At 39.1% G+C, this 288,358-nt stretch overlaps 5 protein-coding genes across 19 annotated transcripts; 1 reads left to right on the top strand and 4 right to left on the bottom strand.

The window, feature by feature from the left end:
• Positions 1-27,286: 27,286 nt before the first annotated feature.
• On the bottom strand, positions 27,287-35,445 carry phlda1 (pleckstrin homology-like domain, family A, member 1). 3 transcript variants are annotated; one of them, XR_006107072.1, is made up of 2 exons: positions 35,279-35,445; positions 27,287-30,750 (listed from the first exon to the last, which is right to left on the bottom strand). XR_006107072.1 is itself a non-coding variant. In XM_042511733.1 (2 exons), the coding sequence occupies exon 1, from the start codon at positions 33,899-33,901 to the stop codon at positions 33,425-33,427; it is 477 nt and encodes a 158-aa protein (XP_042367667.1). In that variant the 5' UTR covers positions 33,902-34,033; the 3' UTR covers positions 27,287-30,750; positions 33,386-33,424. The 3 variants fall into 3 exon arrangements, 2 of the variants coding, with proteins under 2 accessions (XP_042367667.1, XP_042367666.1); XM_042511733.1 differs by lacking the exon at positions 35,279-35,445 and adding an exon at positions 33,386-34,033; XM_042511732.1 differs by lacking the exon at positions 35,279-35,445 and adding an exon at positions 33,386-33,978 and having other exon boundaries at positions 27,287-30,911.
• Positions 35,446-37,137: 1,692 nt separating this feature from the next.
• nap1l1 (nucleosome assembly protein 1-like 1) lies at positions 37,138-72,824 on the bottom strand. 3 transcript variants are annotated; one of them, XM_042511091.1, is made up of 16 exons: positions 72,717-72,824; positions 65,940-65,978; positions 63,960-64,048; positions 61,610-61,712; positions 55,127-55,268; positions 51,491-51,583; positions 50,942-51,070; positions 49,863-49,934; positions 49,628-49,767; positions 49,121-49,266; positions 48,948-48,967; positions 47,890-48,012; positions 45,499-45,531; positions 45,321-45,371; positions 42,693-42,729; positions 37,138-39,008 (listed from the first exon to the last, which is right to left on the bottom strand). In XM_042511091.1, the coding sequence occupies exons 2-15, from the start codon at positions 65,954-65,956 to the stop codon at positions 42,724-42,726; spliced, it is 1,164 nt and encodes a 387-aa protein (XP_042367025.1). In that variant the 5' UTR covers positions 65,957-65,978; positions 72,717-72,824; the 3' UTR covers positions 37,138-39,008; positions 42,693-42,723. The 3 variants fall into 3 exon arrangements, with proteins under 3 accessions (XP_042367025.1, XP_042367023.1, XP_042367024.1); XM_042511089.1 differs by lacking the exon at positions 42,693-42,729; XM_042511090.1 differs by lacking the exon at positions 42,693-42,729 and having other exon boundaries at positions 51,503-51,583; positions 72,717-72,823.
• A 39,632-nt stretch (positions 72,825-112,456) lies between these two features.
• On the bottom strand, positions 112,457-227,031 carry osbpl8 (oxysterol binding protein-like 8). 9 transcript variants are annotated; one of them, XM_042511519.1, is made up of 24 exons: positions 226,700-227,031; positions 196,826-196,923; positions 170,400-170,436; positions 165,781-165,951; positions 136,561-136,634; positions 134,943-135,023; positions 133,730-133,831; positions 133,444-133,647; positions 131,525-131,609; positions 128,839-129,004; positions 128,494-128,719; positions 127,803-127,987; positions 126,160-126,241; positions 125,957-126,055; positions 125,655-125,751; positions 124,992-125,090; positions 124,680-124,777; positions 123,563-123,652; positions 122,484-122,620; positions 122,188-122,373; positions 119,924-120,077; positions 117,152-117,254; positions 114,717-114,822; positions 112,457-114,638 (listed from the first exon to the last, which is right to left on the bottom strand). In XM_042511519.1, the coding sequence occupies exons 2-24, from the start codon at positions 196,868-196,870 to the stop codon at positions 114,509-114,511; spliced, it is 2,757 nt and encodes a 918-aa protein (XP_042367453.1). In that variant the 5' UTR covers positions 196,871-196,923; positions 226,700-227,031; the 3' UTR covers positions 112,457-114,508. The 9 variants fall into 9 exon arrangements, with proteins under 9 accessions (XP_042367453.1, XP_042367455.1, XP_042367454.1 ...); XM_042511521.1 differs by having other exon boundaries at positions 119,990-120,077; XM_042511520.1 differs by lacking the exon at positions 226,700-227,031 and adding an exon at positions 211,465-211,485.
• Positions 227,032-229,953: 2,922 nt separating this feature from the next.
• zdhhc17 (zinc finger DHHC-type palmitoyltransferase 17) lies at positions 229,954-265,544 on the top strand. Its single transcript, XM_042511055.1, has 17 exons — positions 229,954-230,032; positions 241,509-241,612; positions 243,329-243,454; positions 245,481-245,558; positions 247,211-247,355; positions 247,693-247,757; positions 248,745-248,907; positions 249,036-249,161; positions 251,091-251,233; positions 252,353-252,453; positions 259,254-259,378; positions 261,274-261,336; positions 261,433-261,526; positions 263,050-263,133; positions 263,219-263,376; positions 263,541-263,635; positions 264,122-265,544. Exons 1-17 carry the CDS (start codon positions 229,970-229,972, stop codon positions 264,258-264,260), a joined length of 1,872 nt encoding a protein of 623 aa, XP_042366989.1. The 5' UTR covers positions 229,954-229,969; the 3' UTR covers positions 264,261-265,544.
• Positions 265,545-266,979: 1,435 nt separating this feature from the next.
• csrp2 (cysteine and glycine-rich protein 2) lies at positions 266,980-280,547 on the bottom strand. 3 transcript variants are annotated; one of them, XM_042511057.1, is made up of 7 exons: positions 280,430-280,547; positions 278,806-278,883; positions 276,899-277,021; positions 274,977-275,145; positions 272,156-272,285; positions 269,024-269,117; positions 266,980-267,193 (listed from the first exon to the last, which is right to left on the bottom strand). In XM_042511057.1, exons 3-7 carry the CDS (start codon positions 277,008-277,010, stop codon positions 267,117-267,119), a joined length of 582 nt encoding a protein of 193 aa, XP_042366991.1. In that variant the 5' UTR covers positions 277,011-277,021; positions 278,806-278,883; positions 280,430-280,547; the 3' UTR covers positions 266,980-267,116. The 3 variants fall into 3 exon arrangements, with proteins under 3 accessions (XP_042366991.1, XP_042366992.1, XP_042366990.1); XM_042511058.1 differs by having other exon boundaries at positions 278,806-278,880; XM_042511056.1 differs by lacking the exon at positions 278,806-278,883.
• Positions 280,548-288,358: the final 7,811 nt, after the last annotated feature.

The following is a 288,358-nucleotide window of genomic DNA, read 5'->3' as shown; positions in this document are numbered from 1 at the left end:
GGAGATATTTTGTGATTTCATTAAGTATTTTGAATCCTAGTCACAATTTGCTTTAATTGTTTAGGAGATGACTGCAAAGCCTTTTCCAAATGAAACTCAGGCAGTGTTTTGTGGACTTTACCTGACTTGTCATCGGCATGAGAGTTAGTTGATGATGATTTTTTTTATTTATTTATTTTTGGATGAACTATCCCTTTAAAGGCCTTTTTTTCCAGAAAAAAAAGGAAACAAAATTGTCAAATGGGTAAAAGCAGTCCTGGAAGGAAAAACAATGTCCTATTATAGTGGTGCAAACAGAGCTATAGACACTGGACTTATTGAAATAAATAGGTAACATCACCTTCAATCACTTAGGCTGCTAAGCTGAACCATGGATGTTTATACAGCACTGGATACAGCACTGAAAGGAAATTCATTTTGAAAAAGACTGCATGCTTCTAACGAGTAGACACTGCACATTTCCTGTGAAAAGCAGTGGTACACTGTGACTTCACATGACATGCTTTTGGCCAAAACTCAAGAATGCATGGACTTATTCTGACAAAATTTCACACAATGTCTAAACAGATAAAATGATGAGGTTATTACATTTGATATCCAAGAGGTCAAAGGTCAACTGTACTGTGGCATCATAGTTTTCTGCATAAAATACTTTTCTGGCTATTGCACAATGCCAATCTGAAACAGAGAGGGACACATTTGGTCAGGTTCTGAACTGGTGAGTAATTTTAAAACGGTACTGATTTTATAAATCTTCTGTGCTGCCATGGGGAAGGTGTGTATGAAACAGCCGTGTTTTCACAGACATGGATACAAACTGGAAGATATACAACCACAAGGCGATAATTCTAGTTAAGCATAAGCAAAAAGCAGCTAAGACAAATCATATAAACACAATATTTCAATACGACAGAACCAACTTAAAATTCACAGCTCCTTTTTTAAACTAAAGCTTATCAGGTTAATAGGGCGGGACAGGACTGCAGCTATAGGTAGCTGCTCTCATTCATAAAAGCCGCTGATGACAGTAAAGTCTCATCAGTTAACACAAGCTACATATTTTTTATGCAAGTGCTCTATTTAGGGCATTCTTCACAGCGATTCAGGCATCAATAATGAATGGCTTGCCCCTGTTTCAGAGTGGGCTGGTTTCATCTTGATCACACGTTCACAGTAAGGAGTGCGCCAGCAGTCCGAAAGCTAATTTACCAAACACTCACTGTACCATATATACTGTAATGGTGCCCAGAGCGTACACAAACCACTATCCTCTGTGGAGCTCTATTAACCAGCATGTGAAGTTGTCCCGTTTTTTATAATGAGTGTCTTCATTTTACACCGTCCTCCTACACGATCACAAAAATACACGGTTCAGGCAGTAATTGAAGCTTGCGGAAAACATGTTGTGCCAGGTAGTGCAAGAATCAGAGTTGTCAGAGATACGGTTCATTTCTATGTAATGCTATGTAATTACAAGAGAAGTTGTGGATAATAAAGTAAGCAAAATGAGAAATAAAACCTGAGGCCTTTGTATGCTCTAAACCAGTGATACTCAACTTAAGGCCTACAAGCCAAATACTGCCCCCCAATAGATTGCCGGGAGCCTGAAAATTTCCTAAAATCCTAGAAATGTGCTTCTATACTTGTAACATTGTGAAATTCTACAAGCATTCTAAAATCCTAGAAATGTCCTAAAATCCAACAAATGTCCTGAAATCCAAAAATGTCCTAAAATCCTAGAAACATCCTGAAATTCCAGGAATGCCACAAAATCATAGAAACATCCTAAAATCCAAGAAATGTCATAAAATCCTAGAAATGTCCTAAAATCCTGGAAGTGTCCTAAAATCCTAGAAACATCAGGAAATACTTGAAATGTCCTGAAATCCCAGAAATGTACTAAAATCCTAGAAACATCCTAAAATCTGAGAAATGTCCTAAAATCCAAGAAATGTCCTAAATTATAGAAACATTCTAAAATCCTAGAAATGTCTAATATCCTTGAAACATCCTATAATCCTACAAATATCACAACATCCTAAGACACATCCTATAATCCTACAAATATCACAACATCCTAAGACACATCCTAAAACCCTAGAAATGTCCTGAAATCCTAAAAACATGCTAAAATTCTAGAAACATTTTCCTGAAAGTTTCCTCATCCAATGTGATGGTCCAAGGACAGAGGGATTTCATATGTTGAGGGTTGCCGTGAGCCCTCTGAGGCCAATTGTGATGAGTGATATAAGGTTTTATAATAAAACTGAATTGATTAAAAGCGGTCGGCTGTAAAAGAAAAAACAAAAAAAAAACAGCTGATATATGCTTAAACACTCTGTATAACTGAGGGGAAATGCAGAGTTGGGTGATAATTTTAAGTCATATACAATGTAGTAATTTGCCCAATCAATAACAAAACAGCAACTATAAGTGCAGCTTTAATCAAAAAAAGACCAACTGTCGCACAGAAAACAGCAGGTCAAAACATCAGTGTGTGACACGTTTTAAAATTAAGGATGACTTTAAAGGCATTGATACACACACAGAACACACTTCAGAGGAGATGATAAATTATACATACAGTGTGTGCGTGCTGGCTGTGCTGCAGACTACATCCCAGTGTGTCTCCGGCTCCCAAATGTTTCACATTTTGTAAGGGAAAAACGTCATTACCATTTAGAGTCATTACTGTTTCAAAAGGTTACAGGATGTGAAAAAATCAGCGAGAGGCCGGAGACTTTGGGGATTTATTCAAGGATGTAAATGTGAAGCAGAGTTCTTCTGCATTTCGCTGAGGAACTGAATTTATAGCAGCATGAAAAGTGTTTTTGTTGAAGGATTTCAGAGGGGATGACTACAAATGAGTGCCTCAGCCGGGTTGAGGGGAGATAAATTGTTGTTTCACTGTGGATGTATTTCTGCATGCAAACCAACATGCGGCTGATTGGGAGGGTTTCTCACAGATTGTTCTCCCAAGAGTCAACAGTGAGAAGTGATGTTTGAATTCACTAAATGCTTTGGAAAAAGAGTGTCTGTTTTTTTTCCTTCCTCCTTTATCCTCACTCTGTCTGCACAATCCGTTATGAAAGAAGAGATATTAGCTATAGCAGTGGCCCTGAGGGTCAAAACACTACAAAACAAAACCACATTCAGAAAACAAAACAACATTTCCCAAAACACTATAAAATTTCTCAATTCCCAAAACACCACAACTTCTTTCAAAACAAAACAGCTCAGAAAAAAATGCCAAAACACTACAACATTTCAGAAAAAAAAACATTTGGTGAGACTCAAACCCAAAAAGGTAGGTACTATTGGGCAAGGCCTCCTCGTAGCTGATTGGATGCACTTGATTTGTCTGTCTGTGATGAACATAAAGCATTTCTTCTTCCTTTTTGTTTTACAGTGGGCAGGATGCCTTGGGGCACATAACTGGCTCTCACAGGTCAGGACAATAAGATCAAATTAAACTTTATTTATTCCTAAATTGCTGTGCAGCTGTCTGCAGTGTGCTTAGCTAGTACCTTGGGGTTGTTTTTGACCAAAGTCCCGGTTTATGAGAAGACTTTTGCCATGAAGAAAGACACCAGGACCCAATAGTACCCTCCTTTTCTGGTTTGAGTCTCCCAGAATGTTGTTTTGTTTTCTGAAATGTTTTGTTTTGGGAAATGTGATTTGGAATTTTTTTTAAAAAATGTTGCTTTCTTTTAGGAAATGTAGTGTTGGGGATGTGCTGTCTTCTTTTCTGAATTTTTGTAGTGTTTTGGGAAATGTTGTGTTTTTGAAAATGTTGCAGTGTTTTGGGAAATGTATTTGGATTTCCGAAATGTTGTGGTGTTTTGACCCTCAGAGCGACTATAACATACTGCAGTCCCTAAGTTCATTGCTCCAAAAATGTTTAATAAGATTTTTAAAAAAAAGAAACAACAACAAATAAACCAACCATCTGATAGAACCACTGTTATGTGTTCAGTATTTGATTGTCGGTGTGATTTCTCCTTCACATTTGTCACCGATCTTGTGACTTTTTCCATTAAAAGTCGAGGTAGGGGGCATAATGATGGCAGCCCATGTATGATTGGTGGCTCAGGAAAGAAGCCTTTTCCTCTTTTGTTCTGAGGTACTGACTTGTGGTTCTGTAGGCGCTTTAAATTTGCTGAAACACTTTGTTTCATCAAATACCACTTCAGGCACACAACATAACAGAAAACAATGAAAAATACCTCTTTTAAAAGCAAGTTTATCTCCGTCCTAAACTTTCAGGTCATAAAACCAAACCAATCAGCTGAAACGCTTCATACATGCGAGGAACACTTCGTACATCTGAGGGGAGATGGGGAACAATTCTACAAGCAACACCTGCCACACTCAGTCGTTTCACCCATTGTTCATACGAACATAAAAATGAGCGCAGCTTTAAGTTGGCCACCGTATCCGTCCATTTTTTTCTAGTCACCGCCAATATTCTGCACAGGTGGTGTTCATTTCAGCTGTCATCCTTCCTTTTCGTCACACTGGACAGCTTTAGCTCACCATCCGACCGCTCAGTGCAATTAAAAAGCTAATAACACACTCCAGTTCAGCCCGTCTCTGCCTACTGCACAAATTATTGCTATAACTAACCAATTAGCTTAGCGGAGAGTTGGAAAACAGGAAAAAAAAATCAAAGCGATTCGGGGTTTGCTGAGCTGACTCCTCTCCGGCTATAACTCAATCTACAGTGGCAGCCGCCCTGGCAGTGACAATCGCAACATTTAAATTCCTCCACTCTCTCTCATGTCCCCCTCTGCAAGCTCCAGAACATTTTTAAAAGTGACAGTATCGTTCCTGGGAGAAAAATGCATGCACCTGTCTGCGGGACAGAATATTAAGAGGTAGGGGGTGAGAGAGAGAAAGGGAGACATGAGGAAAGGAGAGGAAACAGTGTAGGGGCGGAGGGACAGGGGGACAGAGAGGGGAAGTGATGAAGTGTGTTGGATTACAGGGTGACATTGAAAGAAGCCTCTCTTTCCCTTTCTACTTCATCCCTCTCTTCCACTTTTCACTCACAATGTGCTCTTCACTTCCCACTCATCATCCTCACCCCACCCCCATCTGCGAGGGTCCCCCCGGCCGCCTGGTGGCACTGCACGAGTGCCCGTCAGCGCTCCAGAGTGTCACAAACATTTTCCCAAGGCGGCCTTGTGAATGAGATGGTTGTCCTTCGTCGCAGCGCTGCATGGCAGGATGCAGCGAGGAAAGGGGGGAGGGAGGAAAAAGAGGGAGGTGAAATGGAAATGAGAGGAGAGCTGACAGAGGAAATGAAAGGGGGAGAGAAGAGGAAATGAGGAGAGAAAGAGGGTAAGAGGAGAAAAATTATACGTTTGACATGAGGGATAAGAGTGCAGGGAAGGAGATAAGAGGAGGAGAAGTGGTGAGATTGAGTCAGGAAGAAAATAAAGAGAGGGAGGAGAGATGAGGACAGGGAAGGAAAAATATATTATGGAAAAGAGGAAATTAGAGATAAAAGGAGAGGAGGAAAGAGGTGAGAAAAGCAAACGAAAGATAAGAAAGGAAGGTGTAAGGAGGCAGAGAGGGAAAGATCATAAAGGCAGAAAGAAAGAATGAGTCAGGAGAAATAACAGAAGACAAGAAAAACGGATGCAAGTGTAGGAGAAAAGAAGGCAATGAGTGGAAAGGACGGAAAATGAAGACGGCATTATTTTGCAGAAGACAGAAAATGAAAGGAAGGGAGGGAAGACAGTGAGGGCAGGTACAAGCTTAACCCTTTAAAACCTGGGGTACCACATGAGTTTTCACATGCTGCGTTCAGACCACTCTCACAAGCTATTTAACCCTTTGCAAACCTGTGAGAATAGGTTTGATTTCTTTCTCAAACACAGGGGAAAAAGGCAACAACCAACTTGGCAAGACATGTCCCACAAACTGCAAGATATTAGTAAAAGTTCATTCATTTCTTAAGGGGGGGGGGGTTGTTATAAAATTATATATATTTTAAGGGAAAATGTCTAGAAAAATATATTTAAAATCACTATAATTATATATCTAAAACTATGTTTCGGGAAAACAAAAAGACAGTCAGTCATCATCAGTCAGTCATTTTCTGTAACCGCTTGTCCTCGTAAGGGTTGCGGGGGGGCTGGAGCCAATCCCAGCTGTCATCAGGCGGAAGGCGGGGTACACCCTGGACAGTTCACCAGACCATCGCAGGGCCGACACATATAGACAAACAACCATACACACTCACAGTCACACCTAAGGGCAATTTAGAGTCACCAATTAACTGGTGGGAGGAAGCTGGAGACCCTGGAGAGAACCCACGCAGACATGGGGAGACTCCGCACAGAAGGGCCCCCGCCCGGACCGAACCCTGTTCCAACCGGGATTTAAACCAGGGACACTCTTGCTGTGAGGCAACAGTGCTAACCACAAAGCCACCGTGCCGCCCCAAAAAGACATTTAGTTTTTTAATTTTCTGCAACTTTTTCTGGTAATTTTCTTGGTTTTTTTTGTTTTGCTACTTTTCGTTTTTGCTTATTTTCAGGTAATTTGCTTGTAACATTTTACTGATTTCTGGCTATTTTGGGGGCTCATTGGTTTCTCCCTACATTTTTGAACGAAAACAGACCATTTTGCTCAGGTTTCAAATGGTTAAAGGACAAACAAAGCAAATAAGAAAGGAAAGGAAAGGGAGGGGTTAAGATGACAAACATGTTAAGGACAGGAGATGACTAAGAAATTGGGAAATAAACCAAACAGGAAGCACTGCATAAAAAAATAATGATTAAAGGACTTAATCTAAAGGACTAAACTTTTTGGAACATGTTGCAGGCATCAAATTCAGAATGAGTGTGTATTTACGAAAAGAAAAGAAAAAGTTAAGTTTGAGCACTAGGTATCTTGTCTTTGTACTGTATTCAGTTAAATTTAGGTCAGAACATTCTGTTGTTATTTCGATTCTACACAGCGTCCCAACTGTTTTGGAATTGTGGTTGTAATTACAATAGGCCAAAGTTGAACCAGGAAGTGGGTCTGTAAACACCGATAGATGCTTTACAACAGACAGTTTGGATAACAGTTTCACTGGTCACCTTCCAAACAGGTCTGGCTTACCTAGAAAGGGTTCTTTTTTTTTTTAGAAACGACCTATCTGATCATCAAACTGCTCGTAAAGTGTTGACCTGTCTGCTGGCAGTGTTCCCCAACCTCAGCAAATACCTTGGTGTAAATAGGGATAGTATTACTGATAGGAATGATGGGAAAAATGAGGTCCATGCTGTAATAAACTGGAATTTCCCGTTAACAATAGCGTCATCATGGTCCAGGCAGGCCATGATTCAGTTTCATGAATCAGACAGGCAATGATTTTAGGGCTGAGTACAAGTGCCAACACACACACACACACACACACACACACACACACACACACACACACAACCGCAGACAAAGAGAGTTAAAGCTAGAGACAGATCATATTTAAAGATGAACTACCGACCACAGAAACTCATGTTTGCTGTCATCTGTGACGGTGACATTTGAAAGCGTTTGTGCTTGAAGGCAGCGTTCAGCAGCAGGCTGCTGTCCTCTGAATGTTAAACACACAGCTAATCTGGAAAAACACAAGCACCAGTATCAACATTACACCCCAGATATCAGCCGAAACAGCAAACAACAAAGAGCCGAATCTACTTCCCTGACCTTCTATGTCTTTGCCAATGAAAGACTCATTGTTTCCAATGATCACAAAGCAGGTGTTTCCGCTGTAAATCTCCACCCTCCAAAACCTGACTTCTTCCTTGAGTAAAGTTTTATACTCTTATTACATTTGCACTCAAATGAGTCATTACTGATCCAAACTGTAAAACTGTTTAAATAAATATTATCCACCAAAGCAATCTGATTGGTCAACAACACCTTTCAAACATGCTCAAATGAGCATGACAGCACACCTCCCTCATAACTAGAAATATTACTTCACTATGTCTTAACCACTGCACTTGAAGAAATTCCAGATTTGTGGCACTGTTTATCAGGCAGGGGACAAGTGGCGTTTCCAAGCAGCATCAATACATGTTACACAACTATGAAGAGCTGAAAGACAAGAAATTCAGCCGAAATTATGAAAAGTAACAGCCAACTCACAAATGGTGTAAAATAAAAACTAACACAAAGATGAGATTAACCAGCATAAACCACCGTGTTATGACATTATAAACACTGACAAAGACTGACATTTGTGTTTTGGAACATAAATAGCAAACTTAACTGCAAACTAAATACTATTTGCTCCAGATTTATGCATGATGGGAAAGTGGGTGTCGCTACAGCACTTGTATAGGTTAAGTGATTGTGACCTCAATCAAAACACTGTTTTTGAAAGGCTAAATGCCATCAAATATCGATAAGGTACAACATTTCGTTAAATGACAACATGTTCTGAATATTGGAAAAAACTTTTTCATTTTGACTTTTGGACTTGAACAGTTAACAGCAGTTTTCTTGCTTGCTTTTTTTCTACTCTTGTTTGCTTATTTTTCAGTAATTATCTTGTCAACTTAACTTTTAATGTATTTATTACAATTTTTTTGACCATGTCTAATTAAGTTGCTCATTGCCCTCTCCCTATGTTTTTAAAATAAATCAAACCAATTTGCTCAGATTTAAAAGAGTTAAAAATAAAAAATAAAGGTAAAGTTTGCAGATGTAAAAGCAAAATCTAAAAAAAAAAAATCAGCAGATATCTTAGTTGTAACAAGACTAACCAAGCTAAGCTTTTTTTGTGTGTTTATATCTGTGGTATTTATTTAGTTTGGGAAACTGCACAATCTTTAGAAAGCAAAAGCATTTTTCATTACATGTAGGATTCTATTGAAGTGGCTGATCGTTTTCCAGTTTATAATCAGACTGTATTTCCATGGATACAGTATGTATGTATGTACAGGTATGAATACATGTATTCTGAGAGCTAATTGCCTTTCAACATGAATATATTTTGATTATATATGTTATTTTGTTCTTAATAGTTAATAGACCTCCCAGTACACCTACAGTGTGTCATCTCCAGCTACCTTTATTTCACTTAGGAAGCAGAAGTTACGATCTCTTTAACAGTCAAGTGGAAGGATTATTTTGTCATCCAGATGGTCAGAAGAATCCTGAGAGTTTTGGGAATACCTCCAGAACTGCAGCAGCTGTTGTTAAACAACCTTCTGGGCTTTTCAAAGATCACCAGGTAGCCTATTTGCTTTTCATTTGTAACTCTAATGTAATGTTATTAGCGAAGATGCAACGAGCTGGAGCACATCTCTAGACAGCCAGTGAAATGTATAAAGATCGTACATATCTGTCCCAGCTCCATTTTCATTTTTTACGTGACCTCAGGTTACTATTGTGCTGTTTCAACAGATATTCATTCATATGAAAATGTCAGTGATAATTAGCGTCATATTTCTTTCACAATGGAGGAAAATGACATGAAGGTAGAGGTGCAGAACAAAAGTAGAATCTGTCCGGGGGCTGTTTTCTGTCTCCACATTGTTTAGCAGGCACACTGCAATGTCAAAAGAAGGCATCTCACTTTCAGTACACACACACACAAACACACACACAAAAAGCCAAACACACCCATATTTCATGCCTACCTGTGAGCCGCAGCCTTCCTACTGTTACACGGGCCCGGGTGCTGACTCACCGTGGCTCATTCACATTCCAGGAGACCGAACAATGTTTGCGTCTCACCCGACCCACGGAAGGCGTAGAGGAACCTCCTGCCGGGAAAGGTAATAAAGATTAGCTGTAATTTGAGAGAAGACCCGAGCGGAAAATGTCAGGTCTGATGTTGCCTTTCAAAGACAAAAGGTTGTGTTTTTATACAGATTTGCCAAATGCCATGTTTGCTACTGTTGTCACTGAGCCGGCACAGCCTAAAGGACACACCGCCACATGATCCCTCTATGTGCGACTCTTTCAGTGACATCAGCGCTTTCTCGGAAACGGCCATACAGTTTTATAAATTGGGCCAGGTCAGACACAGCCGAGCATGCTGGAGAAACATGAATATAACAAAAAAAATCCATACATTCAAGCATGGAGTTAAAGGCCAGATACTAGTCTGATTAATCCCACTTGCATTTATACACAGTCTTAAAGGAATAGGTCAAAGTTTTTGAAGTGGCCTTTAGGCAGTGTATTATAAACAGTAGATGTCAGTCGGCATGCTCCTAGTTTGGAGAAGCAGGCTGGAGTCTGATGTGGAAGTTAAGCAATGAACTTCTAAAGATAGGGGCCAGTGACAAACCATATTTATCCCACCCAAAAAACAAAATCCCACCTAATCAATCAATTACAGTTTAAGTGTATGCTATGTTAAGAGTTGTCCACTGCTTCACCTTAAAGTCAGACAGTGGTTTCCATTAAGCCATTATATCGGTCTCTTCAAAGCCAGACTCCAGTGAGAAAAACAGTGATTTAACATCACTGAACACAGGAGCTGCTGGTTTACTGCTGCCTCAGTCTGCTAGTTTGTGTGTGTTTTCATGTGGCTTTGGCGTTCAAAAGGGTTAGTTTGGATTCATAAAAACACTAACTAACTGATCGAAGCAGCAGTAGACCAGCAGCCCCTGTGTTCAGCGAGCAAATATTACTGTTTTTGTCATCTGGTGACTTTGAAGAAAGCACAGCCTCAACACAAATCTCTGGACTTCACCGCACTTGCAGACACTGGGATTTGCTGTAAGTCTGCGAGTACAGAGATCTGTCCAAATCCACAATTCATCCAGTCTACAAGGGGCTTCAAGCTGACTTTCTGCAGACTTCCAGAGAGTTTGATCAGGGTGCAGACTTCACCAGTCTTTGCAGCTTTAATTACCTACAGTTCAAAGCACCCACTTCAAAAAATCCAAATGATCCCTTTAAAATACACACTCCGATTTCTGTTACTTCTGGACATAAATGTGGTCACAAGTGGATAACATCTACAACCTTCACAAACACCCCTGTTGATGTACTTTCTATAAACTTCCACCAACCTGGTCCAAACAACAACACATGCATGACAAAAGCAACATGAAGCTCTGAGAAAAATAGGCCTCAACACAGTCCCTCCTCATTCAGCCAGCTCTTGCAATAACTGCAACTTGTTACAATTTTTGCACCAAAAACTACCAATTACCTCTGACGTCCTGAAAAGAATTATCCAGCACAGAACCACCTTTTTGGACCCATCGTCAGCATCAAGCTGCATTCTTCACAAACACAAAGAGTCTTAGAGTATAAAGAACTTTTGCTTCCTACAGGTGTTTTCAGGGAAGACTTGCCCACAGGCTATGTTCGGTTTCAACCAGTTTTAACTCTGAGGGCTGAGAAAAAAGGCTCTCCACACTGATCTGAGCTCTTACAACAGGAATTGACTAATCTGTTATCAGTGGCTATCAGCCTTATAGATATTGGTTAGAAGGGGCCTAATACACCTACTAGAAGGTTCAGATGGCAGTTAGCCATCTAAATGGCCGTGTTTATTGTTAGGCGGCAACTTCTAGTGATGGGAGGAAGTCAGGTGAAGAAATATTAATATACAAGCAAGAAGGTCGAAGTAGAAGCGAGAAGGTCAAAGTAAGAAATGACGGTCAAACAAGCACAGGACTTTCACCCACAAGACTGGGGTGTACGTCCAGTATGAAAAGAAAAGTCAGTGTTGCTTTCCTACATTGAAATACGTAAGTTAGTTATGTCTCGTCATATAACAAACATACTTGTTTTAACCCAACAATATTTTCTTTCGAAACCTAGCTGCAGCATCTCCACCTGAACGAAACATATTGTGATGAACAATATAGATACAGATAAAAGCCATCTGAACCTACTACCAGGTGTAGCAGGAACCTCTTAACCCATAATTTATTAAGCTGATAATGCCCTTTCAATCGAGTGATAACACTCAATACGGATGATTGAACAGTGTATAGATACTACGTTGTTCAGCCTGTTCTCACCTGCCAGGAATCTAACACTAGCTAGCCAGCTGTCTGCAGATATCACAAGAAATGTCAAGAAACACAAACAGCAGAAGAAGATGAATTTTGTGGTTTGTCATGCTAAAACTGATCATTAAAATGTATGTGCCAACAAAAGCTGAAAGTCCATAGCTGTATGAGATAACCTATATTTTTTGAGAACACACAACTATGTGATGATGACATCCGGCTATCAATTTTCAAATAATATAACAACTGATCACAAAATAGCAGGACAAATTTTCACAAGTTTAGGCTCAGTTTTTGGGAAAAAAAAACCTAATTCAGTCATTCTGGGCTTAAATAACAACAGACACAAAAACAGATCCTGGAAGGACTGCTACAAAACGAGGGGATCCCTCACATTCAGAAACTAATAAAAAAGAGCCAAAAAAGAGCCGGAAACATAAAGCTAATCATTGATCTTACACAGAATTCCTATTTAAGTGCCATGTCAACAATAAAAAAGAATCAATCGAAAAAGCAACACTAACCCAACTTGATGCCCAGTTGAGACTTTGAATGTGTATACGTGGAAAAAAATCTATTTACAGTCAAGACAAGCATTTGTCTAGTTATCATAATAATCCCACATTCAGGCACCCACAGACTCTACGCTAGACTGTACTCTTTGAGTCCAGTCGTGGCTGAACAATTTCAACTCATGGACACTTCCTGTCTCCAATTAGGCAATTTTTCACACTGAAGTAAACAGTATCTCGGCGCTCGCTGTGTCCTCTCCTCAGACCCAGCCATTACTCTCAATCCATGCGGCGACACATCCGAGAGTAATTTCAGGAAACCATGACAATGGCCTTGTGCTGGAATAAGGTCCTCTCTGTCTATTGCATTTGAGTGCATCTTGAGCACTGTGTGGGATTTTTATGAAGACGGGACCCCTTCAAGACCTCAATTTCATTTTTTTGGGACATTACCCTATGTTGATTGAATCAGAAATTTGTTCAGTTACTCAGCCGGGATGTTTACTGACACATGGGATTGAACTTGAGTCATCTGACATTTAGAAGCTCTCCTTGAGTTGTTGTTCAACTTTAAAGGGACACTTCACCCAAAATCAAAAATATATATTTCCCTCTTACCTGTGCTGTTTATCAGTCTAGACTGTTTTGGTGTGATGTCTGCCTTCTCTCCTATATAAAGGAAATAGATGGCACTCGCTTTGCGGTGCTCAAAGCACCAAAAAAATACATAATCTAGAGATTAGTTTATAATTTACCAAAAGTGCGAGCACACCACAGTACCATATGTAAACATTAATAGTGTTCTCCTCAGGTGAGCTGTGACATCAGTTAGCTCTGTGGTGCTAGGTGCACTAGCATTACCATTTAGCTATATACTAACTCCTGCAAGCTAGCAATATTGGACTGCTGCACAGTGCTAAGGTTGGTGGGTGTAGTCCTGTGGTAAGAAAATAGTCGCTACATGAAACTGCTCTCAGCGAGGTCTGTGGATTATGTTGAGTATCCTGGTCATGATTCCTGATAAGAGACATTGCTGTTGAGTTTTTCTAATGTATCTTTTTGGTACTTTGAACACAACAAGCCAAGTGCCATTTAGTTCCATTATACTGGAGAGAAGGCAGCAATCTCTACGACTGATATCTCCAACATTCTGCAACTCACAGCAGAACAATCTAGTTTGATAAATAGCAAGTAAGAAAAAATATTTTGGTTTTCTAAGGTGAACTTTCCCTTTAGGAAATGGCGCCAAAGCAAATGCTAAAACCCTTAATGAAGAGAAATCTCGAATCCCTATTAGCATGGATTTAACTCTTTGTCAGCTGGCCCTCAGCCATCACCCTCCTGAATGCAGGGAAAAGGAGGTAGACACATACACTGCACACATTTATGTATTTATTTGTGGCTTTTTCTAGTTGGTGTATTTCAGTGTGGATAATGTTGTTCTAGATGTTATGTCGTTGGTCGACTATATATTATTGTTACTATGTCTATGTATTTTAGATTGGATTCATTGTTTTGTTTTTTTTTTATAAATCTTTGGAGATGGCATTACTCTTGTTATTGCAATGTGACTAGCACAAGAGGGTGTTTCTTTTGTGTGGAATTTATTGTGGCTTTGATGTTTTTGCCTGTCATCGATGTGGTGCTGTTGAGCTTGCTGTTCTGTGTTCTTTCTGGTGTCTGTTGTGTCTTTTTATGTGAAGTACTATGCTGCAACACAATAAAGACAATAAAGATTGACTAACTAACTTTCTAGGGAAAAATCTGCATAAAATCTATAGATTTTCAAAAAGAAAAATGAATATGGTTTTCTGCCAAACCTATTCTTGATCACCTCTCTGTTTTTCAGATCAATCTGCCTGCAAAGTGTTTTGCCTTCTCTATTTGCATTGTTTTTAACTGCTGTTTTGGCTCCTGGGAGAAGACAATCCCAGTGTAACACAATGGTGATGCCTCTTGCAAAAGAGGAACTGAGCTTTTTTCAGATAAACAGGGGGAGGTCAGCGATCGGCTGAGACGCAGCTGTCCCCGCTGCTGTCGGCCTATTGGTGACCTTGAGGGAGCGAGGAGGAGGTTGTGTCCGCTCAGCTGCCCGTCTGCTGTTATCACTGGCAGAACTGATATCACCTGTGTGTGTGTGTGTGTGTGTGTGTGTGTAGGCGAGGGGGCGGCTGTACTTGTGTGAGTGTGTGTTTCTCTGTCTACATGCCTGCTTGTACAGACTGAGGACTGAGTGCATTTTCTGTGTATATTTGTATTCAGGAGTATGCAGCGTACACCACCTGCATATCTTAACTGATGGGGGGAAGGGGGTTTACTATGTGTGTGTGTGTGTGTGTGTGTACAATACAAAAACAGCAAAATTGGTTTCCTTGTGAATGAGAGGATATGTGGGTCATATACACATACGTTCCCTGTTTTCCTAACTACTGACAACAAAGGAAGGTTTGGGGGGGTAAAGAAACAACCAAAACAAAAAAAAAGCTGCTTTTAAGATGTCTCTTACACCTGCTGTGCCCACTTAGACTCTCAGAGACTGCATGAAGACCGCATGCAAATCCAAATCCACTTTGCAAATTTAATGAGATGTTTTGTCTGCTCTTATATGGTGCTTAATACATTTTTTTATGCAAGGCATTTTCCAGGTGAGCACTCATACATGCATGCATGCATTTTTTTAATAGCTCTAACTCTGGATATGTGCAGGCTTGTCCCTCAAAGCTGTTTGGACCATCATTTTAATTCATGCAAACATTTTTAAACTCTGCCTACAGAAGCAATATAGTGGATTTTGAAGTTGAAACTTGCTTAATAGTAAGTAAACTACATTGTTGGCATGTCCTACTAGCCATCTTAATAACTAAGCATTACCTTCAAGGCTATAGGCCCACCCCACCAAATCGACATCAGAGAACCAGCGGCGAAAAATATGTCTCAGCCAGTTGCACATGAACACACTGCAAAGACTTCAAACAACGTCCAATTAGCACGTATGTTTTGCAGCTGCATGAGAGGAAATACCTCCATACCAGCAGGTCATCTGTAATCACCATTCAAAAAGGGAAACTGGAGGAACGTCTTGACCCTAGTTAGCCAATTAGGACATAAACAGCACAGTCCATTGTTGAGAAAAATAAGCATATTTACCATTCGCAAGTGACCAACACAAACCATCAGGGAATGATCTCTGCTGAAGAGCTGAATACATCACGAGAAACAATGTAAGTTTATATAACAGATTTGTTTCCATCTCTCTCTCTTCACTTTAGCTCTTTCGTTTCTATTCTCGTGCTCTGAGAACTAAACTACCAATCAGAGTGATTTCTCTCGCCAACAGGCTCTGCCAGGGACAACACCAATTCAACATGCTAAATCAGTGGGAAAAAAAGCTGACTAGAGCCAACAATGGCCAACAGTGTGAGACACATGGCACCAGGACCACAGATATTCACTGACGGCCCAACATTGACCAACGGCTGACCGTCAAGGTTGGTGTGTCTGGGCAGTATCGTTAGCTTACCATGTCATTTCGGCAAAATCATTAAGAAGACTTGCTTTGTGTACCTCTGTCTCAAATCAAAGACCTTTTGTCCCAAAAGTTTATAAAAATTTTAATGGTTAATCAATGATTCTCAACTTATGGTTTGAAAGCAAGATTTGACTCGAGAAAGGGTGCCTGACGGCCCAGCAACCATTTTCTTAATTACATTAAAAATCAACTGATTGACACTGGGATTTTTGCATAAAAAGAATCACAATATAGCTTGTTAGGGGAGGAACAGAGGTGTGGGCTAAGCCCCCAATGTCCTTTGGGGTCCTTAGTCCACTAACATTAGCAACATTGTTTGTTTCACCATCCTCTTCCAAAGCTGTTGTCCAAAAATGTTGTCAAATGTAATGTTACATAGAAAGTTTAGGTGAAAGTAGAAAACTATACACATCTTAGGCCAGCTTGCATCCAAGATACTGAAGTGATTTCACAAAATGTTACAATTCAGGGTTAATCATATAAGTCACAAAGAGGGCACACTGATAAAATGTATTCTGATAAAGCACAGCTTCACTGTGTGTACTGCTCTGTGTGTGTGAGCTTTCAGTCAGGAGTTACCAGAGGCAGCAGAGACCAAGGTGACACTTCTGCTCTTATCACCAAGTTCCCGCTCTAATCACTGAGAGAGGTTGAGCCGAGCCATCTGACCAGCACTGCCTCTGCTGGCTGCTTTGGCAACAGGTGCTGCAGTCTGTGTGTGTGTGTGTGTGTGTGTGTGTGTGTGTGTATGTCTGTAGAGAGAGAGAGATCGGGAGGTGGTCTAGGACTGAGGCCAACCAGAACAGAGAGGGTCAAAGAGCAGTGAGATGCAGGAGAGCCAAATCCACAGATTGTCCACAAAAACACCACACACACGCACGCACATACACACAAACACACAAACACACACACACACACACACACATAGAGTAAAATGTAGTTTGAGTTACACAAACACAGCCCAGGGCTGCTGTTGAGGCACAAATAGAAGCTCATGTGTAATTTAAGAATCACACATTTTTAGAGGGCATGTTAAAGCACCAAGCAAGGTTGAAAGAAAGAAACAAAGAACAGAGAACTTTTGGTCAAAATATAAAAACAATGAATGTCATTTAACTCATATGATGATGAATTACGTTATAATAGCAATACTGAATACAACAGAAGTGAAAGGACAGTTAAAATTCAATGATGGACATGGCAGAAATACATATTAACATGCATCTCTAAATGTAATTATTTTTTTGTCACTTCCACTGTTGTTAAAGCTGCATTTGTTTGTTCTTTGGCCCCTTGGGGGCAGTGACACAAGCTGGACACATTACAGTGATCACTTTATAAAGTTGAACTGCAGAGTGTGTAAGTAAGCAACTGCATATTGACATGTTTCGGCAGAAACAGCCCCAGATATGGATTTACTGAAGCAGTGTTTTAAGCCACTTGAACACAACTCCAGTACTCACTATACTTTTAGCTGTTTTTTCGTCTCCATCAACTCCTGAAAAAAATGTATTCCTCTTTAGCAGCTGAATGCTCCACTACCACATCATTTTTGCCTGTCTTTTCAAAAACAAAAAGCACACTTCATGACAGCTGTAAAACTGAACCAAAACAGTAAAGCTGAACACCAAAATAACTAAAACAATCAGCTGAAAGACACTAAAACTAAGACGCTAAAACTCCAACTAATAGTTGAGGGAAGGTGTGCTGACTGATACTTCATCACTGTAGACTGATTAACCGAAATCAAGCTCAAAACAACAATGCCATTCAAGTAGACAACTGGCAATAGATTTCATTCGTGAAAATGTGTGAAACTGGCAAACTTGTTTATTGCTGTTGTTATTTTCAACTGTAACTTAAACACTTAAAGATGATTTTTGTCTCTTTGATAAACCAAATCTACCAGCACAGAAGCAGAGCAATATATTGCCTCAGACAGGGACAGCGGCAAGACACATTTTAGCTACCTAAAAAAAATCCAACCTAAAAATCAATGCCAACTGAATTTTATATGTTGCATTTTTATGTAAATTGTTATGTGAAAATGTACTTTATTGTATGTTAATTTATTAGTTAGAGTTATTTGTAATGTAAATTGGTATTTTCGTACTGTCAATTTGTGACTCTGGTGTTTGTATATTTTGACAATAAAATAATATATTTCTTTAAAAAAAAATCATTATCAGAGTACATTTACACTAAATTTGTTGGAAAAGGCAAAGTCAAGCTGTAAAAATGTCATAAATATAGTGTACACTTCAGCTCAGCACTTAGTTTCATCCTGTACCTTATGTTATGGAATGAAACTCAACCTTCTTGACCTTGAATCTTGTAAATGCTTGATGCTGCGCATAATTAAGGGCAATTATACATAACTTTAAGCTTAATGAAATGTAAAAGAGTGAGTTATATATAAAAATTTACACGTCAGACAGGTGTCAGAAATGGGGAAATTATCTATAAAGGCCAAAACTGTTACCAGGCTGTGAACATGTTTATATCTGTTGTAAAGTTGGGCATTTTAACATGGCAGACTATGGGGATTAACTCGCTTTTTCAGTGGTAGTTTGTGTAGTTTTTCGGTACTTCTTTACTGGCTTCATTTTTCAGCCGAAGAGGTTGCCGCTTGGTTCAGAGATACCCTGAGGCTAGTTTTGCTAACATTTCAGGTCTAAAACTAGTTCTGTGAAATTCAACTTGCATGAGACTAGTTAGCTAAGCACAATGACAGGTGGTAATTCAGTAAATCAGTCTACAGGATCTTTGTGTAGGGGACCCTTGAGCTTTAATGTCAGTGTGGAGCATCAATTAGCAAAAGCATCAGGTGTCATTATCATTACTCTCGCCTACTACTTCTCCTTTTTCACAGAGCTCAGTTTACCACAAAACTATGACTCAAACTATGAGACTGTATCTAATACATGTTCATTTCAATCTGAAAACAAGTCACTGTGTCTGTGAATCACAGAGACGGCGAATGATGACCTCGTAGGCCGGGGAGGCTTTGCCTCTAAGACATGTTTGCATAACTGAAACCCCATTCTGCACCCACACTCACACACACGGAGGGGAATGGGCAAAATGACAAGCTGAAATACATCCTCCGAAAGCCAGCTTGCCTCGCTCATCATTCTCAGTTTTGTCTGAGCATTTGGGTCATTTACATAGCAAGTATAAAACACAGTTTATGTACTACGGAGCAGATGGCTGAGGATTCCTGGATTTTTATATCTCTTTACCACGCTGCACAGCCGGCTAATGGCTAATAACATCAAGTATAATGGTTTAATAATGCTGAATGGAGGGAATGAACATCTGAAGTGTGGGGATTTTTCATTTTATGTTGCCCGTAATCCTCTACTCTGGGATAATTTTAAAAAACACCCACTAGCCTCCATACTTTATCAGATCTGCACACAAAGGCACAAACAGGTTGGCTTTGATTCTGACGCACAGCTTGAATAAAGCACCATAAAGCAATCCTACACCTATCTATCTCCCGCCTATACAGTTGGGAGAAAACAAAACAAGCGTGTGTGTGAACAATCTGCTCTCAGCTCTCCATGCTGATGAGCCGCTTTCACCGTCAGACGTAGCCCGCCAAGTCGAGCTGATGCCAGCTGTCCCAGAATAATGGGCCTCTCTTTGTGTACCTGTTATCTCGTCGCCAGCGCTTTGCAATAACGAAGCGATCTGAGGGGCCTGCTCCATCCACATCTCCGAGTGATCGGTGATTACAGATATGACAGGGATGTGGCTTGCTGAGTGTGGCAGCTGAGGCCCTGTAATCTAAGTAATGAACATCCTGAGGATGATTACGGCTTTTATACAGCAATTAACAATACTTGTGTGGCGTCTGAAAAGTTTTTTAGAGCGGCACAAATAAGACCATTAAAGGGATAGTTGGGATTGTTTTTGAAGTGGGGTTGTATGAGGTACTACTCATAGTCAATGAATTACATACAGATGATAGTGTTCAGCACGGCCCCAGTTTGGAGAAGCAAACTAGAGTACTGACACAGAAGCTAAACAATGTGCTGCTATAGATGGGGACCAGCAATAAAACACATTTTAACTTGCTGCTAAAATAAATAGCAGTTAGAGTGTACACCAGACTCCACTGACAAAAACAGTCATTTTAGCTTGATAAACACAGAAGCTGCTGGTCTACAGCCGCTTCAGTCGCTTAGTTAGTGTTATTGTGCTGCTTTAGTAAATCCAAACTAAACCATTTAACCCTTTGAAACTTGAAAAAATTGGCTTGATTTTTTTTTAAATATGGGAAGAAGGCAATTATAAACTTGAGGAGAAATGACCCACTAAATTGCAAGAAATCAGCAAAGAAACTTGCCTGAAAGTTAGTAATTAAATAAAAAGAACGTTTTTTTTAAAGGAAATGACCTAGTGGAGGTGTTTCAAAAAAAGATTTCTGTAAGATAATAACATAATTTTAAATATGTAATTATGATAATTATTTTGTTTTCCCCTGGCTTTTTCCCATTAACATTTTCACAACTTAAAAAAAAGAATATTTATTATACTATTTTCTTGCAAACTGTAAAACATTGATGCCAAGTTGCTCAGTGTCTTTTTCCATGTTTTTGGAAGAAATTGCACCGATTTATTCAGGGTTCAAAGTTTAAATACTTGTGATTTTTTTTTTTTAAATGCACACATATAGATGCATATTTATACACATACATATATAATGGGGCCCTTATAATTCGCAATACTTAAGTCACAATAAAATATTATTGTGAAGTTCAATGTTGTGATATGCTAAATATACCAACTGCAATATGTTGTGATTCATTATCTACAGCCAATTATATTCCCAAAAAGAAACCTTTGTCATCATCAGTTTTATATGATAGTTTTCAGTCTTTTCACTGCTTCAAATTGTATCTAGTGGACTGAGAAAGTGATTTTATCATTTTGGTAGTACAAGAAAATTACCTAAAAACTAGTTAGTAAATAAGTAAATAAATGTTATAAATAATATAATTTATATATAATATAATATATGTATATCTTATATAATTTAATATAAATAAATAAATTAATAATTGGAATATCCCTTGGCTTTTTAAAAAAAACAATAATAAAATGATAGGTAATTTTCCTGCTTATAAAATAATAATAGTTCTCTAACATAATTTTCAATGTGTTCATGATAATTATAAATATTTAAATAAATAACTGCTCTTTTCCCTTTTTTTCCTTTTTTTAATGAAAAACTTCTGCCAATTCGCTGATTGCCTTTTTCCCATGTTTTTGAAAGAAACTGCACCATGTTCAACGGTTTCAATTCTGCTTCTCCAAACTGGGGATGTGCCAGCTGACATCTACTGTACATAAACACACTGACTGTGAGTAAGTACCCCATACAACCCCACTTCTCTCTTATATACTCTTATATATATCTCTAACTAACTAAATAACTGGTTTCTACAAGGGAAAGTACGTGGAAAGCGATACATCAGCAGTGTTGTGTGAGTGCACCTTTGACCATCCGGTTGCTTGGCTGATATCAGATGTATAAAAGAATATAATGATTAATAAATAAATGTCATACAAGTGTTGGAACATGCTAACACAATGTGTTCCAGCCAGTATGTTTTATAGCGCATGCTGCTGTTTTATTATATGATCAGTTTGCTGGGATCACATGTTGCATGTTGCTGTGTGTGTCTAATGAATGAAGCTTATACCTTAGCACACCACATGCTTCATGCATGATGTAAACACATTAGAAGATAAAAGGCACCATATGTCGACATTACTCTTGTCAATTCAGCATCAACATCATCATAAAGAGAAAGTGCATTTGCGTATTAATTTAACATTTTGGATTTTACGTCTCAGCTCGCTACCAGCCACCATTGGTTAGCTGCACTATTCTACTAGCTGGAGAGTGTGGGAGTAAGGTAAACAATTTTTAAAAAAAAGTAAAACTAAACATCCTGTAAGACCCCGGGGATAATGAACAGTGTATAAAGATGTCGTGGGTATTTCCAGGATATCACAGGATGTAACTACAATATTTCATTACAAATTTTCTGCAAAAATGACACAGTGTGATATAGACAGACACACATATATATATATATATTAAACAGACACATATATATATATATATATATATATATATATAGATAGATAGATAGATAGATAGATAGAGTAGCTGGCTCCACAGTCAAATGCAAACAGAATCATATAATACCCTATAATAATCTAAGGAGCTCATGTTATGTTCATAGAAATCATATTTCTGTGGTTATGACGCTGTAAAAAGGCACGTTGCATAATGTGCATAATGAGCATGTTTTACTTGTGATGTTCAAAGATGCTTTTGCTTTCTGTAAAAGCACTTTTTAAACCCGTGGTTTTAAAAAGTGCTATGTAAATAAAGTGATTATTATTATCATTATTATTAAGTACATGTTGTTGAAAATACTTTTGAAAGTTTAACTTAAGTAACATTTTGAATCCAGTGCTTTTTCATGCAGTTATTTTGAGACTGTGATATTTCTACTTTTACTTAAGACAAAAACAGAGTAATTCCTCCATCGCTGGTAAAAACATCATGACCAGAATCTCAGTTCCTATCAGCTGACGTGATTTGACAGAGTGCTGCTCACCTCCGTCTCCAGTCGGGAGTCTGGCTGGCTCATTAGTGGAGGGTGATGGGGGAGACAGGTCTGCTGAGGATTAAGCTGCATCTGAATTTCGGCCTGGTACCCGGCAGGGACAGGGACAACTGAGTTAGTACGAAGAACTCGCTTAACGTTTGCGTGTATTGCTTATATGGTGGTTAAAAAAGGAGCAAAATGTATTTTCTCTTAAGCTAGGCGTATATTAGAGAGGCTAACGTAGCCCATTTTATTACAAACTACACAAGTTAATTCACTGCACTCACAGACTTAACCCACCTTTATTTCGGAAGAATTGGTGACATACTGTCACTGACTCTTTTCTATGTCCTGTTTCTTTCCGTTTTTTGGTTCCTAAACGTTTGTTTTTTAAGCTAACACACGACGCTCCCCTCCACCGACACTCCTCTACTGCTAGCTAGTATCGTTAGTGCCAGGTGTGGAAGCAGGACCGAACCATTTTATGTAAACACGGGGGAGAGGGGGTAATGTTTACTTTTTTTTTTTGCCAAAAAATACAATTACGTAAAAGAAACAGTTACTATCAATCACCATACTCTAGCACACAACAATAAAGTCTTTTTTAAAAATCTTTTAATTTCATTTCTAATATTTTTAGGACCCTTGGAATCGCCCAAACTTTTTTCCCTATAAGTGACGTCACAGGAGCTAAATATGTTTGCGTTTGTGAGAAGGTCAAGATGGAAAAAAAAGTCTGACTTAAAGGAATAGCTAGTTCAGATTTTTTGAAGTTGGGTTGTAGGGGGTCCTTATCCATAGATGGTGCATTACATACAGTAAGATGCCTTTATAAGTAATTATATATATATTTTATAAGTTATTATACAAAAATTGTTTTGAGCCACTTGAAAAAAAAAGTCCCACCCAAAAAAATCTATTTTAGTGTAAGTGTACGCTAAATTTAGAATATTTTCACTACGTTTCATGTCAGTAGTGATTCCCAGTCAAAACAGGCTGTCTGACTGTAGGGTAAGGTGGTTAAAATACTCTCAATATAGCGTAGACATAAACTGATATAGAATTTTTTTTTTAGTGTGACTTTCTTAGGTGGCTAAAATTAATTTTGTTGCTGACACCCATCCACAGCAGTATATTGCTAAGCGTTCGTGCCGAATTTGAGCCTGCTTCTCCAAATAGGGGCATGCTGACTGACATTTACTGTATGTAATACGTTGACTTTGGATAAGCATCTCATACAAGCCCAATTTTTAAAAAATCCAAACTATCCTTTTAATGTCGGCCTACGGAGCATTAAAACCAAAAATATACTCCTAGACAGAATTTATCTTTATATCACAGTAATCTTACCAACAGGTGTTTAAGATAAAAAGCCTGCTCTCACCTTTCAGTAACATTCAGTTTATGGACCAATAACCCTCCGAGGCACTCTTATGCTGCAGAGCTCATAATGTCATCCAGCCCTCATCAGATAAAATGGATCCTGGGAAGGTTATTGATTACTCTGAATATCCTGGGATTTAGAAACATGTGAATGCGGCACTATAAAATCAACGAGGCATGACAACTTTCATGCACCGTCTGACAGGCCGCGCTGTGGCGTACATACAAATGGTGTGTTTATGGGCTGGCTTTTTCACTCTTCACAGACACAAAGACACAGGACATTTCAGCAATGTGTGTAGCATGAGAGTTGCTCTCTGGTCTGGATGTTTCAAATACAGAGAAAAAATCAAAGATGCTGTGAAATAGAGGCCTTGTGTGAAGTCAGAGACAAGATGCCACAGGGAAGGGGAAAATATGGAGTTCATGCAGCCCACTGTGTGTTTATGTCTAGAGAAGACGAGGACACACAGGCTCAGAGAGGGAGGCTTGTCTGTCAACATAACTTCATCATGACGGTCTGTTGTTGCCCAGAGTGGCCACAGTTACCAGATGACGCAAGCAGACCAATGCCTGCAACAGAAAGCTATGCTGCTATGAAGGCTTGTTCCTCCAGCGGACCAAAACATCAACTCAGACTTAGTGAATTTTTGAGGGGTTTAGTTTTGTTTTGTGATATACAGTATGTATGTAATAAGCCACAAACGCAAAAGAGATCTGCAGCTTTTAATGTAATAATCACACAAACGTTATACAGTTCCACAAACACAATAGCAGTTGCCTACCACAAACGTAATACAGAATTTCAGGATTTGTGTTGTATGTTTGTAGGAAGGTGAAAATCTTCCACTTTCAAAATTGTAATAACTTCCCAGGGTAAAAGTTATTTCCTTTGCAGGAAATTATGTATTACCTTCGTAGTAGGCAACTGCTACTATGTTTGTGGGAAATGTATTACATTTGTGGAATTATTACATTAAAAGCTGCAGATTTCTATCATAATATACATCATTAAAAAACACATAAGTGAACTACACATCATACTGCTGCTAGAAATACAAGAGTACCAAATGTGTATTAATCCACCGCTAAAAATAGTTCCCAACAAATGCTCTATTTCCTTCAGAATGTGTCCCATTTGGTTAAAACTACATTGCCCAGCTGTTTTTAGTTATCACTGAGTGCAGCAGACATATCAGGGAAGTTCAAACTATTTGCGAGATGGACTAACACATTGTTAATTTGAGTCTTTTCATGGTATTCATTGACAACAGAAAAAAAAATGAATATTGCCAGCTTTATTCTTTTAGAAATAAGACTTATGAGGGTACTGGCATAATAAATATTTAAAATTCAAAAGCAGTGTGCACATTTCTTCTTTACTACAATACAGTCTTTCAAAGGAATCATATCACTAACACTCCAACTTGTTCTTCGTGAGTCAACAGGTCAAATTGGGACCATCTACACATGCACCTGCTGTCACAAGTCCCTCCGCCTTCCTCCTGATCAAAGAGAGATGGAAATGGTGAGGAATAATTTGGCAGTCAACTTACATGCCAAGACAGAGCTACGGAGGCGTCTTATGTAAAGTTTGACGAACAGCTGCTGCTGGAGTTCAAAGAGCGTCACCGCCACGTTAGAGGGTCGTCAACAACAAGACTCGTGTCCTCACGGATCTTCTTTATATTATATAGGTTCATGTGAACACCATACAGATTTTTTCTTTATGCTGAAGACTAAGAGAACATTTTGTAACAAGTTATTTCACTTGTCCATTATGTCAGAAAGTTTCCCAAAAATAATGCTCTTTGTTGGTAGTTAAATGTATGGATACCCAGTGGGCCTATACAGGTACAGACACAGGTTTCCAAAGTGTAAAAGTATCACTCAAATAAATGCGTGCTGACCAGAAAGAGATTGAAAAAGATATATAAGACAACAAATAGATGCACAGGAACCACAAAGAGGCACAAAACCACCACAAAATGACTCAAAACAGCCACAAGGAGACATCAGATACCTACACAACTGGGTAAAGCAATCACAGAGACACAACATGACCGCAAAGAGACACAAAAAGAAAAAAAAACACAAAGAGACCCAGAATAACAGTGAAAGAGAGCAGAGTAACCATACAGTCACAAAAACAACCACAAAGAGACATAAAACAACTACAAAGAGGCAAAAAACAACCAGCAAGAGACACACAACAACAACAAAAAAGAACAACAACAACAACCACAAAGGGGCACAGAACCAAAGAAATAAACCAAGTTACTACAAATAATGGCAAAGCAACCACCGGGACACAGCATGACCATAACTACATGCAAAATAACTACAAAAAATGAGCAAAACAACCACCAAGAGGTAACACAAAACAATAAAGACACACAAAATTACTATAAACATGGGCAAAACAACCACAGACACATAATAACCTCAAAGAGACAGAAAATAACTACAAAAATTGTCTAAACAACCACAAAGACTCAAAAATGACTATAAAGAGACACAAAATGACTACAAAGCTACATATAACTGACCCTTTAAGACGTCAGTATAATGCCCTTGTGTAATATTTGTAATTGGCACTTATGGTCACAGTTCAGCATAAGTTACATAGTCTGGCTTTAATATTTCTCGCCTGTGATTTTGGTGATCAACGACATCAGCTGTCACTCTAGATAAGAGCGTCTGCTGAATGTCTGAAGTGCAAATGCACTTATGCTTCCACCAGTGTGACCTTTTTTCCATCTGTATGCAGTATACAAAAAGAGGAAAAGCATTCAAGGACTGGGGTAGCAGGTGACTCTGAGGTCCAGACTTCAATATTTTGAGTGATGAGCTGCTTCCATACACAGCGATGTTCCTGTCTGGCAGGGGTGTCAGAAAGGATGCCGTCATGTGCACCGCGTTTAATTGAATTAGCTCAGCTTTAGACAGGAGAGTAGTCGGAGCCACGTGTGCTTTTGACATTACGCGCTGGCAGTTTATCTGAGCGGCAGCAACTGGCAGTGAAACCCAATTCTCTACACGGCTTCTACTTTTAGACCAGGAAACAGGGGGTGAAAGGTTCAGCGGTTGTAAAGCATGAAAGGCTGGAGACCGACAGAGCAGCGGCTAGTTAAACAGGTCATTTAAATGACCCCGCCGAGACCACAGGGCCCTGACACGTATCTGTTTTGCAGAGAAAAATAAAGAAACCACACAAGACGTTTCGTTTTTTTAAATGTTTTTTTAATGGAATGTATCTTTTCGAGGTATGAAAATAGATCTCACGTTGGAATAAGAAATCAGACAGTGGCTACAAAGGGCACAGCTATAACTGTGTGTGTGATGATGGCAACGGGAAGGCATGTCAGCAGAGAAGCATCACACCAGTCACATTAGATAAAGGGCACAGCTATTACCCGGCGTGGGAGATGACAACGACACGGAGGCATGTGTTGACTTGGCTTCGACACACTGGCAAAGAGGGGGAAAGCACTGGAAAACACTTTCAGAAAAACAGGAAACAACATGAGCCATAGTGAAATAACATCGCTCCATCATCATGAGAAAAACAACAGAGGGCGTTACTAAATGTATCGCCATCTTTAGTTTCACAGCAATCACATTATTCAATGCTTGTTTTTCATTTCATTTTATAAAAGCTGCAAATTAGGGACTGTTAAGTATTTATGAGAACGCAATTTGGGGGAGCATGTCAAAAATATTTAATCACTAGGGAGGGTGTCTTGTGGTTTTTTCATTTTGTCTAAGGGAAGGGATGTACAACCTGAAATCACTGTATTTTGTATTTTATTTAAGATACCCTCTGAACCCAAATCCCGGTATCAGGTGCAAGAGGGTTTTTTTTGTGTGTTTGTTTGATTTGTTTAAGAATTAACAACATTACACTATTAATATCACAGCCAGAAACTGTAAAGACAAACTGTAAGATTTTCAAATTTTGACAATCCTTGAACACATCATGCACAATGTACTCTTAAGTCTTAAAAATCACGTCTTACTTAAAAATTTTGCCAAAAAACAGCCAAAACATTAGTACTAAGCAGACACTGGAAAAAACAAAACAACTCCAGGATTTTGTTTACAAGTTTTAACTTCCAAATGTATGTTTTTAAAATCCACTAACTTCCGCCATGCACTGATTTTGCCACTGTTGTGCACAGTTTTTCACTCCCATGTCTGCTTGGTGCCTTCATGGATACCTACATATGATGTGATTATGAAAACAAAAGGTTATTTGTGGTGAAGGGAAGGTCGTGCATTCCCCCCAGTCACTCAGGGATGCTCAAGGAAATATATTCTCATGATAAAAATAATAATAATATTTAAAAAAAGTCACACCAGAGCCATCCCCTCTTCTGATAAATAAAGAACAGTCCCTTAGAAATGTTTTTATGACAAATTTCTCAGAGGCAGAGCTGCTGCAGAGACCTAAACAATCTAACTGGTTGTGATAAATGTTTGCTTTGAAACAACTCAAGGCAAAATAGAAAAAATGGCAAAGTTTCACAGCATTTGTGACACTGGAAATTCAGCAGTTGGCTAAGTGGCTGCAAACATGGTTATTTTGTCGACAAAAGTTTTCAACCCCTGTCCCAATATTGTAGGAAAATACAAACTATTGGAGAGGAATCCTTCTCATGACGATAAGAGAGTCATACAACACAAACCCCACGGAACAGCCTCTTAGCTGTGAGGTCACAAGACTGGACCAGAAACACAGAGACGTCTTTCAAGCCATGAATACATTGCTAAAATGACCCTTTTGGCACATTTTGAGCCTTTGGGTCCAATCAACTTTTACACAGGAGGAGCTGTAGTGTAGCCAAGTTAATTATTCTTGTGCCATTCACGTGTGCAGGGGGTCAGGCGGAAGACACTCAGCTATAATGTGCTGTGTTTTCCCAGAAACTAGAGAAACATGCCATATGCCCCGCAGTGATTGACCCTTTTAAAATGAATGAGGTGTAATCCTTCAGCTGGCAAGCTAAATGCAAATATGTTAGCCTACTGGAAACATGCTAGTACTAGTCAATCATAAAAGGTCTCTTTTGTTACTAACAACAGCTTGTTAACTTAAAATAAGCAGTAAGTTAGTTGGTTAGCACAGCAGCTAACTGTCACTAATCAACCCAGTTAGCACAGAACCTAATTTAGGCTATGCAAGCTAGAAATTAGAAAAGTAGCTAACATAGGGGAAGCAAACTGATTTAGACAGTAGAACATAGCCTAAAGAGAGCAAACCAGATAGCAGAGTAGTTAACAACAGTGAGCAAGCTAGTTAGCACAATAACTTAGTCTTAACTTACTAGTTATCACAGTAGCTAACTTAAAGTAAGCAAGCTAGTTAGCGCAGTAAGCGCCCCTGTCTGCGACACTGGAAGTCATGTACACGAAGTTGTGAACTTGCTCTAGCTCTCCAAAAATGTCCTCTTATGAGGTCATGCATAACACAACAGTGGAGCTATTAATATAAACTCATGAACATGGGATACACAACTCCATTTGAACGCAGCGTTGCGCTAAGCAAGCTAGTTAGCGCAGTGGCTAACTTACTCCAAGCAAGCTAAATATGGCTAGCAGAACTTAACAGAAGCTAATGGGCAATAATTTGACACCGTTCATTAACAAGACCAATTTGTTCCATGGACTCTTAGGCTGTGCCCAAGCTTAGCGTCTTTTGCAGAGCAGTTATACACTGACACAGCAGGGCTAAATAAAATGCACACAGCTTCGATGATTAATAGAGGAAGTAGCTCTGAATGTCTTCAAATTTTAAAATGTCAAACTACTCCACCTTTTTGTTTTTGATGATCAGTTTGAAGTAGTATTGCCACCTTTTTGTTGTCAGACTACACATATCAATTCAGATGCCACTTCATTCCCATCCACTACGATTTAATGCAATTAATTAAACTATCTTTAGAGCAGACAATATAATAAAAACTCAGCTGTGCATGTTACGTCCTCACGGTATAACTCTTCTCTGTAGCCACTGAAAACAAACGCAGGGTATTAAGCTGGTACCTTACTCAGACTTAAGACTCACAAGAAAGCAAGAGATAGCTTTGTTAGCTATGGTTAATGTACACAATGAAAATACAACTGTGGCTATAAATAAATCAAGCAGTCAAACAAATTAGTCATGCAGGTATCTCATCATATATCTATAGTATTTGAGTATAGTATATTCTGAGCTGGAACACTGCACAAAAGAGAAATGCACTGAAATGATTCTTTGGTTCAGTTGAAAAATGAAAACATGGATGATGACAAATTGTACCGGGAATGAAGTGATCAGACTAACCTACAGCAGCTGTCCTAAGATAACTAGTATTCCCAGTGGACTTTATGTGTAACATGTGGACTGGGAACCACAGAGTGAGTATTTCCTGTTCCACTCTAGCAACAAACACACTGAACATTCATCAACAACATAACTTTTTTTTATAGAAAATATATATACACATCTAATAAATAAGGGATAAACCCAATGCACGGTAGTTGTTTTCTCACATGCTTTTTGTCCATCAGTCTTTTGTGAAATAAGTCTCTGTATTGAAAAGGGGACGCTGGTCTGTGGACGCCATCACACGGAAGAGGGGTTCTCCTGGAGACGGTGTGGTGAAGCGGCAGGGGGAGATGCAGCCCGCGTCAATATTCATCCTCCAGCTGAGTGTCCAATTAACCTGCGGATGCAATCAATTAGACAGACTGCAGACTGATGGTGCCTGACACAGGAGGCGAATCTAAAGTCGCTTGATAACGGGACCTCGGGCTGCTCATTTCATTCCAACAGTCTGGATCAAACCATTGACGCCAACTCATACTGACACTGTGGATTTATTCCCTACATAAAAGAAACAACCAGAGAGTGAGGATTACTGCTCAGCAGGGCCATAGCAAACATTTTAGAAATACTGAGGTCATTAATTAAATCCTCTACCCCCACACAACTATTTATCAGATAATTTTGGTCAGACAAAAATCAATCATGTTAAAAAGCCCTCTCTAAATTGCCAATAACACCGTTTTAGTGAAGAAATACTGAATCCTTCATTTATTAATGTCAATTGTTCTGTTGGCCTAAAAATAATTTGAAAAATTATGTTTCCCACAGAACTAGAGTATATGTGTGGCAGTAGGGGGGCAATGCCAGCAAACTCTTTTTTGTGTATTTTTTGTTTTCCTTTTCAATATGTTCGTGATCCTTTGTATCATTCTGTGTCACCTCTGTAAATTTGGAAGTTTCTGCAGGTCCATGAACACAAGCAGAACTCTCTGAGTTCATGAGTTTGTGACTCGCAGGGTGGATAATTGATCTGTCTATGAGTTCAGATCAATGGATGAGAGAAGCAGCTGATTTGAGTGAATGCAAACTTTTAAACCCAACAGAATTAACGGTTACTTTACACTTTCACTACGTCTGACATTCTGTTGCCCCGTCTGTGCACAGAGTATGCTCTGTGTTCCGAGAGTGTAATGCAATGAACAAGCAAATGGTATATATATTGTAATAGCACACCTAAAGAAAGGTCCACCTCAAAAACACAAAGTCAATTTGTGGCGGCAGATGTTTTATTCGTGGCGAGCTGCCACAAATAAGCTAATGTGTGGGAAACCCTGATATACTAAGTCTCCAAATACTTGAATCAGCCTAAGGAAACACATTATGTGCCATTAATTAAAAACAAAGCCAAATATTAACTCTACCAACATTGCTAAATTCCCCAAAGTCTTATAGGCCCAGAGAGTGGTGGCTCACATAAGACACTGCTACGACCCTGCTGCTCACTAACTAACTAACACTACAGTGAACTCCGCTGGCACAAAACGTCAATTTGACGTCAGAAAGCTCTTGGACTCTTAAGTTGGACAGACACCAAATTTTGATTGGAATAAAAATCCATTTGACAATATTTGAAATGTCTAAAGAATTTTACGTTGTGTGGTCGTTAACATTATGGCGCTTTGCAGACCTTGAGTTTTGTTCTTTATACTTTATGACTAAATGTCATTATTCTGTGTTGATGTTAGCACCAGACATTTAGAAGACACTGAATTTTGGTTATGTAAGAACACAACTTAAAATCAACAAAATATCAGTATGCTATGTCATATTGGCATTGGCATTAAATATTTTCCTATAATTACATTTTGGTCCCACGACATCACAGGCGAAATTCAACCAAATGTCAATGTTGCATGGCGTTGGTGGCCAGCTGGAAAATGAAACCCTGATCTTGAGGACAAATACTCAAATATTTACCACAGCTACTTTAAGTCTTAAAGATTTTTTACCCATCTAAAGAAAAATCCTTGGAAATTTGTGCTTCTTACAAAAAAAACTGCACCAATCCTTTTCCTAACAGTGTTAGGAGTCTCATGTTACAACGTCTCCCTTCAGATCACAGCCTGTGCAGGACCAGTTTCCACGTTTGGTGACTTATGCCTGTAATTTATCAGAATGACAGAATGTGACTGCATTATTTCCGGATGTTCACGCCATTGATATTTTACCCCACTGTGACAGCAAGTGTAGCTTACCACAGACTTCCATTTGTGTTCCGAACGGGAACAAAGCAGCACATTTCACTGATTATCAAAGTTTGAGTGAGATGAGCTGCTGTGCTGAGCAGTTTGACTCTACAGCTCTGTAGGCTCTGATGTGGGACATATTGCCGGCTGCGCTACAGTTCATGTTAGTGTCAGAGTAAATTTGTAAGCCAGTGTATGCGCATACAGTGAAAAACATCTTGGATTCACGTGATGGATTTTTGCGCGCAACCTGTGCGTCTTTGTGCATAATTTAATGTCTCTGACGCATAATTTACTAGTTTTCAAATGTTCAACTTCAACACTGTGAACTTAAACGTGTCCCCTGTAAATTTTATTTTCAATGAACTTCATAAACAAATATTATTTTTTTCAATGTTAATGTAAAAAATAACCCGACGTGCGAAATTTACATCTATTGATCTCCGCGCGTAAAGCCATATGTTATGGATAAGGAGAAACTCTCCTTGTATTAAATATTAGACCTGCCTGTGAATGGGTATCCAGCACATTTTCACTTCCAAACTTTTCGTTACGCCAAAGTAAATCCACATTCTGTAGGATTTGGTCCCCTTCTGGCAGAATGATCGATTAGGGTTAGATCTGTGAAGTAGGACACAGGAACCTGTGATGCAAACAGGCGTCCTCTTTCATAGCACAAATATCCAGGGAATAACACAAACACGGGGTCCTTAATATGGGAGGGGATCCCCAGGTGGTCCCCAGACCTGGGGAGCCCCCCTGCATCAATCTCTGTGGATGTCTTACCGCTGATGGTGCACCATTGTCCGCGGGACTCGCCGCAGGTCACGCAACATTTGGCGAGCTGCGGATCGTCTTCTGCCCGGGCATCTGCACGACGAGCAGCTGCTGCTTCTGCCGGGTGGACTTGACGGCCAGGATCGCCTGCCGGTTCTTGTACTGGACCATCTGCAAGGTGATCTCCGCGTTCCAGCCCTCGTCCTGTGGGCACCTGAAGTCGATCTCCTTACCCTCCGTCATAACCACCGTGAAGTACACGTACTTGCCCTTCCGCTCCACGCAGTCCACCGTCTTCATGTTGGCGAAGTGCAGCTCCTTGACTTTGCCCGAGTCCCCTCCGCCTCCTCCTCCGCCGCCGTGGTGCGGCTGGTGGTGCTGCGGCTGGTCGTGCTGTTTGGGCGGCAGCAGCAGCACGCCGTCCTCGGTCAGGACGCAGTGCTTCTTCTTCCAGAGCTGCAGCAGCCCGTCGCTCCGCTTCTCCAGCAGACCCTCCTTGAACACCTTCCTCCCGTTTTCCAGCATCTTCACCTTGACGCTCCCACCTTCCTGGCTGCTGTAGTGGACGCACGGATGGACAGATGGACGGCTGTCTATCCAGGAGCAGGCGGAGGCATGAGACGCTGCTATGACTGCGGAGCCAGCGGGTAGTGAGGAGGCTGCTTGCCCGTCTGGCTGTCTGGCTGCTGGTCACAGTGTGTGAGGGGGGTTTGGGGGCGGGAGGGGTCTGCCGGAGAGGTGCACCGCCCCCCTCAGTGGCACCCAGCCTCCTGAGACACCGACAACAACAGCCTGCTCATAAGAGCGATCATTTGCGCTTTACTTTGAAAGCCACTTCATTATTTTGAAAATTTCTATTTTAGAGGCAAACAGATATTTTTGTGACAAGATTATTAGGCGTCAATACACAAAACAGCAGCGCAGGGGTCTTCAATGTTTTCAGGACAAGGACGCCTAAGGGACTGTTCGTTATTTATAATAAGGGAGGGGGAGTTATGTTTTTTTGATTTGGCTAAGAGCAGTGGCAATTCTAGAGTCTGTAGGGGCCCTTGGCAAAAATTCACAAGGGGCTCCTCCAACCAGCCTTCTTCACCATTGAATTATTAATAATCTGACACACACACACACACACAAAAGTGTTAACAATGGCCAAAAAGCCTGTTCACACTACACCCACCAGAGCCTCTGACAGTCCTAACAAACCCGACCCGGACTGTGGGTCTGGTGCATACCCAGATAAAGATTACCCATGGCTGGTTAGGCTTTTCCATTTAACAGCATAGGCCTAATAAAAAATATGCAACTTTAAGTATCGAAAAATCACCACAGATATGGAAAATACAATAAAATAATAACACACCACTGTCCATAGCAAAATAACATACACCAATACACTTTAATTATTTAGAATAGCTTTACACTTGTCCAAATTTCATCCAAATTTCATAGCATTCATAGCTTGGCAGTTAGCTCTGTCGGACACAGCTTTCATCAGTTAGCTAACATTATGGAGAAAGCTGGTGTCTAAGCTAACTGTGTCACCCACTCAAAATCACTCCATAACTGGTGTCCTTATAAAACCACAGCTAAAACATTACTCTACAAATGGAAAAGACCGCGCTTATTCAGGTAACGTTGCCCAAGAAGACCAAGTTGACTGGTTATGAAGTGTTAAAACTATTAACTAATAACGTTAGCTTATTCACGTTCTTTCAGCCTGCTAGCAAAGCCACCGGTGTCCCGACTCCGCCAGCGCCAGCAGAGCTGCACACAGCAGGTGGCTGTGCTAGCTGAGTTACCAAGCTAATGCTAAACATGGAAGAACAAACGCCATAATGTGCTGCTGCTACCTGCATTTATGTTATTCAACATTATTTAGCCATAATTATCTGCTCCACTTACTGTTGTCTTGCTTCGTGTTCCTCTTCCTCTTTTTTTCCTCATTCTTTTTTTTCACTTCCCGATGGATAGCTACTCTTCATTTTCTTTCAGTGACTTTCACTGACAAACTGAAGTTTTCACATGAATCGCAACTGGAGTGACTGCTGTCAGATGGGGCCCCCTTCGGGAGGATTTCTACTGTCATTGCAAACTTTGCTTCTTTTGAGCAACCGCTGTTGTTAAAATTTGTCAGCCCTCGGGGGCCCCCTACTGGCCGGAAGCCCAAAACAGTTGCCTGGCTTCCCATATATTATATATATATATATATATATATATATATATATATATATATATATATATATATATATATATATATATATATATATATATATATATATATATATATAGAGTTAGTGGATGAAAATACTTGCTCAAAATGCCAGACCAAGATATATAATTTTATTTTTTGTTATTATTATTTTGGCCACCTCCTGCATTTATATCCAGCTTCATTTGTTCTATCTTTGTGTGAGAAATACTGTATCACTGTTACAGCATTAAGTCTAACAGCTGTCTCAGTGTCAATGTGGCATCTGATGGGTCAATATTCCCAGTGGAGGCCAGTCAGTGTCAAACACTGTGCAATCTCACAGCACTGGCGCCCTCTGCTGGCATGAGTTAGTGGATGAAAATACTTGCTCAAAATGCCAGTCCAAGGACCAGCAGCTTGTGATAGCTGTTTTTATGTCAATTTTCTGGAGGAATGGGCGTTTACAATTATAATATATAAAAAAAAATAAAGGGACGTGTGTGATTAGAAAACAATTCTTTTGCCCTTAGGACCACTTTACAATTACACATCCTGGTATCTCTCTGTGCACAAAATGCACTTCTCAAAATGAACATTTAAAAAATATTATACATTATCTTCTACTTTTGTTGCATTACATTTTTAACCATCAGTCCAAATCATAAATATCAAATTTTCAGACTCTTTTATATGCCAGGTGTTGTGATGCCACTATGATTTAGATGAAAATAGCACAAAAGAAGAAATTGTTTTCAATATACTTACATATAATTATTTTCATATTCAATTGTTATTTTTTGTACAGTGTCAAATACTGACACAAATATCACTGCATACAAAATGCACTTTTCAATATCAGGCTATAAAAATATATATTGATTTTCTCCCTTTATTTTATTTTTTTTAAACCATTAATCCTAATCAATATTGTCATATATACTTTAATTTACTGAATTTTTATCCCCGTTAAATGCCAGGTTTTTGTTATGGAACTGTTTTTAGATGAAAAAAAACAAACTATTTTTAGTATACTGCAATTGAATTATTTTTTTTAAAAATCACCAACTGGGATGTGAATGATTTGCAGAAACATTGAGACAGTGCACCTAGTGTAAATGGCACAGATTTTCTCCACATGCCAAATGTGGTAAAAAAAAAAAAAAAAAAAAAAAAGAGAAAAAAGACATCATCAGGTGGAAAACAGTAAAAATTCCAAGGCAAAATCCAGAATTTCATCCAGAAATAATAGTGCATGTTTTTATGCTTTGATGGCTGTGGGATCAAGAACTGCAGTCTGAACGGGTTTCAGTGGCGTATTTTTTCTACTTTACATGAATGTAACACTCTGGTTTGCACAGTGTATTTTAGACTTGTAGGAGCTGAGCTGAAAATTCCAAGATTAAACAAAAACACATCTTGCCAAAATGTATGTCATATACACGAACACAGCTGAACTTATACAAAAAATGAAGAATGAGAAGCGTGTAAATTGTGCCAAACAGTCTCTACAGGTTAAACATTTCCAAGAAAATGTCCACGAACACACACGAGCACAGCCGACCATGTTAGACATGTTTAACCAATTTATTCATGAACATACACGTACAGTTATTGAGTACATTAGTATTTTGTAGCATAGCATTTTGCCTTGACAACAGCTGCTCAGAAGGACCCTACAGAAACCCTTTCACGTCCTCTTTTTCTGATGAACATGCTCTGAATACTCCCTGCAGAATGAGAAGTACCCTGGCTCTCCACGGCGGACACGATGCTGCCCGACACAACCAGCGTGTGGCTGTTTCACAACTGAAGAAGGCATTAAGAATGGAGTGGGAGGGAGGCAGGCTACGGTTTCTTCTCGGTGCCCCTCCTGGCTGTAAGTATTGCTCTGACATGCTTTCCTGTGGCCTTCTGGGTAAACAAAGGAAGGAGTTTTTCGGGGGTTTAGCGGGGGGGCGGGGGTTGGTGGGTCATTGGCCAAGACGATGGCCTTATCACGCTTCCCCTCTTTCTTTCACAGTGATAAAAAAATGAACTGAGACCTGGCCGGGACGAGGTCCGAGTGAGTCACCTGACCTGTCACGAAGGTAAAGGTAAATTCCATGTGAGAAAAAGGGGGAGGGGGTTGGTGAACCTGACGTGTCCGCGGACACTTCAAAACCTGGTTTTCGTTGGCTGTGCTACATCTGCCCAACCCTCCTATGAAGCCTCTCTGAACAGGCCAAGTGTGCCTCCGCCGGTAAGAAAGGCAATGCGCTTAAAAACCAGATAGCACAGGTTGAACTCCACAGAGCGGGGGTTACAGCACCGCCCCCTTGCGGCCGTTTGGGCCGGGGGGGCGCCTAACAAAGTGCTGCTAACAAGGAGTACTCAGACAGCTAACCAATGATAGGACGCCACTGGTACACCACACACACTAGTACAAAGTGCTATAGAAAAGACAACAGCCACTGCGAGCCTACGAGGAGCCTGAAGCACTGAGTCATTGGCGGCCCTGAAGCGGCCCCTCACCTCAGCCTCTTCTTAGAATTCTCTGGAATGTTAAAGAGACTCGACCGGGCTGTAGCGAGCCCTGGGAGCGACCAACGGTGTGACAAAGAGGTCGAAACAAAACATTTTGGTTCAATTTAGATGAGTCCATCCGGTTGAAGAGACTCTTGGGGGTTCGCCGACGGTGCCAGCCAGTCTGCTTACTGGAATGTATCGAGAGTGGAAAGTAGTTGAGCACAAGTGGCGCAGGGAAAAAAAAAACACCAACTCCGGATCCCATGCTCAGCAAGATTAGATAAACTGGAACAGACACCGGGCTGCATGTCACCCATCCGTCCTCCGTCACTAGAGCTGGAAATGCTACAGTGCTTTTACAAGTGCTAAAGGCCCCGCTAAGAATTTAAAAGAAAGAAAAAATTCACCTGGGACGACCGGAACTGACCAACCTGGAGCTTTGGTAGGAGGAAGGGGAAAGAGGAGGGGGAGTTATATAAATTGACGTTACCGCGATGCAGTCTAAACCACAGCTGTTGTCTAAGAGCAAATACAACAAAAGACTTCACAAGAACCCAAACTAGTTTTAGCAGTGAAGAAACAAGTTCATGCTTTTTGAGGGAGACTTTTTTCCTGTATTCTATCTATTGTACAGAGAAGGAGGAAGAGAAGGAAAAAACAGGTCTAGTAAAATACTATGTATATTGAGCCACACAGCTCCCAGTATATTACCATGAGTTTTTGTAACAAAAATCTTGAAACTTTTTTTTCTTCAAATTCTCTACCAAGAAAAATACAAAACATTATAAGGCGGTAAGTAACTATTTTTTTTTTTTTTAATCTGTTTTGTTTTTTGTTTTTTTTAAATTTGAGAAGCTGTTACAGTGCAGTTGATCCTCAAGGCAGCCGGGCCGGGCTTCACTGCTGCTTGCACTCAGCTGGGGGGGCTGCATCCTTCTGTAAGAAATCACAGGGGGTAGAGAGGGGGGATGTTGTTAAGACGAAAAACATTACAAAACACACACACACGCACAAGCATACCATAAATCACATCTACACACAGCAAAGCAAATTCAAGACATTCAACAAGCTGCCACAAATTCTAAATAACATCTGAGAAGTTGTTTATCTCTGACAGTTTATAACACAAATAACACAGATATGAAGTGGGATAGGCACGAGTACTCGAGTACTTAACAGGTTTAATAAATAGTGTTAGGTGTTTGTATAAGTTTGTCCGTACCGTTAAACATCTCGGTGTCAGATTTAAGCTGCTCTGTTAGCTTGTGCAAACCTGGCAAACTGACTGAGGAGAGCAGCTCTGGACTCTGGAGACGGTCCTTCAGTGTGTTGTCTAACCTTTGTACGGGCAGCAACAGAAAGTTTGCCAATTTTCCTAGTTTTTTTAATATATTTATTTCAAATTGCACATGTTTTACGTTACTATTCTCAGTACTTTTTTTGTCTAAGTACTCGAGTACCCTAACAATTTAATGTAAGTACTCAAATATGGAAATTACTTTAACTGGCGGTTCCTAAAAAAAAAAGCGGGGACTGTGACATTCAGATTACACACACTATCACAACTATGGTTTGTCGGAGTAGCATTCTAATGAATGCAATGATTACACAAGTCCGTCTCAAGTAATGGTGGAATCCATCAGTAACAAATAATATATAGTAATAAAGAGTGAAATTAGTGAACAGAATTCTCCATCCACATCTAAATAATGGCTGCATAGACGGCATATAGAATGGCTGTATCTATGCCAACATAAACGACACATGGAAGTATGAAGGCAGTGACATTTAACATTTAAAACAGACGCATCTCTTTCCATACGTAATAGGAGTAAAAATGAACCGTAACCGGTACTTAAGTTCCTAACTTCCTGTAAATTTTGTCGTTTCATCTCTAAAACAACAACAACAAAAATCAACAGTCAAAAAAAAACAAAAAATCATTTCCCTGTTTCCAGTCTTTATGCTAAGCTACGTGTTGGCTTCAGCTTCATGTTTAGTGTAACGACTTGATGGTGGTAGTATTGATCTTATCTAACTCTCAGCAAGAAAGTGCATTTCCCAAAATGTCAATCTATTCCTTTAAAACAGTCAACTCGATGCCTCCAGGCTGAAGCTGCTGGGCACTTCGGTGTCAAGTGAGGTGAAGTCCTAAACTGAACCACAGGACGTCCCTCCATGAAGACCAGCTGCAGATTTGTATTGTGGTACTTCACAGTACTTCACTGCGCTTAAAGTGCTTGACTTAGAAGGTGGGAAAGAAGAATTAACACTTGAGTGCGCACAGGCTCCATACCGTCTACAGTGAGGCTAGATAGTTTTAAGTGGCTTATATAGCTTATACCAATCTCAAATATCAAACTGTGTCATGGAAACAGTTTCTAAATGACTGATATCAACACAGATATCAGTGATAAGGTAAATCAGCTGAGTAAAGGCCTGGCCAAAAAAAGTACAAACCAGATTAAGGAGCAAATATGAGCCTTTGAATATACTAATCTACATTATCTCCCTTGGTTAGTGATTACAATATTTTGGTACTAAATTTGTAGATAGAAAGCTTAATATTGTGACAATGGGTGAGTAAATGAGATTAAACAGCTCATTGTTAAGCCTTTTAAGAAAGTACATGGGAAGAAGATACTTGTGTATTTGGAAAAGTGTTTTAAAACAGACATCATATTTTGGCGGGGCTGCTATAGGATAATAAATGTAAACACTTGAGACCGAACCTCAGGTCATTGTGCTCAAATCAATTAGCTGCCAAAAAAAAGGAAACACTTGAGTAAATAAGGGATGAAGAGTGCACAGAGATAATTAAGACCCCACCATACTCAGGGTCGGGCGTCCTTCCAACAGACAGACACTTCTGGAGGTGATGGCACGATGCAGCTGTTCAGGCTGCTCTCTGTGGCCCGATGCCACACCCGCTCAACACTGTAAGGCTGAGATACTCTACTTATGGCCTGTGGGCCAAATCTGGCCCCTGATTGGATGCAGGGTGCCCCCCCAACTATTTTCTAATTCACAATAGAAATAAAGTGATTCACACTGAGAATTGTTTTTGTACTTTCAATGTACATGAGGTAGCAGAGTGCATAATAAACCCCATCAAAACAGAGCCTGTTTTTTAAAAGAGGGGCCAGTGGAGGATCCTAACACCCCCCGACCGAGGTCATAGCTAAGTCCCGTATCTCCTAAAATCCTAGAAATGTTCTAAAAATCCGACAAACGCCCTAAAATCCTGGAAATATCCTTTAATCCTGGAATTGTTCTAAATTTCTAGAAACATCCTACAATCCTAGAAATGTCCCAAAATCCTAGCAACATCCAAAAACCCTAGAAACATCCTAAAATCTTAGAAATGTTCTAAAATCCGACAAACGTCCTAAAATCCTGGAAACTTCCTAAATTCTTAGTAACGTCCTAAAATCCAAAAAATGTCCCTAAGTCCTAGAAACGTCCCAAAGTCCTAGAAACATCCTAAAATCCTAGAGAAGTCCTAAAATCCTAGAACCATTCTAAAATCCTAGAAACATCCTGAAGTCCTAGCAACGTCCAAAAACCCTAAAAATGTCCCAATGTCCTGGAAATGTTCTACAATCCAAGAAAGGTCCTAAATTCCTGGAAATGTCCTAAATTCCTAGTAACGCCCTAACATCCAAGAAACGTCCTAAAATCCTAAAAACATGTATGAGGCTGCTGCAACAGGCCCCTGGGATCCCGTTATTGTGCAGAAGTGGCCCCCAAGCAACACAAGCTGAGGATCCCTACTGTAAGGTCATTTTAGATATGGTGCCATACATTTGGCCACAGCCGAACTCCTCACAGTCGAGTCCTGAAATAGTGTTCTGTGTGAGATACCCAAATAAGAACTTTGTTACACACTATAATGTAGCATCTTTTTAAAGACTGGACTTCTTTTTATCTGCTGCAGGTGATCGAGATCCAATGAAAGCAACAGAAAACAGGCCATTATTGCTGACAATCACGGCACCCTCGGAGGGATAAAAACACTTTGTTGGCATTTCTTGTTTTTTGGTAATCCGCCAACTATCGGTTGGGGCTTTATTTCAAACACAAACAGCCCTCCAAGGCCATTATCCCGGCATTAAACGCTGATCTATAGAGAAAAGGCAGCTGTGCAGAACTAATGTGAACAGGAAGGAGGATACAAACCATGGACGAATGGACCAATGAGATTTAAATGGGTGTTAAAAACAAACATCCAGAAACAAAAAGCACAGAATTTATGGCAGACAAATTCTCATCTTGACAAAAACTAGCCTGCGTTTGTGGACGGGACGAGTTGGACATGGTGGAGAAGAAAGAAAAAGGGAGGGCTGGACTGGATTCAACATACAGAAATAATACAAGTGCAAATGCAAAACTCACTATGGGTTAAAGCTCAAAAAACCAACGACAAACCGGTGGGTTAGTAAGTTGGGAGGGGTGCAGCAACGGCGGCAGAGGACGGTGCTAATGTGTGGGGTCGGGGGGTGCAGAGAGATGGATGGATGGAAAAACAGGAGGAAAAGGAAAGCAAAACTAAGAGGGTGAAGGGTTGGGGGTGGGGGAGGTGTGATGATAGTAAGCTGACAATTCACAAGCTGTACCTACCAGGATAGGGTTATTTTTCTACTGTCACCACTTAAACCTAGTGAGGAAAAATTTAAAGAGTAGCTGACAAAAGATGCCAAAGTGACCGGAGATGAAGAAACATTAATGAATAGGAGAAAAAAAAAAAAAAAAAAAAGCAAAACTAGCAGAATACAGAATGTCATTTTTGCTTAGCAAAGAAGCAGAGGTCATGCTCGTTTAGATCGTGTCGTGTCAAACAAAAAGTATTGTAATGAGATTTTCTTTTGTCTTATTGTTGCTTGCAAGACTTTGGAGCTTGCATAGCTTCCCTTCTGTTTATTCAGTTTTTCAGCTACATTAGGTCCATCAGGAAGGCAGCGAAGCAGAAAACATCAGTGGATAAACAGAGCCTACAGGAGAGCACCCGCTATTTATTTGTCTAGTGGAAATTACAATAAACCTCTGAAGGTTTGCACTTAATTATGCGTGCCTGCTCTCATTCAAACTTTTTAAAATATATATTTATTGTGCCAATTTTCCCAGTACAAATACTGAATTTGAACAAGGAAAAAATAATTAAAAGTACGATAAAAATGAATATTTTGTATGAGTGACATTTCACTGGAGTCCTCGTTCTTCTTTTTAAGATGAAAACTTTTTCCTCTTTTCTGTAGTGCTATTTCTCAGTCTATAGTTTTGGAGTGAGTTGCAGAGCGTTGGAGATATCTGCCATCTGTCTTCTCTCCAGTATAATGGAACTAGATGACACTCGTCTTGTGGTGCTCAGAGTGCCAAAAAATACATTTGGAAAACTCAGCAGCAATGTCTCATTCCCAGTTACTCAAGATAATTTACAAACCTTGTTGTAAGCAGTTTCATGTAGGAACTACCAAAGTGAACTTCGTTCTGATCTTGGCAACACTAGACAATTCGTGCAGTTTCACCAGATGTGTTTCTGAAGCTCCTAGAAGCTAAGGGAAATAGATGCCTCGTCTGTTTTTGACAGAGCCGGGGCAGAACTGGACTCTGAACAGTATTCATTTTGTCTGGAGGCTGTAGCGCAACAAAGTGGGATACAAACACAATTAAAATAGAACAAAAATAAATATATACGCAGCCTGCTTACTAATGATAGAAGCATGAATATCAAGGGAAAATGACCAAATCAAAAACAATCTGCAAGTCCAGAATATTGAGCAGGCAAAACACTTGCTTCTGAAATGCTGCCAGTGTGGTAGATGGAACAAAACTGCGTCTGTGTCCTTCGTAGTTCTCTTACAGTCAAGACCGCAGCAAAAACAGGGTCTCAATCACCTTATAACTTGCCTAACTTTGGTGTATCTTCACATAATGTGTATGGAATTAAAACGCAGGTCATGGTATTGAAAATTAGACAAACTTTTCTCTGGATTTCAGTTTTTGAGCATTGACAAAGGCTTAAAATGTGGCCTACAAGGCTAGTAAGATTCCAGCTGAGATGATTTCTTAAAACTTGTGACCCCTATCAGCTAGTTAACAGAAGTGAGGAGCCAGCAGTCGGTGTCGGTATAAAACAGTCAGTTAAACAAGTTTCAACAATAACAAAGTACTGCAACCACAAGAGGTCCTTAAACATACAGCCATACACGTGCACACAAAATGTTAGGCTGATTGGTCCAGTAGTTTGCACCATCAGCGACGGACAGATAGATACACATCGAACACAAATGATGATCCGTAACGATTTTTCGTTTTCTAATAAACTACACCTGCCAACCGGCTCACTGCGCAGATGGAAGCGATGTAATCATTTACTGCGTTCTCCTCGGCTCAGCTGTAACGTTAGCTAGCTCAGTGGTGCTAGGTGAGCTAGCGGTAGATGCACGCTTCCTTCTGTGCTATATTACAGTAGGGGTGTGTACTGTAACTGCTCACAATAGGATCTGTGTATTATCATGAGTAGCTAATAAAGAAACATTGCTGCTGAGTTTTATAAATGTATTTTGGCACGTTGAGCACAAAAAGCTGAGTGTCATCTAGTTCCATTATACTGGAGAGAAGGCAGACATCTCTATGGCCGAAATCTCCCAAACTCTGCAACTCACACCAAAACTATCTGGACTGATAAATAACACTACAGGTCAAAGGAAAAAGATGTATTTTTGATTTTGTTGAACTGTCCCTTTAATGCACACTGGGTCTGTGAGTTGCATAAGGTTAAGGTTCAGGTTTTAGTAACAACATGCAGCAGTCAGACTTTAACTGACTGGTAAAAAGTCATTCAGGTTAAGACATTGGTGAAGAGGAAAAATATCTGCTAGGGGAATGTTGTTTTTTTTGTCTGGGAGCCAAATCAAGATCACGACAACAAAATAAAAGCTGAAGCAAACCAAAAGCTGGTGTAAAATGAGATGCATTTGACAGTATGTATTCTGTATGTTGAAATCTGACATCGTCATATTAGGACAGCTGTTCTCTACCTGCAGCTCAGGAACCCTGAATATAATAACTCGTGAACTGTGGAAGGTTTTGAGAGATCACTGCGGCTATCAGTGGCCTACAGCAAGAGCTGCTGCTGCTGTACTTTTCGCAAAGAGCTTCCTGAGCCAACAAAGTTGAGAACAGCTGAGTCAGGTCTTTCTCAGGACACCAGAGATCTTTACAGAGGGAGGGGATGTGTGCTCTCACCTTGGGATCATAGTCGGGGTCGTTCTCCTCGTCAGCCTCCTCCTCTCCTTCCTGAACACACAGCAGGGAACAACTTCAGGCTTACTGGCTTTCCAACACACAATTAACACTCATCTCTGTCTATCACAACTCTGAAACCACACACACAGTTTAGACATTATATACTGAACAGTCTTACCTCATCGTCCGCCTCCTCTCCCTCTTCATCGTACTGTAAAACACAAACATGAGGATTAGCTGGGAAACATTCAAAGAGCTGTATGTAACAGTCGGAGCATCTCTCTGATTCAGTCTGTGGTGAGACTGTCTGCACACAATGTTAACTCCATAAATAGCACTTTTTTTTTCCTGATGCATTTGCTCTGCCAAAAACATGCTGAAGAAACATTAGCCAGTCTGTTTCACTTAGATGAGTCAAAATCATGTTGTATTTCTCCTATCAATGGAGTTGTGTACCGTTAACATTTGAACAGGTGTCAGACCCCGTACTCATGGTGCCTATTTTTTTTGGTACTTTACTCATTCTGTTCTGAAAAAAATGGGGATTTTTGAACAAGCTGTAGTCCACAAGTGATTCTGCACCTGTTTTTTTTTTCATTTTTGTAATCCTCTTTTTATTGGTTTTTGTGAATGCACAAAACGCAATACACAACCAAATGAACATGAAGGCGTTTCAATCCTGTAGAATGGGAAAATAAAAAAAATTAAATAAAAAAGATAAAGAACTAAAATAAAACATAATAGAAATAAAAGGATAAACTTATAAAAATAAAGTAAAAAAAACGATAGAGCTAAATAAAAAATATTAGAAATAAAAAGAAAACTAAATAAAAAATAAAATAGAAATAAAAAGATATACAAATAAAAATAAAATAGAAACAAAAAGATGAACTAAATAGAAATAAAAAGATAAAGAACAAAATAAAAAAAATAATAAAAACAAAAAGATGAACTAAATAAATATAAACGATACATTTAACATAAAGAACTAAATAAAAATAAAATACAATGAGCAAATAAATATATGTATACCATGCATATCCTAAGAGTACTACCAAGTAGCTGGAAAAATGATCACCCTTTCCTGGTTGCAGAATCAACTATCTACTGTGGAACAACAGATTACTAGACTGAGACGGGTAGACATAACGGAAAAAAATGACTGCACAGCTGAAATTGAAAATGTACATTTTGCTATGTTGTATGTGATCAATGCATCGTCTTTATAATGAATAAAATTAGTTTTTCAAAAACAAAACAGCAATGATACGACTATATTTAAAATAAAATAGAAATTCACAGAAACTATCCTTGCAGCACTGATAGTTTCCCTTGCTTGGAAGCCAATGAACCTCTGGCTTCCGGAGGTATTGAAATTTGGCATAAACTGATTTCAAATCTATCGATACTCTGTAGTACCGACATATTTCGATCAGTATGCTTAAAAGTACAGAGTTCTGTGCCAAAAAAGCTGTTTTTGCTCTGTGTTGTCTGTCATTCACAAAGCCACATGGACATATGTTGCATATGCTGCATTGTACACTTGCGCCTCTCAAGGTTCCTCTTGTGCTGGGAGAGTACCTACTCCAAAATAAGTTTGAAAAAAGTCCCTCAAAGCACTGTTCTAAAAGCTACTAGAGTTCCTCCTGTCTGAAAATGTTGATTGTTAACTGGGGGGGCGGACTGGAGGAAGGACTGCTTCAATGAAGTGTATGAGTGCAGTGCAGAGCAGTGCTGCCACGGTACTGGAATTTCAAACTTCAGTATGGATACCCTGAAATGTATCGATATTTGAGGCCAGAGGGAAGAACTGACATTGAGAGCATAAAATATTCATTTAGATTCAACATGTTTGGATGAATCTATATTTTTGACAACACTAGTGCAAAGTAAAGATAAGCAGTGGGATACGCTCACAGGAAGTCATATGCACGACCAGCCAAAGCGTCTACCACAACAACTAACTGAGGTAAATAGTGGTCTGCTGAATGTCACATACAGTTCCTTAAAACCCGAGCGAACTAACCTGATTCCTATTAAGAACGTAAGAAGGCAATGAGTTACTTTGCAAAAGAATTACCCAAAATATTGGCAAGAAATTAGTTAAAATGATAAGAAAAAAAGACAACTTAAAAATGACCAGAAAAAGTGCTAAAAAATAGGATTTTTTTTAACTATGACATAATTTTAAATACGCATTTTTAATAACTGAAAATACCTTTTTTCTAACCTATTTGCCTTCTTTTATTCTAGTAATTTTGTGAACACAACTCAAGAAAACTGACGTAGATCCAGGTTTAAAAGGGTTAATGCCCAAAAATAAATCTAAAAGCCACATATTTTGAGCAAAGATTACCCTACTGTTAATAATGACTATAAAGCCAACAACAAATAACGTCTCTTGCAGCACCATAACCAGAAGATTCCTCACAGCGTATCCCAGCTGAAAACAGAGCACAGCTCGGCTGCTTCTGTAAAGCTGAAGCTTCATTCCAATATGAAAGCGTTTACCACAGAGTCTGTCAGACTAAAGAGGAAGCCAAACTTGAGCTCAGAAGCCAACACTCACATCGTCGTCGTCGTCCTCGATGGCCTCTCCTGTGAAGTAGAGCACGGCCCGAGGTACGATACGCTCACGGATGAAGTGGCCGATTTCAAAGTCTGCAGCCAGGACCGCCTCCGAGTCCTCGTCCTGGAGACAGACAGGTCAATCACAGTTTATTCGGGCATTTCTTAGAGTTTCATGTGAAGAATTCAGGGCTGGACTCAGGGTTAGTTTACAACAGGATGTATCACTTTGAAAATGTTGTTACAATTGTTCATTTAGCTAAACAACAAGAGTTCATACACAGTTTTACTTATAAAAGAGATTTCATAACTTTCCAAGTTTCGAGGGCAAACTTCAAAGACCACACATTCTCTGAAATGACCATTGATAGTTCTTTTTCAGTACAATGTAATAGTTTTTAGAAATACATGTCTTTTTTTTTTTAAAAAAAAATACTGAAATCAGAACAGGATTAGAGCTGAATAATTAAATATAACTAAGAGACTATTTGTTGTTTTTGAGGGTAGAGGCTGCAAAAATGGGCATGTCAAATAATTTTATAAGCACTGGGGAGGGGCATAAAACTTTTCCTGACCGCAGATTTTTAAATGTTTCTTTCTTTAAAATATGTTTTTTTGTTGAAAATTTTTTTTGTGGGGGGGGGGGGGGTTAAAGAAAAAAAAAAAAAAAAGACTATTTTTTTCCTCAAAAAGTTTTGGCAAATTGTTATTTGTTTTTGTTGTTTTTCCTATAAAAATCAACAAAATATTTAAAGGAATAAAAATGCCAAGATATTTTTTTCTCTTTTTTTAAAGATAGCATGCCTTTCTGTGAGTTTGGAAGGCATGCTTTGACATTTAATGCAGACAGAAATAGTAAAAAGCAGAAATTATTGTTGGATTTTCAAATTTCCGAAGGTCCATGAACACAATTCCATGTCCTTACATGTCTTGTAAAAACTTTCATGGTATATATGTAGTTATCTTAAACTTTTCAAAGCTTACAAAATATATAACTGGGAAAACTAGAAAATAATTCAATAAGGAATTAAGGAGTGTAGAGGAAGCACACTGACTTACCAACTCTCCGTTTTCTGGAACTGTAAATAAGAGGAGAAAGTTAAAAGTCAGTAAAACCAGAGATCTGTAACAGGCACAGAGATCCATCTGATCAGTAATAAATGCTAAATCAACTGGTCATATAAAAGTGAACTCTGGTTTAGGCTGACTTCTTCTGTCCCCGTCCTGCTTACCCTCTGGTGGGGTGAAGAAGTTGAAGAAGGAGTCGTTGGGGACTGTTTTGGTGACCGTCCTCACTGTGCCGCGGCCCTTGTGCTTCTGTTTCTTCTTGATTGTTTTCAACGTGACGTTCTTGCCCTTCGTCCACTCAATCGTGCAACTGTGGTGAAACACGAGCAGGAGGAGGCAGCAGCAGAAGGAGAACGAGCAAGGTCAGTTTATCCAGCATTTTAAATGTCAAATCTTAATTGCATCTTGGGCTTATTTTAGGAATCGAGCTGGTGAGGTCTGTGATATGCACAGATTCAGAGGGAAAAGCTGCAGGCAGATAACAGAGATGCAGAAAGAGATGTTTGGTGCAGGTCTGGTTGGCTCTTGAGGGAGAGTTTTAATAAATAACAATGTGGCTGACATTAGAAAATGTACGGAGAACTTTGACAGAATGAAATCAAATGATTATATTTCGACTTGTACAACTGAATTTATAAGAAAGACAAATCAAAAACAGCCGTTGTGCTCACCCCGTGCAGCACATGATCTCCGGCCCGTCGAAGGAGAAGGGGTCGCTCTCGTCGGGCTCTGACCTCATCTTGTAGGTTTTCGTCAACACTGTGTTTGAGAAGAAGTCGTTGGGCTCGAAGTGGAACTCTAACGTGAAGCTCTGGAGGAAAAACAGAAGGGTTTCCGGTTACAGACGGACAAGTTCAAAGCAAACAGAGCGGCTCCAGCCATCTCACACGAGTGGCGCTCACTCACCATGGGCTGTCCTGGATCTGAGAACTTGACTTTAATATCTTGTAAATGTTTTAGGATGGGTTCATCGTGTTCCTGAGGAGAGAAAGCACCACAGAGTTCAGAATAGCATCCAGCAGGTGTTTCTATTGTTCAGTTATGGGCAGAAATACTCAGGGTTCCTCCAGCTTAAGGCACCTCAGATTTAAGACTTTTTTTTAATGACACTTGGAATTAAATTTAAGACAAATTATACAAACACTAAAATTGATAATCAATTGATTTTATATGATCTATATCATATGATTGATTGATCTGATATGATCTATTCTAACATACAACATGACTTTTTGGGAGACATTCATGCAAAGGGGATTTTATGAAAGATTTTATATATATAATTTTATTTATTTTACATATAAATAATAATTATTACAACAACATTAATACTAATATATGAATACAATGTTACATTTTGATCTAACAATGCAATATCAGAAAAAATAATAAAATCCAATTTCCAATATCAGATTTGAGACTTTTGAAAGATTTATTTAAGACTTTTTAAATATCAATTAAGGTCTTATTTTTAAATTAATTAATTCAATGTTTAATATCTTTTTAATGCCACTTGGAATTAAATTTATGACCAATTGAAAAAAAACAAACAAAAAATTAAAATTGAAAATCAATCAGGGACAATTTTCCCAAAATATTCATTCCAAAAAAAATCATGACTTTTTTTTGGTGAGATTTTATAATTCTGAAATAACAATAAAAAATATGTTAGCAGTTATATGATTTTACAATGTCGGAATAAATCCTAAAATCCCACTTTCTGTGCATGAGCAGTTTTATTGAAGACATTTTTATACCAATTAAGGCCTTATTTTTAGTTTAATTAATTCAATGCTTTTTAAGACCTTTTAAATATCCTCGGAAACCCTGAATACACCATATTTGATCATAATCCACGCTGCAAAGCCCTGCTCTATAAAACTCGGCCAGCAGGTGGAAGCAGACCCTGATTTTTCATCGCTGGGAACAAACAGTCTGTGACCCATTTTTCAGTGGCGCTCCAGCAGCCGTCTGGAGGAACCTACCTGCAGCATGTCGCTGAGCAGGTCCACGTTTTTGAAAACCGTTAACCAGAACTCGGGGATGCCTTTGGGGTCCTCCTTCTCCTCGTCCTTCTTCTCCTCCTCTAACTTGGCCTTCTCCTTCATCTCATCCTAGTCGAGGGAGACATTTTCTCTTCAAAATAACGCTTTTCTTTGCACAGATCATACCATGTGGAACAAAGAGCTTTCCACCACCTACACCCACAAAGACGACACTCTGGCGCTGGGGATTAGATGGAGGGAAAAAAAAATAGAGAGCAAGACAGAACTAGCTCGATTTAATGCTTTAAAAAAACACCACTGCAATAGATCACTACACTGGTTTCATCAACCCTGAAATACGGACATGTGAAATCAGTGACAGTGATGAAACTGCATGTTCTTCTTCATGAGCTGCATGCAGTGCTGCCATTTTGGGGAAGCTGATTGTGTTCTGGGTGTGACTTTAAGCCACAAGCGTGCGACGAAAGAGGAAAAGGCAGAACGTATTCAGTCAGACAGGAAGCATGCAGGTGTATACGTCACCTGTACCTGCTTACTTACTGTCAGCTCTTCCTCCTCATCCGCCTTCCATTCACACTCCTCGTCTGTGGGCTCGTAAGCTGCTTTCACTATGTCACTTCTCTGCAAACAACAGGGGAAAAAAGGTTAACCCTTCGAAACTTGGATTAGCATTCACCTTTGCAAGTATTTAAACCTTTGAAATCTGAGCAAAATGGGGTCCTTTCATGTGGAAACATTGGAAATCAGGCAATAAGCAACTTGGCAAGAGCCATTTCACAAATTGCAAGAAATTTCCAAGTAGATTTGGAATATTATTTTTAAAAAAGCTAGGGGAAAATATCCAAAACATATATATATTTAATTTTCATAATTAGGGGTTTTAAATATTTTTTTGAATTATTATTATTAGTAGTAATAGTAGTAGTAGCAGTAACAGTAGTAATAGCAGTAATAGCAGCAGCAGTAGAAGTAATAGTAGTATTTAAGTACTTTCTTTCAGGTAATTTCCTTTTTTTGTTGTTTGTTTTTTAATTTTAAAAAGGTAATTTTCTTGTACTATTTTTCTAACACATTTTTCTAACTTTTGGGCATTTACTCTTAAGCTGCTCACTGCTTTTTGCTTTTGTTTCTGAAAATCATCAAGTCAGTTCGCTCAGGTCACAAAGGGTTAATGTTTGTACCAGTGGCACCCGCGTAATGGTGCTTTACAGACGCTTTTTAACATGTTGTGTAAAACAGGGTCATTTGTTAAAACGAAGTGTGAACTGTTTCAGTGAGGACGTGGGCGGTTCTTGGTACAGTTGTTGTTTCCATCCTCAGTTTGTTTACATGAAAACAAAGCCTTAATGCTGTTTTGGTGATGTGGGAAACATGCGGGTTGATCATCTTTGAGACCAGTCTTCATAACAAATCCAGCAAGATTCGGGTGAGCGGAGTTTTGATCTCCATCCAAAAATACCCTTCTAATACAACTACAGAAACGCTGATGTTCAACATGAAGTAAATTTATCAGTTCATCTACAAACCACGAGCCATGCATTCAGGAAATGTTGTGTTGTGTGTGGTTATTAACTGATCCTGGGGTGGAGATACTTCATATAAATGCAGCGGATCTCAAAGATAAGTTTTGGTAAGTTTGTTAAATAAAAATGTGGAGTCTCAGTTACCATATTTTCAATTAATTCGATTAAGGACACTGTGAAATGTTTTTAAATATGTACACTGTTGTCATTTATTCCCTTTTATCTCCTCAGCTATAAATTATGGAGAACGTCCCCTGTATTTGGCAAAGAGGCCTCTCTGCAGTCAACCACTCATTTCACCGGGTGGCCAGACAGAAGTGAAGTCTCAGTTTTAAACACCACCGAAGCCTTTAACTGTACAACGTGCACGGTTTAAATTCAGGGAATGCCATGTTGGGTGTGTTCAAATTTATATTTTTTTGTCCCTAAATCCTGCTACATCTTCAGGCGTCGAAGGAGGATTTTATGATTCTCACCGCCTGGAGGAAGAAGCTACTCCTTAGTCTGATGGTACGGCAGCGGATACTTCTGTATCATCTCCCAGAAGTACCTAAGTATAACTGTAGTTCAGCTGACACAATTATTTTTGGGTAATTTAATGTTGGTCAGATAAAACGTTAAGTTAATGCGTGTTGGCATTTCGAAAGCAAAATTAACTCAAACTGACATCCCTAATCGTAAGCTTGTCTTTTTCAAAGGTTTCATTACAGTAAAGTGATGTACTTTTCTGAACTAACTAGACTAGCTGGTCTATAATTTTCCTCAAACCACCCAATCATTATATCCACATTACTGATGAGTATTTATCAAAAATGACATTGTGTAAATATTAGCGAAAGCACCAAACAGAAACTCTACAATATTGTTGGAATATAAAGAGGCAATTTTTTTAAGTTTTTGTTTTGAATTTTCACCATATTGCACAGCCCTATCATGTATAGAAATCTAAAATTTTGATGCATCAAAAATTGTTTTATAATTTCATCATCATTTTGAATCATACTGTGACGTGTCTAAGTATTCTCACCCGTACCTTTGCATAATCATAAACATCTATCAGAATTTCCCGGCTTTTGGGAGTAAATTTGAGGGCGTGAATGACAATAAAATGCTATAGCTACTAGGGCTGGGCGATCAATCAAATTTCAATTTTCGATTTTGGCTTCCCTCGATTTTTAAAACAAGATGATCGAGATGAAACGATTATGTGCGGCATAATGAATTAAACAATGTTGCTCCCGTTTTGTCTTTCACTTTGTAAATCAAGTGCACGCTTTCCTCATTCCCTGCCAGTCCCACCAAAGTCCAAACTAGAGTTTCAGCACCGGTGGAAAACAGAGAGCCACAGCGCACTGCCTCTCTGGTTGTGCTGAGACTTTGTCCTCTCATTTTGTTTCCAGACAACGCGTGCAGCGAGACAGAGAGCACGAGCGACAACAAGTACGCGCGGGGAGAGCAAACGTGTATGTGCCGGTGATGGCCTCAGCGAGAGGGGCAGAGAGTATGACGTGAAAACAGCCAGCTGCTGTTTTAGGTGACAGAAGTTAGTCTCAAAGTTAGCAGGCTGAGTTAGCTTCCCACTGGAAACAGACCAGGCTCCTTTAAGGTGGACTGTTAAGGTGGACCAATGTTTCTCATTGTTTTGACACTCTCAGCTGCTTCTAAACAGATAATGGAGAAAAATGTCTGTCTGCTGAGTCTCTCCTGAGTTGGTCAAACAATCATTGATCCCAATTCAAAATGTATTTTGCTGTCATTGATACAGTAACTGTTATATATTGTTAAATTATATGAGTTGGGTTAGGTTTATTATAATGGGAATATGAACAAACTACAGTAAAGTGCAAGGCGTGTTACAGTCGTGGCTGCACCACAAAGCTTTCATTTTTCTTTTTTTTTCAGTTCACTTGTAGGCCTATTTAAAGTTAAAGATCATCCAGTGTTAAAAATAAACACCAGAGTTAATGTTCAATAATTGCATGATGTTCTGAAGAACAGTGAGCAATCATGTTAAATAATTGTTAAATAATCGTGATTTCAATATCAATCAAAATAAATCCTGATTAATCAAGTAGTCCTAATAGCTGCTATAGCAGCATTTCATTTACATTTATAAACCACAACAAGCTTCACAGTGACAACTACAGCCATCCATTTTTTATCAGAATCAGTCAGTGGAACAACCTGAGGTGCTTCTAAATCCTGAGGTTGCTTCACAGATCAAAGATCAGTGTGTGCGTGCGCGCGCGTGTGTAGTGTTTTGGATGCACAGCAGTACAAATCAGGATGAACATGGCAGACAACAGGTGGTGAGGGAGAATGCATCACCCGTGTATCTGACAGAGCATGCACCAGCTGCCTCTGTTTTCTCGTCCGGTTACTTGTATCACTGAGACACTCAGAACAATCATAAAAGGTTCATGACTCTTTTAAAGGAAGCGTGTGTGATCTTTTTGTTCATGCTTTGAGAAAACTTAGAAAGCGTCTCTGGAAAAACACGAGTACACACAAGTATACAAACATTATTTCAGCCGTACCAAATATGGAAATGTGCTTTTATGATACAGGTGGACAGAAACAGCACAGCTGCAGAAATACCAGTACTGGAGGTCACAGCGAAGAAAATGTAGAAATGACGTACTTTGTCGAAGAGGGGCTGGTAGAGCGCTGCGTACTTTCTCTCCAGTTCGTGTACTTCTTCGTAGAACTTTGCTTCAATGTGGGCACATTTGACCTGCAGGTTCTTGAGGGCGTTTACACGTCTCTTTACGACCTTTGGTAAACTGTGGGATGGCAGACATGAAAACAGATCAGCACAATCCTGCATTAACTCTTCGAGACCTGAGCAACCTGGTTAGATTTTTGCAAAGATGTGCGGAGAAGGCAATGAGCAACTTGAGACACAACCCAAAAATTAACAAGAAATTAGTAATAATTTATTTTTATTTTTTTTTAAATTACAAGAACACTACCTGAAAAAAGGCACAAAAAAAGAAAAAAGAAGACATGATCCAAAAAAGTGCTAAAAGTTGAAAAAAATTATCTTTTTCTGTAACATAATTTTAAAAATATAACAATTATGACTGTAGTTTTCTGTACATTTTTCCTTGTTTCCCTCTTTTAAAAAAAAAAATCAAGTCTTTTTCTTGTCTCCTTTGAGTAATTTCTTGCATTTTTTGGCACGTTTTTCACTACCTCTCTCCACCTGTTTTCTAAAGAAATTAAACTAAATTGTTCAGTTTTCAAACGGTTAAATTTTTTAAAAACGCTTGGAAATTGAGTCTGATACCTGGAAAGACATAGGTTTTGTTGTGCTTTGCTCAAAGGGTTACATCTTTCTTCACTTAAAAAAAAAAAAAAAAAAAACTTGGAAAATTAGTCTGAACGTAGCACAACAAAACCTATGTCTTTCCAGGTCTCAAAGGGTTAATTTTTTATTTTATTTTAAAAATTAGATTTTTTTTTCACAGCACATAGCTACAAATATTACACTTCTGGCCAATTATGCTAAAACGTACATTAACGTGAGCAATATGAAAAGTTTGTGCAGCTCTTTCTACACTCTGAAACCTAGAGATGTACTATTTTGTGATAATGTATTTTCTTTGCTTCCAGCCTTCTAAATATAAAAACACTGGATAAAAAGCGCTTAATGGGGAGCAAATGGGAGCAGAAGAGCACTCCGCCTCAGAAGTTAATCTGCTGAGAGCTTTAGAGCAGAGCAGCACTGTCCCCGGAGGATCTCCAGTAAGTAGGGGTGGCCTTCCAGGTACACACTGTAAACAAACTCAGACTACACCCAGAGTGGACTTTATTGAGATCGGCTGTATTCACCAGCAGAGTGAAGAAATGCTGTCTCACTTGGACACTGATTTATTGGTTTATGCTGGAGGGACTTGTGGCCTGGTTCCTACTGTAGATGATGCAGAAGGTTCCTCCAGATCAGAACATTTAAAAAATGTTGTTTGGGGCATTTCCTAAATTCTCTTTTAAATGATATACTGAATTTAAAACACTTCAGAGCTAACCCTTCTGTAGAGACACCAACAATCAACAATTACCACCTTAACCCTTAGGGCCGTTTAAATATTTCACACACTGGTATTGTGCTTTGCAAATCCAAGCTTTAACAAATATTAGACTTTGGTATTTTCTACTTTCATTGAGTTAATTTTTTAACCAACACCAGTCCTAATCATAAATATCAAATATTCATTAATTTTCAGAATTTTAACGCTTTAAATGCCAAGTTTCTGTCATGATGCCACTATGTTTTTAGATGAAAAAAAACCCCAATACACTACAGAATAAGTAGATTTTTTTTGTTATCACCGCCGAGGATATGTCAGTGATTAGCAGCAACACTTATTTAATGAATATGATTGGTGTTGATGCCATTTGTGTTGGCAGGCTCACATCCAGCTCTTAGTTTGAAAAAAAAGTTTGATATAGCTTCAGTGCTACACGAGTTTCAACCCTTTTGTTTTGTTGTATTTAAAATGAAATTATTTTTTGTTGTTGCCTCAGACAGCCTTGCTGGGAAGCTGGTTGAAGCCTTGAACATCAATACAGTTATTCTTGAGCTGTAATTTTGAGATGACAGGGGTCTCCAGGCTTTGAGAGCTGTAGTGAGGCAGCACGGAGTCGAGTTTCTCCGCAGTACGGTAAATTAAAACGCCTGCACTATCCTGGCAGGGGAGTGCGTGTTTGGTCCCGAGCGCTGGGATGTTGTAACTGGCGAGTTTGTTGGTGACTGCCAAACACTTGACAAGTTGATCAAAGGGCTGCTTGCTGATGGTTTTTGCTGAGAAAAGGAGCAGTGGGTGGCACAGCCCCGCAGCCAAGACACACGACTACGTTCACACAGCATCTCAGGGAGTACTATTACTGACTGTACCTCTGCACCCGCTCCGTGACTAAAACGTTAAAATTACCTCAGAACAACCAGTTCATCTGTTAACAGGATACACATACAATGCCTGTAAAAAGCATTCACCCCCTCATGGACTTTTCATGTCAAGTTTTAAAAGTTTTTAAATTGCATGAATTTTTCTTTTTTGACAGACAAATCCCACTAATCCAAATTAAGTACAACACAAACCATTCACTGAAGTAGTACTGGTTTTAATTTTTAATATGCTATGCATTTTTCATATACTGTCACATAGTCTGAGCTCTCACTGAAGAAGAACCATAGGCAGCTAGAAGTATAATTTCCGGGGCATGGTATATAGGGTTAATTGTAGAGGTTGACGGATTATCGGCCTGGCCATTACCGGAGCCGATATTTGGCATTTTGACGATTATCTGTATGGGTGTTTTATTTTAATATAGCAAATAAAATAAATTAATGAAACTGTGTGTCTATTACACTCAACAAACACCAGGGAAAGCAGATGGTGATGCACAGAAAGTGTCAGCATGGGAGGAACTTTAAATTTTCACTTGACGTTATTAAAAAAAAGTTGCTGGGAACTTGCTGTGCATGATGTTGAAAGTTTCAGTTTTGATAAAACACTTGCTAAAAGCAACTGAAGTTTCGTGTTGGAGTTTCTTATATTTCAATACAAATATTTTCATTGTTACTGTAAATGCATATCAGTTCTGAATATCAGTTATCAGTCTCTTTAGGTTAATTAATAGTAATTAATAATTGGTATGAGTATCAGCCCTGAAAAACCAGTATCTGTTAACCCTAGTTAACTGCATACCCCTTCTTAAAAGTTCACAACACAACAATAACCCACTCTGTCTTTCTAACAAGGAAAAACACCCTGGCTCACAATTATGTGACAAATAGTTAATTTCTAACACTGATAATGGTACATTCGCAAAAATACACCACCAAAAGGCATGCTGGGTATTGGCTACAGCTTGCTAGCTAGCCATTTGGAAGTTTGGAAGTTTATTGTATATGTTTTAAAATATCCATATCCAACATCCAATCCAGTTTTAACACAGAAAACCATCAGCGGATTCAAGGCCGTCAGCAGTGCCAGAGAAACAGTGAAGCCAAAGGGTCAGACACGACTTAGAGCATCTGCTCGAGGCGTTGCATGTGACAGGAAAAGCAAGCAGTGGACTGACATTATGAATGCTAACAATCCAACAATGCAAGGACACGGTCCCTCTGCACACAGTCAAGAACGATGGGCCCAGAGCAGTGATTAAAACACCGGATCTGACATATGTCTTACCAGGAGGGAAATACTTCATAACAGTGAATTAGTATTTAGTTTGTTTCTTACTTGTGCAATATACTAAAATAATTTGAGTATATAGATTTAAAGTGGCTTATTCTACTGTCAGGAGGACATCAAATTAAAACAACTTTAAAAGAAAAACATTTTAAAATCCATGCATGTGCTGATGGCTTTAATTATAGTGTTTATACAACAATGTTAAAATATTTTGTTTTGACGAGAAAGCAGTGTTTAAGTTTTTGGCCTATCTATTTTCAAGTTCTGTTTTTACCATGTTGCAGTTTGCACAATGAAGTTTTCTTGCTGTATTTTTCTTTTCTTTTCTTATTTTGTTTTCTATTTTTGTTTTGCTTCTAAATTTATCTTTTTAACCTGTTTTCACTGCTGAGTTAGTTGTACACCAAAAATATATCCTTCAAACTAAGGTTGCAATTCACAAGCACTTTCCGGAATCTATTATTGGTCAATTTAAGAATCAATTAATTATTTGAAAAAAACTTATTGTTATTTTGCTTATTTCATAGAGCACCAAATGTGTTTTTCCCTCAATCAAAGCACACAACAACATATTTTATATACTTAGACAGCATTGCATAGCGTGTTGATTTATCGAGTAAATTTCACTTGTTTGATTAAATTCTTAAGGACCGATTAATTATCATCCCCACCTCAAACACATATTATAGACCCTTCTGTCTGCTTGGAATCGCTTTTTCATTTTTCCCCATAATTAGATATTTCTTCAGGGAGTACAGTCAGTTACAGAGTGAGCTCTATGCTCACTCCGACAGCTTGACGGACCATCACAAAAGGTCAACTGTGACAAAGATGATCTTGAAAAGAAGATTTAACACAGAGGGTTACCTGGTGCTCATAGTCATGTTAACTCACAGAGAATGGCAAACAAAACGGTCTCTTCGGTCTATAGCTAAGGATTATGTTCTATGGGCTTTTAGGCAGAAAAAAATTTAAGAAGACAACTACTTTAAACAAAACCAGAAAATTACACAATTTTCACATTTTCCACACATTTTAACACAGGTGATAGTTTGGCTGGTTCCCCTCAACTTATACTGCTCAATTCCAGACTACTCATTTGGAAACGGTCTGAAATTCCCCACCTGCTGATGCCAAATGTCAGTTAAATTTGGCTGCTAAAAGGCCTGCAGACACCACAAACAGTGGCTGGTGTCTTTGAGACAATAAGTGTCTTATATACGAGCTTTCGTCGCCGCCTATTCTCTCCGGCTCCTTCTGCTTCCTTTTCGTCAACTGAGCCAATCAAAATGAAGCTAAACAATAGCTGCGTATAGTAAGCTCCTCTATACAAAGTGATGCCTGTGAAGCCGTGCCAGCTCCTCCTCTTGCCTCTCTGCTATTGAGATGATTGGTAATTGACCTAACGTGGGCTGAGACTTGACATTATCCTCATGTTAGCAGCTCGCAGAACCACAATAAAAACCTGACTAAAGCTTCTGCTCGGGCTCAGCCATTCAGTGGCGAGCTACTTTAATGTCTCCTCACCTCTGGATTCAGACAGTTTATCTTTTACTTTATTATTGCTGCAAAACATGAATATGACTGAACTTCACTTGAACTTGATTTGCATAAAAGCACTGCTACTCAACAAGGCCCATCCACCACACAGAAAAGAAATTACCATGTAAGCATGCGACTGGCTAAAGCAAAAACATCCACCTACCACCCTGGCGCAAGTAAATGATTACAACCTACAACTGATAGCCCGCAGCAACAGGGTTCAAGAGAGGGGTTAAAAAAAAAAAACATCTGCTGTGCAAGTAACTCAGAGTTTTAGACTCAAAACAAATCTATTATCTTGATTCTATGTTTTAGACTTTTTTGGCAGATTTAAACTGGAACTACTGCCTTACAGTTGTATGCCCGCGGGCACCAGTCAAGTTAAACTTAGTTTAAATCAATGTCTGTGAAACATGGATGCTTTACATTTTCCCCCGGCAGCACAGATCTATAACAATAAGCACAGTTTTAAGGAGTGCACCCAAAATTACTGTCATCTATTCAACTTAATGTCTCCCCTTCCTTTGACCTTTTGGGTAATAAAATGTCATCACCTAATTACATCCTCTTCAATATTTGAGTAAAATTTGGTCATTTTAGCACATGAATTCGTGGAGCTGTAGCCAAAAACATGTTTGAGGTCACAAGGACCTCCAAGTTGACGAGAAATTCCTTTTATTTGTTTTTAAGATATATTGACGAGATTGAGAAGGATGCAAGGGTGTCACAGAAATGAAAGACGAGGCCAGTTGACCTTTGACCTGTGATTATCAAAATCAGGTAAGTTCATCATTGAGTACAAGTTGACGTTTGTGCCAAATCTGAAGGAATTCCCCTGTCCGTTCTTAAGATATCGCGTTTTGTCATAATTTGCGTATGAATTTTTGAGTAATGGCTGAAAACATCTGACCACCAAAATCTGATCCATTTATTTGTGTTTCTTGACAGACGGGTGCTAGGTCACAGTGACCTTGACTTATGGCCACCAAAATGTAATAAGTTCATCCATGAGTCCAAAGGGTCATTTGTGACAGATCTGGAAAAACTCCCTCAAGGTGTTCTTGATATATCCTGCTGACATGAATGGGATGGACAGACGGACTGACAACAGGAAAACCTAATACTTGCCGGCGTAGTGGCGTCTTAAAAATGACTTAACGTTATGATGACTATTGTAAAATATATAATAATTTTTAACAGACTGTTGCCTAGAAGTTTCATATCAGATGTAGCTACTGCTATTAAAACCATCTTCCTTATAAACACTGAACATCTGTGATCCACGCTGCAGCTGATTCTGCTTTTGACAGCTGGAGAAGGGGACAAGCTGCGTAAATGTGTTCCAAGATTAAGTTAGCACCAAAAATAAGATTAGGTCTCACCTCTCCATGTACCCTGACGGCGAGCCGTTGAGGCCATCCAGCCTCTCCTGCAGTGCAGCCAGGATCTGTGGATTCTGCATCATCTGCACAGTCAGCTGACGAGCTAAGAACACAAACGCGTACATACAGTTATTATGTATGCACTATGAAGACAGTTAAATCAACTCAGGAGCACAAGAGGGTACTTTCGCTGATTTTTTGATGGGAACTGGAATGGGAGGTTTGATTAAATTAATGCTCAAATTCATTTTGGAGACAGGAACCACCAGCTGCACAAGAACACAAGTTTTATTTGTTCTCGTCAGTATTATAGCGTCATCCTTTCTGCAATATCTGCCATCCTGAGGTATATCGCACATCTCAGCACTGTGTGTGTTTACCAGAGTGTGTAAGTGAGGTGGAGCAGAGTACAAGAGCAGCTTCCTTTCAGAGCATCCATCTCTCAAAACACATTTAACACATTTGTTTCCTGCATATTGTGCATGTTGTGTGATTGCAAATAAATAACAGTAAACACTGACTGGCCTTGTTAATAGTGACCTGCACACTGTCAGTGGTGCATCGACACAAGAGGAGGAGGACAGCAATAAAGCATGCTCCTCCTTTGTGCAAACAGACAGGTGACAGATGGTACGATCCGAGTGGCCGCCACATTGCTTGCACCTATCAAAGCTCAGTCAGATCGCTGTTGGCAGGTGAGAAGATTAAAGAGATTGGAAGTCACTTTTCTCTGTTGGCACATCCTGGGCACTTTGCTTGTAATGTGTTACCAGCTAGAATAGATCAGCTGTCCAAGTCTCTGCATCCTGTCAAATAAATACACCTATGCTTGTCTGAACTCACACAACACAAGCTGTTGGCTGGATGCTTTGATACTTAATGCTTTTTTTTTGGGTGGATACATCAGTGGAGTGTCAGCTACCACCGGGGACATTTGATTTATTCAAGTGATAATAAAGAGCTCCCACTTTTTACACTTTTACTTAACCAATGGCACACAAGAATACAGGAGAATTTTTATGAAAACAGCACTGTGCCCTCTCCTCTGTCTGCCGTTTCACCTCTGTCACAGCAACAGTAGTTTGACTGACGTTTTCCCCCACTAGATTCGCCCTACTCTGCCTCTGATTGGCTAGTATTCCTTGCCTTCTTCAAAGAATGGCAAGTGGGGAAAAAAACAAACAACGCTGCTGGAGCAGCCTCGGGAGACCGATGGCAGGCCCATTAGCTTAGAAAGGTGGTAATGCTATGGCGGCCGCCAGCTACTGTATGTAATAGACCGACTACACATAACTATTTCATACAGCCCTACTTCAAAAATCCCGAATTATCCCTTTAAGCTGCTCTACACAAGCCAATGTCATTTTTACTTCCTGTTTTCTGCCTCACATCCATTTTCTTACATTAATTCCTGCACATGCACAGCATCAATGCTCATTAGCACTTGGTTTTATGGCTGTTACTGGTGTGTTTCAGGTCTGGTCAATGCAGAAATAGATAATAGCAACAGAGAGCAAAACACTTCCAAGGTTAAAGGTTAGATACCAGTAAACCCCCAGCTTACCATTTAACCAATGCATTTGCATGTACATTTGTATCTATGCATCCTTAAAAAATTAGGAGCAACACTGAAAAAACATCGTTTCACCTTTTGCTTTTAAGCAATTCACTTCCATGTATCTTCTGAGCTGAGATTTGTGGGTCCCTCTAAGGTGGTTACTGATGTTGTTACACAGCAGCCTTGATGTGTGAATGTGTTATATGTGAGCTTTCTTAACAAGAGTTTGCGCTGCGTGTTGCCAAGTTGTGTATTACTCATGCATTTATAATCTCCCGTCAGCTTCCAGACCTCATGTAAAGCTTTCCTGGGAGTGTGGTCGCTGTGACGGATCTGTCGCAGGCAGCCGGAATGAGTTTTCTTTAACAAGCTGCCTTTTAAAACACCGTCCAAACTTGTTATAAATAAAAGAGGCCAAACTGTCATCTATATCTGTCTACAATGAGGCGGGAGTAGGCTAATATATGAGGAACCGTCTGAATCATTTATTGAGCATCAAAGGATGCATAAACAGCATCTGAGATCCCAAAATAAAACAGATTACTGCCTCCCGGCTCAATTCAGAATTATGTCATGCAAATAACTCTCCTCGGTGTCAGTGCCAGGCAGAGGCACACAAAGTTCAGACTCTTCTGCAACTGGAGTGACATTTTCACACAGCTGATTGATTCAAAATTTGGTTTTCATCATCTTAACTCCGCATATTAAAAGTTATATTTTAAGACATACCATTTTTACATTCACTTACACCATCAAAAATCTGTATTGCAACATTTTTACTAACAGGCCTACCTTTGCTGTTTTCATCTTCTCCTGTCTCCTCCTCTTCCACTTCCTCCACGTCCTCCATATCTGCCGGGTCCATCTCAGCCTGGTCTTTGCTGCTCGGGGAGACACGGAGGGAGGGGAGGGAGACAGAAGGGAAGGTCAGCCAAAAACACAGACACTTCAGACTGTTTGAGTGCACAGAACTAACACCGGCCACCAACTACTTCTGGCATGTTTCGGGTGAGGCTGCCAGCTACTCTGGCCACCCTGCCAGCTGCTTTGACGGGTAAACCGAAATGAACTCTTTTCTGATTCCAAAAACATAATTGCTCAGTGACACTGAAGAATTAAGCCAGGAAACTTGTTTAGTTTGAAATAATCCACAAACAAGAACTTAGAGTTGGGGTTTTTTTGAGTTCCTGTGAAAACTTGGATGATTCACACACATCTCCGCCCAGAAGCACAGAAGATCTCTCTCTTAGCACAGTTTTAAGGTGGACACCTGAGATTATTTTCACCAAGTCAGTATCTGACCAAATGTCTCTTCTGCTCCTGAGTTATGGCGTTGAAAAAAAGTGTTTTTACAGAAAAATATGTCAAAATAAGATTGACCACTGACCTCTTGGATATAAAATGTCAGCACTTTATCGTTGTATTCTATTAGACATTTGTGGGAAATTTGTAGAAATTACAAGTTCTGGCCAAAAAAAGTTTTGTAAGGTCACAGTGACCTCTGACCACCTAAGTCCAATCACTTCTTTCCTGATTCCAAGTGGACGGCTGTACCAAATTTGAGGAAACTCCCTCAAAGCGTTTTTTGAGAGAACACATTAAAAAGGACTGGACTGACCTTGGCCTTCAAAATCTAATCAGTTCATCATTGAGTTCAGGTGAACGCTTGTGCAAAATTTGAAGAAGGGGATGATCACATCCTGGGACACATCAATGATTAGCAGCAAAATTGACTGTGACAGTGCACCTAGTGGAAATAGCATGTATTTTCAACATATGCCAAATATGGTAAAAATGGCATCATCAGGTGGAAAATAGTCAAATTAAAAATTCCATGGCAAAAGCCCAGAATGACAGAAATAATATTATGCATTTTTTTATGCTTTGATGGCTGTGGGATCAAAAATTGCAGTTTTAATGAGTTTCAGTGGTGCATTTTTTTGCATTTAACAGTATGAATGTATTACATAGTGAATTTTAGACTTACTGCATGAGCATGTAATATAGCCATAATTATAGAATAAAAAGAAGAATGAAAAAGTGCATGAAATGCACCAAACACTTCCTAAGGGTTTAGGGCACAATTGTTTATAACTGAGAAGGAGCTCAGCCATATTTCCTGCCCGGGCAGTGTACCATTCAGCTGTTTAAACCAGCAGTAATCAAAACTGAGGTTGCTTCTTTTTTACACGATGCTGCTCCAAGCTCTGAAACATGACACCTAGCTTTAAGATGCAGTGCAGGAGAGCTCAATACAACCCAGCTTCACCAGCATGGCCTCTCCTCCTCCTGTCAGTCTGCAGCACAAAATGAAAATCAATGGCCAGCAGGGGAGTGTTTGTGTGTTTGTGTGTTTGTGTGTGTGTGTGTGTGTAAGACTGCATCCAATCCTGTGTTGTGTGACAACCACTGGAGCGTCACTCCTGATGGAACGTATTAACATCCATCACTCAAATGTTGCAAGGTGTCTTTTACGTGTGCGTTTAGTGTGTATAACTGTCACGATGCAATCGGAGCTGGGGCGTGGCATTCCAAACAGCCCTGGCTTTGGTAAACAAGCGTTTCCATTAGGGCTCATCCAGGGAGCGCCTGCTGCACTGGCCCTTACGGCTTTAATCATGTTGTAGATCTGCCCTTGCCCAAATCAGTAATACCACAGCAGGTGTTTTCCCTCTAACTGTCAGCTTCAGGCGCCACGAGCATTCGGACAGGGAAGGTGGTGGAGAGGCCAAGTGTCTGACACAGAGGAGCACTGGTGGATTGTGTACTTACTTGTCGATGTCTGCCATCTTTGCCGAGTCTCAAGTGATGCTGAGGAGAGAGAAGAGAGAGTAATTAGTTTAGAAATACTGCGGGACACAAACTAATTAATTTTGACTAACATTTCACTGTCACCACATCTGGGTCAGACAGCATTTGCAAATCACTCCTGATGCTAATTTTAAGATGCTAAAAGTACTACAGGGGTGATGTTAAAGTTAGCAACACAATGATTGACAGTTAAAAAGGCCACAGAAGTTTTTTTGTATGAGTAGTTGAGAGCAACAACACTCAGCTGAGCCATTACATCAGCAAGCATTTCTCTGTCGTGCCTCTGTTTATGACCCTTTTTTCCCTCAGATTTGTGGTTAATTTTAGAGCCGTCCTGAGCTGATCCTAACAATTGGAATCAGGGTTGACTTTAAAATCTTAATTGATCAGTATTGGCTAACATAAAGCCCAACAGAATCCAAACTTCCTGTGTGTGAGTGTGTGTCCATTTGTATCATTACAGCATCAATCTGTGTCACCTCTCTAAATTCAGAGATTTGTGCAACTGTTAAACACTTTCCTTGAATAAATACATGCTGCTTCTACACCTGTATAAATGTTGCACTACCACTGTGAAGTTCTGGTACTATTCTTTAATGAAAATAATGTTTTCATGCATTGTGAACATACATAACTTTGAACATTTGAAGCTACTCAAACAGCCTAGGACTAGGACTAGGACTAGACTTCGGTCACCAAATGATTCCCAAAGAGACTTCAGTGCGATATGTGGTAATTAGGAGTGTAACAGTTCTAAAGCCAAATGAATGAACTAAACTGTGCCTCAAAAATCAATGTCTGAACCAAGATTTGGAGAATAATAACACCCCTAGCAGAGATCCACCATCTCTCTGCAACAGAGCGTATAGAAATACAAAGAAAAAGAGCACTAGAAGTCATCCCACTCTTGCAAAATACTGCTTTGTGAGCTCTACCCCCATCCAAGAAGAAACGCATAAAAAATGCATATCAATAGGAACCTATGCCGCAGTCAACAACACTAAACTGACAGCCTGCATCCAATAAAAGATCAAAGCAAAGCTCGACACTTTGTTTGCTAGCAGCTCTTGGTATATTTTCACATGAGCAACACAGAAACATTCTTCTAAATGTATATATGCTGCGCCTAAAAGACGCCTATAAAGTCTGTCACTACAAAAGAGTAAAAACGAAGTTTCTCCAGGACGCAGGCTGACTCAGTTCCCATGCAGAGGTCTCCCTTGGATTTTGGGGCTTATTAATAGTGTACCAAAACATTCTTCCATATTAGAAATAAGTGGTACTGTTTAAAATGATGCTTTGCTGTCATTGTACCATTCTACAAGAAAAGCCCTCCGAGACCAGTAATAACACGATGAGTTAACAAAACTTAAAACAAGCTTCCCGGTTTCAGTGGACAATGACCATTTTTATTAATCCTTTGTTTGGATAAGTTGGGTCACTTGCTTCAGAAAGAAGCCTCTTCTTGGTACAGACAGGATCAACACCAACTGTGACCATCCCACCCCTCACTTCTCCCAGAGCCTTCTTCCCTTTACAGAGATGGATTACCATGGCGTCCTTTTTAAAGGGACGGACAGGGGAGACCTGCACAGGCGATCGGTGCACATAAGATAGCGAGGCGATAGATCATGACCTGGAAGTGACAACAACAGTGTCAAAACTCACAATCGCTAGGGTGGTTGTAACTCAGAACCAGGGTCTTGTGTTGCTGGCTTGTGGATGACTGAGAAATGATTTTCAGATGCAATATGAGTGTATGAACAGAAGAGATCAAAAGTTACTGAAGAAATGTGTTAGATTGGGCGGCTTCCATCCCTGAAACATCATGTCATTACTAGTCAACGTCAAAACGTCAACACCCAGATGTATGATAACAGATGTTTGATAATGTTCGAAATGAACTTTCTGATTGACCAGCCAAGGGGACGGGCAGATGGGAAAAAAAATATAAGCATACTTCCTACCAGCCAGATAACGATAGCATGCAGCAAATCGGCGGCTAGTAAGTAAACTACTACAAGCGATTACTGTTACTCAATTTCAAACATGCATATTTTTACTGGCCAATGTGTCTGCAAATTGGGTTTAACATTAATATTTAATTATTTTGAGGTACATGGGGACAAAAATATTATGGTGTTTTTGCTGATAACAACTTGATTTGATTTTTTTTAATAGAATGTTTAGATCTTCCTATGTAGAGATAAATGGGATATCGTTATGATTTAAGCATCTAATAACTGAAATATTCTTCCATTTTAAACTACCTTTGTGGCCATTTGTGGATAGATACAAGAGATTTTTTTTTTTAATTATTATTATTATTACGTAACTGTTTTGGTACAAAGATTGTTTGGTGGACAGCCCTCCGAGATTTTCTCGCCAAACAGAAAATCTACTCACATTTGGTGTTTGGTGGATGTTAATTTGCGACCCTGTGTGATATGTTATGAACAGGCCTCTGTATAGTACGTACTGTAGCAATATAAATTATTTTGACTGCTCCTGTGTCACCTGTCTCTCGCATCCTATGGAGAAATGGAAATGACACCAGCACATCACAAGACTGTCAGTCTCTCCAAACTGGCCCAGCAACAGTACATTGACTAAGATAACACAATACTCTGTACACAAAAGGAAGCCGGGTAGCGGAACGCTTATACGATTGGTACTCACTGGACCAAATCACAATGCAAATCTCAGTGTCACGCGAAAGTGAACCTGTAACCTGGTTCACTTGTCATTAAGCCTATAGGATTTTTTCCACTGGATTTTAGATTATTGCAAAAAAAATAAGCTCTTGATGACGTTCTGTAGTCTAATTTAGCCACTCGTTGGCCTTTTTTAACACATCTAAAGGCTTCAAAACTCATGAGTGGAGTATTTACTGACATGTATTATGCTGCAAAACAAAATGTCAAAGTCTCTTTCACTTGTGTTAAAATGCTAACTTATTTCTGGGCTGTAGGACTCATACATAGGAAAGTCAAACCACTAAATATACATATTAACCATTACCAATTTGTAAAAACAACATCCTGCCAATTCCTATTTCCGTGTGCATTTAATACGTAATATTTTTAAATGTAACCCATTTCGTAGAATTATTCAAACCAATATGATCTTTTTACAGCCTCTTAATCTCAGTTTAATTTTGACTTGCAACTTTCCTGGCAATTCATGGCCAGGTACAAGTGACGAATATATTTTTGAAAAACCATCTCATTTCTACCATTATCACCCAACCCAGAATAACACATTAACCTAAAATATACATCAACATATATCTGACACCACCTGAGCTCATGCTCAGTCAAATATCACCATCAGCATATGTGACTTTCAGTTCAATAAGGTACAGACAATGCCAAAGGTTCTTAATCCTCCTCCACCTTCCATCCACCTGTCATCCCAGAAGTAAAAAAAACTCTTAATACATATTAGATAGCAACACTGTAACAGCAGCACAACTCTGAGTCCCAAAGTCCAGAACATCTGGACTCACACATGATCAGAAAATCAGCCATTGAGATTTCATAGAGGGCCAATTATTCAAACCAAGAGGTGGCCTTTAAGATTTTTTTTAAAAATAAGCAGGAAGGATATTCTTTCAGCAGCATATCATCACCATCTCTATATATATTAGCTGGCCTACATTCAGCTAAAACAGCAAGATTATTCAACTCCAGAGCTGATGTGACAGTTCGCCGAGCTCTGAACAAAGTCACGTGGCAGATCAAATTGTTTCTTCTTCCATAAGGGAATGACTGATGGAGAGAGCTGTCTGTGTGTTGACTGATTTGTGGCTTTAATCATGTCCCACTTCTCAACCCAAAGCTGCATTCTGTCATGTTTTTTACACATTAAAGCTTTCAGATTCTTGTCAAAAATGGTCCAAATGAACAAAGACACATGAAATATAGATGCACATATGCCTCATATCACAGTACAATATCTAAAGTAAGGTGACACCCTCCAGCCTGCCATCTTGTATCCTCTATTATGCCAAATTATTAATGGGGAAAGTACTGTAGAAAGCTTTTAGCAGCAGCAAACATTTTTCAAATATACTGTCGCTGCGCAAAATGTGATGTCAAGGTGTTTCGAGTTGGGGTCAATACTTGCTTCTTAATGGATCAAAATTATTGCAGGTAAACATATGGGCAAACTGCTCAGCTGGGAGACAAGTCCAGCATTTTTAATCAATTTGAATAATGTCTGGAAGGAGTTTTGTGTGTGTTAATGTCATGTGTGCCACTTTGGAAGTTCTGGGGAAACCTGTTCATGTTTAAATATGTCTATGCAACATTCTGGCATCTTAACCCCTTGAAAACTGAGCAAATTGTCTTCATTTCTTGCAAAAACGTGGGAAGAAGGCACTGAACAATGAAAGAACAAATGACCCAAAAAATACAGACATTACCAAAAAAAAGTAGAAAAAAAATGAAAAGAAAGAAATTATAATTATATTGTAAATATATTTTTAGCAGCCTAGCTGTTTTTTTTGTTTTTTTTTACCTTTTGCCTTTTATATTTTTCCTTATTTTTTTTTTTAAAATAATTGTCTAAATCTGTGGAACATCTCTTGCCAAATTACTCATTACCTTTTTCCTGTGTTTTATGAAACAAATCACACTACTTTGTTTAGGTTTCAATGGTTTAAATACTTGTAAAAGGCATCTGAAAGCAGCACAAGAAAAGTGATGTTGCTCCAGGTTTCAAAGGGTTAATAATCACATCTCATGAGGATAATGTTCACATCTGACCTGTCCAAGTGATGACTCATGATTTGAGACATATCCAATACATTTGGCAGACATTACAGATTTAACAAGTCACGTTCAGCTTGGAATGCAACTGCCAAGCATACGCAAATAGGGATTTTAATCATCTAATCCCGATCACAAAAAGACAGACAATTCACGTTTTCTCAGATCTTTGTATTAACCCTTTGAAACCTGAGCAGATTGACTGGATTTCTTTCAAAAACACAGGAAGAGGAGGACAAGCAACCCTGAAAATAAGGTTGAAGTAAAAAAATAAATAAATAAAAACAAGAAAAATGACTTAAAGAAAGAGCTAAAAATCCCTGTTTCTTTAACATAATTTTAAATACATAATTAAGGGAATCATAAATATAGTTTTCTGGACATTTTTCCTTCTTTTCTTTTTGATCATATCTAATAATCCCCCCCGCTAATTTTCAGATCATTTTCTTGTCACCCTTTACCATTTTTTTGCAGTTTGCAAGAGATTTTTCCTGTTTTGACAAAAATCAAACCAGTTTTCTCAGCTTTCAGACGTTTTAATGCCTGCCTGAGGAGACAAATCTATCACAATCACCGACTTTTTAAATCACTTCTTAAAACTAATTTTAGAACTATAACTATATTTATGTAATGTCATATTTTAATTTATCTTTTAATGTATTCTTTTTTCTGTCTCGATCTTGTGTAATTCTATTACTATATATCCCGCATTTACTGCTTACATTCGTTTAATTTCTCATTATCATCCATTTTTCTTCTATTACTTTTGCCTGATTGTGTTCTTTCTTTCTTTAAATTTTGTCTAGCCTTACTTTAGCATTTTTGTTTGGCTCTAGTAGTTATAATGCCTCTGCAAGAATACACTCTCACTTTTGCTTAGCTAAAGCGCTCTGTAAACTATGTTTTTAAAAGGTGCTGTATAAGTTAAGATATTGTTGTTATTACTATTTTATACTTGTGAAAGGCGTCTGAATGCAGCACCAGAAATCTGATGTCCATGCAGGTGTTATAGGGTTAACCATCTGTGGTCCAGCACACTGACCAAACAGACCTTTTACTTTCTGGTACTAGCCCTTTCCTCATAATCCTGCCCAGCGACCACGTGTTGCATGCTCAAGCCATCAATGACAAAAAGCTCTGGGTGGGTGCCTGCACACTCCGAAGCCAAATTTTAAAAACTTAATTTGGACCCAGCAGAGCCAGCCAACCTGTTGAAACGTTTACCGTCCGACGTCAAACAACAAATGTCAACTTGGTTCCCTCACAAACGAGCCGAGCCCGAGGCTAGTAAACAGGCTAACTTTAGCCGGCCTGCCCGGTCTGTCACTGCACTGGCTGGCTACTTAAGCTAGCTTATGTGCTGCTAGCTTGATGCGCACTAACGTTACTTGGGGCTGAGCAAGTGGGAGGAACAGCTTCGGTATCATAGCCGGAGAATATGGACTAGCTAGTAAGTGGTGCCAACGCTCCGGTACCGTGTTATAACCGGCTTTCGTTATGTAATAACACCGGCTGTCTAGTTAAACCCACCGCCTCGCGCGGAGCCTCTAAAGTCCAGACTCCCATCCACAGTTCCCCACCCTGGGTATCATCCTCCAAAAAATAAGGTCAACTCCAAAAATACAAGAAACAAGACACGTGTCAACAAATGTCGAAAAACGCCGACAATTACAGCAACTACGCGACGTTTTGTCGTTTATGTAAATGTTATGGTTGTCGTATTAACCAAGGGAAACGGACATACATGATAACCGTTGTTTTATTATTTTTTTAAGCGCGTGTAACACATCATGGTGGAGCCAGTCTCAATGGCTGCTGCCGCTGTCTGACTAGCATTAGCAAAGCGGAGCCGTCTTCTTCTGCCGTTGTGAATTAAAGCAGTAGACTAGGAAATGTAACTTCCGAGACGAAGCACGAGCGTAGGGCGTTGGCGCCGGAGCCATTTCCAAGTCCTGTCCCTTCTTACCTTCGCTGTCTGGCCGGAGGCTGCACTGGGTGAAGCGGCGCTGCGCAGTGAAGAGGTCCCGGGGAAGAAAGAGACTCCGCTCCGATGGCGGTAAAAGGGAGAGAGATCCCGCCGCCTGCGCTCATATACATCCGACGTCATCACGTAAACCGGCAGTCGCCGAGGCAACGCTGGTGATGGGAGGGGCGGAAGCGAGGGTGCTCCTATGGCAGGGGTACTCAACGTGCTTTGATTGGGGGCCACTTGTGCAAGATGAAAGGAGGCCAGGGGCCAGTCGCAGCAACCCCATTCATATTTTCAAGAATTTAGGACATTTCTAGGATTTAAGGGTGTCTCTAGGATTTTGAGATAGGATTTCACAGCATTTGTAGGATATAAGAATGTTTCAGGGATTTTAGGACATTTCTAGGACTTTTTTTCTAAGATTTTAGGATGTTTCTCGGATTTTAGGAGGTTTTTAGGATTTTAGGATGTTTCTAGGATTTTAAGATGTTTCTCAGACTTTATGACGTTTCTCGGATTTTAGGACAGTTTTAAGATTTTAGTACATTCCTAGGATTTTGGACTTTATTTTTATTGTGAATTAGAAAATGGTTGGGGCCACTCAGCACCCTATCCCGGGCCAGATTTGGCCCGCAGGCCGTAAATTGAGTGTCACTGCCTATGCTGGGGGGAGAAGGGGATGAAGGATTATTATCACCACCACCATCATCATCTTCTCATCATTGAATAATCCCCTTCATCATTTCATTCGTTCTTGTCATTATAATCACCATCACCCCTACTACCTCATTATTAATTTCATAACCAGTTCATTCTTAATCATCATCATCATCTTGTGCAGCATCATGATCATCTCATTGCAATGTTTCAACAGCAGCTCCATCATCCTTCAGCAGTGACACTGTCTTCATCAGTAACTAATACAAAGCTCATCATCATCATCTTCCTCACTGTTACCTTCATTGTTATCATCCTTCACTTTCATCAGCATCATTCCATTAATGTCACAGTCATCACTATTTTAATTTTCCTCAGCCATCAGCATCATAAAGTGGTTCATGCAATAAACTCCTCCATCAATTTAACCACTTAAACCCTCATGTTCCCAGTTTTCAAGTCAAATCCATTTAATTTAGGGACTGTTCTTAATTTATCAGAGCAGAGGGGTGGCTACGAGGGTGACTTGAATTATTTGTTTGACCCTCTAAGGAGCTACACATATTTTCCTTCTGATTCACTGAGTGACTTGGGAAAAATGCATGACCCTCCCTCCACCATAAATTAGTTATTAGATTTTAAAAAGTAACCCTTTGATGACTGGAAGTGAAAAGTTGAAAACAAAACCCAGAGATGAATGTTTTTTCAGTCTTGTCATGCATGCTGATTAGTTAGCACAAATGGTTATTTTTGGCAAAATTTAAGCGAGACGTATAGAATAAATTTGATGATTCTGATGAAATATCACCATTGTAAGTTGAGATTTGGTTATGTTTTTTTCTGACAGAAGCATTCATTCCACATAATGTGTCCAGGGACCCTCAGAAATTTGAAAATCCACTGTTTTCTGTGTTTACAGTTTCTGGTTATGATAAATATTGTAATTTATGTAATATATTTTAAAATCTTGCCCTACAGTCCATTTTCTTAACAAATCAGCATAAAAATAAACAAAAAATACAACATACAACATAGAAAACAACATACCTTTTTAAACTGCTCCCTCCTCCGTCATAAATAACAAACAGTCCCTTATAAGCCCAATATTACAATTACTGGGTATCAGCCTCCAAAAACTCAAAACTCCAAAAATACAAGATACATGACACGTGTCAACAAATGTCAAAAAACACATACAATTACAGTAATTCTGCAATGTTTTGTCATTTTTTATCAACGCTATGATTGTCACAAAGATCATTTTTGGAGCTGCACAACTGCATCAAATTATTGTGCATCATGTTATTATTTTATTAGATTTATTCAGTCAGATATGTATGATAAGTAACATTAGTGGACCTGCCAAAGAGTCCATTGGATTCAAAATGTAAAAAGACATCCCAGGTTTGTTTTGTTTTGTTTTTGCATTCAGTATTATTGCAGTATTTTCCAGGATAAGTGCCAGTATGAGAGAAGCTACTCTCATAGTGACGACAGATATGGAATTGGTACCTGCCTCAGTGCTGAGCCGCCTGTTGGCCTACCTGGGGATTAACCTGGGCGTGATTACACTGACAGCTCACTCTCATCTTTTATTTGTCGCCTTTTATTTTGCTCATCAGCCAAATCATATCAGAACTTCATTTTACTTTTTTAATTACAAGGATCACAAGCAGCCTGATTATTGGACTGATTGTTGGTTTATTAATGGTGGGAGAGAGTCCCATAATTTTAAGCATGGTGGATGTCTTCATTTTTATAATAACGTGCCTTCATTCTGGCGTTGCTGCCAATAATGAAACACAAAGAGGCTGTTAAATAAGAGCAGCAATCCAGACTCATATTTCCCCAGTGTGCACCCATAAACATCTTAATTTCTGAGTCATTCCTTGTATTTGTTGAGAATTGCATTCTCCATGAAAATGGCTCGTATTTTCAGGGATGTCACAGCTGTCATTTGATGTTACCAAAGCTCAAACTGCATTTTTCCTCACCTGTCAAAACCAACAAACCCGAAGGATTAAATTTTCTGTTAATAAACTGCTCTAAACATGAGTGCCTTACTGTAGGGGTCCCTCTAATCAAGAATGGTCACTTGGGTCCAGTGTCCGACTAAATGAAAGACATTTCAACAGAATTCTGGGAGACTGCATGTCAGTGGCAGATCTTCCTATATGTCACATAGGCAGCCGGACAGGACTGCCAAAATTGCAACCCAGTCCTCACTAATGGAGAGCATTAAAGTAAGAAAAGTTTAAATTGGAAAAGCCATCCAGAATGCATTACAAAAAAGAAAAAAGATGATAGAATTGGCAAATTTGCACGTTTGTTTTTTGTTTGGTATTTACAACCCCAGTCCCAAAAAAAGATGGGACTCTTAAAGATAAAAAACAACAACTAGCTAATTTACTCAAAAGTCCATGGTACAGACCCACAGTCCAAAATGCTTCTGAGGCACTTTCATTATGGTTAAAAAATCCATTGTTAAGTCATGGATAGATCAATGCAAATAAAGTTTTCATCAAGACCATCCAGATTGTTTCAGGCGCAAAGTTTGAAAGCCAGCATCTGTGATGGTTTGGGTGTGTGTAAGGGTTATTATCATAGGTAACTTGCACATATTTGGCGCATACAGGTTTTGGAGCATCATATGCCGCCATCCGCATTCTGCACTTGTCACAACAGCATTTACAATTGTTTGTCAAATAAGTTTTTATTTGTGTTGATATCTAATTGGCTCTAGATCTTGTTTGTAATTAATTCAATAACAATCGGACATCATAATAATAATATGTTTTGAGGTATTTTTTGTAGGTGGGTGTGGGGTAACCTAGAGGGTCAGATGTGCTAGGTGAGGCACTGCCTGGATTGTTATTAAATGTAGAAACTTCTAACCTACATTACAGATCAAATTCTCTGTGATGAGGCATCTCAAAACACCATATGGACTCATACAGAATCTCTTGCTCGTGACCCTGTGTAAAGCCAGGCAAAGACTGTGTGGATTTCAGCGTGATTCATCCATCAGGCAGCACCAGCCCGAGTGTTACTAACACCAGGCGTGCTGCTTCGCGTCAAGAGATATCTGGCACAAGCCCAAAGGTCAGATCTGTCATCCAATGCTTTCCCACAAGAGGAAGCCTTCCCACGTGTGCCTTCCATGTCAGAAACTCATAAGTGAATATTTCCCTGAGTCATGCCGGCCAGTAGCACAGGAATAGACAGTGGGGCCAGATGACTGGAGGTGTTCGGGGATGGGTTTCTAGCCATGAAATCTTTCACATTACAGTTACACCTGAGAGCTGCGTGTATAAACACAGAGTGATACTAGTAGTTGGTGAGCAGCTATTTTCTACATAAAATTCATTTAATGTTTACTCGTACTGAACACTAATACTGTGACACTGATTTAAACAGTTCATTTGGGAATTTGCAGGAGACCGTTAAATTAAAATAACATTGTAAGATTTACTCTGATGAAAGCTCATTTTATCACTAACAAAACAACTGGTTGTATTTCTTTTATTGCTGCCAGCTCTTAAAAACTGTTGATTTTTAGATTTCAGCTTTCCCAGGAGATACAAACAGGTGAAGAACAGCAATGAACGCAAATATGAAAGAAAGAATGCTGCAGGAAAACTTAGCCCTCATTTTCAATGTTACCAGAAAACAGGGTGTCATTTAAACAAATTATTTCACATGAGCAAGTATCTTTTTTTTTTTTTTGGTTTCTGCTCAACCACAGTAATGGCAGTGGTGGTGGCAGCAGGAATCAGGCCGGTTTATTTGGCCTGATTCTGGGGCGTCATTCTGCTTGATCTCAGCCAAGTTGGGCAAGAAGACATGGCCCAACTTATTTCTTCTGGTATGCCAGGCTTAGGCCAATGCTGGGCCAGGTTCTCTTTTTTGATCATGGCCCAGTGATGGAAGTGTTGGCAATCACAATGGGGCCAGTTTAATTGGGCCTCTTGGGCCCCATCCAAGAGGTTCATTCATCCCAAGTCTCAGCCAGATCAGGCAACCTGACAGAACCCAACTTATTTCTTCCAATGTGCTGAGTTTGGATCGATGTTGGGCCAGAATCATGCCATTTTATTTGTCCAATGCAGGGCCAGGTCCCTTTGACCACCCTGGTGAGTACCTCCATCTCTCTAGTTATACACTTGGCATTGAGCACATATCATAAAACCCATACCATACCTTGGAACTTACATATTCACAACCTAAAAAGTCTTATTTTAGATTTTAGCAAGCATAGTCATCCCAGACAACTATTTCCTTTAAACTTAATGACCCCTTGTCACTGACATCAAGTTATAACTAAAATATTACCATACCCTTGATTAACTCCTGCATCAATCACTGTCATAAATGAATCCCAAAGGAGATTTGCACCTTATGCTCTACAAAAAAACCCAAAATGGCCAACTAAAAGGCAGAAGATAATGTAAATGGAAGGATACTTCATGAGAAAAATAGTTACTGAATGCAGTAGCCTCTGAGTATTTTTTGTCACACCAGCACTAAATTTATGAAAGCAAGATGTGAGTGAGTTCGTTTTTTTGAGGAGTTCGACTTCACATTTTGGACTTAAACGGTTCAAATAACAAGGAAGCTCCTTCTCTAAACGAAATTCTCACCACTGAGTGTGCAGTTATGGAGGCAGCCTGTGCAGTCAGCAGGATATCTGATGAGCTTCAAAGTGAACTGGATCCTGTGAGCAACAGTATTTAAATTACACTTAACCAAACAGAAGGCGGGGCAGTTTTAGGAGATATAACATCAACAGACACTGCTTAGAGCCCTGCTGTATGGAAATGAGAACTATGTTTGTGCTTAAAACGCAGTCGACACCAGCCTCAAAATGTCAGCGTGGGTTTGTGTCTGGAGATATAACACTTCTACCAACTTCTGCACTGCTGCTGTAGAGAACTGTTCCTCTATTTGAACTGCATATCATGAAACAGACAAATATAGAAAAAGGATTCAGAATTCTAAGATGATATGTACAAGATCGGGAAATTAGTTGTAATTTGGAGGTTTGTAATAACTGCCACCTTTGCCATTGTGCATTAAGGGATTTTAGTGCCATATCAAGACTATTTTTTGGATCCCAGCTTTATTGGCATTGACATAAAAACCACTGGTACTTTTGAGCATTAGCAGTGGTGTCAATGTTTGAGTATGCCATGTGAATTGTTGCTCTCAGGTCCTTGGTGAGGTGATCTCTATGCTATCATGGTCCTATGTCTCTTGATATAAACTAACAGTTAAAAATTGGTAAGAACTAGATGCAGTTCAAATTGCAAAAGAACAAATGTATATGGGTGTTTGAAATGCAATTTGAATGGTAAAAATCCATTTGACCACTATAAAGATATCAATAATTAAAGTCAAGAAAACTGTCTTGCCCACAAATTTGAGATTGAAGATTCCAAGGAACAGTTGGCTATTGTACATCAAAATTCTGACTTGTGGCAACGCAGGGTGAAAAGTCGGGGGATCCCCGAAGTCATATAAATTCATCATTAGGGTAACCATGAATGTCTGAACCAAAATTCATGGCACATATTTTTTTAGATATTTCTCAGCCAACTGAGATTGCAATTCCTTAAAGCTGCGCTACTAGCATAACAAAACAATTCAATAAAAGTAATGTCCAGACTTTCTGTGCAAGACCATTAGAACATCTACAAAACAGAACAAAGCAGCTCCTGATGGATCTACAGACTGATACATCAACCCAGAGGCCATGGCAGCGTTTTAGCTTTAAAGCGACTGTGTGGGCCTGTATGTGTGCCAGCAGCCATGCTGGGAAGCAAAGCAGTGAGTTAGCTGACAAAAGAGCGACTCAGGCGTATTAAGAGAGCAGTTGTTTTGAAGTAATTGGGAAATAAATTTGAATTTGCAAAGTGGCTTTGCAAACACACCCTTGCTCATATTAATTAGACAGGCCTCTAAATGTTATCTGAAATGTCACAGCCGTCCCCGAGCATAGTATTTCACTTGGAGGCGTCTCATTCTGGGATCCACTATCAAATTGTTCATGGCGATTCACAAGAGCTATCAAGTTTTAAGTGTATAAATAGTTCCGCTTTGTTTGCACACAGTGACAGTGACCTGACTGTAAGAGGAGGGGAAACGCATACCAGATACTTACTGCAAATGCATTCAAGTTGAAAATTAAAGTTTCACCATCCCTCTGCATTATTAACAGGCGAAGGACACTCTGCGACTGAGGGGAGACACGCCTGCAAGCTTTTGCAGCCAATTAAGCAACAAATAAAGAATAACGTGTTGACAGCGGGCAAAAATTGTGACGCGCCAGTAAGCAGGATATAATTACATCCAGCAGGAATGAAGAGTTTCAGCATGAAATTTTTAATGTTTTTGCTCATTTCATTTGATCACAAAGAGAGTTTTTAGAGAGTCAGCCTGTGACGTGCACCCTGACTCCTCTGTAACCTTTGCCTCTGCGGTTGAATCATCAGCTCCTTAATTCAGTGGCGAGCTGTGACCCGGAACAGAGAGGTCAGGTTTTGTAATCGCATGAGATCTCCTCAGTGAATGGAGGGCATCTGACGTGGCAGCCCCACACTTTGCGCATGTGCTCCTTATGTTTTCACAGCTTCCCCCGTCCCTTTGGTGTGGGGCACAAACTTCACAGTAATTTATAATGCATTCTCACCATTAAGTTCATTAATTTCATACGAGCTCCAGCTACATTAGGCAGCCTTAAAAGCTTTTCATGTGGCTCCATTCTGCGACTGCACAGGTTACGCATACTGACAGTCGTTTTAAAAGCGCTACAAGATTCTCTGTGTTCACCTTTGTGTCGAACTTAGCACAAACTCACCATGCAAGTTTCATGGACTTCAGGTCTGAACTTGTGTTACAGAAAACGCCTTAAAAACATGCAAACAGTGGACATATGACAGGGACTGGTGTGATTAATATGGTATAATGCTCCTGATGCAAAAGTAACAAGAGTCAAACTTTTAAAGGATTGCTGAACTTTAAAAAAGCTGCATTATTCATTCACATCACCATGTTACAGTAGTGTAGAAGAGCGCTCTGAGCTCCTCTGACTCATCATCACAGAACACATGCTTTAGTTACCAAATGAGCCGAGAGAGGTAAAAACTCTGACATGCACTTATTTCTATGAAGGTTGATTGTCCTCCATTAGGAAACACTACAAGGGCCATTACCAGTCTGAATTCAGCACTGGGCCACCATGAGCCTCCGAAACAAGGTTCAAAGTTCAAAGTTTTACTGTCATTATACAATCCAGGATTTGGCGATGAAATGCAAAGCTCATAGTTTAGCTTCTCCAGGTGTGCCAAAGTGTTCTGGATACATCATTTGGTGTTTTGATGGTGGTAGTTCAGAACGCTGTCTCACTTTAGTTCTCATTATGAACTTGCCAAATAAAGCCGATTTGACAGGGCTTTTAGCGTAAGATCTCAATGCCAAAAGCCACCCTTTGCATGTGCATGAAATGCCACTGGATGGCGTCTGGTGAGAATACGGCCAGACAGAACTGGTTGCGTTGTTATTATAGGCCGGCAGATGGCCAGACAGCACCTGTCACACTCGTATGGTGGTTGCACAGGCGGCATCACATGAGCATTTGGCTGGACAGAACCTGTCACGTCCACAAGAAACATGCCAGGACAGCGTCAGGTTGATACGCTTCGGTAGCAATGTAATATAAGGCTGTGTTGACATCAAAGTAGCAGCATCTTGGAGTGCAAAGAGTGGACACAAGTCTGGTAACAAACCAGTTAATCTTTGAGAGAGAAAAAGGTGTGAAATACAAGAGGCCTTTCCTTTTGGTCCAGTGCTTCGTTGAGCTTCAGCTCTCCTTTTCAAAGCGCTATCCATTTAGAGGTGGTGAAATTTTAATGTTTTGTGATGTAAATGTTTTAACTTTTCATTTCATTTTCAGTTGGCTTTACTGACAGACAGCAGTGTTCACATGCGGAAACATGGCCTAGCACACCCACATACCTACACCTAGTAGGTAACTACCACTACCACTACTACTATCGCTGATTAATTTTTCCCTCTAATCTTCTCCCATCTCCCTCTGCCGGTGTTGTTTGACGGCCTCAACCTTTAATTTCTCTGTGAAATTTGCAAGCAAGCATCAAAATTGTATACGAATAAACACCCAGCAGCTGGAGACAGTCAGTGGGAATTGCTATAGCAACGACCCTGTAGATCAAGGCACAGAAAAGTAAAATATCCATTCATGAAAGTTGGAAGGCATCATTATCAGAGGCAGAATTCGCTGTTGTGTCAAAACTGCAGCCTAATAATCACACCTCAGACTAACCAACGTTCCCCAAAACTAACTGCGGAGCCTCCATTAGGAGGAGAAATGCCACGTACTTCTCAAGGGCACCTGGCAGAACGGCGCAGGAACGCATCCCGTGGCCATCAAACTGCAAATTGCCACACAGAGCCTCCCATCCGCACAGCGAGGCTCCCTAATGGGCTGTTTAATGAGACCATCAAATGCAAATGGGACCTTAGTTGTGACTCTTGAGCGCCCAGGCAAGGCATTCAGCTTCAGAGCGTGTGGGGGTGAATATTCCATCTCGGCAATTTTCCGTTCAAGTGTAGACATAACACTTGTCTTTAGAGTGATCGCTGTGGGAAGCACAGGGTGGTGTTATTGCACATTGATAAGTGCTGTGTCACACTTAACGTAATTGATGACTCACAGCCCAGCCGATCAATACCTAGAACGTAGCAAGTACTAAATAAACAGTAGTTTGCACGTGTGTATGCGTGTGTTGTTGTTGCTCATTTGTAATATTTAGCGGTGCCAATCCTTGTCACAATGATCCACCATCTGCTCACAGTCTGCTCACACATTCAGCCTTGTGATTTCCCTTACCTGGGAAAAAATATTCCTCCTCCATCTCTATGAGACAGATTTCATAGACAGCCCCTGAAAGCGTGTTTGTAAAACAAAGCTTGTCTTAATGACATTACACACTAAATAACCACAAGTCAAAATTAACATTTGAAAGCGTCTTTTTTAGATTATTTTTGGGGGCTTTTTTGGTCTTTAATGGACAGGACAGTTTAAGCGTATAAGGGGGAGAATGCCGCTACGGTGAGGATACAACCTCTGTATACCTCGTACCTTGTCTGAACGTCATCTAAAGTTCATATTTGGTCAAAAAGTTTTTGATCACTGTTTGAGCCCCATTTTGACATCATACTCCCCACTGGAATGGATCGGACACTGACGAGACTCACCAGGAAATGTTAACATGCTGATGTTTAGGTGGGATAATGTTTAACATGTTCATCATCTAAATTACGTGTGTAAGCCAGCAAACATTTGCTAACATCAGACACTGAGTAGGTTACAGATCAGCTGTATTTGGTCACAGATCAAAGTATTGGTCAGGTTGAAATTTGGACCTGATGGGGGAGCTAGATTAAATTGTAGGGGTTTACCAAAGTTATTACTATTCATCCTGTGGAGAACATGGATGTTTGTACCGAATTTCATGGCAATCCATCAGTTGTTGTTGAGATATTTAGACCAAAATGGTGAATCGATGACCTTTACTATTTCTAAAGGCTAGCCGCTAGCATAACTAAAACTCAGCTTATAATAATAATAATAATAATAAATAATAATAATAATAATAATAATAATAATAATAATAATAATAATAATAATAATAATAATAATAAGCTTTATTTGTGTAGCACCTTTCATGCATAAAATGCAGCTCAAAGTACTTTACATGCAAGATTTAAAACCTAGAAATTCATGGGAAATGTCTATATATATATATTATATATATATATATATATATACATACAAATACAACATACATACACCCACATATTTACATATGCACAAATAAAATAAAATATTAATAAAATTTTAAAAAATCAAATCAAATCATTATACAACACATGTATATATAGCTCTGGCAGTGAGCTGCAGAACAGGTCCGACGTGAGAAAAAAAAAAATAAATAAATAATAATAATAATATTATATATATATATATATATATATATATATATATATATAATATACATAAAAGAGAAATTAAACAAGAGGAGTAAAATTAAAAAATCTGCTTCTTCAGCACTATGGATATGCATTGATCAAATTTAATGATAGTGGCTGGCAACATTATCAAACAGCTAACATTAATTCAGTCAGATCGTACTTATTACGACACAAATTTATGATGATTTTTGCGACACAAACAAAATCTTTTCTATCAAATAACTAAAACACACAGCCTTTAAGGGCCTTTAAGGGCCTTTAAGGTCAAAGGTAATAACTAAGGGTGACATGCTGTGCACTTCTGCACCAACAGAGGCTCAAAGTCTGAGGTCATAATTCTCAGTTTCAGTGGTTTCTCCTCTTCGGCTGTGCAGGATGAAAGTGATGACAGTGCTGTCATCAAGTGCAAAGATGTGACTCGACATCTTCTTAGCAGCTGTAAGGAGAGATGGCCAACTGAGGTGCCAAATTTAAATATTAATGGCAGCTACCCGCTTCTTTTAACCCTTTCCTGGATAACGGATGTTTTCCAGTTCTCTCCCCCCTCTCCTCCCTACCCTCACATCACTTGACCATTAATGGCCATCAGCAGCAGCTCATCTGATTCAAATGTTCAAATGTAAATCATGCAGTTTTCCACTTAAGATGCACAAAGTGACCTGATTAGACCTAATTTTGCAGTAGCAGTAGTAAAAGAGCCAATCAAGGCCAAATCCAGCTATGATGAATTTCTTAAAGGTAAAGATACAAATACAGACAAGAATAGAGGAAAATCTTTGCTATTTGAGTTCCTGCAGATGTTGAGTTAACCTCCCCTCAGGCTGGGGATACCAGGACACTACACTGTAATGGCGGCATCAAAGTGAAATTCGCTCCTCATTCGTGTTTATGTGGAGCGGGCAAGATACATTAGCTTGCGGAGGCACACTGACCCATGTCCATCACTATGCACAGAGTTCAATCTGATTAAACTTAAACACATGAAATCACGAGGCTCTCAGTTTTCCTATTTTGTAATTGAATGAAACAATACCAGTCTAAATAAAGCAGAGAAAAGGAATTCTGAATGTTAGCATGCTAGCTCCTGCAGTTTCCGACGCCACCCAAACTATTTCCTGTTTACCCCGCCTTTGGCCACAATGTGCAAGCAAGGATGTATGTTTCATTTCAATATTGGAGGGGCGCAAATACAAAATGGTGGTTTTGAGGGTGATCCGCCAAATATCTTGAGCATTTCTATTGCATAATTGGTCAAATTTGTAAATCTTATCAGACCACAATCTTAATTGAGCCTAATGCTGCTACCAATGCTGGGATGTCAACAAAAGCACATGGTGGGATTACGTTACAAAAGCATGGATGGTAAGGTTTAGGCAAAAGGGGCTCTTGGTAAGGTGTAGAAAAAACCCCATTACATTCAAAGGGTAGCGAACACGTCCGGGGTTTGCTGTTTTGTGCTCAAGCAACGTTTCATGCAGATGCAAGAGGTACAGTACCACAGTGTTCTCAAATTATGCCACCCATCTGTGGCAGGTGCAGTCTGGCAGCTTTTGCAGACGCAAAAGGTGGCTTTTAGCATTGGGATCTTGCGGCAAAATCAATGCAAAAGTGGTGCCATATGACGACTTTGCAATGAGAACAAGCTGTGATGTCACATAAAAGTGTCCACACACAAGGTCTAAGTTAAGCATAATGAGGTATAAAATGCAGCAGTCCCAAAATGTAATGTCCTCATATGAGGACCAAGGGTCACAGGAGGTTAACTTTGTCAAAGTGAGAGTTCTTTGCTACTTTCATGTTTTTGTGGGGCATATGAGCATATTTCAGCCATAACCCACATCTTTAACATACAATCACTTATTTCCAGAATTTGTCCTTCAAGATAACATTTGTCCCTTTCCCCCTGCTGCTATGCCCTCCTACAAATGGCTCTGCTTACAAACCTGAGATGGGTGTAATCCACTGGGTTCCTGACAGACTGGATCCCAGCCCAAGGTCTCTGCTCTGTCTGCTACCACAGAGCATTATGGGAATTTCATTTTGATCTGCCAGATGGGATTTTTGTTACAAACGGCCATTGTAAATCTTGAGACAGTGACCTGCGGCAGTAGAGGAGCTCAATCACGGCACGTTTGATTTTCTGTCTCTGCTTCTTCTCGTCCTGGTGTGATGTACTGCTGGATTTGTACTCGTATTCTTTTCTTTTCTGAGAAGAGAGGAGTGTGGCACATCTCTAAGGGGACAAGAGGAGGTTAAGTTATGACGCTGCATCAGAATTGAGCATTGTCACGAAATGTCACGTCTGAAGCCTCGCACATGCGCACACATACACAGGGCGGCTGGGTTGTGAGGATAGGTCGTGACATCTGGGTATCCTGTGAGCACACACACAGTTAATGGAAGGAAAAATAGATCAAGCTTTGCAGGGGAGAGATAGAAAGAGGGTGAGGCAACTGGCAGCTGCCTGCCATCCCCAGCTTACACAAGAGGCTTGATAAATACTTAACTAGCCTGTAGCACATGGCATAAACCCTGTTGCATAACAAGCAGTGAATCAGGATCTGGGGGCTGACGGTGGGGTGCAGGTCAGAGGGGAGTAATGGTGGTGGTGGTGGTGGTGGCATCCGATTTTCTGTGGCAGCATCCTGGCTGCTGAAAAGAAAAAATCAGAAAAGCAATGTTTAATTTCTGACAGGTTTTTAGAGTGTTTTTTAAATAGGCTATCACAGAAGAGCACCCCCTTGCCAAATGAAAGCTGCACGAAAATTGATTGGTTTGGATCCAAAATGATACTGTTGGTTTTTCTCATTTTCAAAGATGTGACATGTACTCATTGAAATGGGGCAGTGAAAATTGGTTTAAATTCAGTAAAAAAACAAAAAAGAATACTTTGTGGTACAGTGAGAAATGTGTAGAACAATATTGGAAGACATACCAAAAAAAAAAGCTAATAAAACTGATCCACAGCACAAGATTGCAGCTATCACACACTATCCCCCAACCCACCCAACCAACAATTTCTCTTTATTCCACAAGCTCTCAAAGTCTAATAAACAAAGAATATAAACACACGACATGTCAAGAAAATTAATAGTCTTACAGCTATTTTCCCTCATAAACAGAAAAATACAACCTTCAGAATTCAAGTTTCTCTCTTTCACCAAACTAACATAAGCTTAATTATCTTGTTATCTCATAGGAAAATACATTTCATTCAAACTCAATCGTAAATAAATACAACTCACCAAAACTGTCTTAGTTTTGTTTGTTGTTTAGATTGTTAGTCCCCTGTTCCAACAATCAACAACACTGGTTCAGTTGAAATAAACCCTTAATTCACCAAATTAGATGTGAAAATATGCAGTTTTTCTCTGTGGTCCCTCTGCTGTTGCTAGCTGACTGTTTGCAGTCCTGTAATGTTATCCCCACCTATCACAGTCGCCATGTTTCTGCGCCTGTTTCACCAGTAAACACTGACCTCAAGTGGCATGTGATGTGACCTACATACAATACATCCTCAACTCCCTATTTTTGACAGATCAATTTATGCTCTATGGAAGGCTAGTCAAATTACAAATTCCAATTGAACAAACTCTGACCACTAATAAAGACAGATTATAATTGAAAGCTCTGGGAAAAGCTACAGTAGTTATGTATCATGAAGCTGCATTAATCAATAGTTTTATTCTACTAATAGGTCACAAATGCTGACAAATGCTCTACATAGCATTTTAGTGTCTTTCAGTTGATTGTTTTGGTTTCACAGATTTTACTGTTTCCACTCCCACATCACCCCATCAATATTACAATAAATAGGCAGTTGTTTTCCATGAAAAAGCACCAATAAACCTGCTGCTCAGCTTGAGTGGTGAAGACAAAGTTAGCATTTATCTAATGATTTTCTCAGGAGCTGATGGAGACCAAAATAGACCCAAAATTACAGTGAATGTTAGACACACATTCACCAGGTGGCATCTCCAAATGAATGTCTGCAGGATGTGATTATAAGGAACTGTTTGCTAATGCTCATGCTTGCTATATTGACCCTATATCTTTTTACTTCAAGGGTAAAGACTCAACTTTAACCCTCAATTATTGTGTTTTGTCTTTAACTTTTTAGCACTCACTGCTTTGCTCTGCACACTGGCATCATGTATGACTTTCTCAGACTGCTAGTTCTATTCAGTTATATAAATATGAACATGTAAAATAGGTTTTGTAAAATTAGACGTGTCTTTTCACATTTCTTTTTTGTTCTATAAAAAAGAAAACCCAGGTGCAATGCATAACAAGGTATACAACTGAAACCTTAAAATATGGCACCTACAGGGATACTACAGAGAGTGTATTTCTTCAAATTGTTGGGTGACAAATTGAGAACACTTTCACTGATTAGGTCCTCTATTTTGTATTTTAAGATCATTTTAAGATCTAATTTTAGGTCCCAAAATGAATATAGCTGCAGTGTTTTGGGAGCAGATATTCAATAGGGCGCCATAGGGACTCTGCGACAGACAGACAGTTACGTCTACATTAGTAAAGCTTCAGAGGATGAACACGCAGACTCCAGCTGACTTAATGAGAAGGAAAAACAAACTCATGTTGCATATCGAGAGACCACATACTGGGGACAGAGAGCGAAAGACTGTGTGAGAAGAACAACAGAGAGGGTTCAGTCCTTCACTGTCATCACGACACAATTATGGCATTTCCATTATCATTAAAAGACTCTTCTCTCTCTCTCTCTCTCTGCAGGCAGGTTTGACAGTGCTTAAAAATAGCTCTACAGTGAAATGAAAAAGCCTCTCTTCCAGAGCTCTGGTCTGTGCCGTCAAGCTGCTCTGTAATCCTATTCACCACTGTCACTACAATGTGTCGCCACACTCGCTGGGCAGTGGAATAACAGGCCCGCTCGTCCCGTTAGCCAGCATCATATTTGTAAACCCTGCTCCGCTGACAGTAATCTGTGACACAAGTTGACGACGATGACTCTGAAAATATTCTAAAGTTACTGTTTAAAATGTCAAGAAATGATTGGAATATGTGTGTTAGCATGTGAAAGTTATATATTTACCCCTAGAGTTAGGAATAGAACTAGAATGGCCGCCTTGCCTTGTCTGTGAAAACATGCCTCACACACATCTTCCCCCCAGTAGCACAGAGGATATCTACTATCCGCACAGTACTGTTTCTGAGGTATGGCGTTGAATAATGTCCCAAAAAGTGTTTTTGCATAATATTATGATGTCACAATAAAGCTGACCTTTGATCCTTTGAATATAAAATGTCATAACAAACAACAAATTCTAATTAGTTTATTCTTGAGTCCAGGTGTACGTTTGTGCCAAATTTGAGAAAACTTCTTGGCCTTCTTATTCTAATCAGTTCATAAGTGAGTCCAAGTGGATGTTTGTGCCAAATTTGAAGAAATTTGCTCAGGGCAATCTTGAAATATTGTGTTAATGAGAATGGGATAGATAGATAGACAAACGCATGGACAGATATTGCAAAAACATAATGCCTCCAGCCACAAGTATCACTTTAGAGGCAAAAATACTCCAAGACTCCATACAGCTGTTCAGCATTCACTTTCAAAGACACATCCAGGGGGAGGGGGGAAAAATCTGAGTTGGGGTACTTCCAGCAGCAGTGTGAACACTGCCTACAGGACATCGAGAACAGAACATGATGAAAACGTAACACTTAAGATCACTGACATGACAGGGGAAATGAAAAAAAAATTAATTTCATGTGATGCAAAAAAAAAAATGTACCAGTACTGTGGAGATATAAACCAAGTGCTGAGCCACAAATATTCAGAGAGGATTAAAAATGCTCTGGAGGTTCAGCTGCCAGACGACTGTCACTCCCTAAAGCTCTCACGCAGCAGTGTAAATAAAGAACACTGATGCGTGAGTAAAACAAAGCCAAGAATAATGTCTTGACGGCACAAAGCGAGGCGGCGTGCTGCACAGACTGCTTTTAAGACAGAAGTGCTGAACAAAAATATTTCAGCTCTAGATCTGCCTCCAACTTTCTCCAAAAGCAGAGTTCAAGTGAAGCCTCCTTGAAGCCGGAAGTCATTTTTTTGAATTTACCTCCATGCATTATTCATGGCCTGGCTGCTGCCGTTGGCCTGCTCCTGTGCCATGGCCTATTTACAGAGCCACTCGTGAATCCATTAGCTGTGAACGGTGCAGTGCCAAGGCTCATCTATATAAGCAGCTTCACAGGCACATGAATCCATTCATAACCTCTTAGACAATAACAACAGCATCTGGGCTTTTTTAACCTGGCTGTGGCTAATTCATGGACCGTGTCATCATCCTGCACTTAAAAAATAGGAGCAAAAATTAAAGCAAAACAAACATCACACTACAGACAATATTTTATCGACTTTGCTTAGTGCCATGTCAAATGCTGTTATCTCGAGATTGCAAGTTAGTTGCTTTATTAAAGAAGGTTTAAAGTTGTTTTTTTTTTTTAACATGCAACCTGCTAAATATGTTGTCTATGGTCTTTTCCCATTGCCAGTGGAACAGAGCTGTGTACACAACTCTGCTGCATATGAGTATGCCTTTCTGTGTGTGGGTTTTTTTTGGTGTGTCACGTTAGACATCACGGAGGGTAAAACAGGTTAGTAAACAGCAGAAAGCATCATGGAGGCCTGTGAAAACTTAACGCTGGGAACTTCTTTTATATTTACATCTTACTTATTCAGTCTCTCTTTTAAACTTGGTGGAGACTAATTTTGAAGGATGTTTGATTGCTGCTTGGGCGGAGACAGATGGTATTTTGTGGTAGTATGTCATTTGTCCTGCTAGTAAGGGGGCTGAAACACATTCACCCAGGTGTTGTGTTTCCATAAATGCCTATGAGTCTGAATGCAGATTATAACCTTTCCCATTACATTAAAAAGCTAGATGTTTGCGGATGTTAGCAGGTTTTTTGTGCAGAAGAAAAGGCGCTTAAGAAGTCAAACAACCTTTTTGTAATTATCTGGCTTCAGATTATCTCAAGATAACAAAATAACCAATAACGAAATAATTGTGATCTTGTGATCTTAAATGGCTATAAAAAAAAAAATAATTGCAAGCATGGCTGTTCTTGGCTTCTGTACACAAAAATTAGCAATATTTTGACTGCCAAATGTCAGCCCATTAGCTTTGCTGTTGTGAGCATTAGCATTTAGCTAAAAGCACTGCTGTGCCTAACGCTGCATTCATGCTATGCAAAGAACTCAAAAACCTTGTTATTCCAATTTGGGAGTGTTAACTCATTATTACAGGATGGTAACCTACAATCACTAGCCTAGTCACATCACTTAAATATCCTGAAAGAGCTACTTTTGTGGTATTGTGTATTATGTTGTGATTCTTTACCAAACAAACTGGGTATAGCTTAGCTTAAATTACTTGAACTGATTCTATTAGTGTTAATTTTGGATTGTAACTGTCTGTGATGGAGGACTTTCAGTTATTTTACTAGCAGTTTGTTGACACTTGTTCTTTTCACCAAGTGGGAAATACTATCACCATCCTGACTGAAAAAACTGACATGACAGTAATTACAGTAATCACGGAGCAGCTAGTGTAGCTGTGGACTCTTATTTATGTTCAAACTGTAAATCAAGCTCTCGGCCCTTTCACAGGACATCTACTTTGAAGTGAATTGAACTGCAACACTGCAACATTGAATGTCGGTGTGTGAGCAGGGAGAGCGGGCTGGGCCTCTGAGGAGACGAGGGACAACTGGCTTCTAATCCTCAGGTTCAATGAAAAGCGCCGCATCGGCTGGTTTGGGCAGAGCGAGGTCATTGTCCACGGCCATTTGCAGGCACGCGGCCGACTGGCTGTGGCCCTCAGAGCGCTCTCACGCCACAGCCAGAGTCTCTGCTGAATGCTGCAAACCTGGCTGGTTTATCAGTAAAACTGAAAAAAGTACACTACAAATAATAATGTTGCATAACACAGGCAGTGATGCAGATCTCAGGCCTGTGTCAAAGTGGGAAAAATGAGTCAGTGTTTCCTCACAGATGGCACAGTTGCCCACCAAGGCCTTTACTTGTATTGAAAATACTTATCATTCGAGTAATAACACCTAAAAGGACATCCATCATTGTTATTATTGCTATGAGTAGAAGTTATATAAAGATATTATTATTTTAGGCGTGCACACATCACCCACTACCTTAAAAATAGTCCCTGCTACTCAAAACAATGTCATTTTTGTAGCCCTTCCTTCTGACGCCTCTGCTATCTGTTTTTGTACTCTCAAAATGCATGATACTGTATTTAGTAAATCAGCAGAGCCAACATCCAGTGGGGACACATGGGTAGTTTTGGTGTCTATGCTCTCTAACTGGGACCTTTCCTTTAATCACTTCTTTCTTGTGACACCAATTTCCTGTGTTTTATGCAACCTGTAGTCTCATATTTCCTGGCCGTTTCCATCATCCGCTGTCAGAAACAGGCAAAATTCAACCAAAACAATCTTTCTTTAATCATGACTTTGGTACTGCAGTATCTAAGCATCTGGAGCTTTGATAATGATAAAGCTTCTCCCATCCAAAACCTCTCAGCAGTGTCCTCTCATAACCTCTCCTCATGCATGGACTTCCTCCACTCACACTGAGTCATCCTGCGCCTGATTGTTAGCTTACAGCGCTCCGCTGACAATGATGGAGATTTCTACGTCTTACATCACATATGTTTATCAGCCGGTAACATAAAAGACATTTTAGTCCTCATCCAATTTATTTTTATTTGTTAATATCAGAGACTCCCTGTCTCAGCAGCACTATTTAACTGCTGCATTTGTTGTGGACCATTATCTGTGGGCATTTTGGAGGTTATCCAAAGTCCCTTATTGCATTCATTATTTAAATGTGGAAATACACTACACAAACCTGCTGTATTGGGTAAGACCTGGGTAAGACATCAACACAATTCTAATCTAGTTTGTTAGCCAAAAGGCAGAGGCAGAGCCAGAGGACTAGTCAGGGGTGACAAAGAATGAAATCTGAGCGGCCACCCCTAGTGCCCCCTACTAGAGTCCGAAGATGGTATGCAGTTGGCTTGTTAGTATAGATTACTGAGGGGCCTACTGATGGCCCCTGGACCAGATCCTCTTTATAAAGTTACTGCTGACATGCAAAATGACCACAATGAGGTGCAAAACAACCACTAAGAGATGCAAAATGATGACAAGGAGATGCAAAACAGCCACAAGGAGATACAAAATGACCACAAAGAGATGCAAAACAACCTCAGTGACATACAAAACAACCAAAAAGAAGTGCAAAATGACCACAAAGAAATATAAATCTACTACGAAGAGATACAAAAAACCCCACAGAGATGCAAAACAATCGCAAAGAGATGCGCAAATAACCGCTTACAGATACAAAATGAGCATAATAGATGCAAAATGACCACAAAGAGGTGCAAAATGCCTACAAAGAGATGCAAAACATGCGGAAATACAAAATAATTTTAAAAAATGTGCAAAACAACCACAAGAAGACATAGTACCACAACAAAGAATTGTAAAAAAACACCAAGAGATGCAAAATGATCACAAGGAGATGCAAAATGATCACAAAGAGATGCAAAACAATCACAAAGAGGTGCAACACGACCTCAGGAGATGCAAAATGATCACAAGGAGATGGAAAACAATCACAAAGAAAATGACCACCAAAAAGGTACAAAATCACTACAAAGAAATGTAAAACAACCACAAAGAGGCACAGAACGACAACAAATGCAAAATGCCCACGCATAAATACAAAATGAGTGTAATAGATGCAAAACAACCACAAAGAGGTGCAAAATGCCCCTAAATAAATGCTAAACTATTTTTAAAAAATGTGTGAAACAATCACAACAAAGAGTTGCAAAAAAACACCAAGAGATGCAAAAGCACCACAAAGTAGTTACAAATACATGCTATTTATTGATTTTTAATTTACCTTTGAAGACCTAAACTTCTTGATTTGGCATTCACTGATCAAACTGAATAAACTATGTAACTATTCATCATTTACAGTTAATTATTGCCATGAAGCTTTAAATGTGAGTCTTAACTGTGCTGTGTTTTTAAAGAAGGTGTGCTCCCCACCCCCTCCCCATTTTTGAAGACAGCAAGCCTGCACCTGAAAAAACTTTACATCATTGTGTTGTCTGCTGCTATAAATAGAGAAGTGACACTTCAGTGGATGTGAAAATGGTTTCATCTGTTTGAGAGTTCAGAGTCATTAACGTCATTGTCGTTCAGATTTTTTTTCACGCGTTCATTTAATGGCTGTTTTTAGAAGGTCTTTATCTCTCACCTGCGCAGCTCATATGTCTCGTCTTCTCTTAGCTTTCAAGTGTTTTCATCATCTGTGCAAAAGATATCACCTGAAGGTGAGTCAGATAGCAAAAATTGGTTTCTTTCAACTCACTTCTAACAGTTATACAAACTGTAATCACAGGAAAGTTAACTGAACACTTTGCTCTTTAGCAGCAGCAACGTGCCTCAGATTTCAGCTGGAAGCCTTCAACTCCACAACCACACATGTACTTCATACTGTCTGGCTGCTGATGGACACCTGAACATTAGTTACTGGTAAAGCTGTTCTTAACTGTCTGCCATTCTGCATTTTCCCTGTCTCTTGATGACATTTAGTCCACTTCAACCTCTGCAGCTTTCCACCAGTCATAAATGTAAAATAGTGATGATTCAGATCCTGACAGCGGCAGTGGTTTGTTGTTGTAAAGCACAGACAACAGAGTGGAATCAAACCTCCATACAGAGCTGAGAGTCGCACCATTTTCTGCTTTCACAGGTTGTCAACACGGTGAGAAAAACAGAGGTGGATTTGATAAGAGAAGTCTGTCAGTGACGGAGGAAGCTGGGGAATAACACTTTGTGCAGATAGACAGAAAATATGTTAGTGTAAATATATGATGTCTTTCATTCTAAAATAAACCAAAACAAAACTGCCACCCAAACAAAAAAACACAGAAACAGAATCTATAGGTTCACCAGTGGTAGAGGAAGTACTCTTATCTTTATCTTAAAGGTGTAGTCTGCAAATGTAATCTGATTGACACTTTTTTTGTCAAATTCAGCCAGTATCTCCCAATAGTCCACTACCTGTCTGCTCTGTGTGTGTGCACTGAAAAACAAACAAACAAACATAACAATTGTATTAATATGAAGCCCTGGCTCTGTAAATGGGACCTAAACAAAGTGGCTCTGCCACAAAACACTATGTAAGCTACTCTCATTCTTCCATGTCCTTACCTGCGAGGAATGGAGCTACACAATTACAGTAATGAAACATAAATAACATTTGCAGGACAGAGCTTGACTTCATTTCATGAGGAAAAATGGCAACTCTGCCGCAACTTGTTAAGTTTTTAAAATAACATAGTTCATGTAAAGTTGGAAACACAAGCAATATGCAGAAACATCTCCCTCTACTAGGGGCCTAAATTCCAGGGATGCCATGTATTTAACACTTAATGCACAAGAGCCACTGCCTCCAACCGAGCAGCATAGATCCATGCACATGACGTCATTGTTTTGCAATGTGCAACTGTCAGAAAAACATGCTGGATAAAAGAAATTAATACGCATGGAGGCATATGATTCAACCGAAACTGGTTCTTGATTTCAGTCTGTAGTGAATATCCTATCTTAATAATATTAGCACCTAGCTGCAACACATGCATGCTTTTATTCTAGCCCATTTCTAAGTCATGTTCAGACATAGAGATTATATAACAGTTTGTCTCCATGCACAAAGTTGATCAGGATTCCATAAGGGAATCGACAAAAAATCAGACCAATATACAGAATCCTTAACAGCTCCTGTATCAATAAAATATCATCAGTTATGATCCTTGGTGTGAAAGACTATCTGATGAGGAGGTGACACCAGTGTATAGTAAATGGTATTTGCATAAAGCACTCTGAATGGTTACTAGAAAAGTTCCATATAATGCAGTTCATTTAATCCATAATAATACATTATAATTTAGCGATTAGTTTTGTGTTTGTTATTATTAATCTAAATCTGCAAATCTAAAATAAATTTGGTGGATTAAAAAATATTATACAATATTAGCCTCCAAAATACAATATTAGCCTCTGATTCTGAGGTGCTAGTAACTCAAAATTAGTCCAATACTTGAATACCCCCACCGAGGGTTCCGAGGGGACACCTGGGGTATGGGTTCACTATTTGTTTTCCCTTTTCCTTTTTTGAGGCCAAACAAAACTGTAAACTTCCAATGTATGACAAACAAACATCATATTCCTGTATACATAGTGATAGAGTTAGCATCCAAAGTGTCCCAAATGCCAGTCCCTGAGACAGAGGTTTTTGTCTGGGTCAGGACAGAGCGTAACCAGACCGAGCAGAGACCAACAGAGGCGTCTGATAAGGCTCTGAGGAGTCAGCAGATTGTCGGCCACACAGACAGGCAGGCTGGCAACCAGAGAAGGCAGTGCTTCAAAATCTCTGAGTCATCGCCTGGCTTCCTTTGATTGCTGCCCCCCTTCCCCAACACCAACACCGCTGCTTCCCTTCCACCTCCTCCCACTCTGTTGTTTCAGCCATCAGTCTCAGTGACGGCACATGCAAATAGAGCTGTTAGGAGTCAGGCAGCAGTCGTACACAGAGGCTAATAGGAGAAACCTTCAGCCACCAAGAGCACGGGAGGGGAACAGTGACGACTCGCACAATTCGGGGAGTTCATTAGTGGGAAGAAAGCGGGCAGAAGCAAAGAGGTTTGAAAAGACAAACTGGGGATTTTATGGTAGCCGTTATGTAGCTGTCTTTTTATCTGTGGTCATGCCACAGGACAGTTTAGGGTCTGCTTCTCCTGTGGCAGAGAAACTGTAAAACTAGATTTGCCGCCACAGGGTTGTATGCCTCCACGCACCAGTCAAGCTGCACTTCCAGTTTACATCCATGTCTTTGAAAACATACATATTGCACAACAGCAAGTAAGATCTATAGAATCAGCACAGTTTCAAGGTGGGCGCCAAAGGTCCTTGAGTTATGGGAAAAAATATGTTTAATGAGGTCACAATGACCTTGCCATTTTACCACCATTTTCCAATCAGTTTATTCTTGAGTCCAAGTGGATGTTTGCACCAAATTTGAGGAAACTCCCTCAAGGCCATCCCCAGATATTACATTCATGAAAACTGATGCACTGTCACAGTGACCTTGACCTTTGACCACCAAAATCCAAAGTCTACCTGGGTCTACTCACACATTTGTGCCAAAGTTGAAGAAATTTCCTCAAGGTGTTCTTGAGATATTGCAAGCCTGATGAGGTCACATTGACCCTTCACCTTTGACTTTTGACCACCAAAATCCAATCACCTCATCACTGAGTCCAAGTGATCATTTGTCCTAAATTTGAAAAACATCTGTTTTCTTGAGACGTTGTGTACACAAGAATGTGCTGGACGTATGGATGTACAGACGTACGGATGGACATATGGATGGACAGAAAACCCAAAATGTCTCCCGCCTCTGCCATTGCCAGTGTGGAAGCATAAAAACAAATCCTTGGAGCTGAATATGAATATAGAGAGTGATGACCTTTCTGTCATCGAGCCGTTTTTGGCAGATTATTTGCTGAATAATAAGTGATGATACAGGAAGTAAGATCTTTGAAGGTGAGACAAAAAGTTCTGATCATGATCACAAACAAACAAAAAAAAAAAAGATGTCAACAGCTCAAAAGCAAAAGGAGTCAGCTTTCACCGGTGATGTCAAAGTGATTCCTCTATATATAGCAGCCCGAGACTGCCAGCCAGAAGAAAGACAATAAAGTAAGAGAGACAAACAGAGGGTGTTTACTTGGACTGATATTTTCTCCTTTAAACTGAGCTAAAGTCAGTGCATGTAAACATAATCACATTTAGCAGGAACATTCTGATTGTAAGAAACCTGATTTAACCCTATGAAACCTGCAGCAAATTTCTGCGATTTCTTTCAAAAACATGGGGAAAAAGGCAACAAGCAAGTTGGTAATTAATGCTCCACGAATTGCAAGAAATTTAAAAAAAAGCTAGTGCCGCCATGTTGCACCACAATGTTTCTACAGTAGCCAAGAATGGACTGAACAATTGGCTACCTCCCAGCCTGAAAAATGAAGCCAATGCAGAAGTGCAAAAACAATGGCCACTTGAGGCTGGCTCCTGAAATGTATCAATCCCCATAGACCCCGATGTTGAAATGCCAAACTTTACAGTAGAAATAAACATGTTTACAGCCCGGTACAAAGACTGCTTTGAGTGACTGGTTGTCTGCGGATAATGTCTCACTCAGATCCAACCTTTACTCCTCCACAGCTCCATCCTCTTATTCAAATATGGTCACCTCTGGCTCCAAAACTCCAAGAGGCGTCAGCCAAAATGCCATCATGTGTGACATCACGTTAGCTATGTCAAATATATTTACGCAATCTATGGGACAAACCAAACACTGGCTCTAAAGACAGCCTTTCGTGTTTTCAAGCTGACGGCCACCAGGTTCTGTAACACTGGATGCAGCTCAAGCCCACACACTGAATCTTTAAGTCTTAATAATAAAAATCCTGTTTGAGAACATTTTTGTGTGCCCTACCGTGGTAACACTTTGTTCCATCTAGAGTGATGTTGGTAGATTTAAGGAGCTCTAATTGCTGTCTGGACTGGCAACTTACTGGAGCATCTTTCACAGAAAATGTTTGACGCCCACATGAAATCTGTACCCTGTTGATGTCAGCTGGCTCAAGGAAACAAGGATACGACAGGTGGGAGAGACAGAGCGGACCAAGAGACACTGAAAACTGATTTAGTTTGATCCATTGGATAACATTTTTTTCCACCAACCAGTACACAACAAAGATAGAGAGTGACAAAAGGTACAGCTCTCCTAACAGACTCTTAAGCAGAGTTTCAATGCATCTCCATAACTGTTCAGAGGTCAAAGTTTATCAAAGCAGACAAACAGTGTCCTGGCTGTGAGGACCCGGAGCACTTACTGTCCGAGGCCTCTGTTTAAAAAATGCTGCAGAGGTGAAACTGAATCTGAGGAAAGCGTGCTGTGTTGATGATCTTGCCCCGTTACGCCACCATCAGATCGGCTTTTGTTTTTATGGCAATGCAAAGCTGGATGAGGGAAACCTGAGACAGGGCCCGGCAGTCTATTAATGAAACAGAGAGGGACAATGTATGCAAAGAATTTGTCTTTGGTAATGTTTCTGGATCAGGAGGAGGAGACAGATGTAGTCCATAACCTACAGACCTGCAGTGCACTGACTGTAGAGTCTCAATCCACTGTTGCAATGTTACTGATTCTTAAATTTGGAGGGGCTTTTAGTCAAGATAGCAGCTATATGAAATGTCATGTCAGTCAGTGGTGGCCCCAGAAAGTTTTTATAGGGGTAGTAAAATGGGGCCATCTTGGGAAGGCCGATCAACATAAAAAGCCAGAACTAAATTCCAGGGACTCAAATAGGCAATTGTATTGATGTAGTTGGGTTTGTTTTTTTTAATGTTAATGTAATTAATTATCAGAGGTGCATACTAAATAGGACAGTTAACATTTTGAATCCTGTTTTCATTTGTTATGTATCTGTTTATGCATACATTAGACAATTTATTATTCTTCAAATGGGCTATAGTTGTCCTTTTCCTTAACCCTTTGAAATCTAAATGAATTGGTCAATGATTTCTTTTAAAAACATGGCAAGAGGGCGATCAGCAACTTAACAAGAAATAGCATAAATATATTTGGATTGCCCTAAAATTTCAAAATGAGAATCATGATCCCCTGACTTTTCATTTAACATCAGCAGCAGGTCCAAATTTATTTCATTTGTCCAGTGAAATATTTTGAATTTATTAAATGGATTTGCACAAACTTCAGTCTTGGAGAGCAGGTAGCAGGACTGGAACCAATTAGAAACTACAGCAGAGGCAGTTGGCCAAACTCAAAGACTTATTTCAAAAAGTCTGAAAACAAGGCAGGCACAGGAAAGCAGATAACAGAACTCCCAAACCAAAAACTGATCACAAAATGACAGAGAACAAACGAACTGGGCAGGTTTATGAAGGGAGACACTGATTGGGGAAGTGAGAACAGCTGAGTAGACTGCAGGACTGGTGATGGACAGGTGAAACTAATCAGGGTGGGGCACGCAATCAAAAGCTGGCAGGAAAACACCGGGCCAGGAAGTAAAGTGATCTGAGGTAAGAGGAGATATGAGTAACGAAATAAACCAGCAAACAGTAACCATGACTGAAGAATAGAATTAAAACAAATAATGACAACACAGAAATGTTGGCTGGGATTAGTGGTACTCCCAGCCAACATTTCTATGTGGGGCCCATGTAGGTAGTATAGGGGCTGAAAAATGGGCTCTATATGACCCCATGCTTATGCCCACATGGTTGGGTTTACCCAGACATTGTTTAACATGCTAACATGGAGGGGGCTGAGTTTATGAACTGTACTGCAGCCAGCCACTAGGGAGCGATGGACATATTTTGGCTGTTCTTCCTTCCTACTTTATACCTTATACAGCAAAATCCGCCACCATCCCCCGTCAACTAATTGTCTTCTTTGTTCAGTTTTCCAGCAAACTAGTATATAAATGAAATGCCAGGCTGTATGTTGCAATCAAATACTATTTGAGTAAGCAGCTGAGATGAATGTCAGAGCACAACAGCTCCCGTGTGTCCATCAGCAGCCGTGTGCCAAGTGCAAACGTCTGAGCGACACACAAGCTCGTCAGCTGTCGGCTCAAAATGTCACATTTAAAGGATAAACATCATCTGTGCTCATGAGCAGACGGTCCTTAGGCAACACATATGTTTCCGGTAACAGATACGCCTGTTACTATCTGCTGTCAACACTCCTTTCTTGTTATATTTTTCAGGCAAGAGAAAAAAATTGAAGTTTTTACAGGATTCTGGCCGCCTGCAAATGTAAAATATATATGCACCAGAAAAACTGGGAACAAGAGGGTAGCCCTGAGTAGCAGCTGTGTTTAAGGTGTGTATGAGAGCGAATGTTGTGCTCGGAGAAAGGGAGAGACAGAGAGGCAGGCAGCTGTACTTATAGGGGTTCCCCAAAGCAATTCCTCTTTCTAAAAATAGCTGCAGCTCTGCCAACCTGGACAGGAGGAGAAAACACATCAGCATCCAAAGCATGCACTCAAATGAAGAGAGACGGAGAGAAGAAGAGAAGCAAAGAGCTATCTCACTGCCAGCAGTGCAAGAAAATTCACTACCCATGAAAAACCAAAAAATGTCTCTGGAAAATGTTTGTGAACAGGCTCTTGAATTGGACTTTGCGGGCGTTGCCTAATTTAAACGTCACACTTTTCTTATCTCTGACCCAGATGTTAGGAAAGAGGACAGAAGCCAGGGATGAAGTGCAAAGAGCTGGTTACATGGACAGCCCTGCCCTGAGAGTCAGCTAGGTCGCTTGATAGTGTGTTCATGTCTGTCGTCGAGGGCAGCCAAAAAAAAAATCATAATAAAAAGACGACTAAATGCTCCACTAATCCGGCTGTGAATGAGAGCGGCTCGCTGCAGCAGTTCTTTTATGCTCTGTCGATTCCACAGGGGGATAAACGCAACGCTGAGCCAGCACCCAGTGCAACCCCACCAACCCCGCTGCACTGCAAGCACTGCGGATTACCTCATTTTATGTCTGTTAACTCATTTAAGCCTACCCGGCAACTAAAGCTGCCAAAGTGGGCAGAGGGCTTTCGGGTGATGTAACGCACCCTCTGTCGGCCACTTTTCATCTACAGCTTTCAAAAGCATGTTTTAAATTGTGCCTTTGGCTGAAAATGGATTGATATAATCAGTTATGAGCTTAAACCGAGTCTTTGAATAATACTGTTACGATATTGTACCAAAATTTAAGTTGTATAAGACACAGTAAATCTGTGTCTTCTTCCATTTTGTAGGTTGTAACCCGAAGTATTTCTTTGTATGACATTATACTTTTAAAAAAATGCTTGCTCTAACAACTTTCTCCATTTTGCTTACTTATTAACTTGTTAGCTAGCTAGCAAGTGGTTTGCTACCTGTCACAGCCTCGCTGACACATCTGCTTACACTGTTCTGACTTACCTTGAAGAACAGTTAGCTTTATTAATAGCTAAGATCTTAATCTTAACATTAAAGGAATGCTTGTGTCCCTCCATCTTGCCAGTGCCTAGATCTCCATGCTATTGCTAGAACTACACATTGTAATTCCTTGTCTTTGTATACCAACCGCCACAATGGACAAAAGTAGTGTAGAAGCGGATCAAGAGAGAGCCACATCTCTCTCTCTCTCTTAAACACAGATCAAACTCTAAAACTAGGCAGAGCTGATCAAATATGATCCAAGATTCTGTTACTGCATTGTCTATTTCTTAAATAAAATGTCCCCAGGAACATATTTTCAAGCACATTTTAGCTGTACTATGAGAATATGTGAACAGGAAGTGGGCACCATTCTGTTTCCTGTATGGTGGAAACAGAGGCTCCAAAAAGTTGAGATGATGAGAATGATAAAAATAGACAATGCTGATCAAATATGAATAAAGACTATGCAACTGTGTTGCCGATTTCCCACTTCAAATGTTTTCAGAAACGTATTTTAACTTACTATTTAACTGTAATACAAGATCATTTGATACCAGCCAGCCACCATATTGTTTTCAGACAGGCATCTCGCGTTATGTCACCTATCAACAGGAACATTTATTGTTCCAGTATGGCACACTGCATTCTGGTTACACCTTAATGCATTCTTTTTACACCATAAGCAAAAGTGAATGCAACAGTCCTTTTCCTTTATTTGTCTGATCACGGTGCACCAATTTCAAAAGTGACCATGTCTTCTTAATGCATAGACTAAAAGGCCATTTTCCAGCAGTGAAGCACTTCTTTAACTTTGTTGTAAATTAGCTTGCCACTATACTCCACCACACCCCCAAACACAGATGCTTCTTTAAAAGAGTTTCACCTTTCACCTTTTACCATTCACTGTTTCAGCTCTAGTGCAGTGTAGAACTTTCCCAGACTGCTATTAATGAACTTTTAAAGGGTTAGTTTGGATTCACCAATGTCACGCAACAACACAAACAAACTAATTGATTGATTGGATAATTTGTTCACCATGGCAGAAAGCAAGAAAAAAAGTTTTCTTAACATAACACATGTAAATAAAAATTCAAATGGTCATTCCTGGGTGGCATTTTCCTTCAAGGAACATAAATATATAATGAGCTCAAAGAAGGAACTTTACAGTGTCCCGCACTCCACATACATATAATGTCATTATTCCTCGTCCTTTTGTTGGAAGCTTGAGTGACGAGTCACTTGCTTCACGTATGACAAAGTTATTTCACTAAGTTTGTTTCCATTGCACTTTGATTGATACACTAACTTTTCACACTTTTTTCCCCCATTTCCACTCAAGCAAATTGAAAGATAAAAACAGGTGCATGAAAACAAGCTTGATGGCATAATTACAGAAAATTATCTTGTTAAGTGTTCATAGAGCAAAGTATTATGGGTACATATAAACTCTTCCAAAGCTCTGTAGAACTGCCCACACAAAACCACATTTTATGACAACTCTATTATTTGTGTCTAACCTTCTCCATCACTGAGTAACCTTGTACTTTTTCCACACAATGTTTGGGGCTCTGAATGTAAAATGTCATTGAAAGCAGATTATTTTTATGACATGACCTTTTTTTTGTTCACTGTTGGGTTCCTCACAGCTCTAACAACTAATGCACTTCTAGCAACAACTACAGTATAGTTGCTGTAAATATTAATAAACCTCCTCTAATAAATAAATAAACACAGTGGATGAAAAAATGCAAAGCTCCGTCAAATGAAATACATGTCTGTATGTCCTGTGTGTACTGATTACACAGTGTGTATATGGACCACCAGCATTTTGGACTGACCTCTTCCATACAGTGTAACACGGTGCTCGATGTCCATCGATGCAAAGCATTACTGTGGAGTCACGCCCGGCAACATCAGTCTGACGGCCCGTTGCCAGGGTGATGCCAGTGGGGTGGAGTCTGAGGAGAAGGATGACGACAACACAGTGAGGAAAGCAGCTTTCATACTGATAAACAAAACATGAGGTGTTTCCCTCTTGTCCACTATGTCTTTCTCTTTTTCTCTCCTACTTTCTCTCCTACATATTTTTATATTATTTTTTCTGTCCTTTTTCTATTTTATTTATCCTATCTTTTATCCTTCACCCCTTCCAAAATTCTTGTCCATTTCTTTCTTCCCTTCCTTGTTACCCCCTCTGCTTTATATCCTCAATCCTCCCCTCTCTGTGTCCTCCTCTTTTATCTCCTTTTCTCCTACATCATTTTACTTTCCTTTCTCTCTTATTGCTCCTTCCATCCTTCTTTTACGCACTTGCCTCTGTTGTTCCTTCTTTACCTTTCCTCACACTCTTCTTTCCTTCCTTCTTTCAAATTTCCTTAACAATTTGAAACCTTCTTTCCTCCCCTCCTTTCTTTTCTACTTCTCGCCTTTTTTCTATCCACCCCTCTCCCCCTTTCTTACCTCCTCTGCCCTCTTTTCAATCTTTCTTTCACTTTTCGTTTTACATCCACCCTCCTGTCTTTAATTGTTCTTTACCACCCCTCTTTCTTCCTTACACTTTCTTCTGCTCCTTCCTGGTTACCCCCAACCCTCTGTGTCCTCCTCTTTTTTCTCCTGCCTTCTCTCCTACATTTTTTCACATATCACTCCTTTTCTTCTTTGACTCACCTGCTCCTGTCATTTTCTCATTTTAACCTTTTTTCACTCTCTTCTTTTCTTCCTTAACTACCTTTCACCTTTTTCCTCCCTCCCTCTTCCATCGCTTCCCCCTTTCTTTTTGTTTCCTCCAACCCCTTTCTTTCGCCCCTTCTCCCTCCCTCCTTTCATGTTTCCTTTTGCATCCCCTCTTTCCTTCCTCCTAAATACCCTGCTCCTATATTTATTCTTCCTTGCCACCCCTGTCACCTTCACCGTTTCTGAAATTCTTGTCCACTTCCTTCTCCTCCCTTCCTTGTTACCCTCCCTGCTTTATATTCTCCATTCCCCCGCTCTCTCCCTCCTTGTGTCCTTCCTCATTTCCTCCTCCCTCGTTCCTCTCTAGCCTTGAAGGAAAGTCAGCCAGTCTTGGGGATGATGTATCCTAGCAACAGTGACATCCGGCCCATTCAGACTCAGGATAAACCAAATTTAATTTTTGGATGAAGAGGGGGAGAGATTGTGATTGGAGGAAATGGAAGGGAGAGGAGGGGATACTAGACATTTTTTTTTCGTACAAGTCTGCGCCTAATGTCAATCACAGAGCATTAATTTAAACATCAAACACTAAGAGCCCTGCATGGATTGGTTGGCAGTTTTAGACCTTGTCCATGTGTCCTTATTTAAACATTTTGCAAAGTTAGTAACAAAAACATATGAGGATGGCAGAGAGAGAGAAAGTGAAACTTTCCTTGTCACTGATGCATCCTATTTTCTGGTCCCAACAATGTGTTGTGTTCAGATCTGCCCTTGAAAAGAAAACAGCTCTTTCTGGAGATGTTGGAAAAGAACATTCTCCACCACCTTGATGGATAGGATATTTATCCTCTGGTTGGCAAACGTACAGAAAAGCAATGTCGATATCTATTGACTGAAAGCAGTGTTAGTTCCTATCTCTTTCTACCTGCTGTCTGAAGAACATCACTAGACAACACATAATACTGCAGAAAAAGACCAGAATGGTTAAAGTCCATTATTGTCTCTCTGATTTCGTAGGGATCTGATGTGGATTTGATATCTTATATATCTCTATTTCTATATATCTATATCTATATCTCCCATTACAATTTTTGTGTGTGTGTGTGTGTGTGTGTGTGTGTGTGTGTGTGTGTGTGTTTTTCGAACATAATAGGGTTCTGAACATGTTAAGTGTTTTTAACGGTTTAAATCAAAGGGTACGTTTGTTTTAGAAAGGAAGAGACTTCTGTGGATAATTTGGCTCCAGGTAAACACCTGGTTCAAACACCTCCTCCACCCTTCCTCCATCTCTCTGCTCCTTCCTTCATCATCTTATTTGCTGCTGAATTCTTCTGTCCCTTTGCCTCCTCTGCTTCTTCTACCAATTGCTCCCTATTTTCTTCCTTGCCAATCACGTTCTTTCCCTCCTGCCTTCCCTTTCTCCCTCTCTCCTGTCAGGCTTTCCTCGCTTCCCTCCTTTCCTTTCTTTTCTCTCTCCCTCTCTCCATCGCAGCACTTTGTCGATGCAAAGCAGGGGAGCAAAGTATGGAAGGGACAGAGTGGGGATTGGTATCAGATGTTTTGTTGTTATCTGAGATGGACAGGAAGGACTGTTCTGCTCTATCAACCTTCGTCGACGTCCTTGGCTGAGGGAACGACAGTGGGGACGTCTTACCGATGGATCCAAACAACTGTCTGCATAGACGAGGGCTACTCAAGCTCACTTGGATATGACCTTCAAAAACCGGGGCAGTTTGGTGATTACAATTACACTGGTTTGGTGGTATTCCTGGGTTTCTTAAATTACAGATATGAGGAATTTATAAGTATTTTTCTTTGGCAATCTTTAAAGGTTCTGTTTTATGACTCTCTGAAGATTCTTGTTATTACTAGGCATGTTTCCATTACAGCTTTGCGCAAAACTTAAGTTATATTTTCAAAATGTCAATAAAAAATAATTGGGAGATGACTGTTTCCATTGAGTGATGTTCTGCGAATTCTCTGGTGATAACATTTCAAGCAGCATGGCGATAGGTGTTTATTTCTATTGCAGTCTCCGCACTAGCCATCATTAGTTCCAATCCAAGGCAACGTGGGTGTGTTATGTGAGCGATAATGGAAAAGCGAGCCCCTTTTATGTGGGAGCGGCCCCGTATGAGGGATTTCTAGGAGGTGATAGTCCACGATTTCACAGAGGAATTGTGGATTCAAAACTTACAGATCAGCTCAGCTTTTGAAGAGTTATGTGATGCAATAACACCTTGTCTAGCGCCTGCTGCATCACGAGGGAGCCTACTGACAAGCACATAGCCATAAAATCATGTGACCTATGAAAGCCAAAATAGTGTTTCCATTGTAGTTTGTGAAACATGGCTTTTTCAAATTACCTGAAATACCATGTGACCGTAAAAACTTCTTTGATTTTTCAAAATTGATGTGTTTCCATCAGGTGTATTATATTCACATTTTCAATTTGTGCAATTTGAGGGTTAATGAAAACCCGCCTATTGACTCTTTAACAAAGCAACCAACAACAGTTCCATACAGAGAGGCTAAATTTCAACCAGCTGGTTTACCTTAGCTCAGAATACATTTAACTTGTCGTTCGCCCTTTATTACTCTTGGCTAGTAATATTTGTTTGCTGTTTTACACCATTTATTGTTGGCCACATCAGTACTTTTTGCCACCATACACAAGTTAGTATCATGGATACTCTGATAACTTCTTGAGCTAGGGCAAAGGTTGCGTGTAAGACAACTTCAGGCAGAATTCATGGCAAATTAGGGTGACTTTTCTCTCATTTCTTGCCTGGAATTAAAATATGGGGAACTGAATTTGATTTTCTGTTTGAGACAATAATTAGCTTGCTAGCACAGCCTTCTCCAATGTTCACAGCAGTCAAGTGGCAGGTAGGCAGGGCAGGGTGTCACAACAGCAACAGAATGTTTGCTGATCTGATTCGATCTTGCTGTGGCTGATTTTTGGGCAAATCGGCCTAATTTCTTTTCAGAAACATATAAATGCAGCAATGGGCAATTTAGGAATAAATTGCCCTAAAATTTGCGAGATATTAGTTAAAAGTACAAGTAGATTACCTGAAAATGAGCAAAAGCTAAAATAAAATAGAAAACGGAAAAGTAATAAAAACAACAACAAGAAACAAACAAGAAAATGATCTTTAAAAAAACTGCTTAAAATTATGAAAATTAAAAATATATATATATATTATAACTATAAATATATCTCTCTGGACATCTTTGCTTTTTTTTTTTTCAAAATCTACTAATTTCTTGCAATTTGTGGGACATTTCTTGCCAAGGTGCTCTTTGCCTTTCCCATGTTTTTGAAAGAAATCAACAATTGGTTTGAAAGTATGAAATGCTTGTGAAAGGCGTCTGCAAGCAGCACAAGAAAAGTGATGTAGATCCAGGTTTCAGAAGGCTGATAGATATTGTAATCCTTTTTTTGAAATAACTGTGACTCCCTCATAGGCCTAATCTCTGACAAGTATGAAAATATTAAGCAACTAAACTGTAATATCATACCTTTATAAGTGTAATATCTTACCTTTAAATTTTTAATATCACAACTATGTAACAGGCCAAATTACGTCTCTTGTAATTCTGTTTTATACATTTTTGCCCTTTACACTGACCCATATTGGATAAACAAAGTTGTACTGAATTAATGTTAAAAAAATATGCCCAGAATTCTTTTTTTTACCTTAATGCTGCTGCAGCACTGTCTCCTGCCTTGTGTTACTCCAACAGCTTGGGTTATGTGCCCTGCTCAAGGGAACTTGCTCAAGGGCTCCTCCATGAACATGAAGCTGCGACAGTCCTGCCTCAGCCCTCTGTGACCTCCGGGCTACCTAGAAAGTTTCAGATTATTAGAAACAATTGTGAACCTGACACAGGGGTCACAGCTGGATGGAGATGTGAGTGTTTCAGGAAATCACAGTGTCAGGTCTGATAATAGACTCTTTATCCCCCTCTAATGGTGGCTGAGCTGATCGACACCGAAAAAAATGTTTTTATCACTTAAACTGCCAATATCAGATAACAAAGAAGCCAAATAATAATAGTTTATTTGCCAATATACACACATTTTCATACTCCTAATACATATATTTATACACTGTAAAAATAAACCATATGATTGAATTTTAAAAAAGAAATAGTGCCTGGGATGCCTCAAATTCTAAAGTTTAAGACAAGTTAAATCATTACAAAATTACCTAACCCTTTCTCATAAATTCCGTCAACTTAAAATTTTGGAGTTAAAAAAAAAAAGTTTATTTCAACAGTGTATTTTTTTCATCTCAGCAAAAGACAAATACTTCCAAATACTGGTATTCATTCCACACAGGTCTTTTGGTGTAGCCTTAACAATATGCCACCTTGCATTTCACAACATAAGTCTGTCTATGTGATGCTTTGATTGTGAAGAAAGAAGATCTCTGAAAATACAAAAGGAAACAATTCATAAAAGTTTGAGATGTCAGTTTTAAATTCCAAAATGGCATGAGAAATGAGTTGCACATCTGCACTTGAATCAAAGAGGGGAAAGACATACAGAGTTATTTTCCATTGATCTAGAGCATAATCGTTGGCAGACAGGGGTTAAATAAGGTTTAAATGGCTGAAAAAAAATGCACAAAATTTAAAGACAAATCTCCAGTTCCTTTAACTGGGAAAAGATAACAATAAGATGGCAATAAAGTCAACAACCCAAAACAAACGTAAATGTTTAAAACCCTAAACCAATTCTCTTTGAATATTTTCCCTCACACTTACATTTGTATTCTACTCCATGTGTCGATGTAGTTTCAATCTATTTTCACTTTTATGCATCTTATTGCCATTCATTTCTTTTCCACCATTTGATTTTTCTGATGTTATTTAGATTCTTTTCTCCAATCCAGCTGAGTCTGAATGAGCACTCAGAGTGACATCTTCCTGAACGCACCCACTTTGACATAACCTGCACTTTTTTGTCATTTGCATAATATTACCTTATTCATACTTTGGTCTAGATTGCATCTAGTTTCACCTCTTTGCAGTTAAAAAAAACAAACAGTTGAAATATGATATTAATGACCAGGAAAGTGTCTTTGAATAACAATATAATGTCACAGTGAAGTTGACTTTTGGTTAAAAAATGTTGGCACACTTGTGTGATTTTTTTGTGGTCATAATTAGCAGATGAGTTCTTGAGTTGTGACCAAAAACTTTTTTTATGAGGTTACAGTGACCTTGACCTTTCACCACCAAATTCTAAGAAGTTGATTCTTGAATTCAAGTTATTATTTGTGTCAAATTTGAGGAAACTTACTGCAAAGGACTTTTTGAAATATTGCATTCACATGAATTAGACAGATGCAAGGTTGCAATGACCTTGACCTTTGATCATCAAATTTTAATCAGTACATTGTTGAGTCCACATGGATGTTTGAGTCGAATTTGGAGAAATTCCCTCAAGGTGCTCTTAAGGTATGTTCAAAAGAATAAGACAGATGCAAAGTCACTGTGACCTTCAGGTTCAGGTTCACCTTGATCTTTCATCACCAAAATCTAACCAGTTCACCGTTGAGTCCAAATGGACATTTGTGCTAAATTTGATAAAATTCCCTTATGGCGTTCTTAAACGTGCTCATGAGAATGGGGCAGTCAGACGTACAGACGAACAACCTGAAAACAGCATGCCTCCAGCCCTGGCTATCGACGGCGCAGAGTCGGAGCTATACAAAACTGTAACGGACAGATGATCTAAAAACACAGTTGTTTTGGATAATGATGTGTCTTTAAACCAAACAAAGAAAGAAGAGCCCATGATGTCATTTGTTTTTATTCTGTGTTATGTTACACGTGACCATAAACTTCCAGGAAGTTATAGTTGCCATGGAGATACAGTAAATATATTCACGTACTCAGATAGGATAAAGGGAAGGTATGTGTGTGGAAAAGGGGGATGGAGGGCAGCTGACATTGCCAGTGTGCACAAGTTGCGTACAGTTGCTTGTGTGTGATGTCAAGCAACGAATAGTGGGAAAAAAACTATCTTAAAATCAGCATTGAAAAACAACAAAGAAGAACGGTGACCTAATGCCACAAGCAGAGAAAATGGACATAAACCCACATACAAAAAGAGAAATAAATAAACCGTATTATTTCACAGATATAGCAACAACAACGGCAGCAGAGATGTTAACTTCCCTCTGATTTGGTGTGTGAGAGAGCGACAAGGACGATAATGGAGAGGAGCCTTCTCTCTCCCTTCGTCTCTCTCTCCTGTGGCAGGAATCAGCATCCGGAAACCTACGGGTGAGTTACTATGGCGACGCTTTAGGAACGGTAGGCGGGAGCTGGGTGGGGTGGGTTGAGCTTTGGAGTCGGACTTGTTTCTAAGGCTTTGTATGGCACGTCCACTTTAAAACACTACAGTGTCTACAGCCAGGGTCCAAGTCCGAGTCCCACCCACCAGTCTTTTTATTCCGGATTATTCCCTTCATTATTAGTTCACTTTGAGACTTGAGACCGCTCCACACTACACCCCCCAACATCCATGCCGACCCCCTATCACCCCCTAACCCCCAATCTACCCCCTCCCTAGTCCGACTCTAGAAGGCACTGGTATTTCTCCACATTCTAACATCTGGACTCTCTATTTAAGATGTGCGATTCAGGCAATGAGGATACACAAAAATAGAGATACACACGGGCCAGCCGGGTAACTTAACGGGGGTACAGCTGGCTCCCGACAATGCCACCAGTCTTTCTTTATACCTGTGTTAGCAAGTTTTCTTTGCTCAACAGTCTGCTGACAGCGGAGGCAATTGAATATGTAAACGTCGACAAGGCTAACTTCATGACAGGCCAAGAGATATACAAAATCTATATTCAGATACGGTCCATGAGTGGCTTGGGTCTTTTTGAATTGCCTCAATTAGTAGGTAATTACTTTGAATAAAATCCTGACAGATTGTAATAAAAAGGTTACGTATGGGTTCTGATATGCTGCCTTCTTCCTTAGTTGAGTCTACAGTGTACATTACAGTCAGCAAAGTTTGTTTTTCTGTGTTACAATGCTAACAGGCTTTAACATAGTCAGTCTTCATAGGTCATAGTCCTTATAAGTCATAGTCCTTATAAGTCATAGTCCTTATAGGTCATAGTCCTTATAAGTCATAGTCCTTATAGGTCATAGTCCTTATAAGTCATAGTCCTTGGAAGCCAGACTTCATATGTCATAGTCCTCATAAGAAGGTACACTTTCAGGGTTTTATGTCCTGGTATTTATTTCTGAAACTTTGTTTTTCTGTGTTACAGTGCTAAACACAGGACTTAACATAGTCATCATAAGTCATAGTCCAAATAATTCAAAGTCCTCACAAGTCATTGTCATCAAAAGCCTGTACACTTTCAGGGTTTTATGTCCCAACATTTACTTCTAAGACTTTGTTTATCTGTGTTACAGTGCTAAACAAAAGCCTTTAAGATAATCAGTCATAGTCATAGTCCTCATAAGCCTGTACAGTTTATACAAGTAATACAAGTATAATGTCCCAACATTTATTTCTGATACTTTTAAATCCATGTTTTCAAAGAGGAAGGCAGCAAATTAGAGCCATGACATAGACTCCCAAAATTTCCAAACTTCTATACCTCTACTTCTGCTGAGTAACAGCACTGCCTTTGAGGCTATCTGGATAAATTAAATTTGCAATTGGGAATCTAATCATGTACCCCACTAATTGTATTTATCCCCGACACTCCCTAATGTCCATGTGTATCTACAGAGCAGTGGACAGAAAGACACACAAGGTTGAAAAGACTGGCTTGTGCACAGAGCGTGGGAGTTTCTGTATCGTGAACCTTGGTGTTGAAACGCCACGCGCTACTCGCGAGGAAACGAATCGTCCCGTCAGATATATACACAGTGAACGGGGTCGACTCCTATTCTACACACTGAGTTTGGCTGGTACTTGCGTACATTTGGAATGGTTTACTGTGGTGATAGTAGTACTTAGAAAAAAAGTCTATCTCCTCCTCTCATTAGAGGCGCACTAATGTGTCTATTCTAGTTTTTCCTGGTTAACATCTGAGGCGCAAAAGCACTGAAAGCAATGAACGATGCTTGGATTAGACTTTGCCATGATGGCGCTGCGGTCAGCAGCAAATGGGAGAGTTGAGGGTTTTCTCTTCCATGGTTTGGTCTGGAGTCTGTTTTATGTTATGAAACAGTTCTTATAATTAGCTTGTCTTGACACCTTTTAGATTTTGTCTACATGGTTGCACAGCGTAACTGGAATTTTAATACTTCATTTCATACTTAAAGGAATAGTTAAGAGTTTCATTTAGGCAATACACTTACTCACTTTCTTGCCATAAGTAATTTGAGAAGGTCCGTACAATAAATTTCAACCTTAAGATGGTAGCTCCTTAGCTTTAATTATTAAAAAGAACAGAGCCTGGCTTGGTCAAAAGTAACAAAATCCACCAACCAGCACTTCCTTAACTCTATAACTAGTTTCTCATTTGTTTAATCCCTACAAAAACCAAAGTTCAATAAGTTTTAGTTTTATTGGGGGGTATGTTCTGAGATGATTATTAGCTAGACACAGTCACTTTTTTAAGTTACCGCCGGTTGCCCTATCGGCTTCACAACGATGACAAGGAATGGCCCAACACTTGAATACCTGTACAACTAATACGTTTTGTCTTTATACTTTGTTTTTTGTACAGATTACACCAACGAGATCTAGCTGGTAGGGCAGATTTCTTCATACATTCATTTTGAAGTGAACCTCTGAAAACCCTCAGTTTGGAGGTCCATATGGCCCCAACACTTTACCAACCCCTCTATTCCAGCAAGAATCAGGATACCCTACCCCGAGACGCTAACGTGCAAAACAGAGGTGTAAGTGTCAAATTGTAGGGGCAGAGTATATTGGGATTGGGCTGTAGGTACCTTTTGACAAAGTCAGGCCAGCTGTTCTGCTTTGCTTTAACTCTTAATGTTAAGCTAAACTAACTGACTATTGGCTGTATTTAATGTACATATATGAAAGTGGAATCAATCTTCTTATCAAACTCCATCAAGAAAATGAATACGCGTATTTCTTATTCTGTTCCTTTAACTTGCCATAATATCTAAGAAGGCAGAGTTTAGATGACATCATTTCACTTTGCTGACTTTGATTAAAAACGTATCAACTCCTTTTACCTGAAACTAGGGCAGTGGTCACTGAAACTCATGAAAAATCACAAAAATCATTTTTTTTGACCTTCTGTTGATGCTCCAGACCTCCTCAGAGCAGAAATGTAAAAGATAGAGTGCAAGTTGAACTGATAAAAAACTATATTAACACAAATATCTGACGTTTCCAGTGCATTTGTGCCTTAGGATAAAATACTGTACATAGGGCTAAATAATGTCCTAATCACGCTCCGTCTGTACATGCTACCTACAGTATACAATGACGCTGTGTTAAACTTCTGACTTTTTTCTTTCAACATCGACTTGCAAAAGGTGAAGTTTTATTATACAGCAGAAATTATAGCTTCTGTTCCTTTTGACAGTATTACTTGTGTTGTTTGTCTTCCTCATCCATTTCAACGCATGGAAACCCCAGCCGATATCTGGTAATAAAAAAATAAAAGTCACATAGATTGGACCACTTTGTTTTTCTCTCCCTTATCGCCACTTTTTGTTCCAAGCAGACCCCTATTCACAAAGGACACACCAAAGTAAAGAAAACATAAAAAAAACAAGAACATTAAAGGTATTTTTTAAAATCTGTGTTACCATCTGAGTCGTGGTACTCGTCTCCATGTTAAAAGGTTCCCTGTTGTTTGAGGTGAAATGTGAATCGGAGAGTAGTTTCACTCCGTTGGAAATAAAAACAAAACAAACAACAGCTGAAAAATGGCTGCTGTCTTTGCCTCTTACATCAAGGCAAATCAATGAGCTCCAGAGTGGCAGACGAGACTTCATCGCACCAAAAACTCCCCTCCAACTCCTTCTCGCTGCTTCTCTTCGCTTTGAAATCTGTGGATCTCCCCAGAGTTTTGGAATGGACTGGTTAAAAATAAACAAGTTTTAAAAAAAAGTCTCCACTTTTCTGGACGTGTGTAGTTGGACTTACTAAAGACAGAGAGAGTTGGAGTCTTTAACTTTGAGAGGTCAAAGTTCACGTCTCTAAGTCCCCCACTGTGACGCCTTACGTTCAGATAGTGTATGTTTGTGTGTGTGTGAGGGCACCACTCTCCCTGTATGGCTGCTACTTGAAGACGTAGTTGATCAGGACCTGAAGGAGGATAAGGAAAATGATGATGACGTAGTCGCGCTGCTGGAGGAAAGAGGCGCCCTCCACCCGGCCTGCTGCACGGCTCCTCAGCACACTGATGTTCCTACAAACAAACAAAAGTTACTGCATGTATAGCCATCATGTCATGTACATGGTACAGTGTGACTCATGCCCTCCTCACCTGTTAATGTCCTCCTGCGTCTGCTTTATAGATTCAATGGCACTTTGAAGTTCACTGAGGTCTGCTCCTTTTTTCCTCAGCCGGCTGTTATGCTTGTTTTTGTGTCCTGCAACAAAGTTAGTCAAACACGGTTTCTGCAGTGTTCATCAAATTCAATGCAAGACTTTTTAAAGACCTTTTAAATACCGCAAAGAATGCAATTCAATACATTTTCAAGGGTCATACTGGCTATAAAGTGATGGAAAACCAGTAGGTAAATTCAGACCTACAATTATTTAAGAAGTCAAATCAGTTAACATTTATATTTTGGTTATTTTTATACTCCCCAGATGCATATGACAATAATTTCTGGTAATATAATCAAGTAATTTACATGACCTGGACCAATTAAAAAATGGTTAATAAATAATGAATTTAAAGGGGACCTATTATGCTCATTTTCAGGTTCATACTTGTATTTAAGGTTTCTACTAGAACATTATGTGCTTTGGAGCAACAGTATTCACCCTTTGTATGAAACATTTTAGCGCCTGGCTCTTTAAAGGAGAACCGAACACCTAAATGAAGTATTCCAAAATGTTATTTCCATAGTCTAGGAGAGTTTAATACTCTTGAACATGAACTCCTCTCTCAAATCCGAAAAAACAGAGATGTAACCCTCAAAGTTGTGATGAAATGGGGTGTAAAGTCCATAGACAATGAATGGGAACCTTATTTTATGGACCCAAAGTTTTGTTTTCTTTTTTAATACCCAAATGAGTTTTATTCATTGTAGTGTTCTTAGTTCTGATACAAATGTACACACATACTGAGTGCTCCAATTGTCATCTAAAACATCTTTCACGGTTCATTTCTTTCATTTATTCATTCAGTCTATGGAGCAGCTATTACATCACAAATTAGTGTAGAGTTTTAGCACTGTAGTTTTTGGATCTGAGAGAGAGTTGTTTATGTTTACTAATGTTTTTGGACTGTTTTAGACCATAGGAATAACATGTATGAAATTTGAAAATGGGCGTAGTTCCCCTTTAAGCCTGCCTCCCGAAAAAGCCCAGTCTTCTCTGATTGGTCAGCGTTTCCGGGTCTTTCGCATCTTGGCATCTCTGCACCGTCATTGCAGCCGGGGAAAGACTGTAAGGAAGTATAGCGGCACTTTATAGCAAAAACAAAAAGCCTCTAAACCAAAATCTTCACAACTGGATATGTTCCAGCAAGAATATGATCCTCAAACAGGGAAGAATCTGCAAACAAGATGACATGTTTCCCTGACTTTAGCATACAAGCACATGTAGCAATGTATGTGGCAAAAAATGACAACACTTTAGGTCTCATATTGTGATAGAGTTCATTTCATTTCCACCGGGTGTCCACACCTTGCGGGCTCACAAAAGGGCGTAGCTGTGACAACCAATCACAACTGTTAAAACAATACATCATACCTAGCAAAGGGGTCAACCACACCTTCTCACAGAGTTAAGAGTTTCTATTCCTTCCTTGCTTAGAGTTGCTCTGAGAATTTTCCTAAAGCACTCCTGACTGGGACTACTTGCTAGTATTTTATAGGTTAAATCAGGAGCTCTCTGAGAGTTTTCTCAGAATGTTTGTGAATACTGCCTCTGAGGGTTATGCTCACAGGGACTACTTTTACATGCTTTAACTTCATCATTTAAAACTTTGGCCACATTCAATATGATCAGACATTGTAAAATCATACTATATACAGTATATGACAGAAAATAAGGAATAGCATAATAGGTCCCCTTTAAGTTTTTCCACAAAACATATTTTACAGTATCCTATGCTCACAACACACTGCTGTACTGGTCTTACATGTAATTTATTTATGTGTAACTTCTTCTGACAGCCCTGCCCAACTATATATCCTATTAAGGCCTTTTTGGGGCAGGGGGGAGGGGGACTAAATTTAATAGTATTTAAGAACTGAAAATACCTTGTTGAAGCTAATGTGTTAAAGCAAATTTTGTTTTTTAGCACAAAATCGCTGCCACAAGAAACACAGAAGAAAAAACTAACACCACCATAGTGTGCTGTTCACTAACTCAGTCTCAGCCAAGTCTAAGCCTCTATATGTCAGTTGATGTTTTGCAGATTGGTTGCAGAGTGAAAGTTTAATATTTGTCTTTCAACAGTATTTCCATGACATCTCAACATCTACTCATGACCTGTTTCACACTAAAATATAGCAACCAATAAGCTGATAAAACAACAGTTTAATAAACTTCAGCCCCATTTGTACTTAAGAGATTTTTTTAACCTGCCATTGTGTGTCCATAATAATAATGTTGTGCAGTATATTTAACGCATATCACCAAATGTTGATATATTTTTTTTTTGCATTAAAGACAAACTGCCAAGTTTAACTAATGTTAGCCTCTGTGAGTGTGTGCATGTGTGTGTAAATGAACATGACTCACGTTCGCTGCCTGACGAGTCTTGGCGGTCGGGTTCGGGTGAAGAGCAGCCGCTCTCTGGGCTCTTAGGCTTGTCGCTCTTATGTTTTCTCTTTGGCACCGTTACCTATACAGACATGCGCGAAAACACACAAATGCACACACAGACACACAAAGAGAAACTGTTTAACATACAGGCCACACACACAAAACAGCTACAAATAAATTGGAACACATACAAACATATTGTGGCGTCCACACAAATACAGAGACTTAAGAATCCAAAACAAAAAATGAACAGTTACATACACTTAAAAACAACAACACACACAAACATGCGAGTCGGCGTCAATGAACGAGTACGGCATGCAGATACATCAGTCAGTCACACCCATTTAAAACACTCAACCGGCGTCCGAAATAAACCAAACCTGCCAAGGGCTGGATTATTCAAATAATTCAGTTAAAAGGGATTAAAATCTGACTGGATTACAGCTCTTATTTTTAATGCTTTATATAATGCCACTATTTTCAAGCCTGGAGTTTTTGTGTGGCAATCTGGCAGGTTTTAAGGTTGGCAGCACTAGGCCTTTCACAATAACTACTTTTGTTGAGCTATATATTGTCCCAGAAGTAATTGGGATGAACGAAATTACTGTCATTTTGAAGCCATTCATGCCACTGATATAATGATAATATAGTAGCATAAGAATTAAGGATGAGATTTACCAGAGTCCCCTTGACATGTTATCATCACAATATTTAAATCCAGATAGAATATTATTGCAATTTTAAATGTTTTGGGATATACTGAGTATTGCAATAACATATATTGCGATATATTACCTTTTGTAAACTGCAAATTTTGTACCAAAAGGAAAAAAATTCTTTTTTTTTTGTGTCACTTCAGTTATTTTTATTATAGTTAAATGTATGTAATTGACTGAAAAAGCAATTGATTTTATCATTATAGTAGGCTCCCAAAAGTGACATTTGTATTTGCAGAGTTAATATTTTACCAATTAAAATAATTGGTATTTGGAGTCTGTGTGTATTGCCATCCACATTTTTACAATACTATACTGTATTAATTTTCCACCAGCCATTAGAATAATGCAAGTATACCGATTTAAAGAGCAATTGATCTTAAATTCTTAATATTTTTAGACACAGATAAAAATATTTAACAAGTTTAAAAAAAAAAGAAATAATGAACACCTGATAATATAACACAAGAAAGTATATATATATATATAATTATAGTACCCTTTAAAAACAGGAGCAAAATTTACTCACTTTCAGACTTAATACATAATTTGGCTAAAACGCAAAAAAAACCAAAACTTAAACCAAGTGATGCCTTTTACAACGAATAGACAACCTCAGAAAAGCTCCAGGAACACTGCAGTTACCTCCATCATCCGGCTGAAGAGCTACAGTCCGCTCTCAGCAATGGACGGCCAGGGAGCTGGGATGTTTGCTGGAGTATAACGCTTTTATTGAAGGTTAAAACTTCAAACGACTGACTTTTTGGCTTGTTGCCAGGGGCTGGAAAGCTAACAACTATCAGGACTTTGCCTCTTCCACTCCAAAAGTATAGCTGCAGGCTACTAGTCAGCTACACTGTCTAATCAAGTGTTGTCAGATTTTTCTTTAGACCTGCACAGGTAGGCGGGGTGTGGAGAAAAGAAAACTGCCACACCCAAGTAATGGTCCAGAAAACCTTGCTGTTTCTGGCATCATGTTGGCTAAAATGTTAGTGACATCAAACAAATATGCATGTCACAACACAACGGGCAATGTCGCGGTCTGCAAAATGTTCAAGGTAAAATCAGTAAAAGAATCTATAACGTAATTATTGTTAACAAACTCAAACAGCACAAAAACATTTAAAATCAGGAGGTCAAAACATTAGTGCGCAAACAATTTATTAAGAAAGGACCTGGAACTGGTAATAATAGATTTTTTAAAATTACTTTCTATACTTTCACCAACTAAGAATTATTTTTCCTATTACTCCACTGATGGAAATTTAAAAAATTAAACCAAAAATGACTAAAAAGAGTCTTAACTAGCTTGGACACTTGGCAGGTGGTTACTTTGAACACACAAAAAACAAATCAATTTCACAAACTCAAAACATACAAGCAGAAATTACAGCGACTGCATTGCAGCAGCATTTAGTGTCTTAACACGACATGAACAAGGAGCAGCTCGGTAGAAGTGGAGCATCAGTGAGCGAACACGACAGAGAAACAAACAAGATGAGGACGTGGACAGATGGAGGGTGAAGAGGGCGTGATGGACACCCTGAAGCTACCAGATGATGGCGGCTGTTGGTCTGTTGATGTAATGGATGTTCTCTCTTTTAGACTTTGTATGGGAGAAAAATTCATTAAGTGCTAAAAACTAATGCAGCTCCCTCCATACTGATATCTGTTGGTGTCACGGTGTAACATATAACCCTCATATTATTATTTCGTGACTTTATTGTTGATTTAAGGCATTAAAAGAAAGGAGAACACATGGTTATCGTCTTACTTCAGCGTGCACTTGGACAAAACCTTCCCTCCCATACAGAGAGAACAGCAGGTGCCAGAGCAGGAAACAAAAGACAAAGAGAAAGACAAAAAAGGAGCAGAGGCGACAGCGGCGATGGATGGTGGCACAGCGATGATGACACACAAAGAAGAAGCGACAATGAAGACGGTGCACCGGGTGCTGCGTGGAAGGTGGCTGAGGCGGCGAGCTGCTTTTTTTTGTTTTAATGGCGGTTGTTCGATCGGGACGACCTACCTGGCACTTGCAATTGTCCCTCCGCGGCCCCTGGTTACTCAGACTAATAAGACTGCCAGAACGTACCATAGGGGTGCGGTGTCGGACCTTGGTCTGGATACAGCCGTCTTTCTCAAACTGGATCAGGTCGTTGAGCGGATCCCACGGCCTTGTGCTGGGGAAGGAGACGAGAGACACAGAGGGTGAGAAGACACAGAAATAGTAAAACAGACACAGACTCACAAACTCAGTAATGAAAGAGTGTACAGGAGAGAAAAATGTGAAATAAAGAGGCTGATAAAGAAACAAAGAGAACAGGAAAGAAAGAAAAATAGTGGAAAACTTAAGTGCCCTCCAGAACATTTCACTTAAGATGACTGTGCAAAAGTTTTTAATTTTACCAGAGAACACCATTATTATTGATGACATTCTGCCACCACGGCAATTACTGTCACATATCTCATACAACATATTAAAACCTGTTAAGGGACTGTTCTTTATTTATCAGAGGAGGAGGATTGTGGCATGATTTTTTTTTTCTTTTGCAAAATACAATAATACAAACATTTAAAGATGTATGCCCCTCCCAAAGCCAAACTAAAAAACACAAATCCTTTTTCAAATTGTTTTTTCTTACAAAATATGACCATTTAAAGTTGTATTTCCCTCTCGAAGCCAAATTAAAATACACTAATGATTTTTGACAAAAAAACGACCATTAAAAGTTATGTCCCTCCCCAACCAAACTAAAAACACAAATATCCCCTTTTTTCAAGATACAACTATTTCAAAATGTTCATCCCTTCCCTAAGCCAAAATAAAAACTACAAATCCCTCAGTTTTTTTTTTTTTTTTTTTTAAATACAACCAAGCTGTATGTCGCCTCCCCTAAATCACATTAAAAAAAACACAAATCCCACTTTTTATTTTACAAAATGAAACCACTTAAAGTCCTATCTTACAAAAAGTACTATTGACATGCCTCCCCTGTTTTGCATCACCCCCTGCCCCCTCATAAATATCAAACAGTCCCTTACACAATCCATTGTTCTACATCACCAAGACTGCAGGTTGGACATCACTCTTGCAGTATTATAAATCAGCACTAGATGGCACCCTGTCACACTGGATAATTCAATATGGAAGCTGGAGCAACAAATGAGGGAAGGTTTACATTGAACCGCCTTATATTGATGTAAAAGCTGCAGTGTTGAACAAGACAGTTTCAAAGACAAATGTCTTTTTTGAAGTTCCTGACACATAATTCTGTTATTTTAATTAAAGCATCTTCACTTATTTCATGCCTTTTTAAAAATGAGCACCTAACATTAATCTTTTGTCGCACAAGCAAGTAGTTTTCTTCAAAATATCTGATAAAAACTTCAGCATCAACAAGCATTAATGTCTCTATAAATCACTGCAGAATTTTTATTATGTTTGGTGAGATGCATGACAAGTGAGCTTTTCCTATTATCCACTGCATTATTATATTGATGCTAAAACCTTTGGATATCTCGTAAATTATTACATTAAGGTCTTCACTTTCTTAAGTAAACATCAGCTTTAGGTTTTTATCATTTTTGTTGAATGTTTGTCTACTTCTTATAAGTGGAGCCCGACCAATGAAAAGGTAGACTGATATAAGTGGTCATTATTAGCTTGACACACAAACTCCACATATACAGTATGTAATAATAAAAACAAAAATCATTGTAGTAATGGCAAATATTTCTGTGTGATCATATGTAGAAAAACAGTGTCTCATATACATAGTTTGTCCAAAAGAGAGCACTCACAAGCTTATTTTTACACTAGAAAATGGCCCACTCTTTTGGTCCATAGTGACAGTTCTTTAGTAACAAGATCTTTGCAATTGGAAGAAAAAGTATGCTAAAAGAATAGAAGAAGAAATATAGGTTGATTGTTGTCAAATTCTGAAAATCATCTTTTTAGTTGTATATTGAATAGTATCAGCCTTAAAAATCTACCTTGTCACATTAGTCAGGTTGTACTTGTTAGGACTGTGGGCATTTTTCTTTGTTGCTAATATCGTTAAGCCACTCTAAATGTATTTCTAAGTAGTATGCTGTTGTTTTATTGATTTTTTAAAATTTTATCAGTATAACTTAACTTGCAATGACACTCTCGGGTGACGGTTTATAACAACATCTAAACCTCTGATTTTAGTTTCACCAGATAGAGAGGAGCCACCCTATTATTTCCCATCAGTGCTCTCCAGTCTCATTTTAAACCACCAGAGCTCAGGCTGTACAGAGGTCACTCACTCGGCATATCTGTAATGCCACTCTCCAGTGACGGGGTCCTGCTCGAACAGGGCGGGGATCCACTCCTCACATTTGGCTTTCCGTTCGCGGGCGGACTTCCTCTGAACTTCCTCCAGGATGAACTTCTCATTGGTGGCCTCGGTCTGGTCCTTGTTGTTGATGGCGCGGGTCACGTGTTGCCACAGTCTGATGATAAAGAGGGGACAGAGTCAGGAACTTTCTACACACTCACAATGGGAGAACAGAGAGTATGCTGTTGAGGAGTAATAATCTGATAATAGTGAAGTCAAAGTCACCTTTCTGATTCCAACTCTCCCTGCTCTTCTGGAGGGACGGTGCAGCGGGTCAATCGACTCTGCCTCAGCTCTGCCGTTGGGTTCCAGAACGTGTCCATTGTCCCTGTCTTCTTGTCGTTGATGAAGATCTCACTGTCCTGTAAGGGTCAAAAAGTCAAAAAATCTCTCCTTACTTGTCTAAAGACAATACATATAGATATTTGCTTCATAACTGTGGGTGCTGTCAGACACTATTTTACTCTAATTTCACAGGTCAACACACAACAAGTCACAGACACACAGCTCCATCATTTTCTATATTTACACATAACAGTATTAACATACATCATTGTGCTAAACATCACTTGAAAAATGTCTTTAACATTTACACCACATGAAACAAATTAAACATTTTGAGACAAATCTAAATCTTCACAATTATCTGATTACATTTCTAGTTATTTAACCCTTTAAACCCTGAGCAAATTGGCTTTTTCTTTAAGTATGAATTACCACAATTACAAATTACCTACAATTAGGCACAAAAAAGTTAAACAAAAGAGTAAAAATTAAGTAAAAATGAGTAAAAATGGGGACCCAGTAGTGCAGGTGCCCCATGTACAAAGGCAATATCCCGCTGCAGCGGTCATGGGTTTGCTCATGGCCCTTTAATGCATGCCATCCCCTCTCTCTCCCCCTTTCATGCTTCTGTTTTGTCAAGTAAAGGCAAAATTGCTTAATTTCTTAAAATCTTTAGGGCATCTCTTGCCAAGTTGTTCATTGTTCTTTAGTAATGTTCTGAAAGGAAATCAAATCATTTTGTTCAGATTTCAAAGGTTGAAGTGCATGTGAAAAGTGTCCGAACACAGCACAAGATAACTGATGTTGTTCCAGAAATCAAAGGGTTAAATTACCTGAAATACCTGCCCTGTGGCCTACAAGCAACAGCAACTAATATTAATTTTAAAAATAGGAAAAGACTGGGCCTGGCATGGAAAACAGGCCAGAGGCAGGACTTGAACTGTTGCATTTTGCATTTACATCAGGGTTTATTATACAACACACAGTTGTCAAGAGAATGTGTGAAGAATGTGTCTTACCCAGTGTCCTTCTAGCGTAGCTAACACCTCCTTCCCCAGCTTGATCTTTCCAGAGATTTGATTCACACTGTCGCTGCTGCCCAGGAATGGCTGCAGGAAAGAGGAGACAAAGGAGGAGCAGGGACAGGGGAAGAAGTGTCAAGGTAAGAATAGAGGAGCAAATCACAAGGAGGAATGGAAAAAGAAGGACAAAAAACAATAAAGAAAAGAGCAGGAAAAGGATGAGGGAGACAGCACAGCAAGAAAAAAAGAAGGCAAGAGGTGAGGGATGGGAGAGGAGAGAGGACATTGGGAGTTCAAAGAAATGGGGAGGAGGGAGAGATACATGCATATATACAGTTTACTGTTGAAGTTACTGTGGAGAACAAGTACTGTAATTTATTATGTGTCATCTTCATGTATGTGTCTGAAGTCATTTGAAACAGTCGTATGGAAAAAAATTAGCTGAAGGAGCAGAACAAAACAAGTCGTAGAGAAGAAGCTTTAACTGCATCCTCAAAGTGTTTTAACGCTACATATTTTAAGACCAAATTAAAAGCAAAAGAAATTTAACTAGGGACCACCTTCAACTTCCAGTTAAACTTATGAATATAGCTGAGAACAATTCTGGGGTTTAAGAACATGTCATGAATCTAACATAGACTTTTCCTTGGACCTTATATAAAATCAAATTTATGAAAAAACTTGAGGAGGTACTGGTGAATGAGGCCCATTCTTCTCTCCTATCTTAGGTGACACTCTAACAACCAGAGGGACCTATCTATCCACCTATGTTCATTATTTTAAATGAAAATCTACTGTTTGCTTTCTCTGACATGTACCTGCCGCTAGATTGTGATGAGATAATACAGTTGATGGTATATATGGTGGTTTTGAGGATGGGATGTTTTTCAGGGGGAGAGGGAGTAGCATGGTGGAGTTGGCGATGGTATGGAAGGGGTCAAACATTCAGAAAAGTTAGGTAAGAAACTGTTTTTGAAAAGACTTTATCTATAAAAGCCTTGAGGAGCTCCCTCTGAAGAAGTCAAGAATAACTCAGCAGCTGTAAAGCTCTATCACCAAAGTTGATTTACTCCTCTTAAATAAGAACCTTTATTTAAAGAACAGCCATACATACCTTGAGTTTGAACTCAAGCTGAGCGCTGTAGCCCGTTTTCTCACATGCTATGGTGATCTGACCGCCCAGCTCCAGGGTCATTGTGCCATACAGGATGCCTGCAACATGAAAAAGCAACATTTCAGTGAGCATAGATGACTGGAGAAATGCTCAGAAAATGCGCCACTCTCCTCAGCTTTTTGTGAGCTCCCTGTGAATTTGACATACTGAAACATTTACACAGTGGATCAAATGTCCTACAGAGTTCACAGCTACATGAAAGCACAACTGAAGTGAGACTGTGGTGTGCAAAACAGCAGGTGGCACTCTGACCTTTACAGTGAGCGTACGGCATGTTCATCACATAGTCCTCTCCTCGGTTGAGAAAAGTGAGCCGAGCCTCCCCGTCTAATATGGCCGACAGGGAGTTTCCTAAAATGCAAACAGCACCAATCAGTGGACAGATGTGCTTTGACAGCAAAAAAGATCAATAAATTAACAGCTTAATAAATATTAGCACACTTTGATTTCAATTTAACCCTTTGAAACTTGAGCAAATTGGCTTAATGGCTTTCAAAAATATGGGAAAAGGCCATGAGCAAGAAAAAACTCAAAATCAATAAAGAAAGAAAAGTAAAAAAAAACCCAAACAAACAAGGAAATGTCCTGGAAATTTTCCTTGATAATATTTCTGTAACATAATGTTAAATGTGATTTAAATATGACAAATATAAATATATTTTTTTTGACATTTATCCCTAGCATAAAAAATAAATAAATCCAAATCTACTATATCTTTCAATTTATGGGGCATTTCTTGCCAAGTTGCTCTTTGCCTTTTATTTTATGTTTTCAAAGAGAAATGGAATCGATTTGATTAGAGTTTAGGGTACACAGCAAAAGAAATATGACGTCGATCCAGGTTTCAAAGGGTTAAGGTGTCTGTGGGTGTCATGAATTAGATCTTAGTCATATAAATTTTACTCCTGTGTGTACCATAGAACTTGGACTTGGCAAGGATGCTGCCACTGACGCAGAATCCATCCTTCCTGTTGCTGACGTAGAAGGCCGACACAGGAGGATGATGGGATACCTGAAAAAAAAAAAGACAAGGGAACTTGTCTTACAAGGGAACTTAAAATCAATCAATTTATCTTATAATAGATAGCCAATGTATTCCAATGACCCAACCCAAAGTTACTCATATTATGGGAGTTATCTGATACAGGTGGAATGAGCTCTTGACCAATCGGATAACTCCTAGTTGGAACTCTCTACAGTAGTGTTGGTGTTGTTACCTGTTCTGCGATGTAGAACGTCTTGCTGTTGGTCTTCTGGTGAAGCCACATGCAGCGATACGTCTCTCCAATAATGGGGTTATAAGGCTTCTTCAACCCCTGTCAATTAAAAACCAGCAGGACATTTGATTTTAGATTGTATGTAGGAAGCATGTATGTAGTTTATTAACATGTGGTAGGTTGCATATGTTTGCTCTCCTGACCTTTGGCTTTTTGTAGAATCCAGAGATGTACCACTTCACCACCTTCTTCATCCGGTTGTAAGCGTTCTCCTCGATCGCAGCCCTGAGAATGAAACAAACAGTCCAGATTTAGACTAACGCTGCTTTAGAGTGGTGCAGTTTAACTCAGCAGGTAGAACTTTGTATAATCTGCTATGACAGCATTCTCTTGATCATCTCTCCCAGCTTTTCTCTTCTTGTCACTTTGCACTAAAGTATCCACAGGACTTCTTCACAGTCTACCAGACACTATGAATATGTTTATTCTTTCTTTCTTTCTTACAGTAAGACACATTTCATGAAAGTGTCCATATGCCACATTTAATACAAGTAGAAATATTGACATTTCACATTACAAAACCAAGGAACTTGTAAATTCATCCCTGTTATCAGATATCTGCATATTAATGCAGAATTGGTATGCAACAGGGCAAGATTTTGGTGTTGGAAGCAAGTAGTACTGGGTTCCTGCAGCTTCAGGCAAAGTAGATTTTTTTTAATTCCAGTTGGAATTAAGTTTAAGACCAATTTTCTAATAACTAATATTGAAGAGGCACAATTTTATTTGATTTATCCTTTTTGTCCAGTGAAAGAGATTATCTACCGTACATAAAAAGTTGGGGAAAAAACTTTTTACAGTGGAAAAAATGGAAGACAGTGAACATATTATTATTTTAGGAAAAGGGATTTTTAAAAATTATTTAATAAAGAAAATATTATTAAATATTATGAATTGTTATTAATAATAATAGATTCTTTTGAGATTTTACAGTGCATCGTCAGAAAAAATGCATTTTATTAAAAACCCACTTCCTATGTCTGGGCATTTTTATTTTATTTCATTTTATTCAAAGAATAATTCAAGTCAGTTTAATACAAATTAAAGCCTTATTTTAAGATTAATGAATTCAATGCCTTCCCTGTGGAAAACAAAAGAGGCTGAACACATCGACCATAGCGCAATCTTTAGACCCATCAGCTGTTGTACAGGAACAAGTTTGTTTTATTTTAATTTTAATATTATTTTAAAAAATGTATCTGTATTCATGGGCTTGAGTGGTATATTACAGTATACCAAGTTATTTAGAAAATCTGATGGTATGATTTTCAATTTCGTCAAAAATACAGACCCTCCTTTTTCTATTAAACTAATATGGAAATGCTGTATTAAGGTAATGTATTGTAGTGCACAAGATGTGCCACCAGAGGTCAGTCTACTACTGGTGGAACAGGCAGCTGAGCTGAGAAACATGCTAACTGAGAGTGGTGGGATAATGTTACAGGACCGTAAACAGCTGGCCAGCAGAAACTGATGGGAAAACAGCATATTTTCACATCTAACTCTGTGAATTAAGGGACTATATCAAGCAAATCAGAGTTGGTGATTTTTAGAACAGTGAAACAACTTAATGACTAACAAGATTAGCTAAGATGGTTTTGGTGAATTTTATTTTGCTTCTGTTGGGTTTGATTGAACTGTGTTTTATGATGCATTAACAAGGCAACTAAGCTGACATTTGTCTCTGTTCAGTGAAAAATAGATCCATTAATTCAGAAGAGTGTATGGTTGTATTTAAAGACATTTATTGATTGGGAAAATATGCAGGAAAGTGTATAGGGCTTACTCTGACAGGAAGTCTGCGTGGTAGTAGTAGTCAGAGAGTTTGTCCAGAAAGGACCTCGGTTCCAGGATGAAGGTGGGCAGCACCACTTTGGACAGATCCATGCCAGGTCGCACCTGCTTCAGCAGAGTCCAGATCAAAGATTTATTCTCCTCTGATACCGTCTCTGTCTGAGCAGCCTCGCCAGCCTGCAGAGTGATACAAACACACACACACACACACACACACACACACACACATACACAGGTTAGATTCGATAACACTGCAGACATCTGAAAATGCTCAGAAACACTCACATTGTTGCACGCGTCTCCACATGCTTTAAAGTGTTATGTGACTGTTTGCGCAACTGATTTACAAAATGAGCTTTTAATTAACTCCTAACTCTAAACATTTTGCCTCAGATTCAGTTGGTATTTAATTAGTGAGCTGTCAAACCAACCCACACTGATCAAAGGCTGTCTGTGTTACAGCTTTGCTAAAAGCCCCAGCAGAGGAACATGCTAATTTCTCCTCATTATACAACAAACTTAGAACAAAATTGCTTTTAGCTTAAAGTTTCAATTTAAGCTGAAGATTAAAGAAATCCTATGAGAATATGGTGTAATGCTGCAATCTCATTTTATCTAGAACAACTCTTATCAAAAGCTGTGAATAAAAACAGTGGCTATAAATCAAACTCTTTGTCCCTGACCTCTCCGAGCTCCTCGTGGGACTGCTCCAGGTACGAGGTTTCCCGCAGATGTTCATTAGGATCCAGGTCGATGTATGAGTCATCTTGCCGCTCTGATGTATCGCTGTCGCTCTCCTCACTCTTCTCCAGGCCCTCTGGGTCTGATTCCTCATGGTCCTGTTCACCCTCCCTGTCGGACTTGTCTGAGTACAGGTCTGGGTCTTTCAAATGGTCACTGTCATTGAACCTGAAGTAAAATATATTACATTAAAAAACATTTACATTACAACATTTGAAAAAGAGCTGGTAGCTTAAAGATTTAAGGGAGACAATATAGTTTTATCATTGGTTTTATTTTCTACTCACTGGAAACCATGGATGTTGTGGGCTCGGAGGAGGCTGTAAAAATTTATGGAGTGTTCTCCGCCAGTGGCCACCGTGCTCATGTCTTCTTTCCCCTCCCGGATCATGGTCCTCTTCAGCAGGCTGGAGCACTTCAGGGCCAGCTCTAAGGCGTCCATCCAGCATCGACCTGGAAGAGAGATTCAGACAGATTACTGATCTGCAGCATTTATTTTCAGGCTTTGCGGCTGTTTTTTTTTTAATGGTTTTATTATTATGTTTTTACTAATATTAAGCAAAGAGGTCAAAGAATTTTGAACTATTTTGGCCTTTGTAGCCTCAGTCAACCCTGGTCCCAGTACAGGATTGGTTCCAGAAGTGCAAAATTTTGAAATAATTCTCATTTTTGATATTTATTTCAGCCCTGATGGCAAACTATACTGTAACTGCAATGAAAACCAGAAAGGCCTGAATTGTACTCAATAATATAAGCATGTTTGTTGGATAAAAACAATGTTTGTTTTTTAGATTGTTTTTTTGGCATTTTAGCCTTTTATTAGACGTGACAGATCAGGAGTGGGGACAACATGCAGCAAGGGCCTCGAGCGGGAGTCGAACCCGAGGCCGCTGCTGCAAGGACACTGCCTTTATTCATGGGGCGCCTGCTCTATCCACCCAGCCACTGACGCTCCGAAAATGGGTTTTTGATGGTATTTCATTTCTGAAACTGTGTCTCTTAGATGCCTGCTGGCACTTGGTGACCATTTACAATGCCTTGACCTCACTGAACACTGTGGGGGTACATGCCCATAAATGTTCTCGAGCGCAGAAAATAAGAAGAAAATGAGAATTTACAGGCAAAGGGCAGAGTTTCTGCAGAAAAATACATCGCCACACACTTGATAGTGGGTCATTACTGATGATTAAGAGGAATTACTTCTGTATGAGTCTATACATTGTTTTTCAGCAAAATCCTTCATAGTATATATTTGAATGACACCTAAACTTTAATAAAATGGAGAAAAAGAAATACTATGTTAGAGTAGTAAATAGCAAGCGACTGTGGACACTTTGTAACTATTTCAGCACCACGGACAGAGCCTCAGACAGGGAGAGACTAGATTGGATTTTTCAGCACCACGGAGAGAGCCTCAGACAGGGAGAGACTAGATTGGATGTTTCAGAACCACGGACAGAGACACAGTGTATGATGGGCTGTGGCTGAAACCACTCACATACTACAGAATGTGGAGAACTCAGTTTCATGGAATATACCAGTGTTTTCTCAAACTCTTGTGTTTAGAAGCTCCTACACCCAAGTAACTGATCTTATATCTTATATCTTAGTAGACATTACCAATATTTGGGAAAATACAAACAAAACAAAATAATTCTTTTTGTTTTTATTTGAAAAGCTACAGATTAGCAATAGCAAGATAACCATGCTAGCGTCCGAACACTCTGCTGGTCCCCACATGCACTTTATCTATTTTATTTAAGTTCCATTCCACAATTCCCTTCCCCAAATGCAGTGTTATCAATCCTCCCATCTAAAGCAAAAAACTTATTTCCCAAAACAGGTAAATTATTCCTTAAAATCAACTTTCATGGGATTTCAAACCAAATGAAAAGGAATATCTTTTTTTTATATTATACCAACTGCGCTCAGGCACGACCACATATAGTTCACAGTCCTTGAACTGTATTAGTCAGTAGAGACAAACAAGCAGGCGAGAGAGTGACTGTAAAGTCACAGGTTTCCATTTGGGCTGTCCAAAAGACCAAGAGCACACTTACTCACTCAGCAGAAGATTAAAGCCCAATTTGCACTGACTAGTATTACCTAGAGACTTGTAGTAAATTGTAACAATTGCAGATGTTGTCTGTCACCTAAATCTGGTTCCAATCTGCCATGTCAAGTAATAAATTCCTCACAAATTACCAACCATACCATATTTTGCCAAACACAGAGGTCATGTGTTAATATTAGTCCAGCACAAATCAGCATCTCTGTTATTTGGGGTCATATTTATTCTTTTGTATTCTCAGCAACTTTTTTTCTGCCTTTTTCCCACTTGAAAATGATAAAGGCTGCATTGTTGATTATAGATGAATGTTTTGACAGCACGGAGAACTGTTAGCAAAAAGAGCGAGCTTAAATCATACCGGAAGAGTGAAAATCTCAAAAGATGATGAAATGCATGATACGTGACAATGTGTGGCAGAGTTTTTTAAAAGAAAAAAAAAGAGTAGAGGGAATAAATTGAGTTGTGTACAATACAGACTCTGCTTATCTCATGTGCAGCATGAAACACAGACCTGAGAGATAAATATTGAGGTCACCTGGTAATACTGGTTCAATGCGAACAGGGCTTTAATATGGTTTTCTACTGCCCTTGTGAATGTCAGATATTTCACCCCAATTTCAGCATATAAAAGCAAATGTATGAAATAGGTAGAATTGTTCAGACATGCTTATATTAGGATAATGAAATGGTTTAAATAAAGTAAGACTGGGATTAGTGTCACTTCCACACATGACCGAAAACTGCAAATAAAATAGCTGTAGTTTTCAACCAATACTGATGTTGCTTTATGTAGCTGATACCGATGTGATGCCGATTTATGGATTTAATCTTATTTAATCACCCATTCAATGTAAGTTGCTCTGAAAAGACTTAAAGTATGTGATTGACGGTCTGTCTCTTACCATCAGACTCCGAGGCGGCACGGAAGATGAGGTGGCTGCTGGGTAATGGCTGAGTGATGGAGCCAACTGCTTCTCCTTTAGGACCCTGGGAACAAAAAGTAATAAAGGAAAGAAATGCATGTTACAAATTATTGTTTAAGGTTCAGGTGGGTGCTGTTTAGAGTCAGTGTCTTTATTGGTCTCTTGTCTCTTTTCATCAGAGGCTGTTTCATGGCGTCCTGGCTTCACCTGCAAAGTTTGTCTCTCTTTTTTCACTTCTTCATCATTTATGTGCAAACAGAGGAAATGTGGACTCTCTAGTATGTCATTATGCAGATGAGCTGTTAGATGGGACAGAAGCTGAATGAGTGAAGTGTTTATTTCAAAAGTGAAGAGGACGTTGGGGAGAACGGGAGCGCTGTAATCCAAAACACGCATCAGCAATTGTGATTCAAGCCTTTTCACAACACAAACAGAGAGGAAAACACTCGTAGTGCGAGGTCAGTGATGAATACCTAATCACAGTTGGAGTGGACGACTGGACGGAGGCAAAAACACAGGAACAATTGGAAAATGTGTGCTGTCAAATATGAAAATCGCCGGCTGGTTGTTTAATTTTCTGCATCTGTCCCATTGATGAGCTCTTAATTATACAGCACAACATGACAACTATTTGTTTTAAAAGCAGAGGACAAAGGCTTTTGTTTTTTGATTGAGGATGTTTTATGTGTTTGTGTTAATTTTGTTTTGTTTATCACTGGAGAGCAAAACCATTCAAATTCATCTGGCAGTATTCTCCTTCTCTGGCTTTTACATCTATTATGATAAATAATGGGATTAGAGGTGTTCTTTTTTTTGCTGAGAAGTCAGTAAGAAGATTAACAGCACTCTCAAGTTTGTATGGAAATATAAAGTTAGGTGCAAGACTGTTTCTGCTCTGAATTTTGCTGTGATGAAAAAAGTACCAGGTGTGTGCAGAGCTCATACACATTTTTTTCCAATACATTTCCATGAATTTTCCATGACTCTGAGGCAAATTTTAAAGACCATATATTCTCTGAAACAACCATTTATACTCCTTATTGGTTATTTTTTTAGTACAATATATAAAAGCTTTTTTAAATATATATATTTTTAAAAAAGAATAAGGAATTCAGAAGAGGATTAGAATTGAATATTTCAGTATAATTTAGGGACTGTTTGATATTTATGAGGGGAGGGGGTGATGCAAAAAGTGTGAGGCATGTCAAATATTTTTTTAAACACCGGGGAAGAACTCATGTTTTTGTTTTGCCTTAGGAAAGAGGCATGCAAATTTAAATGGCTGTATTTTGTATTTAATTTAATGTAGACATTTAAAGAAAATATGCCCTCAAAACCAACAGCCCTGCATGTTGGCCTTTTTTTCTGGCGATTTTTTAAGAAAAGATTTTGCTGATTTGTTGTTTTTTTTTTTTTGCTTAAATTTTGCATGTGTTCTCGAGCCATGTAAAATAAACAGCTTTTAGGATTTCAACCATTTCACTGATTTGAACTATTCAACAAATTTTATAATTGTCGTCAATCTTTATGAGCTGTTACTCAAAAACGTTTAACCTTATTACAGATTTTAACATTCCAAATCATAAACATCTTCTGCTTTTTATAAAAATACAATGAGTACTGTTTTTTAATTTGTCAGATTTCGTCAAGACAGTGTCAGAGTCTGGCCAAGAAATAATCACATAAGCTCCTTAAAACTGAAAATTGTCTTCCTTTGTTTTTTTGTACAAAGAAAATAATGATTATGTGGAAGTTACTCTTTCTTTAGAAAATTGTTATTGGAAAAATTCCCTGATATATAGAATTTCTTCTACCCCCCAAGTTTCCCAGGCTGAATACACTCCCTGAACACTCCATAATACTTGCTGAGAATCCTGTATTTTCAGGTATATTCTGACCTTGACGGCCCAGATGGACTGCTCCAGCGGGTGGAAGAGCTTGAAGCAGAAGCCGTCCTTCTTCGAGGGCCTCTCGATGAGCTCGCAGGCGTTGAGCAGCACCGTTCCCACCCACTGGCCGTTTTTGTGGGTTTTATAGATGAGCAGCACGCCTGGTTTCAGCACACACCACAGCTTGGTCCAGCTCTTCAGAGTGCCACGGATCTGGATCAAACACAGATAAATGTCAGATTATCTAAAGCCAAAATTACCTTTTGTTTTTGCTAGAAAATGGGAAGTTTTCCACCTTTAGCCAGTCGGCCATGACGATGACGGAAGGATCAGTGATGGTGCTGAGCAGCTCTTTGGTTGCCCTCTTCTTTTCTTCCCTGTAGTTTTTCTTCTGCACCTGAAAGAAGCACAGAGAGACAGACATCGCTAAGAACATCAATTTACACAACTGTGGTTATTAATATTCCACGCCTGCTTTCTCACTGAATCATATTTGGCAGATCTTTTTAATAAGACTAGAATCACACTCCTCAGTGTTCCTGTTAAATAACAGCTGGTCCCCTCTGACTGCAGTGAGCTGCGTTTAATTTCCCTTTTGAAATGTGAGGTGTCCTGCATATCCTGTGTGGTGGTGACACTGATGCACAATATAAAAATTAAATCTATCTAATATGAAGTATTATATGCATACTGACTCAACAAGTGACACAAGTGAAGGACAAAGTGTCAGTCAACAGAGCACAAGTTGAGAGAGAGTTATTATATGCACATCACATGAGTGCAAGGCTATCAAAAAACAGCGTACATGAGGGAAAAAGTAAGTCCTGCACACTCCATGCCTCAAAAGTTTAATGAAGACAATGTTTCGATCCTACTTGGATCTACGTCAGGTTAACATTGCTGTTTTCATTAAACTTGTACTGCATGGGATAAGTGTGCCTTACTTTTTTCCTCATGAAACAACAGTGCACGACAAGCACCAGTAACTAAATGTTACACATTTCACATGAATGTATTTTTAAGACTGATTATGCCTTAAATTTGGGAGAAACTTTGGAGAAATTTACAGAAACTTTCCAAGGCATGTATATCTGTTTCAAGGTCAATTTAAGATCGGGAATTTGCAGAATTTTGCACAGTTTCAATATAAAAATTGCACGTTTAAAGTTGTAGAGGGAACTTTTATATAAAAAAAGTTTTGTCATATGTCTTTACATTGTAACAACATTTAGACAGTAATACATGAGACAAATAAAAAAATCATATCCCGCTGCTTCCTCATAGTGCTCCTTATGGTTTGCAATACTCCACCAGGCCTGAGTGAAAACAACCAATTAGAGCCGAGGAGTCTCTTATGCAGCTGTCAATCACTGCTCATGAGCTTCAGTCAAACTAGGCAGCTCTGATCAAATATGTATCAAGAATCTGTTTCTGTTGAATATTCCTGGAATTCTGCAACCCTAGTCCAGACGCATAACACTAAAACTAAGCTGATTTCGCTTTCTTACCTTGAGGGACTCCTTCTTGGTGAGCTTTCCCCCAGATGCAGACACATCTTTGTCTGAGCCATTGTACAGCTTTGTTTCAGACTGTGAACACACAGAGGGGGAGAAAAAGGGTTTAACAACAAAGAGTAATGATCAATTAATCCCTACAGACATTCATGTGCCATTTTGAGTTAAAAAACACAACACAAACATGCCTGATGACTACAACCAAAGCTTTCCTGTGAGGATGTGTGTCTCAAAATGTGAGAAGTCTACTTTACAATCATCAGCCAGTTGCACTGCTGCACTCTCTGAATAAAGTCATCCAGTAAATGTCTAAATGTAACCTTGATGACAAAGTGTTTCCTCTTAATGAAAAATCTATTTCCTTAATCGTTTCCTTTAACTCAGCCTGGAGTTCGTTGCAGAATGACTTTGAATGTCTTTCACTAAAATGAAAGACTTAGAGGCAAATTCTACAGGAAGTAGATGTTTTTAGCCTGCCTGGTTGTATGACTGACTGATAGATAGTTATTTTTTTAATCCAAATTTTAGTAATTGTGAATTGAATTTTGTCTCTGTCTGCAACTTTGTGTTTTCACAGCTGAATGACTTGGCCAGGTCTCCCTTGAAAACGTTTCTTAATGTCAATGGGACCAACCTGATAGATAAATAAATAAATACATAAATAAATAAATACCAGAGTCTACTAAAATAAAAGACATCACATTTTCTATCTTTGCAATAATATTACTATAAGCAGGGAGCTGCAACATGACTGAGAAACAGCACATAGAAGTAATTGTTTTGCTTTGCCTCTCAAGCTGTTTTGTTTCCCTGGTCGCCCAAACTTAGCTCAGTTAGCAGAATGAAGCCTATAAATGCCAGCGCAGGTGTATCTCTGCCAGCTCCTCTCACAAGCCAATTGGAGCGATTTAAAGCGCAGAGACAGACGGGGGCGTGTGGGAATCCTAAAGCAGGACTACTTAAGGCCTCAAAAAGCATCGGACAAAGACTGAAGGTACATGATAACAAGCACCAAACGCTAAAACCTCCTCTTTCATTATCCTTTATTCTGCTCAGAAACTCACAACGAGTTGCCTTTGGCTGCCGTTATTGCTGTGGAGATGGATGGAAACGAGCTCAATTCTGCTTTTCCAAAGCTTTTTGAAGATGGTGGATGTTCTTGATAACAGACTCTACAGATTAACTGAAGTAGAAAGCGAAAAAAAAAAAAACCTGTCTCCTGTCATGTCCTGTCCATGTTTTCATACTTGAATTTTTAATAGGATTCCTGTGTGATGAAAGCGTCTCTGCTGTGACTCAGACACCCACGTCTGCACCGACAAACATATTTGATGTGGACCTCGAACGATAAACCAGACGGGCCTCCTCCACACAGAGCTCACTTGAAAGAAGGGCTGAGTCTGAATTTTAACTGATAAATGTTTGATGTGTACAGTTTATATGATGTGTGAGTCATCGCAATGTGGGCTCTCTCGCGCCTGAGGCAAAACTGGGAAAGGAAACAAGACATGCAGTAATTCCCATATGCTCTGCTCTCATTACGACACGCCAAAGCACCCGATCGCTCCTCCACACCCATCACATTACGACTCAGAGGAGTGACTTGCCTTACCTTGCTCTTAGATATGGAATGTGAGTCCTCTTTCAAAGGCAGAGGCAAGAGGTCCTCCTTCCCTCTTTCGAAACCTGGAGCAAAAAAATCGCAACAGCATTAAGACATATTCAGTCCACCATCAGTCTCACATTAACCGTATGCCATGCCAGGAGACAACCTGTGAATCACCCAGTGTGACAGGCTACTGATTATATCTTAGCAACCTTATTGGAAAGCCAGTGTATTTGCATCTTCTAGCATCGCGGTTCACAAATCCTGAAGTCCTCAGAGCCTTGAGGATGGACTAAAGAAGCTGCAAGGTAGAGTTGGATCAATTTTGTTTGTACAAGCTTCAACCAGTTAGATTTTATGCAAATCGGCTTCAATGGCATCAGTTGTGGCAAATTAAAAAGTAGCCTACATCAGCAACCTGTGCTGATTGCATGGTGCAAAAATCCAAAATTGTATTGCATTACTAATAACCACTTGTGTTTGACAGTCCATAAGCTGACCATCTGCATCAAATTTCAGTAGAAGAGGGAGTGGTATGAGCAGTGCAAGTTTGTTTACATTGTTTACATTAATGTTTGTGTGCTTTTTGGGGTGATAAGAGGAGACATTTTATGTACTGTGCAGGGAACTCAGCGCTGCCGTTTGGAGCTGAACTTTTGTCACAACTTTTCTGTTGTGTTTTTATTTATTCCTGTCGCTTGCTTTGAAAGCACTGCAATGGACAAGGAACGGCTGAAGCATGAAGCTAAAATGAGGAATTATCTCCATGATACCTTCTTCATTCACTACAAAAACTTAAGTACAGTGTCAGCTGACTGGAGGGAGACTGAAAGTTTCTGGTAAATGATAATCAATAAAAACAAGCTAGGCTACCTGCTAATGGGTATATTGTTTGTCATTCCCAGTAAATATCATAAAATTAAGCTGGTGTTTTCTGCTTAAAAAGTGACATTAAAATCATCGGAAGATACCAAGTAGTTCTAAAGATAAAAGTTATAGTCAGATGCTTGTTTGTTGTCATTATGCACCACTTGGGAGTGGCTTCTTTGTCAATTGTAACACCTGGTAAAATTCAGTATACTGGTAAATTAATAGTAAATTAAATTAAATGAAAGTAAATAAAAATTAAATTAAAGGAAATTATTTCAAACATTCTTTTACTGAACAAATTGAACAATGAACTGAACACAGAAAGTGACAAAAAAGAGGAAAAATTAGGTACATTATAAAGTGGTGTTTTCTAATGATATTCTCTATCAACTTAATCAAAAACAGCAGTGCAATATCTGTAGTCTTGGCACTGTTCATTGAGCAAGTCTAAATTGTGATTACAATTGTTTTTTTAAATATGTATTGTACAGCCATAGATGTCAGTTCTTACAGTAACACAACATACTTTCTGGCTGATGGGCTTTTTGGAAATTTCCTGTAACTCAATAGACTAAAAGACTAATAAATTAATGGATAATGGCAGAATATTTGCTAAAAAAATAAATAAATAAAAATCCTTATTTGCGGCTTTAACTGAATAAACAATGCTTTTAAGCCTTTTTAAAGAAAACAAAAACTTTACCCCACTAGCGATCATTAGTAAAATCAACCGGCCATATCAAATGTGTTTGAAAACACTTGCAGGGCTTTTGAGTCCAAATGTCTGGGTGGCCAAATGGAATCTCATTACATAATGTCAGTCACGAGAGCATGCTGTCCTTCACAGCCGCTGGAAGCCAGCCACAGGATCTGGATGGCAGCAAGCTGCCGCCTGCTGCGAGTCCCTAATCTGACCTGAACTCAAAAATTACATCAGTTGGCTGGTGAAAGGAGGTTCCCTGTTTTAATCCGTAGTTTGGCCGGGACGATGCAGCAGTGGAGAGGGAGCGGAAAACAAAGACAACTGCTCCAGTGAAGTTGCTAAGGGGAACGTGTCTTTCTATAGATCTCAAACTGGGCAATGAAGAATATGTGTATTAAGTGTGCTTTTGTGAATATAGTGTACCATGACAAATCTAAACACACAGACTGGCTGTTCTTCATTTAAACTCCATATTTAGCATTCCTAATCTTTATTAGTGAGCCAGTTTTTAACCTCAGCAACAGATTCCCCACTGACATCCCAGCAGCTGGTGACACCGCTGGTCTCAAGGTGACAGAGAGCCTGTAAATATTTTATAGTTTCTGTCTCCTATCCACAGGCCATCAGTGTTTAGGAAGGAAGCACTGCTGAGTTTCATTACCAAATCAGATATTTGGAAAACAGTCACATCTTACTTGCTGTTTGAGTTAATAAAACAGCTGTGTGTCTGCAGTTGAGGCAAAAGCCTTTTTATGTATTCTTCCTGCGTACTTCCATTTTGTCCTGCAGACATCTTGTATCTTGAATTCCTAAATGACTCAGAGACCACATGCTTGGGTACTTTTAATAACAATGTGATATTCAGTGCATTACTGGAGTGATTTTGTGCAGAGTCGTGTGTATCATGTCCACTTTTTATTAGCCCGTCTCCCATTCCCTGCTTCTTCAATTTACAGTAATGTCTTTCAACAACCCTAAAAACAAACGTGCTTGCTGGCAGTGTGTTATGCGTACATACATAGAGTATGAGTAATAATGACTGTGATAGCAGACACACTCCAAACCAAAATGCACCTCAAGACGGAAGGTATAACAGTGTCTAAGTGTTTCGAGGAGTGCTTCTCAAGGCTTGAAACACAACATAAAAATGCAGTATAACTACTTCAGTATCTCCTGGTAATGGCAAAAGGTGCATTGGGTCAACAGCCCTGCTGTAAAAGTGCTACTTGAGCAAGAGTCAACTGCATACAGGCGTGTCCTGTTCAAAAACACTTCAGCTGTTTGAGTGATTGTTGCTATGAAAGCATGAAACCAAGCACTTCAGATGCCTTTGGTTTTCAATGCCAATCTGTATGAATTAAATTAAAAAGAAACTTGAAATAGGAGCCCTTTCATTTAGCTCAATGCATCTGACATCAGAGCTACACAGTGTTAGTTTAAAAGAGTACTTCACTGGCAAAATGGCCATCGCCACCATCACGTTATGTGAATTTGTGAAGAAAAATTTGTTTTTCTTGCATGCCTCCATGGTGAATGGAAAATCCAACAAAGGAGACCATTCTTCAAGTTCACATCCATTTTATTGTAGCGAACTTCCACACTTAAAACATCTGCTGCCACAAACACATGGGCCGTTCATTAGGAGCGCTGTTGATGGACACAGATGGAGCAGCAGAACGTCAGCTGCAGTGAAAGTGAAACTTAAATATACGGATCAAAAGATCAATTATCCAACTCGCAAGTCATGGGAAAAAAAAAGAAATCATGGAGACTTTCTCCTGTGCTAGCCCTGCAAAAACATCTGAATTTAGAGAGGGGACACAGAATGATATGAAGGGTCACACACACATTTAAAGAAAGATATGACAAAAAACAAAAACCAACATACACCCTAATTCTGTAGAAAACACAGAACAGCAAAACTTTACAAAAACTTGTGCAGTGTATTCCAAGTCTCATTTATCGAGTTGTATGCTTTGTACTTTGTACCAAACACATACATTTTGCTAAAACATTAAGATTTAAAACACTTCCACTTAGCAGTAGAGCACCCTGAGCATGCAAGTGCATTTCACCTCCACTTAAGCAGAGCTCAAATGCCAGGCATGCTACTCAGCCATGCATGAAACTGTTTGTACTAATGTGTTTTTAAATCATAATGGTTTAGCAAAAATGCACATGTTTGGGAAGTACTGAGCATAAGACTGGATAAATGAGATGTGGATTATACTGCATGAGTCATGTGTGAGTTTATACGAAGAGGTTTTGATATAGTTAAGCTGTACAACAGACCTTGTTTAGTTCTATTCATGGAAAATGTCTGCCTCCTTTGGATTCTCTGTTCACCTTGGAAGGAATTCAAGGTAACACTGGGTGAGCAACTCATACACAAATGGTCACTTAGCAGGTGCGTTATTACTTAACATAAGATAAAACTCCAGTTAGACAAATGCAGTAATATACATGAAGAAATGAAGGAATGGAATTATCTCTCTTGCCTGACAAGTGCTGCTTTTGTTTGAATGTGGATCTAGTTTCGACGGTAAATTAGATGTCCCACCAGACCATCTGTACCCACTTGACAGACGCATCTCCATGCCAGCATCAGCTGAAAAACAACTCGAGGGTAATTCAACCACTACAACGAGCCTCAAGAGGTTATGGAACTCAATGTCCCCTTTCTTTAATCTCAATGTATAGGGAGGAAACAGGATGATTATAAGAGAATAAATATGTTAATTAAAATGTACTATAGTGTAAATAAAAGCATCTCCCCCTGCTCTATTATTGTATAGACAAGCTGACTGTTAATATCCCCCATGTTCTGTTCAGCTTCTGTACTGTGGCCTGTTCCCTTCTATGGGAAGAGCTGTGCTTACATCATAGTAAATTATACAAGAATCTTTTAACAGCCTTTTATCCAAAATGTGTTGGAGAATTTTGGGTTACATGCAAATTATATACACAGTTAATTGTATTGTGTCAATACTGTGATATGAAACTAGATATTATCTTAGATTTTGGATATGATAATATTGTAAGTTTATGTCTATTCATGGATTTGAAGGCTGCATTGAAGTAAAGTGATGTAATTTTCTAAACTTACCAGACTGTTCTAGCCGCTTTATTATTTGCCTTTACCTACTTAGACATTATATTCACGTTACTGATGATTATCATATGTACACAATAATTTATCATTGTGTAAATATTTTGTGAAAGCACCAATTGTCAAACCTACAATATTGTCACAATACAATATCAAGGTATTTAATCAAAAGTATCATTATATGTGCGCGCAGCCCAAATTTAGCCAATATATAATCCGAGAGAGAGAACAGAATCAGGGTTTTCCAACACATTCATTTATTTGTAGTGGCCATTGCACAGGGTCTAAAAGTTTGCTTTCACTCAACTGTCTGCAGCTGCTCCTCTCATCCTTAGATCTGACCACGCTGACTGATCAAATATCCACCTGCAATTAAAACTCTACAAAGTAGAGTTCTGTCTGTGCTGCACTCACGGAAATGCAACAATGTAGAGGTGGACTCAGAATATGTCAGCTATCGCCACATGTAGATGATAATTCTATAGGAAGCAAAAGAATAATAACTGATCTAATAGAAACACTAATTTGCATGCTTGGTAGCCCTGCCTTTTGCTATCAAGCAGTCAGACAAAAATTAATGTGCTCTACTGTGATGATGAAGAGTCCCATTTCAATTTGAGACACTTTAAAGTGCCACTTCTCCACTCCATTAAAACTTGTGTTCAGAGACCGAAATGCGTTACCATGGCACAATGAGTAAATACAAAAAAATGGCTTGAGGCAGCTTGTTAAATGATTATAGGTGACATAATGTAACATGAAATGATAAAGCTGAAAAAGAGCCTCCATTGGGTTTCCATCTTGGGTGGAAAAACAAGTTCATTTATCAGTATGTTTAAAATAAGAAAGGAAGCAGTGTATCAAAACCTAGTCACTCCTATCCAAATATATCTCAGGACTATCAATTGTCACGTCATCATGTGCAATTAGTCATTTCAGGTACCTGGCTTTGGAAAAATACTCTCCAACTAAACCTTTCTTTCAATACTTGAGAACGTTAGTTTTGAAAATGATCCACCAGGGTTTGAGGTATCTCTCATGTGTAATCTTAATCCTAATAAATCCACAAGAACCTCTCTGTTAAATTTTTGGATTATGCAAAATGTTAAGGACAATAGCCAGGCTTAGAAATGGGCTTGTGCTCAGTGGTACAGAATATTTTGATAAGCGTTTCTTCTGCTAATGACTGTAGCCGTGCAGGGAAGCAATCACTGTGTGGAACCAAAAGGAGATTTAAAGTGGGAGTGGGTTTAGGTGATGTGAATTTCACAAAGAAGTGCTTAAGTATGCCATGATTTTAATGGGAATGCATATTATTTTGTTGAAATGATCACACCATTCCCAATAATGTGACTCTGTATATTGTTAGCTGTTGCATTTGTCATGTATTTACCAGGTACTTACCTAAACAGTCTATAAAAATAAAAAAAACAGCAAGTATTCTACATATTAAACTAATATTATTATTAAAAGTATTCTGCTTAATACTAGAGGTACTACTTCACAGTTATAGGCCTCTGCGAACCAGTAAAATTGCACTAATAATTTACATCACTGTTTGTGAAAACATTGATGCTTTACACGTATCTTCTGCAGCACAGATGATCTTTACAATCAGCGCAGTTTCAAGATTAGTTTTACCAACTCAGTATCTGACCAAATGCCCCTCCTTCTCTTTCTGAGTTATGATGTTGAGTAATGTAAAAAGTGTTTTGCAGAATATCAAGATGATGCAGTTAAGTTGGCCTTTGAACTTTTACTTACTAAGGACATTTGTGTGGAATTTGTCGTGATTTGCACATGAATTGTTGACTTATGGCCGAAAAAATGTCTTTTTTGTGAGGTCTACCAAATCACACCAATAAACTGCACAAAATCGAAATTGCATATGCAAAATATTGCACATACATTGCACTTAACACTGTAAAATATTTTCACCAAGTTGGTCATTGCTTATTTTCCCATGTTTTTTAAAAAAAAAAACAATTGCACCAATTTACTCAGATTTCAAAGGTTTAAATACTGAATCATGAATGGCACCTGAAAGCAGGAAAAGGGGTGTAGCTTCAGGTTTCTAAGAGTAAAGGAGCCTGGGAATTCAAGAGTAACCTTTAATTCAACATTTTACATTCTTGTCATTGACCTCCCACAATCCCCACAAAAACCCATCTTAGGTGAGTTGTCTTTCTTGTATGAGACAGTACAAATACAGCCAGAGTTCTGCCACACAACTGTTGCTGTGTTAAAAAGCTTCAAAACACGTATTTTTACTGTAATACACCCAGTCTGCATCCAGCCCATTTCAAATCTCTCACAACAAACTACTAGGGAATAGCTCCAAAATGGAAAGCCCGCAAATATGTGAAAAGATACCACATACTTTAGATAAAAAAGAGCAAAGGACTGAAGATCAATTAACATTTCAACATAAAACAAGTCGATGTGAGATTGCTCAGTGAACATCCTCTGGGAGATTTCAGTGGATCAAAGCAAAAATAACTAACGAACAGCATGTTTTATTTTGATCGGTTTTTTTTTTTTGGTTTTTTTTTTTAAAATAAATTCAATAACTTTTCAGTGCCCATGTTTTTCTCTCACTGCATACATTAACAATACATGTTGTCAGGGCATTCATTGCAAATCAGCAAAATCTAACCCTTTCCTTATGAGAATGCATGTCGGGGAGTGAGTTTGTGTGTACAGCTCGAGACTCACGCTCCACTGCAGTCCGACTAGTCTGGCTTTTAAAAACTAGAGCCGCAGTGCTTTCACTCTGCATCAAAGATCACACACAGGAGAGAGAAAGAGATCGAGAGAGGAAGAGCTGTGTGCTGCTACAATAAATGCCTTTTCACATTAATGCTCTGTCTCGCAAAATGAATACAGTCGGCCAAAGCATTGCATCAATATATGCCTCAGACTGCAGACATAATAAAAGCCGCGAAAGGAGAAAAAAATGTTGACAAAAACACTCACTCAGTCCAACCACATATTTTAAGAAAGTATAGAAATCCTCTGTAAACATGTTTTATCACCAACCGTCTCTGCTATAAAGTCTCAAAAATGGCCATCTCTAAACATATGAATACCACATGCTATGTGGTAGAAGTAGGTAAGAGCAGTCACTGTGTATTTATGTTTGAGGAGGTAAAGATTTGGTAGAGTCAGCCTCTCTGCTGGGATTAACACAGCAACATAAGGATACGCTGAATTAAAATGGCAAAATATCAACTTCACCAACACAACAACCTTTAGAAATCACCATCTGCAGGTGTGAAATTTTAGACATTCAGCACCTAAACTTTGTAACCATGTTATTTGTTGCAGTAATCATCACTGGGATCAGTGATGATTACTGCAACACTTGTCTGATGCGGGTGTAGACTGTGCTCTGCTTTGGAGCAAATTTTAGTTTAGTAGCAAAAAATGGAATTACACCATCCGGGTCCATCATTTGATGACAGATTAAATTTGTGGAGAAGTTATTTTGAGTGTCGCATCCCCTGCAAAATGACTACTTTCTCCATCTGGATTTGATTCATTTGGTCCGATTACACTTTGAAAGTTTTATCTCGATTCAAGTTAGCAGAGTACTAAACCAGAAGTTAGTCATTAAGCCAGCGGATGTTAGCTTCTTTGCAGCACCCAGCCACAATAACTCGAGCAGGCTTGCTTTATGGGCCTCACAACAGAGAAGATCCAGTAGGGGTGAAGGGGAAAAATCATACAGCCATAGAATTGCAATATTTTTGTGTGGCAATATCATATTGTTACACAGATGCCAAGTATAGATTTTTTTAGTTATTTAAATTATGAATATTACAAATAAGAATTAAACCTTTGGTTAGAATGATACTAGAATGATAATCAAAAGCCTTTTCAGTTCACTAGATACATTTTGCTGCAATGAAAATAACTGAAGTAAGATGACCAGAAAAAAATTAATCTTATTAAAAAATACAAATATTGACAAAGTTTTCCTTTGGGGACATAATTTTCAGTTTAAAAAAGGGCAATAAATTGCTATTTATTTTATCACAATACTCATATATCCCAGCATACTGTAACAAAAAAAAAAAAACAAATAAAAATATTGCAGAAATGTCCTCCTCCTCCAGATCTGAAGTACAGTCAGGCTTAACTCTAGGGTAATGATTATCAAATTATGTTTGTTTTTTATCTCGAAAAGTTAAATCACAAACATAAGTCTGTTAATGTTTTTTGTGATGTTTTATAAGAGTGCTCATCTCCAAGTGTGCAAATGAATTCATCAAAATAATCAAGAATAATCATGAAAATTGAAAGATGGCTGGTCCACCAAAGATTAAAAAAAAAAAAAAGAAAAAGATACGAACCGGGACATTTCAGTTTTGCAGATTTTCTCTTTTTAGATGATTAGCCATTTGATAATCTCCATCAAACTCTGAACTGCTTTATTTTATTTAATACATTATAAGTAGAAATATGTTGAGTATATCAAAGTATAGATAGGATATTTGTTTTGAAAAAAACTGGCACAGAATGGCGCAGTCCTTCTTCATTCCTGTGCAGAATGACCTGCTTGGCTGACACAGTTCAACTAATTTGCTGTTCACGCTGTATGTAGGATATGAGGATACTGCACCAAAATAGCAAGTTCAAAGCAAAATGGTAGCCCCCATTTGTTGAATGTGTACAGAATGAAGGAAAACAATCTGTTTCACATGTTAGATACTTGACTGTAGCCTCTGTAGGGCAGCATCCATCAAGGTATTCCCGAGTCTCAAATATTAAAGATAATGGAGAGGCATGTCACCTCTATACTAGTGATAGTAAAGAAAATATAAGTGCAACAGAAAACTGTGTCCACTGCTTTAAAACATGAAATTGTGTGTGATCGGTGTACAAATTTTCACTGTTATTAACATCACTCGATTTTTCAAGAATTGATCCAAAAAACCACAAAGCATGCAGTAGTGTTGCAAGTTAAGATGAGGTTGACTTTCACAGAGACTACATTTAATTTGACTTCTTAAATACAGTAATAAAACTTGACAGCAAAGGTAATGGAAAAGGGGTACTCTAACTTAGCACTGCACTTCCATAAAGATGTGGAACTTGTGAGTGGCTGATTTAAAAAATTTTTTAATCAAAAATAAAGCCAAAGAGCTGAGATGTTCTGACTTCAGAGTCCCTGCCAAAAATGCTTGGTCCTACACTGTGACTTCTAGGGATGTTCTTCAAATGCTTATTTTATTATTTTCCATAATATCAACATAAACCAAGTAAATCAAGACAACACAGCACAAATACAAGACCACACAAAACAACACAGTACAGTCCCCATCCCAATTATGACTTAAGATTTTAGTCCCATCATCGGTACATCAGTGATCACAGAGGGGTCCATTCTAAAGAGCACTGTCCTCTCATTAATGTATAATAGGTTTCGGCAGCCAGTCCAAGAAAGGCTTTCATATATCTATGCAATCCTGGATATTTCCTTTAAGTACAGAGTTAATTTTTTCATGTGGGAAACACTGAAAACCTCTCCCCGCCACATTGTGAATGTAGGAGGTATGTCCTTAATCCAGAGAATGCGAAAGAGAATACATTGCCTTGCAAAAAATAGCAATTTATCAAGCAGTGTTCTTTTCAGAGAGGGAAGTGACATGCTTTTAATGGGTAGGCTCAGTAAGAAGAGGCCCGGTTCTTTCTTAATAGTAATTTCAAAAATATTACTAACTTCTTCAGCTCTATAGTTCCAGAACTGCGAGATGTATTTGCAATGCCGAAAAAGATGGAAGCAATTTTCTAGGGACTTCTAGGGATGGTAATGATGGCCCCCATCATTGGATACTAACCCTCTTCACTGGTGAAAAGATTGGCAAACTTTCTGTCACTACCATTAGTTAGCAATAGCTAACACAGCGGCAGCGGCCAACATCCAACACAAGGCCGTTACATGGTCCCAGCAAACTCTAACCAACGCTGAAATGGCTCGAGTCTGTTGTCAAATGTCCCCATACCACCCCACCATGCCAGGTATCAGTTAATGATTGGTAAAGGAGGGTCAGCCATCTGTTACATTAAAACCCTCAAATTTACCATTCCTAATGACTTCCCAGTTTCTCACACAGGCTTTCTGTTATAAATGTATAGTTTCTGAGCCTGACATAAGATAACATGACATATTTTCTGAGACTTCAGACACTCCTCCAGAGCCACAGAAGACATTAAACAACCCTTTTCAGATATTGAACAGGACTCTATGAGATCAATCAACTATTTGTCATAAGTAAATATGGCGAACTTCCCCTTTAAAAGAAAGTTTTGATTATTATTTAACATAATTTCAAAATATCCTGTTAGGTTCTTGTTATCGAACCTCAAGCATACTTCTGCTCTTTGCAGCTGTAGTGCATCACCCCCTCTTGTTAATCAGAAAAATCTTATCTCATAATCTTTATGGTCAGAGACTCTGCTGAATGTTCCACCGTTCAGTATGCCAAGTCATGCTGACCTAAAGAGGAGCCATGATTCCATCTAATTATCAACCTCAAGGGTACAGCTTTTTCCACTCTCTTATTAGCTTTATAAAGGCCCCATTTTCAGCCTCCACATCAATTTCCCTCGCAGTTAGTCCCTGGCTACAGCAGAAGCAACAGTAAACAACACATTAAAAATGACCATTCCTACATGAAAGGGTGCATCCAATCAATGTTACGCAGTAATTACACAAATTAACAATAAAGTGTGATATTACTTAGGGATTAACGGCATTTGTGGACAAATGGTCTATCAAGGTAGTTTTGTAGGGCTATCAAAAATTCAAACCAGCACAGCTGAGCCCAAGTCCGTCCCTACCCTGAATCATTATATTTCCCAGCCTTGTACTTGGCCTTCAAACCTGAATATTACACAAACCAACATGACAACAACTGAGATGAAGTGGCCCAATCCATATTAAAAGTGTTGTTCTTTTATCCTGTCTGCACACAGGAAGGTTGACGAGACAGAAGTACATTATCTCTTGGAAGGGCTGATATTTCAAACAGGAGGTGTCTGGATGAGAGTGGGGGCATCAGGCAGGTTGTATTACCATGCCGTTTTGTGTTGGTGCTCTAAATATAGTCAACTGGGGCTGAGTTCATGTGCAATGTCAGATGCTGGCGTGTTCCTCAGACTTGGTAAATACTGCAGGCAATGACCTGGTGCCATATCTTTTGACATTTGAAAGAAGTGTTAGGAGAGTCAAACTTCAATGCTTTGCTAAGAAACGGATACCATGCACAAACCAAGAATTTGCCAATGAATCTTTGGCGTTCAAAGCACTTCAAGAGAAATTTATTTTACACACCACAAGATAGAGAGATGCAGAATCATTCCTTGTACAGTTAGTAGCTTGGTACTCTTTTGTAACAGCAAAAAAGAGTCAGATAAGTGGTTTCGGTCAGCTGCACTCAACAGACACTGCCCTTCTCAAGAGTCTCAAAGAGACTCAGAGACAAAAGAGTTTCCCAGTTATCACAGTTTCTGATGGTTATGTCCTCAATTTGCTTTGTTTTTGTTGACAGCTTACAACTCAAATACATTCAATTTAATACAGTAAGGCAGTAATAAAGTAAGGCAGAAAATTATCATATAAAAATAAATCAAATCAAATCAATCAGTCAAATCAATCATCAATGTTCAGCATTTTTGCAAAAAACAATAAACTATATAATTAAAGCGATTATGGAAATTGTTGCTGATTAATTTTCTGTTGATAGATCATAATTTATTTTAGCTCTGGTGGATTTTGTAAAAACCCTTCACATTTCTCAAAGTACAGTGGTGAAAAAAAAATGGATATTGCCACAAAGACTGGATGTAGGCCTTGTATTTGCACTATTAATGAAAAATTGATGATGCCCAGCCCCAATCACAACAGGAAATGAAATGGCTAGGGACAATTAGTTGAGAGGCGAGCATAACCACAAAGCTTTTGACATCACACATTTTGCCAGCATACAAAAAGTAGTCATCAACAGTCTGTACAAGGCTGTTTTGTGTAGGTAGAGTAAAAAAATGCTGTGGATATAATAAAAACAGGAAGACAGACGTACAAAGTAAGAGAAAAACAAAATAAAATAATGAGTAAGGGGAACCTGGCTGCACCAGCTGCCTCCTGCAGTCTCTCTTAAAGCTGGTGCCTGTTAGCAGAGCATCTAAAATAAGGATGACTGGAGCCGAGGCTGTGAGCTGACTGCGAGAAAAACACTATGACTCAGACAATGTCTTGCGGCTGAAGTTATTTGTATTGCTGGACAAGGTGCTAGTTTAGAGGGGAAAGAAGTGGGCTTTTGGCCAAAAGGTCACCAGCGTGAATCCCCAGACATGGAAAGGTCGAGGGATAGAAAAGACAGTGGCAGGAAATCTCCCCTCCCTCAACAACTGCTGCCCTTAGGCAAGGCACTTAACTGACTGAGCTGCTCACTGACAAAAACAGCAGAGGACTGAGGTTGTACCAGGTCACCTAAATCTGAATTACTGCATCAAAGTGTGGCAGTGTTTGTGCACAGTCAGCCTTTCCAGGATTAATAACGGTTAAAAAAAGTCAGGTGGAATAGAACATCCACTCTCTCAAAGCTCCAGGGGCTGCCAGCTGTCTGCCTCCAGGTTTGTGTCCTTTTCAGCAGGACAAACAAAGGAAAGATCAGAGGGAGCGATTCTACAAATGAGCACGAAACTGATTTAATCCTAAATGTTCTGGGGGATTTGATGCACTTCTAAAAAGGAAAAGGATTATCACTGCACTCTCATGGAGGTATCATTGAAACCTGAGTAAAAACAAACCAGCTGAGCTGCAGCCTGAGCCTTCCTCATTCATCAGTTTGCAGCGGCCTGTTTGAACTACAACAGCCCAAAAATGCTTATCTGTACTGTTCTTCAAATGTGAAGAGAGAGGACAAAGAGTCCTTGAAGTAAGGAGTTAGAAACAAACACCTAACATCTATGACGAAGCAAAATTCTTCAAAGGAATGGTTGTGTACTTTTTGATAGGAAAGATAGGTCATTTAAAACTTAACTCATACTGTTGTTAGATATGCTGTTGCTTGAGTTTTCTTAACATTGTAATGACTTTTATGACCATTACCTTTTTACTCAAACTTAAATTGAAATTGAATTTTGTTTTGGTAAAGAATCAGCACATACCTATTCAACAAAAGTTGTAAATTAACAAAAAAAAAAAAAAAAAAAGAACTTTTAGGTTTGTTTTTTTTTACCTTGATTGTTCCCTCAGCATTAATGTTCTCTAGCCAGAACAAACTTTTTAGTTCCTAGTAATGATGTAAGTACTTTGATTTGATTAATTAGCTGTTGCTTAGTATCCTGTCTTTCTTTTTAGGTTTTCAGGGTTTCCCTCACATTCATTTATTTAAGGCAGCCCACCGCAATTACATCATTTAGTCATTCATTTACCACAATCTTGGAGGGCATAGAGTACTCTGGGCGCAGTTGGAGAAGCAGAATGCCAGGCACAGTTAAAGTGAAAGTCAACTGATAGTGCTGGATCTTTACTTTCGCTCCTCTAACCGCTTCTCTGTGATCACCTCTAACCCTGTGATTCAAACTCTTCAAATTACTGCTCCAACTGCACTACATTCACAGATCCACAAAAACAGATGAATTTAGAAAGGGCAGACAGAATGATTTTTTAAAAAAAAAAGAGAAATATGCTCACAAGTCATAGTAAGAGTGGGTTAGGTCATTCCTTGGCTATCCTTGAATTCACATATTTGCTTCTGGTTTCCCTTGAATGACAAATGCAGACTACCACTGCCTGCTGCTATGGAAAGCTATTTCCTCTTACGCAAGCACAGAGCATACATGTCAGCTGGCCATGGGCTGTAGTCTTTAAAGTGCAACAAAAGGCCAAACAACTGTCTACATTTGCCACCGATAGTTCTTTGATACTGGTTTGGTGTGTCAGGGCCTATGCTTGTTATCTTAGAAACTTGGAAAACAAATTCAGCAGTACCAACATGTTATATGTTGGAGTTGGGCAGATGTCTTAAATCATGGAAGAAACTAGGCTTGGGTATACCAGGGTATAAAGAAATCCTGAAAGTATGTTTTTCAACTCCCTACATAAATACAGGCACTCCTCTTTCTATGAAACTCATTGTATGTAGTGCACAGCTTGCACCACCAGAGCTTAGCCTCTGGTCTCTATTGGTGGAACAGGCAGCTGAAGCTGAAAGACACAGCGTCCGCCTAGTGGTGGAGGGAGAAGTTACAGGACTGTAAACAGCCGGCAGCCAGAAGATAGAGAGAGACTGCGTTTTTTTTGTTTGTTTTTTTTTTACATCTAACTTGATGATTTAAGGATTTATTTTGACCAAACCGAAGCTGGTGATTGTTGGAGTAGTGGACTTACTAACAAAAGATACCAAGACGGTTTAGGTGGGTTTTATTTTGTTTGAGTTTGAATAAAGTGTGTTTTATGACATGTTAAAAAGCCAAAAAGGCACCTCACACTTACACCACCATATACCCATGCCCCAGAGAAATTTCAGGAAGTTATGAAAAATCAGATACCAACCAAGCCTGGTAGAAAGTTATTGTATCTGCATTTGTAGAATATAAGATAATTAAGTGCTCCCTTCAGTAGTGCACCCCAGAAGCTGATGGTGTATCTCCTAGCAACACCAGCCCTTAAATTTTGCTCGACAGCTGCCATGTCAAACTCACACCCAGAGGCTTGAACCTGAAATTCGTCCGTAACGTCTTCATCTTTCGAAAAGTGGAGAATATGCACAATAGCTGCAGTATCATTAGAACTTCTTACACACAAAGTCAGAAGAATATTTTGTGTTTGTATTTAGCAGTAAAAAATGATAACTTTTTAGTTGCTCCTTGACTGTGTTCATGGTGGTAATGCATTCAAATGTTTCTTTTCCAGTTTCTTTCTCTCTCCTAACAAAAACAATGTGCTTTTTGCTGCAGAAACTTGAGTGCAACCTCCAAACCGAGTATGATTCTACACACATTAGTCGAGACAAGCTCTTTCAAGGGAAGCTACTGAGAGTCAACAAAGCATCTGAAGAATTCTTAGCGGCCACAGTGGGGAACTATCTGACACACCTTCTTCACAGCTCATCAGTGCAAGCACGTTTTACATCCACTACCACCGAGCTACAAGTAAATCACAAGTAAAACTACAGACTCTATTAATGCAACATTTCCCATTACGGCGCTCCAAACCACACCATCACACACCCACCTGGCAGCGAAATGGGTGACAGCTCGTTATAGCCCCCGAAGGAGGCATTGCGGATGAGTTTGCGTCCGTCCGGGTGTGGAGGTCGAAGCGATGCAGAACCGCCGCACGTGGAGAAACGGCGGCGACCCAGCAGGCCCTCCTCTTTCATCATGGGGCCGACGGGTGCTCCCTCGGTGTGTGGGAGGAAGGGAAGGAGGGAGGGGTGGGGGAATGCTGAGGAAACTAGAGGGTCGAGGGGGGGTCGGGAAACAGTCCGATCCGTCCCACGCAGCTAGTGAGCCAAGCGAATAAACCAATACACACAAACACACACACACAGAGTAGCTCAGACACTGAACAAGTGCAGTATGCTGTTTTCCTCTACGCTCCCTTCAGCACACTGCTTCCTCTCTCCCTCACACACACTCTCTCTGTGCTCTGTGAGTGTGTGTGAAAGCAGCAGCCAGTAAGTACTTAATAACGAATAAACCGAGCCCCTCCTACTCCCTCTCCTCTGGATGGGTAGGAGAGCTGCATGTTAGCTCGGAAAGAGCCCTTATGTTCCACATCTCATCTTTCTCTTCTGGTCAATCTCTCGCTACATTTTCAATTCTGGATTTTAGACTCAAAGGGACGCTCCACTGCTTTTGAAGACATTTTTATCATACTTACAATGAAAGTACAGCTAATAAACGTGTCTGTGCTCATTTTGATGTATCAAACAAAACCGTACCACTTGTGTGAGTCTGAACAGGTTTGTGTGAGCCACATATAAGACAACAGATGAGCAAATGCAACATGCAGAGGCATAAGCTCAAGCTGCTCTGGATACTCCTCCCTTATAGCTATTTGCTAACACAGACAGGTAGCAGCTAGTGTGGCTGTCAAACAGACTGCTCAACAAGCAGCATCAGTGCTGCCAGCTAGGGAGGTACCAGCAAAGCCACTGGGAGCAGAAAAGCAGAGCTGACAAATAAAATTTGGATCCAGTTGCCAACCAACTCCAGTCAGTAACATGAGTTTCACCAGAGTGTTTTTGCCAAATGCTGCCAGTTCTGAGGAAGTGCATGTTTGGGTGAGAAATGGGAGGCAACTGACTGCTCCACTTATTGTAACTATGCTTATTGAGTCAGAACCCATATTTACCTAATTTTTGATCTGAACTAGGGCGCTTCAGCATTACATGATTTTTTGCTATTACTTCCATTTCAGAGCAGGAGTGATTACTTGCTTAGAGTCCCCTAATTATCGTGATTTACTTGCAAAAAGCTATTTAAGCTTAAAAAAAGCTGTACTTGCAATAGTTTTCAGGCCAGAAAGTAACAACTTTGATTCCAAATATGGGATCACTTTATCCAAACAACACCTATTTGGAAATTTGCACCAATGTTTTCGTAGAAATCCATTCACTGTTTACAACACCAACTAGCGCAGCAAACGCTGAGCCAGATAAAAAAAAAAAACATCTGCTCACAACAGCTGCTAATGTGTTATTGCATCACATAACTCTTCAAAAGTTGAGCGGATCATCTGGAAGTTGAATCCACAATTCCTCTGTGAAATCGTGGACTATCACCTCCCAGAAATCCCTCATACGTGGCCGCTCCAATGCATGAGGGGCTCGTCTTTCTATTATGGCTCGCATAACATGCCTGCGTCGCCTTTGATTGGAAATAATGACGGCTAGTGCGGTGGCTGCAATAGAAATAAACCTGCTAATATTTTGAACATCAATCGCCATGCTTCTTGGAATGTTATTGCAAAAAAAGAAATCACATAACATCACTTAATTGAAAGTCGAAATATATAACAAAAATAACGTAATATAACAAAAAGTCTTTTTGGGCCGACTGGCATCACGTGACACAGCTAGAAATTGTAATTCTATGTCAAATCGGCTTCAAACCCCAGCTGTGCCCCTGGGGCTTGGCCCTGACACACTCACTTCCCAGGCTGGTGTGGTGAAGGTTTACGACGGTGAAACATCCATGCAATACGTATTGGAACATGTGGGCACTGTGGTTTAAGCTCTGTGCAGAGAAACAATGTCTCCATTAATATGAAAGGCTCTTAAGATCTTATTTTGTTAATGGCCCAAACAAACCACAAGTTCTCGATGAATATTCACATTAATAGCCGTGAAATGTCCCTTTAAGACACTATTATCACACTATTCTCTTGTATTTATCACTCAGGTAAAAAAGCTTATAAACTATGCTATATAGCTAATGTAACACACACATACACACACCGGCACATACAATCACAAAACATAGGCTCTGCTGAGGACAGAAGGAAGCACTTGATCGCACCTGTGCTCAGGTGACCCTACTATATCCCCCAGACATAAACCAATTACTTTCACCCACAGGCTACTTATCAAGCCAACAAAAAACTGCATCTTTGTTATACACTATTTATTCACTACAGTGCCAGACAGAAAAGGCTCCAGTGTGACACTCACTGAATGCCGCATCGAAGCGCGTGCTTCCCATTGCTGAAACCGAATGCTTTGTCTGTGACCGAGCAGGTGACACTGACTGTAAATTGCTTTGTTGGCAGACATCTGTGACGCACTTAGGACACTGTTTCCTAGAAATGTTATCTCCATGGCGAGAAGCCAGCTGTATTTTCATATGTGGCTCAGACCAAACAAAAAGCTATATCTGGATTTGTTTCAGACGTCTTTGAGAAACTGAGCCTCTTTGCATGCTGTAAGTATCCATTATATGTAGTTTTTGAATTTTTAAAAATGAAAAACTTGCTCAGCTGTTGTGCTGAAAGCTGTGAAAGATACTGAAGGTCATCAGGATGGTTCACACCGAGTGAAAAGAAAGTGTATCTTGAAAAAGGCTGCGGAGGTTACTGTATATCTACAGAAATGAATCAGCCTGGCATTGGGCCTCATCTTTGAAACCCAATCTGCTGTTGACCCGTCTACAGTATTTTACTCGGGGTTCAGACACATTTTTACCAATAAATTTACATGACTTTCGGGCATATTTTAAAGACCATACATCCTTTGAAACCACCATCAATACTCCTTATTGGTTCTTTTTCATTCAATTTAATTGTTCAGAACTGAACAATTAAATATGACTTAGGGACTGTTCATTATTTAAAAAAATCACACCTTATATCACAACCAGAAATCATCATTGGATTTTTAACTTTCGGAAAGTACTTGAACACATCATGTGTTATCATACTGGATTTTGAAACAAAATTACATAACTTTACCAAAACTTTAGGGCATATTTAATTTTCCAAAACTTTTCCAGGCGTGGAATTGCTGTTTACAAATTCCATGACTTTACCAGTTTTTTTCTATGACTGCACATTCCTTGTTTACTTAATCGTTTTAGCATGTTAAAAACATATAGCTTTCTGTTGGCACCACTCCACGCCCTGCTACCAACTGTCCATGGAGACATCCAAGACAACACAGAGAAGTGTTAAAACAACTAAAACAACTATCCCCGAGCCAACTGATGAGTCTTAAAATGGATAAATGTGCGGCTCTGCCCGTCTGACTCACACATGCTTTATTAGCACAGGTAATTAGGATGTTCTGTATGTATAATTCAGATCCCAGACCTAATTAACCTGCTTGCAGAGGAAAAGTGTCTAATTTTTTTCTGCTCCAGTGGCATTTAAGAGGCACTTGTGCAACATTAGCTAAGTATAGTCATCATCTGGGTCATTTCTCAAGTTATTTCCAGTGAAGTTAGGGCCGACTCTTGTTAATGAGTTTGGATTCTGGCATAATGTACCTTCACGACATTCACTAACTGAACAAATAGAGCGTATCTATAGACCAGCATGACTTTCAACTAATGGAAACATTCAGTCCAACCTTTTGTCTTTGCTTTTAAGATATGTTTCGCAAGCATGAATAAAACATGATCACACATTTTACACATTTCATCTACTTTCATTTCTTCTCTAAAAAGCATTCCTGTCGCAGGGACGTACAGAACCACTCAGCGTACAAATGTGAGCATTGTTTGAATATTAGCTCTTTGGCTAGACGAGTCGGATGGAGTTACCCGTGCACCACGTCTACCTGCTCCAGTGCTTTAAGTCTCATGTGTATCAGGTGAGCTGGTGTCAGGTATTGGTAGTGCCGCTGTGCCAAACTGGCTGGTGCAGGTGTGAGTGAAGATCTACAGTACAGCTAGACTGTGGAACAGTAACCCAACACAGGTATTCAAGGAAGGGGCCAAAGTTTTTACTACATTTGCATGTTGCAGGACTTGATTTCAGAAACAATACTGTGCCTTTTTTTATTAGCAATGCTCGAGCGATGGCAAATACAGTCAGTCAGTCTGTCAGTCAGCCCACCACTTTGGCCTGAATACAAAATATCTTGACTATTGGATGGACTGCTATGAAATTTAATAGCAATTTCCATGGTGCCCAGAAAATGAATCCTGTAGATTTACTCACTTCTCCAGTGCCACCATGAGTTTGATATTTTTGTTTTTGAGTGAAATGTCTTGACAACTACAGAATGGATTGTCACGAAATTTGGTGCAGACACTCATGCCAACTGAAATAACTTTGGTGACCCTCTGACTCTCCATCTGGTCAAAATCTCTATCAATCTGATAAAACTTGAACAAATACCTGTAAAACTAATGTTAATCCATCTCAGCTATCTGTTTTGTTTAGTGATAGTTGGCAAATGTTAGCAACAAGCTAAAGCTAATCTTACTTAAATGCCAAAATATCCAAATATCTATACAGCATTTTCCCTATTCTGAAGCAGTGCACTGCCATGAATCCATGACCGTGGTTAGTGTCTGTGTTTAGTTCACGTAATAACAGCAGGACAGTCGGATGTGTGTTTTCTTAACTGCTAAAGTCTGCTGAACAGGTGAAGAAAAGATAAAGTTGTTGGTAGGCTCCCCATTACAAACAGGCTGGTTAATAAACAACTTTTTTAATGTGTTTACAGATTCTGTGTTTTTGTGTTTTTAGCTGTGCTAGACCAGAGAATAATTTGTTAAAACAGATTAATGATGGTGTTTTGCTCTCACTGTTGTCCAAGAAGTTTGCTTGAAGTCATGTTAACAGGGTTTCATGTGGAGTGTGCACTGGGCTGGATTCAATTTAAAAATAGCCTTTAAAATGCTACACTGCTTATCAGCAGCTGTGAATATTGGTTAAGGACAGTGTATAATGTCAGTTTGATGTATAATGACGACTGCTCACTTTAATACTTTTTTGATTTTAAGAGTAAGAATTAATTGTTTTAAATAATTTTCTATTTTTAGAACCTGCCAATGCAATAAAGGTTATTTAACTTTTTTCCTCAAAACAAGGACCTTGGTTCCTTCCTGTTTTTTCAGCAACTCATGAATATTTCACCCTTTAAAGCAAAAAATATAACGAAAAGGCAATGAGCAGATTTAAGAAGAAATAATCCAGAAATTTGCAAGAAATATATATATATATATTTTTAAAAAGTACAAGAAAATTACCTGAAAGAAATTAGCAGCAATTAGTCATTAGTTTAAAAAATAGAAATGAAAAAAAAGGAAAGACATTAAAAAACTACTTAAAGTTAAAGCCATTCTGTAAAAATCATTTTAAATATATCGTTATGATATTTATATAAATAGTTCTCTGGAAATTTTACCCTAGCTTTTTATAGTAATTTCTTGCAGTTTGAGGCGCATTTCTTTCCCAGTTCCGCAGTGCCTTTTTTGTCATGCTTTTAAGAAAATCAAATCAAGTGTCGGAGGTTTCAAAGGTTTAAATACTTGTGAAAGAGCCTCAAAGTGTTAAATTTGAGAATGGAATGAGCTCTGATGGGAACACAAAAGTCAGAACCACCAGTGGATGATGATCTTGCTTTGTTGTCAATCAGAAAAGCTATAGCGAATCAAATATTTCTAACAGCTCGAAGAAATTCAAGCAATCTAACCATGTCTACATAGCAGACGACCTATGACACAGTAACCCATGATCAACAAAACATCTGATACCATGTAGTGCAAGTGATCCAAACGCTGCAGACACTAGGTCACATGCAGACAAATCTTTCTAGTCTTACAGAAAGGCCACACGGAGGACCCTGTAAGCCTGGGATTAGCTCTGCAACAAAGAGGCTTTTTGAACACTAGCCTAAAGGCATCTTCTGCTCTATTCCTCTCCTCCTAGTGTCACTGAGACAACAGCTCGGCACTTTGAAGAATATAGCAATCAAGGGTCTTGATTTTGGGCACATTTGGTGAGTAAAAGCCATCTCAACCTGATGTGATTTTCTCTCTGTCCTCATAAGAGCCACCTCACATATCAATGCACACATAAAGAAAGCAATGAGGTCAGAAATTGGTTAACGGGAATTGAGGGGAGCAGGTACAACTACACACAAATGTCAAGCACTAACAAGCTCTACCTCGCAAAGAGGTACTACTTCACAATGTACCTTTGCTTTCCTTCAGGCTACAGACTTAAAGAAAAGTGTCCCAAGGTCAAGTGACAGGACTCCAATCGCCCCAACCATGCTAAAATCCCTCCCGCTTTAGATCCACGTTTTGTCAGTCCATGCAAGCCTTTGGCCGTCCGAGCACAGCTCAGGCCCAAAGGCCAAGATATCCTCCATCGCTTCGTTCTGTCCTCCTTTACTTCCACCGACTTGTCATTATCTCCAGTAAATATCTCTGTGGTCGAGCCTTGTGCCTCTTAGCGCTCGGGCCTCGCAGAGCTTGGCTGCTCATTGGATAAGAGCGTGGACAGAAGAAGCAGCGCTAGCTTGGCACTGGCTGAGGGTGCAGATAAGGCCAGCCCCCTCCATGTAGTTAACCCCATCTGACAGGGCATAATCCCTGAGGCTGATCTTAAATCCATGCTGACCCAACCTGCTCTGTCGCTCTGGCACTCCCTCGCTTTCCACCTCTTCTCTACAGTCAACTGACATCCATTTAAATACATTCTTCATTACTTTCTTTTTTTTTTCATTTTCTACTTTATATTTCTAAATTCTCTGACTATCTTTTCATCTTCATGTCATCATTCCAATCCTCCCCTCTCTCTCACCTTCCAGTTCAGGTAGAGTTTCTGTTTACCTGGAAGGACGACAGCAACTCAGTGAAAGGCTGTTAAAGCGAGCGCAGCTTCAAAGCCGATTGAGGAAACCTTATCAAACAACCTCCTTCTTTTATTTTTCTTCTCAGTGAGTCATAAAGAGAAGAACAAAACTTAGCTCTCCAGCTACAGTATTAAAGCAGTCTGAATGATAAACCAAAGAAAAAAAAAACTAAGAAAAATATATCAGCCAACATTCTTTTTTTCCAATAAGATAAAATGAAAATTCAGTTATGTGCAGGGTTTCCCACACATTAATTTATTTGTGGCAGCCCGCAATTATATCTGCTGCCACATATTGATTTTATATTTTTGGAGTTGGAGTGTTCTTAGGAGCACTATTGGAAAATATATACATTTGGTTATTGAATGCACCACAATCTTGTGATACAGAGTGTACTCTGGGCACAGGGGGAGCAGCAGAATATCAAGCACGGTGAAAGTCAAACCTAACCATTAAATTTCACTGGGTCTAAAAGTTTGCTTCTGCAGCAGCTGCTCCTCAATGACATTTGAACTGTTCTCTGGTGGACACATGGCTTGTCGTGTCAGGAGACTACAACAATATCTCTGAGTAAAATATATCTGTAAAAAATTTACATCAGTTGATAATATTGGCTATGGGTGTAACGATTCTCCAAATCCATGATTTTGTAGATTAACTTTCTAAATTAACTTTACAGAAATTAACTGAATAACAAATAAAGAGAACCAGTCTACGCATTGCTGACCACTGGATAACCACAATGTTCCCACTAGTAATGCACAGGTTAGGGTTTTTTGACCCTGCACCCACCCATCTCATAATTTGAGTCAATCCACATTGCCCAACTCAGAAAAATATGATCCACAAACTGTCAACTTTATGCACTATAGTTGTACTATTTTTTAGGACTGAGGACTAAAACAAGGACAGGGGCGGGGGTAAGTCACACAGACGACAGAACTTCCAGAACTGTTATACTCCTAATATTAACTGAGCCAAAATATCAGTCAGGCTGGAACATAGACTGTATACGTGGTTTCCAGCACATTCAGTTATTGATGGTGGCCCGCCACAATTAAAACATCTGCCATTCCAAATAGATTTTCTATTTTTGCTGCTGGAACATTCATTAGGAGCACAGTTGAAATGTGTATACTGTTTGATTATTCATTGCACCTTTTTCGGATGGCAGAGCGCACTCTGAGCACAGATGGAGCAGTAGAAAGTGTAATTGTGTTGGGTCTAAAAGTTTGCATCCACTAATGAACAGCTGCTCCTCTCATCCATCAATCTAAACTAATCAGCTCTGAATACAAGGACAGATCAGTTATCAACACTAAAACTCAAAAACTGCTGCTGAGGAAAAAAAGAATTAATGAAGAACTCAGCCTGTGCTGTATTCATGGATAAAAAACCTTTGAATTTAGAGAGGGGGCACAGAATGATATGAAGGGACACAAATGCATTTAAAAGAAAGAAAAAGTGAAAGTCCACCACTGTGGTCTGTGGTGTTTGTGACCACTCCACTGTCATGGAGTGGTCACAAACACCACCCACTCCATGGCAGCGGCTGGTATATGGGGCAAACTAAAAACTCAAAGTACACATTAAATACATTTTTTCCAAAGAGTTTTTTGTCATTTTAGCTAGTTAATATTACCTTGATTTTTGTTCAAGTGTTTTATGACAAGTTTGGTTTGAATTAGTCATTTGATCTATAAAAAGGAGATATGATATACAGATTGACAGCTGTATGTGCCAATTTGTGTGGTTGCTATCAGTGACACTGCTTGCAATTGGTATGACGGGCCTATGAACGGGAACTGGATACCGTGGAGATCGCAGTTGTGCAGATTCTAAATTACGTCACTAGTACAAAATGGAAGTGGCCATATATACTGTCTATGGGCTTAACTGACATCACAAAAATATAAGCTGTATAAGCTTTAATTCCTCTTCATTTACTATTAACTATTGTTGGGTAGAGTTTCCCTGTTATTAAAATAATTCCTCCAGACTTCCCCCCAAGTCAAAAGACATGCAGGTTGGCTTAATTGACTACTCTAAATTGCCTATAGGTGTTAGCGTCAGTGGTTGTCTCTATGTCAACAAGGGTTTAAAAGGAGTGGTTACATGTGATTACATACAGCAGATTAATCAGTCGAAGAAGGTACTTCAGTCCTGTAGTACACTCAAATGTTCTAACAGAACTAATGAGAAATACCCTCTAGAAATCACGCATGTTGTTTATTGAGAAGCATCTAGTTACTAAAACAAGCTTTGGAACATAACTACCGTCATACTCGATCTTCACACCTCAGCTGTGAATTTTCTCACAACTCCTACAATCTTCTTCTCGATTCAGAAATAACTATGTCAGTACAGCAGCTGTCACCTTGTGACTCTGAGTATGTTCTTCATCAAACAAGTCACTTATGACTGCAGTCTAAGACAAGAAAGGACAGGGTCTTTAAAGACTGGCTGAGAAAAACAAATCACAGGACACACTGTCATCACTTTGACGCAAGACCAAGGGCTACTTGCAGTAAAATCAGTTGCCATGGATACCCATTTTGTGCTGCAGGGAGTTGAGGGTCAGAAAAAAGCTTCCATGCTGACTGTTGCTTCACTGATGAAGCCACTTATGCTTGAAGGTTTGCTGCTGCTGCATCAGCACACACACACACACTGGATATGATTTGCCAATTTTATTATACTAATATGAGTCATCTGGACATAACAGTGTGCACAACTGATTCAAGACAACTATGCAAAGGAGGTCTTCACCTACCTGTGTACAATGCATAAATACATGTATTTCTCTTGATAAATGAACATGAACAATGATGGTCACACACATCGGCACGTCTGATACACTATTTGACCAGAGAGAGGGCAAAAGTTAAACAGAACAAGCTTTAAAAGAAGCTATCACGTGATTGATGTGGGATGCATACAAAAAGACACATCTCACAGCTTTGTTGGGGAGTAAAATGTGCCATATTTGTATATAGTGTGGAGGTCAAAAAGAAGGGATGTGTTATTATTTCTGTTATGATCACTCCCTCTTGTGGTCAGGAATAAGCTTACATCTTAAATTGTATCTTACATGATTTCATGTGACAAATAAATTGATTGGTTTTAGAAACCTGGGCACACTGACTTAAATTCAAATCAAGAACATGGGAGGAAGGCCATGAGAAACTTCACAATTAATTACCAAAATTAGTAAGAAATTATTAATAAGTTACAAAAATTTAATTGAAATTTAGCACACAAAAAAGAAAAGAAAATGGTAAAAAAAAAAGACATGAAAAAAGTGCAAAAAAAAAGTAATTGTAATTAATTTTTTATATTACTATTTTAAAAATATTTTTCTCTGTGTCTGTTTTTCAAAAACATAGGAACAAGGCAATGATCAACCTAATTGTAAAGAAATTAGTAAAAAGTACAAGAAAAAACCCTAATAATTAGAAACAAAAAACCAAACCAAAGCATCAAGATTCACATAGCAGAACCTGACTATTTAAATCTGAGAAGATATACAACACTATGAGTGTACGCCAAAAACTTTGAGTTCACTAACCACAGCAGAGAATCCACAAGAGGGCACTACAACACAAGAACAACATCTTAGCAGTGTAAAGGGTGATGTAAGACCCTGACCAAATCAAGCATTGAGTGTATTTCTCCGCAGTCCTCTATTTCATTTGTTCTTAATGCGTGGTCTCACTGGGATCCATAGTACTATGACTGTTATTAGACCACACTATGTGTGATTAACCAGACCATTTAAAACCATACAATTAAACTGAAATGACCGAGCTAAAAGGTTACGGGCTCTCACAGATCAACATCAAGACTGTGCAGCACAAACACAGAGGATCTGAACCTGATCACCTGCAGGTTTGTGCCTGAGCATCAGCAGACAGGCAGGCTGAGAAGCACTTATCTAGAGAGTATGAGTCATTGTTTCCCTACCAGGAGTGTCTGGGAAAGGTACAGACTAAACACAACACTGACAGCTGTCCTGGGGATAGAAATATCCACTGTTACCGCTTTTAATTGTTTCACAGTGAAAACATAAACAAGGATGAGGACATATCAGCGAGCGTGTCTTTGATACATGTAGTTGGTGCTGTTATCTGGGGCATGGCTTGTCCATGTTCACTGAGACACGCGGCTGCTGCTGCTCTGATCCAGTCTATGACCTTTCTGGTGTTGAAAGGCCGCTCTGACCATTCAGCAACCAATTAATATTCATGTGTTCTATCAGGACAACTGCTGCAGAGGGGACAGAATTATTTGGCTTTCAGCTTTTCCGATTTTGGTTTCACTGTATGATGCACTTTTTGTTAAGAGTTTGTTCGTATGAAAAGTGCTATTACAGTCGGATTGATTGATTGAAAATACATTGAAATAAACAATCCGAATTGACAGTGCGACTGTTCAAAGGGCAAAATGATCGACTTCGATTGTGCAGCAACCCATGCAGCAAGGTTGCTGATGCCTGGACACACAATATGATCTGATCATTTACAAATGATAATGCGGAGAGTCCGTCTTAAAGATCTGATTTGAGAAGCAAACTCTGTCCGCAGTCTGAACGTGGCCATAAAGTCTCTGTAAAGTCAGTAAACCCACACTATCTATCTACAGCCTGCTAACGTTAGTCACCTTAAACTGCTGGTTATACCAGATTAAGTAAGACTGCAGCAACAAAACTGCTGACTGCTACTGAACAGAGCAGAGTGTGATTTATTATTCATGAACTCAGTTTTTCATTTGAAAGAGGACAATTTTTTTATTTTAAATAAAACATTGTGTGAAATATCTACAGGAGGTGTTGAATTTAATTAACAGTAGAAGAAAAGTAAAGTAGAACCTATTATTATTTGGTGTGATGGAAAGTATCTGTTAGCAGATGTATATCATGTCTACATATACATATGTACATAAAAATGCTGTGAAAATGTACATTATAATCAATTTACCATGACAACAGGTAACCATAAAAAAAACCATGTGACAGTAAACAAAAACCAATCAAAGAAGAAGATGGGAGTATATGAGAAAACAGAGAGTTCTAACTAATGTGAGGTAAAATGCACTTACAAAACAGGGAAACTAGAAATACAGGTCTGTCTCTAATAATAAATACAGCCTAGTTTTCTTTGTACTAGACTTTGACCACTATTTCTGATTATACAGTAGTTTTTCCCCACAATACTTTGCTTTTCAAACCTCCTGAGTTAGCGTGTGATGTATGAGCAGGTCATAGAAAGCAGAGTTTAATTTATGTATTATATGACATCATAAAGGCAAATGTGTAAGATGAAAATATTCATCTACAAATGATTCATGGTGTTCAATTTAATATTCTGCAAACCACAGCTAACCTACAACACAAGTTTAAAGGGATAGTTCAGATGTTTTTGAAGTGGCGTTGTTTGGTGTATTTATCCATAGTTAGTATATCACATACAGTAGATGTCAGTCAGCACACCCCTCAGTTTAGAGACACAGGCTGTAGTCCAATATAGAAGCTAAGCAATATATAGCTGTGGATGGGGGCCAGCAACAAAACATATTTTAGACACCTAAAAGACAAAAAAAAAACTAATACCAGTTTAAATTGTGAGCTATGTTAAGAATGTTTTCACTGCTTTACCATAATGAAGAAGAAGCCATTATCATACTCTTTTCAAACCCAGACTCCACAGAGAAGAACTATGATTTAACATCACTGAATGCAGGAACTGCTTATGTACCGCTGCCTGAGTTAGTTCGCTTGTGTTAATTTGTGACTTTGGCTTTTTAACGGGTTTGCTCAAATTCAACAAAGTCACATAATACAAACTAACAAAACGATCGAGGCAGCGGTAAACCAGCATTTCCCATGTTCAGCGAGGAAAAATAACTGTTTTTGTCAATGGACTCTGGTGATTTTGCCGAGAATATAGATGGGCAACTGATGTCGCAAAGGGGCTCCCAGTAGAACAGGCTGTCTGTCTGGAAAGGTAAAGTAGTAATACCTTTAATACATTGTTCACTAAAACTGATATTGATTTTTTTAGCTAAGACTTTTTTTAGGTGCCTAAAATACTTTTTGTTGCTGACTGCCATTTACAACAATGCATTTCTTAGCTTTCATGTTGGACTCCAGCCTGCTTCAAATCCAAACTATGCCTTTAACTTTGTGGTAAACAGTGAGATACAAAAATTCTCCATCTTACCGTGGCTGTAGCTGACCCCCGGGCTGAGGGAAGAGGGGGTGGCGACGTGCTCCCTGTTGGGCGTTTGGAGGCCTGCCTCCTTCTCCCTCTCCTTGTCCCGCTCCTTCACCTGGCGCTGGCTCATCCTGCCTGGGGTCAGAAGGATGGTGTCATCCCCGCTCACTACGGCAGCTGCAGACAGACACGGAGAGAGGGAGCCGTAGGAATGAGAAGTAAGGGAGGTGAGAGATGAAAAGGAAGGACATGAGAGGAAAGATCAGACATGCTGCCATCTTACTTCTGATCAGAGAACATCTACAGACGGCCCTCTTGTGGAGCATCCGCTAGGTGCAGCCTCCTGTTTCATAACACGTTTTGACGACTTATATAACATTTTTTTTCGTCCGTGTCTTATGATTGGAAAAAGAGGTGTCTCATGACTGATGATAAGCTCAATATGTGTGCTTGTCCCTTATCGCTCCACCTTGTTTACCTGGTGCTAATGAAGCAAGCGGGCGCGTTGTTTCACAGCAATGGGATGGGAGCTCATTTCGGTTGGCAGTGGACTGAATCAAATGGATGAAATTAAAACATGAATTACACCTTTGTGGAGACACTCCCTGAATTTGATATATGGTAGCTCCTGAAAGCACTCCATATTAAACTCAACACAATGTAGCAATGTAGCTCATAAGTAGCCATTACAGTTGATAGTGCTTCATGGATGGATGCTACTGTACTAAAGCTTTATTTTTTTAAAACATGGATGCTTCACACACACCTTCAGCCTGGCTGCTCCTAAGATTTATACAACCCTAACCCTAAAAATGGGCACCCAAGATAATGGTCACCAATTATTTAACCAAAAGTCTCTGTTCCTGAGTTTTGACGTCTGAATAATGGCTAAAAATGTGTTTTTGCGGAACACTATAACATTGACCTTTGCGTGAGACATTTGGGAGAAATTGTCACAATTAGAATATGAATTCCTGAGCTATAGCCAAAAACATTTTTTGCACAGTCACAGTGACCATGAACTTTGACCTTTGACCACTTAATTATAATCAGTTCATCTGTGAGTTTAAGTTGATGTTTGTGTCAAAATTTGGAGAAATTCCCTCAACGCCTTCTTGAGATATTGCTTCACAAGAATAAAATGGATGCAAGGTCACAGCGACCTCTACCTTTGACCTCCAAAATCTAATCAGTTTATCCTTTAGTTCAAGTGAATGCTCCGGCCAAATTTGAAGGAATTCCCTTATGGGGGTTCTTGAGATATGTCGTTCGAGACGGAAGACAGAAAACCACAAAACATAATGCCTCCGGCCACAGCTGTCGCCTGCATGGAGGCCTTAAAATTTCAACTTCTACTTTGTTTGTAATGCTGCGCTCACATGGAATGGAGCAATATATAGACAGCAAACCAGATTTCATTTTAGTGGACCAGAGCAGAAGGTTAAATTAGATGTGTGGTGACAGGAATGGTAGCCAGAATTGCAATCCACATTTAAAATATTTGAACTTTTGCCATCAGAATGATGGGAAAAAATTTCAATATAAAAATTACATAAAATAACAGACTTCAATTATTTTTTATTTAGTACATTTTATGCTTTGTAAAAAAAAAAAAAAAACAAACAAAAAAAAAACCCGACAGTACCATTGCAATATATCATCATGAGTCTTTGGCTCTGCCGTCCTGCCATTCCATCTGGCTGTTTGTTTTTTCGAGTGCCGTCAAGAAGGTGTTGTCTGTCTACAGTCTACCGTCTGCCCTTTTTTATCGTGATCTATTTTTGAGCAAAGGGTTGGCAAACACTTTCCATCCACATTTATACAAGACAAGATAAACCATAAATCTGTGGTTTCCATCTTTTTTTTGTCTGATGCCGATGAGCTCAAGGACCCCTTCGTCGACACAATCAGTCATGCTCCATTTTTTTTTCAATTTAATTTTAAGTGGATGCCTTTTTTCACTGTTCATTAGATACAACTCAATTTTAGTAAAATGATGTTTCCGAAACAAATCACAATCATGTTTTTTTCACGAATAAACTGAGCTACTGCACAATCTCTCCACAAAACAAGGATTACTAAGGTACACAAAGTCCCCATCAAAGTTTCCCATAAATACATTTGCACAGATGGGAGTAATTCTTACTGAAATGTAATTGTGATGATGTTTTGTGAGTTCAATTAAAAACTCTGCAGAGGGTGTGATTGTATTTCCAACTGAGCAAATGAGTAAGCTTCTCAACCCTAGTGTGTGCATACACAAACACATATGGCAACAAAGATACCATATAATCCAGATCATAATCCAGTGACGTCAGAGGCTGTCTGTCTTATCAGACAGCAGTGTGCGTTCAGCAGTCGAGTTGTTGTAGATATGCACTGTGAATGCAGCTGTGGACATGAATATGTGCTCTTAACCCTAAACATGTACATGCTGAAACGCTTTCCTAACAGACACCTGACAGGTGTGAGTAGTAAAAGAGGACAGTAGCTAAGAAAGAACCACAGAGACGAAAACACACACATAGCCACATAAACTGCACACGGTGTTTCACTTTCCCAAAATACACTGCTGACTCACCCATGCCAAAGCAGAGTTTAACTCTTTGAAACCCTGATTGACATCACATTGCTTGTGCCGCGTTCGGTCATCTTTCACAAGTATTTGACCCCTTGAAACTTAAGCAAAGTGGTTTGATTTCTTTTGGGGGAAAAGGCAAAGACCAACTTGGCAAGAAATATACCGCAAATTGCAAGAAATTAGTAAAGGTGAAGAGAAAATTACTCAAAAGTTAGTTTTAAAATAGAAGGGGAGATTATTAGAAAAATAATCAAAAATAGGGAAAAAATACAATTATGTCACAAAAGATATTTAAAACCATTTTCCCTAAATTTTGAGCACTTTCTTAGGTCATTTTCTTGTTTGATTTTTACTTTTTTTGTGCCTATTTTCAGGTACATTTTTAAACTAATTTCTCTCTAATTTTTGGGCCATGCCTTTTTAAGTTGCTTGTTGCATTCTGCCCATGTTTTTGAAAGAAATAACAGGGGTTTTCCCAAACACAGCTTATACAATTTGAAAATCTGAAGTACAAAGAAAGCCCCGAGATAAACTAATGTCAAAGAGACTGCCTGCAAATGCTGCTCCTTTACAAACTGCAGTTAATGGTTTATTAATGAGGATAGATCTTTGCTGGATAAACTAAGGTGCTAGCTGAGCAATTACAAGAACTGTTAGAAGCCTAATAACAGTCCTCCCCCACTCCAAAGTGTGTTTATCTTACGTTTATATCCCCTTAAATGTCTGACCTCTACTATACTGACTTGTATCTGTGCAAAGTTTGTTCCTAGAGAGATGTTTTCATGTTCCTCTATTGAAGTGGGCGATGTCTCTGCATTTCTCTAAAATCTGGCAGGCTAAATTAGGTTTGTCACTAAGTTGAATGCCATCACTGTCTAAAAGGAGAAACACATATTGACAGGGGAACAGACATCAACTAAACAGCGGCAAAGAACCTGAAACTTCCAGCACAGAACGGACTAATCTATACAAAGGGCAGAGGTAGCATTGGCATAGTAAAAGTTTTAATAGCAAATGTGGCAGAGTGAGCAGTTTTTGGATGCAAACCAAACCCTGGAGCTTCCTTCCACTATCTCCCAACTAGAATTACCATCTAGCAGATTTATGCCTCCATGACAAGTTGCATTTAAAGTTTCCATTTTTGTCCATATTTCACATTCATATATGTATGATGCTGCAAACAAGCTACCTATTCTAAAATATGGATGCTTCACACCTAAATGTTCCTGATAAGACAGACACTGAAACATTATGATGTAACAGTGAAACTAACCTAGGGCCTTTTAAATACAAAATGCCATCACTTCATCATTTTATTTTGCAAAAATGCTAATAAAAATTCTTAAGTTATAGCCAAAAATGTGTATTGTGATGTCACAGCGACCTTTGACCAGCAAACTCCAATCAATTTATTTTTAAGTCCAAGTGGACGTTTGTGCCGAATCTGAAGAAATTCACTTAAGGTGAGATATTGCATTCAAAACAAAGGGAGGGGCATGAGGTCACAGTGACCTTGACCTTTGACCACCAAAATCTAATGAGTTCATTGTTGAGTCCAAGTGGATGTTTGTGACAAATCTGAAGAAATCCCCTAAAGCCTAAACAACCTAAACAGTCAACCGGTCTAGCCCTTTAAACACTGTGCCAGTGCTGGAGAAAGCAGAACCTACCACAAGCGGCAGTGGTGGGATGGGAAAGAAGCTAGATCCAAATTTTCTAAACAAGGAAGAAAGAGTAAATCTGTTTCTGGCTCCCTTGGAGTTGTTGACAATTTTATGTGGTAAACCAAGTTAAACAAAACGTTAATCATATCAGAGTATTTTTTTATATACTTTTAAATGTGTCAATAGGAGGAATTGAAGTACATAAAACTATGGAAAATATAAAAATACAAAATAATAGGTGTATTAATATCAGCTTTTTGCCCTACTGGAAACACAAACACACTCCCTTATGTTTTTTGTACCCCTAGATAGCAACTCTGACCCTTCCCCTGACTGTGTGCACTGCCCTTAGCCCTGCCTCTGAAAGGTCACTGGCTTACCGGAGGTGGCATGGTGCTCTCTCAACTCTGCATGGTGCTAGCAGGGGAAAAGGGTGGAGACAGAAAAAGAAAAGTAAAAGAGGGAGGAAAAAAAGTGATAGAAGGGAAACGCAGAGAGAACAGAGAGTGAAAGGGATTGAAAAAGTGCGTCAGAGATTTTGGATAAAGATTGAAGTAGGGGAAGGGAAGAGGGGGGCGTCCATCATGTGTTGTTGACCAGATGTTGGCAGTGGTAGGTTTGCGTGCAGCGGGATGGACGATAGTGGGCAGCATCAGCAACAGCAGCAGCAGGAGAAGCCGCAGCCACACAGGACGACAACAAATAATAAAAAGAGGAGACAAGAGACAGAAAACAAAAGAAAAAACAGACATTAGTTTAACCAAAATGTTAACAAAGGACACAGCTTGACACAAAACTGGCAACAGATTGGGACAATGACAGAGATAATGATGTGGGACTGGGTAATACAAGAGGATTTTAATGAACTGACATTACTGACACACTAAAAACACACACACAAACACACTTTTGTTTAAGCTTTCAAGAGCAAATGCTTATATTTCTACTGGCCTGTCAAGTACTATTGCATTTATCCACAATAACTAAGGCAAAACTAGAATATCTTTGCTGTAACTATTGACCATGTCTCTCTTCATTATATGGAACCTGACTGACCCACTGAAGTACAGATTGCTTTGTGTTTAACTAATTACTTTTTACTATTATTATTATTGCTATTTTAATTATTGGCTGATTATTTTTAAAAAAGATTAAGAGGCCATGCTAGCCGCTCTGTGAGGTTGTACTGAGGCAGTGTGGCACTTTGAGCTATACTGACTAACATGGCAACATCGTCACAATAATAATGTTACTATGATAATGGTTAGCCGGGATAGGGTTCATCCAATAGTTGTCAAGATATTTAACTAAAAACCAAAACTGGCAATGTATTGGTGGCTTTAAATAAAAAGTCCGACCAGTTATGCATGTCAGTCTATAGGTTGGCTTTCCGCTCTGCTCTTTCAGCATCAACGCTATTAACGCTGTCTCAGTCCAACAGCATTAAAGGCATTTTGCTGCTCAAATGAAGTCACTAACTCACCAGGGTTGACTAGAACACTAGAGGGTGGCTACCATGTTTCTGCAGCAATGCCGTCCCTCCACTTGGACAGCATTGCCAGAGGTAATCGCCACATAAGGTGCGCCACTAGCGAGCTCCCACCAAACTTGGGTGATGCACAGTTAAAGGCAACCAAAGCTAACCCTAGTTAACCAGTGGAGACCGGACAGTGGGCACTATGTTTCTGCTTGTTAACATGGCTGGACGGCTGTCTGTTAGCAAAGCAAACAGACAACAAAATAAAAGTCAGGACATGAACATAAAAATTTCACCACCTCTGCATTGATAGCACTTTGAAATGCAGTGATAAAGCTCACTGAGTCAATGGAGCACCAGACTGAAAGGGAAAGGCGTCTTCTGTAATTTGTATCATTTTGCGGGTTGTTGGTTTTTTTTTATTAACTGATTAGTTCCCGGTTATTGGTATTGGACTACTGAATACAAAATCATTGAAAATGAGGGCTTGCCCACAATGATTCCTCAAAATTTAAATACAGGTTGAATGAATGAATGAAGTTACGTACCAACCAAGCGTTGGTCGATCCATCTATAGATCGACGCAGCTAGTGCAGCTAATAATTACTAAGGCAATTCATCAATTGCCTATATAGATGCAGATTCTTTTTTAAATCAATGTTTTTTGCTTTAATTTATCATTATCACGTAAATCTCAATTGCACAATGATATGCCTATAGAATAATGACAGCACCAGAGTTTGGATTGGTTTCCTGTAGGCTCCGCTTTCACTTTCCAATTCTTTCTTCTACTAAGTAAAATATCCTGGGAAACTAAGGACTCAAAGGAAGTGTATCAACCATTGCACAACCAAAACAGGAAGATGAAAGTGCTTTTGTTTCCCTTGTAGCTATTGGTAGTTGTCCCTGGTTACCAAAGAGTATCAAAGTTCTTTGCAGTCACTATCTAGACCAGCATTACTTTTGGAAGCTATTGAAAATATGTCTTTTCCAGTTCTCATCTTTATCTTTAATTTTAAGAGGTATAAGCACATTACCACCTAAAAATGCATTTATTCCAATCCAAAAAGAAGTAATAGGAGCCTTTATTGGCTAGATGATGAGCTCTGGCCTGACACACCTCCACCTGTTGCTGTAAAACAGAGGGAGGAAACACTTAACAGCTGGCCAAAAAAAGGGCTCTAATCAGGTTTGCTCACCGTGACCATCCTCTGTCCTGCAAACATCACATCAGCAGCAGTTAGGCAGTAACAACATTAATCTCTCCATCCTCAGAAGGACATTTTGCTTTGTGGAACTGCCTAAACAAGATCCTAATCCACACATGACGGCGATCCGTACGGCTGCAGTGGATAGAGTGGAAAACTTACATCACAGTTATACCTGGAACGATGCCGGATTGCCCTAATCCACAGTCGGACCAAACAAAACCACAGGCGGCTCAATAAGGAGAAAGACAAAGACCACAATGCCACTGATTGGATATTGCTCAGTTAATCAGGAAGGGGAAAGCCAAACTGTAAATTCTGATTGGCTAGAAACCTCAGAGCCACTGTCTGAGAGGATAGACAATACTAAGAGCTGCTTACAACAATAAGGCGAACAGATTAGGAAACTGTCACTGAACGTCAGAGGTCGATTAACAAGGCTTTGTGGGGAGGCATCAACAGAGTGGTTTTCTAATTTAATCTTACAGCTCGTTTTCTTGCAGTGGGGAAGCACAGTTTACCTTTGGCAAATCCATCAGGGTTGCAAAACACTGACCTACAGTGCTGGGTCACAGAGGTTAGAGGAGTTTGTGACTGAAAGGCTGAATGGATTCCTGTATAGTCCTAATAGGCAGTTGTAATTGGCAATGCTTTTCCAACTTGCACAATAATGCTTGTTTTCACAGCAGACAGTACTCCATTAATAGAGTAGAGTACTATTCTCAGCCGAACATAACTATCCACTACTAAGTACTATCCACAACTTTTGACAATGGAAACCCAAAAAAAGAGCAGGTCAAGTTAAATTGAGTTCTGGAGTACAATGCAGAACAAATGTTTGATTTAACAAGAGACAAACTCATGGCAACTGCCAATATCATTGACTGACAGATTGACTTGTGAAGCTGATCTCTAATAATAATAATACCTTCTGGTATCTTCTAGTACCTTCTAAAAATGCATACTCGTATCAGTTCAGCACTCTTGGAACCTCTACCGTTGCAGTACCAAAAAAAAAAAGTACTATCCGCAACTTTTGACAATGGAAACCCAAAACAAGAGAGCTAGTCAAGTTGAGTTCTGGTGTACCACGCAGAGGAAATGCTTGGTTCAACAAGAGACAAACTCATGGCAACTGCCAATTTTGCTGATTGACAGATTGACTTGTGAACCCAGTGTGGATGTTCTAATAATAATAATAATAAAAGCCTCACCTGATGATTAGTGCTGATTAATTATGCAGATGAGTGTTTGGGGGCGGGGAGGAGACAGACAGTGAGACAAAGTGAAGAGCTATGAACAATCTAAAAGTGTCACTTATAAAAATATGAATAGTGACAAGCAGGCTGAGAGGAGTTTTTCTCGTACAGTGTAATGAGAGACACAGTTGGATCACTACATGTGGTAGGTCTGTATTAGCATTTGAAAAGCTTCCTTGACTACACATTGACAATCAAGCTGTGGATGCTGACAGATGACTCGACTGTGTGCATGACATGCCGATCAAAACAGGTCCTTTGTGACTGAAGTTTGACTCATTCACCACTTGCAGATATTTCCGGGAAAACTAGCTTTTTTTTAATGTCGTGTAAAACCTATGAGTATGACATGGACAGTTCCTTTTGATTCTTTCTTTTTAAAAGTATCTGTATTCAATAAAACCAAGAGGCATTGAACGTATTGTATGAGATCGACAACTGATATTTGGAACCGATACGCATTTACAAAAAAAAAATCTGTCTAGATCCAGAATGTGGAATATAACAAACTCCCACTCAAAACCATGTTTAAATGCCTTTAATAAAGGTTTATTTAAAACTGAAACTTTCAACATCATATACAGCAAGTTCCCTGCAACCTTTTTTCAAGTTTAGTGAAAATATGAATAAAAAATGAATGAATAAAAATAGCTCCCTGAGGTTTTACAAAGTAAAAGTTCCTCCCATTATGACAATTTCTTTGCAAGTATTGCACACTGCCTTCTCTGGTGTTGATTGAGTTTAATACCCACACTTTTTAATTAATTTTCATCTGTGATTATTAAAATAAAACACTGATACAGATAATCATCAAAATGCCAAATCTTGGCCCCCGATAATCAGCCAGAGCGATAATCTGTCGATCCCTACTCTAAAGTGTCTTAACAAAGTTGGAAACTCTGATAAGCAAAATCTTATCAGATTAGGTTTTGGCGATATGACAAGATTATCGTTCAACACGATATTGGCTGACCATTATAATGGACAGGACGATATTCAATTACGCAACAGCTGTTTTTCGTTGTTAAATTTTGCACTATTTCAAGTCTTTCTCTTTTCATTTTAGTATTTTCTGTTGCAAAACAAGTAACATGCAAGCATATGTCTGATGCTGTATGTGATTATCCATGTAGCACAAACTCCAGACAAAGGTTTTGCTTAAAACCAAGAGAAAAAAAAGGAGAGCTGGAGACCATGTACAAAGTGATCTGAAGCTCTACGATAGCCAAGTCCAGACTAAATATGGAAACGTCACAAATACTTGCTGCCATCTTAAAACTCCCCATTCGACAGATTACACGTCTGCCGCCATCCGCAAGGAGCAGCTGGACCAAAACACCACAGTAAGCAATCAACCCTTAATCATCTGAGCTTTTGCAAAGACAACAAAATATAAATGATCCACATACGGCACACTTTCTCAAGCTTCAAGATATTATTTACTCAAGCCATAAAGAATGTGTGGGTGAGGGTAGAAGAGGCCAGAGCATTGTGTTTAGTTGTGTTCAAATGTGTAACCTCATCAGCAATTAAAAATAGGTCTGCTGGGGGGTTCAAATACACAGTTCAGAGTCTGAGAATTTGTTGTGCATTTCTCTACAATGAATCAAAGCTTGGACACAGCCAGTACAAATGGATCAATGAAGCATTAGTATCCATTTATTGTAGCTGGGGTTGACTTCAGGGTACTTTTGAGATAATTCCACTTTAGCAATGTGGATTCTGTACAAAATTCTTAAATTGAATGAATGAGGGAAAAGAAAGTGTGAAGCCGAGTAAACCTTCATGTGGCATTAGAGATGGAGTAGCCTATGATTGCTCCAAAGCTGCTTTTTTTTCTTTTTTTTTTGTAAAAAGGGCACATCTCAGAAAAAAACAAGACTGAATCCTTTGGTTAATGGATTGACGTCAAGCACCAAATCAATAAAACCAGTGTCAGGGGCCTCGGGAAAGCAGGTTATTTGAGACTGCACAGTGTCTGATCTGTAAATATCGATAATTGTGGGCCTTTGGTTGGTAAAACCTCCCACACAGTTGATCGAATGAGGCAAAGCAGTTGAGCTTCAGCTATTTTCTGTCCAATTCAGGAGTTGTTATGTTGCCTTTCATTTTCATTAGTATTATTTTCTGAAAACATCTTTTCATTTTTGCTACAAAGTATGGAGTTAGACCTATCAAATATGCTTTTAAGGCATTCCAAACTGTTGTCCAAGTCATTTCTGAAAAAGAATTTCAGTTGAAGAAACAAGCTATTGGTTCCTCCATTAATGTTACATCAGAGAGTCGAGTCTCACCAAAACGCCAATGTCTCTTTATATCAGAGCTAGCAAGAAGAAACAGCACTAAAGTCACCAGGAACTGGGGACCTGGGGACCTGGGAGATTAATTTATCAACATTAGTATCTACTCTGGAATGTGTCTAGTGAACATGCAAAAAAAAGTAAATTAAAATGTTAAAATAATTTCACCACTGACCTCAATATTCACAGTCATTTTAACCCTCTGAACTCAACAGAAATTGTTCAGCAGTGCCCATTTTGTTTATTATGATGTTATTTCTTGGATTATATTCAAATACTTCATATTCCTTAAATCTGTGCAAACTAAGATAAAAGGTTATGTCAATAAACATAAACTAAAGATTTAGGAACACTCTGTAAGTGTTTCATTTGAACTATTTTTGAACTACTTTATTATATTTGAACTATGCGCATCATTTAGTTTTGAGATATCCTCATTTTTATGAGCAGAGTGCAAAGGCCACCCCACGTTTTTGCAACGCAGGTAACGTAACGTAATGACAACATTACGAGGATGCAATGTGATGAAACATCAGATGGAAGCCTTAGCTCTCTGCTGCAAAAAGAACAAATGTTCTAGCTAGTATTATTTCATTTTAGACTGATATATACAGGGCTATTACAGTAATTACAGTGAAACTAGGTTTGCACCACACATAAGGTAACATGGTCATGACGTGATGATGGGGAAACAGAAGTCTTAGCTTTCTACTGCAGAAAGAATGAATGCTCTTGCTATTATGGCTTTCATTATAGATACATTTATATATATAGAGGGTTATGCAAACAGCGATCTCCCGCAGCTATGATGGGTAACTACTGGTGTTATTACAACAAAATACTACATTTGCATGGTACATGAGGCAAGGTAACATAAAGTTTGAAGTGATGACAGGGAAGACAGACGTCTTAACTATCTGCTGCAAGAAGAATGAATGCTCTAGCTATAATGGTTCTTATCTTAGATCTGTTTAAACAGAATTGTGCAAAGAGTGATGTCGGAGGTCCGTCTGTAAAGGGTTAAAAGGCTCAAAGTGTGGCTGGTACAGTAGAACACTCACATATCAGGTGTGATTGTAGACACTGGGAAATATGACAGCTGATCGTGTTGTTTGTTTTCGCAAGATCTAGATGGATTTCCAGTCCCAGCCCCAGACATCTCCCCCTGTGAGCTGTCCAGTGCAACCACGTTATTCTGTTAGACAACAGTTAGACTAAGCACCTGCTCGTAGCTTGAGACAGTTTTCATAGAAGTGTAAACCACACAGCAGGTCTCAGACAAACCAAAGGGGGTGAGCAATCAGTGGCACCACGATGTTAGTGAACGTAGTCGCAGATGTGACTCAGAGATGATGTCAAGGCTGAACTGGACGTGGCAGGTATTGCTGCGATGTAGGACAGAGAGCAGCCTGCTGTGTTTGATTAAGGCAAAGTCAGCTGGTATGACTCAAAGCAAACAGACTCACAATGACGGCTCACACATTTAGATCCTATTCTACCACGAAGGACAAAACATAACAGAGGCCCATAATTTGACACTGACTGCAGGTCAAGTTTGCAATTATTGCATCACCCCTCGTTCTCAGAACAGCTTCATGTCATAGCATTTATATTCAAATTTCACTCGAGCAACTTTGTGGTGAAAATTAGTCAAATGTTTGAGTCAGACAACATTCCTTGGATTAAGAAAGGTAACATAAAAACAGAGTTGTGGTGTTTTTTTTCCAGTTTTCCTTAAGGGGAGATACAGTAAAAGCTGTTTTTCAGACAAGGTGACATTTTGCTGTCTGAGCAAAAGGGTGATTTTTTTGTATGCCTTTTATCTGGCTTTCAGACCACAGCCAGCAGCCTGCTGTGTCAATGGCATGACATACAAGGACAGTGGAGGAGACGCTCTGAACTGAAACTGAAATATCACAAGTTCTGTCTAAAGCAGGGACATAAAGCAACAGCAGAAAGGGGAGTGATGGTGCAAAACCAGATGGGTTTTTTTTTCATTTGAGAGAAGCTGATTTTGAGGGCAATTTGGGAGGTTTAAGTTTCTTTTTGATCCTGTACAAATAGCAATTTTGCCTCCCATTCATGCCCTCATATTTTATAGCCATTTTGTTCCATTTTTGCTTCTGTTTGGCAACTTGCAAAGCATTGTTGACAATAGCCCTGCTCACAAGACTAACATGCTAGACAAATGGACACAAACTAGTGTTGCTCGGTAAAAATAGCTCCCTGGTTTTCTTTTTTGTTTTCTTTGTAATGTGCTGTGTACTCAGGTATTCAGTTTCATTACTGAGTTCCAATTATCAACACAAAACATTCATGCATACAAACATATATACATACATCATAATATACACGGGGTTTCCCCACACATTCATTTATTTATGGCAGCCCACCACAATTAAAAGTTGTGTCGCCACGTTATGATTTTATATTTCTGGAGCTGGACTATTCATAGGAACACTAATGGGATATGTATATAACCCTCGGCTATTAATTGCAGCGGGAGCACAGAGTGTACTCTGGGTACAGATGGGGAGGCAGAACACCAGGCACAGTTAAAGTGAAATTTCCTCTCATCTATTGATCTGAACAGCTCTGATCGGAGCGATAGATCGATTATCCATCCTGTGACTCAAACTGCTGTTGAGGGGGAAAAAAACAAAAAAACTTTAGACAAATTCCATCGGCACTGTGTGTTCAAGCAAGGACCCACAAAAATGTCCAAGAAAGGGACACAGAATGATAAAAAAATTACACGTACATACAAGAATGAAAAAAAATCTAACAGTATATACAGATTCAATATATATTATAAGTTAACTGTAACAGAAATGGCCCTCATCTTCTCCAAAGCTTTCAATCCTCTACAGGAAACGCTGCCTCAAACATAGCACGCTCTCTCTGCCCCTGAAAAGATGAAGAGTGCTTACGCAGGATAAAATGCCATGACATATTACATAATGTTTAAACATCACTTGCAGCAGATTTCTGACCCAGTTTCTTTTTAGTAGCAGGGAAAGAAGAGACAACAGTTTTGCCCCTTTTTTCTGTATCCGAAAGGCACCTTTTGCCATTTATTCAGCTTTGAATCAAAGCATGTTGATATGAAGGCAAAACCTGAAGGCTGCTGTAATACTCAGTGGACTGTCCATTGTATTAAGGCAACAAATATCTGAAAAATGTAGCTAAAAAGTCCTCCATCCCAGTCCAGGTGCATATTGTATAGATGTTGTGAATACATTCCATCATGGAAAAAGATCACATACTGAGAAGAAAAGATGAAGGACAGAATATAGTCAGGGACTCCTAGAGAGAAAGAGTTTTCTACTCTAGGTGCTAGACTGCTGCTGAGCAGCTGAGTCATCACTGGCAGTTATTTGTTTAGCTAACACTACCACAGTACATTCTTAGAGATCCAGTGAGACACCATCATTTAAATGGTTTGTTTACTCTGTTTTATACTTGTCATATTGTTTGGTTGCTGCAAATACAGATGAGCTACAAAATAAAGGAAGAACAAACATAAAATGTCTTTGTGAGGTACTGTTGCACAGTGCTCTAGAATAACTTCAGTGCTGCTTGTCATAGTTTCTCCTAGTTTCTGAACTCTGCCGGAGAGATGAATAAAACATATTTCCTCATTTGGTGCTTTGATGATGGTGGTAAAGAGAGTTGTCTGACAAGTTCTCCCATAGATCTAGTGATTGTGAAGGCCATAACCTATGGTTCATGTCATTTTCATGCAAACACAGTCACGCCTTGCCAGATTTCGGACAGACCGAAAGCACTGTGCCACAGGAAGCTAGCATAAAAAAAAAAATTAGCTGATAGATTGATGAAGTTATAGTTTTCTCTAAGTGAAACAAGTTCCATGGCCTATTTAGCAACTAATATTGATAACATGCGAGCTGTAATATATAGAGCAGAGTTTCCCAACATCTGGCAACAAATGTTTTTTCTTTTAAATGCTTTTGTCCTTTTGTATCATTGTGTGTCCCCTCTCAAATTTTTTGTGGGTCTATGAACGCAGGGTAGGCGGAGCTTTCCATGAGTTTGTGACTCACAGGGAGGAAAATTGTTCTGTCTATTCATTCAGATCAGATCAATGGATGAGAGGAGCAGCTGCTGCAGGTGAATGCAAACTTTTAGACCCAGCAGAATGAACTTTTAATGTACTATGCTGCTCTATCTGGGCACAGATGGAGCAGAATCAATGAGGAGAGGTGCAATGAATAACCAAATAGAAGATTCATTTTAACAGTGCTCCTAATAAATGGTCCAGCTCCAAAAACAGAAAATGTACATGTGGCGGCAGATGTTTTAATCATGGCGAGCCTCCACAAAGAAACAAATGAATGTGAAACCCTGCAAATTGCACGCACAGTGGATCATACATCTTTCAACAAAACATTTTACAAAACTGGCTACACACCCAACAGGCTAATATCACCAGTTATTTGTGGCTATGCATTATTGTTTCTTTATTTGTGTCTGTACTGCTCTGTGTGTATTACACAAGATTGGACGATTAAAAAAAACAACTCAAAATTAACTTTTCTGCCATTTCTGCAGTGAAAGAAATGAAATGAAAGGCATTATTGATCTGTAAAGAGTTGCATTCCCTTGTGTTGAACACTGGGGGGTTAACTATGTTGTTTATATTATGATGAGTTGCTACTGTGTTGTGTGTGTTGTTACTGAGGTTCTGCCCTGGGAGTGAATGAACAGCCATTTAACTTAATAGGAAAGTCTCCCGCCTACCACACACTATAATGAAGTTTATCACAACAGCTGCTGTGACACTGGATTAATCAGCGGTATTTACAAAGCCAAACTAAGAGCTTTTTGAAGCTAATTACTGGGATTTATGTTTACATGCATGGCGTATATTAACACCAGTAACACAAGAAAATCAATCTACAGTGTTTGGACTACTTCCAGGAGCTTGAAAGTTAGGTCATATTCTGAACATTCCCCTCATAAAAAATGGTGAATTCCTGACATTTATAATCAGTCTAATAAAACTACCCAGAACCTGTATTCTCTACCAAACCCCACTGTTAATGATCTGTAAACTCATTTTTTTTAGTTTCCAGGAAAACCAAAGCACATGATGGTGTCTCGTTTCATCGACAGTGTCTCCCTAATTAAGCAACATGATACAAGCTGTCCTCAAGAGAGGTACCAATTAACAATTTTTGCCCCAGATACTAATCTTGTAAGTGGTGGTAAACACTGCTGAAAGGAACTAGTTCTCTGAGAGGAGGAATCATTATCAGAATAGAGAGAGAATGTCCACCTTATTTCATGCATAAGGATAAGCGCTAACTGTAAACTCCTGACATCAAAAAATAGCAGATAGGAGCTGCGGCTGGTTACAGGGAGGAATTCATACTCCTCGTTATTATTAATTCTAAAAATTATATTCATTAGGAAAAAAGGAGCAACATTACAAAATGTCATGGTAAAACTGGGGATACTCTCACCTCATCTAAGCAATGCCAACATTTTGCAGCCATTCCTACAGCACTGTGCCATACTGCCATGATAGTCCATCCCGCCAACACCCAAACCATCCTCCTCTGCAGCCCTTGCTAAGTGCGAAAACACTGAGTCCGAGCCAGCATGCGGTAGTGTCAGATTGCCTTTATCCATCAAAGAACTGACACATCTGTCAGCACCAGGTGGGTCCATGGCCGAAGCCTGAGTGCAGGCAAGCAGGGGGCAGCTGTATGAGGTACAGATCTTGGAGCAGCCCATATGGTGACTGATTTATGGCTGGAGTGGAGCTGCAACATGCACCATAAATAAAATGTTTCATCATATGGGCCAAGAGAGTGTAACCAGCCCAGAGCCGACTGTGTTGGCCAAGATGCTGTCCAAAGTTAAGACCTGAGCCAAGGCAGTAAACACTGCTCATTCATTTGGAAAGCTGGCAGAGAGGCAGGAGTTACAATCTTGCAATCTATTAGAATGAGCAGCCGATAAGGTTTTAAGTGTTTCATATATTCAAGTGTCTATGTCGACTGCAGAGCCATTGCAGCACTTGGATTTCCTTCCAGGTGCATTAAAAAGACAATTTCATAAACTGTCTAGATCAGAGGTTTTCAAGTTCAATTTTGTCAATATTATATGCATCAAGAGGCATCACATTTGAGTGCTCTGGCTACCTTCTGTCAGTGCACAGAATAATAACAGTGGGTACGCATCAGTATATATGCGCACATGGGCACCCATGTTTATATTAGTGCACACACACCTGCACAAATCATACATGCATGTAGACACAAATTCAGCGACTCGCACACATATACTTACTAGTGGAAAAAAATCAATTTACCCACATCAATGACACCCCAACATTATCGTGCCTCCCTAGTATGGGACAATCAATAAAACACAGTATTTTCTTTTTATGCATGTGTGTTGCTTCATCATTCTGTCTCCCCCCTCTTGCTACTATTTGGGTAACATTCCTGCTCTAAGTCTGAGGATTATAATTCCCATGATTTAGGCATTTGGGGGATGTAAACAAGAAGTATAATGTTGCTGTGGAGTATGGGCAACACTTTGAGCATAGATTTTAAGCTTATATTTAGTAACATTTTGACAAATTGGCTCAATTTCAAATATACTGAATTGGCCATCAGCAGCTCCTGTTTGCAATGTAGCCGTGGATATATCGTCAACTATCACTTGCTTACTTTGATACTAAAGAAAACTTAAATCTCCATGATTCTAGGGCAAGTTCTACAGGGACCTAATTTTTTATGATAGCAGATTTAAGAATGTTTATTCGTGATGGGCATCAGGGATAATGATATCCCCAGGAAGTATAAGTCACAATCTAAAAATATGTGTATCATGTCTGTGTGTAAGATGTGGCTGAGTTATGAGTCACCCAAGGAGTCTCATTTTTGCTGTAATTCACCTCACACTGTACCATCCCCACCCCCTTTAAATAAAAATGATCCCTTAATGAATTCTACATGAAAGCATGACACAGTTTTAAAATTTGCCACAAACTGAGCACTGGTGCCAGACTGGGAACAACTTGTACATGCTCATCCTTTTCTACAATTTAAATTCTTGACAGCTAATGGGTCTAAAGCCGGTTTTAATTTGAATTTTTCTTAAAAAGTGTGTTGGGAGGTCCTGAATTACAATTAAATGAAGAGAACTTATGCTCCAGATACGGGTTGAGGAGGACAGAAAGGAAATCTGAAGCCTTGTATGGCCTGACAGGAAATCCATAAAAGCGATAATTCACAGCGGCAGGGAACATTCTGACACCAGTGCAAACAGGAGCAATCCCACTGGATTTCTTTTTTTCATCATCTCTCTCCATTGTTAACATAAAACCTAATGATGTCAACTCACAGGCCACTGGGAAGAAAGTAGATTAAAAAATGATGCCTGTTGGTTTTAGGATCTTTCTGTCTTGTCTGTGTTTTATCTTTCATGAAGAAGGAGCAGGGGGGGAGGGTGCGGAGGAGGATTTCTGCTGGTCATTTGACCTCGCAGGCTACAGGCAGAATTTCATTTGACTGTAACATTTCAGCACGTCGGCCTTCAAAACAGGTGAAGTGGGGGGTAGCTGGGTGGGTCCATGGACCTCACATAGAGTGTAGTCTCCGTTTCATCATTGCAGGGGGGGTTTAGGGTTCAGGGACAGCATGGAGGTGACACCGTACATGTTCGTAACGAGGCATGATAGTAAAAATGAAGATCTACAGTGGTTGTGGTGGAGGAGTCAGGTTCAAAAGAGTTAAAAAAATTCAATGCTAGTATGTGATTATTATCAGCATCTCACAACAATTTAAGCACGGGGCATGGGTGGGACAAAGTCGTTGTTTTGCAAGTCACAAGTAAGTCTCAATTCTTTGCACTCCAAGTCCCACGTCAAGGCCCAAGTTGCAACTGACATGTCCAAAGTCAGGTCCCTAAACATTAATTTTAAGTTTTGAGTACTAAACAAGTCATAATGTGCTCTTAACCAAATGTAATGCCAATTTAACAACAGCCATAATATATCAAATTTCTAAAAAACAATTTGAACATGTTCAATGTTGTATTTATTTATTTTTGTTAAAACTAGTCTGCCACTATGCAATTTTTATATGCAAATAATATATATATATATATATATATATATATATATATATATATATATAAATGTTTGGTATTATTTTTCTCAAACGTCTCTCAGTAACAAAATAAACTGATTGGTTCACACATGCTGGGAATGAATAGTGTTAGTTGATTCAGCAAATGAACTAATTCTTTTAATATTACTTTCTTTTTTCATCTTTGGGCTTGATGTAAGGTAGGCAGTTACAAGTCATTGTTGTTATAGTCCAAATCAAGTTTTCAGTCTTTTTTGTTTTTGTCAAGTCCATTTTAGAGTCATTAAATTTGTGACTCGAATCTGACTCGACTTTGTAATTTAACTAGTCTTTGGACATTTCATAGGAGCAGCATATTCAGTAACATCAATACAGCTCTTGAAGGAATGATCTTGTGTGCAAGTGGAATGAAAATGTGACATAGGTAGCGAAATTTGCGTTAGCTGCCACTTGCTGCCACAGCGGTGGTAGTGGGCTGGAAAAACGTTTATGTGATTATTGTCCGAATTCACATCATTTATTTGAATGGGTTAGATTCTCCAACATGTGAAAATACAAATTAGGCAACAGTGATTCATTCCTGATACAATGAATGGGTGCCTGATTTTGTGGACCCAGAAAATGTTTGTGTTCTTTTTTTTATACCAAAATTCAGTTGAAGTGTTTCTAGCTCTGAACAGAAAATGTAACCATATACTCAAAACATTGCCCCGGGTGCTCTCAGTGTCATCTAGAACATCTTTTCCAAATTCATTGCCAATGGCCCTCCAGACCTTATACCCCATTACATCACAAGTTTGTGTTTTAGTACTATAGTTTTTTTTTTTTTTGGGGGGGGGGGGGGGTATTCTTGTTTACTAATATTTTTGGACTGTCTGAGACCATAGGGATAACATGTATGGATTTTGAAAATAGTCATAGTTCTCCCTCAAAGGCAGTGCAGTGCAGAATTTGGCCTCATAACACCATTGAGGGTTGGCTTAAATATGAGGAAATGAAACCACTGGCTGATCACAGCCGGGCCTTGTTCTTGTTCTTGTTAGGGATTTGGAGAGCTGAGGTGTCCAGCAGGAGGTTGAAACTGGAAATATGGGATTACATTTTTAAGACATGATTGTTGTCAAGGCAGACTCTTGACAACAATCATGTGTGTTAATTAATCAAAACTTTGAGAGTGAATCTGGTGTCGTTTCCTCATAGGAGCTCCTGAATAACATACTGTCTACCAACAGCTGTGCCCCATTCACCTCATCATAAACTAATGCAGATAGGATTCAAATTCCAACACATACACTGTGGCACTGGAGGGGTGCTCAGCTAATGCTGCAGTGGAGATTGGGGCTGCACAATTGGACGTTACATTGAAAGACTTAAAGATTAATTTGGTCTGGTTCCAGACCTCTGAATCAATGCCCATTTCTACTAAATTTTCAATGATTCACTCGGTGTTATCATCCCTGAAGGCATTTTTCTTAATTGGAAAACAACTAATACAATCAGAGTTTTGCTAGCAGAACTGCTAGCCTGTGCCAAAGCCAGAAAAATGACAACAGAAAAATTGCCACAGTCATGGTGACAGGTGTGATTTCTCCGCAACCAGTTGTGGAATTACATGCTGTTCAATATTATTTTTGAAATGTATTTTGAACAGTATATTGAATGTAGGGCATTTACTTCTACTGGAGCCTTTTACATTATGCCAATCCTGGAACCCAAGGCTATCGTCTGATGATGATAAAGCCTCTGGGGGTGAGGGCCAATATTTCAGGCTGATCCGATGTAGCCAGCTGTTATCTGCCTTCGCTTCCATGCGCTGGTCATTTTGACTTATCTCTGTAAGCAAATATCTGCATATGAATGCGGATACATTTTTAAATAATCTAATATAACTAACTAACTCTAGTCATTGGGTTCTGTGACTGCATCTGATCAATGCATCTTACGTCACCATATTTACTGTTTACCTGCTGTTTAAACCTTCAAACCCAAAACTAAATTGGCTAAAACTATAAACAGACTACATATGAAAACCAAATCAGCTGTGATACTAAAATCTTGGCCTGTTGTTACCTAGTGAATTTACAGCTCACAGCAACTAAATACGATACAGTTTCTGGCTTTTGTTTGATATAGTGTCAGGTAAAAATGTTGCACACTGCCAATCCATCGTTTATGCTATTACTCTATTTCCTATATTGACTGAAAACTGCTGTCACACTGAACAGCCCACTGAGCCCATTCAAACTTTAAAACTTGCAAAAAAAGAATAATAAGAAATAAGAAATAATAAAATAAGATTCATCAAATATTTGTATTTAATGGACAAAATCCTGAGTCGGGTACAGCCCTAATGGTTTTGTTATTTTTATTTAAGTCAAGGATTCAAATACGTCTTCCTCCACGGAAAATAGCAAGCACGAACACAATATCAAGCTGAATAATGACAACAAGATTGCAATTCAATCTAATTACAAAGCAATAATTCATTCAGATGATTACACACAAGTGTTTTGGTGGTCTGAATTGAAAAGTCGCTAAAGATTTCTTTGTAACATCATTCAATTGTTTTTTTTTTTTTTAAATGACTCCCATTCCTGTTGTGTGAAGCAGCATCAAGCTTTACTCCAGACTCCAGCAGCTGTTTAGAATGAATGAACACAAGCCTTGGCTAGTACTATCAATCTGATTAGACTTGCTCTGGCCCAGCTGCCTGCACCCCTGTGCTGCAGCCAAGATTCCTGCAGAGCCTCTTTTGTGAGCAAAAAATAAATAAAAAAACACAACCATTCCTGGAAAACTGTTGTTGCGTAACTGCATCCCAGCAATGGATAATTGCTTAATTTGTCCTCTTTCAAATGAACCACGCACATGGTCAGACATTAAGGAAGCAATCAAAAATCCTGATTTTTGCAGTTAATTTACCAAACAGAAAATATAAACAGTTCACTGTCTTTTTCAAAACTCTACTTGAAAGCTCTTTTTAGTTGCACTAGAGAGCAATACATTAAGTAGCTATCGTGTTTCTATAATAGACTCCATGTTGCTCTTTCCTCTGTTGCAAGCAACCAGAGACAGACCTCCCCTCTTTGTCACTAGCCTTGATTAGATCCATGCTTTGGCTACAAGCCTGCAGCAGTACACGCAGCACAGACACATTCAAGGATCTCTCTGAAAAAGGACACTTTAACAACAAAAACACTGCAAAGCAACTCTTTCCAGCACGCTAATGGAAGCTGCATGATCTGCGTTAGCTATACATGAACAAAGAGTGGCAGTGAGGGTTGGCCTTCATTTAGTGACACTGAGCAAACAACAAGCTGGAATGGAAACAACACGGTCAAAAGTGTAAAACTGTATCTCAAAAATTTCCTTTTATGGCAACATAAGATGACAACACATTATTTCCTAGAGCTGATTACCATGTTTTTCTACATCCTATTGCAAAACAGAATTCTTCAAAGTATGATCAACTTCACCTCTGTCTAATCCACCCACTCCCCGTTTCCCGTCTTGACACTTGACAGCATTCAGGTTCACTTACAGAGAAGAGAGGAAATGCGTACCGTGTGTCAGTCAGTCGAGGGAGGTGAGCTCGTCGCTAGCTGCTGCCGCTTCTTGGTCGGACTAAACCTGGTACGACAAGCCACTGAGCTCAGCCCCGTCTCTCCCACACACACTGACACACACGCTGAAACACTGAAGGGAGGAGACAAGGCAGAGAGAGCGAACATGCGAGAGAATTGGAGCCTCTCTCTCTGATCTTTCCTCTTCTTCTTCTAATGATTGTCCTGCTCTGTAAATTTGTTACATCACTGGCATTTGTTTACTCTTCCTCAGCTATTATCTGGCCTCAAAGCACCCATCATTTTCACTCTCTCTATCCTTCCATCCATCTATTCCTGCATCTACTCCTCTCTCTCTTTCTCTCTATAAACCCCCTGATGGGCATCCTGACTACAATGCAACTCTTTTAAACATGTTTTTCAGGCAAACATCATCTGACACACAAACCAGTGAAACACCACGCGACCACAAAACAAGGAAGTGGGCTGTCGCTGTACATAGAGGGCTGAACTGAAAGCCTCAGTCAGAATCGAGTGTATTGAGGCACTTGTTAGTGCAACTCTGAGTGCGCCCTCGAGCACAGCTACTGTAACCACACGGCCTCTTCGTTGTGCTCTTGTTGACTGAGGCCCTTCTGCACCAATAAACCAAGGCGACCAACCCGATCTCCCCCATCATGGAAAATCATCCCAGAGGGACGACGCATGCACAACGCAGCCGCCCCTGTGACCTTATTATGGGCCCAATAATGCAAGCTTTAATGCACTCTCCTGTGCTCCTGTTTCCATTAACCTGCCTAACTGCTGGCTGCACAGCACAGAGCGGGGGCCATTTAAAGATATAATGACAAAGTATGTAATTGAACACACGTTGAAGAGTTTGCCATAAAGGTTGTTTGGGGCTATATCACGATATTATTAGGCTATATCGAGATATACAATATATATCTCAACAGAGGACCACTAAAATACAAAATTATTAACTGAACAATAGTTATAACAGGCGTCGCTGTAAGATTTCTCCGAGTTCTATTTGTGCTCCTGTTCGTCTGGTCTAACTTCAGCAAGGTATCTGTGGTAGTCCCCCTTCATCTTATGAAAGAAGACTTCGCTCTCTGGATTTAAGGATTTTTTTTACTTTAAAGTTAGTTTCAAATCATACTGTTATAATAAAGGTATATAAAGTGCTGTTATAAAAAAGTTTTAAAAAATACATTTACAATAAATTTCATTAAACTGCTGCAATAAAAAAAGTTAAATAAAGTATTGTCATAATAAAGTTAATTAAAGTACTGGTAATAGAGATAAATAAAGTACTGTTACAATAAAGTAAAAAAAATACTGTTTTAATTAAGATAAAGTTCTGTTATAAAAAAGTTAAATAAAATAGTATCATAATATAGTTTAACAAATTACTATTATAATGAAGTTAAATATCTTACTGTTATAATAGAGTAAAAAAAATTACTGTTAAAATAAAGATGAATAAAGTTTTGTTATAATTAAGTTATATGGAGTACTGTTATAATAAACTTCAATAAAATACTGTTATAATGAAGTTAAATCAATTACTGCAATAAGAAGTTAAATGAAGTACTGTTATAATAAATAAAATGCTGTCATAATAGACTTAAATTAATTATTATAGCTAAGTTAAATAAAAATACCCGATGATTTAACGTTATTCTCTGTGAGCTGGAAATAAACTTAAAGCAATCGAGTTCATATGCTAACAGTATTTGCAAGTCACACTGGTGCTCCACGTTCGCAAAATGCAACTAAAATTGGCAGTCTGGAGCTCTGTGGATACAAAGACACCTCGGCTGCACGCACACTATCACTCAGGAGAAAGTGGGATGGATGGGCGGAGGAGTGTGTGTGATGTATCATGATTGTGAGTCTTTCTTTTTGTGTGTGCTCCTGTGAAGAGAGAGCCATAGGAGGGAGCATGAGAACAGAAACACCAAAGTGTAATGTCAGTGACTTTAAAAAGTGACATCACACTTTATACTCCATGTTCGTTATATAGTCCCTTTCAGTCACCCTCTCCTGCAAAATGCTGGATTTAATTTGATTTTCATCTCACCTTCCATCAGAGTAAATAATCTTCAAAACAAGACTCAGTCAACACTTTCCATGTCATCAACACAAAACATTGAGTCTCCGCTGGAAAGGTGAAACTGAGGTCTGCTCTGTTTACTTTTTACAACAGAACATTTCTGTCAGTACTCTGCAATTAAGATGAAAAGGACAGGTGATGAGAAAACACAGTGTACAAGTGGTTCAAGAGTAGCTGCTCTCAGAAATGGTACAACAGTCTGCTGTGGTTCTCACAAAATTTGCCAGCAGATTGCTAGAAATATGATTTAGAACTTGTTAACTTTGTTTGTGACTGTACAAAAATAGTGTGAAAACTCAACATGTCACCAGTTTTGTTTTCTAATCTCCCTGGTGAGTCACTTTGGCACAATTTTTGATTGCTAGTAGCCTAGTAGATATGTGAACGTGTCAGTTGCCAGGTAAGTTCCTTTAAGGATGGGATGGGGCTAATTTTTGGCGACCAGACTCATGACTCAAGAAAGTGGCAGAAAGCTAAGATGACAGGCATCTTTGGATGGACAGATATCTGAGTGGTATCATTCTTCTAATCAAACTCTTGGCAAGAAACAGAACAATGGTATTTTTGAAAATGGTGATCTATTTAAAATGCATGTAATACCTTGGCAATCACTGATCAACAAATTTAACTAAGCTTACTCATAAGCTATTACTGAAATATGACTAAAATAAAATTAAACAAATTTAAACGACAAGAAAGGAATGTGTTGTACTTTTCTTGGCCTCAGTCAAAACGACTAGAGCCTTACCCCCCCCCGCATAAAAAACTCGCTAACACTTGCTAACATCTGGATTTTTAATGCAGTGGGAATGCATACATTGGCATTCACATAACTGCTAAATTTTTGGGATCCAACAGTAAAGGACTGGGTTCATTATGCAGCTGCTAGATGTGAATGAATCAACTGGCCTACAAAGGGACAGTTGTAACAGAGTCTTCTACATTTAGTCTGCTGAGAGGTATGACCATGATTCACATGATGGTGTTGGATGATAGATTTGCATCTTGACAAAAACAGTCCTGTTCCTTAAACTGCCCTGTGGTGGTAAAGTAACCAAAACTTTTAAGGACACCGATAATAGCAGAACAAACAAACTGCATCCATCACATTCATAAATGTAAAGCTCATTTGCAATGGAACACTGGGCATTTTAATGAGACTAAAGTGCTCAGCTGCTGGCAGGAAACTCCTGCTGAGCGTGACTCAGACTGTGACTTTGACAATGTTTTCTCAAAGAAGAAGTACTAAGCACCCATTTATGGTAGGGACTGTGGCAGCTGCATAAAAACTTTAAACAGTAATTTGACGCTACCATATTTTTTTTTTCTTTTATAAAATGCCGCAAATTAGTCACTTTGAAAGAAGACTTTAGACTTCAGAATACCAATACAAAACTGTAGTCACATACCCACATGGAGAAAGATGTTGACACATGATTGGAAACAGGAAGTAGGTAATGTGGTGAGTTAAAGCCCTGTTTCGACACAAATAGAAATACCAAGACTGATGTAAACTGATGTAAAATAATACATTACTTCGAAAAATGCTCATATTCAATACCATTTTTATGAGTAAAAATTAACGTCAATGGCATGAAAGTTAATATTTTATTAAAAGGTAAATATAACAAGGCTATAACATGACAACAACAGCTTTTCTTTTCTTGGTCAATAGCAGATAACAGCCAAACGACTTTACTCAACATTAACAATAAGAGAGAGCTAGAAAGCTGCTGATACCAATGTAAAATACTGTAGAAAATGAGCACTGAAACCATTTCAAATGCTAAGAACTAATAGAACACTAATTAAACTAATTAAAAAAATCATCCAGACTGGCCAGCCACATTTCATAGCACTAGTTTCATTGTCTGGCATATCTAATCAATGCTCAGAGGATTAGGGTTACATAAGTAACCTAAAGTTTTGCTGCATTTTCCTCCATCCCAACATTGCAAATAGCACATTATTCTACAGCACCAATAGTAAATTACATTTTCTACACTTTATGCTAAGTGGGGGATACGTTTTGAGGATGGCTGCCACTCCTCTCTATTCTTTGTACTGAAGCAAGCAGAAAACACACTCCATCATAATTGCAGCCAGTGATCTGACACACAATATATGGCCCTCCTCAAGCCAAAGGAACAGGATACTCCAAGAGTGCTGCACAGGAGTGTGTGCACTTTTGAATTCATACCAAAAAAAAGACTGTTAAATGTGCATTACGCATTCCTACAGGGTCCTATACAGTAGAAAGCAATATTTTAATGGAATACACACACACACACACACACACACACACACACACAGCGTTTTTACCAATTACCCAATCTATGTGATGCTACATGCCCCAGCCTTTTTCATTCACAGTGTGAATAAATCCAAACTGTCTTGATTACTGCCTATTCAATCAATAGCCCAACCACTACCTCAAACCAGACTGATATATCTGTCAAGGAAGGACTGCACGAATCTTGGCAGGACACATTCTCCACTGCACTTATTTAAATCCTGAAAATCTGCAGCTACCCCCACATCATCTGAAGCTCACTTTGTCAAGTCTTTTAAAAAATAGTTCTGTATATTTTGAGACTCTCATTTGCAATTTTTCCTTGTTGGAGGCCAAGCTAAACCCGTGGAGAATAAGCTTACTTTTTCTGTTTACTTTAACCCATTTACTTTAGTGGTGAGAGAATGTGTCTCATCAGGCTGGGCTGTCAGCTTGGTTCTGTCAACAGCACCCTCAGTCTGACCACTGATGGGCAGAAGCTGATGCAGCCTCACTTTCTCACTCCCTAAGAGCAGCCTGGGGCCAATTTTCACCTCTGGCTTCACACAGCCTCCCGTAGCTTGTTGCTGTCACATTATGTGGCACAATATGTCTAAGAACCAAGGCCCAGTCTATGCCAGTTAGACGTTGTGTTTTTAACAGAAGAATCAACTATCCATTCAATAGTTGTAAAGACGGAAAATAAGACCATATTTTTTGCCAATTGATGTAGTTAATAAAAATATATTTCAACAGATAAATGAAAATCTTGCACTTGAGTCGATTAACAAAGTCATAAAGATTAATTATCCAGGGACCATGACAAAGTTTCATGGGAATCCTAGAGCCAAAGGTGTGCCTAAAAAAGCCCTTACTTGAAAGTGCTTTTCGAATACATTTGACTCCATGAATCAGGGAAAATCTTATAATCTTTCATATCGGTTTATTGTATATGTTGATGATTCATTGAGCAGCAGAGGGCTTCCTGACAGGCATGAAAAGAGCCCATTAAGGGGATACACCATTTGTCGATTTTTATTATGAAAGTAATCTTCGCCTCCAGACTGTCGATAGAGCTCTTTATGTGCAGTAAACAAGAACAGATGCACACTTGGGCAATTCTCTACTTTTTCTTCTGGAGTTTTGTACTTTCTCAAAGGGAGAATGTCAGACTTCTCTAGCTGTAGTGTACTGTACAATTGTTGAGGACTGATTAGTGTTGAGTTGGTATCAGAAAATTCTTTGCTATGAAGGCTCAATCATGAGTTATCCAGACTCATGAAAGAAAATTACACTTATATCTTTTCCCAACAATGCATTCACACCAGATTCCCAGCACTTGTTCTGTACTCTTGCTGACTGTTAGCACCTCTGGAACAAATGGGGGTGGTGTGCCTTTTAAAGGGGCAATTCGACAGAGGACAAAACGGTTTTTATTTTTCATTTCTGTTCCTCAAATCCTCTCAGTCAGTGGTCCCCTAGTCACAGATCCTGTTCTCTTACCTCTAAGCTACCTCAAACACATTGTCCAAGTGCATAATGGCTGCCTATGTGCCTTTTCACCACTGTCTATTCCAAACAGCAGGTCACCAGCTCTTTCATTACAGTATGTACAATGCAAATGACAGCAGACTGAATGGTGGTGGATGTTTCAAACAGGAGGGGGGGCTGGTTGCCATAAACCTTCCTGAAGCATCTCCCGACTGTGAGGATGTCAGAGTGAGGGGAGAAGTGGTAGACACCTGGCGTGCTTCCCAGAGCCTTTCATCTCATATTGGGAGCCATCCTCTCTATCAGCGGGCCCTTTAAGCAAACAGCAGGACCTGCCAGCAACACAATACGTCCCATAGCCAAAGTCTCACATCATCCCAGCACTGCAGCCGCTCATAATGTTTTATCAAGTGATAATACAATGCCCAATACAACGCTAAATCGCAGTGAGGTGCACATCCAAAAGAAAGCAAAGCAGCAGTAAATACACCAATGTGGTTTTCAAGCCTGTTAATGCATCAGAAGTTTAATTATTCAGCCACTAAAACAGGCTCCGGAGAAGGCGGGGTGAGAAATTAGCTCGCACTACGAACAGATATTGAGCGTTATTAAAACTTACTCCCACTCTAAGCAAGACTCAAAGAAGTAGGAAAAGGCTTTTAGCTCTGCTCCCATACAATCCCATTGTGTGTCATTGTCTGAGGAGGCCCGTGGGAGATATGGCCAGCACTGTTATCACCACAGTTATCTGCAATTATAATTGCCCTCTTGCTCGCTGGAAAAATGGCTACTGAGGATTATGATTAAGGTGAAATGAAAGGGCAGAAACACAATCCTGAGAGCTGAGGACGTGGCATTTTGTGTGTGGGTGTATGAATGTGTATGTGCCAACTGAGGGTGCCACTGAGTGTGTAGAGTTCCTGTGCAAGTAAGTGAGGATATGGTTTGGAAGCTCTTACTTAAAACTGGTTTCATATACTATATATTTGTCTGACTGAACATGGGATAATCTGTACTGATTGTCTTGGATCAGCCTTCCTTGTAATAACTATGGAGTACCACAAGGTTCCATACTTAGACCATTCACATTTACAATTAGGGATGGACAAAATTGGATTTTTTTGCCATTATATGCATTATATGCAGATATACTATAACAACCCATTTAGCCAATAACCAATACATATAGTGTAATTTTTTTTTTAATTGCAGCAGAGTATTCTTCTAATAGGGCACTGGCAACCTGCAAAACCAAACAGGAAGTTGCAACAACTTTACAATGGAATAAAAAACAAAAACAAGAACGGTGGCTGACTGTTATCAGTGGCCTGTTTAATTAGCATTTCTGTGGCTGTGAAACACAGCTATGTGTGACCTTTAATTCTCTGCAGCCAATGTGACTGTAGCTGTCTTGTCTAACTACACACACACACTCTCACACACACACACACACACACACACATACACACACACACACACACACACACACACACAGACAAGTTCAATTACTGGCAGCAAAGTGCAGCATCTTCCACAACGAGCCTGCAAAGCCTGTTGCAGGTTAGCAATATTAGCACATTAAGCTAATCATTAAGGTACAGAAGTGTCCTCCTGGAGCAGACATCCCACCATTGATGCCAGCAGGAAACAGGAACCCTTTACCATTTAAGACTATACTTGGAGGGTGAGTGAAGACCACTAATTATCAAGGACAATTATTAGCGCCTACGAGGCAATGAGGCAGGGTAGGTGGATATAAGATAACTTTCTTGATCTTGAATGGAGCCTACAGATAAAATGAAAAATCTATGTGCAGTATATGTAATGTTTCATTTTAAATTGCTCAATAACAAATTTTATATTTAGTTCATGTGTCAGAGTCTTTAACTAGAATGATCATGTTGTGGTTGCATGCACCAGTAAAGTAGCACTTACAGATTCCATTTTCCCCACAACAACACAGAATATCTATAAAATCAGCACAGTTTCAAGGTGGACACCCAAGATTAGTGTCACCAGTTCAGTATCTGACCAAATGTCTCCCCCTCTGTTCCTGAGTTATGACATTAACTAGTTGCCAGAAAAGTGTTTTTGAAGAACATTATAATGCCACAGCCACACACCTTTGACCTTTTAGATATAGCTTGTCATCATTTTATCTTATAATGAGACATTTGTGTACAATTTTGTCATTTAACATATGAATTCTTAAGTTACAGCCAAAGACAGGGATTGTGAGGTCGCAATGACCTTTGACCACTAAATTCTAATTCTCATAGTTAAGTCTCTAAGTGGATGTTTGTGTCAAATTTGAAGAGATTAATTCAAGGTGTTCCTAGGATATTGCATTCACAAGAATGAGACTGATGCAAGGTCACAGTGACCTTTATCTTTGACCTCAAAATTCTAATCTGTTCATTGTTGAGTCCAGGCAAATCTGACGAAATTCTCTGAAGGTGTTTGTGAGATATATTGTGTTCATGGGGAGACGGCTGCAAGGTCAAAGTAACCTTGACCTTTTACCACCATTATCTTATCAGTTCATTGCTGAGTCCAAGTGGACACTTGTGCCAAATTAAAGGAATTCCCCTACAGAGTTCTTGAGATATCACATTCAAAAGAATGAGACAGACAGGGTCACAATGACTTTGGCCTTTGAGCATTAAAACCTAATCAGCTCTTTGTTGAGTCCAAGTGGACGTTTGTGCCAAATTCGAAGAAATCCTCTCAGGCTTTTATTAAGGTATAGCGTTTACGAGAATGGGACTGACAGACAACCCAAAAACATCTTGCCTTTAACCACAGATATTGCCAGTGCAGAGGCATAAAAATAAAGCAGCTACAATGACCTGGATAACCTATTATCCTTTAAAAGCACTATAACTATGTAATTTAACTTTTCACTTCCCATTTTGTAATAGCAGGTTGTTGAATATCCTCACATGCATGTTCATTGGGACCTTTACTAAATATGTGATTATGTTGACTCACCAAAGTTTTCTCAGGCTCCTGCTGGGACTCAGAGGAGGACTCCATGGTTGTGCTAAACCAGAGTCAGGCCCGTCAGCGCTGCTCTGATGACTGCATGTCTGTTAGAAAGAGAAAAAAAAAGTGTTACCACATGTGTGACAAAACATGTGCATACAACTTCTTTCACTTTATTTGTGGCTTCTAAGGGTACAATGTGTTCAGAATTCAGCCCTCTGGGCCTTGGAGTTGTTTTAAAATCAGTTATTTTCTGTCTCAGAATAGCAGTGGATTTTTGTGCCCTTTAACTTCATGTGGGACGGCTAGATTGCAAGATTGGACCTACTTGCAACATCATGCCTACTCATCTATAGAATTTCTGAACAAACAAGCTTTACCATAAAGAAGGGTTTCTCTCATTTCTGTCAGTGATACTAATGCAGCATGCCACGGCCATTTTTCTCCAAACAAACAGTGCTGTAGCTGCAGGCCTTTAATAAACAGCCTACTTTTAGTGCAAGCAAGTCAGGATGGAGGATCAGCCAGCCTGTCAGCTGCTTCCTCCAGAGAGTCCTGGAAATGTCATTATTTCCATCTATCTCTGCTTTCTGGCCTCAGCTTGTTTTCCCTATAGAAGTGTTGGAGTGTGACACTGTTTTTAACCTTTATCTGTCAAGGGAAAGTTTCTGCTGGCTGCCACTTGGCCGCTCCACTGACCCGCTTAGGAGTAACTCAAGGCTGCATCAGTGAGGGTACTTGCTTGTTTTATGAATCAAAGGGAATTTGACCTGACTACTGCTTGTATATTTACAGCGTTATAGTAAAAATTCAGCAAGTATGTCTGATTTTGACCAATTGTTTTTTTTTATTTTCGCCTAAACTCGCAGGTATACATCAGCCAATAACTGCTGTCAGCAATATCACAATACATAAATATCAGGGCAATGAAAGACAGATTACATAAAAAAAAACACAATACTGGACATAACAACAAATGAAATACATATTACATTCTCTCAACAAATGAAATAAATAGTTACTAAATGTATATATCATGTATGCATCTTCGTAGCCCTACAATTGTGACAGAGACAGTAAAAAATACAAAGAAATTACGAAAAAGGAAAATACACCTACATCTTTTTAATGTTCCTTAACCCTAACCTGCCGCTTCCCCATGGGTCTTTCTCCAACTTCCATTATACATGTGAAAAGTTTCTAACAAGTGCATTCTAGAATAAATACATTTAAAAGAGCAGGTATGTCTTTGACTTAGGTAATATCCTCTAACTCAGATTTAAAACCAATCTGCTGATGTGCTGTTAACACACTCAGATGTGAAAACACTCGACTCTGCAGATCAAAAGAAAGCAGCCTGACAATTCAAAGCAGCAATATGGCATGTGTCTGTAAAACCCAAGAAAAAGACACGAGGGGATAAAATAAGCCTTTGAGGACACACAGAAAAACTTTTATATTATCAGTAATGAGTATATTCATGGATTAAACCCATTCCATATTTAACAATCACTTACTTCATCCCAAATTCACATGCAAGCTAACCCCCATTATAGGCTCTGAAATCATACACAGAATTGAACCCAAACACTAACTTTAACATCTAATGCATCAGACCCAAAAATGGCCAAACCTGACAGACACAGAGTGTCAGGAATAAAAATGAGCATCAGCAGCAACAACTGCAGTGTTTCCTCTACACTCATTTAGGAGTGGCGGCCCGCCACTCCTTCAAATGTCGTTTTTTTTTTTGGTTGTTTTTTTTTTTTTTTTTTTTAATTGCAAATACACCACCGCCGCATCACAGCACAGTCCTGCACTGCGTTGGGTGTCGCGAGTGCTGAGGCAGATAACTATCTTGCTCCGTATCTACTCTTTGGGGTAGATACCACCGCCCCCTCCCACCCCCCAACACAACTAACTGGTGCCGACGTTAATTAGCTACTCGCATCCAGGCATCAGGTCGGAGAGTCAGAGGAGTGTCGGCTTGAAAACAGCGTGCAACTTACCGGAGAAAAGGTAGACTTATTAGCTTAGGAAAACTTATAATAGATTTTATTAGTTAAATAAACATTCGCAAAATATTGATGGCCAGCTAAGGTTATGTAGCTTAAGTTAATTGGGCCCGGTGCCAACTCAACTCAGTGTCGCTAACGTGAGTAAACTAATTGATAGCATTAAGCGATATACACGCCATGATGTAACTGCTGACTGCATTTTCAGATGAGCTTGTTCAAATATTTTTCAAAGAAGAGAAAGACACCTGATGAGGATGGCGCTAGTCAGGTATCATTAGCCTTTTTACTGACTCAAATTATGATGGTTAGGTAAAAAATTATGTTCACACTTGTAATCAAATGTGACGTGAGTGTAAATTATCTGACGTTAATGTTTTATGTAATCGTATAAGACAAGTAACAGACAGGGAGGAGCAGTGCAACAAAGTGAAGGAGAGCAGAGTACAGGAGGGGGAGTGCTGAGTGAAGGAGCAGGAGAGCAAAGTGATGGTGCAGGAGAGAGAGATGAGAGGAGAGGAGAAAAACATAAAGGGAAACACAGGCTATCAGGCTGGGACCCTAAATGGGTTGAAAAAAATAAATAAAAAAATTAATAAAAATTATTGTTTCTATTTGTAAGTGAAGACTGACTTGAGAAACAGGCTGCAGGGGGATCACCTTGCAGCATGTATGCTGCTGAGCATCAACGGCCACCTCTTGGGGAATTACCGTACAACAGAGCCTTAGAGCTGTTCTACAAAAAACCAAGAAAAATCCATTGTTCTGAGCCTGGGTGCAAACTTTGCCACTGATTACAGCCCCATCAAGAAATTATTATTTATTGTTTTTATTATTTTATTGTTGAATTTTTGTTATTATTTTTTATTTTTACATTCAGCCTTTAAAAACCATAATTTGTTTACGCCGCCGCGGCTCCCCGGAGAGCCTGCCCCCCGCTGCTGAAAAAAATCCTAGAGGAAACACTGAACTGTATAATATTTCTCAGCTAAATCACTGCAAGAATTTATGACTTTGATCATCTAATCTGACACAAAAGGTCAAAAGTTAGGAATTATGAAAAATGGCAAAAGAATCAATAAGAAAATGTATAATGATATGCTGAAATATGTAAATAAAACACTAAATAAATGCTGAAACAAATACAAATGGCAGTAATAAAACAATGCATAAATAAAGAAATACATGCAGATGTTAGGAACTCCTACCACATTAACATACAGACACAGAATAGAAAAAGTAGATATTTTTTATTTATTTGTGTCCTCATTAATTATTACATTTTATTTATCAATTCATTTCTTTTATTTCTTTAGTAATGTATTTATCTATCATTTCATTTGTTTCCATACTATTTTTTTATTTATTCATTATTCCTTCATTTATTTCCAAATTTATTTATATATTTCTTTATTTATTAATTCATTACAGCGTCTATTTATCTATATATTTATTAATGTATTAATTAATTGATAAATCAATTAGTTAACTAACAGAAATTGATCATTACAATAATATATTTTATTAATTTATTAATCAATTGATAAAACAATTAGTTAACCAACAGAAATTGATCATTACAATATTTTTTTTCAGTAAATATGCCAAACATTCACTAGATTTTCAATTGTCTGCTTTTCTTGATTTCATAGAATTGTACACTAAATACCTTTGGGTTTAGGTAGAACAAAACAAGCCGTTTAAAGATGTCAACTTTAGGCTATAAGAAATTAACATATTAAAGACCATAGTGAAAAATCAATTAAATAAACATCAGAGTAACCAATAATGAAAGTAATCATTAATTACAGCCCTATTCAAAAGACGGAAATATTGTGCAATCCGATACTAGGAGAACTCAGACCTGAGCTAAGCTCTAAAAAAATGTAAATAATGGAGCTTTCCAGGAAATAAAGACCAGCAAAACCTGAAGACTCAGAATTTTACGACAAAAGGATAACAAGAATGTACAAGAGAGCGCACATAATCTCTAGTGCAAACAGACACAACAAACACACACAAACAGCCGTTTGAAATGTGAGGCAAGTGTAAACAGAGTAGTAGTCCTGTTACCAAGGATGAAGACTGTATGCATACATCCTTTACACTCACTACCCCACGCACTCGTCCGTCAACACCTTTTAAATGGTGGACATTAACTCACTGTTTGCACCTGTAACGCCACGAACACCGCACTACATCCTCAACATGAGTTCATGAACAAGTGGGACCATCTGTTAATTACACTCTACGCTTTTGGGGAGATTATTTTGGGTGAAGCAGCTGTCTGCCAACACGTGGCTATCCTGAAAATGCTTTTCTAAAAACGATTATAGGAGGCGGCCACTTAGCTGATTGCTGTTTGTGTGGATATTTTAATGGTATGAACCCTGTGCTCCCAACTGAGATTAGGCTACACCTTATCTGACTATGTGACCACCAGACGCCACGTGAGAAAGATGCAGTGCTGAGAACTGAAAACTGACACTGCTGATGCAAGGACTGTATTAAGAAAAAAACTGTCCTTTTTTTATGCTTTGTTATGTGTTACAAACAGCAGCAAACATACAGTAATATGCAGCAACATAGGTTTTTAACCGCTGTGAAAGAATGAAAAAATAGGGTTTTATATCACATCATTCAAGCTGAAATTCCACCTTTAACCACAGTGTGAGTTGCAATGACAGGGTGGCGCTGTCTGTGTTTTCACTCATCCGGGCAGAAGAAGAACAAGTCAACCTTATTTATGAAGTATTTTTATACAGAACAGGCATGGGCAGTGGGTGAATGAGACAAAGAGCTTTGTCACTCTCTACCACTGTCAATTCTTAATGCCCATGTGCAATTTTAGATTGATTGGGCAACCCATTGAGGAGAAAACTAGATGCAGACAGACAGACAGACAGACAGATGGACCGACAGAGCTTTCTTCATTTTATAGTAGGATTGTACACAGTGTGTTTCATGGGATTGCAACAAAATGTAATCAGCGCTTGTGGATATTCGCTTTCTGATCCATTAGGTAATGAGTATCAAATCAGTATTGTTCCTGCTTCAAGTATCGCTTTAGAAGTGTGTATTATGACATTAAACAAAGTTTGCAGCAAATGCAGTGGCGGCACAAAACCCACTCGCGGCGCATCATTAAGAAAAAAAAAAAGCACAGGGATGAAGCTCCAAGCTTTTTTTTTTTAAAGATGCGCTGCATGTGGGGTTTTTTTCTATGACAACAATATCTCGACATTAGCATAAGCTAGTAAGCTAATGTGACGTCACATTGACAGAGGGTTGACTACACAGGAAAAAACGAGCTTACAGCTGTACAGTGATGAACGCACAACACACACCAGCAACATCTAGCGTTTGCCAGCCAATCTGCTCCCACAGAGGAGCTCCTCACCAACAACATCACCAACTCCTTTCTGAAAAATTCCGAGATTTTCAACCCAAAGCACTGGTACAAAAAAGGCTAGCGCGCTAAAAGAATACAGTCGTGGGAATTTTTCTCCAGCCACATGCAGCCGCAGATGACTCCTGTTTGAGAGCAATTGGGAAAAAGGCGCTGGTGCTGAGAAAACGCTAGGTGTACACGAGCCCTAAAAAGCACTACGAAGAAGAGGAGGATTTTTTTTCTACAGATAATCTATCTCATGTACTGCTGTTCGGATATAGTGACAATTTCAGCAAATATGACAAAAAGATACTTTTATGAAAGTTACCAACTATGGCTTCGAGTGACCTTTTTCCTGAATAAATAAAGATTAAAAATGCATCATTCGATTTGCCCCTGTTTGCCCTTACCCACTGCACTGAGATCAGTAATTTGATCACAGGAAAGGGCAATCTCATCCAGAGCAATCAGAGCTCTGAAACAGGGCCATAAATGCCTTATGGGGACATGGAGAGGTTCTTTCAAGTTCAAATCATGAAAGACACGAACAAGTGATAAAAGAAAATGAGCTGTGGGATTCAGATGATTCAAATAACAGCAAATTGAGGTTTTTATGCACAGAGAAAGCAGGATTTGATGCAACCGACACTCAAGAAAAGGTGGCGCTCCATTCTGTTGCAGTTCGAATCATTTATGTGTTTCTATGTTATCCTATTCTACATCTTTATGTGGTATATTTACACAAACATGAAGTTTTGTTTGTATTGCCATTTCAAAAATAGCTCTTCCCAATTTAAGTACATGAGTTTCCTTAGCAAGGTGCCAAGTAGAAGGAATGGAGCAGGGAGGAAGCAGCTTTAGGAGACTCTTAGAGACAAATACTGCCTAATATCAGACAGAGGACAGGAGGACATCCTGACAAAGAGAAGGTCACTAAATCCTCCCACCAGTCATTCTACTAATGTAACGCTCCAGCGCTCCAACAGCCTCTTGGCTGCGGCCAGCACACACACTTCATCTGGCCTCGACTCTCAAGGACCCGTCACGCTGAGACAGATGCTTTCCACTCTTTCTCAAAACTGGCTTTAGCAATCAGTCTGTGACTCAGCCCGCAGCAGCAGCCACATGGTTGAGGTAAAAAATAACACAGAAATCAGGGACTGCAACAGAGGTTTTTCTAGCAGTGTAAGGAGAGATGTACATTTGTTTGTATGATTCTTTGACCAAATTTACTGCTAATATATTGTCTCTTAAGTCGTAGTAATGACAGCTGAATTTCCTTGTGGGAAACATAAAGTGTTTCTGGGTCTAGAGATAGTTATCTTGTGTGTGTCACTTTTTATCATCTCTACCTCTCTAAATGGGAGCTCCGAGAGTGTGGTGAAATTAATGATTAAATAGTATACTCCAATAGTGCTCATAATGTCTTGCTCCAAAAATATAAAAACAATATGTGGCGGCAGATGTTGTAAGCGTGGCAATCCGCCACAAATTAATAAATGTGTAGGAAACCCTAAATACATTTAAAAACAACTTAAGAGATGTAAGAACAAGTAAATGCTGACATAAAAGCAAAAAAGCAAAAAAAAGTATAACAAAATAAAAAAGAAGAAATGGAAACCTATTTAAATAAATATGGAAATAAAGAAATCAATACATGAATAAAAATATGGAAAAATATAAGTTGATAATTAAACAGGACACAAATAAATAAATATGGAAATAAAATGACAAGTACATGCTGAAATAAAAAGACAAATAAATACATGACAAAATAAATAAAAATAACTAAAAACATGTTTGAATAAATATGGAAATAAAAAGATAAATAAAAGAAATAAATAAAAGTCAAAAAACAGGACATAAATTAATACATAACATCCTAAACTATCATATTTAAATGGAAAACATCAGTATTTTAACACTGTAATTGTAAACATGTTAGCATTTAGCTCAAAGCACTGCAATGCCTAAACACACAGAGCTGCAGGTGTGGCTAAACTATTAATCTGGCTCTTTTATTTTCTGAATATACCTTTTTTCAGTTCCATATCAAACTCTGATTGTGGGCATGATTGAGACTCTGCCTCACTCAATAAACAATGGACAAGCCAGTGACAGACAATCCACTCTATTATGGCTTTATTGTCTTCACTTTCACACTTTACTGACACTCTACCCCTTTGCACAAGCTGGCACATAACAATCTGATTCAGCCACAACACAGCAGTCTGACAGCAAAGAGCTAAGAATCACTGCCAAAGATAGAGGGCAAACGCACAGGGAATCCTAAACTTGTGGCTTGGCAATGGCCCCAAAACAAAGGCTGAAACACTTGCTGAGGGGTTTGTCCACAGAGCCAAAAGATAAGCAGGGAACCTCTGAGAATACTGTTTTTTTAGTTGACATTTTTTAAAATTTGAACTGCAGTTTAAGAGCATAAATACATAGATATGCATCATGGGCAACAAAAAGGGTCATCACCTCTTGAAGAGGATATCAGTTTTGCTAAAAAGGTGGCAAAACCAGTTCCACAGGAAACTTGGACCAGTAGACAACAAACCATTTTCACTACTCTTTGTGCTGAATATTTTGAAAGAGGCTACAGTGACTAAGTGGTAGATTTAGGAGACAATACCACATTGCCCTATGCATAAAGGTTTCTGTTCAGAATGATGACAAAAAAATTGCTTGACATTAAGTGCAGCTAAATACTGCTAAGATGAACTTATATAGTCTAAAAAATGGACACTACACCAAGCCACAACTTCTGAGGCTGCATATTGAAGCCAATGCGGACCAGCTGGCTTCAAACAACAAGATGTCATTGTCCGAAATCAAGGCTTCAAAAAAACAATGGGTGACGTCACAATAGCTCTGTCCATTATTTTATACCGTCTGCTGTATGTCTTTCACATGCATTTTCAACTTGGCAACACAGAAGATCTATACAATCAGCACAGCTTCAAGTTGGACCCCCAAGATTGGTGTCACCAATTCAGTATCTGACCAAATGTTTCCCCTTCTGTTCCTGAGTTATGGTGCTGAATAATGGCCATAAAAGTTTTTTTGCACAATATTAACAGGTCATTTTGACTTTGACCTATGAACGTTTGGATAGAAATTATCATAACTTCAACATTTTATTCTATTAGACATTGGTATGAAATTTTATCACAATTTGGCCAAAAATGTGTTTTGTGAGGTCACAGTGACTTTTGACCACTGAACTCGAATTAGTTCATCATTGAGTACAAGTGGACATTAGTGCCAACTTTTAATGAAACTCCCAAAAGGCCTTTTTGATATATGTTCACGAAAATGAGATAGGCGCAAGGTCATATTGACCTTGACCTCTGACCAATGAACTGTAATCAATTCATCATTGAGTTAAAGTGGACGTTTGTTCCAAAATCCAAGAAATTTTCTAAAGTGTTTTGAGCAATTGTATTCACAAGACTGTGATGGACAAGGTCACAGTGCCCTTGACCTTTTATCTCCGAATTTGATCGAGTTCATCCTTGAGTGTTAGCTACGTCTTTGCCAAATTTGAAGAAATTCCTCAAGGCATTCTTAAGAGATCACCTTCAGGAAAATATACACATACGTAAACCTTTCAGCAGCCTAGAAAAGAGCTGAATGATTTTCAGAGTAATTGCGGTCCAATTACACTAAGAATTATAGCCTAACTGTTGTTGTAATTTCCTTTTACTCTGTGTTGCACATTACAAACCATATTCTGCCAAATATTACAAATATCACAAAATGAAAACTATTGTTTTTTAAAAGCATGATGTTTTACAAAAACATACATTTCAGGAAATGCAATGAGCACTTGAAAATGTTGACTTGGACTGCTTGTCACTATTGTTTTCAGTCTGCAGCAGTGAAATACTCTGACTTTGATTGTTTTTAGATTAACAGTAGAGCTCAGCAGCTCAAGGGCAGGCAAGGACAGCAATCATTTCAGGACCCTAAGCTGATGGTAGTGATGTTGCTGTCCACTCTAAAAGGCGAGGTAGCTCTCTGACAGCCAGAGAGGCAGATCTATATAGGCCTATCACTGCTGTCACTACTGAGTGTTTGGAGAATGATTAACAGTGGTTAAGTGAGACATACGGTGTGCCGTCATGCCAGACGGGTGATAAAAGCAAAGCATGAGGTGGTACCAATGTCCCAGGTTGCACCTTGATATTTCCCCCCACTTCAGTAGTAAAATTCAAACACAAAACCACAGACAATTTACATTTCGATGTTTTTTTTCTGATGATTCAGTCTCTTCTTCATCAACACTCCTTGAAGCGACTGCCAGCCACTGTGATAATTCTGAACAAGGTCTATTATTCCAACTGCTGCTAAGTGATGATGAGGCTTTTAGGATTATCTCAAACAACAATCTCTCAAAGCAAAAGGCTCCTTTTACAAGATGGTAAAAAGGAACAGCTGTTTTCTTCACACAGCAGTGGTTTGTTGAGATGTTAAGTTATTTAACATCTCAACAAAATGCATTTATTTCCATAAAATAAAAAGATAAATGTTTCAAACATTATGAGTTTAAGATCATTTGATACTGAAATCATCTATGTGTCTGAATGTTTCCCATACAACCCAACCACAGCATTAATCAGATACTTCAACGTAACCAAATTTATGACTGATTTTTGACAAATCATCCTTCTTTATTTAAGTATTGCATGCAAGTATAAAGGTAAACTTTTTGGAAAGTGTAACATTTATCTAAATTTTGCCAAAAGGGTAAATGCAGGTATAAAGTAAGAACAGTATGATACTCAGTGGTAGGTTAAAAGATTTGTCACATCTGAATCCCTCGACTCATTTTGAGAAAAAGAAATTAAAAGACGTATAAATTAAATGTTTTTGGCAATTTAGACCTCACAAATTCAAATTAAAGACTACTGTATTACTTATAGGGCCTACGCTTTATTGAATTTTAAATATCATCACTTTTTTGCTGATAAATTGCTGACTGTTTCTTTGACACAGGCTAGCTCCACAGATGCTGCATACCTCAGCCTCGGGCTAAGTTTTATCAAGTCTTGTCGAGACTAATTACGAAGAAGAAGGGCAGGACTAACCACATAGATGCACCCTGCCCCCAGGTGTATGGCTGAAAACTATCTTCAGACTTTAAAGTCATGGTAGCAGCCCCGTGAGGGTGCACTTAGGCCCAGCAATTCTTTGAGCTACATTCTGTCAATAGATGTTTACCAAGTTAAGCCTCTTAGTTTAACAGACTAAAATTTGCTAATAAACAACACTAAAGATTAATATTAGACCATAGATCATATTTATACATCCCTTGTAAAGTTGGGTATCAGTTCTTGATAAGGTATTTCAGGTAGTACTGAAATCACCCATTATCAAGTGATATCGAAACTTCTTTATTTAAACAAAACCTGCATTTTATCATTTCTGTATGATTTTTCTCATAGCCAATCACTGCAGGCATTCTTCAATTTAATGCAACATGTGGACTGGCCCGCCACCACAGCGGCTACAACCCATACCACCTGTGGTGTGGTTCAGTCGAACACGGTGTATTTGATGGAGCTGGCAGCTCAGCATGCTAGGATGAAACCAAAAAATTCAAAAATATGGTGGCATTTTATGTAACTGAAGCAACAGCCGTGACAGCCAGTCCATGCGCTTGCATTCAACAGGGCTGCTCACTAATGGTCAGACCAGTGGTCATCACCAGTGGTCGTATCTGGGATATTTCAGCTTCATTTAAGAATAGCGGGGGTAAGTGGGGATGTCGTCCATCTTTATATACCGTGTTTGGTCCCAACAAAGCCCCTTGCTTGTTTCTTTTAAATGCAGTGCTATTTTTAATCTAAACGCCTGCCAAGAAAAATGAAGCTTCAGAGCAAATCACTCTACAAATTAAGAATATATACTTACTACAATGGAAAACGACAGGCATACCATTAAGACTACTTCCATCTGGAGCTATCTATCCCCTATAGTACTATAGTGACAGCACCATCATCATTTCACACTCACTCATTCACACACATAAACACACAACTCTGGAATCTACTAGTCATCAGTTTTAAAAGATAAAACAGCCCAAACAGGTAAGATGTAATTTCCTGTAGAGACATATCAAACATCAGGCTATCCCTGAATTATCAGCTTGTCAGGCTGATGGACAAACTGTTTTCATTCTATGAAAATGAAAACTGGACAAAGAGGGGACATTCAAGTCAGTTGGTCCAATGTAATCTTCTGCCTGTCCCAGTTTGGTGCTGCACTCGGGGGGAGACATCTTTAAACAGAATTAATCCATGTAGGTCAGGGAGTGAGGAATATTAATCAACCATGTAAGCAGAGGCAGAGGATTGCCTTGGTAGACCACAGAGAATCAAGCAGTATTTCACCAGAATAAGAATCACTTTTAATCCCACTGACAAGGAGAGAAACATATTCATGTCGACACAAACTCTGTAAAAATCTGATACTGTATATGTAGGAACAAAAGGACACAAACCCAGAAAGTAGAATTACTATCAATGTAAAGAGACAATGCAGGACAGAACAGATCATTGTCTGCTTTAGGAAAATAATACACTTGCAGATCTTACAGCATTAAACATCATCTGGCAGCCATTCCTGTAGCACAGATTAAATCTCATCCCTGAACAAATCCTGTTCTCATAAATACAAGACGCCTTTACATAATTTCTGTCCTGTCCACATCAAAGCAGCTGGGAGCGATCCCACAGGTTTGGCCAGAGAGAGTGTATGAAGCAGATATTATATAAAAAATGTCCTAATAAAGCGGGATGACTCACACAGAAGCATTGCATTGGCTAGATTTGTGCCATATTTTACAAGAAATGACTTGCAGAAATGTGAAAAGTAGTCTTTGGGTTATTTTGCTACCCTTCCCTCTCCCTAGAGAGACATGGGTGCCCTCCAAAACTTGACTTGCAGATTGCCAGTTTGTGCTGGATGGGATCCATTTCATTTCAGCACCCAAAATGACACATGCGTCAGTGACAATAGATCTTTTGTTTGGCATTGCTGAATCCAAATACAAAAAGTAGTGCCTGATCAATGCAGACTTTTGAGGCAAATGACAAAATCTATATTTTAGAGGTTGTTAATCTCCAATATCGATATATAGGAAAGTCTGTTTTTATAGATGTGTAATGCAAAACGTAATTTTTTAAACAAGGATCACTTTAATCTCTTTTTCTTAATAATTGTGATAAATCAAAAATGATCTAAGTTAATTAAATGTTTTATGATTGACAAACTATGTAGTGGAGATACCGTTTCTAAATTATCTAAAAAATATTTTAACATTTCTGTAATACAAATTCTTTTTACATGTCTGCAGACATACACAACAACACAAATATTTTTGCAATATATTAATACAGGCCGATATATACAGGATGCCCTATACATTCATTTATTTGTGGTGGATTGGCATGATAAAAACATCTGCTGCCACAATATATATTATTGGAGCTAGACCATTAATCAGGAATGCTGTTACAGTATATACATAATTCAGATGTTCATCGCACCTCTCAGAGCGCAGAGTGTACTCTGGGTACAGATGGAGCAGCAGAATGTCAAACGCATTTTAAGTGAAACTTAACTATTTATTCTGCTGGGTCTAAAAGTTTGCATTTAGTCACAGCAACAGACTGATACATTATCCACACAAACAGTCACTAACTGCTGGTGAAGAATAATAGAAGTCATGGAAAGCTCTGTCTTTGCTGTGTTTGTGGACACGCAAAAACCTCCAAATTTAGAGATGGGACACAGAATAATACAAGGGGACACATCTAAAAGAAAAAGAAAAAGAAGTTTGTTGCTGTCGTGTTTCTAGTTCACGTTAGTACAGCTCACCCTCAATAACAGCTTTTAGGACAGAAACTGCTGCTACAATTTGGCTACCATTTGATCATCAGCATATAGAAATTCAGTGTCATATCATGTCATGAGCCACATTCAGTCCATTACAGACATTTTACATGCCCTTGACACTACATAACATGTGAAACACAAACACAGCTAAAGGGAGTACTGCTAAACCAGAGAAAAGACCATTATTACGTAACTCTAAATCAGGTATATTTACATGATGAGTGTAATTATTTGGTTTCCATGTTGAAACGCTGCTCCTGGGGCACTTTAACATCATACCTAACAGAAAAATTACCACGACAGAGAATCCTTTTTCAGCGATATTATCCTTGATTGTGAAAGAATGGCAGCAAGTGTGTCACACTGCACAATAAAACGGTATTCCTCTTTTAAATGAAACAAGGTGACTCAGCCCTCACTGACAACCATTTATCGGATCCTTCACAGAGACATGTGGATGGGAATGCTGATGAGGACGATGTAAAGCTCTGAACTCCCGTGGAGTCAAGGAGACTGTGGTGACCTCGGAGTGTTCAATCCCCTTACAGGAGAGCCACTGCGGCTGCTCGGCTTTTTAAACGACTATTGGCTCATAACGAACAATCCCCTCCACAGAGACAGAGAGCAGAATCAGAGAGAACGGAGCCAAGGCTCCACTACAGAGCTGTCAGTGAAAATGCCTATGACGCACGCAGCCCGAGTTGAATAATATGTGTCTGTTTGTGTGTGCCTGATACCTCTTGCATAACAGAAAAGGGAAAAAAGAAGTCAGCACATGAAGCTTAAAGATCATTATTATTGTAAAGGATTTGTGGATATCACAAGGAAGTAATGAGTGGAAAGGTCACGGCGGCAGACCCTATCCCTCTGACCCGAGAGTGACCTTTTAGGGAAAAGTGTGCATGGGAAAAAAAGGGTGAGCTGAAAGATGGGATCATCATCTGATCAGTGCTGTCAGTAGCAGGACGAATATGATTCACCTTCTCGTCTCAGCCTGGGATTTCGACACCTATCTGCAGTCTGACACCGCCAGACAAATTCTCAGTAGCTATCCTGCTATCAGAACACATCATCAGGCGGGAGTGTGATGTGACCTCAATGTATTAGCATCTGTTACCCTAACTGAGCATTCCTACGCACATACACACCACGAAAACACCCGAAAGACGCTTCAAGAGTGAGATTATTAAACACACAGGAAGACAAACTGTATCCAGATCAAGTGCTGGTAAATGTTACCACACAAACACAGAGGCATGGAGGCAGCTGGACAGATGGAGCATGCACACGTGCAAGAGAGCAGGGGGGGGGGGGGTGAATGAAGGACCTACCTCACGCAGCTCGGGCAGCAGAAAGCACCATTACATTCATAAGACAGGCTCTGAGAGAGGACAAGAGAGAGAGAGCGAGAGAGAGAGAGAGGAGGGGAGAGAGACATCGAGATGACATCACCATATTTTTCTTCCTCCTCCTCTGAAATGTAGGCTAGTGCTGCAGGGGCTGCCGGTGTCGGCGGCAGAGCAGCAGTGAGAGCTCCCTCTGTGTGTGTGCAACAAGACAGGAGTAAGCTTTTCATATAAGCATCCCCAGCTGGATGTGACCTGGATGTAATATAGTCTACAAACCCTAAAGGGTCCTCAAATACACACACACACACACACACACGGTCAGACAGTATTAAACACCTGAAATAAGCAGGAGATTGATATCACTTTTCTCAGAAAAATGTTATTTGTTAAATGTGCTGTTCCATTTGCAGGGATATGCACCCATACAGCGCTACTGAAAAAGAACCCGGCTCATGAGGATAACACTGACCCAGGACCTGGGGTAAAATACTTGGCAGCATGTCACTGAGGAATTCATTCTCCTAATGGACTAGCTTAAAGTGGAAGGTCGCTCCAAAATCAACTCTGTAAAACAGTCAAGCTACAGTAATCCAGGTTCATTTGAATCTATGACAGTAGGCAATGCTTCAGGGGACGCTGCTGCAAAGAAGCTAAATTCTGAAACATGGATGCTGCATTCACATCTTCAACTCGGCAGCAAAGAGGATCCATACAATCAGCACAGATTCAAGTTTAATGTGACCAATTCAGTATCTGACCACGTTTCCACTTCTTTTCCTGAGTTATGGTGTTCAATAACGCAAGGAAAGTGTTTTTGCGATACATTATGATGTCACAGTGAAGTTGACCTTTGGCCCTTAGTATAAATCATTACTTCATCATTTTATCCAAACAATTTTTGTCAAATGTTGTAATAATCAGCATATTAATTCTTGAGTCATGGACAAAAAAAAAAATCTTGTGAAGGCCAGAGGGACCATGACCTTTGGAAAAACAAAATCTAATCAGTCAATCATGAGTCAAACTGGAGGTTTGCACCAAATCTGAGAAAATTCCCATTGGGTGTTTTTGAGATATCACGTTCATGCAAATGGGACCGGCGGACAACCCGAAGACATAATGCATCCGGCCCCGCGTATTGCCAGCGAAGAGACATAAAAATACGAGAAGACACACATCTCTACAGATACCTCCAACGCTTGTCCAGACAAACCTTAACAACATAGACTAATAAACAGCACAACAGGTAAGAGGAAAAATGTATTTCTGATTTTGAGGTGAACTGTCCCTTTAAATGTAATCCAATGTATCACACTGCCTTTGTTTTCAGCTGTTTGTTTGACTACAGAATTTAAAACAAAAACTAATAACTAACCATTTTCTTGGGGGAAAACAAGAACCCAGATACTACTTCCCCCTTTAGGGGGGAATGAAGCCTGTGACCTGCTTAAAAGTCTCATTAAACAACCAAGACCACAATGGTACAACAGGAAACATTAACGCTGGCAGATTGCACTGCATTTTAATGAGCAAAAAAGTGCAGAATCTTTTAAATTGTTTCTTCAAGGGTACCCAATTTAAGGTTATATTTGCAATACTTTACAGTTTCTTTCTTTGTGTGTGTGTGTGGTTTTGTGTTTTATCTCCTGTGTGTTAATTTGCTATGGATTTATGGATTCATTTTATGCCTTTTTGCATAGCACTTTGTAAACTCTGCTACTGCTATCCAGCTGAGTGATTGGTTTTATGCATTTTAAGTTTAAATTATGTAAAAGCAGACTTTTGAGAGGCTTAATGGCTCTTTTAACCATCTATCTTTTACATTAAATTGAACTTCATCTTTAGATGGATCATTCCTTTTAGGCATGTTTATTTTATCCTGACTTTATTTAAGAGAAAAGCATCCTTCCTTTTCTCTAAATAAAGTCTCTAGGGGGAGCACAGGAAGGATTTCTGTGGGATAGGGCTACATCTATTAATTAATCAGTTAGATTATTTGCTTTTTAATTAGTCTGAAACATTTCTACGATGATGTTAAGCAGGCTAACATAGAGGCCTTCAAACACAACATGAATTGAGCTGCTATGGCCCCGCGCTGTGAACCGCGCACGCGCTTTGCTCGATGCAGGGAGAAGCAGTCATGCTACAGCACAAGCCATTGGAACTAATGGTTTTCAGCGCGCTGTAGTGCTGCTGTCACATTGTGTCTGAAAGAGCCTTGGTCTTGGTTAGTTGGATTCAGGCTCACTTGGCCACCAGGAAGTTGGTCATCCTGAACTCATGGGTAACACAATCTTGTGTCACATAACATCAAAATGAATCCTCCTTATCTTTTCCCTTATGTCCTATTTTTACACCAACATTTCACATTTAACCCCTTAAAACTTTGTTCAAGATCAGTTTTCTTGTGCTGCTCTCAGACACCTTTCACAAGTATTTAAACCTCTGAACTCTGTAGCAAATTGGTTTGATTTCTTTCCAAAATCAAGGAAAAAAAGGCAATTAGCAACCTGGCAAGAAATTTTACGCAAACTGCAAGAATTAAGTAGATAGATATTCTACAGAAAACCATTTCTATAATTACCATAGTGATATATATCAAAAGTTATATTACAAAATTATATGTTTAAGCACCTTTTTCAGGAAATTTCCATGTTTATTTTTGGTTTAGATTTAACGTTTTTGGGCAAATTTATTTGGGTAATTTTACTAGTGCTTTTTACTAATTTCTTGCTCATTTTTGGTTCATTTCTTAAGTTGCTCATTGCCTTCTTACCATGTTTTTGCAAGAAATGAGTAGATTTTGATTTTATCTTTTAAGCTCGGGACAAATTTCCAGAAATCTCTATTTCTAATTATCAATTTTATATTTAGAATTATTTTACAAAATCAATACAGATAATTTCTAGACAGTTTTTTTTTCCCAGGTCATTACTCATCATTTTTTCTTTTTAAGTTTCCAGTTTATTTTTTATTTGTTTGAGTTTTCTAAGTTCAGAGTAATTTTTTTGTACTTTCTACTAATTTATTGGTCATTTCTTCTTGTGATGCTCATTCCCATATTTTTTTTAAAGAAGTCATGTCTATTTTCCCAGGTTTCAAATGGTTAATCATTTGTGGCGCATCACTGTAGCCACACAAGAGTCCTAACGCTGTGAGCGAGCTTATTCTTTTATAGCACTTGGTGCAACAGTCTGCATGAAAGCTTATGTTGTGGAAAGTAGGACAGCAAAATAGATGGTACTTTGGGAAGAATTCTGTGGGAAAATTGTGGACATGAGGACACACAGCCAAGTATTTGTTGTATATTTTAAGATCAAGACCATGAGCAGTCTTTTCCTCAAGCATTCTGTTTGCTTGCCTGTGTGACTGGTGTGTGTGTGTGTGTGTGTGTGTGTGCGTGACATGCAGGATGTATGTGTTCCGTTATTGCTGTGTGTGGTGTGTGTATGTTTTGTTGCAGCTGCAGGGGAAACATGCTGCCATCAAAAGCACCCAGCTGTGAGTGTGTTCCTGAGGGGAGAACGAGCAGGTCTGACCTGAGGCTGGTGTGTCAGAAATACAGGGAGTTTAAAGACTCAACACTAAAACTCAAAATACACACATACACAAACACACACAAAATATGCACGTACGAAATTCTGGCATGATCATGTGGATAAAAACCATTCTTGTTCAGATGCGGAATCAGTGACCTCAATTAAATGACAAATCAAAACAAAAATTTGATGGATGATTTTATCCAAAGTGCCTTACAGCATCCTGAGTGCATCATGGGTATTTTTTTTAGCAATTGGAGCCCTTCATAATGAAGTCAGAGCATCACCATGACCTAAAAACCTGCACTGTGTTGTTCCCCTGAAGGGCCAAACACAACAGGCTGCCGCTGATAAACACCATCTATTCAAAAGCCTACTGAGCAAAGTAACATTCTGTAACATCCCCCTAACTTTTCACATCTTACCTTCTTCGAAATTTACAAAAATAAAGAAATCCCCCCTTAATATAATCTCCTCAACTGCAAAAAACAACATTCTATCTCTCCCTCTCTCACTACCCCTCCAGAGCAAGATGCATGCTATTAAACCGAATTACACAGTCGTATGAGGCTTGAAGCCACTGAAGCGTCAGCCTGGACCGGCCTATCAGCTTGCCTGTGGCAGATCGGCTGTAGAGCAGAGTGCAGCAACTTGGCTAATCTATGACAACCATGCTTGATTGGAGATAGGGCACAGCCGCCCCCCCATGTCTTGAGATAAATGTAGTCTGGACAGCTGTGGTGAAAATGATGTACCTAAAAATGGATTGCACTTTGGATATTAATCTAGAAAAAATACATAAAATAACCAGAATATATCAGGTATGGGGTATGAAAAGCTAGGCACCTACAGCAGTTCACCAGCCAACCATGTGAGTATAGTCACATTACATCACCAAGCTTCTATAGAAGGATTTCATAATGATGAGCACATTCATTTTGCACTAATTTAGAGCTTTCTGCTGATTTCAACACAGGTTTCAACATTGGATGACTGTTTTTAACTGATGGGACTTGCTACACAGTTTGGGTGTGCCTACCACTGCTGCTGTGAGTGGATAATGAAGAAGACTGTGATGGCTGTGCCGCAGCAGCAGCTAACAGAGTTGAAGGATTTTTTTTTTTTTACCTGAAGACAGACGAAGGTATTGCATTTAGGTTTAATATGAGGAGTAAGGCCGGGAGACCGTGAAGTAGATAGCTAGCTAATTCTTGTCTTATTGGAGATGTGATGAACAGAGCAAGAGAGAGAGTGGGGCAAGGAGGAATTGAATAAATGATAAATACGTAAAAAAAGGAGAAACGATGGGTAACTGGATGAAGCAGGTGCAAATGCCCATGGTCATTTGGTGGGAGGAATGTAGGGCAGAGAGGGAAAAGGTGTATTTTTAAATTCTGCAGTATTATTTTTTATTACCTTTCCCATATTTCTGCAGCTTCATATAATAATATAATACCTCTTGAATATTTTTCTCTATTTAATCTATTTAGCTTTACTTCTTCCGGTAAAAGCTTTGGACAAAATCCCTCCCGAGGCTAGCATCAAAATTCCAACTAAATTATCTCCCTCAGCACTTTCCTAGATCTTATAAAATTTTGCCTGCAAATGAGCTTTGGAATCAGAGACTGGGGGAACTCGTCTGACCTTACTGGATGGTGCACAAGTCATGACCATGTAAGGAGATTACACCAGTGCAATGAAAAGTCATCTTCAGTTGGATTAATGAGAATGAAGACCAAAGGCTTGTAATGTGGAGTCAGTTTTGCAATGTGACACACACTCAGTGCAAGTTCTATAAGTGAGATTGAGGACAGAGCACAGCCAAAGGCTTAATTCTCCAACAATACCTCAAAGTTAAAAAATCTCTTTGTTGAAGAAAGACGCATTCTTTTCCATAAATAACAGCAATTATCAGCCAGATCCCTGCCCAGAGACTCGGTAAAGCCTGCGCAACCTGAATACAAGGTGGAGAGATGGGCCCACACAGATAACCTATCTAAACGGCGATATAACACAGGCTGAAGGAATTCTTAGACAATGCAAAAGGGGTGATAAGAGCAGCACAAAAAGTAAATAAGAGAGATAACCCAGACTTATGAAAACATCTAATCTTAAAAGAAAGGTTTTGCTTTGAATCGTGTTTCAACCAAGTGATTGAAGGGGAGTCTTTGATGACCATAAAAATGCAGAAACAATCATTTTATTAACTTCTATCTTTAGGGTCTCTTTTTATTTACTATGCTAGAACTTCAAAGGAATCTGTATTATTATCACCGCACAGATACTGACCTTTGCATTCTGACGCCTGTAACACTGGGGATATAGGAGACGCTTACCTTGCAAGAGCTAAATGCCATCAGCTTCCTCCTTCCTTGCTGCTCTGTTGACGATCAGCCCAAATCATCTTTGGCCTAAAGCCGTGCGCAAACTGTGCTATTTGAGCACATTTTAAAACCTGTAAACTGTACCAATAAATTGGTACATAACAAAGGTTATGAATTATGTGCTCATACTCCAATCGTCAAACCCCGACCTGAGTGCTCACACTGTATCGGTGTTGTCAAGATACTGAAATTTCCAACTTCGAAACAAAACCTTGAATAATGTGAAAAAAAATATGCGACCATGTGCAAGGGGCAAAATTGATACACAGCAGAATGGCTGTTGTAAACATTAACAATAAGAAAGCTCAACTGGTACCAGAGTAACAATACTGCAGAAAATGAGTACTGAAACAGTTTCAGATATTAACAGTCAATATGTATCAATAAATCTATATTTGAGACAAAACTACATCAGTGTAAAATAGGAAACAAAACTGACCATCTGCCCTTGAAAATGATTCTATTGAAAACTGTCAATACACAATTGTTTTACAGCTCCAGGGGAGGTAGAAGTTTGTTTTCTAGTAGAGGTCTGTAATGTTACACTGGTAGATTTCACATTATGAAATTCATTTATTCATGGTGGCCCACCACAACTAAAACATCTGCCACCACAAGTTTATTTTCTATTTTTGGAGCTGAAACATTCATTAGGTGCGCAGTTACAATATACACACCAATTGGTTATTGACTGCTCCACACTCTCGGTGCGCAGAGCATACTCAGTACACAAATGGAGCAGTAAAACGACATTGATTACATTGGTTGTGAGAGGAGGAGAAGAAAACACTGAAGGGACCCGTATGCTGTTGCCACGGCTAAAACAACCTTGCCTCTATACTTGTTCACCTGATGTCTTGTGTTACCATGGCACCGCCAGACAGTCTGTTTGCCAATACGTGTAGGTGCAGTCAGGAAATAAAAGGTTTTTATCCTTTGCAAGAGTCCAACAATGGCCAACTAATATTTCTGATGTCAAAAATTCATCCAAACAAGAGTTGGCCAGTTAGGAGCAGGTAACGGGCAGTGAACAGTCCTAACTCTCATCCATACACAACATGGCACAAACGCTCGACATAGCTGAACTTTGTTTTTGACTCTAAAATGAGTTGTGCGATTCAAAAATTAGGTCAGAAACAGGCTCACATTGTAAAGTGTACACCCAGTTTAGAGATGTGACACCAAGAATGCAAATTCTGTGTGAATAATGCAACACAAGTATGCGAGCTTGCGTCACAGCCACTGTCCATTTCCCCTGAGGCCACACAGCTTAGCCCAAAGGCATCATTAAAGCTGGACCTGTGGGGATTTTTGGAAACTTTTGCCAACAGTGCAGAGGAGATGTGCAGTAGCTGACATAAATTCCTGTCAAAATCTAAAAAATGGTGCAGTTTTGTTGACAAAAAGTTGGCATGGGTGTTAACTTTTTTGAAATGATATGAAACTGTATCCTTGCTGACCACTGCACACTCTGTGAGCATGAGCTCAGCAAAACAGAACATCACCACCCCTCTGTATCAAACACGCTCATAAAAAAGCAATGTATTGTGTATCCTTCAGAGAGCTGCAGCTGTTCACAGGACTCTGAGTCTGAATGAGTGAATTAGGACACCAGAAAACAGAGCTCGTACAACACGTACTAACTCTTTTTGCTTCACAACACCTGAACCGAGAAGATACTGTGTCCATGACCAAAGTCGAAAAAAAAAGAAACAACATTTTTTTTGCCAAGATGTACTGCAAACAGTTTACAAATTCAGTCATTTTGAGCATCAATAATCACATAAGATCCTGGAATGACTGACTAAACTTTAAATGACCATTGAGGATCATTGGCTTCTGAGCTGAACAGAGAGGATCAATGTGAAATTGGATACCTTTTGAGAAAAGTTAAGGACACACCTCTGGGCTATAACACTGTGGATTTTAGAGGTGTGGATATTTGTCTGTTTGATGTCAACATGTCATAAAGTTGCTTTTATGTGCGGCTAGAAAATGCAGCTCAAGAGCAACCACCATCACCATCCTTCCTTGATTCATCCCAGATTTTAAGGCAAGAAGCTAATGACAAGTGTTTGGGGGGAAATGGTTAATGCAGGGTTCATACATTTAGTTGCTTGCACTGTGGTGCAACAAATAACCAAACTATATATACTATAACAGCCTCTGAGCCCAGAGTGTACTCTGGGAACAGACAGAGCAGCAGAACGTCAAGCGCCGTGAAAGTGGAACTTAATCATTAATTGCAGTCTTAAAGTTTGCATTCAGGCGCCTCTGCAGCAGCGGATTCTCTCATCCATTGACCTGATCAACTCTGACTGAATCAACAGATAATTTATCCATCCCGCTACTCAAATCTTCAAACTGCCGCTGAGGAAAAAGGGGAATAATGATGAATTCTGCTGCGTTCACGAACTTGCAAAAATATCCACATTTAGAAAAGTAAAAAATATTGGTGACCAAAAGTGAGTCAAGTTGAGCCAAACCATGCAGTGGAAACTGACGTAAGTAAAACATTAAGAGACTGGGAAACTTGTTTAGACAGGTACTTGTTCCTGCTTTTCTGGAAAAAAAACCCTTTGAGATAATTGTTCTTTGTTTACAACATGTCATGTATATTGTCTTTGTTCCTTCTGGAAATATTCATGCCACTACAACAAAAAAAACCTTCAAAAAACATTGCTCAAGGCCCATAAAGAGAATAATACAGCAAAAGAAAAAGCCTCCAAGGACCTTTTCTTTCTATAGTGTTTAAAGAAGACAAGAGGCTGTGACAGAGGATTGTAGTCTTTCAACTATTTTGTCTGCCATAAAAACATACTTCACTTGAAATCACTTGCACCACCATTCAAATGTTATATCCAGAATGTTTGTTTTTTTCTGTCTCCTCTTGTAGATTTTCTGTGGCACAGCTGAAAAGTCCTCAGTACAATGCTAGGTGTGGTCAAAGACTACACCTACAGCCAAGCTTTCATGAGTCAGCTCACGAGCTCAGACAAAAAGGCTTTTTGGAAGTGGTGTCTTCTGCAAGTCCAGTAGTTGTAGTAACAGTCATGCAGCTGAGCAAGATTCCTCTGTGAGAGTAAGGCCCAGGACTGATTCATATTGCCTTTCAGTATGGGTATCAACTCCTTACATTAAATTATTTGAGTACTCAAGTACTCACAAAAAAACTTACTTAAAAATAGAAATGTAAATTAGTGAACCATGAAAAACAAGTGCAATTTGAAATTAATTTACTAAATAACCAGCTTGAATTGGCCTTTTAAATCATCAATTCTAAGTTAACACAAGAAAAATCAGCTAACTTCCTGTTGCTACCGGTACATATGTTAAACAGCAGTGAAGGACTGACTCCAAAGCTTCGCCCAGCCAATTTAAACTGCTCAGTTAGCATAAGCTACTACAGCGGCAGCTAACACCTGACACCACGCTGTTTAACAGTCCCAACAAACTCATACCGACAAAGAAACGGATTGATTCATTACCAGTTAGGCAACATGAGCTGTGTCTCATTAACTCCCCACTGGGGTTCTATCTGCATTCTGACCAATTATGAGTCATTGAGCTTCAAAGTTTTGCAATCAAGGTACAAAATACAAGGTAGATTTATCAGACATTCTTTAAACCAATAATGGTATGAATCAAGTCCAAAAATGCATATAACTTAAAAAAAACAGCTCACATAAATGTTGATAAGTTGTCACAGAATAAGAATATACATAACTCAGTTTTGACAAAAACGTTGGATATGACATAACAATGCTAAGGTGACGACCTGTCCCCAGTACTGAGCTCACACTCCTGCAGCAGTAGTCTAATGATAAAAACAGATAATAGAAAAGTCATACCTTTTTTTGATAGCAAAGTAGACTTAGGCCTCACAATAATTAAACCAAAGTGTAAAAGAAGAGAAAACTTTGGATGGATGCTTTATTTAAGTTGTCAAGGTCTTTCACATTTAAAAATCTGAATAATGGTAAAACCTCTTTCAACACTTCACATTCATCTCACAAGCCAGCCTTCACTGTATTGTACTACATTTTGTTAAGAAAGCTTTAACAAAGAAGAATAAAAAAGGTTGGAAAATATCACCATAAGCATTCTTGCACACAAAATACATTTGTGTGAAATTGTGCAGAGCAAAGTCATTTTTTTGGCTTCAAAGTTATGACTTACTATTTAGTCAGTGTTAAGAGGAATAGAAGGGAGGTTTGTTATTTGTGTCTCTGGATTTCCAGCATTATGTACTCTCTGCTACCAAGACATCAGGATATTCTAAAGTATTGAGGCAGCCCACTTTTTAGAATAGTTAATATTCTTCATATACTGTAAATACATTTTTTTTTTTAAAAAATGATATATAAATAAAATAAAATTATATATATATAATATATGTGTGTGTGTGTGTGTGTGTGTGTGTGTGTGTGTGTGTGTGAACATTTGCCATTTATGTATTGACTTTGAGACAGCAAGACAAACAAACTAGAGAGTTATGTACACAAAAGCCAACCATTTCTGCTTGAGTTTAACACATTCTGTGTCCCTGTGAAAGCAGCATATCTCTCTGTGATACAGGAGGAAGCTGCAGTTCAGGTGGGCAGTAACACAGTTCCCCTACCTCCGAAGCTATGCTCTGAGGGCCAGACGCGGGTGGACGCTGAAGTTAATGGACTCAGACACTCATAAAGGGCTTCATGCGCCCACGCTCCTTTATCAAATAAGAGATCCTGCTCAGCGGTGGACCTGCTGCAAGGCCGACACAAGAAACCACACTGACTAAAACCTTTCATCATCACTGGAGACAGGTGCACTTTAAAGGCATGTTTGCTCAGTTTTGTTTGATGTGTGGGAGCCAAGGGTAGCTGTGTTACTTGGACTGATGGCGGCTGAGAAAATAAAAACGCTGCCAGCTGTTTTTATTGGTCAGCTAAAGGGTACTAATAAAGGCTTTTGAACTACATGCTAAAGAAAAGCCAAAATGCAACCTGATTTGTGTTGCTGTTAGATAAATCCAGAGTTACAAAGAAGTGAGAGGAAACTATCTCACTTCGAGCACATCTGGCAAATGCATCCAATCAGCCAAATCGCAGCCAGTGGCCTGAGTGTTCCAGCTGGGAAGATTACGCTGCGCTCATGCACTGGCCTTGACATTTCAATAACATCATGAGCAACACAACATTTATCAGGGCTTCTCATAATGTGACAGTCTGGAGGCAGAAAGAGGCAAGGCTGTTGTAGGAATCACTGACAGGTGAATATTTGCTCAGTGAGGGACTGAAATTAAGGGAGGAGTTTTATTGTTTCATAATGTGGCTGCTGGGAAGCCAATAAAGGCCTGTAACTGTGATTAAGGAGTACAATTGCACATTTTACTTAACAAGGCTTTTAGCTTATACCCTCTGAGATAAAACACAAACTGTGCTATGTCAGTAGCAGTGATACTAAACCTACGGCCCACAGGCCAAATCTGGCCCTGATAGGGTGCTGGGTGGACCCCCAAGCATTTTGTAATTCACAATAAATGATGTTAGGAACTGTTTTTGTACTTTTAGTATACATAAGGTGCCAGGGTGCATCAAAAAGAGCCTAAAATCCTAGAAATGTCCCTAAAATCCTAGAAATGTCCTAAAATCCTAGAAACACCCCAAATAGAGCAAACCTTTAATCCCTGAAACATTCAAAATCCTAGAAACATCCTAAAATCCTAGACTTGTCTTGAAATCCTATAAAAAATGTCAGAAAATTCCAGAAACATCACTAAAATCCTAGAAACATCATTACAATCTTAGCAACGGTCTAGACTCCTAGAAACAATCCCAGAAACATACCTAAAATCCTAGAGAAATCCTAAAAGCTTAGAAATGGCTTTTAGACCCAGCACAATGAACCGTTACGTTTAACTTTCACAGCTCCAAGCTTTCTGCTACTCCATCTGTGTCCAGAGTACACTCTGTGCTCCGAGAGCTGAAATGAATAACCACTCCAATAGCATTCCTAATGAACTGCCTAGTTCCAAAAATATGAAACCCTTACGTGGCGGCAGATGTTTTAATCGTGGGCGGGCCACCACAAATTAATGGATGTGTGGGACACCTATACTTATTTATAAACATGAAGATAAGACACTCTTAAACCAACATAAAGTTCTGTTTAAAACTAAGGGTGTGAATACATTGCCACGCGGTACAGAATAATTTACCATCAGAAAGCACAACTCTCAGTGAAAATGCATACAATATAAACTAAAAGAAAACAAAAAACAAACAAAAAAAAACTCCCGTTTAAATGATATGGTATACATCACTTTCAAAAACCAACTCTCTGCATAGTGGGGAGACAGGTTTAATAACAGATGCAGACCCAGTGCAGTTTGCTGTAGATGACATTTTGCAAGGGTGGCAAACAGACAAATTGCTGCGAGTCACAGTCATGTGCTCCTGTCAGCAGACGCCCATCTTTGTGCAACTGAGTTATTCATTTCTGTTCAGAAAGCAATAATCCATTGAGAAAATTGTATAATATTTGTAGCAACAGACATTTTAAAAAGTTTTTTTCTGTATCTCCTGAATTTCCCCTGAATCTCCTTTGATTGTTTTTTTTCTCTATTTTTTCATGACAGGAAGGGTTTAGAAATGATGGATGTATAAGAAGATGAGATGGTGCTGACAAAGAGCTTCCATGCACAGCAAACCATTAGAAAATCAGTCAAACCTGCTCACCACATATATTACCCAGGTTAGGATTTTGTGAGCTTTTTTGTTATGAAATTGCAAGTGAAAATTGCAAGAATATATGCAGGTTGTTTTTCTATTACCTCTAATTAACTGTTCTCAGTAATCTTACAAAAAAAGGCTAAGCATTTTAATTATTATAATTTCACAGTTAAAATGATGTTACATAAAAAAATGTATGGATAGATATTTTTTAAATTTTTAGCACTTTTCGTAATTTACTTGTTTGTTTTGTTTTGTATTTTTAATTTCTTTTTTTGTTGTTATTTTCAGGTAATGATTTTGTAACTTTTTTTTTTTTTTTTACGAATTTCTTGCTCATTTTTGGGCCATGACTTGTTAAATTGGCATTTGTCTTCTTGTCATGTTTTTGAAAGAAATCAAACCAATCTGCAAAGGTTTCATAGGTTTAATATAAGTGAGCATCTCAAGGTAAATGTGCCACTAAAACCCTATTTCCCATGGCTATAGTTTTCCATGAAGGCTTTTTTTTATTAGGCAACAAGGAATTGAAGTTCAGAATTTAACAGAATTTCTGCAAGCAAACAGTTTTAACTCGTGAACTGAGAGGCTGTTGTTCAACTTTCACTTTGTCTGAAAGTGCAGTGTGTAAATAAGCAATGCATTAGAATTTAGCCATAAGCCCATAATTAAAAAGCTATAGTTTCCTTTTCAGGCTCAATGCTTTATTTCCATGACTGACCAAACAACCCTGAAAAAAATGATATATTTCTTATTTTCTCTGCATGTCACTATTCATAACCATGCTTGCACTCCCAAAGTAGATTCTGCAATCAAAGTCAGATCTAGTGCAAGTGTGTCTATCAGAGCAGTATGCAGGTAACAAGCTGTGTGGTTTGAGAAGGGCAGAATGGAAACTTAATTTGGCTGGCAAATGAGCTAGTCGCTCTTGTGACCCTGGATTGCGAGTCTGACCTTAGCAAAAGTTTGGCATGGAAAGTCTGGGATCACCCTTCATTTACATGCTAATAAGTGAAGGATGGAAAACATGGAAATACAGAACTGGCAGGACCTAAGCTGGCACAGGTACACAGAATTAAGTGATTTGACTGAAATCACTTGTGGTCACTTACAAGTTTGCTCAATTCCTATGACCTAGGACATTTAGTTATCAATTAAAAAAAAAATACAAAAACTGATATAACCTGGATTGACATCCCTTTTCTGCTGCTTTCAGACACCTTTCACAAGCATTTAAACATTTGAACTCCAAGCAAATTGGTTCTTTTTTTCTTTTCTTTTTTTTTTAAACATAGAAAAAAGGCAACGAGCAACTTGGAAAGAAATGTTTCACAAATTGCAAGAAATCAGAAGATTTAGTTGTTTTTTTTTTTTTAAAGCTGGGGAAAATTAAAGATGACAGAAAAAACTAGGGAAAACTACATTTATAAGTATAATATTTATCCATTTTTATCCAATCCGTTATTTATTCAAAATTGTGTTACAGAATTATTGTATTTCTGAGCACTTTTTTCAGGACATGTCCTTGTTTGTTTTGTTAAATGTTCCATGTGCTTGTGTTCTTTTGACTGCTGAGTTTTTGCGCCTTGTCTTCGACTATTTATGTTATGGGACAAATAAAGGATGACCATATGTTGTCTTATCTTAAATTTTGTTTTTGTTTTTTTTTCTTTCCTTGTGTATTTTTTGTATTGGGTTTTTTTTGTTGCTAATTTCCGGGTAATTTTCTTTTAGTATTTTTTGGGGGGGACATTTCTTCTTCCCATTTTTTTTTTTATTTTTTAAAGAAAACAAGCCAATTTGCTCATGTTTCAAATGGTTACCGTCATGCAGGTTCTACACAGAAATAAAAATCGTGCAAAAAATATAATAATTACACGTAGGAAATAAGGAGTACGCTCGGTGGGTAACACGACAGGCAGATATCAGATATCTGATAACAGACCAGTATCTGCCGGATGCATCAGCTGTCTGACACAATTAGGAACAGTTCTTAATGCCGGCCAGTGTCCTGTTTCTGCTCCTGGCTCCTGACAGGTGAAAGTGGTAACAGAGCACCGGGGCTGCGAAGGCTTCACACATGCAACACTGCAGCGGATTCATATGTTTTAGGGAGGATGCAGAGAGGTGATGGTGTGCACAGCAGAGGAAAGTAAGAAAAGCAGCAAATAGTCTCGAAAAATCAAAGCCAAGTGTCTCTTAAATCCATTGATTCTGCCACAAATCCCCCATGTATACTACGGTTACAGGAAATGACAATTAACCACTTTACTGCATAGCACACCGTGTCCTGCCTAAACACAAGCTAACGTTACACACTTGTTACTAAATGAGGACTATTCCTAAGAATTGTTCGAAACGTGGTATGTGCTGGGACAGGTGCAAAGGGAAGCGTATGGCGATGGAGATTTCGCTAACCCGGTTTATTACATAATAGTACGCACTGCTCGGCTGCGGAGTCAGACTGTCAACTCACACAGCGAATTAGCAATTAAGCTAGCAGCGTTTAATCAACATTAGCATCTGTTTTCGGATTCTGCGTTCATTTATTTTGTCATTTTATCTGAGTGGTACTCACCTCCGCTTCGTGGGGGGTGTCCCAGTATGTTGTTTGACTGGCTCGCGGAGGGAAAACGCAGGTTGTAAATATTCAGGCAGTCCTCGGGGGCGTTTGTCCGTCTGCTAACTGTTAGCTAACGACGTTTTAATGTTTATCAGCAGCCATTCGGTGCTTCAGCTGGAGATGGCCTGCGTCCTCCTCCGCCCAGCGGCGTCATGTAGGTTTGATATTAAAGTTTAAAAGGTTAAAAATTAACTCCACGGTTACTAGTACGCTTTTTTCGGTCTCCTAATCACCAATATTCAGTCAATTTAGTAGCCACCAGCCCGCCCGAACGATTCTGTCATGGGTTTGAGTAGATAAAAGGTCAAATCGAACGGAGTGCACGAGATTTCCGGTTTTAAATTTCAAATTAAGAGCCACACAAACGTTACAATGAAATGAAATGAAATGAAATGAAATGAAATGAAATAAAATAAAATAACTGTTTTACTTAGGGGTTCTTAAATGGGCCACAGAAAATCTTAAAACTTAAATTATACAAATGAAATTGAGGTTGTTTTTTTTTCTTTACTGACCTTAACAATCTTTCCACAGAGCATTTCCTTTGGGTCAACTCCATAAGTTCATCCTCCACACAAATTTGCACGAAAGCATTAGAAAATTAAATCATAAAACTCCTGTTTGAAATGTTATAAGATGATATTCTTTTTTCTAAGCATATTTTAATAAAGGGTGGACCTCTTACCATTATGCCTTTCTTAGAATTATAGTTGAGCTCTGTTCATATGAATACCTTTTTTATATTTTGGTCTTTAGGGATTTTTCAAAACCTATATTAGGGGAGGGGCTAGTGCAAAACAGGACACATTTTAAGTGATTTTTTTAAGCACTAGGGAGGGAATTATGGTTTTTGATTTGACTTAGGGGAGGGTCACTTCATTTTAAATGGTCATATTTTGTATCTATCTTAAATACCCTCAGATCCCCCAAACCTGCAAGTGGGTTTGAAATGCATTTTTTTTTAAATCTCCAATATCACACTAATTATCATATAACTGTAAAGTATTGTTTTTTATTGTGGAGGGAGGGTCATGCATTTTCCACTAGTCACTAAAGAGGACTTCAAGGTAAAGTATCTGTAGGTCCTGGGAGGATCATGATACTAAAAGAAATGGCCAAGGGACTACCGATAAAAAAAAAAAAGCCTCCTTGCCAATGAATTAATTCCATTTTTTTTATTAATACCATGTTTATTTATTAATTCGCACTGTCCCTTCTTAAATAAACTAAACGTAAATCTCTTTTTTTTTTCTGGCCATTTACAATATATACCCACATATCAGCCAAACATCCACTGGAATATAAAGAAGAGCATAACCACTTTCTCCCCACTAACCTACCCATCTACCTAGTAGTATTCTTATTACATCATTAGTGGTATTAGAAGTAATTTTACTTTTATAATATGCCTTTACTTTCATTTTTGAACCAACGCTGAAGTTCTGACTTTATTTTGAAGGCCACACATTCAACATCCTGGCTGTGATTTATAACGGGGTAACTTGATGTAATAACTGTAGACTTCCTCCCTTATTTCTACTCGGTGATCATCTGATTTGCCTGGCTGGCCAGGGTATCGTAAACATGCGATCAATCCAGTCCGATTTCACTCAAAAGGCAGTCTAACTGGACAGCCCAGTTTTTTTTCTTTTTTTCTTTGTTATAGAGATCATTTATTTATGTACATATGTCATACTTAGCTATGTCACATCAAAGGGATGGGCATTAGGGCCCCTTTCTCTGGTCAAGTCATGAATGTAATTCATATATAAATTACAATAATAAAGTATTTAGTGTAATGAAATTATTGCTTTAAAAACGTGTCTGAATGTGAGGTGAAAATAATTATGAACGATTACAACATCACATAAATAGGCTACCATGTCGAGCATGCTTCTTTGAATCATTGTGATGTTATGTGCTTTTGAGGATATGTAATGTAATCTTTTTTTACGCGTAGTTGTTATTTTCATTTGCTCTTATGATATTGGACGTACAGTGAACAAATCTGTTAGAAACTATACAGGACCACTACAGCTGTTTTGAGTCTGGGAGCTGCATGCATGTATGCATGCTTGGATAAAGAGTGACATCCAGTGGCTGATCGAGGTTTAGAAACGTGTGGTGGGATATTGAGAACATCTAGTGGCACAAACAAAAAATTGCAGTGTTGTCCATCCTAACTGGCTGCCTCTGGACTTAAGAAATGTCAGGTGTCACCTAGTCCACCATGACTGTAATTACAGGGCTTTCCTCATGACTATAAATAGAGGAGAACCTAACCGACTCAAGACAACAATGATCTTCATTACATATGTGCATTCACACACTGTGCATTGTTTGCATATTTAATTAGTACACATAGAATACTTGTATAAGGATAGAGCAGCTATAAAAATGTGCATGCACAACTCTTGCAGTTGCTCTGATGCTTTCCAGATTTGAAACAAACAAATATAAATGAGTAATACCTGCATAATGACTTGATAATAGTTGATGGTTGAGAAGATAACAGAGGATAGCAGAAACTGAATTACTCAAATTACAAATCAAATTAGTGGAACCATATTGCATATCTAATGGGCTAAATCTTTGAGCCTGAAAAGGAAATCATGTCTTTGTTCTAAATAATAATGATAATCTTTATTCATTGAGCACCTCTCATACAGGAAATGCAGCCCGACGTGCTTTGCAAGAAAGAAATTACATGCACAAAGTGCTTCACATCAAAAGACATAGAAGACATAATAAAACTTGCATGTAAAAATCAGATAAGACCAGATCAGAATAAATAGAATGTATCTTCACAATGGATAAAACCCACTTGATAATACTAGTAAAAGCAAGATTTAAAAGAAAAGCAAAAGTAAAGATAAGATAAAAAATAAAAAAACTGAATGTACAGAAAGCATAACAGAAGGTGCAAATAAAATGCTGATTCAGACAATCGGCAAAATGCCAAATATCGGCCCCAATAATTGGCCAGGCCGATATTCTGTCGACCCCTATATATTTATTATTACACGTCTTTTTGCTGTATAGTAGTAACCCCAGTTACTGTTTATAATGTGATTATGTGACCTTCTGTGTGATGTGGCCTGTCCTTCATCAGTGTTAGTGACAGCTCCTCTCTTTCCCTCCTCTCCTCCTCTCCTCCTCCTCTGTTTGTTTTCCCCCTACACTGCCTCTTGTTTCCCACAATGCTCAGCGAACATCACCACCAAGATGGCTGACGCTATGGAGGAATATGAGAAAGAAGCTGGCTGCGTCCCTATTCTCCATCCCGAGGTATGGCCCTTGGACTTTACGCATTCGCACGAACACACGAACACACACAAAACACATTACACCCGCGTGCTTACGGGCGGCTGTGTGAATTTACCGAGCTTTTTCCGGGAGCTTCGATGTCCCCTGCAAAAGCACCGGTGGGGGGTGGCAGGCAGCTAACGATGCTAACGGTGCTAACGCTAGCCCCCTCCTCCTGCTGCATAGCAAGCAAACGCTGGGCAGATGTTCCTGTCCATGTTAACCTTAAGCTAGGTGCTGCTTTCCGTGATAGCGACGCCGTGCAGCTAGTAAACGAGACTGTAAACAGCGTGTTTAAGTCTGTAATTGAAAATGTAACGTTAATCCTTACAGTCATATGACGTTAGCTTTGTTGCTAAACTGGCAGTGCTGGCTGGTACAGGTTAGCTGCGGTTATGGAAATTGGGGTCAAGTGTGTACGGTTATATCAAGCTGTGGTGTCCAGTCGGGGTCATAAAATATTAATATTAACAGCCGTAAATGTAAAAATAATCCCCTTTTTATTTAAAACCACATTTTTGTATTAGTATGACACTTTGTAGTCACCCTTAGCTAGCTAACCTGCAGCAGTTCCTCTTGGTTGGGATTGTCAGTAACGGTGTCTGTCAATTTTTATTTAGCATTCGTCATTTCTGTCATATAATAGCGTTAAAAATGTTATGTTGTGTTGTATTCACGTATTGTTATTTAAAAATATTTCAAATTGAAACCTATTTTTTAAAAAATTGTATCGACCTATTACTGATTGTGTAGTTGGAAATGATTAATTTCAACAGTGTCAGCTGTAGGGTTGCAATGATATGAGATTTTCACGGTTTGATAACCATCTCAAAAATATCGTGGTTTGTGATATCATGATATCAAATAATTATTGTTATTATTATTAGCCAGAATGACCCTTAAAGTAATGAAAACAGAAGGATTAGTTTTGGTAGAACAAACATTTCTTTACTTTAATTGAACTTGTAACAATTTTTAATGTCAGTATGTGTAAAAAGTCTTACTTTTGTAAATAAAAGAAAGTCAATCAGTTCTTTTTTTCCCCCAATATCATAGAGGAGCAAATGTACATGTTATAATAACTAAAAACTTTCATGTACACTTACAGCTGGTATATTGCTGCAACCTTAGGCAGCGGATACTCAAGGGATATTTTAGACTTTTTTGAATTTGCATTGTATGGGGTCCTTATCCACATACCATACATAACATACAGTAAGATGCCAGTCATTACATCTTCAATTGCTGGAGTCTGACATGGAGGCTTAAAAGGGATGCACAATAACATTGGCACATCAGTATTGGCAGATAATGGCTTTAAAATGAGATATCGGATATCAGCCAACATGCTGATGCTTAGAATTTCTGCTGCTTTTTTTATTGAGAAAGTGAACATGTCAAAACATCAGCCTTAAGTTGGAGTATTTTTCTTATTTAGCATAATGAATGAATATAACATACACAGAAAAGCATTGTATTTTATGTCCTCATCTGCTGGTGGACCATCATAATACAAGTATGCACAATATGATGTTAATTCCACTACAGAAGAGACTTGATTATCACTGTAATTAGGTGGGGAGAAAAGTGGATATATCAATATAGCTATTGGCTAAATGAGCTGACATTTATAGGTATTTAAGATTTTGGCAAAAAATCCAATGTCATCCCTAGAAGCTAGGCAGTCTACTTCTCTGTATGAGCTCTGCAACAAAATGTATTATTGCCACCTAAAAAAAGTCCAACCTAACAAAAAAAAATCAATATCAGTCAAAATGTACACAATATAAAGAATGTTTTCACTGCTTTATCTTAATGTCAGACAGATTTTCAACTGGAAAATAAAGCTGATTCCACTGAGAGAAAGTGATTTAACATCACTTAACACAAGAGCTACTGGTTTACCACTGCCTTGGACAGTGACTTTGTGTTATTGTTTGACTTTGGTGTTCAAAAGGGTTTAGTTTGATTTCACCAAAGTCACACAATAACGCAAACCAACTAGCTGATCAAACCAGCAGAAGACCAGCAGCTCCTGCGTTCAGTGAGCAAAAATTGCTGTTTTTCTCAATAGAGTCTGGTAGCTTTGAAGACAGCATAGTTTGGGGAATGGCTTTCCTGTCAGAACAGGCTGTCTGACAGAAAGGTAGTGGTGAAAATACTCTCAATAAAGTGTACACTTCAACTGATGTTGAATTTTTTAGATTTTTTTTTTGAGGTGGCTACAGTGTGTCTTTTCATGCTAACCCCCATTGACAGCAGCACTTTGATTAGCTTCTGTGTCAGACTCCGGCCTGCTTCGTCAAACTAGGGGTGCGCTGACCTACATCTGCTCTATGTAATACACTGATTATGGATAAGTACCCCATACAACCCCCCTTCAAAAAAGTCAAAAAAGATCTGAACTATCCCTTTAACACAATGCAGGAACTCCTCCTTCTAGCTAGCTTGAAGTTGTAGACCTATTTGAGCCCAAGTTACTCATCTTTATTAGTTTACTGCACCATGTACTATTGCTATGAAAGTCACATGGAAATGTGGATAGAGTTTATACGGGCTGTTGTTAAATTTATGGTCATCGTTACATCACTTTTTTTGAAATTCTACATCAAGTGCATACATAACAGTGCTCCACCTGTCTACCATAAATTCTCTGGGCAGAAATAGGTTTTGTACGGTTTTTCACATTGATTTGTGCATTGAATAGAGCTTGCTTGTCAGTTTTCATAAGATCTGTGTTACAATAGCTTGCCCCAATGACAGTTCGTTTGTTGTTTTCTCAGTAATCCTGTTTGAAATGTTGATTTTACCAGTTTGTCAAGGGGGCAAAGTTACCTTCAGACTCGGTCAGTTCCTGTTAAGAGTGTGCGGTTAAAATGTTTCATGTCTTTAATGCCAAGTGAGTCCCGAAAATGCTGACAGACACTGTTAATATTCATGAAAATACAAGGGGTTTAAATCGCAAGTTTTATCACGATACAAATTATATGGATTCTTTGGACAACAGTGCCATATTTGCTGATATCACAAAGTCTGTCATGACTGGATTTTGATTTAATAAAATTCAGGAGACTGCAATCGATTTGAGACAACATCAGTAAACATCCTTTTTGTCTCTTTGCTGGCTGGTTGCCATTTTTGCTTGGCACTAGGCTGCTAGCACTGTTCGAATGTTGCTTGTTTGTTGTGTGCTTGGACAGAAATGGTGACGCAGACATACCGTGGGAATTTCAAAATAAATGTGCATCGAAAGCATGATGATGTGTTTATGTGTTTTTTTATGATGTGTAGCTTTTAATAGATTATAATTTATAATTTGGTTATGGTAAGTGTCTTGAACATTTAATAGCCATTTTGGCTGGTGATTCAAAATGTTTAATAACAAAAACAACAGTACTGAATTGAATTTTTCCAACACACATTATGCCAGTGTAGAGCTTGAGTGGCAAAAATGCCATGTCTTCAGTAGTCAAATTGCCACAAACATTGCAGTATTGGCACATACTGCATCTTAATCTGGTGTTTTTGTCAGTTTGGTTTACATAGAAGAAAGGACAATCAGATGAGGGAAGACAGTAGTTTGTAATATTATTTTCCATCTCTGAATCTGATAGCAAGTCTGTTGATCATGACTAGAGATTACACCTTGTTTCTTCTCCGTTGCACACAGCTTCTGTTGTAATATTCGAGGTGTCCAAACAGTCTTGAGCAAGGCTTTTCACCAAAACACTATAGACACACAATTAAGTAATTCTAGATAACAGCCATGCTAAATGGATAAAATGCAAATCTGATAAACCTTTATTGATCAGTTTACACAAGATAATCAGTCTTCATGTGTTCACATCTTGTCCTTCGCACATTTGCATTTAAACAGCATTGTTTTCCTCTGTGGTATAGATAAAGCGCTTCCTCTCATGTTGCACTACAACATTTAGATGCAGACTGACACAATCAGCTTGCCGTTAGGCCACATTCACGCTACATTTATTTTAAAAAGGCATATTAAAACAAGTACAATCTCCTTACACACCAGCAATCTAGCACCGTTTTAGAAGCTCCATCCAGTTTAACAAGCCTGAAAACACAGATCATGTTACCCTTAACGTTCACTGGACATGCATGTGTCGATGTAGACAGGAAGCAGATTGTCTACCTTGCTGGTGGGATACAGAAAATACTATGGAGATGGCGAATGACATCACAAAAAGTATGCAGACCGAGCTGTAATGTTTTGGCTTGAAAAGCTCTGGCTGATAAGACCCAATCTGGAAGTGTCATCATTTTCAAAAATCCACTATTTCAGATTAAAATTCAGCTCAGGAGTTTTAAGACTAAAACAGGGCCAGCTGCATTTTCAAAGGTTTCTGTTTTAGTGTTTCTGAAATGCTGGAGTAGTGTCAGTGCTAGGGATAAACTCAGCGATAGTTTTGCTTTTTAAAAATGAAAAGGATGCCTGCATACTGTGAGATTTTTGCAATCTTATAAGTTTAGTGCAAGCCACACTTTGCAACAGGGATCTTAATAAACTTGGGTACGACATCAAGTTTGATGTATGCAGACTGTACAATGACATCACCTACTGAAACGCAGTCTAGGACATGTGTCCATCGACGTCAAAATGCATTAACAAAAAGTCGTTGGCGTGTGTCATTTCTACGTACCGTAGTGGAAAGAGCAAAATGTAAACAAACATATCAAGCCCTCGCTATAATGACGTTTACGTGTCTCAAATAAGTCAGAAGAAGAGGAGCAGGAGGAGAATGTGGATGCAGTCTAATTAATGGAAATCTAGTTACCCTCTGTTCTTTGCTCCTCTGACACAATGAATTTTGAGTGATTCCTTCCTTTTGTTTGCCAGGATGTCACGGCTAGACCTGACTGGAAAGTCTGACAGACCTCAGACCAACTTGGTGGAGTAGTCTTGATACAGTGTTGGAGGCTGAGCCTGTGCATCACATTGTATAGAAAAATACAGGAAAGTCTGCTAATACACACACAGGCTTGATGGCAGGGATTGACAGAGGTAAAATGCACCCAGTGTCACAGCATGGTGGAAGCGAAAAAGTTTACTTTTATACAACTGACCTCTGTTGTGGCAGTAAATACTCTATAATCAATCAAAATTTGAATTGTGTAACAGAGAAACAGTATATGGCTCTTTGTTGACTTTACAAGAACACAGCTGTGCCTTCACCCTGTCCAAAGTTTATTTTCCAATCTTGCAAGAGTAAACGCCTGCCATAGATTTAGAGGTGCCTCCAGCTTCTTTAAATCATTTCACACGAGCATTCACAAAATGACCTTCTGGCTGCGTATCTACCTGTCATATTGAAGGAATATGCCTGACAGCAGTAGCTTCATCATAAATTTAGTTTATTTTCCTGTATACCCATACAGGCTTGGCTTTAAGTTGCCCTTCTTTTCAGCAGGATGTTGCCTGGAATCTGGGTCATCGGGTAGATTGTAGTGAGAGCAGAGTGAAGCTGAATGTATGAGGCACCTGAATTAGAGCATCAGAAGTTTGGCTGCAAACTCAGAGGGGCCTTTTTTTTCTGTTCAACACGTTGAATGCACACATTTCCTCTCTCGAGGAATGTAAGGGATAAACGTTCTCAGCTTCCGATCTCATTTGAGAATGCAAATGAGTGTTCTCACATAAAAGGAGCATAAAGGCAGGGCACATGCTCGGCCACTTGATTTGATACTTTGCTTGTTGTACAAAGCGGAAAATGCACATTCTGTTTCCTTGGAGCTTTTCCATTACTTCCCTCATAAAAGTAGTGTTTCCCCTCTGCTTCCTCCCCATCCATGGATGTAAACTGGGTCGTGAATATTGAATTAGTCCCCTGGAAATGGCTCTCGTTGCAGATCAGATCGGTTTGTGTGCTGCAGATTACGCCAGCAACAGGAGCAACACAATAACAATCCAGTCTTAGCAAATAGTCATAGCAGAAGCAGTGAAAAAACTATTATTTTATTGCTGTATGTTTTTCTGGATATAATCTAAGTGTTGATATCAAACTCTGAATTGGCCACCTGTATTCTACCAGGGTTTTCCACAGAATTAGAATCTATGTGTGGCGGTAGCTGGTGACGGGGTAGGTGAGCAAGCTTCCTGTCTAATTAGGCCTCCACAACAGCAATAGCCGTGGTTGTAGGTATTATGGTTGTCTGTTAGTCACATTCTTATGAATGCGAAATCTCGAGAACATCTTGATGAAAGTTCTTCAAATTTAGCACAAAGGTCCTCTTGCACTCAAAGATGAAGTGATAAGATGTCGGTGGTCAAAAGTCAAGGTCACTGTGACTTTGCGTCCGTTTCATTCTTGTGAACATAATATTTCACAAACACCTCGAGGGAATTTCCACGAATGTGGCACAAACAATAACTTGGACCCATGGATGAACTGCTTAGTTTTTGTTGGTCACAGGTCAAAGGTCAAGGTCACTATCACCTCATAGATGTCTAATAGGATATACTGATAATGTGATGACATTTTATATGCAAGAGGTCAAAGGTCAATGTCACTGTGACATCATAATGTTATGCAAAAACACTTTTCTGGCCATTTTTCAACATTACATATCAGGAACGGGGGGGGGGGGGGGGGGCATTTGGTCAAATACTGATTTAGTGACACTCATTGTGGGTGCCCATCTTTAAGTGCACATTGTATAGATCCTCTGTGCTGGTGACAGAAGGATGTGTGTGTGAAGCATCCATGTTTTCACAGACATGAATCTAAACTGTAACTGCAATGTGACTGGTATGCAGAGGCATACAACCACCTTGCAGTAATTCTAGTTTATCTTGTTCCCCTTTTTTTATTATGTGTCCCCTCTCTAAATTCAGTGCAGGTAGAACTTGTCATGAGGCCTTTTTTTTCCCTCAGCAGCAGTTTGAGGAGTTTGAGTCTGGGTTGGATAATTGATCTGTCAATCTGCTCAGAGTTTATCAGATCAGATCAGTGGATAAGAGGAACAGCTGTTGCAAGTGAATGCAAACTTCTAGACCCAGCAAAAAGATCGACTAAGATTTCACTTTGAGTACACCTGATGTTCTGCTGCTCTGTCTGTGCCCAGAGTAAGCCTTGCACTTTGAGAGTGTGCTGAATGAAAATCTAACGGTATATTTCAACAGCGCTCCAACAATAGAAAACCTATTCGTGGCGACAGATGTTTTCACTGTGGTGTGCCGTCTAAGCTATATATCAGTGTGTGGAAAACCCTGCTATTACTAGTATTGATCCTACTATATACCAACACATTTTCATAAATGGTGCTGTGTAACATTTCCAACTCATGGCACGTGACCTCACCCCCCCCCCGACGAGTGTTTGCCATATGGCCCACTGACCAGCTCCATTGACAAAAGCCAAGCCTGCTGCCTCACCAAGCAGATGACATTTCAAACAAAAATCAATGGTTAAAAAACTCCAATGGATGATATGTTTAAATGACAATGTCCCCATGGCTCCCTACATAATTGTTGCATGCATCACCAGTAAGAAGGTATGTAACTAAGAGACAAAAAAAGCACAAGTTGCAATTATCACTACAGTTACAAATGCCATCATCGGCTTTTTAGATGGCAGGTGGGGATGAACAGAAGGAGTGGGGTTGCTGTGACTAGTAAGAGGTCAAAGGTTATCTCCATGGAAGGCTGAGATTTAGAAAGTGATTTAACAGCTGTTCACCCTTTTCCCCCGTCCCTGGAAAGACAGGAAAACAGTTTCCCTCAATTGAATATCCAGATGAGGGAAGAAACTTTTTTTCCTGGGCTTCTGTTTGTCAGTCTGTCCTAGGAAAAAAAGCTTAATACAGTCACGATCATACTTGAGTAACTCACTTTTCTCTGGCAGCGAAACTAGTCTGAATAGCACATGGGGTGATTGAAATAGATTGTATGGATTTATAAATGACCAAATCTTGGCTGCGAAAAGTACAAAATGCCTCCTGGCATAATACATGAATAAAAATACGAGATGGTCACCTTTATATCCAATCTGCTGCACCCTCCTCCTTCATCCTCCTCCTCAGTCTAGTTTACACTCTAAAATAAAATCCCACCTCTGCTGGTCTTAGTTTCTGTTTTTTCTTTCTCCCCTGTTGTATTATAGAAACATTTTCTACTCACTATTCATGATTTATTATGCTTGCGATCTTGGAATTAAATCTTATTCTGCTGTTCAAGTAAATGCATACATTTTGGAGAACAGCAAAATGTGAGGAGGATATATGGTAACTTGACACAGCTTTAGCACAGATACTTTTATTGTAACCATGGTTCTGTTTTGCTCATTTTAATTTTTTCATGTTGGTGCAAATGTAGAGTTGCTGTTAGAGGTATCACATCACATTGCATAAAAATGTTGTGCTTTGCTTCTGTAATTTCATGTATTTGTTTGTGAGAAGAGGGTATTGTGACACTGCATAACTCAGACAATAACTGTCACAGGGAAAATTGTGTGAATGTATTTTTGGTTCAAATTTTAACACCCATCACTTGCAGAGTGGCAACCAAAATGAAAGTTTTTTGAGACTTTGAAGTAAAACAAATTAAACATGTTATAATCTGCAATCAGACACGTATGTTACATATCAGGGCTTCATGCATTTATTTGTGGTGGCATTTACTGTGACATGTTGATTTTATATTTTTGGAGCTGGGCTATTCATCTGGAGCACTATTGGAATATATGCACTGTTCAGTTATCTTTTCACTGCACTTTTGGAGTGCAGCATGTACTTTGGGCACAGATGGAGCAGCAGAACGTCAGGCACTATGAAAGTGAAACAGTTTATTATGTTGAACCTAAAATTTTGCTTTTGGCAGCAGCTGCTCCATCGATCTGATCTGCTCTGATCGGAGCAACAGATCAATTATCCACCCTGCTTGCAACAAACTGCTGCTCAGGTAAAAGAACTCATGGAGAGCTCTATCTGTGCTGTATTCACGGACCTGCAAAAACCTCTGAATTTAAACAGGGGACACAGAATGATCCAATGGGACATGCACTTATAAAAGTTTGCTGTCCTTGCTCAAGCCTCACATATACTCCAGTTCTGTAGGAAACACTGTACTTGCCAGTAAACATGGATGCAAATGCATATTTCAAACTGTCAAGATAGACCCACAATTTATTTTCTATGAGCAACACTGAATGTTGATTGAAATTTACTGAATGTAAATTTACTCAGCTAAAGCTTTTTAAAATTTTGTTCTGTGAGTTAACAGAAAAAAAGAAAGACAGAAAACTTGGCTGGTTAATTTGTTCCAAAACCAGTGTCTGTACAACTTGGCCAAAATGGTTTTGTGGAAGAAGAATCACCACTCTGTCTTAATATCTGAAAAAATAAGGGTTGTAATGCATCTTTTTGCTGTTCATAAAAATTACATTGTGGAAAGTTTTTGTTTTTACATACATTTTAAGGTAACCTTGGGTGTTTTAAAGGCACCTGTTACATAAAATGCATTATTTATTGTCAGTAAAAGATCCAGATATCAGACATGACTTACCTGCAGTTTGTCTTGACATTCATAGAAATAGAACAGTAAAAGGCAGAGTGGGGGCTCTGTGTTTACCACAGGCAGCCCTCGTTTCCGGGTGATAGAGGCTAATTGTGGTTTCCATGACGTTACTATGGAGGCTAATTGAATGTGAGCTGCACAGTTGCTACATCTGTGTGACAGATCAGATTAGATCTTCAGCAGCAACACATCTCGACAAGCCTGTCTTTGTCTTGTAGCCTTATTTTCCTTGTTTAAAAACTGTGATCAATTATTGGGACAAATGCTTCATTGTCTAGAAGGGAGGCCATCACCAGGGGCTCCATCCTGTCCATCTTGTAATGTAATGCTATTCTTCTCTGAAAAAACCTTGCTAGCTGACTTCTTGACGGTCGTGGACGCATCAGAGCACTCTTGTTTCTTTACCGTTCTCAGATTAACACTCTGACTTGTCATAGCAGAAAAAGCACATGAATAACTAATGACATCAAGGATGGCACAATTTCAGTAATCATTGCAGTGCAATTCAGCAATTCACAATGGTATTACACCTCTGTTGACAAGTCAAATAGCCCGTGTACACACACCTGTGGGAAGCTGTGGAAGTCTATTGGCCCTGCACACCCAGACAGGTGTTCTCTCTTATGTTGTCTGATTTGAACTCTTCTTAGGACTGTGGGGTGTGTACAGATTGTACTTGATTGACAGTACCCTCACTCTCCTGTTGATTTTTTGACATCTGTCAAAAGGACATGTTGCACTGTTATCATTTTTCTAATTTGTAGGTAGATCTCATGTCACTCTCACTACAGCTCCACCCAGCTCGACATTTGCACCTCTGTTAGGTTCCTCTGTGGGCACAGTACTGATTGTATTTAGGCAACATGGTGGACAGCAAGGCCAAGCAAAAATAGCCTTGAAGGATCAAAAAACTAACTGGTCTTATACAGTGTTGACTGTTATAATATGTTTTTAATACATTTCCTTTCATCATACATGATGATTCACTCAATTCTTGACATGTCTATTCGCCTGGCGTTCTGCTGCTCCATCTGTGCCCAGAGTACACTCTGCACTCCAAGATTATGGAAAATGAAGAGAACAGTATATATAAAACAATCTAACATTTGGGATTGTTTCAATGTCAGTTGCATACAGAATATGTCATTCTCTCCTTAAACCCCTTATATAATATTCTGTATAAGGTTTTGCCACATTATACAAAGAGACCATCTAAATTTGTCTATAGTCATAGATTTTGATACTGTTAGTACATTGGTAGCTATCCCCTTTAATACCTCTGGATGTTCCTTGGGCTGCAACTAAGGATTATTTTTCACTATAGATTAATCTGACAATATTTTTTCAAGTAATCATTTTGTCTGTAAAATGTCAAAAGTCTTGAAAAGATGGCAGTAACAATTTTTAGAGGCCATGTAATGTCTGTAACAAGCTTATTTTGTCTGACTGGCTATGCAAAACCTTGAAATATGTATGTATGTGTAAGTATATATATATGTGTGTATATATATATATATATATATATATATATATATATATATATATATATATATATATATATTTGATTGATTATCTGTCAATCAGTTAATTGACTAATCGTTGCAGTTCTAGCTGTATTAAACCATCATGTTAAATGAGGTATATCTATCAGCAGGTCTGCTGTATGACATTATTCAACTTAAAATAATTTTTATGTAAACTCTTTTGCAAGTTAATTTTCAGAATATACATCAATATTTAAAAACGATTTAAGATTTTGTCCATTTTACCCACCTCTTTTCTGTATTATAATTTCAGTATATACGCCCCCACAACCCCACCTTTGCCAGCGCATTTTAATGTGTCTCAACTGATGTCGACGTTCTAATAAAGCAGTAAGACTTTACAGACTTGTCCTTATCTTTCCGTCTCTTGTCTCCTCAGGAAATAAAACCCCAGAGTCATTACAACCACGGCTACAGCGAGAATGTCAGCCGTAAAAACCATGTGGATGACTACAGCACCTGGGACATTGTCAAAGCCACACAGTGAGTGGACAATATGTGTGCATATGTGTGTTGTTCTGTCACAATAACATCAAGATAAGGTTTGGGTCTCACTCTGTTATGTGGTCAGATTTTGATCTAATCTTAGGAAATGCTGAATGAATTTGTTTAGTATTTGTTGTGTTTTGTAATATTGTAATTTACAATGTGAAGTCCCAGGAGGGTTGACATTAGGGCTGTCACTTTGTGTTCCAAGTTTAAATTTTTGCTCAGACATGGGAAAAAATCAAATATCCTGACTTTAATAGCCTGTTTGAATTGAGAGTTTATGTTTATAAGTAGACATAGGCGATTTCTATTTTTTCATACCTTCTGGACATTTCCCCGTGGTATATGGTGTATGATGTTAATTGTGTACAACGCCTCCAGGATTTCTAAATACCCTGGTATACCATAATACCTTGACATAACCCAAGCCTAACAGTCAGCATGATAGACCCTTTCCAAAGGCAAATAATTTTGGCGCCTTCAGCTTGACCTTTTGCATGACCTATGGACCTATCAGTATATAATAAGCTAATTAAAAGAGAAAGAAACTCCAGCACAAGTGTTAGTGTGAAGCTAACGTTAGCTCACTTTCATCATTGCCCTAAGAAAGACACAAAACATATGTAAACAAATTATAGCCTTTATCACTGAACAGGCTTAAAGATTGACAGCAGATTGTCAAATTGTACTTGACTCATCCTAAAATAAGCCTTGAACCAACCATCATCCATATGAAGCTCCTGGGCCAGCTGGTGGTGCCCCCTGTGATTTCCTCTCTCTTTGAGGGTCTCATGTACCCTCAAAGATCTCATTCCCTGCGTCCATTCCCCAAGTGCCCCCCTGCCTGCCTCTGCTAATATCTGTGCGTATGTCCCATTCTTGTGAACACGATATCTCAAAAACACAGTGAGGATTTTTTTTTCAAATGGCACAAACATCCGATTTGAGACAAGGATTAACATTTTTGGTGGTCAATTGTCAAGGTAACTCTGAGCTCACAAAAGACATGATTAGATATGGGCCAAAGACTCTGACCAATGACAGGTAGACATTGGCAGCCAAACATGCTTATGAGTGCCTGTATTTATGACTGTACTGGAAAACATATCTTTGGGATTTCTAAATACCTTGGTATAGCCATACCCATATATGTTGTATTCAAACGTATTGTGTGTTACTTTGAGTTTGTTTGAGTTTGTTTGACTTTTTGAAAAAGTGACAGCCTCAGTTGATTTTGTTTGCTACTGGCTGTGATGTTCATGTATGTGTTTTTGTGTTATCTAGCTACCACAAATTTTAAATCAGGAACTAACACCACCACAATTTCAACTGTGGTTAGCATATTGCCAGAGAAATAATTCACCAGCTCTGGAAATTATGAAAGAATGTGGAGAGAGAAAAGAAATGTGAAAATGTCTCTGATAAGTCAACAAAAGCGTTGTTTGGGATGTTACATTTGACAGCAACAGATTTATGTTGTTTTGATTTGAGGTTAGAAATATCCGCTTAAAGTCAGTGTCAAGCTTTGCCACAGTGTGGGTGTCTTGTTTGGATCTGAGAATCTGTTTGTTTTTTTGCTTTTGTATTTTTATGTATGTGTGCATTTTGTCAGTGTGTTTTAGATTTTATGTATTTGACCCTGTGTTTTATCTGTATACACATATATGTGTTTGTGAGTGACTTAAATCCCTGTGCGCCCCTCTTCCTCAGGTACGGCATCTTCGAGCGCTGCAGGGAGTTGGTGGAGGCGGGCTTCGATGTTCGGCAGCCAGACAAAAAGAAAAACGTAACGCTCCTCCACTGGGCCGCCATCAACAACAGGATAGATTTGGTCAAGTGAGTGCAAACATGTTTGAGTTTGTCGTTGTAAAACCAAAGAGGTTACAGAGTCCAGCTTGTGGTTTGATGGTTGTAAATCAAAATCCCAGGACTGGCTGGAAACATGCGGGTTGCACTGGTCAGTTCCCAAGTGTGATTTGAAAAATGAAGCAGAAGACGACTGGAAAAAGAAGGTGTGCTCAGCCAGCTTACCATAAATAATACATAGACAAAAATAAATGTGGCTGCTGCTTTTCTCCATTTTTACCACTTTTTTTTCTTTGCTTGCACAGCTTTACTGCTGTACCTTGTTGTCCAATAACCCTTTTTACCCACTGAGCCCCCCATCTGACGAAAAGCCACACTCTTAGATAACCAGGCTGATTCAGGTCCTTCACTGAAAAAGAGATTAACGTATATTTAGCAACAAAATGGCTGATGTTGCAGATGTATTGAGGTGTGGAAGACAATAAATGTTCTCCTTCTGTGTAAATACTGCTGGCAGTCACTGACCCCACTCTGGCACATTTTGTACTTTCCTCTGCTTGAAGTTACAGGAGTTCAGGAGTCAAGAGCCTGTATTTAGTTCTTCAGTCAACACAGTCCAGCCATTTTTCAAGATAGCAACATAGTATGCAGGGCCCACAGATTCATCTATTTGTGGTGACCTGCTGCGATATCAGCATTTGCCACCACATATTAATCCTTATTTTTGGAGCTGGACCATTCACAATGTTGTTGGAATATAAATATTTATACTGTTCGGTTATTCAGCACACCACACTCTTGGAGTGCAGAGCATACTTTAAGCACAGACGGTGCAGCAGAGTACCAATTGCAGTGAAAGTTACATCATATGGATTATTACTTCAGTTAGAAATAAAACAATATGGGGCACCTGGTGGCTCGGTCGGTAGAGAGAGCACCCCATGTACAGAGGCTACGTACTAGCTGCAGCGGCCGTGGATTTGAGTCCAACCTTGGCCCTTTGCTGCACGTCATCCCCTCTCTCCCTTTCATACTATATATGTCCTATCACCAATAATGTTAAAAAAAATTCTTAAAAATAATTAAAAAAAAAAAAATAGAACATTATTTCTTAGAACAACAGCGCTCTTATTTTAGTGTTTCCCATTATTTTTCCAACCTAATTTAAATTAAACCTAGAGGCTTTTTCACACCATGCAGTCCAGCACTGGGTCTAAAAGTTCCATCAATTTGATCTGATCAGCTCTGATCAGTCCAACCACAAACGGATCCACTCTCTCCACCCCATGACCAAACTCCACAAACTTTTGGGGGAAGGGTGGGCTGTTCAAACCACATGCGATCTAGCAACAGTCTACAAGTCATCTTCAATGGAAGCAGGTTACATGAAGCTACAAACTGACACTTGTCACCTGACACTGGTCCTCCGCTGACACAGCAATGCATCAACCAGTCATATGTTTTTTTTGCTAGCTGTGGCACTGTGTTATTTAGCTTAGTTAGCTGATGCTGTGCTAGCTTTCTGTGTACTGTGGTGCACACAAGGTGCAATGGGGGCGACTAATTGTGATTTTACAATGTGGGTCAGACATTCATCAAAAATATATTTTTATAACTAAATACAAACATAAGATGAGGTTTAATTGAGATGCTTTGAATTAGACACACACAATGCTGTGATGACGTGATTGCATTAATACGCACCTGAAACAACACTTAAGTGGCGACTCAGCGATTAATGTTCATTTTACCAGCGACATGGCAACCACGTGACCAGCTACTGGTCACGTGGTTGCCATGTCGCTGGTAAAATGAACATTAATAATTCCACCAGAAGAGTTATTAGAACTTTTCAAACTTGACAGCTGCAGAGCATCTTTGGGATTTTGTTTTTCACAAAATATGTTTTGCTTGGTAAAACATACATCGTATCATTTTTGTGTCAGGCGTCAGATCTTGGGATTTTAATCAGCAGAATAGCCAACAAAATATAGATTCAGATTCATGTGTGAATGCAGTATAAAGTTTCACCTGATGATTGTATTTGTACGTGCAGGTACTACATATCAAAGGGAGCCATAGTGGACCAGCTGGGAGGAGACCTCAACTCCACACCTCTGCACTGGGCCACCAGGTAACACACACTTTCTAGAAATAACATAGCAATGTAGACCTTGTTTATTTTATTTTAAACATGATTTTACAATACATTTGGTAATAAGTTACAGCAGAAATCAACTAGATGTTAACTTCCCTTTTCTGTTTTTTTATACATTTTAGAATGATTATTTTATGGTACATTTCAGAGATCAGATAATCAAGCATGGCTAGGTCAGCTGGGCTTCGACTATTTATCATTATCATCTCCTTTATTGGTATTTTAATATTCACTGCTCATTAACACTGCTGGTTTACGACTAGAGGCTCCATCTCAACTTGTAATGATCACTCAGTCACTCTGTAACTGGTGAGAGGGGACAGGTCACATGAGATTCACCCCACCTCTCTCCCAAGCTGACAGGGGGGCACGAAGCGCCCTCGTCCTGAATTATTGATGGATTTGACAACAGGCATCCACACCATTGCCAGTATACAGACGCTCCGGAGTCCTGCGTCTCCCTTCACCTCCCCCCATATCGCCTCCTGCCAGTGACCTTTAAAAGCCCCCAGCCTCCTCTCTCTGTCTGTCTGTATGACCTCAGCCGTCCACACACATGCTGGAGCTAAGTGCTGCCTGTCAAAGGCCTGTCTGCTCACGGTTACACACAGCAAATGTGTGTCACGTTTAATGCAGGGAAAGTGATAGTACACAGCTCTAACTGAGGCAGTGAAATAAAACTTAAACAATGCATTTTATGTCGTTTTTTTTTACCAATTATATTCAAATATTTATTTTACTATGGATGGACTATATATAGCATACAGGGTTAGTAATAAAATCCATTTTAAAAATGCAATAACAGCATGTAACATATCACCTGCTAAGAGACAAACATCAAATGATAAGTGCAGACAGGGAGCCAGTCTCTCAATATTGTGCCAGCATATGAGGCTCCATCATTTCATGTGCAAATAAAGCCGTTTAATAGCACCGGGAGTGCATGAGACTGTGATCTTGTGACCAGCCTGGTCACCCACTCAGTGTGTAAGTGGGTGATCAAGAGAAAATGGCTTTGGCCTTTTTCACCACAAACCTCTGAAAGACTGGAGTTATTTGTTCCTGCAAGTTACGGGCTATTTTCACCAAACTACGAAACTATTCTGCAGCATAAAGGCTGAATAGAACAGTGGCTGCCTTTATTGTCATTTCGTATTACAAAGAAATTTGCTGTCCAGCTCCTAAAATGGCACATTAAAGGAATACTTATCCCCTCAAATTACCATTTTTATATCAATTAATCACCTGTGTTACGTTGAATTCATGACAAAAATGTTGTTTTTCCTCGCATGCCTCCACTGTGAACAAAGAATCCAAAAATGGCAAGAATCCTTGATAAATAGGAGTAAATGGGGTGTGCATTTAACTGCAGCAAAACTATATAAAACATCTGTTAACAAACTCTAAAACTAATGATAAGAATCAATGAAAATAAGTGGTGTATCAGAATCTCTGATTTGTTAAATAGTGTATAAATGTATAAAACAGGTTCACTAAAGTGCAAAGGAGCTTGTTATTGTTCATTTTCAAAGCTATGATCCAGTCTTGAAGGCTGAGCAGTGAGAAATGAGGTGTCAGAATAAAACATTATGTGAATTTTTTGTATCTCTGCGTCCATCTTCTCTCAGACAAGGCCATCTATCCATGGTGGTGCAGCTCATGAAATATGGCGCAGACCCGTCTTTGATCGATGGCGAGGGCTGCAGCTGCGTTCATCTGGCTGCCCAGTTCGGCCACACCTCCATCGTGGCCTACCTAATCGCCAAAGGACAGGTAGGAAACCCAAACGCTGCGACTTATTCGTTGGGAAGAGAACATTATCTGAAAATGTGCTTCAGTGACAGGAGATCTTTAGAATGATGATCCTGCAGGATAGTTTCAGAGACAGACAAGGTTATCACTAAAACACGCACCTGACAAGCTCCATTGCTTTATCATCTCTTTTTCTTGTTTATGTTTGTGTTGTTTGGGTTTTATCAGCCCCCTGGGGAGAAGTCTGTTTGGAAAGCATCTTGTACCACTGCCCTCCATTAGGGGGAGCTCTGTTGCTTCTATTCTCTAACTATCACTCCTCCTTCAGTTTTTTGATCTTATCTTTTCTCTTTATCAGGATGTGGACATGATGGATCAGAACGGCATGACTCCTCTGATGTGGGCGGCTTACAGGACGCACAGGTGTGTATGTTTATATCTTGTGTGAGCGTACACGTGCCCCACAGTTGCTACTACAGCTCTGTCTGCCTTGACAAGAAATCTTGATGACACAGTAAATGTTGAATAAATTGCAACCCCAAATCAAGAACGTGGTACCTGGACAGAGTGTAAAATGCAGACTCTTACGCTGTGTGTGCACCGACAGCCACACACAAGCTCGAGCATGTTTCTGCTGACTGCAAACACACACACACACACACACACACACACACATTTGTCATTCAGCAGACACACTGCACACGAGGGAACAAGTCCCACTATTGCTGCTCAGCTTCATCTGAATATTCCTTTTTAAGCATATTTTCTGGGTGATCATTTCCATTTAAAATGTATTAATTCAATGTACCATGACAACAAAATGGTCAATAATTAAGAAGTTACATGAATAATCAAGTAAGAAATTATATCCAATACACAAAAGCTGTAATGGGTTGTTTTCTTACAACACTGATGGCTTTCTAGCAGCTAGAATGTTGCTGTTTCAAGCAAAAATGCAAAAAACATATCTGGTTCCAGCTTCCTAAATGTGAGGAATTTGTGTTTTTTTGTCATACATGACGGTAAACTATCTAACATTAACTCAAACATTTGAAGGTGTCCCTGTGGGCTGTGAGAAATCATAACATTTTGCAATATTAAGTGACATTTTACACACTTGACCAAGCCAACAATCCAACATAATTAACAATAACAGTATTTGCTAGTTGCAGCCCAGATTGCCATTTTACTGCCTGTGTCACAGCAACAGAAGTTTACATCAGTGGTTTTGATTACAGTGTTTTATGTAAGGTAGATTCCAATCCTTACTGAATCTTTTCCAGCTGTCTTATTTCTGTCTATCACCTTTATTGTTGTCATCTGTCTTCCTCCTTGAGACGAGCCTGTTTGTCAGTTGGTTTCAAACTACTTTGCCTCAGCTTGATTTGATTTTCTTCCTCTGTGCGACAGTGTGGACCCCACCCGGCTGCTGCTGACCTTCAACGTGTCCGTCAACCTGGGCGACAAATATCACAAGAACACAGCGCTGCACTGGGCCGTGCTGGCAGGCAACACCACTGTCATCAGCCTGCTGCTGGACGCCAACGCTAACGTCGACGCACAGAACATCAAGGTAATGCCTTCCTGGTGGCCTCAAACTGCTGTCTTTGTATCTGATAATAGTGAAATTAGTGTTGATGATCCTGTAACTTTTTTGTGATGGTAGATGTGTACAGACTGGTCTTGTGTGTTGATCTTTAGGGTGAAACGCCGCTAGATCTCGCCAAGCAAAGGAAGAACGTTTGGATGATCAATCACCTACAGGAAGCACGGCAGGCTAAAGGCTACGACAGCCCGTCCTACCTGAAGAGACTGAAGATGGACAAGGTACACACACACACACACACACACACACACACACACACACACACACACACACATGCTCAGTGCATTACATTGCACTTCAAAAGAAAAGTGCAGGTATTAATGTGAATCCTGTGCTACTGCTGACATTTCACAGTCCTTTCAGTAGGATCACATGTTACCATTTCATCTTTTGCTGTAAAGACACACACCTTTGTGACTCCGTTTGACTGTCCCAGTGCAAACAGACATGCTCAGACCAGCCTGTCCACACTGAACTTTTGCACTGCGGCACTGTCACAGATGTTGTGATTACCTTTCAGTCTAAAGCTGTCAGTTTGTCAGCTGTTTATTACTTTTCAAGTTTCCGATAAGGCGTTCTGACAGGAAGGAGACGACTCTGAAATGACCTGTTATGTTTCACACAACAACTGCTGGAAAATACAGGGACAACATAACTTTTCTAGCATCCAGTCTGACCACAGAAGCTGGTAATTGATATGTATCCTGAAATATAACCTCTTCTGCTCAAACTTTGAACTTGGCTGACCTTTTTGTAAAAATTGAAAAAAGGAGGGGACTTTCAGATATTTACTTGGTTGCAGCCACAGCCAAAACATTTCCCACCCTGATATTAGATGCATAAATTCATCCGTGTTGCTTGTCTTGGTTGATTTTGTTTTGATTTTTTTTTAAGACCACTACTGCTACTCTGTTTTAACTCTGTGTTGTTGTCTCTCCACCTCAATGCTGGGATATTATTAGTTGATTAAGGTAAATGTTTAGAACTGCACAGTTAGTTTGCACACAAAAAGACCACTAGAATTGAGACTCAATCTGAGGTTTGTCTTGTGCCATAGTGAGTAGAAATTCATCGGCCATTTGTAGAATACCTCTAACTCACCCTCCTCGTTACGCCTCTACAGCGGAGAGAGCCAAACACAAATGGCTTTAGAGCATGCAGTGCTTGATTTGTATGAGCTAAAAATAAAAATAGCTACAGTAGAACAGGATGACTGACAAACTGTCCCATAACCCAATTTGTTAACACTAAACCTGCCAGAAGTTTATATAAAACAAAAAAAAAAGAGATATGATGAGGGCAGATTATTTTTTGTAAATATTACATCAGAGAGGAGTTGTTCTTTTAACATTTTTATACAACTTTTATGCAATTCCCTGTCTGTATTATGTATTTTTGTTGTTGTGTTTAAGTACTTGATATCGTTTTTATTTTAATAAAATATAAATTCAGCGTTTTCTTCTCCCTGACACTTGGCCATTGTTGTGTAAATTCTCAGTTGTTTTTTTTTTCACTGCATACTTTTCTGATGCAGGGATGAGGCTGAAGTAGGGATGATAACTATTAATTGATAATCAATTAATTGGTTGTTAAGAATTTCATCAAACATGAAATTTCATCAATCAAGTGATAGGCTATGCAATGTTGTCTAAGTATATGCAACATGTTGCTGTGAGCTTTGATTAATGGAAAAGTTTTATGTCTTTTTTTTTTCAGAATTAATCGATTGTTAATTTTACCTCACAACCCACTGTGAAGCTTTGGCGGCCCCTAGAAGGGTCAGGACCCCCAGCTTTGGAACCAGTGAATCATAGGAATTATTTTTACTATTGGATGTATTTTTACTGTTTACGAGTCTAAAACCCTTTGTAGTTACAAAATTGCAGCTAGGACTCCTTCCCTCTTGCAAAGATCTCATCTGTCTTTTCCATTTTTGTCTTTTTTGTCTTGTTTCATCGCTTTTCAAACTTACATCTGTCTCTTATCAATCTTCTTGTCTCTCCCTCCCCCAATATTTGTCCTTTCTTTGAACTTTTTTCCCCACCAATCCATCTGTCTTCCATACCTTCTCTCTCACCACTTCTGTCACATTTCCTCTGTCCTACTTTCGTGATTATTTTCTATGTCCCATCCGTCTCCTCGTCCTACAGGAGTTCAGGCAGAAGGTGATGCTGGGGACACCCTTCCTGGTCATCTGGCTAGTTGGTTTCATCGCTGACCTGGACATCGACTCCTGGCTGATCAAGGGCCTCATGTACGCCGGCGTCTGGGTCACCGTGCAGTTCCTCTCCAAGTACGCCTCAGTTACATAAATGACACTATTTTTTCCTGCCATTTATCATCTCTATAATATATATATATATTAACTTGTTACATTATTCTCAACTATGACTCAATTTAAGCCAAGTTTGGATTTACTGTTTAAGTGTTTTGAACTCATGATCTTTCAGAATTCAATCTGCAATCTTACTTTTTAATAACACTTATAAATCAGATGTAGATGTCCTGACACCACACATTGTATTATACAAATTTAGTTGACACACCACAAAAAAAAACAATGTCTCTATGGCACCAGCCAGCAAACTGCACATGCACATATTCTTGCGTGCGAACAAACATGTAATCTCTGACATTCCACACCACGCATTGTGAAATACTCTCTTAAACATGCACGCACGCACACACACGCACACACACACACACACACGCACACACATACACGCACACACATACACACACACACACACACACACACAAAAACACAAACACAAACACACACACACTGTATCCCCTGCTTAAACCCCATAAGCACTGCCATCTGGTCCTGCTGGTACAGTTTGTTGTGCCCATCACCACTGTTAGCTTTGGGGCTACAATAACACACATTACCCAGTGTGCTAGCTTTATGTTTACTGACATTCTTGGAATATCTAGTTGTTGAAAAAACAATGGTAATTATTGAGAGCTGGTGAGTGTAACTGCAGTGTGTCATCAGGTCATGGTTTGGTTTATTTTTACTGCTCAGGTTTGTGCATATGTGCTACAGTAAGCACTTTCACATCTGCAGGAAGAGTGCCTTGATATATCAAACACATGAGTTATGAGCTAAGCGGTTTCTGTGACGGAATGATGCCCATTAAAGGACAATTCTGTGTCCTTATCATTTCACCAACACTGCAGCAATAAGACTTACGCTGTACAGTAATATTTACAGTGGTGTTTACGGTGTGCGTCGTATTTCAGGGGTCAGATATCGTAAGTTCTGTGCACAGCATTTGATTGACAGGAAGTGCATTGCAGGACAGGGGGAAACATTGTGAAAAACAAAGACTCAGAACTTAACAGAAGACAGTTTTAAGAAACACTGCTGATAACTGCAACTCTCCCTCTCTCCTCTGTCTCTTTGCAGGGCTTTCTTCGACCACTCCATGCACAGCGCTCTCCCTCTGGGAATCTATCTGGCCACCAAGTTCTGGATGTACGCCACATGGTTCTACTGGTTCTGGAACGATATCCTTTTCTGTCATCGGTTTGGACTTTATTTGTCTGAAAGGAATAGTTTGCACTTTTTGAAAATTATGCATATATTTTTTGCGAAGAGTTAGATGAGAAGAATGGTAGCACTCATCATGAAGATTAGCTTAGCTTAGCATAAAGACTGAAAAAAGAAAACGGAAACAGCTAGTCTGGCTATGTCCACATTTTGGCTTAAACAGTTTCTTCGGCCCAAAGGTTGAAAAGACAGGTAATCTCTGCATTTGACCACTGGCTTGAGCCCTCGTCCTTCATTGTTGTATTTTCTGCTTTCTGAGCAAATACGTCATTAAAATGTGCCACTGTAGCATTTTCAATTACGTACAACTTGCAATGCCAAGGTATATCCGACCTGTCTTCTTAGAATACAGACTCAATGGCAGATGCGAATGAGAATATCTAATTTCATGTGCTTTTTTTTTAATAGCTTACACGTTCATGATTGTTATCTGATTTGTGCCACATGACAGGAAAAATTGAAATTGGGTCTCTTGTACCACGTCGTGTAAATCCAGCCTAAATCCCAAGTACAGTTGAAGATTTCACTCAACAATGACTGTTAACTAATCCCCCTGACATTAAATACATTAGGTCATGAATCATATTAAAGATTGGTGTTTTGTAGCTCTTTTCAGTAGATGTGATTGGCTGAGTTCCTCTGTCCACCTATTATAGTCTCATTCATGCACTTTGTGTGGGAAGCTTGCCATAGCGTCAGGACCTGGCTTACACTGTCTGGAAAAGAAGACGTCAGTTCAGAGCCTTGCAGTTGTGTCACACGCGGGTTGAAATGAGCTATTTATTCTTGGCTTGTTAACAATTGCAATAGTCATTCAACAAAAGCCAAGAGATTTTCTGAATCTGTTTGGCCAGTTAGTGAATTTGGCAGATGCGAGTGATCTCCAAGCAGGGAGGATCTCAATAAAATATGGACTTGTAAAATAGATTTTTACTGCGTTCTGCTGCCTGTGATGCATTGTGGTTGAAGAGGAGGAAAGTACTTGAGTTGGCCGACTGGAACATCAGTGAGATTAAGTCACTGTGGGCTGAAGGAGCAGAAAAGGAGAAAGGTTAATGTAAAGAGCAGACGGAGTTTGCGGAAATTGTGTTAAACAAATGCAGTGACGTGCCACGAGCCCCAGGGTCTCATTGTGATGGATATTTAAGGAGAAATGTAGAACGTCTCAATGAACTTGCTGCTCCATTTCCAGCCTGTGCTGGATTCGTGAACAGGGAGTTGAGTGTGCAGCAGCTGCTGGGTGAAACCCAACAGAGCGACTCCAAAGAGTTTCTGTTGGCGCGGCTGCTTTCACGTTTTCTTTTTTTTTTGTTCTTTGAAGAATTGCCGTTCTGTTCGGAAGCTCCTAATTGCCCCGAGGTGAGAGGGGAGTTCTCGTTTGTGGAAGGCATTTAATTTGATGCCTCACTGCTCCACTAATGGGAAGGGAGCGCAAGATGTTTTTGACCAGAGCTTATTGAAAAAGAAAACTATGCTCAGAGGTCTTTCCAGTTATTCTAAAATGCTGCATAGATGTGTTTTTGCACATTTTGGATAAGACAATAGGTGTATAGCATGTGAACTCGATGTAAAATTGATAGAAGGAATCTCCTAAAAGGACATCCCTGCTCTTGACCTGCTCACTAAGCCGTGCTTTCATCTTCAAAGAGCAGCGGTGAGGTGACGCAACATCCTGCAGCCTGCTAAAAGTTTGTTCATACATGGATCAAAAGTTACCCCTGTGACTGCAGGCAGGTTCTCTCTTGTGTGAAGACAGCTCCTCGTGAAATACGACTTCTTTCAGGTTTCTCTTTTGCCCTCCAGCTATCAAGTTTGTCATTAAGCTTGTGTATCTGTCGTGAATCTCTTTCCAGGAATGGTGTCTTTGCCTGCCTTTTCATTTTAAAAACGTGCCGTGTCATGTTCCTGACAGCTCTGACACATCAGTTGCAAACTGTGGCCACTCAGGTAGACAGCTGGCTCTTGTTCTGGATGTCTACTTGCATACAAATACTTTTTCTTATCACGTTTACTTATGAAAAGCAAGTGATATGCAAACCAGGAGCACTGTGTGACTGGATGAATTGATGCTTGTTTTTACTAAAAGGTAACCATAAATTTATAGCTAATGTATGAGTTAGACTGTTCACACTGGGACACAAATGCAAAATAGCCTGATGGCCACCACATATGAGGTCAGGTTATGCTCATAATAATTTACTTTGTAAATGGGTCTGAAGGCAAAAGTGTCAATAGCTATTTTAGTCACATTTGAAGTGGTGGTGAGACACCAGCAAAAGAGAGAAAATAGACTACATGCATTTTTACACAGAGACTGTGTTATAGAGCCTCTACAAAGTCTCTTCTTTATGCCCCCTTTGCATTTTTACACAGAACCAAACAACGGCAGCATCATGCTGCTACACTGTGTGATTATAGACAGCATGTCGGCATCACAGAAACAAAAAAGGTGTGATGGGCATGACACAACAGTGTCCGTCTCTTTTGTGACATATAACATACAAGTTGGCAGTGTTTTCTAAACAATAACAATGAAATCAAGTCGCAATAACAATCATTTAATGTCCCTGTTGTATGGCAGCTGATCTTGTTCTCAGTTTGGAGGGTAAGGAACTCTTGGACCTCATTGTTTTCCCAATTTGTGGACAGTTTCTACTGCTGTTCCTCTTCTTTGAGTGAACCACTAACTTCTTCTAGCAGCTTTTAAAATCTCCCGCCGTGGGTTGCACACATAAACACACCGTCAAAATGTCACAATCTATGATTCTGTCCTGCCAGCTGTCCCTTGTACATAGATCTCGTTTTGACGCCGTTACATCTTCTGTTGCCGGCTTTAAGTTGAGACAATTCTGTTCCTCCATTCTACAATGGTACCTTTTAAACAGAACAGCCAGACGGCGTAACAGCACGACATTAATGCCTTGAACAGGCAGTGTAAAAGGGGCTAATGATTGTTGACCAACTGCTATCACCTGTTTGTCTCCATGTTTCCAATCTCTAATATTAAACATATCATGTACATAAGTAGTGGATTGACTAAGGCTGCACTCACCATTTTAAGGGGTGCGGCAAAAACGCCAATTCTCCCATTCATTTGAATGTGGGCAGTGCATCTAGGCTGCCGTTGCCAATCACATAGCCTGCAATCAGGCTATGTGATTACATACAGACAGGGAATTGCATAAAAGTTGTATAAAAATGTTAAAAGAACAACTCCTCTCTGATGATAGGCTACAAAAGACCTCCTCAGGAAAAAATAACACAGCCTCTTTCTATGGTTAAAAGAAACAAAGTGATACTTCCACAGACCTTTATGGCTGATCGCCACAACATCTGATTTGGTGTGAATGCGGCCTGACCTCCTCTGTCCTCCTTTATATTCTTCAGTCTGTCAGAGGCCTCAGTTTACTCTGTCTGAACCTTCTGAGGCTGCTTACATAAACTAAGACTAAGGCCCAGCAGGGACCACTGGTGAAGTTCCCAAATTTGTACTAGTCTGCAGTTTTACATCTATTGAACTTGGATTTGAAGATGAAAATATAAACCTCTGATTTGAGTCATGGTCTGAAGGATTCCAACATCTGGTTTGAAGTATCCTGGCCTGTTTATCATCTCAGATGTGAGAGGAGACATTTGGTAATCTTTTCACTACATACTTCAAATAAACAAGACAATAACGCAGTGTAGCGTGAGAAATAGGAGATTATTGTTTCGTATTCCATCTTTCACATGTCTAACCAAGTATCTGTCAGGTCGTTTCTTTCACACCTTTGTTCCAACTCCCAGTTTGAAACTTTTCATCCACCAGTTGTGACCCACTTTCTGCCACTGTGAGCTCATTATCCTCCTCAGGCCTGTGTTTAAAATCAGATCAAATGACGAGGGTGGAGCTGTGTGCTTTTTTGTCTTTCCCAGACTGGGGTCATATTTTTTTCAGTAGGTGTTGCTCATAAATGCATTTCCAGCAGGTGAACATCTGAAAATCGAGTGAAAGATGCCCTGGAGTTTGTACTGTACTGTACGCATTCATTTCACTGTTGAACCGTGTGCCTGCACGTCATTGCAAAGTCTGAAAAGCCACACTGATAAATGCGCCTGTGACTCTGCCTTTGTTGTCAGGTACACCTCACCACTTAGCCTTTCAATAGAGCAATGGGTGCTAAGAGGAGGTGAAGACCATCTCTCTCTGAGGAAACATAGAAACCCATTTGTCTGAGGCGCTGCATTGATCACTTGCACAATCTCTGCATCTTTGCTGGTCCCTGAGCTAGTTGACCATTGAGGAGCTCTGGAGAGTGTTTTACTTATTGGGCCATTTCTATAGGAGATAATGTCAACACTTGCTTCTTTATGGAGATACTCATGAAGATCAATGGCTTCATGTAGTCTGTAGAGGCCTCTCTCACTCTGTCAGAGGTACCAAAGTGCTTATCAATGAAGTAACTGTTCCAGACAGATGACCACAGGAGCTATCGGCTCCTCCTTACAGACAAAGTTGTGTTTGGGCATGTTTCTGTGCTGATGGTTTGTCTCTAATAGCTGCTGGTAACTACTTTCCCAACAGACCTGTGTTAAAGCATCAGAGGATTTTAGCATCAACTTTTTGTGGCTTTTTTTGTGTTTTGACAATACAGATGTAAGAGTTCAGTTTGAATCAAGGCTTTAAGTATAAACTAAAATAACACGACTTGTTATATCTCATCCCTATAATTCAGTAGATGAAGAGAAACTCCACTGTGGAGCTGTACCTTTCTGTATGATTTAGAACAGTGGTTCCCCACAGGTCCACTCACGGGGTCCAGATTTCACCTCAGGCATCAGCTCAGGATCCACACATAAGATAAATTACCACACATTCAGTTTTATTTCATAAAATGTAAACAGTACATTGGCTTAAAACACAAAGAAATATAACAGGTTGCAATAAACAGAAATGGCACTTCAAAATTAAGGCTCTGTGGCAAAAATTTGCTTTAAGTCAAAATAAAGTGGATTTTTTGACAAATTTAAAATATTCACAAGTCCTTTGCGGTCCATAAAGAATGGACCCGCAACCCACTTTTGTATTTTCTTGAGCTGCATTCAGATGCATTTCATGAGTATTTAAAGATTTGAAAGATGAGCAATATGTTTGATTTCTTTTTAAAACATGGCAAAAAACAGCAAAGAGCAACTTGGCAAGAAATGTCTCGCAAAGTGCAAGAAATTAGTAGACTTATAAAATTAATTAAAGAAATATAGGGAGAAATGCCCGGAGAACTACATATAATTATCATACTGATATATATATATATATATATAATTATGATTATGATTTTAAACAGTTTTTTCAGGTCATTTCCTTGTTTCCTATAGTTAGTTTAAAAAAACCCTAACTAATTTATTGCTTATTTCTTGATCATTTATTCTATTGTTGCTCATTGCCTTCCCATGTTTTTTTTAAAGAGAAATCAAGCCAATTTTGCCCAGGTTTCATAGGGTTAAGCATGGAACTTGTGACCTTGCAGCTCACTCATCTTAACATGAAACTCCTCAGTTTGAAGAGAACGTTCTCCATCTGTGGTTTAGATTCTGACCTACTGCGTCGATTCTATCATGATTTTGTTTTTTTTTTCATCAGAATTGCAGTTTGCTCCAACAGTTCCAGTCACTCATTAGCATGTATCACATTTCAAAGTCTGAGCCTCTCTGTGCCACTTGGCTGAGTTCCTGTGGGATTCAGCTGACTCATGCACACCTGCATGACTGACTCTGTTACTAATCAGTTACAGTCTTCACTAGGCTGGCAGTCACAGATGTCACAGAATACAACATGATCTCTCCATGGTTAGACACAAGTCTGCACAACACACAGCCTCTTTGTTTATTTGGTTAGGAGTGTATCTGTATCATGTTTACCTCTACACACTCGCCAATGAAATGCTGTCACATAACTAGTCTGTTTGTGCTGTTACTGTGCAACAAAGAATATTCACGCAGAGTTTCCTCTGTGAGAGCAGGACTGATTTATGGGTATGTTTGTATTCAGTGAAAGGAAGTATTGTTCAGCAGTGGTGACAGACAAAACTGATCTCACCTTGACTGGGTGAGTCGAGACGAGGCAGAGCGTCCTTCTGCGTCACAGTCTGTCTGTTACTGGAGTTACTACGAGGTGAGAATCTGACTCAGGTTGACGTCGTTGTCGTAAAAACACAGGAAACGGTTTTATTGATGTTTGTTTAAAAATGTTTCCAGAACAATATGACAGACAGGTGTTTGTCCTTTTGTCCTACGCAATACTGAAGTAGGTGTCAGCGCAAATATACTGTTTGTCTTATGTCATGTCTGGTTTTCATCAACTGGATATTTACAGTTAAAAAAAAATCAGAATACAGCAGTTTACTTACTTATATTAATGAGAAACTGCTTTGTGAAAATAGACAGAAACTTTTGAAATGACATGAAACATACTTGATACCTTTGCACAGAGACAGGATTTCCGTCTTAATAATAAGGAAAGGGTTGTAAACAAAATATAATGTTGCCAAGGAGTCAGTGAGTTAGCTGTTGTATTTAATTTGAGCCTCTTTCTTTCTTTTAGCCTCAATTTGTAGTTTTGCTACAATTCAGTTGGTTTAAGAGTCATCTGGCAGTTTTGTGGTTACAATGAACAGGATCTGATTGAGGTGAAGAGCCAGCAGCCTTTAAAATAGCAAACAAAAACTATGCAAAAGATGCAAAAGCTGCTTATCAATTGTCTTCCTTAACCTCGCTGCACATCTGCCCTTTGCCACCGTCCATGTGCCCTTCCTGATAAACACCATGGCTTTATTCTACAACTTTGGCAAATCCTGGAAGTCTGACCCAGGAATTATTAAAGCATCAGAGGAGCAGAAGAAAAAGGTAAAGTCGCTGTTTGTCCCAACCCCGCCCTTTTTTGTGAGGATGGTATAAAAAGTATATTATGAAAGTATAAACTCCTAGAGGGAATTTCTTCAAATCTGACAAAAACATTTGCTTGGACTAAACAATGAACTGATTAAATTTTGGTGGTCAAAGGTCAAGGTCACTGTGACCTTGCATCCGTCTTATTTTTATGAACGCAGTATCTCAAGAACACCTTGAAGAAATTTCGTAAAATTTAGCACACGTCTCAGGCACATTAAAACAATTGATTAGGTAGTCAGAGGTCAAGGTGACGATGACCTTGTGTTCTTCTCATTTTCGTAAATGCATTATCTCAAGAACAGCTTCAAACTTGGCACAAACATCCATTATGACTTAACAATGAACTGCTTAGATTTTGGTGGTCAATGGTCAAGGTCACTGTGACCCTGCATCTAGCCGATGCAACATCTCTTGAACACCTTGAGTGAATTTCTCCAAATTTGACATAAATGTCTCGGACCAAAGAATGAACTGAATAGAATTTGCTGGTCAAAGATCACTGTTACCTCACAAAAACATGTTTTTGGGCCACAACTCAACAGTTCATGTACAAATTATGACAAAACTTCAAATTTGGTACAGACGTCCATTTGGATTCAATGATAAGAATTATAAGATCTAAGATGAAGATCAGTGGGACCTTGCTTCATCTCATTCACATTAAAGCAATATCTCACAAACACGTTGGGGCAATTCCCTCAAATTGGGCACAAACATCCATTTGGACTCAACAGTTAACTGTTTTGAATTTGGTGGTCAAAGGTCAAGGTCACTGGGCCCTGACATTTTTTTTTTCTGGCCATAACTCAAAAACTCAAACAATGATTATGACAAAGTTTCAGTTGAAAAACACTAGTGTATACACGAGTGTAAAAAAAACTTTTTTGGCCATAACGTAACATTATATCTTGCTCATATACTGAAGTGGTGACACAGTAGTATACTCTTGAATATTCACTTTGAAACTGTGCTGTCTATATGGATCTTCTGTGCTGCAGGGTTGCAGATGTGTGTGAAGCATCCATGTTTTCACAGACATGGAATAAAACTATAAGTGCAACTTGACTGGTTCGTGAATGCATACAACTGCGAGGCAATCATTCTAGTTTTCTTTTGTCTGTCTTTGTTGTATTTCATTACACTAAGTGTTAATGTTGGTGCAGTGAATACAGACATTCCCTTAATTTAACTTGACATCACACATGATATGCCAGTTTTTGGCAGAAAGCTGAATTCACTGGAGACATGAGGGCTGCTGAGCTGCAGATCCTCTGGCCTCTCAGTCCCTCTGTCCCTCATTATCACACTCTAATGGGGGACAACAGAGGCTCTGCTCTGGAGCAGGCCCTGTGATTGATGAAAAGCTAAATTTACCCTGCATTGTTAGCACAGCGCAGGACTCACCACTGGATCAAAGGCTTCAAAGCTTTCCTTTCCCTGCAGAGGATCCCCTTCCACCTCTTGTTTTCCTTTCAAGGTTGTGTCTTCAGTTTATTTGCACAGTGATGTAATGCTGGAAGAGCAAAAAGGAAATAAATCTTATTAGTGCAGATGAGATAAAAAAAAAAAAACAATCCCCATATGAAAAGCATTTTGCTGTAAAAAGAGAAAATCACCTACTGACTGAATGAAACTCTAAATCCCAGTTAGCTTTTGTTCACCGTGAATCAGCCGAGCCTCCAGTGTGATCGTTCAGCTGGAAATCCCAGCCTCAGCTGTCAGTTGGTCTTTTGTTGCATTGCCAAATAGACCCTGGCAAGATGAATTTCTCAGTTGTTCTTTCATTTTTCTGCCATGTCTCTGTCTGCTTTTTTAAAATCCTGCTATTGTTTCTTGTTTCCTTCCTCCAGACAATTGTGGAGCTGGCAGAGACAGGCAGCCTGGACCTCAGCATATTCTGCAGTACCTGCTTGGTAAATTCTGACCCGTCTTTTATAATGTGATGCATACAGGGCAAAAAGGCAATTATAAAACAACTTGTGACTGCTTATAAAATTGTTTTCCCCTAGATACGGAAGCCCATCAGGTCCAAACACTGTGCCGTGTGCAACCGCTGCATCGCTAAGTTTGACCACCACTGTCCCTGGGTGGGGAACTGTGTCGGTATGTCAACAACACAACGCAGATTTATGAGGATGTCAACACTTCCAAACTAACTGCTGTTTGTAATTTTCTTTCCTTGCCTGAGAGTTGTGGCTTTTTAATGTGTTTTATCATCTCTATTTTCCACTTTAAGAAACAACACATGTCCTGACTGAAGCTCTGCTCTCAATTTATTCTGGTTCTGGTACAAAACAGAAGAAACATGTTGGAGAAATTACAGATCTACATAAATTCTCAGGAAAATAGGCTTAGAATCTGAGATAACGCCTCACGGAAACACAGAAATGGCATACTATTTTCAACAAATTTCAGATTTGACATTAATATTTAGTTTAAAGTTTGTGTTGCCGGGTTAAAAGTGGTCAAAGGTCACTGACTGCATCTGTGTCATTGTCTTGACCTCAATATCCCAGGAATGCCTTGAGAGAATTTCATCAAATTTAGCACAAACGTCAACTTGGACTCATCAACAAACTTACTTGATTTTGCCGGTACACGGTCCAGTTCACTGTGACCTTGCATCTGTGTCAGTCTCGTAAAGGCAATATCTATAGAACACCTTGAGGCAATTTCTTTAAATTTGGCACAAACATCAAAAACCAACGAATGAATGAAGTTGGTTGAAGATCAAAGGTCAATTTGACTTGTTTGTGGAGGCATTTATCCACCCTCTAGATGTCAGTGGTAATTCGAGTTGAATATTTTAAAAATTATAGAAAGGTTGTGATCAATGTTGATGGTGTGCAAAATAATAAATTGGTGTACAGCAAACACTGTCATTTGGGTGCAACCCTAGTATTCAGTGATAAATCTAAACCTAACACACAGGAGAAGGCTTTCGTGACATGATGCAGTAAAAGGATGAGGGCCAAATGAAGTTGTAGGGAAGGCGAGTGTCTGTATGTGTCCAGGATTGTGTCAGATGGCGTCTGTGAAGCAGAGCAGAGTCAGCGGAGGAAGGAAGGAGTGCAGGGGGCTTGTAGCACTTCCACTCTGAAAGCAGGTGGTCAGGAAGAAGCTTTAAATATGTGGAAACTGTCTGAACAAACAAAAAGCTCCGCTCAATGAGTATTGGGAGCAGAGGCCAGGAAAAAGTTTTCAAATATATCATAAACACAAGTTAATGATGCCGTTATGAGTGTCTTTGTATCATCTTTCATCTTGTTAGAGGGATGGATGTCATAAAATGTAGCACAGATATTCATGGTCCCCTCAGGATGAATTTAACGGGAAGTACAGCTTCACAGAGCTGCTAGAGGGGCTATCTGTCTTGTTTTTATTCCGAGTCGTGTCTACAAACCTCCTCCTCTTACTGCACATGAATATTTGAGCAGAACTGAACTGCACTTTAAAGAAAAAAAGCTTATAAAAGTTTCTGATATGTCCTCCCCATATCTCCATCATTTCTGGACTTCTTTGAGTATTCTCTCTCATCTTCCCCTCCTTTCAGCTGGCAGAGGCAGCTGACACAACAAACTAAAGTGATGAGAACAGAACATGACATGCTTGTTTCTCCTCCACAGGAAGTGGGAATCACCGCTACTTCATGGGTTATCTGTTCTTCCTGCTCTGCATGATCTGCTGGATGATGTACGGCTGCATTTCCTGTGAGTAGAAAAACCTCTCCCTCGTTTCACACCTCAGTCGGTTTCTTTCTCTGCTCACTCCTTTCTTCTCTTTTTCCCCCCTCAGACTGGAGAATTCACTGCGCCACCAGTTACGCCAAGGACGGTTTCTGGCTCTACCTGACCCAGATCGCCTCCTGCTCTCCCTGGATGTTCTGGATGTTCCTCAACAGCGTCTTCCACTTTATGTGGGTGGCTGTGCTCATCATGTGTCAGCTCTACCAGGTCTGAGTTTATTATTCGATTCAATACTTTTAAAGGCATATTGAAAAATCAAGATTTACTATCAAGCTGTACTGAAGCATAGATTGATTGACCCTGAACTTTACCTTAATGTTTGTGTTACTGTGTAGGATGCTGGCTAACCTCTTGGCTTTTCGCTCTCACAGATCGCAGCTCTGGGAATCACCACCAACGAGAGGATGAACGCTCGGAGATACAAGCACTTTAAAGTCACAGCCACGTCCATCGAAAGCCCCTTCAAGTAAGTGAGCTTTCTCATTCACTTCCTAAAGAGAGCTAAAGCTCATCATTGCGATGGGTTTCAGTAATAGGATTAAGGAATTGGTTCAAAGGTTTAAAAAAAAACCCCAAAAGCCATGTTTCCACCAATAGTTCCTGGGACATTTAGACTCAGGAAATACTTTTCATGGAACTAAAAGGCTCCTTCAGACCATTGTTGCCTGTGTTTTCTCTGTGGTCTCAAGACTTAGGTTTTATCCTAATGCACTGATATTTAGGCTACAGCTGCATATTATTGCTGCAGGTTGGGTGTAAAGAATTAGATGCATAGATGAAAAATTAAACTCAGAGCATCCGTCTTTGCAGTAAATCAGTAGAAAATAACGTTTTATATCTCTCATGTAATGGCTTTCTCACAGCAACGAAAGATTTCGCTTCTCTTTTCTGCATGATTGTTTGTGACCCATTTCGTCACACTGATGTCACTCACGCCTTTGTCTCTCTGTAGCCACGGCTGCATCAGAAACCTCATAGATTTCTTCGAGATCCGCTGCTGCGGTCTGATCCGGCCCGTGGCGGTGGACTGGACCACGCAGTACACAATAGAATACGACCAGACGTCTGGCTCGGGCTACCAGCTGGTGTAGAGCAGAAAGGGGACAAGGAAGAAGAAGAAGAAGAAAAAGAAGAGTGGCAGGGAGCAGGGGGGAGTTAAGCGTCACCCGGTGGAAGTGGAAGGATCCCCCTCCCCCCGCCCCCACCCCCCTGCCTGGCGTTCACATTGGAGCGATACTGTTCTCGGGAGCGCTTGCTTTTTTGGACCATCTCTCCCTCACCGATCAAAAGACTTTCAAAAAAAAAAATCAGCCAGGACTAGCATGCTGTTACGGGGCAACACCACACCCACACCCCCCCCTCCACCCTCACCACCACCTTTACTACTATTACTACTACTACTATTCTACATGAAACTCGTTTACTGTACCTCCACTGCTATCCCACCCCTCCACCTCCTCTCTTCTCCTGAGCCCTTTGGACGGTGCGTTGCTGCCAGGCACGAACGGAGAGGAGAGAGGCCGACGGACGAGAGGAATTTCAAAATAATAGTTTGTACCGGAGACGCTGCGGAGAAAGCAGCGCCTTAAAGTGGCAGTATCGCTCTTTCCCCTCCCTCCTTTATAACCTTATTTATGGTGTCCCTGTTGATGTGCCCTGTATGTACTTTTTTTGTTTTTGATTGGTTCAGGAGCTCTGCTGTTCCTGTATAATAACTGTGGTGGCTGAAGCTGAAGGAGTTTTTTTTATTTCAAACCATGATTTCTAATTATGACAGAGATAAGGGAATGTCTTTTTAAACTTTTTGATTTTGCACCGTGACGAATTTAGAGTCGAGCTGATGAGGACTTGCCAACATAGTTGAACTTATCAGAGGATTGCGTTTCAGGCAGAGCCGCTGGAGGAGTCCCGACGTCTCACCTGCGGACATAAAGCTGCAAGGTGAAATTTTTAGGAGATATCCAAGTCAAAGTAATAACCCGAGAAACAGTTAGCGTGCAGTTTTAGCGCAGGAGGAACAAGGACTCCTTCAGCGGCGACCACTGCAGACGCAACTGAAAATATCCTACAGACAATGTGATACAGGTATATTTATTTTAAAACTATTTATAGATAAAGTATGTTCTAGCTAGCACCATCATTTTTACATGTCACATCATTTTAGCTGAGTAGGTTTTTATGAGAAAATTATGAAACAAGTTTGACATGGAAGCCCGAGAACATAAAACTCTATTTAGAGAGGTACAGCGAGCGTATTTATTCACAGCAGAGTCTAAGAAAAAGGAGGCGACGGAAGGAGTTTACGAGAAAGGTTCATTCCATGTGTTTCTCTCAGAAAGCTGTATTTGTTTTGTGTCTGCCTACAACATTGCACTGATTTTTTGTTTAGTTGTTTTTTTGGCTGTTACTGAACACACGGGCCCAGCAGCGCCGTTCCACAACCGACGCTTCCATTGTTTACAGAGAGGAGGACGAAAAGGAGGGGCCTATCAGACATGGCCAGCTCCCATCACTTCCTGTCTGGACCCCCCCCCCCCCCCAGCAGTCAGCAGCAGCAGGATGGACTGAAGTGTAAAGAATGTGCACCTGTATATAAATATATTTCTCTGTATTTTTTTTTTCCCGTCAGTGTTAGTCGAAGGTGCTCCTGAATTTTTATTTTAATTTTTTAATTTTTTTTTTTTTTTTTTAATTATTGGAAATTTCTTCAACTGAAAGAAGAGGAAAATCAATACTCCAAGTGTATGACTGTAGCTTTTCGTGATGTCCGACACTGCTGTCTATAGGCATTTTAACCCCCTCAGTACCTTACGAAACTCCACTGCATGTACGATGCTTGGGACAGCTGGGCTCTCGCCGTGCCCCCCCCCCCCCCCCCCCCCGCCCCCCCCCAACATGGTGACAGCCCAGCAAGCCACGTTGTCTGTATATAGTGAATGTTAAGTATTTGCAAGTACTTTTCTGCTTTATGTTCATTTGTCTGTTCTTCTTTTTTCAATAGTTTCTTTCTCTCAAATCCAGTGTGTTTAGTGGATTCTTTCAGGTCGCCAGATTCTCCGTCGGGCCCTCCTGTGCAAGTGTGTAATATATTTGAATGTTCCATGCTTGTGGACTCTGTAGTCATCCTTTTTTTTTTTTAAACGTCATATATCGCTGGGTTTGTTATACCACTGGATGTACAAATTGTAAAGCAAAGACACTAGAGAACTAAGGCAGATGCCAAATTTTCTTTTTTTTGTTTTGTTTTCTAAAAAGCTGAAATGTGATCATGCAATAGTTTAAAGGATAGAGGGAGGTTATATTAAACGCCTCTGGGGAAACTTTTGGGCCTCATGTTTGCATCACCAGAAGGGGACAGTTATGTCATCATTCCACATCTTTCGCAAACCATCCACTGATGTCATTTCTGCCCCGCAAAGACGACACGGCGGCGACTCTTTTTGCTTTTAAAAGTCACCATTTCATATCATTAACTAACCACTTGTGTTCTAATAATGGCTTTTAAAGCGACAGGAGGTCAATGCTCTTTTTGTTTTTCTGGGGCAGCAGCTCATCCAGGACATGAGTTCAATCACTAGTTCTTCCAACATCCCGAAAAAGTCTCTGTTCTGACCCCCCCCCCCCTCTCTCTCACCCTCACCATGTGGGATCATAAAATAAAATTTAAAAAAAAAAAGTGAAAGCACATAATCATCTCCAGTGCCTCTCTGCCCACCTTCAGACATCACTGTATCTCCGCTTCAGATGTAAACATAATGGGCATGGTTCAGTTTTAATGGCTTTAATAATAAAATACAGTCAAATGTGAACTAGTGTTTGTTCATGGTTTTATTGGTATCAGGAGGTCCTACTTCAACATAAAAGAGAAAACACAAGAAAAAAGCTGATTCATGTTGGACAGAGAGACGTAGAAAAGGTGTGATTGTGTGAGCGGTCTGGTCGGTCTGTTACTGAGCGTGGACCAGAGCGCCGGCTCCTTGGCCATAACCAAAGCCTTTGGGCCCGAAGTTCTTGGCGTAACATGCTGCGAACGAAAAGAGAGGAAGTAATGAACATTAAGCTGCAGATTGTATCGATTCAAAACTGCATTCTTATATAACAAACAATGGAAAACCTGGAAAAGTCATGGAATTTCAGAATTACATTTTCCAGGCTTGGAAAAGTCATGGATTTACTAAAAAAGAGTTCTGAAAAAAATAATTAAATTATGTTGTATGTATTTAAATTGTTTCAGTAAAGGTCTCCAGGAGAGAGGAACATAGGTTTTAATGTGTCTGACTTTCATGGTAAAGTAAATGTCTAATCAGCCAGAATGGAAAGCACCTGTGTGTGAGTGTGTTTCCAGACACAGCTGTGTATCTCACATCTACATGTGATGTTTAAAAATAAGCTCCCTCCTCAGGCTGTGGTCAAACACTGAGGTGCAGGATTACAGACTTTTTTTTTATTCTCTGAAAACCTCTCCTTGTTTTAAACAAAATGTTTGGAGATATCTTCAGCATTCTGTTTGCAAATCTCAGCTCTGCTGACCACATGCTTCCTCAAAATGTTCATGATTAGAGTAACAATATCCAGCTGCTGCTCAGAGAGAGTCAGGATGTCTCATAACCGCTGACTGATAACAGCAGCAGCAGAGTCCGGCCTGTTTGGGATTCAGCCTGAGATGCAACATTCCTCCTCGTCAGTACAAGGTTTCATTATGACATCCAGCAAACATCCTTTCTGCTGACGTCTGTTTTTTTTTTGTGTGTTCATGTCTGTTTCTGTGTCTTGTGTTTAACTGAATAATCCCATCTGATTGTGCTGAAGAGGAGGGAGGACTCAGTGTGGAGGTCACGCTGCACATGTTTCTGCCCACTGAAGAACAGTGGACAGTAAGCAGCTCTGTTAGCTTGACAAGGCCAGCGGGATCCAGCAGAGCCAGCACACCAAATGGGAAATGCGTCATCTGGGACCATAGTAAGTACAACAGTCAGTCTATCCAGGTCTGTGTTTGCTGATATAATCATATCAACTGTCAGTTGTGACTTTGTTGCATAAAGCTGTGAAACCTTAAATCTGTGGAGCAAGAGTTTAAGGTTTCCTTGCAGGTTAGCATGCCAACATTTGCTAATTAGCAACTAATCACAAAGTACAGTTAAGGGGGATTGGGATGTCTTTGGTTTTGCAGGTAAAATAAGCAGAAAGCTGCAGGTACACAACAGTTGTACACTCTCCATGAGTAGGCAGGTTTCCATTAACCCTCAAATTGCGCAAATTGAAATTGTGAATATGAAATATGTTTGGTGGAAACACGTCAATTAAAAAAAAAAAACCTTTTATTGCAAAAAAGTTTTTACACTCACATGAGGTGATTCAATAAAGTCACATTTTGCAAAACTACAATGGAAACACTTTTCTGGCTTTTCTAACAGTTTTAACAGTATGGATGTAACAGTTTTGTATACACGGTGTATTTGAGAGTTAATGTAGGAGCTGAACTGGAAATTCAAAGACAAAAAAAACCAAACACAATCTTGCTCAACTTTATTCAGCAGCCACAATTATCAAAAAATGAAAAGTGCTTAAATGGGCCAAACAGTCCCTAAGGGTTAATGGATGTTTAAGTGGGTGAATGTGTTGCTGCTGGATCCTTCTGGATCAGATTCCTAATGTTGCTATCAGAGCGTTGCATGCTGGATTTATTCTATTCTTGCTCTGTGGATACATGTGTTGGCTAGCAGAAATGTGATTTCACCTTGTGTTATTCCAAAAAAGAAAGCTTAGTAATGACAGTAATCCATCAGGAATTCAACAGAAACCATCAGTTGTAATGCAGTACTAAAATGCTACACATATTTTTGTTTCATCTCACCTTTGCAGTAGATTTCTCCGTCTTTCTCAGTCTGAGTGGTCGACTCCAGGCTCTTACCACATTTTGCACAGCGGAAGCAGTTCTTATGCCATGGCTATGAAGAGAAAGAGGGATTTTTTTAAACCTAAAGTGGGAACTACTTCTATGCAAAATCTACCTTAATTTGTCGGACAAAAACTAGAACTAGTGCCTCGCAGTTGTATGCCTCTGCGGACCAGTCAAGTTGCAGTTACAGTTTACATCCATGTCTGTGAAAACACAGAAGTCCCCCCCTGCAGCACAGATCTATACAATCAGCCCAGTTTCAGGGTCAAGATTAGTGTCACCTGTTCAGTATCAGACCAAATGTCTCCCCTACTGTTCCTGAGAAACCATGTTGAGTAATGGCCAAAAGAGTGTTTTTGCAGAACATCATGATGTCACAGTGAAGCTGACCTTTGACCTTTTGGATATAAATTGACAGCACTTCATCATTAGATAGTATAGGACATTTGTATGAAATTTTATCATAATTAGCATTTAAATTCTTGAGTTATGGCCAAAATCATATTTTGTGAGGTCACAGTGACATTTGACCACCAAATTCAAAACAGTCCAAGTGGACCTTTGTGCCAAATTAGAAGAAATTTCCTAAAGGTGTTCTGGAGATATTGTGTTCACAAGAATGCCCCATATGGGTCACGGTGACCACCAAATTCTCAACAGTTTATCCGTGACTCAAAATGGATGTTTGTGCCAAATTTTGAAGTGATTGCCTCAAGGTGGTTGTGAGCATTAATGACAATGAGACTGATGCAAGGTCACCTAGACCTTCACCTTAGACCTCAAAATTCTTATCGGTTCACTGATCCATGTGGACGTTTGTGCCTAATTTAAAAAAAAAAACAAAATCGTCAAGGTTCTTACTGCATACACAAGAATGAGACAGACAAGGTCACGGTGACTTTTAACTTTGATCTATGACTACCAAAATCTAAATGCTACATGGTTGACTCAAAGTAAGGTTTGTGCCAAATTTAGAAAATTCCCTTATGGCGTTCTCGAGATATTGGGTTCACCAGAATGGGATGGACAACCTTTAGAGGCATAAAAATGACTGTTTGCTGATATTAACAGATAATATAACAGATGTTTCTTGTAGCTTATGTCGTCATTTCCTTCATCAGATCCCATCAAAGCAGCTCCCACAGCCTGCGGGCTTTTTCAATGTCTTCATTACTCAGAAAATTACAAATCATGCTTAAAACCAGTGTGTAGAGCCTGATAGATTTCCTCCCATTAGGAAACACATTAACAGCTCTCCGCCCGATGATATCACCCGCTATAAAACAGCTCATGATGTGTGAATCTGCATGTGATTGGGGTCAGGAGACGCTTCACTCCCACTTTCAGAGGAAACAGAAGACAAATCTTTGCTCCTCTGTGGACAAGTTCTCATCCGAACAACTTGTCAGAAAAACACATCCTGCTGATACGTCTCCAGAGTGTGACTTCATCTACTGTAAATCTATGTCGCTAACATCTGCCGCAACCCTAAAGTCCGACAGCCTCGCACGATTAACACCAGCTGTTAGGAAGCTCCAAACTCTACAGAATGGCTTCGGTAAGAAAAACAGGATCAGTGTTCTCTCATTAGGAGAAACCTCCTGCGTGTGGTTGAGCACTTAAAAAACCATGTGCGTTCAATCCAGTCAAACAAGTTTTACCCTCGTAGGTTGTGATGTTAGAATGCGGTCATTTGAAGTTGAAGGAGCTGCTCGGGTTAGAGGTTTCATTTCTGCTGGAGGCTGTTCATGCTAAAACTGTATTTAATGATTGTTCTGAAAGCTGAATACACACCACACATTTGAGAGGTCAATATAACCCTGTAAAGTTCACACTGCAGCTGTAATTCTGTGAAACACAGGGAGATTTGTCATTAGCGTGAATAAGAAATACTAGAGCAGGGTTGCAGAAGCACATTCCTAAAGTCTGTGGTATGAGATCAGATTTCCAGGCACAGCCAAGTCATCATTTTCACAACTTGGCTCTGACAGTAAAATGGCTTATATCTTGGCAGATGCCTCAATTTATAAGCCTGATGATGCATATTGAATTCAAAGTGTGTTTCACTCTGCAGACACATCTTTTTGTCGTAATTATCAGTTAGATATATAGATAAACAGTAGTGGAAGAAATGTGCAGTTCCTTTACTTAAGTACAAGTACTAATACCACACTGTGAAAATACTCTGTTACAAGTTAAAAGTCCTGCACTGAAAATGATCTTTTAGTAAAAGTAAGTATAATACAGAAAATGTAAGTCAGTAAATATAATATGAAAAATGATAGTTTCCTTAAAATATTCAAAGTAAAAGTACCCAATGCAAAAAAAATTATTATAATTTAAAAAAAAAGACTTAAATGTTGACAATAATGTAGAATAGAAAATAGTTGACAATTCATTTTCTATTAAATGGCTAATTGATTAATCAACTTATCATTTCAGCTGTACTCGTGTAAACTTTTTGGTAATTTTATTTATAACAAAACATCATATTTTATAAACTTTTCTCATGTTGTTTTTTGCAAATATCTTTATTTGTAAAGTAACTAAAGCTGTCAGATAAATTTAGTGACATAGAAAGTACCTCAAATTTGTACTTTCTATGTCAGTACTTGAACAAATGTACTTAGTGACATTCCACCACTGCAGATAAATCATGATCCCTGTTTGTGTAACGCTGAAATGGTAATGACCATTTTCTTAACTGTCAAATTATTCATTAACAATTTTGATACTCGATTTTTATTGCTTAAATCTTTATTAAATAACAAAACTAAGAGAGAGACAAGTGCTAAACAGTGTTTCGGACAGAGGGTGAATACAGGTGTTCCTGCACAGACTGTATGAGGAAAATAAAGTGTTTTTGACCATTAAAGCATGTAAAAATGTTCTCATAGAAACCTTAAATACAAGTATGAACCTGAAAATGAACATGATAGTGGCTTTTTCAGTAAGTGAGTTAAATTCGTCCTTCTTACAGTGGTAAATATCTTCAGGTTTTGGATAAAGTGGTCAGATTAAACATGCAGTATGACACCTTGTGTCTATGGTGTAAATGCAAGGAGACGCTTTAGATGAAACTCTCACCTTGCCTGCCCCCATGACCTTCTCAGCCGCGTACACCGAGTCTCCACACCGGGAACATTTCTCTGAACCGCCAAACTTCTGGGCATATTTGGAGGGGTTTGGGTTGGTGGTCGGTTTGTGAGTGTGTGTCCTGGTGGGGAAAAAACACATAAAGCACATGGCATATTATTTTCAGAAATTACCATCTTTTAGTATAGGTAAAATCTCAATAAGACTTGTCATGAGTGTAATAGAAAATCTTTGTTTAAAACTTCGTAAAAATTGATTTTGTAATGAAACTGAAACTTTTTTTGCACCCAAACCTCCTCTTCTCTTGAAAAAACATTTACTCATTTACTAAAGGTGACCCAAACATAGCCCAAAACATTAACATCTGCAATAATAAATACCTTGGTTGTGGATCAGTTAAACATTCATTCTTAAATCTATTCATATCTGTCAAGACAACTTTATAAATGCCTACAATAACATTTTAATAGACAAAAAGACTAGAAATAAACCTGGCAGACCCTTCTCCTCTATTAACTCTCTCTCTGTCCTCAGCCAGTGGTGGGAGGGAGAGCAGGGTGCCCTGGGGGCCCTGCAGCGGAGCTTATCGAAGGGTGACTGCCAGCCCCAGTGGCCCTTGAATGAAGCCCTTTGTGGCAGAGGACAGAGAGAGGGGGTGGGAGGCCGGATCCTGCTGGGTTACGTAATAACTTCTTTCATAACAGTTGTCACCTGACGTCTGAGGCAGGAGTAAACATTCAGGATAAGTGTGTGTGGGTTTGTGTTTTCCTGTTTGTTTTTATGTCGTTTACACATCATGGCCTTTTTTAATCAACTGCAGATCTGAGTGCAGAAATCACCTGAGGATGGGGTTCACAAGTGTTCTTATGTCACCAATCCCAGCACAGGAGTGATCAGGTGTTGTCTTTAAATATCCCTAATATATTCTCAGTTAAGAGGCCTGGCTTTGAGACGTAGCTTTACGACATAGAGAGGAGTAATAGGGCCAAGACAAGAAACATCTTCGAGCTAGAAATGGAGACACTGATGTCCCCACAAGAATGAGACAGACGGACAACCTGAGAACCTAATGCGTCCAGCCACGGCTGTTGTCATGGAGGAATTAAAAAGTTTCAGATGGGAACCATGGAGCCGGGAACCAGTGGTGTTCTGGCTTTGGTCAGCATGAAGCCAGCCCCATAGAGCCAGCCCCATAGAGCCAGCCCCACAGAGCCAGCCCCACAGAGCCAGCCCCACAGAGCCAGCCCCACAGAGCCAGCCAACAGCCAGCTGTGATAGAGAGCCCGCAGCGATGTAGGCCTTTTTTCAAAATAGATTTTTTTTCACAGGATATACATTTTTTAAGTGACTAAAATGTGTCTGGATAATACTTGAATGCCAGTCACAATATTATCTAATATCAATTTGCTGACTCAGCCATATTTACTATGCTGCACGACCACCAGTCCACGTAGATTCATATTTGCATACATGAGTTGAGACCTGATTTGATATTCGCCTCCGCTCACATCAGTGTTGATAAATGCAGAGCTTTGCGCAGAAATGATCATAGTTCCAGTTTTCTGTTGTAAGTTCATTTTGTAAATGTGGGTCCACGTGTATGAGGATACAGAGGCTAACATTCTATTCAGATCTCAGAAGTGGAAGTCATTTTGCAGTATGAGCGCCCAGAAGACAATGAATCCGACCGATTAGATGATGTATTAAACTTCTTAGATCATTACTCAGAATTTCAAACGCCAGCTTTGACTTTTCTTTACTTGGATCTGCAACGTTCACCAAAGCAGCTGTGATCTGCTGCACCCAAGCTGGATTTGATAAAAAGGCAGACTATATGCCAATATTCCCATCGAGGTGTCTTTACTCTCTCAAAAATAGTGTGGTTCAGGCAGTAAGAAACAGAAAGGGATGAGGGGTAGAGCAGGAGCAACGGTTTCATAGACAATTTCGACCTTGCCTTGTTTAAGAATAAAAAATCTTAATTACTGTACAATCTCTTTTATAACTCGACCACCCAGTAGTAGCTCTTACAGCTATTTACCCACTCACTGAGCAATTTCCACTCGCTCACGTTCATGCTGTTTACTGGTTAAGTTAGAAAGCTGCTATAACAAGTCAAGAGCAATAGGGGCAATAAGATCCTTTTTTCAGGCATTTTATCCATGTCTGTAGTTGGCATTCATGGTTTTATGTGAAGTACCTTTTCTTTAGTGTATATCTCTATTTCTATAAGTTTGGCACAGTAAATGCATGTTGTTTGTGGACAAGAGCACTGTCAGAGTCAGCAGCCACAACCGATAAACATCATTACACACAGTGTGCCGCTCAACTCACTGACCTTGTCAACCTCTTGGCAAGCTCTTGCCCAATTATGTCTGATGAATGATCCTTTATTCGGACATTTCAAGATGTCATTTGTTTTAGATTGAATCTATAAAATTGCAAAACAGGGTTAAATTTAAAAATGCCATAATTACAGGCAGCACTGTGGGGCTTTTACCGTAAAATTGTATCCAAATTTGGACATCTTAAATAGCTTTTTGTAATCCCACCAGATGGAGAGACAGCAGAGCAGGAGTGGATGACAACACAGCTCTGATGGTGCAGAGCAAGCAACAAACAGCACAATAAAACTGCGAGCAACAGCATACACAGTAATGATAGATTGCATGACTGCATACTACCCAATGCCGTGTAACACCATTTAAAACATATGACTTGTAACCACATGGTATAATTTAGCAAATAACTTTGGTTCCATTTTAGCTGAAATAATCATCTTGATCTTATCATAATCAGCAGCCCAGCTTACTCTTCGTGTTTGATTCCCAGCCGCTCTCCTCTGTCCATGTTGAGCGCGCCCGCTCCCTGGCCGTATCCGTAGCCTTTGGGGCCGTACTTCTTCCCGTAGCATGACTTGCAGTAGATCTCCTGACCGTGACTGGCAAGTGTGGTGCTGTCTAAGCCCTTCCTGCAGACCACTGAGGACACAGAGAGAGACAGTTACATCATGTGGAATGGTATCATTGTGCACCTGACAAAGAAATACAACATAGTCATGTGATCAGGGTGTGGTTAAAATGCTCTGTAAAGTCTTGGTTTTAGGCAGAAATGTAACAATGCTGTAAAATTAATATTTATATAGGAAAATCTAAATTAAAGTGTGATTGCTGCTGAAAATTTTGAAATACATGCAATACTGAAATAAGTTGAAGTGGCACTAAAACTTACAGGGCTGATGTTTCAGCTTATGTGTAAGAACTGAATGGAGTGGAAGTGTCTGTTAAGATTTAAGAAGATTCAATTGAATGTCACGAAATAAAAAAGGTTGAAATGTCAGCTGAAGTGTGAGCTAAAATAGGTCAGTTAAAGTGGAAACCTTGAAAGAAACTAGTACCAGTTTAAGTGAAGAAAAATGAAAGATGTCTGTTTAAGTGGTAGCACTGAAAGTAGTTGAAGCAAAATGTGTATGGACAGTGGAACTTGTGGGATCTTCAGGTTACAAGTATTCACATTTGAACATTTAATATCCATTCTTATCCAGATTTTCATCCTAACTAGTTTTGTCTGATGTCAATATGGGATTCTTCTGTTTGAAACTCTTCAGTAGCTGTTGGAGAATTCAGTTTTTGGCAGGTTTGTGCATAGTAAAGAATGTATTGTTTAAAGGAAAAAAGCACTTCAGTGGCTAAGAACTGCACACTGACTGTTGGGATTATCTGAATTCTTCTCACACTGTGAAGGTTTGCTTCTGGTTTAAGATTTCACACAACTGCCTGAAAAAATGTCTCCACTCATGTCTCTCTGATCTTGTAATGCTTTCAAAATGAAAGCTTTGCCAGCATGTTAGACGATTTCTCTATATCCTATCAAGTCGCTTCTGAATCCTCATATTTTCTTTAGCATCTATGTTGCAATTGTTACGGTTTCTCAGAGTTTTTATCACGAGTATTTGAAGTTCCTCTGCACTACAGTGAGCGCATTCATCTTCATGCACTGTTGCTGGTACAGAATATAAGCATATCTAAAAGAAAGCCCCAGTAAGTGTGTGAAAGTGTCACATGAGACTCTGTTTGCAAATATGTGACATTTCTGTCAGTATATAGCTGTCTTTCATACACAGAAATGAAAAGTGTTAAATGTCAAAAAATGTCAAACAGAGAAACTGGAGGAAAGAGCATCTAAGAGCCAAGGACACCATGTCCCCCCTGCTCATCATCTCCTCCGTGGGAGAGTCAAACAAAGCCGCCTTTGTATGAGAGCCGCTGGAAAAAATAAACTCATCTTTTGTGGCTCAGATTGCACTGGTCGTCTCTTGATAGTAGCGAAATGAAAGTGTTTGCATAATGCCGGCCTCTGTGCGAGCTCTTTGCTGGAACATCCTCACTGACATTTCAAGGACGGTTCAGGAGCAGGACAAGCCGCCCACCCGTCCAACAAACTGATCATAATGCGGCGTGAAATCAACAACTGATGACCAGTGAGGGGAATGTCAGGGTGAGCTCCCTTTGATGAGCTGGGGTGAGGTGAAACTGAGTTTACCAGTCCGTCTCCTGATCTTTCATAGATCTCTGCGGTTTGAACCGAGGACATAATAACAGCTTAAACAGTCAAACAGCTTTTCTTAAAAAAAAAAAAAAAATGAAATGCATGTTGATGTTATATCTAAACATGCAAAAACACTAATAGGTCCTTTGATTTTGATAATAGTCCCGGTGTTACAGCTGTACTTACTGCAAAGAAAACAGCATTTGTGGAAACACTTCCCGTCACACTGCACCTCCTCAGCGTGGTAAACTGTTCCACGGCATGCTGCACACTTGTTGCCTCCTCCCCAGTTTGGCATCGTGTGTGTTTCTAAGAAGAAAGACAGAGATGATAAGAGAGACTGAAGCATCTGAGGCAGGGTAACTTTGTGTCTTTCTATTCTTATTCACAAAGGAATGTTCAGAGTGAAACTGTCACCATAACCATATTACCTGATTAGTTACTGAGGGTAAATGTTTTGCACAAATGCACAAACTGTAGTTTCTGATTGAGAGAAGCATGTCACTTGTTCCAGTGGTGGTCAGATAGGGAAATTCATGTTTCAATGTGGCCACTGTAGTTAGAAGCTCCTACGTGTTAAGCAGCATTGGAAAAACACCATCTTTTTAACCACGGAACTACTATATTCACTGTTTTTATCAATTTAAACCACCATGTGCGTTTATTTTTTAGACTTCTGATTATGACTCAGCTCCTGGTAACAATCTCCTAAACGTCTGGATCTAAAGTTATCCGAGAAAATAGGTGAGCACAGACAAGCAGGTGGCGCACCAGCAGCCCATCTTTGACATGCCAAACAGCATAAGACAAATACTGATTTCAACATAAAACTGCTTGATTCAGAGTTTCCAACAATTTAAATCACCAGGTCCATTTGTTTTGGAGAGAAAAAGACCTCTGCCTATAATTTAGCTCCCAGTTAAAACCTCTTAAACGTCTGGATCTTAAGTTATTGGAGAAAAAAGATGAACACAGATTACAAGGTGATAGGCTAGCTACCGGTTTCCAACATGCCAAACTACATAGGAGAAACACAGGTTTTAACATGAAACTGCTGAATTCAGTATTTTTACCGGTTTAAATCATCAGGTTCATTTGTTTTGGAAAGGAAGAGACCTCTACTTACAAGTCGGCTCCCGGTTAAAACCTCCTTAACATATGGATCTGAAGTAATTGTAGAAAAGATAAGAGCACAGATTACCAGGTGCTAGGCTGGCAGCCTGTTTTTCGACATGCCAGCCACGTAGTAAAAACACTCATTTGTAACGTGAACTGCTTCATTCAGTGTATTTACTGGCTCTAATCAGGAGGAAGAGACCTCTGCTGATAATTTGGCTTCCGGTAAAAACCTCCTGATCAATGAACATTGAAGGAATTTTAACCAGGAGAAGCTTCAGCTGGTTGTAATCTGCAATCCTCGCCGCTATATACCACTAAATACCCCTGAATCTTATTCTCTAGACCTTTAAGGCACACAGTTGCTTGTTCAATTGTGGTAACCACATCTCCCTCTGAGAACCTGTATTGCTGCATTTCTAATGTTTCATATGGCTATATTAAAAACAACTGCTCCAGGCCACCCCTGCCAACCTGGAAAAAAAGACAATGCAAAGAGGTGGGCCTAAACAACAGGGCAGTCTAATACCCAAAGGAATGTTTCGGGGGGCCGTTCCTTAGGTCTTTTGTTTTCTGATGGGGCATGAATGCAGGATACAAACAGCAAAGGAGTGTGAAGTAAACACTGTTGTTACCACACAGAGCCCACATGATGCACCCAGTCACTCCCTGACTCACATGTGCATTTGTCTAATTACAGATTCACTCCCCTTTAAAAACATGTCAAGAAGGCGTCAATAAGGTTTCATAAGGGACAAATTTAACATTTTAAGACTCTCTTCGTCAAAGCAAGTCTGCTGTGATATCATACTTGGGAGACTAAAAGTAAAAACACTGTTATTTTTAAATTAATTGAAAAGAAAACATAAAGCAAAGGAAACTATTAATCTTGTCAGTTGCTAAATCCTCCTCCCAGTTGGATTAGAGACTGTCGAGCAGGCCCGAGCATGACGGGATCAAAAGACCACAAACATTACCTTTCAAGTTCCCTCAGGGGTTGGGTGTGATGAGAAGGTCGGTGTTGGAGTGTACAGACCAACAAGTGGGCTGATCTGCTAGAAACAGCAGTCAAAGGTTCAGAGTTCAGCAGTAATAGCTGTTCAGCGTCATTAAATTTGGCAAATTTCATTGAGCATTCAGTGTTTGTACCCAGAAAAGAATCCGAACCAGCTCTGAGATCATTGCTGGGCATTAAAATGTTCCACTGAACCAAGACTAATGAAATGTTATTATTGCTGAACTCTGAACTGAAGCATAGGTGATGAAGCGAAACTTTCAGAAAATCTGGATTACGTTACTGCCATTAAACAAACTTAAATTAGATTTCTAATTAAAGTCTTTTTTTTTTTTCTGGCACATTTTACATAATTTTCAGAATACTACTAAAAACACATTGTAACTTCTATGACCTTTGAAACCATCTTGAAACCAATAATAGCAGCTGGACTAAGTGTTTCCCATACTTTAAAAAGTCAAATTTTCTTGTCTTTTTTCATATAAAACAGTTATAAGTGCTATATAAATAACGTAAAAGTATTTTATATATAGACATATATAGAGAAACTGTCCCTTTACACAAGCTGCAGGGATTCCCATAAATTTGTGATGTCCCAACAATAGGCTACAAAATTGAAAAGAAGTTTCAAACTTAAACATAAACTTTCTACATGGATCCCTTTGTATTTTCTCTTAAAATGTTTTTCACTGTATGTGAAAAACAGAGCATTTCAGAGAGAGGGTAATCACAGGTATTTTAAGGCAAACCGTAAGAGAAAAATAATGTGTTTTCTGAAAATTAAAGCATATAAACATGTTCTGGTAGAAACCCCAAATTATAAATGAATCTGAAAATGGGATATGGGACCTTTAGTGTACATTTCAACACACTATTATATAAAATCACAAACAAAAAAACAACACAACCAACAACCACAAAGCAGCGTTAACCTATTATTACTGACGTAATATAGCAATGGAAATAAAATTTTATTGAGGCGAACATGAATCTCTTTTGAATCTCTTAAAAAAAATCTCATTTATTGTTTTGTTTTGTTTTAGCTAGCTTGTATATTATAGTTTGCATATGTTATATATTTGTTATTTTATGCCATATATGTTTGTTTGACTGATTTTTGCCATATTTGATTGATATGTGCTGCTATTCTGTTTACTCAAGTTGTAAATTATTGTCATAATAATAATAATAATGATAATAATAGGCTAGCTTTTTTCCCCCCTGACTTTACCAGTTTATTTCTTAGTTACCATTACTGTTTAACATGTTAGCCTATTTATTTTCTGAGTTTTTAACTGGTATATTTTTAACTGCTATAAATGCCAAAAATAAAAGTTTATCCAAATTATTAAAGTGACTAAGACAATTAGTTAACGTTAGGCATTGCAAAAGTGAAAAAAATCATAAAACGCAATAAATTACGTAAAAAGTGCTCTAAAATTGACGTCAGTTACGTTATACAACGTTATGTTATAAGAAACACTAACTTGCTCTCCAACTAACAAATTAAATACGTTAAGTGACGTTACATATAAAAGTCTATTGCATTGATTTTTTAGCAAAAATGTGTTTAAAAAGGGAGTTACCTCAACGTAGATTTGTTCAAAAAGCAGGTGAAGTGTGGATGCAGACCTGGCTTTTGTCCAGCTGTGTTCACGGTGTATCCAGACAGTTTTGTCGCTCCTCAGCTGCGGACTTTACTACACTGACTGCTCAGCGCAACATACTCCACATATTTACTGCCCAGAGGAGGGAGGACTGTCAGGGGGCGTGAACTCAACACTGCTGCCTTCAGGTGCTGTCAGAAATTATGAATGACGTTAAACGGAGGAGCATGAATCATTGCTGCGCTCACATACTCATGGGAAAATAAGGATGTGTATGTAAAAATACCGCAGTCGACCACAGTACTTTTGGACAGCCAAAATAAACTAATTCAATTAACTATAATTAACTTATCTGATAATAACTGATTTAATTTCATCTTTTAAACTATGTTTAAAACTGACTAATAAATCTACCTTCTACATGAAAGCTTGTCAAATTAGCAAATAAGATTTATTCTGTGGCCTTGGTGAAGAATTTAATTTTTTTAAAATGCATTTTTTTTTAATGAATACATCAATTAATTTTAACAAGTACATTAAGATACAATGTAGCCGATGAAAGCCTATGTAATTTTTACATTTTCTCCCCCAACTACCCCCCCTCCTGATGATTCCACTTAAAATTTCTGCAAATGCCAAGAAAAAGTAAATAGCATAAAATGAATAATTAGATAGCATAATATGAATAATTAAATAGCATGAATTAAATTAATCAATGATGATAATACTAAAATGACATAATACATACACACACACACAAACAAATGTAGACACATACACAAAATAAAGGGGGGAAATGAAATAAAAATAACTAAATGAATATATAATAATAAATAATCATAACATAATTTTCATAGGGGCAGAGCATGTGGGGACTGTTGAATTACTCCTCTGTCTACTAGTGGTGTACTAAGAAATTTTTGGAGGTGGCACACCAAGACCTACAGTAAAGGAACAGCTGAATTTCAGGAATTTTATTTTGCTGTTGTGTACATAGGCAAACTATATCAATATTTAGTATTATGGAACTGCATACCAATATACTGCGATTTCTTACAATGCAGTTAAAAATATAAATTTTTCTGATGTGTGTGGAGCATGTTTTGAAGTCTTGAGTTTAGTATTTGGGGGTTTTAGGTAGCCAGAGGTGACCATATTTGGGTGAGAGGCTGACACTGTGGAGCAGTGAGGGGTGGATCTGAGTAGAGATCGAGGACGTTATCAGTAACTAGTGGACCCGCTCTAAATATATCTAACTTTAAACCTCATTAAAATGTAAATGGTTGAGTTACATAAAAAAATCATCCCCCTACAGATCTCATGAATGTTGAAATTATAGAGACCAAAAACCATTTCATGTACCAGGCTGTAAACATGCTTATTTCTGCTGTAAAGTTGTTTTTTTTTAACATGGGTGTCTATGGGGATTGACTTTGTTTTTGGAGCCAGTGGCTCTGACTTCAAATGTAATGAATGTTTTTAAGAAAACTGCTTTTAGAGCACTTAAGAATTCTGGCAGGCCAGCCGAAATGACTCTGCTCCAAACTCAAGGACACTGGAGGACACACCTTTGGGTGTCTTTTATGATTGGATCTGTCTCTGCAGGAGCTGCTGGTGAATAAAGGATCACATTGTGTAGCGTGCAGTGAGTGCTGCTTTCTTGTGCTTAATGTGTCAACTTTGCAGGAAAAGGAATTCTTCCTCCCTGCCAGATTGCTTTTAAAAACATGTTGGTATCTATGTGTTTATGTATATTTGTATACTGTAAAATCCTTAAGCATCTCTGCTGAGTCAGTCTCTCCACACTTGCAGCTATCCTGCTCCCTGCTGGACACATGTTATAATACAAGATGGCTTATTCATGTTTGTTTTGCATGCAGTGAGAAATGTTTATAGCACAAAACAAAGCCAACAACAGAGGTCATTGTGGCAATGCAACAATAAAATCTGTTGCATAGAGACAGCACTGACCAGACTGTTCAAAGCCACCGCAAACCACATCCTGATAATAACTTTTAATATGGCTGCCATCTGTGTTCCAGACGAGAAAGACAGACAACACAGTGTTTTATTGTGGAAATTACATATAAGAAAAAATCAGTTCTGCTGCATAATTGTCACAAGCTAACTTGCAGAACATATATGATGTGTGCAGAACACAACATTGTCCCTTTAGTTGTGTTTAGTTTTGTTTTCGTTGTGTGGCTGTTTTTTTTTTTTTTTTTTTTGCAATTCTCTCCTGTTTTTGATGCCAAATTGGACCCATCTGCCCGAGTAGCACCTTAAATTAGAGATTATAAAAACTTTGACATCAAATTAGTGTTTATTATAAGTGTAAGATTTCAAAAAAAATATTTTAAAGCTTAAAGCCAGCACTGTTATGGAGCCAAATGATGAGATGGCGAACATGGATTAGGCACATCACATTAAAATCTGCTGTTTATGAGACCTGTGACTTCAAGTTTCATTACCTTTCTCTTGGCATCACTAGGAGTCTCACCACAGTGCAACTACATGACGACACTGGGGGCAGACTGGTGTGATTAATTAAATTCAATTAAAAGGTTAAACCGTAAAATGAACCCTTTTTAAGACGGGCTTAATTAACGTCTCATTAAAGACTTTAATGTGCACAGAGATGCAGTAAATCTGGTTTTCAGTTAAAGCAACTTGTAATTGATCCAAGTCTTCCACTGTTAGAAAATCATGTGCAGTCAGGGAAAACAGACTGTGCTGTCACCAACAAACCTCAACTTCATTATTTTTCAATGATGCTTTTCGCTTTGAAAGGTCCATAACAATAGAGCGCTTGATAGAGGAATATTGAATATGCTTCATGTTCTCTGACATCTCTTCTTCAGACTGATGACTGTTCATTTCAGCTTTAAAATATTCCAAATGGATGGTGACAAGGCCAGTTGTTGGGATGAAAGATACGACCATGATCTGAACGAAAAGCTGGAAAATACATACGAGATGGATATTTTTGTAGACATAAAATGAAGCTATATGTGCAGAATATGGTAAATATGGTAAAAATGGCGCCATCAGGTGGAAAACAGTAAAAACTACCAATTACCAATTTCAATGCAAAAGCCCAGAATGACAGAAATAACACAATGCTATGTAAAAAAAAAAAAAAAAAAGATGTAATTTGAATGAGTTTCAATGGTGCATTTTTTTTCCGCACGTAACAGTATGAATGTAACAGTGTATTTTAGATTTATTGTTGAAGCTGAGCTGAAAATTCCTCCCCAAAAAATACACAATCCTACAAAAATGTATGCCACATGCATGAACAAAGCCATGAGACCAAAAATGAAGAATGCAAAGCGTGTAGAATGAGCCAAAAATATGAAACAGTCCCCAAGGGTTAAGAAACCAAATACCCGAGATCCACATTGCTCATGAACACAGTCCTGCCCCTTTCTCCATCAGTTAATTGCCCTAACTGATGGCTAATTACATTCAGCTGATTGAACACAGCCAGGCTTGATTGCAGCCAGCCCTGCTCAGTCTTATCGAACATCTACCCCACAAACAGTCCCCACAGAGTGCTCTATAATCAAATCATGCCTTTGTCAAAATAAAAGAGAAAGAAAGTGAGACAATAATTATTATAGATTGGTTTAGAAAGGGAAACAAAGGCAAGAGACTGCAGAGAATCACAGTGAGAGATCTTATGAGCAAAAGCTGAAATCTCAGGATGGTGAATCTTCCCCTGGATTTCTCAAAGGATGCAGTGACGACTGAAAGAAGTCTCAGCAGAACATTTAAAGAAGTGCAAGCCTCTAAAGCTTCAGTTTTAAGGTTAGTGTTCATGACACCACAGTGAGAGAGAGACTGGGAAAAAATGTTAATTGTGGGAGTACAGGAGGGTGGAAACCAAAGGTAACTCTATAGGCCTATGATGTATTTCCAAAAAGCCCTATGACTTTTGGGATTATGGTCAATGAAAAATTGAGTGGAACTTAAAAACAAAAATGACAAAGTTAAAAAAAAGAAGGATACAAGAAATGAATGGAGAAAAAATACTTAAAATAATACATTTTAATGTATAATTGATCATTACAGATATAATTATCAAGACCTTTTCCCTAGCTTTTTAAAAATAAATATTATTAAATCTACTAATTTCTTGCAGTTTGTGGACAATTTCTTGACGAGTTTTCTCCATGTTTCGAAAGAAATCAAACCAATTTTCTCAGGGTTTAAAGGTTGAAATATCTGTGAAGAGCAGCTGAATGCAGCACAAGAAAAGTGACGGCAAATGAAGTTTCAAAGGGTTAACTAATTAACACAGTATGTCTAAGGTTATGCAAATAGGACATAGGTGCAATTTTAGAATTAAAGCTATCTATACAAAAGTCTCTCACTTAAACGGATGCTAGATGACTGAGTCTCAGAAACAGAGGTGAACTCACACCTTCAAAAATGTTTTGTGATTATACAAAATATAATTGTTTATAATTAATACTTGCATCTCAATCATTAAGAATAGGGTAGTTCTACGCTATTATTTAAATTTGATTCGATATAATGTTTTTATAGCAAAGTCCCAATTATCTTATCCCTGATTATGTGTTGTGTATATACAGAGAGATGTCATGTCATGTTAATGGCTGATATTAAGGAATGCAGGCAAAATAAGGGTTTTCTGTCTTAAAGGCAACATTTTACAGATGTAGAAATGCACTTGGGCCCAATGATATAATTCAGAAAGACTTTCTGGGAGCAGAGACTAAGCAGTAATAAAATAAAACTGCTCGAGGCAGGTGTAACTGAAGTTTCTCTCGTCCTTATATGGACACAAATGCTTGAGGTGAGGAAATCCCAAAGTAAAGCCACGGCCAAATGAATAGAAATGAAATGTTGAGCATTTCCAGGAAAAACAAAGATGGTTGCTCTTATGAAATAATAACAGGATGGATTATGGTACTTAATAGATAGTGGGTACACAAAATTCCATGTTTTTCAAATGTGATCATGTGTACGTTTTATAAGAACTTCATGCTTGTTTTCTCTCCTGAATGGACAAATAGCCCCTCTGTAAAGAAAAGTGAGAGATTCCAATAATACATTTCTGCCATTAATACACATGTCTTTGAGACAAATCACTCAAACTGGACAAGTATTTTCAAGTTATTTGATGTGAGCTGTAATTAGAGATATTCTGACAGGCTCTCTTGCCTTCTCAGAGAAAGAAAATATCACAAATCAGTGGTTCCCTACTGGTTGAGTCACGGGGCCAGGATTTCTCCTAAGCCATCAGTTCAAGGTCAGCACATCATAAATTACCACATATTAAATTTTATTTCACAAAATGTAAACATATTGGCTCAGAACACAAAGAAATACATCTTATTTCCAGAATAAACAGAAACATTACTTCAAAATAAAAGCTCCCTGTTGGAAATTCACTGTACATCCATTCAGAATGAATCCGCGACCCACCAGTTTGGGAACCATTGCTCTAAATCACTCTGGGTCTGTAAGAATCATCCTCTGACACATTATGAGATTTATAGTGTTTCAGTAGTAAGTCAGTGTGTAAAATGGATAAATGCATTGATTTTGGGAGATTCAACACTTAAATGCTCACAAGACAATTTTTGCTTACTGGATTAGTGGCATACTCAGAAGACACTTAATTGTTGATATAATATATACAGTAGATGTATTGGTATAATTTAAGTTCATCTAACTCTCTGTAAGAAAGTCAATAAATGCATTTTCCATAATGTTAAACTGTTCCTTAAATAACTATAATTCAGGGTGACTCTGAAGTATATTGTATAGTAATTAAATAATGTTGCCGCAATGATTATGAGCTAAATGTTAAAAAGCTTTCACCTTTTAGCCAAATATATTTCAGATTTAGTCTAAGAATTTACTGAGATGTTAGATATCTTTGACTTAAAGACCAAATCCATTAGTCAGTTACTGGGTAGCTCTGCCAATGTATTAGTACTTAATTTAGTAATTGTATTAGTGGTAGCAGCCTTAAGTGGTACTTAAGTTAATTTTAATAGTAAGCTTACTATCATAAGCAGTGGTAACTGTAGAAGTGGTGGTTTAGTAATAGGAGGAGAACTTACAATAGGTAGTTTTTTTTAGAAGTACAGCTTGCAACATTTGGTGCTGCAGTAGTAGAATTTGCAATAGTTAGTGGAGTAGCAGAAGTAATAGTAGCAGTAGTGAAAGAACTTGCAATAATTAGTGGTTTTGTAGAAGAACTTGTAATAATGGTGTGGGAGAAGCAGAACATTTTTTGTTGTTTAGTAGTAAAGCTTACAACAATTGGTGCTGCAGTAGTAGTTGCAGGAGAACTTGTAATAGTGGTGTAGTTGACCTAGCAATAGTCAGTGGTCCAGTAGTAGAACTTGCAACAGTTAGTGGTATTGTTGTAGAACTTGTAATAGTTAGTGGTACAGTAGTAGAACTTGCAATAAATAGTGGTGTAGTTGTAAAACTTGTAATAGTGTTGCAGTAGTACAGCTTGCAAGACTTAGTGGTACAGTAGCAGAACATACAAAAAATAGTGGTACAGTAGTAGAACTTGCAATAGTAAGTGGTACGGTAATAGAACTTGCAATAATTAGTGGTACAGGAGTAGAACTTGCATTAGATAGTGGTGTAGTTGTAGAACTTATAATAGTGTTGCAGTAACAGAACTTGCAAAAATTAGTTGTTAAGTAGTAGGGCTTGCAATGGATAATGGTGCAATATAACTTGCAGTGTTTGGTGATGTAGTAATGGAACTTGCAATAGTGGTGTAGTGGTAGAACCATCAACAGTTAGTGGCAGTAGTGATGGTAACAGTGTGGCTAATGGATTCTAAAAATGTACCAGCCACTGAAAAGAGAAGACATTTTTTCTTTTATGGCTGATTGAAGCAAATCTTGCAGACACTTGCATTTGGCTGTTGCTAATTATAAAACCTGGTAGTAGTAGAACTAGTGTAGCAAGTTTGCATTATATAGTAGCAATAGTAGCAGCAGTAGCAGTAGCAATAGTTTACTTGTTATAGCAGTAAAACACAGTCCGAGTATCACTGTGGTTGGAATACCAGCGGGAGTGATGTATATTTGAAAGTGAATTGTTCTGGTTTGCCTCAGGAACAGTGTGTTTTCATTGAAGAGGTTTTTGGCCGCGGCGGATAGTTGGCTAAAGTATCTGTCTATATAAAGTTAATTGTCCCATCTGCTGAGGTTTAGTGTCACAAATGCCTCGCAGGGGCCAAACACATCTATTGGCAGCTCCCTCAGCACAGCTTTAGTGCTGATATAAAAGCTCAGATTAGATGTTTATGTCTGCACACAGATGGTGTGTGTGTTTTTAAGTGTGACTCAATCAGCCTGATCTGACCCTGAGATCACACTTGATGTGTTGATTGTGCTTCTTCCCAATGGAAATTCATTCATTGTGAATAAGAATGTAACCTTATCGTTCTGATGCTTCCTGCATGTGTAATTTGAATTTTAACCACCTCTGTGCTTTTTTACTAACATTTTAGCAGTTAATAATTCTTTGTAATAACTTCACCCAGACCATCAGTTCCATTTTAGTGTTTAATTCGTACAACACCGCACTGAATTTGCAGCGACAGGAATTGGTACAGATGAAGAGTGTCATCTGACCACATTAGCATGGCTTGCTTCCATCTGCTGAGCCATTCTGAATTGGACTCTGAATTATTGGTAGCATCTGTAAATTTGCAAATTGGTAAACTGAGGCCATCTGTAAATTTGTCAACATTTGGATTGCCATTTTTGTGGATTTTTTTTATTGTAGAGTAAAACATAATACAACTATTCATCTTGAAAATTACATTCTTTTCCATTTTTTTCAGCTGAGGATAAAATAGGAAAGCTGTCTTAACTTTAAAAAAAACAGGATTATATTCCC

This window comes from Plectropomus leopardus, chromosome 22 (assembly GCF_008729295.1).
Source record: "Plectropomus leopardus isolate mb chromosome 22, YSFRI_Pleo_2.0, whole genome shotgun sequence".
Taxonomy (NCBI): Eukaryota; Metazoa; Chordata; class Actinopteri; order Perciformes; family Serranidae; genus Plectropomus; species Plectropomus leopardus.
The sequence above is the reverse complement of the archived record's forward strand: the minus strand, read 5'-3'. Positions and strand labels throughout refer to the sequence as shown.

Excerpts from the sequence above, each read along its gene's own strand:
- zdhhc17 (XM_042511055.1), top strand. The coding sequence starts at position 229,970 with ATGGCTGACGCTATGGAGGAATATGAGAAAGAAGCTGGCTGCGTCCCT. Across the intron at positions 245,559-247,210 it reads CCTCTGCACTGGGCCACCAG|ACAAGGCCATCTATCCATGG; the intron begins GTAACACACACT and ends ATCTTCTCTCAG. Across the intron at positions 247,758-248,744 it reads GCGGCTTACAGGACGCACAG|TGTGGACCCCACCCGGCTGC; the intron begins GTGTGTATGTTT and ends TCTGTGCGACAG.
- osbpl8 (XM_042511519.1), bottom strand. The coding sequence starts at position 196,870 with ATGGAGTCCTCCTCTGAGTCCCAGCAGGAGCCTGAGAAAACTTTG. Across the intron at positions 133,832-134,942 it reads CCAAGAAGGAGTCCCTCAAG|GTGCAGAAGAAAAACTACAG; the intron begins GTAAGAAAGCGA and ends TGCTTCTTTCAG. Across the intron at positions 131,610-133,443 it reads AGTCCATCTGGGCCGTCAAG|GGTCCTAAAGGAGAAGCAGT; the intron begins GTCAGAATATAC and ends TTTTGTTCCCAG.
- csrp2 (XM_042511057.1), bottom strand. The coding sequence starts at position 277,010 with ATGCCAAACTGGGGAGGAGGCAACAAGTGTGCAGCATGCCGTGGAACA. Across the intron at positions 269,118-272,155 it reads AGGTCATGGGGGCAGGCAAG|CCATGGCATAAGAACTGCTT; the intron begins GTGAGAGTTTCA and ends TTCTCTTCATAG. Across the intron at positions 267,194-269,023 it reads CGGAGAAATCTACTGCAAAG|CATGTTACGCCAAGAACTTC; the intron begins GTGAGATGAAAC and ends TTTCGTTCGCAG.
- phlda1 (XM_042511733.1), bottom strand. The coding sequence starts at position 33,901 with ATGCTGGAAAACGGGAGGAAGGTGTTCAAGGAGGGTCTGCTGGAGAAG.
- nap1l1 (XM_042511089.1), bottom strand. Across the intron at positions 51,584-55,126 it reads ACCAGCCCCTCTTCGACAAA|AGAAGTGACATAGTGAAAGC; the intron begins GTACGTCATTTC and ends TGTTGTTTGCAG. Across the intron at positions 45,532-47,889 it reads TCGAGGACGACGACGACGAT|TACGATGAAGAGGGAGAGGA; the intron begins GTGAGTGTTGGC and ends TGTGTTTTACAG.